General features: G+C 38.9%; 8 protein-coding genes across 20 annotated transcripts; 6 read left to right on the top strand and 2 right to left on the bottom strand.

Moving 5' to 3' along the window:
- Positions 1 to 5815: 5815 nt before the first annotated feature.
- Positions 5816 to 7884, bottom strand: esm1 (endothelial cell-specific molecule 1). The gene is made up of 3 exons (XM_067573984.1): positions 7268 to 7884; positions 6647 to 6790; positions 5816 to 6467 (listed from the first exon to the last, which is right to left on the bottom strand). The coding sequence occupies exons 1-3, from the start codon at positions 7572 to 7574 to the stop codon at positions 6373 to 6375; spliced, it is 546 nt and encodes a 181-aa protein (XP_067430085.1). The 5' UTR covers positions 7575 to 7884; the 3' UTR covers positions 5816 to 6372.
- Positions 7885 to 9773: 1889 nt separating this feature from the next.
- LOC137171239 (probable E3 ubiquitin-protein ligase HERC1) lies at positions 9774 to 52540 on the top strand. Of its 9 annotated transcripts, XM_067575110.1 has the most exons (81): positions 9801 to 9896; positions 11772 to 11950; positions 15241 to 16243; positions 17457 to 17552; positions 17648 to 17830; positions 18246 to 18458; positions 18800 to 18898; positions 18993 to 19089; positions 19200 to 19343; positions 19549 to 19676; positions 20069 to 20213; positions 20363 to 20534; positions 20644 to 20778; positions 21020 to 21185; positions 21413 to 21538; positions 21899 to 22123; positions 22305 to 22457; positions 22651 to 22783; positions 23185 to 23388; positions 23477 to 23692; positions 24189 to 24362; positions 24585 to 24699; positions 24827 to 24944; positions 25177 to 25378; positions 25539 to 25839; positions 25933 to 25978; positions 26055 to 26100; positions 26629 to 26882; positions 27179 to 27376; positions 27564 to 27684; positions 27807 to 28047; positions 28171 to 28337; positions 28469 to 28621; positions 28738 to 28835; positions 29016 to 29111; positions 30072 to 30239; positions 30413 to 30652; positions 30760 to 30843; positions 31148 to 31373; positions 31916 to 32210; positions 32560 to 33344; positions 33910 to 34123; positions 34836 to 35005; positions 35853 to 35936; positions 37406 to 37592; positions 37688 to 37815; positions 37938 to 38164; positions 38296 to 38555; positions 38740 to 38792; positions 38895 to 39092; positions 40424 to 40589; positions 40701 to 40950; positions 41236 to 41464; positions 41554 to 41831; positions 42086 to 42213; positions 42344 to 42471; positions 43408 to 43635; positions 44024 to 44151; positions 44332 to 44531; positions 44806 to 44920; positions 45076 to 45204; positions 45351 to 45449; positions 45710 to 45883; positions 46022 to 46306; positions 46450 to 46515; positions 46597 to 46722; positions 46828 to 46966; positions 47045 to 47226; positions 47626 to 47781; positions 47894 to 48016; positions 48199 to 48301; positions 48458 to 48627; positions 48732 to 48870; positions 48963 to 49132; positions 49289 to 49458; positions 49711 to 49876; positions 49978 to 50054; positions 50157 to 50409; positions 50543 to 50695; positions 51589 to 51894; positions 51996 to 52540. In XM_067575110.1, exons 3-81 carry the CDS (start codon positions 15272 to 15274, stop codon positions 52179 to 52181), a joined length of 14478 nt encoding a protein of 4825 aa, XP_067431211.1. In that variant the 5' UTR covers positions 9801 to 9896; positions 11772 to 11950; positions 15241 to 15271; the 3' UTR covers positions 52182 to 52540. The 9 variants fall into 9 exon arrangements, with proteins under 9 accessions (XP_067431212.1, XP_067431216.1, XP_067431217.1 ...); XM_067575111.1 differs by lacking the exon at positions 11772 to 11950 and having other exon boundaries at positions 9774 to 9857; XM_067575115.1 differs by lacking the exons at positions 11772 to 11950; positions 34836 to 35005 and adding an exon at positions 34259 to 34305 and having other exon boundaries at positions 9775 to 9896.
- A 35135-nt stretch (positions 52541 to 87675) lies between these two features.
- Positions 87676 to 165490, top strand: LOC137171021 (potassium/sodium hyperpolarization-activated cyclic nucleotide-gated channel 1). The gene is made up of 8 exons (XM_067574742.1): positions 87676 to 88246; positions 96133 to 96556; positions 119349 to 119510; positions 132176 to 132394; positions 140895 to 141041; positions 145098 to 145338; positions 151546 to 151710; positions 160940 to 165490. The coding sequence occupies exons 1-8, from the start codon at positions 87891 to 87893 to the stop codon at positions 162067 to 162069; spliced, it is 2844 nt and encodes a 947-aa protein (XP_067430843.1). The 5' UTR covers positions 87676 to 87890; the 3' UTR covers positions 162070 to 165490.
- A 33063-nt stretch (positions 165491 to 198553) lies between these two features.
- On the top strand, positions 198554 to 239931 carry ccbe1 (collagen and calcium binding EGF domains 1). 5 transcript variants are annotated; one of them, XM_067574558.1, is made up of 12 exons: positions 198554 to 198575; positions 198806 to 198934; positions 199043 to 199123; positions 225796 to 225848; positions 226075 to 226209; positions 226897 to 227034; positions 228326 to 228435; positions 230755 to 230863; positions 230970 to 231109; positions 233002 to 233037; positions 235429 to 235464; positions 235843 to 239927. In XM_067574558.1, exons 2-12 carry the CDS (start codon positions 198831 to 198833, stop codon positions 236116 to 236118), a joined length of 1218 nt encoding a protein of 405 aa, XP_067430659.1. In that variant the 5' UTR covers positions 198554 to 198575; positions 198806 to 198830; the 3' UTR covers positions 236119 to 239927. The 5 variants fall into 5 exon arrangements, with proteins under 5 accessions (XP_067430659.1, XP_067430658.1, XP_067430660.1 ...); XM_067574557.1 differs by lacking the exon at positions 198554 to 198575 and adding an exon at positions 198585 to 198713; XM_067574559.1 differs by lacking the exon at positions 198554 to 198575 and having other exon boundaries at positions 198726 to 198934; positions 228329 to 228435; positions 235843 to 239931.
- Positions 239932 to 249471: 9540 nt separating this feature from the next.
- lman1 (lectin, mannose-binding, 1) lies at positions 249472 to 262505 on the top strand. The gene is made up of 13 exons (XM_067574470.1): positions 249472 to 249731; positions 250961 to 251115; positions 252964 to 253071; positions 253652 to 253713; positions 254089 to 254188; positions 254395 to 254518; positions 255084 to 255142; positions 255321 to 255453; positions 255732 to 255919; positions 256293 to 256369; positions 261024 to 261186; positions 261741 to 261865; positions 261962 to 262505. Exons 1-13 carry the CDS (start codon positions 249512 to 249514, stop codon positions 261996 to 261998), a joined length of 1551 nt encoding a protein of 516 aa, XP_067430571.1. The 5' UTR covers positions 249472 to 249511; the 3' UTR covers positions 261999 to 262505.
- Positions 262506 to 265151: 2646 nt separating this feature from the next.
- cplx4a (complexin 4a) lies at positions 265152 to 271613 on the top strand. The gene is made up of 3 exons (XM_067574945.1): positions 265152 to 265534; positions 267989 to 268076; positions 270482 to 271613. The coding sequence occupies exons 1-3, from the start codon at positions 265371 to 265373 to the stop codon at positions 270707 to 270709; spliced, it is 480 nt and encodes a 159-aa protein (XP_067431046.1). The 5' UTR covers positions 265152 to 265370; the 3' UTR covers positions 270710 to 271613.
- Positions 271614 to 275279: 3666 nt separating this feature from the next.
- On the top strand, positions 275280 to 278850 carry rx3 (retinal homeobox gene 3). Its single transcript, XM_067574229.1, has 4 exons — positions 275280 to 276137; positions 276257 to 276259; positions 276676 to 276911; positions 277936 to 278850. Exons 1-4 carry the CDS (start codon positions 275876 to 275878, stop codon positions 278377 to 278379), a joined length of 945 nt encoding a protein of 314 aa, XP_067430330.1. The 5' UTR covers positions 275280 to 275875; the 3' UTR covers positions 278380 to 278850.
- Positions 278851 to 280193: 1343 nt separating this feature from the next.
- grp (gastrin-releasing peptide) lies at positions 280194 to 282161 on the bottom strand. The gene is made up of 3 exons (XM_067574538.1): positions 281645 to 282161; positions 280640 to 280881; positions 280194 to 280503 (listed from the first exon to the last, which is right to left on the bottom strand). The coding sequence occupies exons 1-3, from the start codon at positions 281784 to 281786 to the stop codon at positions 280453 to 280455; spliced, it is 435 nt and encodes a 144-aa protein (XP_067430639.1). The 5' UTR covers positions 281787 to 282161; the 3' UTR covers positions 280194 to 280452.
- Between the last annotated feature and the right edge of the window lie 420 nt (positions 282162 to 282581).

The following is a 282581-nucleotide window of genomic DNA, read 5'->3' on the forward strand; positions in this document are numbered from 1 at the left end:
TAGAAAGACCCAGGCAAAGACACACATACTGCCTGTAAGTGTAAACACTCATTATGTCTTATTTTATTTATTCATTTTCAGACTGAACTGAAAAATCCAATTGACCCTGACTTTCATTAACTGCAAACAACTCTAAACCTCTACATATTCCAATACTATGGTACATTAATTATTGATAAGAAGAACTATAACAGCAGTGTAATGGTTCTGTTTTTTGTTTGATTTATTTTGCCTTCATTCACAGTCTGTTTTTTTTTACTACTGCAATTATTCAAACTTCCCCCAGGGATCAAAAAAGTAGAATTTTTCTTGGCAATACAGTTATATTGCCTACTTCCACAGGAGAGATCATATCTCATCTCTGTCATTGGTGCAATATCGCTCTCTGGTGGTGATTTCTAAACCTTAAAGAGGAGCAAATCAACACCCTTGTTAATAGCTGTTAATCTTTAAAGGTGTGCAGACACATTAATACTCATCCCTTTAATATATTGTTTGAATTTTTTTTTTTGTATTATGGTGTATGACACTCTGATAGTAGCCTTTGATTAAGATTGTGTGTGTGTGTGAGCTATAAAATTTTGATTGTTGATTAATCCAAATAGAAAGACATTCACCTAAATTACTGGGAGAAAACTGGAGTTAATACTCATATTTAAGCCTTTGTCTTTTGTCAGTTATCTTAACATATCTTTAAAATATTGTATGATACAATGTCAGTAAGGAGCCACTAGAGGTCCATGTGTCACACAAAAAAAAGCCAACAAATCTGAGAAAGGGATAAAAGAAAAGCAGTTGAAAATGATATATAGGTATATGGATTTCAAAAACTAATTCTGCCATGTTAGTGTATTATTTATGATTGAGTTATTATTACTTAACCTTACTAATGATTAGAATTTAGAGCTAATGATTAGAAAGATTTTTTTTCAAGTGTGCAAACTTATGAACAAAACACAGTTATTAATATAAAAACTGCTAAAAAAAAAAAACAACGTTTTTATCGCAGCAGTTTGAAAAAGTAGATGAACCTCAACAGCTTCACCATTAATGCTGCCTGCTGCCTGAAGGTTCATACCTCCTACACAACTGATGCTCTCCTTCAATAAAACTGCCTAAAGTATGCCGATCTCTGTTATTTTATGTTAAAGTAGTCCTCGAGCACTGCAAATGTTTCTCATGATATATTGAACCAACACTGTAAATTCCGCTCTACTGACGGCATGCAGCCTTGTGTGACGACTTTATTGCCTTGTTGCACTGTAAAGTCCTATTTTCTTTGTGTCATGTGCACGACACCCCACATTTGGTACATATCTGACTTGACATTTGGTTATCAAGTGATTCTGGTTAATTTAACTTAAATATAAAATTAGCATCAGGCATACAATGTACACCAAATCAATAATGCAATGCAGGCTTCTTTTTTTTTTTGTACAGTTGACAGTGACAATTCAAGTAAAAAACAAAGTAATGTATGTACATAACTAGGTTCACATCCATAGATATTTCATTATTCACTAATGAATATAAGAAATTGAGCAGTTAACTGTTATAACATGTTTAGAAATAATATTTTAGTTATGTCAGTATTTGCTTGACACTACTTTCTGAAGATTGAATCCTATCAGAGTCAGACATTGTAATTTTCCTCATGCTGACATGACCACAAGACATGATGTTTTACACACATCATAGTGTCATTTTCCATCAGATTGTTGTTGGCTCAGTATATTATCTGGTTTTCTATGTAGCGTAAATAGCAGGAGGAGGTGGTAAAAAAGAAATGTTTTTTATGAGGAAACAGGAAAAAAGGACATCACAGAAAGTAAGAAGGACTTTTAATGCTTCAACGCAGTAAATCATGATCAAAATGCGCTGTAACTAATCATCTGATAGGAAAACACACTTAAAGTAGTGCACTTACTTGAACAGACTTTCTGACAGTTGGATTTATCTGTTGCCCGGCGACTAAAACATTACTACTCTCTGTAAGTCTGAGGTGTGACAATAAATCTGATAATAAACACATGTTCCTGCTGACGTCACATTGTCAAAAAAAAGACAATCCTTGCAGGGGTCAACAATCTGTCAGGTCGCCAAGGTCAAGTCCCCAGACGCTCGTTTCAACTACTGACAGTTTACTGCGAGATGTTTGTGACAACCATTAAAAAGAAAGGAAAAAAAAGGATATAAAAAAAGAAGAGGAAACCCTGGAATGAAGGAGCCACAGCGTTCATTAATCAGACTTGGTCCATTAGTTGAACAGTGACGTGACAGCGTGTGAGCTACTGTGTTTGTTGTTACTGTTCTTAAGCTTCAGCTTTGATATCTGTTATCAATGTAATCAATCACATCGCTTAATTTCCTCTCTCGCAGTGTTTGTGTCTTGTCTCCAATAAGCCTTGTCATTCTGCAGCTACAATAAACAACCTGTTGAGGCAGGGCCAAACTGTAAATACCAGAACATCTATTTGCAGTAAATCAGTGTTATTTACTACTCCGTTCACGCACCTTTGTTTCTGCAGAGGCGGCAGTGACGTGTTCAGGGAGTCAGATAAAGGGTATTTCTCACCAACGCTTTCCTGTTATTTTCCAGGGTCCTTTGTTTGGTTGCGAGGCCTCGGCCTGTCGGTTCTCAGGGGAACGAGAGGAACCTTCGAGTCTGAGTACTCATACAGAGACTGCTCCCATACCTGTCTGTATCACTGTGTGTGTGCATGTGTGTGTCACCTTGTCCTTGGATTGAGGAGATACATGACTGCTGTGAATTTGGGGAAGTTTATCCTTTATGCGTTTTATTGATATCACACATAACTGTGAAGATCAGGAAACTGTGAATTTCCCTACGTGTTAATATGCATGAATGCTCAGGTTTGAATTTAGAATTATAGTAACAAGAAACACTAAAATGAGAAGAATATAAATACTTAAATTAACTGAATTACGAGTGCAGATTTTGTAGTTTTAGAGCGAAAAGGGCGTTGTCTTCCTTCTAACATTTATATTTGTAATTCTTTATTTTCACCTTTTTTACTGAAGACTTAAACATAGCATGTGGATTAAAGAATAAAATTTTTTGTCACGCATATTTATTTGATTTATAAGCAAATTCAAGTTTCCCTATTTTAAAATATGTTTCAGGAGCAGCTTGTTTGTTGATAGGTGTTTAAGCGTTTAAAGGAATAACTGAACAAAGTGGATAATAGGATTGTAACTCCCGACAAGAGGACGGGGGCCTTGCAGCTTTGTGTCACTTATAAATTCCAGGGCTTTCGAAATGTCACTTGAAAAAATCCTTTGCTTTTGAATTCCTGTCTTGGGCAGACACAACAACAACAGGAAGAAGGGCCATTTTCACAGGTGTCAGGAAGCACAGGAAATAAACAAGCTGAATACTGGAAAACATTTTTTTTTTACCAGTAAGAGTCAGAGGTGAGGCTAATAAGAGATATTTTTAGCTCGGACAGGATTATTTTGCAATTGTGACCAAGATCTTTGATATAATTTGGAACTTTAATACCGCCTGATGACGTATTACGGATGACTGGAGAGAAATAGCATCTCTAATCAAGGAGTCACTTATCATGCTGGATTACAACTGATTTGAAGTTTCAATCTGGCCTTTAAAAAGTTGAAGTCACAAAGACAAAAAACATTTTATCTGCTTTTGGTGTTCAACTCAACAACCACCTTTATTATGGAACAATACGCATGTGAGTACATTTTAAATGTGCACCGCAAAATAACTTTGTGGAGTGCGTTCATGTAATTTATCACGAATGAGAAAAAAATCAGATGTTCACAACTCTTGCTAAAATTATCTGTGATTTTATATTCATTGTAATACAATATGATTTCCTAATTAACACTTTTAAATCCAAATAAAAACTATTTGTTCTGAAATTCAATGACGGCTAGTCAGGGCTAAAGAATCAGAGTATTTGAGGACTTCTATAAATTAATTTTTCTGGGAAGGTGGCATACTTTATGCCAACTTTTATTAAGTTAAGTGTTAGTAAATGTACAATTGAATATTGACATGCCACACACTTACCAGACAATATGAAGACACTTAGTCTGCCCACTCAGGAAAAGGATTTATTTCGGTTCTACAAGCTGAAATTCTCAGTGGGGCTGAGGGAAGAGTTGAAAAACTTGAATGTTTTCCTGCAAGCAAGGAAATTGTTTTATATGTATTTCAGAAGAAAGATCTTAAGCAACGTCTAAAAAATGAGATCTGCGGGACTTCGTAATCCGCGTGGACTAATGTGAGTCTCGTCTGCAACTGCTGTATTTCAATACAGCTTTACAGGCAAAGCTGAGCTGAGAAGCTTCTCCTTAGCTGCATAGACCGAGAAACTTTACTTCTTGAAATCCTCTCCCACCACTGGTACTGTCTGTCTTTGCTCTTCAGTTCTACTTGAGTTATTAGTAGTAAAAATATTTTTCCATGACTAAGAAATGCTGTCTGCATGGGAACAAAGAATATTTTGCCATTTGTGGAAGCAAAGAAAGTGGGACGTTCCACGATTTGAGAGTCAAGGGTGCCTGAAAAAGTCTCAGAACTAACAACCGCTTCTGCTCCTGTGTTTGGGTATACCATTTCATATCATCATGGGAAACAAGGCTCCGTCAAGAATTCCTTCTACCCAAAAGACATACTTCTCTCCAGACTTCTTAGCATTTTTACACTGCTCAGAGGACATTTTTCATCCTACCATAAATAACTACTGGGACTTCTCTCATGTCATCTTGAGAATATCAAACTCTTATTCAGAATTTAATTTACCGCAGTTTCTGTGCCAACAAAACAAGGGACAACACCAAACATGATGTAACATAATGAAATATAAAAAACAAAATGCTTAGGAGACAGCTGCCTCAACCGTCACTTTACGACTTCACTCACCTGGTGCACGAGTTTAGTTCTCCACTAATTATGACACATTATTGTAGATCATATTAATTTCTGCATGCTGCTTTAACAGAGAGAGAAGTCTCTCCAGCATTCATATAAACAGACCTTTACAGTAGATGATGGAGAGCAAAACCAGGCACATGAAATGCTGTAATTTGCCAATCAATACTGATAGTACGCTGAGCATAAGGAAAAAGATTCTAAAGCCTTAAAAATGACCTCTTTTTTTTTGGTGAAACTCAGGTAAACGTTCATCACCTGGATAATAAAATCCCCACAGTGGAGAGTGGTGATGGTGACATCATGCTATTGTGGTGCTTCTCAGCTGTCACTGAGATAATCTGAGAACAACGCAGAAGACATGAACACAAGCTCAGATTCATGTAAGATCTTCAACCTGACAGTAAATTAGAACACGCAACCAAGACGTGGCTGCTGAACGGCTATTCTTCTCTAAATGCTTTTGTCATTCCCTCCCAACAGGAGCCCAAGTTTGAACTGAAAATGCAGTATTGAATAAATAGTTGTAAGAAAACGTACTTTTTAAAATCAGTTAAGCCAATGAAAACTCATATTTACATTTGCCAATGCAATTTACTTTGCATTTTCATAACTGATCATTTGATCATTATTTGTCTTTTACGTTTGGTGATAGTGTGTTATATATTTTTTATTTTAAGCACTTTAAGCTACACAGAGAGCTTCAATCACATGAATGGATTGCGCCTCTATTACGCTTATTTAAATAGTTATTAATAACTGTGTATTAAAAACTACATTTTTTTGTCTTGGCTTTATAGAAGATACAATTGCTGTAGCAAATGATACATAGTTATAGTTAAACTCAATTATTAGAAAAGTACAATGAAATGCAATGAAAATCATACAACAATAGTCAGTGATAACTTTGGTTTAATTGTAAGAGCATTCTTTACATTGGCTGGTGTCATATACATGATGTTTTCCACGTCTGATTTTCATATATACAGTACAAATAAAATATCATTCTGGAGAATTTCAAAATATTGAATGGACTACAATGAAAAATCAATGAAAAATATTGCTGCATCCTACATGAAAATAAATGCATAAAGTTCTTTCTCATGACATTTACTCTCATTTTCTAATCAATAATGTATGAAGGCACACTAAATGAGAGAATCAGTCCACACTGAAGCTAATAGGACCAGACAACAGGATCAGTTTTTATTAATTTACTCTACAAAAAAAAAAGATAAAGAAGAGAAATTTAAGAGAATAACATAGTCTGCATATTTTATTAGTAAAGATGATGATGTCCAGACAAATGAGGGACCAGGCAAATCAAATAAAACTTCCAAATGCTATAAAAAAGTCTGTATCTTTTAACATAATAAAATATATCTTTCACTTCATTTATAAGTTAATGCTACATTTACACTGAATAGATTCAGTCTGTTTGTCAGCACTTGTCAGCGAGGGTTGAGTCGCTTCGGAGCAGTGGATCTGTCCGTTTGTTGGTCTCTGTTCTGGGCATTGCTGACTTCTCCTGAGCCCACTTCTCCCCCTGGAAACATGCACAGGTGAAAGAATTCATTCATCTTTCAGTTTTGAGAAAAAGCAGTCATGTGCAATCTCACAAATGACTACAACTTCAACAACTCCATGAGAATTCACTATTTGAACATTCTTTTAAAGCAGTATGAATAGCCTTAATTGAAATAAAATCTAATTACAGTTGTTTACCTGCTGGCGGATCAGTCTTGTGCTTGCTGGCAATTTTGGCGAAGAATTTGAGGGTGAGACAAGCTCCATTCTCCCTGTCACATATGCCACCTTTGCAGTTGCACGTCTTGCGGCACTCAATCCCATAGGTTCCATACAGACAGTCTGTGAAGAAACAAAAAACATTATTTTAGAGAAGGTTACAAATCATGCATAGGAAAAGGTTAGTTTGCCTGACTGGATTTAATATTGACCCCTATTCTGTCATGTTGTACACTCATATTCACAGTTAATCATCATAATTAATCAATAGACAAAAAAAAAAAAACTTCAAGTGGATAGTTGCAGCAGCATTGATGTTTCAATGTCTTAACTCAAAGCTTAAGATTATAGAAAGATAATGGGCTAATCATCAAGTTAAATAACCAGTTTATATTTGAAGCAAGGCTGCTAGGATCTGCACATGTGACTCTATGATATGGCAATGGTGCTATTTAATGTGATAATCCATAAAATACAGCCTAAAAGAGTGTAATAACATAATGAGATACTGCATTTGGTGCAACAGAGCATCACTGAATTCAAAATGCTGCATGCAAAAAAAGCATACTAGGCAGCAAAATTGTAAAATATTGATTATACCTCTGCAAATCCCATATTCGTCTCCATAATCGTCCTCATCCTTGTAGAACTCGCAGAATAATCCCGGTCCGCACTTCACCCCGTGCATCCCCGACACCGTGCGGTAACAGTGCTCCCCTCTGCCGGCTGCACAGACCTGGCAACAGCCGCAGTCATCCAGGACCGTGCGTGTGCACCGCTGCGTCCCGCCGCACAGCTCCGTGTTGCATCTGTCCGGGCAGTTCACCGCGTACTTGACATTGGCGCTCCAAGCCACAGCATCACGCACTATGAGTGAAGACAACACTGTGATGAGGAGAAAAGACATCACTGGATGCAAGGAGAGAGTCCGGGAGACCTGCTGGAAAGAAAGGCTGCTGTCTTCTCAGGGAAGAGACAGAGAAGCGGAGCGCCTCTGGGTGACTTGAGTGGAGTGACCTGCGGTTCATCAGGTTGTATGGTTATCAGCATTGAACAACTTTGTTTTGCACATGGCTTGCCCCCTCGTCAATTTCCTCATTCCGGTGTTGTCGTCCTTTTTGCCAGCCAGTCCCCTTTTTAGAAATCCGGCTTGGAAGTGGGATTAACTCTGGACCGCCATCCAGGAATTGAAATTCGTGTGACCTGATGTCATAAGTTATCTTTGCTTTGTTTTTGTGTGAGTGACGGAACCCCCAAACCTCCCATTGCATCAGGTCTGTCGTGACTGGCTCTGGCTGTGAAGAATTCAATTATATGTCAGGAATCTCACAACAGCCCATGATGGGAACATTGACAGTATTTAAAGGTCTTAAAGTAAATCTGTAAGTTCAATGAAAGAATCTTTTAACATCTCATTTTCTTTCTCATTTTCAAAGATTGTGTAAATTAAAATTAAACTGTGAAAAAAAACCTCCCACTATAACTTATGCTACACAGTGTAACACAAGTGAGAATCATTAGTCTAACGTGAAATTATGGACTACATGGGCAGAAACTTGCAGGTTATTTTAACCAGATTTACAATGATTTACTAAACTACTAAACTAGTTATTTATCATCAGCATATTATCATTCTCATGTAAAGCGAGAAAAAGACAAATAACTAACAAAAATGAAACATACAATCAAATATGAAATGTAAAACAGCTATGAAATTCACTTTTTACCTTTAGGACGTGTTAACGTTTAAGAGTCTGATCTATGTATGTTTGACTGTCTTGTAGTGGGAGAGTGAAATGAAGTGTTTTTATTTAGTTACTATTTTTATGGGTTAATCGTAGGTCAAGGGGACATATAATGCTCATCAACAAGGTTATTAGGGAATAAAAGAAGGGACAATCATATCATCATCATAAGATCTGTAACCGTCACTGTGCCTATGCAAGAAAGTGACAAGAATGATGATAATTTCAACAACGTGGAGACATATAGGCCTAGTTTCATACACAAGTGTGAAGGTTAATGGAGACCCAACAGCTTCCAGGTGGGCCACAGAAGTATTTTAAGTAGCCTATTATTATACATTATGCAAAACAAAGAGAGGAACAGGCTCCACTTGATGCCCTTGTACTGTATTCAGTCTCTTGAAATCCGTTAGGCAGGTGCAAAAGTGCACTGAATTTACATACGCTGTTAGGTGAGCATTTACAAATTTCCTTCTTACGTTTTCCTGCTGTTTAAATTATTAGAAACAGTCCACACGTAGATGTGTTTGGCTCTGCCCTACTCAGCATATGTGCATTAACCAGGTGTCTGGTATCAGTCGTTATTATGACGTTTATCACTGTTTCTATAAAAATAAAACTGCACTGAATTTGTTTTTATCAAGTTATCTGCTTTGGGCTTCAAAAATAGTTGTTCAAGCCCTGATTTTATGTATGGCTGCATCCAGCCTAATGATTATTTTCATTATTATTGATTATTATAAATCTGCTGATTGTTTTCTCCATTAGTCGATTAATTGTTTAGAATTTGAAATGTTAAAGAAAACAGTGGAAAGATACTTTCAGTTTCTCAGAGATGATGTCTTCAAATTACTTCTTTTTGTCTAACAGTCTAAAATGTCAAATGAAAAGGATAAAACAACAAACTGTCACACAAATATTTGGCATTTTTTCTTGAAAAATGACCAAAACGATTAATCGATTATCAAAATAGTTGGCGAATAATTTTCGACTAATTGATTAATCGACTATTGTTGCAGCTCTAGATTTATCCGCAGGATTCATTGGTGTAAAAAGCAGCAAATTTTTTGCTTTTAGATGTTTTATTACAGAGTGTATGAAACCCATGACCAAAATAGTAATTTATTCTGTCATTGCGTTACTTATGGATCGACTTATAGTGAAAATTAATTATTCCTCTTTTTTGCTGGGGACACCCTGGTACCCAGCAGGGGCCACTGGCCTAGAAGAGGAACAACATCTTGATGATGATGATGATGATGATGATGATGATGATGATGATGATGATGATGTTAGTCCGCGCTCCGAGACACAAGGTGGCGGTAAGTCCTCCGACACTAGTTGCCCTCAGCGGCTGAAACAGCAGCAGACGAAGAAGAAGAGGGAAAGAGGAGAAGGTTGATATGATATTCGCGTCCAAGGGAGACCTCACTGGGACGGGACAGGTAACGCAAACCATTTAACGGCGGGGGTTTACAGTCAAGGTAACTTACATGTCTGCTGTCTGTTGTATTTAATTTGTTTTAAAAAAAAATAATTCCCGGGCTAACAAATTGATAAGACATTAACGAGCCCCTGGCGGTGTTTTGCTGGGAGCTGTCAGCCAACAAGCGGAGGGGCTTGGCCGGGTTTGACAGCCATGGAGCAGACTAGCAACTGCACTGCAGCCAGCCAACGTTAGCTCAGCTGTCACCGCAGATGCAGAATAATGTTACCGGTGTTTTGCGAAAGACACCGGGCGTTTCAAATCTACACATTTCCCTGTTTTTTGTCGCTACAGTGCAACAATAAGCTAAGTAAGCGGTACCGTTAAGAGATGAAGAGCAGAGATGAAGGCTACAAAATGTTGACAGACGCTTTAAACTGAGCCCGGCTGGGGTAACGTCGTTCATTGTGAATTAATTAAATTATCCTGTCGGCTAACGTCATTAGCATCGATGCCCAAACTCAATGCATAACTTCTAATAACATGACATTTTAGATCGCTGTCTGTATTCCCAAGCTGTTTCCCTGCAGCTTTAGATAATGTGTTTGCTGTCACATATTCTGCATGTGCTTTATTTATTATTAACAGACATCCATGCATCCATTGTCTAAATGCTTATTGTGGTCAGTGTTGTCCTGGCAACAGTGAAGCCCCAATTAACGGTCCCTTGCCCCAGCAGGTTCCTCCACCTGATTCTGGATGACTCTCAAGTCCCATTAGGTCAGAAAGGAAATGTAATACTGTGTCGTCTGTCTGGGGTCTAGACACTAAGGGGTCTCCTCCCCTCAGTGCCCCGAAAGTCACTGAAGCGAGGTGGCTGATGTACCAGGTCCCATATCCACCCTTACTGGCCTCCTTCAGTGTAAAGGTGGATGGATTTGATACACAGATCCTACCAAATCACTGAGTTTCTCACTCTCTGGCAGATTGAGGCCAGCTGCAGAAGAGTTTAATCTTGCCCACATATTGTGTATCCTCATTATTTGAGTAACCAAAACCAGTCGGCTCCCCATTACCTTTCACAGTGTGGTTGTCTTCTTAGTCTTCCTTATAATATAAATTACTATCAATCAAAAATCAATGTTATTTAACATCAAAAGGCACCAAAAAACCCCCCAAAATAGTTACAACCAAAGAAAAATCAATACAGAAGTATTTGTGCCAAAAACACATGCCTATGTAGAATTCATCAGTATTTGTTTTAGTAGCTTTGTGAGTAATAATCTGTTTTTAATCAATTGTTATTTACAGGCAGCTGACCCCAGGCAGAAGAATATCTATAGAAAACACTTTTTAATCGTACTGATTGTGGACGTGGAACAACCAAATGTCGCTGACGTGTATTACATTTTTAACTAAAGCCAATGTATACTAATGTTTCAGAAAAGAAATGCGATGTAGTTCATGACCCCAGGTGAGGGTTGTAATTTGTGCTCTCCTCCGTCTCATTGCAAATTGAATATCTTTCAGATTGTTGGTTGGACACAGCAAGCAATGTGAAGATGTGTCCTTGGGGTTTGGGGAATTGTGATGGGCATTTCTCACTTTTGTCCCAACATTTTATAGACTTCAAGGATTCATTGATAAAGAAAATAACTGCAGCTTTAGCTAAGGTTTCAGATTTTCAAATTGAGAGATTATCTCTTTAGAGTAGCTAATCTGTCTCTTCAACCAGCCAGCAGTACCGTGTAGTAACTTTTGCCCTCATTTCAGAAAAGAAGACAGGAATATCTGACATTCAGATGTTGACATAGCTTTATAAAGTGTGACCTAGTTTCACAGCCACCCCCCTTAATGTAACTGACATTTACTTTTCCTTTGTTCTTGCCGCATGTATTCAGAGCCAGTTACTGATATGGATTTTTTTTTAAAGGCATACTATGCAGGATTTGCTGGTTGCCGTTTGTAAACACACCATTCAAAGTTGGCCTCTCATCCTTGGCTCAATGACACCAGAGCAAGTTGAGAAAGAGAGAGAGAAAGAGAGCTGAGGTGGTCGAGCGAGCTAGAGAGTGAATGAAGAGAGCGAGCGACGTTAGCGAGAACAAAGCGGTGAGTCAGATAAATAGAATATTATTTTCTGATTGTTTCACAGCGGTTATGTGCTAAAGCACAAAAAAACATTCCCACACCTCCGCACAGCCCTGCAGGAAGTTGCCACATTGCCAGATTTTGTGTGAATTCAGTTGAAGCGCAGGCTTCATCCTGTCCGCTGTGGCCTCTCTGCTCTACGTGTGTGTGTGTGTGGAGCTCAGCCCCGCCCTTGGTCAAACACACACACACACACACAGACAGAGAGCAGAGGGGAGAGCCGGAGACAGCGATGTAACCTGGTCGTAACGCTACGAGTCCAAACCTCGCACCCTGCCTGCTGTTATTAGCTGGGGGGCTACACACCCGCTGGCTAAACGTTGATGCCTGGAAATGTCCCGAACGCAGCAAAATAATAAGAAAATAAGAAGATACAGGCAGAGGGCGGGGTCTCTGCAGATAAATACACCGCTATGCACTTCCAGTGGTTCATAAGTGATGATTGAGAGGGATTATTTTTGCATGAGTCTATACATTGTTTTTTTTAGGAAATCCTGCATAGTATACCTTTTTAAAGATTTTTTTTTTGGGCCTTTTTGATTGTATTTGGCAGTCAGTGGAGAGAGACAGGAGGCACAGGGAGAGAGAGATGGGGGTATGACATGCAATGGCCGTCCTGCGGCTGGGTGTCAAACTGTGGATGTTGTGATCATGTGGTATGCGCCTTAACCATTAGGCCACTGGAGCGCCCCACTGATATGGATTTTTGATGGATGAATGTTATTGGTTTTATCAGTAGCCCCTGGGCCTGCTCATGAGCCCTTATATTTTTATTTGATTTTTAATAGCTTACTAGCAAGTTGCTAAGATATTTGGCTCGGTAATTAATAACACAACCTGGTTTACTGTGTATGTTTATTGTAAATACTCTAGATATATTTGTGAACTGTATAGTTTGAAGAAAAAAAGAGTGCGGCAAACTCTAAGAGGTGTCCTGAATGTTTATGTCCCACAAATCTAGATGGTTTGTAATTCGCGATAGTTGCTGGTAGTTGCTCGCTGGTGGTTGTCTGACTGAAGAGTCCATTACTGTATCAATGCTTGCTGTTATTTTTGGCCAGAGTGGAAACCATATAGCCCTGCAGGCCTCAGGCAAGGCAAGAGAGATGAGTTTCTTTGACTGTGGACTGTGGTCAAAGAGGCATGCTCACATGTTTGGAAGCATTCCTCTCACTCCTACTGGTTTATGTTCTTGCAGAAATTTTAATCGTAGCGAGAGTCTCAGCCATGACCTGAGAGTATATAGTGACTTCTGTCTACTCTGGCACCTCAACAGCTTATTTCACTGGTTGGCTTAATCTCAATTGTGTGTGTGTTGCGAAAACTCTCTTACCTTAGGGTCAGGTTCTGAAATTAACACCCGCCAAGCACCAAATGCAGGTAGATTTTCCATTTGGGGAGTCTCAGAAGGCTATCTGCCACTCTGGCCGGTAAACGTTTGCACCAAAATAGTCATGTAATAAAATATCTGGCATGATGGCACAGAGGAAATTACTCATGTTTGTCCCTATACAGTGTAGACATGTGCACCATATGTGTTTTACACAGGTCTAAACAGTGCCTGGTCTCGTGGCACTGCTTTCCGTACGGAACATCAGCCACTTGACATTGCAGCTCTCTGCTAAACTGTCACTTGCTGCCGGTTTGCTGCTATTAATTGTTAATTGAATTTGCTATTAGTACCTTATTATCTCAATGAAATGTACTGAAACAAATGTACATTTGACACAAAAAGGCAATTTGGTATTTTGGCCAGTAAAAATTGCTTGGCTGGTCGATTTTTTTCACCTACCTGTCACCTTGGCAGATGAGTAAAAAAGTTAATATCGGACACTGCTTAGGGTCATCGTAGCACAAACATATTTAGAATGAAGCCATTGTTGTGCATTAAGCCTGATTGCATTAAAATAAATAATTCATATTGTAGTATTAGCCTAGTGGTTATCAAATTGACTCCTTTTTTTTTTTTATTACAGTTGGTAAGCAATTGGTAGGCTGAAATTGCCTCATCCATGTGCTTTTACTAATGTCATGGGAATGTCAGGCAACTAATATTCCCATGAAATCACCCACCAAGCTATGAATGTTGACCTGCATATTATACTGTCATGGGGAATGTCATATTTCAACCTCCATTTAAGGATTACATGGTTTTTAGGGAGCTGAGAAAATTTCCTGACACTCCAGTTAATAAACCTTCATATAATCACCTAAAAATGCAAGAAGAAATTAAATATCAGTCTGTATTCGTTGGTTCCAGAAGAACTGTTCCTTTAGAGCTGTACGCTTTCTAGTCACCAGGCTTGCTTTGTTCTAGAGCTACAACGATTGGTCGATTAGTGGATCGACAGAAAATGAATCGCCAACTATTTTGATAATCGATTAATCGTCATTAGTTAAAGCAAATATGCCAAACATTTGCTGGATTTTAGCTTCTCAAATGTGATGATTTAATGCTTTTCTTTGTCATACATGACAGTAAACTGAATATCTTTGGGTTTTGGACTGTTGTTCAGACAAAACAAGACATTTAAAGATCTAACCTTTGGGAACTTAAAGTGGACATTTTCACTATTTTCTGACATTTTATAGACAAAATTATTATTTGGTTTAATCAAGAAAATAATCTGCAGATTAAACTATAATGAAGATATTTGTTAGTTGCAGCCCTACTTTGTTTGTTTGGAAAGCAGACTAAATTGCACAACAGGCAGACTAGGGGTTAGGTGGAGCCCCAGTGGTCTTGCATTTGAGTGTATGTCAGAGCATCAGGTGACAAATGTGGAGACTATGACATTTTGACTGAGGCAGAGAATATGAATGAATTATTGGCAGGGGGATCTGATTACTATTACTAACCTCTAAAGCCTAACTAAAGCACTAATATCTTTGTGTTATGAAAGTAATAAATGATAATAAACAGAATATTTCCCTTTTGTCTTGAGCAGCGTAACAGGGTGAGCTGACCTATTTCAATAATACCCACCGGGCATGTGGCGCAAGCCAGGATGTACAGTATTTTGGAAAAGTGCCAATACCAGGGAGAAATATGACACCTTGACACTGGATTTTCTTGGCAGGAAAACACATTAGAACATTGGGTCTCTGCGGTAAATGTTGCCTGTGAATTGATGACTTATAAAAGGGCCATTTCATTATGGTTATCAAGTGTGAGGGAGTGAATTTTATAAATCTGCCAATATATGGGCCTCATTAGCTCATCTAATCATATTTCCCTCTCTGTTTTTCAGGTGTACAGCAGAGTATAGATAATGCTCAGACATGGTGCCTTGTCAGACCCATGTGTTGCTGAAGTGGCAGGAGCACTTCAATAGCTCCTGGGCAGCAGAGGACAGTGTACAGACAGCCACAAGGCATGGAGCTGCTGCACTCTACAATAAGCTCCTCCACAACAAGGAGGTGGTGACTCTGGCCCAACCTGTTCAAGAACTTGTTGGCCCTCGCCTGCCAGACTTTGAGTGTGAGTCTTGTGCCTCGGCAGAGAAAGAAGAGTACCTGTCATCCCTGCTTCACAGCCAGCGATGGCTGGCTCACCGCATGCTGACACAAACCTCCTACACCCTGAGCCTCCACCACAGGCTGGTAGTACTCCAGAGGATCTACTACGCACTCCACACCAAATACCACGACAAATTCCGCGTGCAGCTGCCCTCCCAGTCCACCGACAGCGGGACAGAATGTGGGCAACTTGAGCTGGCCTCAGAGCCCTGCCTGCCAGGGGGAGCGTCCAAAGTCAGGTCAGGTACAGATGTTCTGATAGAGATGGGTGTAAGGACAGGTTTGAGTCTGCTCTTCTCCTTACTGCAACAGAACTGGCGGTACGCAGCCTCTGTGCATCCTGAATCGGTGCTTTGCAATGACGTGCTCGCGACAGCGTCCTCTGTGCTGGCCTCTCTGCCACCGCTCTCCCTGGCCAATGAGAATAAGATCCCCTCAGTTGGGCTGGACTGTCTGACACAGGTGGCTGAGTTCTTGAAGAAGACATCAGTGAGCAGTGGGACTGGTGGGGCAGACCCGACTGGTCGGAGGCTAGCGTTGGAGCTGCTGCTTGGCCTGGCTATGCAGAGAGGCTCTCTGAAGTTTCTGCTGGAGTGGGTGGAGGTAGCCTTAGCTGCTTCCATGTCCTCCTGCACCTCTACACTGTCTTCCTCCTCTTCACTGAGCTACCAGCAGTCAGCTGGTGTGGGCTTTGATGTCATCCACCAAACCCTTTTCCAAATGAGGCAATATTCGGTATGTCACATGTCTTTCAAATTTGAAGTCTATTCTCGACTAATCTTCCTCTTACTGTATGTTTCATATACTCTGTTCAGCCACTGCTGTTGTATGTTACACTTATCAAGCCACCTGTTTCCTGATATCACATGACAATTTGGATTTTTTTAAAAATCTTGTTCAGACTGTAACCTGGGATCTTATGGAGTAAACACCAAAGGTCTAATTTTATGGGAAATGTTGACTTTTATTTATTAAAAGACGGTTCTGTTATTTAATATGGACCCTTAATAAAAAAAGGCAAACAGTAGTCTGTGGAAGGAATTCAGATGAGTGTTTGTTGTGCCACTTCTATGTAGACGTTCTGCTTTGGCTTGTGTAGCATTTCTGAGATAGTGTCATGTGATATCAAGACACAGGTAGCTTGATAAGTGTAACATAGGCACTGGCATACACGATAAGTAAAGTTGCATATGTGAATTTCCAATGAAATAAGTGGTTTCTTCATAAAATAATATGAGATAACTTTCATGCACATTTACGAACATACTGATAAACGAAACCCATTATCTGTTAAGAAGGAAAATGGCTCTTCACCACCACAGTCATCCCTGCTGTCGACTGGCCTTTTACTTTGAACAGTCTCATATGAAGCTTGGAGTGATGCATTAGTGTGCAGATAAGGATTAAGATTGAGTCAGTCCTCCTGCCCTCTCTAGATATGCGTATTGAGTCATCCTTTAACAGGGTAATCAGCTTTACAATATTCATATGCAGATGACAGCCAGGGCTAGGTATTGCCAGCAACCTCATGATGCTATACATATACAGTATATCATGAAGCAGGAAGCCACTATGTGATACTTTTCATGACATACTGTATTCTGATTTTGCATGGTAACCACATCCAGTAGGATCACACAACTTTAAACACTCGCTATCTCCACTAGCCAGGATTTCCGTTAAGAGCAGTGCCTTTGCCTCTTTGTCTGTGTTGATCTCATCCTGTGCCTGATCATGCAGCGACATGTCACTGTTTTCGGGAAGAGAAGTTCGGCTTTGTTCTGATGCTTCTGGTTTAAAAATCCTGAGAATGTAAAGATAGCAAACAAGAAATGTCATACAATTGATTTACTGTACTGTATATCCAAACCCACAAGACACTGAGTCATATTTTGTATTAAAAACACACACTATGTTGAAGGCTAAACATAAATCTTTTGTTTTCCAGGGTTTCCGTGGGGACTCTGTCAATACTCAGGTGCTGAAGAAGGATGCAGATGGGCTTTGTCGACTCTCCCAGGCAGCTCTGTGCCTGTTTGAGGAGGTGGGACTGAATTTAGTCACATAACATACCAACACTATTAACTGTTACCTGTTCTTCTTCACAGTAACTCACCTAATTATCCTCCTCTTTGGCAGATTTGTAACCTAGCATCCTACTGCTTGTGCTCATGCAGCACGGATGCAGCTGCTCCTGGTACAGAGAGTGACACAGTCATGGTCTATGTGTGGGGCAGTAACAGCAGCCATCAGCTGGCAGAGGGAACTCTGGAAAAAATCCTGCTGCCAAAACTGACGCAGGGCTTCAGTGATGCCCAGATGGTATGGCTACCCACAAGAATAGGACTAACACTCACCATGGGTGTCACAAGTTAATTACTACAAGTTAGAGTATTTGATATATTACAGTGTAATCCAGCAAATTTAATCTGAGTAATACATTCATCATAATTTTTCCTTAACTTTTTAAAAAATGTGTTTATTTGCAAGACGGTTTCTTTTTTTAGTTCCTTCTCTCATATCACCTTAAAGTAAAAGAGCAGTAAAGATTAAAATATTGGTATTGCATGAACCCTGATAACACTCTGTATCGATGATATTGACGCAGGTTAGTGGGTGGAGAAAATGAAAAGCGTGCCAGAAACTTTAAAACCTATTTTTAAAAATACATCATAAATATAATATTATTCTACCACTTTACATGTCCTTACTTGTGTCCTCTTTGTCTTTCTTTTAGATTGAGGCAGGCCAGTACTGTACCTTCTCGGTATCTGCAGATGGTTCGGTGAAAGCATGTGGAAAAGGCAGCTATGGCCGTCTGGGTCTCGGGGACTCCAACAACCAGTCCATGCCCAAGAAACTTGTGCTGGAGCCACATAGGAACATGAAGAAGGTGTCCTCCTCCAAGGGCTCAGATGGTCACACTCTGGCCATCACTATAGAGGGAGAGGTAAGGAGTTAGAGTGACTGCTGGTGCTGGAAAGACTACTGACTTGCTGGTGCTGTATGTATCTCAAAGGACAGTAGAGTGCATTTTTGAATGTGTGTTTCTGCTTCATTTCTGTCACATAATACAATGAAGTTGTGTTGTTTACCCACATTTATTAAAAAACTTAGACAGTCACAAAACAGTGCAAAACCAGTCCAACCAATAAAAAAACATGAAAATCATGGTTTTACACAGTTTTTTTCCCCTGACATGGTAGAGATAAATCCACTCCCACAATGTCTGAAGTTATTAAGATATATATGATATTATATTATGAAATATTTCAAAAATATTTATTTCAGGTGTTCAGCTGGGGTGATGGAGAATATGGAAAACTAGGCCATGGCAACAGTGCTACACAGAAATACCCCAAAATCATACAAGGACCGCTGTTTGGCAAAGTAAGCATGGGATATTAGCTTGTAGGGGAAAAGATAGATGCAAGATTTTAGATGGCAATGGAATTTTTTATTCTAATAATCGCATCTCTTCCAGGTTGTTGTTTGTGTGTCTGCTGGCTACAGACACAGTGCTGCTGTGACTAATGATGGAGAGCTTTATACCTGGGGGGAAGGAGACTTCGGCAGACTTGGTACACACCTTATGTCTCAAGTTGCTTATGCTTTATTAGTCCCAACAATTTCAAATTGAAACCCCTCCTCTGGTATGTTAGCAACAACCTCTGTTGTCCTACATTTGCAGGTCACAGCGACAGCCAGAGTCGGAACGTGCCTACACTGGTGAAGGACATCAGTGGTGTAGGGCAGGTGGCCTGTGGCAGCTCTCACACCATTGCTGTGGCACAGGATGGACGCACTGTGTGGTCCTTTGGAGGAGGAGACAATGGTATGTTGTCAGATGACATACGGGATGATTCAAGCACACAAAGCATCGTTTGTGTGACCTAGTGGTTTTTATCTGTGTACAAAACGTGAACATTTGCTCAAGCTCAAGGACAGTAACGCTGCAGTATCATTTGTGGTATATCAACGCAAATGTCTTGAGTCAGTGTGAACCAATGCTGGTACTCAGATATGACTCACCCTTGCAGGTAAACTAGGTCACGGAGACACCAATCGTGTGTATCGCCCCAAGGTCATAGAGGCCCTGCATGGATTCATCATTAGGAAAGTGTGTGCTGGCAGCCAGTCATCTCTGGCCCTTACCTCTGCAGGACAGGTGAGCTTTTGGGTCAGACATTGTTTTTCAATGTCAGAATTAGCTGGTAGCAAATGACTGTGTTGTAATATTTTTTTTTTTACTGGATCAACTTAAAACCCTGTTTGCACCAACAGCTCGAAACGGTTGATTCTTAAAAGATCTGAAAAAAAATCTAAATGTTTAACCAACAATCAGATCTTTCCAAATTTTCGTTGGTGGAAGGTATTTTGAAGGAGCATACTAACATTGCCTCTCTCATTCTTCATCAGCACTTCATATTCAGTCCAAACAACATGCATTTATTTGATTAACCTATGTATGCAAAGAAAAATAGGTAGATAAAGACAGGGCTGGATATGTAGTTTTGTCATTAATTAATTAATTTGTGTTTCTTCATGTAATTTATTCAGGTGTTTGCGTGGGGCTGCGGCTCGTGTTTAGGATGCGGCTCTTCTGAGACGACCTCTTTGAGGCCCAGGTTCATAGAGGACCTGGGTATCACCAAGATCATTGATATTTCATGTGGAGACAGCCACTGTCTGGCTCTGTCCCATGGTGAGATATAGTCAGTTATTTAGATGAGTAGTTAAAAAAAACATAGCAACCTTGCTTTCAGAGTGATTTTTTGATTACAGGTTTGTAAATGGGATTTTAAAATTGTAATTATGTTCAAACTGCAATGCATGCTGTTCTCCTTTCATCAGAGAATGAAGTGTATGCGTGGGGGAACAACACCATGGGCCAGTGTGGGCAAGGCCACACTTCTACACCTATTACTAAACCTAAGAAGGTGCTTGGTCTAGAGGGCGTGTCCATCCAGCAAATCACTGCTGGCACTTCTCACAGCCTGGCTTGGACTGCAGTTCCAACCGATAGGTAAAGCCTCGTCTCTTAAACAACTTGAAGTGCTTTTCTTTAAGCTCTGACATATTTGTGCTGGCACAGTGGTTACCTCTTTTTAAGTGATTTAGCCTTTGTTTGGCAGGCAACTGGTGGCGTGGCACAGGCCCTTTTGTGTCGACTTGGAAGAGAGTACATTCACCTACCTACGCAACTTCCTAGAAAGTTACTGTGATGGCATCGGGAATGACACTCCCCCTGCCCCATTCATATCTAAAAGGTATGCAGTTACATTAAGTACTCATTAGTTACACTAGCATATTCTGTGACTACAAGGTTGTATTTTAGTATTTGCATATAAAGCTTCATTCATTATACAGAATCACAAGCAAAAAAATGTCCTTATATTGTGAAAAGTTACTTCTTTGTGACCTGCTACACTCGGATCATTGTAGTTTTTATACCATTGCATCACCACCAACTGCAGGACACTCTTAATGCTGTCTTCACCTATTCTTCAGGGACCATCATCAATTTCTTTTGCTGTGCATGAAGCTGCTGTCCATCCACTTGTCCTTGGCCCATGCTGGGGGCACCGGTGCAATGGTTTTGGGGGCCCAGGGCAGGCCCCTCAGAAACCTGCTCTTCAGACTCATAGACACCAATATGCCAGACTCCATACAGCAGGTAAATTAACAGGCTGTCTGTTTTTTAAATTGTTTTCATTATATTCTTATGCTGACATGACAGGAGGAATTGTTGAAGTCGGCTGCTGGTGTAAGAACCAAGATAATAATATAGCGTAGATTGTATCTAAATCAGTCTGTGAATGGAAGTGTTATAGCCTACATTTTCTCATTTAGTTGTGTCCATGTGTCTTTTCAAATTGTGCTAATATTCTTGTTCATCCTCAGGCAGTTATGAACAGTCTATCAATCGGGGCATCCTTGCTGCTGCCTCCTCTGAGGGAAAGAACAGAACTGCTCCTCTCCCTCCTTCCTCAGGGCCCACAGAGCTTAAATGTCCTTTCCAAAGGACAGGTATGTGTAGTTATTTTCCTGTCATTTTAAAAACAGCCTGTGTGTAATTACAGCAGTGCTGTTCACCATTATCGTTTTTGTACATTGTGCATCTGTCACTTAATACATTAATTAACTTTGCTGCTTTGTTTGCCTCATTTGAATTATGAATATGATCCAGATAGACAACAGCGTGTTTGTCAAAATCATAGCACCGACTTGCCGTTGCTAGGCAATATGTGTTGAAGACTGATGGGATGTTGTGAGAACATGTTGCTGTAAAATCATTATCTCTTCTCTGCAGAAATGTTTTTGGTAACTTCAGATTTAAAATGATCAAATCCTAGACAATTCTCTCCATCTTTTCTGTGTCTTTCAAAGCGTCTGCAGTTAGACATGGTCCTCAGCAGCCTTCAGGACCAGAGCCACGTAGCCTCTCTGCTAGGTTACAGCAGTTTGGGGGAAGTGGCAGCCCTGGGACCCCCTCTGACACCCGCTATGTCAGTCCGACCACCATCTTCTTCCAGCTCTGTTGAGGCTTATGACCCTCTACACTTAGCGGAGGTGCTGCTCAGAACCCTTCTACTCAGCATAGGCTTTTACACGGTATGGAAGGAGCAGCCTGTGTGTAAATTTACCATTCAACTTTTGGGCACATGTTTTCCCTGTCAAATCACAAACATTCCTATAATTTCTGGATGTTATGGGTCACATTGTTACCATTGAATTAAGAGTGACGTTGCTATTCCTCCACATGCGTTCTCTGTTTTTGTGTGTGTTCATGCAGGAGCGGGCATTTGGAGAATTGGAGAAAAACAGTGACAAGCTGCTATCTAGTGATAGTCAGGGACAGACTGATCCTCCGTCTCACTTCCACCAGCTGCTGTCTGGACTCCACAAACACCTGCTTGCCCATTGCTACATCCATTCCAGCCCTGAGGTGCGCTATAGAAACAGCTATACACAATGAAAAATGTGCAGTACATCATCAAAAGAAGATCATTGTTATTTTTCTGTGAAACTGTACACAGTAGTCTTATGCTGACAGGTCAAGTATATAGAAATTTAATATTGTAGCTCTGCAGTCACATAGTTGCATTTTTTATGTTCACACTGATTCCACTGTTCTGTAGGATGACAGCAGTGTAACGCTGCTTTGTGAACACCTTTACCTGCTGCTTCCCTTTGCTGCTGAGACACTCAGGAGATCCACCAAACTGTTGAAAGAGAGTTTCCTGGACAAACAAATCATCAAGAAGCTGCACAGTAAGAAAAATGGCGGTTCTGTGAGTTGTATGCATTATTTGCACAGATCAAGAGAACTCTTTTATTTACAAAATATAAACCAAAATCCCTTCCTTGATGTTTTTATTTCTATTTTTAGTGACCAGTTGAAGGCTTGTTCTAAACATTTATACAGCAAATTCCTACGCTGATTGGGTTCAATACACAAGTGCGGTCTTTAATTATTTGTCTGTCTTCAATGGTTCTTTTTTTAAATTTCTCAGTCAGCTCCATTGATTTTAGAGCACCGAACAGTTGGGCCACTTAACACTGAGGTGCCAGTAGATCTGTTGACAAGCACACATCTTATCTACGGTGTATCCCTCCATTATTTTTTATCAGTCACTCTAATCTCCCTCTCTCCTCTCCACCCCTTGTCCCAGTGGTGTTGTACAACTCAGTGGCTGGCAGCCTGCTTTGTCAGGTTATGTACTCCTTGCTGCTGCTGCCCCTGGCCACGGTTCAGCCTCTTCTCAGCCATTTACTGGCCTTGTTGGAGCAACTCAATGATTTCAATAGGTTGCTGCCAGAGACAGGCCTGCTGGAGGAGCAAGAACTCGGGATGGAGGCTCAGAAAACCTGCTCAGGTCAGTGGAATTTGGACTATACTTTCTATAAAAAGGATGTCACCTTTTTATCAATGACAATAACGCTTACAAAATGTATTCCTTATAGATAAAAGTGAAGAAAACACTGGACAGCAGCAACAGCAGGAGGAGTGCAAGTGGACTTGGCTATTGGACCTGGAACGGTCTGTAGCGCTGGCAGTCGGCCGTTGCCTCGGTGGTATGTTGCAAGGCCTGCCGCCCTCACCCCAAGAGAAAACGTCAGAGTTCTGGCTATCAAATGTCCTCCTCAAGAACGGCCTGGAGATGGACTTTGAACAGCTGGGTAGGAAAACATACTGCCTTCTCTCAAACCTTTCACATGTGCTAATGTTTTGGCAAACTTGAAGCAGTTGTCATCCCCTGATTTTATGTCCACATTCTGTTTGGATAAATTAACAATAAAACTAATATTATTATTAGCCACGTTAGAGTGCATGAAAGTAGGGAAAATTTTTTCAAGGGAAATGGGCAAAGAGATGCTTTGGAGATTACAATAAGTAATGAGTAATGTTAAGGGGTATATTAACATTTTTTTTTGCCATTTTGCCTTTGTTAGGTAGTTTACAATAGAAATAGACAAGAAATTTAGATTGAAGGGGATGACATGCAAAAAAGGCCCCCTGTTGGAATCATACCAGGGATGTTATGATTACATAGTACAGATCTTAGACCATGACAAGATATTATTTTATTATGCAAATGAGGAAATTAACTGTATTTCTGTTGTAGTTTTCTATTCTTTCCCGGTCCTATATCTTATTTGATGATTTATCCTGTAGACTCGAGCATGGCATGGCTGACTGAGGTGGCCCTGCTGGGCAGTAGTGATTCCAGGCTGGCAGAGCTGAGTCTGACTGAGGAAACCAGGACTTTACTGGAACTGGCACTGGGATCCTCTAGAGGGTCTGCAGGTGGTCTGTGGCGGAAGATGGAGGAGTACGCTCTCAGCAAAGGTACCACATGTGTCTTTGTGGATGAGTGCGTGTGTGTGTGTGTGACTGTTTATAATATTAATATCCAGATGATAATGGACTAACTGACAATTTTGAAAATCTTGTTTGAAGGAGAATTAATTACTATTATGTATCTTTTTTTTATTCTGGTCATTAGATTTGTGTTTTTCCATTTTCGTGACTTTGTTGTAATGAATCTGTGTTGTTTTGCTGTGAGAGCAGAATGGGAGAGTGGGGGCTCTTCAGGCGACTGTTTGCTGCAGACTGTCTGTCGCTGCAGTCTGGCTGCACTTTTGAAGCACACTGGGCTGCAGGATGAAGCCTGTTTGCAGGACAGGTCAGTAACACAAAGATAATATTTACTGGAATACCTATTCCCGTGCATTCTGTTTTGAAAAAGATGAAATTATGTGAATGATAAGCTCTTTACTGCAATGCTAATTATCTACTCTACCCTGAGACAGATATGAGCCCTGTGAGATGCTGTTAGACGTCTATGAAACAGTTTATAAAATCAGAAGCACTCTGTTGGCCCATAAAAACTCTCCAAAGACGTCACAGGTGCAGGCTTCTGCCAAACAGGTATCATTACCAAAATTACTCCACTTAACACCATGATTAAATATATTCAATACATTTATTTTTGACAAAGATGAGTAGTTACAGAATGATTTATAAACAATATAAACCCTAATAGTTTTCTAGTTTTCTTTCATCATTGTGTTACTGCATGTGACTATATGGAATTATTTGAAATGTTTATGATTAAAAATGAAAAAACACAGGTGTATCTAACATATTCCTTGAATTGCAGACCTCTCAATCTCCTCAAAGTCCTGATGCAGACCGGCAAGAGCCAAGTACCTCAGCGGATCAGGCAGGAAAAGATCACGAGCAACAGTCAGGAGGTCACTGTAGCCGGGAGGTGCAGGTGCCCCCACCTTCCACAGCGAACCATAACCAGGAAGACGTCGCAGAGGACGACACATTTGGCAGCAGTCGTATGTACCTGTCAGGTTAGGAAGGCGTATCTCAATTTCTGTCGTTTTCCCAGCAACGTTAAAAATGTAATTCTTTTTGTATAGGGAGACAGAAATAGACATAACACACATACATACATACACACAAAAGTCACCATCATTATCACTATCTCAAGGGTCATTCCTGTCTCTGCAGAAGTACTGGAGTCGTTCATGGCTACCCGTGAAGCCATGCAGGTACAGCAGAGCGTGACTGTATACGAGTCCTTTGGCACTTCCACCCTCCCCAGCAGCATGGAAAGCCCCGTCAGCCCAGAGCGGGAGCTGGATCGTAAGCAGCAGTGGGATAAGCAGAGAGAGTCTGAGGAAAGCTTGTCGTTCCCTGCTGCCTGCCATCTGGTAGTGTCCCGCTGTCTCTTCCTCCTGCTAGGGGTCAGGCCAGCTTGGGTGGAACCCAGCGAAAGGGAGAATATTCAGGCAATGAACACCAGAGCAAGGTAAAGATTGTGTTAGGCTTTGTGTTTATTTCAATGCAGATGTGTTTTTGAGAGCTGCTTCTGCACTAATTGTCCGCATCGTCCCACTTTCAGGAAATCACCAGAATCCTTGATGATGGGCATTGATGGCAGAAAACAGGTAAGTCTTTTACTGTACCAAAATTTGGCCTTACACCTCCTGATCAGTGCTAATATACTGTCTTTGTCTTATTTAGTCTGACCAATCCAAAAACCCCTTGGGATCTTCGAAGAACAAAATGGGTAAGCGGAGTAGGTTGGTTCAGTTAATGCATTCTGGATATGTCATACCCTACAGTACTGTATTAAAGGAATAGTTATCATACATTTTGATAAATAAGCATATTCACTCTCTCGCCAAGAGTTAGATTAAAAGACTGATACCACTCTCAAATGTAAAAACTGAAGTGAAAAAGTGATAATTTGTTGTTTTGCAGGGCGTAATGTGCTGAACTATTTCTTGGCCTTGTGCAGTGACTTCCTGGAGTCTTGTCGTCACCGTGAGGCTGCCAGGCAACCAGCAGAGACTCCAGGAAGTCACAGTGACAAGCCAAGAGATAGTCCCACATGGGCTAGTTGTTTCCGGTCTTTATCCCTGCTCTAAATACAACTTGTTTACATGATAATTTGATTTTGTGTCTTTTGTCATTGAGAAAAATCATATCACACCGTGTAACAGAAACAAAACACTGAATAATTAACACCGTGAGAGGTGTTGAAAATGACTCTGAGACAACGCTTGCTTTCACTCCTCTTATCTGTCTGCTTTAGGCTTACCTCTCTGCTCTCTGGGCATCATGAAAGACGCTTGGGATCGCCTGAGGCAGTGTATCAGCCCAACCACCACTATGTCCCACTATGGCAACAACACTCTGCCGATTCTTAACCAGGTGTTCCACTTTGTCTGCGGAAGCTTGTTATACCCATCAGCTTCCTCACCGACACTACCAGGTGGACAGACTTGTAATCAGGCTGATCCAAAGGCCATCACCTTTGCCATAATGCAGCAGCAACAGAGGGCTGAGGTATTTAGATTTTGCTTCTTTAATAAGATTCAACAAATAAACTGTAAATTATTATTGTTGGGGGAATTAAAACCTCTGCAGCTATTTGTTAATTTATTTGTGTGTTTGTGTGCTTTCAGTCAACCTATCCACATTTTGTTTGTGGTTTTTCTACATCTTGTTAATATAATAACAGATGTAATCGACCACGTAGGACCATATATAAGTGTAAATTATTAAAAACCTGTAACAAATGATTGGAAATACAGAATACATTTCAAGGGCTCAATTAACCACTAACTATTTTCTTTTGTCAGATGCGTCTGGAGGCCTTTTGTCAGATGTCATCCTTCCTTTCTAAGATGGAGGAAAAGAGCAGTGGTTTCACAGTGTCCCCTCAGTTTCCCACATTGTTGCAGTCTGTGCAGCTCCAGTTCCTCTCTGGATGCTTCGATCTGGGAACACAAATCATTGGCTCTCACTCGGGAGCTCATTACGAGATGCAGCATTACATGGTACATCTAATAATCATGCTATCACAATATTTGTGCAGATGTGTGTACAATCAGTAATTATGGAAAGAAAGAATTAATATTTCATTCAAGCCAGAGGGAATGAGGAAAAACATTGAGTGTTACATTCATTTTATATGTTTGTTCTTTATTATCATGTCGTATAAATTACTCTTTTATCTCAACCCAGTCTGGTACACATTCAGCTTCCATGGATACGCAAAGAGAGCTACAATCTGCAGCCCACTCTTTCTACCAGCAGGTGGTGCGTGTCCTCAGACAGAGGGTCCTGTTGGAAAGAGAACATCCAGGTGTGTTCATTATAGTCTTTCACATCTGTTTAACACATTGTACAGCTCCCCGTTGGTTATTTTTTTTGCAGCGGCTTTCATTTTACTTGGCCTGTACTTGATATCGTCTCTATCGTACTCAGGTTCCTGCCAGCACCTTCTCCTAGCCACAATGTTTGCACTAAATTTCTGCTACCAACCGGTGGACCTGGTGCTGGTCACTGAATGTGGTATCCTGGAAATCCTTTCCATGCTGACCAACAACAGCTGTGCACTGATGAACCAGGGCTGGTATGCAGCTGCTACATCTGGATCCATGCTACTAAGTGGGGCTGTCAGACTAGCTTGTGCCCGCCTGCTTCAGATACTGACTGTAGCTTCAAGGTGAGAATGTGGAGACAGGAAACAGCTGTAAAAAAAGCATTGCATGGAATCTTCTGCAATTTAATTCATCGAATTATTGCTCAAGTGTCTATATTTGCATAACAAATTGTTCTGTGCTCTCAGCTCCTGTGAGGATTTGATACCTATGGATGTATCCCAAGCTCTAATGGAAGTGATGTGTGAGCAGCTCCAAAATATCTTGTACACTTTCCAGCAACAGCAGGCAGCAGAGAGAGGAACAGCTGAAAGGACAGATCTGGACTCCAGCAGCAAGAATGCAAATCTAGTTGGTGTGGCAAATTTAGCTATGTTAAACTTTAAGAGCACAATTAAATATATTATTTGAATTTTTATGAATTTGTGGCATATGTTATCCTTCCTGTTTTTGTGTACAGTTTTCCTTCTGTTTTTGTTGTCTTAGGAGTGGAAAGCAGCAAAGTGGTTGAATCTCAGCTTGCAGATTTCTTGGTGTTTCTGAGGCGTGTACTGTCATTAAGAGTAATGAAAAAACTTTCTACTTTTGTCAAATGGATTGATCCACTCATGGCCATTATTTCCCACAAGTGCTCTTTAGGTAAGACCATTTAAAGTAATAATTAGGAACAGCATTGGTATAGTTTGTGGTGCAGAACTGATTACTTGCGTTCTTTTTAATTCCTTATTCACCACCATCACCGTCCCCCTTTTCAGGATCTCCATGCTTCCAGAACCTTCGCACTAAGCTTTTGGCCTTCCATGTTTTAGAAAGACTGTTACCTGCTTGTTCTGAGTCAGTTCAAATTCAACAGGTATGATGTAAAAAAATGTAAATGCAATAATTTCAAGGATTCTACTGCTGTTACACTTCACAGCAGGAAATTATTCAGTTAAAGTAGCTCAAGAAGACATCGATGTATGAAAATTACTCCCTGACATGAAGCATTTGCTAGTTTGAAATTGTAATTTTTCTTTTCTCCATTTTCTTGTAGATTGTTAAACACCTCTTTCAGCTGTTGTCTGTTTATATGTGGGAGGAACCACTAGCTGAGAGGAACCACGAAGAGACGGCTGATAAAGACACGGGGGTAACACAGAACATACATTAGTAGTATTACATTAATAATACTCTGTACTATATTGCAGTATGTACTACATATGGCTACATTGAGAGTATAATTTTAGTGTATTGCTATGGCATGGTTTGCATAATCCTGAATACATCAGTGTTCAGTCAAGTTCTAGACACTGATATCCTGTTTAGAAACCAGCTTATCTTAATCAAAATAAGGCTAAAAATAGATCTCATGTATCTGAATGTATGTATTTGTCAATCTCCCTTTCCGTGCAGCATCAGATAAACAAACATTTTTAAAGTTTGACGTCTCTCAACTCCTCTGTAGTCTGCTGCCTCTTACTAAAAATAATAGAAAAATGTTGCTGCAAACTTTTCAACTTAAGTTTAGTGTTTTCATGTTTTTGAAATCATGTTTTCTTGATTTGCAGGAATTATTGCAATTCATTATAGCATGCGCTCTACTTACATACTATATCTTATCAATGACTTGCCAGCCTAAGCTTTGTGTTCAGTACATTAAAACACATCTCTGTGTATTGTATTATTGTAACCCCTGTTACAATAACAAAAAGGAAAGCTATTCATGTTTACTTTGAAAATAGTGAATGGATGCAGTAGTTTTAAAGCACATAATGCTTTGTCAAGGAAGAAGTGAAATGCACTCCTGGCAGTAATGAAACTGAAAAAAGCAGGGCTCTGTGGTGGTGGAGGGTTTGAAAAGTGGACCTGGGCAGAAAAATAAAACAAATATAGTGGTGTCAAATTACTTAAAGTATGAATATGACTAAAGAACTCTGTCAGCCAGTCTGTCAAGTTTAATTGGTAGCCATTGTCTTCATACATCTGTAACCTTTTACATTTTCATGGGATTTCTAATTTTAGTGGATTATGTTCATTTATTTTTTTATTGAGTTGGACATTGCTGGTATGTGGTGCTAAAGTGTCCAACTCTTGGTTCATTGTTTGGCAGAATCCTGGCAGCTATGATGAATGTATTCCCATTGGAGACTTTTCCTTTGACCCGCACAAGTTAATCTGCTGTTCTCTGGAGAGCGGGAACATTCTCTCCCATGGCTCAGGAGGGAAAGGTTACGGCCTGGCAACCACTGCCATCACCTCTGGCTGTTTCATTTGGAAGGTAAAAACTGGTATCTAGATGGAGAAAAAAATCACACTCATACAGTTAAAATTTTAATTTTGATTTTCTTTATTAGTTTATGTCCTGATTTTATCTCTGGAATGTGCTAATAAAACATTAATAACTAATAAAACATCCTAATAATCTGATATTTTACCAACTTCTCCCCTCAGTTCCACATTACCAAAGAGAACAGAGGCAATGAGGGCACATGTATTGGCGTTTCACGCTGGCCAGTCCGAGATTACAACCACCACACTACCACTGACATGTGGCTGTATCGTGCTTATAGTGGCAACCTATACCACGGAGGGGAACTTGTCCGCACACTTCCCTCCTTTACCCAGGGTGATACCATCACCTGCATCCTGGACATGGAGGCTCACACCATATCATTTGCTAAGAATGACAAGGTCTGACCAAATATTCACCGTCAGTATTCAGGGGTTTTGTTCTACTTGACTGATGAGTGTTTGTTCTTCAATCTTTTTTCTGTTTTTTTGTTTTGTCTTTATGCTAGGAGCCGAAGTTGGCATTTGAAGGTGTGGTTGCCTCTGAACTGTACCCTTGTGTGTTGTTCTACAGCAGTAATCCTGGAGAGAAGGTACATGATATACATACTGTAGGCACCTACTTCATAAGGCAAGAGGTGCTCTTTTTGAATCCTGTGTAGGCATTAGTGTATTTTGTGTGCGTTATAATGGCAATCTTTGGACACAGTAAATAAAAACATAATTTTAGAACTAGAACACCCTTTTGGATTACATTAACAGTGGACCCAGGAACTCCACAAAGTCATATTAAAGATAAGGAGAACAGACAGCTACCTATATAGTGAATGTGAGGAAAGTACCAGTACCAGATGGTACTGGTAGCACAACAACATTTTACCTCTGTATTCCTCACAGGTGGCACTGCGTGACCTCCAGATGCGAGGTATGCCCAGTAATCTGCTTCCTGGGGAGCCTCTCTGTAGCCCTCAGACCACCGTGCTGCTGGAGTCAACAGTGCAGCTCCTCCGTAAGCTCCATCAGTGTGACCAGTGGTCCCCACACATCAACCAGCACATCCATACCCACCTGGAGCTCATTGGACCCCTGCTTAAAGAGGATGATTTAGGAAGCTTAAGTCCAGGTCAGTAACAAGCTTAGACTAAGCAAGATTAGTCTGGTCTTGTTGTACTATAAATAGATCTCAGTTAAGTTTAATTTTATAACACTTTTCCAGTGCAGGAAAATTTAGTATCATCACCTTTTTTCAAAGGAGATTAAAAAATAAACTGTAAGCAGTGGTGATCAAAGGGTTCATGATGTCATTCATCATTTTCTGAAGAAGATTGTGTTTACAGGTGTTGCTATGTTGCCTGCACTGAGGAGCTGTGTGAAATAGTTTTATTTTACACACAACAATCATTCACAACTGTTAGTCCTGCTACAGTGGACCAAGGAATAAACAGCTGATGTAAAAAAACAGATGGAAGAAACCAGCTGTGGACTGTTTGGATTTAAGTACATCTGTAGCTTCAGCATCTGTCAGTCACCATTAAAAAATATACAGTATTAGAATATAAATAATGAATGCAACTAATGAAGTTCATGAGGTGTATTATCCTTAAAAAGCATATTTTCTAAATGGCTTTTACTCTTTGATACTCCCTATCTTACCTTCTCCTACAGGACTCAGTACCACATACTCTGAGAAGGAAGAGAATGAAAAAGAGAAAGATTTGGCAGGTGACAACACAGGGGATTTGTTGGCCCATCGTCGGTCCCTGTCAGAGAACAAGCTGGCTGCTCTTTGCACTGACGTGTGGCCGGTACTGGCCCTGATCGGAGGAGTGGACAATGGTCTCCGGGCTGGAGGTTTGTGTCTGCACAAGCCCAGTGGGCGCAGGGCAATCCTGCTGGGGGTCCTGAAAGAAGGAAGCTCCCTGGCCAAGCTTCAGTGGGAGGAGGCAGACCTCTCTGTCAGGTATTACAAATATATATTGATGTACCCACCTATTTATGATAAACTGTCTTTGCACATGTTGATTAAACTATGATTCTCATTAACTTCCATTAAACAATTCTTATATTTTTCTTGTCTTGGTCCTTTCAGCATGTTTATGATTCTGTATAATTCTTTTCTGTTAGTGTTTATTTTTCCTCCTCTGTAATTTGTCTAACATTTTACTTCATTTTTATCATTTACCCCCCTGATCTTACTTTTTTCTTGCTTCTTCCTCTTCATACTTAAATCCATTAATCCCTGTTGAATCCGTCCTGGTGTCACTCCATGCTGTATCTGTGGGTTCTTCCCATCCTTCCCAATAACTAAGCTCCATGAATTCTTGGTCACCCAGCGACACACCGATCATCTCATTGGAGCCCTGTGACATATCCTGCTGCGATGTCACCCGACTCGGAGGCCTCAAACCAGCGGTGTTGTTAGATCTGATATATTTGATGGGGCTGCTGGAGGAGCAGGGATGGGTGGGGGCTCCTCCAGCCCCAAAAAGGAAATACTCGGAGGAGAACGTAAGAGAGAGTGAGACACAGGGCCTAGATGAAGACGTGTCAGATGATGTCAGATGGCTGCCAGAAGATGAGAAGAATAAGTGTGACGAGCAGAAGGTTGAGACAGACCCCTTACCATCACCGTCCTCAACCAAAGATGCCACAAAGATCATTAACCATCAGGAGTCGACCGGTCTACCCCAGCCCCCCCAGACATCCCAAACCTCCAAAGTGAAAGTCTTTGCCCTTGAGCTAAGAGCAGTTAGAGTCTCATACCTTCTCACAGGGGCTTTGAAATCTCTGACTGTCATTTTTAGCTGTGAGAAGCTATCAGATATGCTCTTAGTGCCTAAACATGACCCTACCAACTCCCCAACGAGTCCCCTTTCCAGCCCAAACTCTGACCAGGCCAAAGACAGCAGCAAACAATGGGATGAGAGTGCTGAGCTGAGTTCAGTGCTGCAGTATGTGGTGCAGAGCATGGTGAAGTGGGCAGTCAGGCCCTGTCCCATCAAACAGACCGTCTCTCTCGCCGACCTGGAAAGGGCTCAGGTCATGATCTACAAAGGAGCTCTCAGCAGACTGCAGGAGGACAAAGAACGCAAAGGTATTAGGATTACTTGATTACATTGAAGATGTTTTGGTTGTTATTTTAGTTGGATTACTTTGTCGCAGAGCTGTAGACTTTGACCATTGACAGACTCAAGTCACAAGGATGAGGATGTAGGACTTGACTTGGACTTGTCAGATCTGAAGTTTTAACTTGGTGAAATCCCAGAGGCCTTTACTAGCCACACACCATTATTGGACCTTTGCATCACAGGGTAGAAAAAACTCTATTTTGTCAGTTTTGAAAGGAAAATATTCAAATGCTTTGTCATGTTAATGATCAGCATTCAGGCTTGAAATACTTACATCTCAACTGTTAGTTTCCTTATGGAGACTTGTGACTTGACTTGAACTTTGTTTAAGAACCTGAAGAACTTGAGAGTTGCACTAACAGACTTGAGACTACTTTATTCAGATTTGTCTCAACTTACTTGGGACTGGACTTACTCTTGCCCCAAAGACTTAAAAGCAACTCTGCTGTGTTGTATTTAGGGTCAAATTAAAAATATTGTACAATACGAAGCATTGGATGCGATCTAACCTTCATCAACTTGTCTTTGCAGAATCAGGCCACCACTTGTCCTCTCAGCCCATCTCCAAGTCCTCCAGCTCTGTCTCCTTGTACAGTGTGGGTTCAGAAGGCACTGCCATCTTTGGGCAATCAAACAGAGCCTCTGTCTCATCCTCTAACACTGAACTGGCTTCTTCTCTACCAACAAACCAGCAGGCAGATGGTCTTGATAATTTTAACCCTTTCCTCCCCATCAGCCTCCTCCAGTGAGTATAAAATGGGTTGAATGTAATTAATATAAATTTGATTTAACTGTTGAGATGAGTAATTCATACAAAATTCTTAGTCCAGTACATTTTCAGAAATGTATCTCAGAAACATGTTGTTACTGATTGCTACAGACCTGTATCTTTTGGCAGCAGCAGCTTTTCTGAAGTCCAGGGAATGGGTGAGTTAGGATCAATATGAAGAAAAGAGAGTGAGAGATTCTGCCTGCACTGTCTTTAACCTAAGCTGCAGCTCTGCCTGCCTGTTGTTCTCCTAACCCAACCAGCTGACCATAGTGTCAGTATTATTCTTGCTTTTAAGATGTGAACAAACAAACGGCTCCAGCGCTAATATAATATCAAACAGATAAAATAAAATCAGAACTCTCCAGGATAGCACCAACTCTTTACCAAAGACTCGCACTGTACAAAGCACATATTGTACTAACTTCTCAGAATGTGAGATACCACAACAAGAATTACCGGGATTTAGTAAAATGTTTATCTTTCAAATAATTGAATTTAATTAAATTAAATAATTGATTTATTCTAATTTTTAGGCATCTCCAAGTGTTAAATCTGGTTCAATCAAGCTCACCATAAGCCTTCTGATACTTGATAGTTCAGATGTTTGGTCAGGACTGAAAAGTGGCCATGAAGCACCACTTGCACTGTGTTATTACTATATATACTGTATTTTCACTCCCTCTAGGCATATGGTGCTAACTCGGTTTCCTACACTTACCGGCCTGGTTAGCACTGCCCCTGTGCTGCATCCTTGCTTCAGCCTGGCCAGTTCTGCTTCTTGTGATGCCTTCACAGAGCAGCAGACCAGCTTCATGGAACCTGGTCCCTGCAGCACACAGGCCAGAAGCAGCCTGGGTAAGAACAAGCGCAGAGACGTCAGTGGGGGAAAAAGCTGTTGGAAACCAGTACATAGCATTAAATAGAGAAGAAGGAAATCCTTTAATTTAAATTGTATCTCCTAATTTAAAATTGCTGACAACCAACATACTGTCTTAAAGAGAATAGCTTTGCTAATTGTTGTGGTTCAGTTTTTAACAAACATTTTCCCCATGCTGGCTTCACATTCAAACATGCTATTAATTTAATTTCAAAATTAATTTAATTAAGCCAGACCCCTGTGTTACGGTAAAAGGAGGAAAGTCGATCAACGAAAACGCAGTGGGAACTGTCTGTCTCTTGCATGATCTTATATGTTCAGCTATTTGTCACAACTGATCTGCTGCTCCAAACAGCATGCATTTTGCTATGCTATTTAACAGATATATTAAAACAACCAAATGAATGCATGACACAGTTTTTGCACTCACATGCTTGAATGGCACCATTTGTTCTTCATCAGTTTTGTTGGTCTTATTTGAACATTCTGGGAACTGAAATAAGCTTAAAGTTCGTTGCTTTGACTTTCATATCTCAGGATACATTATAATTAACAGGCGAGTCAACTTGGAGGTTTAATCATTTGTTGTGCATAGAAAAGCTAAATTGAATAGGTTTATTTGAGATGGAGTGGCTTTTTATAGTCTGTAGACAAATTAAGATGAGCATAAACTGGAGAAAAAAATAAAACTAAATGTGAAAATAATTTATTATTCTGACAAATTCAACTTCAGTCTTCAAGTATGAAACTTTTAAAAATGGAGCTGTGGGCTTGTTTTTGTTTTCTGGTTTTTTGTGTACTTTTCCTTTTCTCCTCAACCACCAGAACGGACACAAATGTTTGTCACCAGTCGGTTGCTAGAAATGGGATTCACTATGAGACATATCTACTGGGCCATGGAGGCAGCAGGTACTGCTTTGCTTCATGTGCTTACTATTTTAAACATCTGTCCTTCATTGTGTGCTGCAGCCTTCTTGTAATTACTTGGAATTAGAAAAAATATAGTTTCTGAATGGAAAAAAATGCATTTTAATGCAAAATAACAAGCATTCGTTTTGCAACAACATATGTGACATTTGTTGTTTTTCTGCCTCAAAAAAATAACTATGTTTACATGCACAAAATATTCCTGCTTTTGCCCTTATTCCAAAAAAGGCAATATTCCTACTAAACTGTTTACATGGCTAATGAAAATGAATATTCCACTAATATTCCCGTTTATATGCAGAGGGTTTTCAGGGTTTCCCTCTGCTCCAGTGGGAATCACGAGATCCCCTCAAGGCAGTGGGGTAAAAAACATTAGTGAGCTGCTGCCTGATATTTATAAGTGATATTAATATGACTGATATTACAGGCACATCCAGTACCTAGATGGTCCCATGATGTTTATTACACTGCTGAGTGTTTTTGGTGCAGTGGAGTCATCACCGTCAGTCAGGATAATAACCAATCGCCCTAGTTCCCCATCGTGGAGAAGGCACACTCTGTTTTTCCAGCCCACCCTGAACAGCTCTCCACTGTCCTTTCATTCCTCTCCTCTGTCTGCCTTCCTGCTCCACTATATGTCATTTTGCCTGCGCAGGCAAGCAAACAGGAAAGAGGACGTGTGTCGCAAACTGCGGTAAAAACCCCAATTGAGACGCATATTCTGAATGCACTGTAAACATGTCCAAAGAATGCTCCTAGAACATGAATAATATCAACATATCCCACATGTCTTAATTGGAAAATGCTACATTCAGCTAATTTGGAATATCCAACCTTTATATGCTGTTTTCATGACCCGCAACAAATTCAGAATATTATCATATTCAGAATAATAGTGGAATATTAGTGTGCATGTAAACGTACCCAATGTGCAGAAGCAGTTTTCAGACACAGAAAAAAAGTAATCCAAGACACTTTTGCTCAGATCCCTGCAACAGTACATAGTTTTAAAATTGTTTATCCACCATTTTGAATTTCACTAAAATATATCAACTTCTAAGGCTGCAATTTCACTACATAAAAGTGAACCGATTCTGATTCTTTGCTCACGCATGGCACAGATCATATATGTATTATGAATGTGTAAACAAGGAATGTATGGATGCTTTTACATTTACGTGTTGCACCGATATACATGTAATGTTTTCAGCAGTACCTATTTCAGTAATTCCCGACATTATTCAAATTGTAGGCCTTCCCTCACATACTGTATCACAAATTTCATGTTCATCATTGATTGCCAGAGCAGATGTGCTAGTCTGACCTTAAGAAGGACATAGTTGCATGATCATCTGGTGGTGATGTCCGACATAAATTAGCGATGCAACACTCCATGATCCATCTTTTCTTTTTGAACTCTGACAGTTCAACTTCCCTGTGGTCCCTCCCAGATGTAGCAGGTGACTTGGACTCTCAAACCATTGAGGTGTTGGCCAGCTGGATGCTAGAGCACCCCCTGACCGAGGAGCAGCAGGCAGCCGAGTCCCCCAGACCGGAGGGTGCTCCTGACACCCCATCCCCAGATGGGCCAGAGACAGTGCAATGCCCTGAGCGCCCCACCAGTCAACCCAGCGAAAGGTCAGTGATTTAAGAAAGTCAGTTCAGTTTGAGTTTGTATTATTGCTGTTATACATACAGTCAGTAACTTATGGGCTATGTTTTTTTGTTTACAGCCTGTTGCCAGGCCTTGACTGGATAGAGAGGGAGAACTTCCTGGATGTCCACCTGACGAGGAACAGACCTCCTCCAGCACGGCGGCGACGCTCAGGCCCAAGTCAGAGGACCTCCTTCCGAAGAGCAGGTCAGTGTCATAGAATTAGAAATCTTTTTCAGTCTTTGCAATGACATCTTTTTGTTGTTGATTACAAAAACCCCCCAACAAATTTCACATTTTAACATTTCACTGTGCATTTTCATGTGAAGCAAACATTATCTTTTTAGACCTGCCGTCACCCAACCCGCTCCCGCAGCTGTTCCAACAGCACACGGGGGTCGCTGATTGGCCGGAGCAGGTGGAGTTTCATCCCTACTCTGCTGAGGAGGAGTCAGAGTTGGGCTACATGGATGACCCATACCATGAGGAAACTTATGAGGACCTGCTCACACCTTCATTCTTCAGCTTGGAGAGAGACACGCTCCAGATAGTGGAGGTGATTTACACACACACACACACACACTGTCATCACTAAGGCTGTATGACATGGACAAAACATAAATCCCATTGTGTTTTCATTGTCATTATTTTTTAGAACTATTATGATCCATGTTTCCCTTCTTTTAGGCTGGAGAAGAACACAGTCAGATGGTGAAGTGTGAGCTGTGCAACACCCTCACTCTGCAATTTAACAATCACATAAAGCGGCGACATCCAGGTTGTGGGCAGAGTGCTGCACGAAAAGGTTATGACAGTACCGGGGCCTATGTGGATGTCTGGTTCAAAGGGGAGTGTGGCTCCAACTTCCCCTTCTACCTCCTTTGCAGCTCCTGCAGGGAAAAGTATCTGGCTGCAAATCTGAATGATCCAAGTTCCAAATATGAAAGGTACAGCAGATATTGTACATAAAATGATGTATAGAGGAAGTATGCATGCAAGCAGCACATAACAAATTGGTTAGCTGTCTCTTGTTCTACATACAAAGTAAAAGCACTAATACTGTTTTGTTGATAAATGTATGTGATCATATAGCCAATTATTTGTCATTATTGTGTCCTCATTTCCTTTTAGGATTAAGGGTCTGACATGTGATTTGATCGGCCAGTTGGACAGTACTTCCGATGGTAGGGAACATCACTTTCACACTAAAATAGGATACAATAAAGTGAATTGGTGCTTGTGAAATGGATTTTATAAATATGAACAGTGTTTTTCTATTTGCTCAGATGATTGGGAAATGAGCCACCAAGATGAGTGTGACACTGACAAACTGACAGGACTGGAGGATTTTGGGCTCTTGCTAAGACCGTTGGGGCTGACTGAAAAGAAGCTGGTGCCAGACCCCATCGCATTCACCGAGCCAGATCCGTTGGGAGCCCTGGTTTACCGCTCTGCTGACCCAATGAGAGCAGTAGCTCCCAAAGGTATTATGAGGTTTAGAAACAATCAGCACAGTTTTGTTGCTAAATACATGCAATAGACACTTTGACAAACATCTCTCAAAATATATTATTTAGAAACATAGTAGTAAATTGTAGTAGAAAAAAAACACAGTGCATATTGTATGCTATTGACTGTATGTATGTACAGGTGAAGGCATGAAAAAAGTAGTCCCTCGCAGACATGTTTTAAGACCAATAAAAATAATATAATCAATAATAATAAGTTTTATTAACTGGTTAAAAATTCTAAAAAATTACATCTACTCTTATTGTGCTCCTCCGTGAAAAATCTGTGATCTGTGAATATGCAAATGTGGTTGTTACTTTGCTTAAAAGTCCTCGGTATATGTACACTGGAGGTTTCAAGTCTCCACAACAAGTTTGTTTCCAAACTAGATGTGATGTCATGAAATCATGCTCGTGTGTGCATGTGTTAAACTCAGATTTAAAGTGAGCGTAGATAAACTCTTCCCCTTCAGCAGATGAATGCAAACAACAACCTTCTAGTCAAACTCTGCACATAAATCATTCTACACAGTGAAGGTCAAACATTAAACAAGTGAAGTAACAATAAGCAAAACCACATTTTTGTTTGGACGGGACTTTAAATTAAGAAAACATGTTCTAATTAAATAAAGAGCTAAAAAGGCACATCAGTGGCAGTGGCGGTTCAAAGGACAATGTAAGCACTTAAACGCGAGAAATATGATATATTGAGAGTGGATATTGATGTTGAAAAACAGGGCAGTTTGTTAAGATTATAATGTCTCAGCAGGTCTCTCTCATTAAAGTTTTATAGACACTTTATAACTGATTTTCCACTCACTTTTTCAGCAGATCTAGCCTGACTCTATGACATGAATTAATATTCTATCCACATTCCCCTGAATGTGGAACTGCAGAACATATACAAACAGAGCATTATGTCACTTTTACTCAGTAGCTAACTGTCATCTTGTTCTTGTTGCAATGCATTTTTTTTCACTCTATCGCTGATGAAAGCCCACTTGTTGTAACACACACCCACATTCCCTCTGTGCTTGTTGGTAGCAAGTGATGCCAAACACACTCAAACTTACTGCAGCATAATGACTCATCACTCACTTATCATAGTTGAGCATTTGAAGAACAAATGAGCCAGTATTTTGACCTTTTTTTGGATGCCCACTCAAGATGGATGAGTGGTTTTCATGTAGTGTTTTAAATCCTATCAGGGATATGAGCGATTTAGAAATCTTAACAAGATGTATGAGTGATTTTTCTTATCGTTTACCATAATAGAATGCCTTTTGATGTGTTTCTTTCCTCACCAGGGAATACCTTTGTTGAGCAGAAGACCTCTCTGAGCCTTGGACAGCAAGCACTGTCACTGAGGGACTCTCATGATAGACTGAAAGCTTTAAGAAGAGTCACCTCCACAGCCCAGATTCTGCTAGCTTACAGCATGGTGATGAGAGCACTGTCTCAGACTGCTTCTAGGTACATTTGACAAGAATATTGCTTCATTTATATATATATATTTTTCACCAATTCTTTAGTATGTATTTTTTCTACATGTAAATATAATTCCACTTTCATCCTCCTCTCCAGTGCCTCGGTGTGTAGCCAGTCTAACGGATTAGAGTCCTTGGGTCTGGCAGACATCCGTATTCTGGTGCGTTTGATGACGCTTGCAGCAGGGGGCAGGGCTCACACCTGTGTGGACAGACAGTCAGGTGTGAAGGGGTTGGCGACTGAGCGCAACAACTCCAGCTGCCTCAGTTTCCTCACTGCAGCAATTGGCAGCGTGGTCTCCCACAGCCCTACTGCCTACAGACAGCTAGTGGAGATATGCACTCAGGTCAGTTTTCCTCAGTGGATCCACAAATTATAAATACTGTATACGGTATATTAATTATTAAGCCCTGGGCAACATGTTTTAAACATTACATCACCATATCACTACAGCATAAATTTGGTTTATTGTCCAGCACTGCTAATTATGAATGATGAAATTATGATCCATTAAAATAAACAATTACCCTAGCTTTAAGAGATTATTCAATTATGAAAAAATACCACTGCTAGCAAATGACTGGAGATCAAATTCTGGTATTTGAATATCTTTCTATTATTGCTGCTGTAGGACCTAATGGCAGCAGCTACAGGAGTGAACATTGGGGCCATCATTGACCCGCAACAGAGAGGTTGTCTGAGCTCCAGTCTAACAGCTGCAGCCCAAGGCGCCCAGCAACAGAGGGACTACAATGAGCAGACGCCCCCAACATTTCTGGTCACACAAAGTCTGGTGTCCCTGCTCACTGAGAAGGGTGTTCACTGTTACAGCCCAGACAAGCCTGAACACGAGGCTAATGGTGAGGGCGAGTTTTCTATTTAAGCAGTTGTGTTGTTATGTGATTATGATATTCATAGCATCTCTCTCCTCTGTGTGTTTTTGACCTAGATGCAGGAAACCAGGGGCTGTCCTCTTCATCCTTGCCTCCTTCCCCTTTACCCCACCTTGGGGCCAGAGTGGGTCCTCTGGAACTAGCTAATGCGTTGGCAGCATGTGTCCTGTCTGCCAGGCTGACCAGTAAACACCGCCAGTGGGCAGCTCAGCAGCTGGTGCAGGCCTTGGCTGCCACAGGAAGGGACAGTCCTAATCGGCCCCAAACCTACAGTGACCTCGCTGGCGATTTACGCAAATGTCCTCTCAAGAGGCTGGAGGGACATTACAACAAGGTCAGGGACTTGGAGTAGATTGGTCAAGTACAATTTATTTGAACAGTGTAATTTGCTTTGTAAAAACTGCTTAAAAGTTTATGAACAGTTCAGCTCAGAAACCCAAATGTTTCTTTATCAACATTGTTTTATTGCAAACCATGTGTATGACCATTTCTAAGAATTATGAGATTATTAACCACCTCTTAACCACTGGCTTCTGACTATCATGAAGTGTAGTAAAAGACGATTTGCAATGATTATGCTTTGTCCAGGTGGCCAGTTGTTCCTGGAACAGTGAACAGAATTTGCTGGCTACATGCTCTCAGGACAAAGTGGTGCAGCTGTGGAGCATCAGCCAGAACACTGTGGAGTTACACACCACCTTCTCCTGTATTACCAGGTAATGTCAGCTTGTTTCAGTAGTGGTTTGTCCAGAGAGAGTTTAAATGTGTCAGGGAGGGGTTGCTATGCTATCAAAGCACTGGGATTAATTATAAAACTCAAATTTTCCTTCCCCTGACTCTCTCCAGTAAGACGGACAGATCAAACACTGAGAGGGCCAGCAGATGTCAGCACATATCCCCTGTGTACTGGAGTACAGGGGGAAACTTCTTGGCTGCTCCTGAGAACAAACACATCAACATCATGAACATCAGGGGTAAGCTATTTGTCTGGCATATCTTCTTTCATCACTGCTATGAAAAAATATATATTTACTGTAGTTCATAAATTGTCTTGTTAAAGCTGTTTAATATATATTTGCAGCAGTGTAAACATCAAAATAAACAAAATCTGGTTGCTAAGAGTTGATTTATTAGACTTCACAACAAGTAATAAATGCTTTACTCAGTTAATGCAAAAAATGTTTTCAGTTAATGTCTTGCATTTTATATTATTATAAGAAGGTTAAACAACAAACTTGAAAAATGTAATAGTTAAATCGAGTATTACGTAAAGGGCTGCCACCAATTCATAAAGCTGTACTATATTACTACTTTACAAATAATATTTATAAAGGAGTCTGTTGTTGAATCTAATTCTTGTAAATGCTTGCCTATACAGTAAATGAACAGTTTCTTCAGTTTCAAAAAAAATTTATGACACATAAAAATTAGGCTTTGAATAATAATTTGTGTCTGATATGGCTAAGTTACATCTGCTTCATCTTCCTCATTGAAAACTCCACTATCGATAAATATTTGAATGGTGTTCATTTCAAAAGTTTAACTTCTGGACACAAAGTGTCTCCTTATTCAGTAAAGAGTCCATTCTCAGTGTATCTGCACTGAAGGCACATCACACTTGTGCAAGTTTCATATTGCACCACGATTGGCTTCCAAACTAGTCGTGATGTAATTAAATCATGCTTGCACGAATTAAACTGAAATTTAAGGTGAGCACAAAGAAACTCTCAACTTTCAGCAGATGAATGTGAAAACAGCCTCCTAGAGTTAAACTCTACGTCATTCTGAATCACAGTGAAGCTCAAACATCCAACTGAAGTAATAATAAGCAAAACACATTTTTGAGTGAAGGGGGACTTAATTTAATTTCAGCAGTTTCTACATTTTGAATTTTCCTGTCTCTTTTGCAGGGTCTCACTGTCACGTGGAGGCCCAGATGTCTCGGGTTACAGCGCTTTGCTGGGCTCAGACCTTCAGTTTGTGGGTTCTTGACCAGCCAGCGGCCTGTAAGAACAGACCTGCTGAGAGCCTGTTGGTGGGACGGCTGGATGGCTCTCTCTGCTGGCTGCAGGTCACCATGCAAGAAATAGACCTGCTCGTAAAGAGCACCGAACTCAACCACTGCTACAGGAAAGAGGGTGAGGAGACTGCTATACACACTTACAGCTTAAAACCATAACTATGAAATGCTTCTCATCTTTCTCATGAAGCATATTTCCAGAGATACCTGCTCGCTTCAGACTCAAACATATGATAGAATTTTAGTATAACGAGAGGGAGAGACTTAATGTTAGAACATTGACCCACAAATACAATTTAAAATTGTACAGGAACATATTCTTAACTGCATTTACAGGAATAGTTAGAAATTTGGAAAGAAATACACATACCAGCACCCGTAAAGCTCACTAATTAACATCTTGTTTATGAAGAGCTCTAATCATCCAAAATAAGCAAAATCACCTGTGTAGTACCATACATATGCAGGGTCTTTAACTGACTTTTGTCTCCCGTGATCTCTCCTAGCCCCCCAGTGTGTCGCCTGGCACAGTGAGGACAAGCCTTTTGCAGTTGGCTATCCCAATGGAAAGATCCTTTTGGGAACAACTGAGACCTATGAGAATGAGCAGCCGGTAGTGCTGACTGTCTTCCAGGTTTGTCTGCAAAATTCACTCCATGCTCATTTTAATTGCATTATTGCAAAAAACAAACAACTGTATGCACTTTACACCCAAATGAGTTGACATATATGACTCTATTGTCTACATACTGTGATGTAGATGATGCTTGAATCTTACTGACCACTCCACTCTCCTTCCCTTCACTCTTCACAGGAGAGTGTAAGTTCCCTAAAATGGGACCCTACAGGACACCTGCTGCTCTGTTTGGGCAGGTCAGAGGTTGTGAAAATACTGGGACGCTCTGGGGGCACCTGGGTGACCCTCCACTCCCTCATCCACAGCAGCACCGTCAACATTGCCGAGTGGTGCCCACTCGCCGGCAGAGCACCAGATCCCAGGCTCATGATGGCTGCGTGAGTTTACATAACTCATTCTTCGCTCTTTGTCTTGTGAACATTCTGCCTCTTTCTTAAAATTGCCTTTAACTTTACAACAAAAATTGTAACATTACAGTAGAAAGAAATAGAAATAATTAGTGGAAATCTGTTTCTGATAATTGCTGCATGTAGGATTATTGTTGTGGTCTGATATTTTGGATATAATGTGGTATACCAGCATTCAGTTTATAAGTAACTTTATTTATATGTTGTATATTCAGATTATTTCATTTTTTCCATCTTTCTACAGAGGTTGTCAGAATGGCTCTGTGTATGTCTGGACAATGCCACAGGGGGGTACTGTTGTCTCTTTGCCCAACATATTGAACAGCTCTTCGAGCCAGGATAAAAGCACTGATGTCAAGGTCAGTTTGTATCTGTGGTTGGAGCTACTTTTTACAGCCCTGTTTCTTTAATATTAGAATTTTATGTGTCAGGGATTCATTTACTCTGTTTTGACTAGCAATATGTGTATAACAGTCGCTTCTAATTCTGCTGTTTTTGTTTCCTTTTACATCAGGACAGTGCAAAGTGTGCATATGTTCTTCATGGCCACATTACGGCAGTAAAGTCCCTTTCATTTTGCTCCGGTGGACTGGCTCTGGTTTCTGGAGGGATAGGGGGACTGCTCAACATCTGGTCCTTACAGGTAAAAAAAAAACATTATTCACTGATGCTGCTATTTCCTTATCTTAAGTCAGAACAATCAACATTACCATATAATACTGTAACATGAATCTCTCAGTAGTCTCATTTGAGGATTTGAATCCTTCTGTCTCTCTGTGCTTCTTGCAGGATGGTTCAGTTTTACAGACTGTTACTGGTTTGGGGTCAACTGTCAGTACTACCTGGATACCAAACCTGGGCGTAGCTGCCTGTTTTGGGAGGTCGAAGGTAATTTGTGACTTCAATTTCCAAACCTTAAGATAGCCATAATATCATGGTACTTTTCATCACACTATTCCATACTAATGTTTCTATAACTTTTAAACTTAATGTTACACTTTAATACAGTATATATGAGCTGAGACCATGTAAAAATATGATGATTTGATGATAAATGATTTTTTATAGGTGCAACTTTATTGTGCAATTTTCTTTATTTTGTCACTTGCTTTCATAAAACATTTGGTCTGTCATTGTTTCCTGCCCAGGACGTTCTGTTGATCTGCTGCACCCCTGACTGGATCAGTCAAAATCATGTGCTGGCTTCCTGTCGTATGGTCCTCAGAAGCCAGAACATTCTCGGTCTAAATCGGGCACCTTGTTTGGCTGTACTGCTGGAGAGGCTGCCTTTGCTGTTGCAGGAGCAGTACACCTATGAGCGGGTCATTACTGATACATTATAATTTTTTATGTCCCTTATTAGCCACAACAGAAACACATTATTATTTATTTTATGCATTTTTGTGTCCCGGTGTGAGCCTCAGCTGAGAGGTTATTTTGAATTTCTTCTCTTAATGCAGACCCACGTGGCAGCTGGTGATCAGCTAGTCCACAGTGCCTTCCTGCAGAGCCTGGCCTCCTTGACTGTTGGTTTGTCCTTAGAGAAACACCTGTGCCATTACCCACGCCCCCCACATCACACCAGTCCTAATGGCCACTGCTGCCCATCAGAGTGGAGCTGGCTTGCCACTTACGCCACTACTGTCCGCAGTGCTGAGGCTATCGCCAGCGGCACCACCTTCCCAGAATCCTTTATTGTTTCAGAGTTTCAGGAGGTGGATGACACTGATATCACCAAGGCACTGGTGAGTGGTGACATGTCTCTTGTGCTGTTATTTGTTTAGGAAATGATGAACATTGGATATGTTTCAGGAATCCGTATTGACTAAAACGTCCACAAGTTTCCCATTGTAGATGTATATTGAGACGCTTCTCTCTCGTCTCTTAGGACAACAGTAAGTGGAGCTTCAGGATGGATGAACAGCTGATGTCATGGGCCACCATCAGACCAGAGGTAACAGCTTAGCTATAAACACAGTACATCCTTTTAAAAGTAATTTCCAAAGCAAAATAAACTTTTCACTTTGCATTCAAGGACTGGCAACAAGGGGGGAAGAGTGAAGTGTATCTCTGGGGGAACGGACGTTATGGACAGTTGGCTGGAATGGGAACCAATCCCATGATGCCTACTCTTGCACCCTCTCTGTTACAGACACAACAGGTAGCCTCTTTTTTCCCTCAGGATACAGACATTGTCCTTGATAGCTGCTGTTTTCTGATGAGTTTTTGTTTTGGTCCCTTTATGGGTGTTTTCATTGTTATTCAGGTTGTTTGTGGTCAGAACTGTACCTTCCTGCTCCAGTCCAATGGGACAGTACTAGCAGTAGGAGAAGGACAATACGGCAGACTGGGCCAGGGAAATTCTGATGATCTCTATGTCCCCACTATTATCTCTGCTTTTCAAGGTACAGTATTCATATTCATATTCTCCTCATTCGTATCCTTATAAGTTGAAATTAACGGACTCCTCGATTTGTGGGCAGGTTATGTGGTGACCCAGCTGGTGACGTCCTGTGGGTCAGACGGACACTCCATGGCGCTGACTGAGACTGGGGAGGTGTTCAGTTGGGGAGATGGAGATTTTGGAAAACTGGGACATGGCAACAGTGAAAGACAGAGGAGACCCAAACAAATAGAGGCCTTACAAGGAGAGGAAGTCATTCAGGTAGAGATAAACCTCAGTGTGTTAATAATACTGCCTTATAAATGAACCAGCCTTTTTTGGCCCTTTATCCCTTCCACATGTTTCCATAGGAAGACGTATTGATTTATGGTGGCATCTTGTTCTTCCTGTTCTTGCTTTGGTTTGGATAGTGCAGTGCAATTATATGTTCAGCATTCAGTGATGGTGCAAATGTGTTTTACTGTTTTATATTTTTATTGATTTGGATTCTTCCAGGGTAGCTAGATGACCTCAGTAAATAATAGTTTTTACATCTGGCGTCTATATTTGTCAGCATGAGAATAAATACATCCTAAGCAACATGTTAAAGAGATTGAAGTGTTATACAGAGACACCTGTTTAACCATGTTTTATGATACCTTCTTTTCTTTTTATTTCCAGCTTGCATGTGGTTTCCGGCACTCAGCTGTGGTGACAGCAGATGGGAAACTGTTCACCTTCGGCAGTGGTGAATCTGGCCGTCTGGGTCAAAGATCAACATCCAACAAGATGCTGCCTGAAAGGGTGGCTGCACTGGAGGGATATCATGTGGGACAGGTAAGAAATGGACTTAAATTCTTATACTTCTGCGGTGATAAACTTTCCAGTGAAAAAAGAAAAAAAAGATTAAAATATAATTAATCAAAGCTAACTTGATTATCTTTCTCAGGTGTCATGTGGTCTAAACCACACTCTGGTCCTTTCTCTGGATGGCATGATTGTGTGGGCATTTGGAGATGGGGATTATGGCAAATTGGGAACTGGATCATCTACAGCGAAATATTACCCTCAGGTAAGTTAATGTTGACAAAGACTCAAATTAAGAAATCCTCAAAAGACAAAACTATGGTTGTTTATATTGACATGTAATGGGAAATATCAGTTACATACTGCTGTACATATTTACTTATTAATTTATTTTAAATTAATGTTTTTTTAGACTAAATATTACCTTCCGGTTGTTCCTATTTTCAGAAAGTGGAGCAGCTTTGCAATAAGGGAATCAAGAAGGTCAGTTGCGGAACTCAGTTCTCCGTGGCCTTAGCCTGTGATGGACATGTTTACACATTTGGACAAGGTACATTTCCATTTGAAAGTGGATTGTGAAAATGTAACTGTAACTGATGTCTTATAGTGTTTCTTAGTTATATCATAACTATAAGGTTAAAAGTATAAATTATTTGACTGGAAATTATTACATGTGTTCATCCATGGCTCTCTTCTGTTCATCCAGAGCGACTGATTGGCCTGCCGGACTCCATGCTCAAGAATAAATCCTGCCCTCAGGTGGTGCCGTCCCTGGAGGGGCTGTTCATAGAAGACATCGCTCTGGGCTGTGAACATGTCCTCGCTCTGTCCTCCACTGGAGACGTCTATGCCTGGGGCTGCAACAGCGAGGGACAGGTAACCAAGATGCTCTATTATATACGACAATGTGAAACTTGCTATCATTGCACATCAGAAGCACTCTGAACACTGTGTTGTTATCTTTCATGTGTGTGTTCCAGCTCGGCCTTGGACACTCCAACCCAGTGAAGGAGCCCACACTCATAACGGCCCTCCAGGGAAAGAACATAAGACAAATCTCCGCTGGCCGCTGCCACAGTTCAGCATGGACCACCCCCTCTACCTCGATGAAAAACTCAGGTACTCACACAGACCTACAGTCCTACACAAGTTCACCTTTGATTCATGAGAAAGGTTACACTTGGAACTTCATTTTTTATCTTCATCTCCAGGTGGCACTGGAAATTTCCAGCTAGGCCTTCCCCAGTCAGTCCCTCCTCAGTACAACACTTTGAAAGACTGCAGCCCTCCTGTCCTCAGCATGCGCCTCAGGGTACTCTACCACTTTTCTGATCTCATGTACAAATCCTGGAGGCTGCTAAACTTGGACGCCAAAAATCCGGTAATCATTGATCCCATTTTCTGCCCTTCTAATCTGTTAAAAATATAGTGTTTTATGTTTGAAAAAATAATCCTGCTACCCCTCTCTGTGTCATTATCATTCTTTCACTGTGACGCCTCATTCTCTTCCTCCTACTTTATCCTTCCTTCCGTTCAGGTGTCCACTTCACGCTATAGTTCAGGGACAACAGCCATCATCCGGGGCGAGCTCAGAGGCCTTCTATCACCCAAGGTCAACACTCTCCCTCTAGTGCGCTCCATTGGCAGAACAATGACCCAGGGCAAAACATATGGGCCACAGATCACTGTGAAACGGATTTCCACAAAGTAAGGATGACCATTATTTTTAGGTCAATTGTCTATATATTTTCAGAGGTCAGCTGGTGGAAAAACAGGAAATTACCAGAACAACTTGCTGTTTTTCCAACTGCCCAGCAGGGCTTATCAGCAGAATTTAATTTTAACTGACACCTTTGCTGGCACCTTGTACTTTAAAGTGCCTTTGTACTACCACTGTCTGTTGCACGTGTACATCAAAACTTTTACTGATCTCCCCTTCCCTCCCCAACACACCCACAGAGGGCGTTCGAGCAAGCCCATATTTGTGCAGATCGCGAAGCAGGTGGTGAGCCTGAATCCTCTGGAGCTGCGGCTGCCATCACGAGCCTGGAAGGTCAAGCTTGTCGGAGAGGGAGCAGACGATGCCGGAGGAGTGTTTGATGACACCATCACTGAGATGTGCCAGGTAGGATGGGGATGGAAACCACAAAGAACATCTAAGAGCAACAGAGATAGTTTATAATGCAGCTTTATGTAAATTGTTTAATTACAATGTGTTTTCTCCAGGAGTTGCAGTCTGGTGTGGTGGATCTTCTGATTCATACTCCCAACAGCTTTGCGGATGTGGGCAGTAACACTGACAGGTGCACATTTTGTTGTCTTCTTTTGATAACAATACCCTTGAGGTATAACAGAACATCCAGTTCTCAAAAATGATCTGTGATATTGGCTGTATACCCTCACAGGTTCCTGCTGAACCCGGCAGCACTCTCCAAGGATCACATGGTCCAGTTTCGCTTCCTGGGGATTCTCATGGCTGTGGCCATCCGCACCAAGAAACCTCTTGACTTACATCTGGCGCCTTGGGTGTGGAAACAGCTCTGCTCGATGCCACTAGGAGGGCCTGATCTGGAGGAGGTGGACCTGCTCACCTACCGCACCTTACAAGGCATCCTTCACTTAGAAAACAGCGGAATCACAGAGGAAAATTTCCATGTGGTGAGATACTTTGCAAATTGTCTTATTACAGAGTTCTCTAATATTCCTGATATTCATCTAATAAACTGCATGGTATTTAACTGTCTTTAACCATACTGTCCTTCTTTTCCTCCTGCCTTGTCTCCCTCTGAAGATGATCCCGCTGGATTCGTTTATGGCCCACAGTGCAGATGGAAGGCTGGTACCAGTGGTCCCTGGAGGTCAAAACATTTCCCTAACCTTTTCCAACCGGACAGAATATGTGGAGAGAGCTCTGGACTACAGGCTGCATGAAATGGATTCACAGGTTTGAAGGGTTAATCTATTTCATGTTCCATTAGCTCAGCCTAGAGTCCCATTTGCAATCCTCGGTAGCTCATACTGTACTGTCTGTCATTACACAAGCTGTGATAGAGTCCCGAAGAGCCCACTGGACTGTGTCAAAACCCATTCCAAAACCAGAACTCTCTCTATTTTGGCTGCTTTGAAGCAACATTATGTGAAATGTCTCTGCAGTCAAGGTCAGAAACAGCAGTCATTGACAATGCCTGGCAACAAATCGCTGATTTAACCGATTGATGCTCCCTAATGGCACTGACAGTGATTTGTTCCAATGTTAAATATGTTGTTCTGGAAATTAAATTAGTTGTATTATAAAAAAAAAACAAACATTCATATAGTTGACTATTAAAACAGATTCCAGCTGTTGAAAAAATAACTTTGTGGCTTTCACATTTTTTAAACTCTTGGTAGAAAATAGTTCCAATGAAAAATGTTGACATTGAGGTGGATTAATAACTGGGACATTTCCTTAATTTCTTTAATCTTTTTGACTCCATTATATTGGGGTTGAGTTACAGCACATTCCAAAACCTCAGCAGAAACAACCAAAACTATCTGACTGTCAAGATACCATTAAAGTATTAAGGAAATACTGTATGTGTTTTGTGATTTGGGTGAACTGATCCTTTAAGGTATTAGGATGAGACTTAAAAGTGTAAATTCAAACTACCCACATCTACAATAAAATGTGTTTGAATAAAGACTTTGGTATGGATCTCCCTCTACTGCATTTGAAACTCTGCAGCCAGTTTGCCCAGCAGTTTCCATTAGTGCTCACTAGACAGCCTGTTTGTTGTTGTTGTTCCCTGTATCTCGTCTTCAGAAGTATCAAAGCCGACGTTGTTCTGTTGTGTCCAGGTGGCAGCAGTCAGAGAGGGCATGTCCACCATCATCCCTGTGCCCCTCCTCTCACTGCTGACAGCGCAGCAGCTGGAGCAGCTGGTCTGCGGTCTGCCAGAGGTCTCCGTCGAGATGCTGAAGAAGCTGGTGCGCTACCGTGACATCACAGAGAGCCATCAGCTTATTGGCTGGTTTTGGCAGAGTTTGGAGGAGTTCACCAATGAGGAGCGAGTGCTTTTCCTGCGTTTCGTCTCTGGCAGGTCCAGGTTGCCTTCCAACCCGGCTGATATCACACAAAAGTTCCAAATTATCAAGGTTGATAGGGTAAGTCATTGCTAAATAAAGTAATTAAAAATGATTCATGAACAAATATTAAAAGTACAAACAACAAACTATCTTTTTTTTTCCCCTCTCCGCATCTCCAGCCCATCAACGGCCTCCCTACCGCTCAGACCTGCTTCTTCCTGCTCCGCCTGCCCCCCTACTCAAGCCAGGCTATTCTCGCTGAGCGTCTGCGTTACTCCATCCACAACTGCCCCTCAATCGACATGGACAACTACATGCTGACCCACAACACCGAGCCAGCAGACAGCTCCGACACCGAGGACTGAAGAGAGCCAGCTGTGGCCAACAGGGTGATGAATGTATCTTCTCCGATGCCATGCACATTATGCACTGAACACAGATTTTTATTCGCCAAACCTGTATGGTAGTGTACTGTTGAGATGTTGGTCGATGGACTTGATTTGTGTAGTTTTGATTTTCCAACTGTGCAAGGTGTTGTAATTATTGCAGTGCTTTCTCTGAATCGAAACTACAGGGATACAGAATACGATTTTTAAAAAAAATATGGGTGATTAAGCCACAATAAATGAGTTAATGTGCCTGTTTGTTTGAAAATATGTAATAATTTAAGGACCTGTCCCACATAGGCAGTATTATTGTAAAATAAAGGAGTGTTTAAATTAAACATTTTGGTGTTTTATTTGAAATCTCTGCATCCAAATGAGAACTTTATTTTATTTTTCTGCTTGCATATTGTGCATAGAACGACTTCTAAATAAGGAAGCAGACAATGAGTACCAAATGAAAACAGTGAAATGGGAAGTAGAGTATAAATATGCACAGGCCAAAGAGCAAATAGCATGAGGCTAACAGAATACACATTTCTTGGATGATGATTAGAAAATTGGACAAGTGACCTTTTATTCACATAGTTCCAATCAGAATCAAGAGTTATGTTGTAGGTTAGCTTGTCATATGTTATGGGCTGAGCAGGATTAGTACTTTCCGGGGTATCTGAGCTATGATAATAAATTCCACTGAGATCAGCATGTTTTATCAATTATCAGAATTAGAGCAGAACCATTACCCTTAACTACAGAAAGATCTTTTTAAACTCAAATACAGTGTTGTCTTTATTTAGAACAGAGGTCTAATTGGTATTTCTGATGTGGTAGTGTGACAATCCTTTAAAAATCTTTAAGGAGTCCATTGTGAAATAATTTTTTAAATGATGACTTATCAAGGAATGAAATAGGGCAAAAGTATAGCAATGAATTTCTGTGCTGGAATCAGGAAATACTAGAAAGTACTGCATTACTCCAATTTAAAAATCTTTAAATTGGTTACAGGTCACAGATTTAATTTTAAGACTGGTTTATTGTCTTTTAAGTCACTGAATGACTGCCCCATCTCATCTGTCTGACATGGTCAAGACATACAGTATGTTCATGCCAGGTCCTTTAGATCCTTAAACCTCTTGACTGTTCCTGTCAGAACTTAAAAACATGGAGAAGCAGCTTTTGTTAATTACGCCCCAAAAGAATGGAAGAGTCTGCATTATTTTATATTGTCTTATCTAGCCTTTTAATTTAATTTTATCCTATTTATTGTATTTATCCTTGTTTTACAGCTTTATTGTAAATGTTATACTTCTATGGTTTTAAGTAAAGCACTTTGTGTTGCATTTTATGCATCAAGTGTACAGATAAGTGTTTTACTATCTCTTTGCCCAATGCAACAGTCTTTGCTAACTTAAAAGTAAAAACATCTGAAATGACTATTTATGCAATGCGATCAGACTTCACATTTTTTCTGGTCTTCAATGTGTTTCCAGCTTTAAAGCTAGACTGTAACTTTTTCTGAGCGGTGGCAACTGTGGTCACACGTGGCAATTGTTAGGTAATGACACACTGAATTTCCCTTCATTTCCCAAGATGCTCTTGAGTAAGTACAGGAACAGTGTTGCCTGTTCAAATTGTTACATTCAGTTTAGTACTAAACTTCAGTAGGTTTCTTACATATATTTCTCTGTTAAAGGTTTTCTGGGTGGAAGCTTTTCCTTATTTGAATCAAGGGTCCACATTAGACACATTAGCCCTACAGGAAAAAAAACAACGCAACCCTCTCATTCATTTGAATGGTGGCAATCTGTCAATTCAGTAGGGGTGCTAACGCAGCGGGCTCTGGCAAAACAACAGAGGGTCGGGCAAAATCCTGAAACCTGGCTCAACTTTCAACGTCACCTGGCAGGGTGCTGCAATGGTCAATCACATACATGCAAGTGCACATTCCTAGTAATTACTTTGTAATGTTGCAACAGTGATAACTTTCCACAGATGTAAAGTCCTGTCTTTGAGTATTATAAACAGCTGTGCAGCATTTTGGTGTTAAATAAGACTTTAAATTCATGGATGTATTTCTTTATTGTAGTTTTATGACAAAACCATTAAAATGTGATAAGGTAAAACATAGTGTAACAGTAGAGAGGACTCTCAGCTATTGGTCGTACCAGACCAACTAAGGCTGAAGCAGCAAAACCCTTGCTGTATTGCACTGAGTAAGGGTGATTTTTTATTGCTTATGAATTCTTCTTTGTAAGGAACTACTTCAAAAATGACATGATTTCACTTTACATGCTTTATATTACATTTACTTATACTGGTAGCCTCTACATGAAAGGCAAATAACATGGAGCAACAATTTCCAAAAAGAGATCCTGATTCAATTCCCCTGAGTCTAATGTTGTCCTGACTCAGCACAGCTGGCGAGTCTGCAATTTGTCTGTGCTAGTGAGAGGTACGTCTGCTGTGACCTTATTACCCATCTGTTTCCCTCTGTGCGGTGCGGCCAGCAAGGCAGAACACAACCTGCAGTCAGCAGCCCTGCAGCTGAGCAAGGGAGGGTTTTTCACGAGAGACCTCACCAGGTATAAATATAACAACCATCTATCAACTTAACAAATATGGTACACAAATTTGGAAAGGCCAAGGTGGTGAAAAAAGATGTCAGGAATTTGTTTCAAACATTTCGTACAGTTGAAATAGTTTACCTGTGATTTCTGTTTTCATGCAGGTGTAAATTTAAGTATATTATATATAAAATAATATTGCAAATGGGTAAGGGTTGAGTCATTTAAATCCAACCAGAAGCACAACTATCCTGGCTGGAATTACATGTTTGAATATTACATTTTAAAAATCTGATATAGCCCTTTGCCAAAAAAAATCCCAAAAATCCAAAACAAAAAAAGGGTTATCTGGACCTAAAAGGGACCCGTGCATGTAAAATGAGAGTTGAGGAAGAGAGAAATTAATATTTTATAAATAAAGATACAGTATTCCGGCAGTTGCAAAACCTTTGATATACAGTAATTAGGAGAGGCGGATCACATACTGTAAGACCAGCTTTAATTTTCATTATCAAAGTGTAAACAGACCCAGTTATGAATATGTAATACTTCCTAATCCCACAGGAGGGCAGTCTGGTTGTTACACTTAGATGTACCACTGCAAAAAAAGGAAGTTCAAGAGAGCAACTCAGAATAAGCAGAGATCATCAGCACACACACACACACATGCACACAGAAAGAGAGAGAGAGACACACACACACACACACAGATCCTGTATAGCTGATGATGCATATCACTGTCAGCTAATCTGTGTCACGCTGTTTCTCCCAATCAGCTAATTTGATCCGAACAAATGGATGACATACTGGATGACAAACAGTATGTAATCAAATTACTCCAATAATACACCTTTCAAAACTTGAGTAACACTGACACTTGCATCTCTTTGGATTAAGGTAAACAGTATTTATGGCAGATGGCCTGAGTTTGCATCATGGAACTACTTAAAAAACAAAAACTCTATCTAGGCCACCAAGGTTTGTTTCAACACGGGTGCAATTCACAAATATATTTGCTCTGTTTCTAAGAGATATATGGGTGTCACCTAATATATCCAACTTTTTTTAGCCATTAAAAATCAAATGGAGGAGATTTATTTGAACCTGCATCACAGGAAGCAATCCTTCAGGATGACATGTTTGTTATAAATACATGAATTAAGGCAGCACTGAGGAGAGAGAGGGGGTTGACATTATAATTAAACACACTGCATGGAAGCAATTCAACATAATATGGTGGTAGCAGTGCCGCATGCATTCAGTGAGAGTGACTATGAACTCTGCCTTAGTTACACTTGCATATGTTGAACATGTATTTTAATCAATAATCATGCAATTCATGAGTGTCCTTTCATTTTCTGTGTAGATATCACATCCTTGAACCTTAATAATTCAACCATGTTAAAGGGGTTTATGTTGGGAAAGATGCTTATTGATTTATTGCAGAGTTAGATGAGAAGGTCGGTACCAATCTCATATCTGAGAATGGCATCAATTTTCTCATCCAACCCTCGGCAGTGTAGAACATCCCAAAATATTCCTTTAAACAGCAGGAGTATGGGCCCCGCTAGAAATTCTGGTATCCCTTCAACAGCCCACTCAGGGCCCTTAAATGTCAGTAATCATGTCCCAGTGCATCAATTTCCTGCAATATGTGTGATAGTGGCTTGATGAACTAAGTATCTGCTCAGTGTCCACTTAGCATAAAAATACCATCATACAACTTGTACATCACGTCACTGTACTACTGTATATATATATTATGGAACATTTTGAACATGAATCTAAACACTGTTATTCCAAGCTTTATTGTTATTTTTGCCTGTAGGTGCTTGTAAGATGTGCGATAATCAAGCAAATTAAATTTAAACTTTTTTTAATTTTGCAATTAACAGCTTCTCCTCTTGCTCTTATGTTTCGGTCATTTTGTGAATATGTTCACACATTAACACAGTAGATTATCAGCATATTGACCCTCTTCTATTTTATGAGCATCTAAAATCTTTGAGTGTAAATTCTTGCCTTGAAAAACAACCCTGGGCTTAAAATCAGATTTGAGCTTGCTTCACTGTGATTGCCATTATCTTTTAGATGCCCACATAAAATTATAATATCACCAAAGATGGTGCAAAATCATTAGAAAAATATCTTTTGATCTCTTTTTTTCCCTCTCTACACTCTATTGTGACAGAGACGTAAGAAGATCATTCATTGCATTCTTCCACAGACTCAAATGTCGTATTGGAAATGAAAAAAAAAGGAAAATTTGTCATTATAAAACCATTACATTGCACTTTTAAATTGGAAGGTTATAAAATCTACAACACAAAAATTGGAAAACTGTAAAAAGGTGGAAACTAAGATAACGGAATATGATGAAGTGCTGATACGCTAATAAAGAGAATTCAATGTAAAACAACAACAACGGTCAACTCTAAAGAAAAATCTCTTCTAGGAGAGATTTAAAAGGCAACAGTGATTTTGTTTACCTGAGCTCTACAGGCAGGACATGTCAGAGCCTCACAGCTGTCACCTGCTGTGTTTGTTGTAGACCGGAACCACTGGGACTATGATAAAAGATCTAAAATTATACTGTAGTTTCAGTTTCATTTCAGCTGTTTTGCAAAACACATACACGTAAAACATTTTTCATGCCTCTGGAGAATGAAGCAGGTCTCTCCATCCTGAATTTTTAATTAGTCAAAGGAGGGTGTGACCTACATAGTCTCACTGAGGCAAAACAGGAATGTGACTGGTCACCCGGTCCCCAACCCCCACCCTTCCTCCCCCCCTGCTCCCCTCCTAAATCAGAGGAGCTCATTTCATCTAGACAGTGAATGGATGAGGGCTGCTGAGAAAACAAGGGCACTTGTGCGCGGGTCAATGAATTGCTGAGGTAACGCAGTGATGTGTTGTGTGCCTGGGCTGCTAAGGGCTTGTTTGAGTATCCTGGCTGGCACCCTCTCTTCTCTTATTACAGGACAGGACAGGCTGTGTTTGACCCATGTACCTTAGACGGAGACACTTTAGACTCTGGTACAGTTTCAGTCAGTGATGTGATATGGACGTGCTTGCCTGCCTGCCAACTGACATCCAGGCTGTTGTGATATGTGCCAGATAGACGACAGGAAGGAGTCGAGGACATGATGAAAGGCTTGAAGCCTGATTTAAGGTTTGCTAAATGTGAGTTCTTCAAAGTAACATCACCAGAATCCCAATTTGTAATATCAGTCTGCAGCTAATGAGAAAACTTCAAAGGAACATTTTTTGGGCTAATTCGAAATAGTTCAACATTTTGGGAAATACACATAGCTTAAGATTTAGATTAGAAGATTCATACCACTTTCATATCCGTTTGTTGAATATAAAGCCACAGCCAGCAGTAGCTTAGCTTAGCATAAAGATTGGAAGCAGGGGGAAACAGTTAGCCTAGCTCTAAACCAAAGCTAATAGCTGTGTGTGGCTGTACCTACTGTGTCTGCAGTTTTAGAGAGTGAACATCTTGAAAATCCTTTACTTTACTTTCAAAGCCTCGTTTGACTCTAAGTTACATAACTGACATTTAACTTATGAGCTAACTTGGCCTCAAACCCATATGGAGCCTTTCTGGTGTCTACAATTGTGAAGAATAAAGGTGACCCTGCTTTTTCCACTAGCACTGCAAATCTAATTTTCTAGGGTTTTTTTCTTTTTAAATTTACTGCTGCAATATTAAATCCTTCTAGCTTTTTTAAGTTATTGTTGTTATAACGCCTGTTTTATCCACTCATGTGTTGTTTTTACTTGTTTATTTATCAAATTCTACTTTATATGAGTTTTAAATCTGTGTTATTTCCTGTTTTTGCTGTAAACTCTCTTTTCTTTCAGAAAGGTCCTGTATAAATAAAATGCATTAGTGTTTTACTGTTGTTTTACTGTGGTATGACTAAGCATGTGGTTTGGTCATGATAGCAACCTCTGACCAGCATGTTCTTGTGCTGTAGTTGCCCTCAAATGGCCTGTGGAGTGAAAACCTGAGGTGTGATGTGTGTGGAGGATTTAAGTGGCTCTAGGTGGGAACCTGGTGAGACTGTTCTTATTAATAATGCAACAGCGTCTGTAGGGGGAACACAATCTCCTCAAGCTGCTGGACCTTTCTGGAATGATTCTCTAAAACATTAACATCAGGTGCACCTGTTTAATTTATTTGGTTTAGTTTTTAGGTCTTTAAATTGTTTGTTATATGTACATATATGTATGCATATTATTCTATTGGATGGATCGCCATGAATTTTTGGACAGACATGCATAGGCCCACGTGTGTACTGTATCTGTCACCTATAGTACAATCAGCCAAACTCCTTGTCTAGTGGCTCATCATGCAACATGAGACGCAAAAGCTCTTGCACTCTCTCTCTAGTATTTTGTCAGATGAACTTGAATGCATCATCTCTTACACGGCAATATTTACAGAACATTTTTATTTATACTTGTCTTTTCCCGCTCAGTATCATTACTTCTGCTACAATCTAATTTCCCAATGTGGGTCAACAGACAATAATATCATCTCGAGAATGATGCTCCTCTGCCCCTCTGCTTTGGCTCTTTTAACACAGAGGCAGTCCCATGAAATATTGGATGTCAATTCAGATGAATTTAAAATGAACTACAGCCTATTAAATTTAACTTGATATAGGAAAGCTAATTTTATCCAGATGCTTTTCCATTCTGGGTATATTTGGACAGATGATATATGCTATATAAAACTCTTTCTGATTAATTTCAATGCAGCATGCTTAACATCACTTCCCATTTGATTTGTATTTCACATCACAAGCTACCCCATCCATTTCTCTAGCCACTTGTCTAATCCATACTCATGGGGGGCATCAGGTGCCTAAACCACCACAGCCTGCTCCTCTCAGTGTGACTAAGCAGCAGCTTGACGTCCTCATCCCTATTAGCAGGAGGCCAACCAACCAGCAGCACAGTCTTTCTCACCATTTTCTAATAAGTGTCAATAGAATCCGGCATGCAACTGACTCATAACTTGGAAAAAATACTGACTGATTCTCAGTGTACTGTGCTACATTTAAATGCATGTTATTTCAGCTGAATGTGCATGGAGCCAGAGTTATAGTTGTCCAATATCTCTGGCTTACAAACATTGCACAGCAGAGTGTCCATCCACCCTCTGGCTTACAGACAGCTCATCATCAATGGCCGGGGCTTTACCTCCTGCGGCTGGCAATGGGCATCAGCTCAGCTTCATGCAGCCAAAGCTGGCCGGCTGGTCCCAGAGGCTTGAAGCCAATACCAAACAACAGAGCTTTCATTTTCAATGAGCTATTACGCAACAACATCTGGGCAAGGGACCTTGGAGGACCAGTCCATCTCTTTTATAAAGCAGCAGTGATTACATCAACATCAGCCAACCCCCACCCTCTCTCTCCCCCTATGGGATCAAAACACGAAGGGTTACTTTGTTGATTCAGAGCCAGAAACAGGAATTTCTTTCAACCCCCCCTCTCTTTTTTTATTTGCTAATGATGTTGAAATCGGGAATCATTTTGTATTCTCAGTAATCATCAACATCTGGCGTATGCCATCTGGCCATGTTGACGTTTAATGGGCTTGACCATGATTATTAGTCAAAAAAAAGAGACATATAAATGTGCAAGCTGGTTTAGGCTGAGCTATTTTTGCAATATTGTTGGACCAGATTAGAGATGTACAAATGTTTCCAAGCATAGTGGGGTGTAATATGAATTCATTCTTCTTGTACTTTTGTTTGGTTGTTTGGACATTAGAATAAAAAAAACAACAACTCAGGTTTGTTTGGCAGCAGAGATGAATGAGGCAATGCTTTGATGTGTCTCAGAATATTATCTGGTGTTGGCTATGAGACCCTCAGAGATATACAGTATATTCTGGGACAACACAAGATCATATATCAACGCCATAGCCGCTAAGGAATCCAACCCTATGTTCACATATTGTAGGGTCGGGACAGAGAGATGATGACACAGGAGAAAGGGAAGGGCAGGATGTGTTGGTGAGGGACCTAGTTAAGATCCCTGTAAGCTTAAAATACCAAACAAAGTAGGCCTGTATCATACAGCATAAACCCTGCACCTGGGTGCATGTACATATAGCATAGAGCCACACTATGTTACGCACTAACATGCATGTCTACACACATACTGTACTTTACACTCAGCTGTTGGATAGCCTACCCCAGGTGCCAGCTTTTGTTTGAAAGGTAATCATAAAGCCCAAAACAGCTGTCTATCAACCTTTCTTATAATTGATACTCCTCTATAATCTTCATTCAATTATTTATTCCCCTTCAGTTTAATTACCTCAACACACCCCTCTTCTCTCTTCGGTCTTATCCATTATGTTTTGATACAGCAAAAATCAGTTTAGCATGTATGAGGGAGCTCTTTCAAGTAGGGCTGTAACTAACAATTATTTTTGTTACTAATCTGCAATTATTTTCCTGATTAATCTTTTAGTCGACAGAATGTCAGAAAAAAGTGAAAAATGACTCTTTTAATTTCGCAAAACCTTAAAGAAAGAGCCATTTTTTTTGACCAACAGTCCCAAACCCCCAAATATGACAAACAAAAGCAAATGTTGGCATTTTTGCTGGAAAAAATGACTGAAACAATTCAATTATCAAAATAGTTGCAGATAAATTCTTTGACAATCTAATCAATGAATAGTTTCAGCTCTACTTTCAAAATATCAGTGAAACTGAAGGCATAAAGGGCGAAGAGAGAGAAAATAGCAGATGAGAGAATCACCAAAGAAACTCAAAATTACCTAAAAATGAACATATCTGATATATTTTCAGCAATAAAAACCTTGCATGAGATCAATATCAAAGACTCAGGGAGGAGGCAGTAGTGATGCAGTCTGTGTATGTGCAAACATACAGTGTGTGTACTGTACGTGTGAGAAACAGAGAACATATTATTTATTGCATAAATCAATGCTGCATATGGAATACAGCCTCCTCTTCACTGTTCACATATCTCAGCACCTCAGAGAGAGGACTTACATTTCATGCATGCAGTAGTAAACTGTTTAGTTAATTCGAACTTGAATTTAAATTAATTCCAAATACTAGCTACTACTACTACAAATACTAGCTTTGAAAGGGAATTTTAATGTAACCAGACTATACCTGCATCACTTTGATGTTCGTAGTGTTTGAATATCCTCAGTATATGATGAAAATACAAGTGTCTGCTGGCCTGAGTATGCATTGTTTGTAACTCTATCTATCTAATAGTTTAATGAAAAGCTGAGATACATAAAAAATACTTGTCTCATGGGCACAGAAACATCCCAGGCAGATGAATCGGTCTTCAGTGAGTATTAGTTGTTCCTCCCCCAGAATATAGTGTATAAGTGGCTGCTGCACTGGGGCATTAGCCTGAAGAGCAAGAAAGAGCAGTAATGGTCATGAGGGCTTGAGATGGGCTGCATATTCATTTGAGTGTGCTGTTAATGCAATAACAACCAAACAGTACCAGCACTACTGTGTGTGTACGTGTGTGTGTGTGTGTGTGTGCGTGTGTGTGTGTGGTTAGGGCAGGCACTTACTTAAGAATATGTGTGTGAATGCTGCACCAGTGGTTTTGGAGAAAATAGACCAACTGCAGACTGCACTGTGTGTACTTCAGAGGAAGACCCTTGTTAATATATTGTTGTTATTTTGTGCAAATAGTGAGTTGGTGACTAGGGATCAATTACTGATTGCACAGTTACAACTAGATAGCATGAAATCCAAGTTATTACTCCCCATCTGATCTTATACTGTATGTTACATCCATGAAAATACAATTTATAAACCTGACCTACATAAAAGTCCTTGTATGCAGTTGTGCTGACATCAAAGCCGTGAAGATAATATTTTAAGCAGGACCTGTGATTTATCTTCAGCTACTTGGTTAACTGCAGTATTAATCATACAGTGAACCGTGCCTTGTGCATTATCTGAAACCTGCAAATGCAACCAAATCTCTCCACGCCTGACATTCTTGTTTGTGTTCAGCAAGATTTAAAAAAAGAAGAAATACTAAGAATTAGGAATTTTCACACACCATGACTGATGATTTTATTTCAGTTCACAGTGTCTGTTTCTGGTATTGTTCAAGACACAGTATACATATTTCATCATGAAGCATCTGGCTCTTTTTTATTTTTCACATTTCTATTGTTATAAGTAACTTTGTGGCATTACTGTGTCAAGCCATAGACAGAAATACTTGATTACTTTAAATGTAAATGATAAAATACAATATACATAAAAGGCCATGTTGATTACAGACACTAATCCAGGATATTTAGTCTGGACTCAGATGTATTGTCCTTTCTTTGCACTTGAGCTGTCTGTGATCAAATCTTATCCTACAGTGCCGGTGTAAGTGTTGTGGGTACTGTTCTAGTATTACATACAAAGTGTCAGGTGCCCAGTTGTAAACACACTCCTCAGACAGAGAGAACTGGCACCAGGAAACTTGAGAACAGCCGCCCAATTTTTCCAGAAGAATCATGATTCTCGCTCATACTCACAGACTACAGCTTGCACACAAATGTCTCCCAGATTAGACACAATGAAGAATCACAGACAGACACATGCGCACATACAGACAAATATCTAAAAATACAGATTTAAACACTAATGTAGCATGTTAATGTGTAGATTTATGCTTGCATGAATGATGTGAAGTCTCACTACATGTATAGCAGATAGTAAGACCAAACATACAAGCATACAATATGTTCAAATGCACACACATTCACACAAAGGTCCAGCAGTGACTGTGAATACAGGAAGTGCTAACTAAGAAACACTTGTGCCCATTGGCAACGGCAAAGTCTTCCCCATTCATAATTAATACGTGGTTTTACAGTGTTGTAACTATGTCAAGGTAATAAAGTTACAGTATAACATAGTTAATTAAAATGCACAAATGGTCAGCTGTTTTCATGCGCTTACATGCAACATATTCAATCATACGGTAATTCAAAATGACTCATTTGCTATAATTTACTGCACATATGCTCAGAGACATCTTTATCCTGTTTGATGATGTTTATTTTATGATTTAGAATTTTATGATAATTTAGGATTTGAACTTGGATTTCACTTATCATGGATGTATGCAGGTACATTAACAATAACTGACCCACCACATAATGCCCATGTTTCACTAAAAAGAGACTTAACATGTATAATATTATTATTATTATTATTATTATCATCATCATCATCATCATATCTTTGAGGAATGGCAGACTTACTAAATTTCTGATCTGATAATCAACTGTAGTCTTTATTAAGGTCATCATGAATGAAGATTATTATGAGATGGTTTTGCCAATTAAGTCAGATGATTCAGTTTCTATATCTCCTTAATATGATGTATTATGTTTAGATAAATGCATGCATACATCATAGAATCATGTAAAATAAATAAAGCAACTGAATCATCTGACTTCATATCATTGCAAAACTATCTCATTGTCATGAAATGTGGAGCAGATGCATCCAAATGCAAGACACAGCAGGCAAAAGGAACTGAAGAATATATTTATTAAACAACTCAGGAACAGGACACAGAAGTGGAGGAAGGCGAGACTGAACAGAACAAAACGGAACAAATGATCCAACAAGACTGAACTGAAACACAGGACTGAAATACAAACTAGACTGATGAGGGGATGAGGTGCAGGAGGAAAAGGAGCACAGGAAAGGAGCTGATATGCTGGGGAAGACACAGGCAGCAGGGCAGGGCTAATGAGACTGATGCAGGGCAGGTGTGGAGCACATGAACACAGAAGGAAAACACGGAGCAAAAACAGATAACCAAAAAACCCATAAAACACAATATAACCATGCACAAACTGTCCCAGAACTCACATGAACACAACTTAAATACGTGCACAAGTCACAACGAGCACAAAATAAACTTCAGCATACATTGCTGTTGACAAAAACATGAATAAATCAGTCTGTCAAGCAGAGTGGTTTGCATATTAAGGCTGCATGAAACAACATAAATCAGACTAAAAGACAACTATAACTCTGAATAACATAACTAGTGTTTCAGTTCACTTAGCACTTAGTTCCTATGAGAGTCAATGTAGCAAGCAACAGTATATCAAGTGGTCCTTAATATAATTTGCAACCTCTCTTGTTTGTCCTTCTTCCCACTCAGTCCGGTCTTAACAAACAAGGAGAAAAGTCTAAGGGTATTTGGTGGTCTGCTGGAGGGACATGGAGTCAGACAGTGACAGAACCATGACACTCATAATAATCATCATCACCTTTCTCATGGTCATTGGCTTTAAGAGTGGGTGTTACATAGAAAAGTAGAATGACTTAACAGTGATAACAGGAATTAAAACGGAGTATCAAATCTGTATTTCTCTTGGAAATACACAGAATCACCATGAAGCATATTTACAGTGAAACATTTACAATTGCATAATGAGATTTAATGAGGGGAATGGTGCACAGCTGACCTCTTGGAGTAAGGATGTTGGCAGAGAGAAGAGGGGGGTGGAACTAGCTACATTTGAACTGGTAGCTGTACCAGCTGTCCACCATGTGTTACACTGGCTATGTTATTAGTATGGTATAAAATAGGCTTTTGCGCTGTTGCATAAGGGATTTGGTAAAAATGGTAGAAGTGGAGGAAGACAGTAAGTGAACAACAGCAAATGAATGGGATTGCTTGTGAGAAAAATGTTTGTTTGCGTGAATGTCATGTCATGTATACGGCGTTTATTCATGCATGCAAGTATGTTCATATGTGTGCATGTGTTTGTGTCAAGCTGATATGCCTGCCTAGCACACTGTCTTCAATTAAGGCAATGTTGGGGCTTATCAATCATGATATAGCTTGCTCCCTGTGTGGCGGGAACTCAGTCACATGTCCCAGACAGCTGCTGTTTACTTTTGATTCTGTCGCTACTGTGTTCTGCAGAATATTATGTTGGGTTTATGGCAGGATTTTATCATCACTTTGGAACACCGCATTTTGCCTTGGGACCCAAATGTACTGTATGTCTGCAAAAGAACACATCTGCAGACACTTGGGCACAGGCGTGGGGAAGAAGACACACCAAGAGGCATGTGCCACGTACCACTCTTGATTAGTGAGACTTAAGACTGACCTTGCATTGAACCATCTCATGCGCTGAGTAACAAGGGCGGGGAGGAGGAAGGACCCCTCTGGCCCGACGTCCATAAAAGGTGAAAAGTTGAGAGCAATTCATCAAGTGACTGCATGTTCTGGCTCTGAAACCTCATTTTCTTGAAAGCCTCCTCATGGTTATAACATCAGTCAATGGCTGGACGTTGCCAGCTTCCCGCAACCGCAGACCCTGAAATACAGCGACAGTTTGTATTCACTCAGCTGCAGCCTCTCTGTGTTAATTGATGGCTTTCTGTCAGTGAGGTTACAGCTGCAGAGCCAAAGGTTTTTCACATATGATGCATGACTGTCTGATGTAAGTAGGTGGACTGATTCTGAGTCATCTAAAGTCTGTCCCAGCAAAGCAGATTTATTGTAAGCTTGTAAGAGTGAGTAATCGATAATAAAAAAAAGGAATATCCACTATCCAAAATACTGTGCTCCATTTAACCAACTGGTATTTGGTGTGCATGCATATATTAATATTGATGTTGATATAATTCTTCAGTTTTCAAACTGTTGGTTCGTCATTTTTTAACATATGGAACTTTGTTCAAAAATAAAATGTAAAACTGAAATAATGCAAATTTCAACACATATTTAAGTTGTAGGGCAGTAACTATCATACTTAATCGACACATTCAGCCTATAAGCTCAAGTTTTGGCCCAAACCCTGCGACTAGTGCAAGATCATCCCCAAAGAGAGCAACAGATACTCTTGACATCTGTCAAAATTAGGTCTGCACATAAGAGGTCCTCATTAGTGAGTTCGGGCCTCAACTCCCCCACTAAAGCCTGGCAGATTAATTATCAAAATGGCAATTGCTTTATACCAGTGAAAAGATTAGAGCAATTTCCATAACTCATCCGATGTTGTAAACATAAAATGACAGCTTTTGTTGCTGAGCTAGAGAAAAGTTTGCAGACCCTCTCAATTTACGTGCAGAGTTCACGTGCAAAAACATTAAAAAGAGGAGAAAGCTACATTTTACAAGTAGATTTAAAAATTTGAAATTTAAAAAATGAATTGCAGTGATCAGACAGTAATAAAATGGAGGATGGCTATCATATCTTTATATGAAACACTGAGTCAGTGGGAACCTACATTATGAGCGGAGACAATTGGTTAAAACATACTTGTTTCATAAAGGTATGGGTTTATTAACTCTTGTAATGGGAGAGGTTGTTGAATGGATATTATAAATTTCCACAAAAAGGAAGCAAACTCTTGTCATTTCTGGGCAGAGGGGGTCGAAGCTTGAGTTGATGTTGGAGGATGATGTCTTGACTTAAATTAGACAACAGAAAAACAAAACCTTGCAGCAACTTGGCATTGCCTTGGAATCCTCTTTCCTTCTATCAAGTGTAAACCAGATATTTTATGAGAATTTAGCTTTAGTTTTGTCTGCCAAGTCCCAAGAAAATATCTGAGTCTTTCCCCTTGCTAGATATTCTACTATCTTCCCCAGCCATTTGTTTACTTTGGCCCTCTGCCATTTGGTGCTGTCCAGGTAGTGTATAATCAGCTTGTATGTGCTTGAGGGCTGAGAGCTTCTGCCCACAGTTTTATGAACATTGTTTTGGTTTGCCAGAAACCAATATTTATACTGTGCCCTCTCAGTCAGGGGGTGGCAACAACATCTCTAGGAGCAGCTTGGATTTCTATTTTTCAGAGTAGTGGGTAAGGGGTAGTGGGTAGTGCCTCCAGTAGCCTTCAGGTCACCCTTGGGCAAGGTGTTAGCCCTTCAATCAGGATTACATAAATCCGTTGAATGCAGGCAGTGGATGACTTTGAGGAAATTTCATTTCATGGCTGTGTGGTCATAAACATCAATCAGAAGATTCTTCAAAAAAGAATAACAATGGCTGGGGTCAACTGTCTCAAATTAGACACTGCATGCAGAGGTGGTTCTTGTGATCTTCCTCTGTTATCAAGCCGCTTAGTATAAAACAAGGTCAAAGTTCAACAAAGTTTTTCAGATCTTGGCACACGGGGTAGGATGGACAACAGTCATACTAATCCAGCTCGGTGGAACAGCTGTGAGCAAAAAGGCGGCTCGTCACCGTCATCAATTGACGGAAAAATTGGACATGGAATGTACAAGGATTAGCAGTGTCTACAGGCAAATTGCCAAACATGTTGCAAGTAACAGAGAGAATGTAAGTTGACATCCTTAGTGTCACACTGGAAAGGAGAAGGAGACCACTTGACAGACATACCAACAGCTGAAGGCAGTTTTCAAAATTAGGAAGGAAAAAAATCAAGAAATAGAGTAGCAGTTATCATGAATAATAAAGCAAGAAATAGTAGTAATGGAATGGGACAACATCAGTGATTGAATTATGTATGTAAAAATAAAATTAAGACCATTAAACATGAATATGTTCATAATATATGCTCCAACAGCTGATAAAGAATCGTCTGTAAAAGAAGCTTTCTATGAACAGCTAACAGAAGCAATTAAAAGCAAAAAGACCTTTGGTGGAAATGTCATGGTAATGAGAGACTTTAATGCAAATGCAGAGGAACAAAAAGAGGAAAAGTGTGTGGGACCTTTTGGTATGGATGACAGAAATGAAAGTGGTGAAATGTTAATATCCTTTTGTAAAGAGCAAAAATTGATCATTACCAACACATGGTTTGAACAAAAGCGGAATGCAAAGGCATACATGGCGAGCACCCAATGGAAGAGCAAAAAATCAAATAGACTTTGTACTAGTCAGTGAAAGACACAGAAATTCAGTAAGAAATGCAAATGCAAGGCCTTCATTCGACTGTGTAGCAGACCATAACCCAGCCATAGTATCTCTAAAGTGCAAATTGAAAAGGGTACAAAAAGGGAAAAAGTAATAAAAAAAGGAACTTGGATAAATTAAAACAAGAAGAAAGTAGGAACAAATTTACAGAAATGAAAAACTAAAAACTAAAAAAAAAAACTAGAAGAAAAACTAAAGCTGATAAACCAAGCTGAATGGAAAGCTGTAGTGAAATGCACAAAAGAAGTGGCAGATGATATATGTGGTAATAAAAAGACAGAATGAAAACAACAATGGATGAAAATTAATATCTTGGAAGAAAATGGAGGAAAGACTGGAAGCAAAAAATCAAGGTAGACAAAGAGAGCACCAAAATCTAAAGGAGATACAAAAAAATGTGCAGAAAAGCAAAAGAACATTTCAGCAACCTGTGTAAAGAAGTGGAAGAATTGGATAGACAGCATAACCCAAGGATTCATCAGAAGGTGAAAGATTTCAAGGGAAAAAGCACCAGAAAGTCACAAACAACAATAAAAGACAGACAAAGAAAAATGCTCATCGAGAAAAACCAAATGCTTAAAAGATCGGCTGAGTATATCATGGAACTATATGCAGATAAAAGGACAGAAACACCAACAAATCGAGAAACAGATTACACAACCGGCATAGAAATAAATGAAATCACAGAGGAAGAAATTATGAAAGTGATAAAGAAGCTACCCAAAAGAAAAGCATGTGGAGCAGATGGTATCCCAGCGGAACTACTTCAAAGTCTAGCACCAGAAGGAATAAGAATCATCAAAAATGCCACAAACAAGATCTACAAATCAGGAAAAATACCACATGAATTTCTGAAGAGCAATTTCATTCCTCTACAGAAAGTTAAAAATACTCAAGTGTGTGAAAAGCACAGGCTGATAAGTATTATAAGTCATTGGTCAAAGATACTGTTGCATATAATCAAGAGCAGAATAAACAACATAATTGATAGCAGGATTTCAAAATGCCAGCTGAGCTATAGAGAGACAAGAGATGGCATCTTCATACGAAGAACAATTGGAGAGAGGATGACACAAGTTTACATGATGTCCGTATAGACTAATAAAAGGCTTTTGATTGGGTAAACCATGAGGGACTAATTGAGATACTGAAAGAAGAAGGAACTCTGGCATATGAAATAAGAATAATAGAAAATCTATATAAGAACCAGAAGAAAGGATGGTTAAAGAAGTACTACAAGAGAAGAGAGGGATACAGATAAATGGGGACAGCCTGACAAACATCAGGTATACATTTCTTCTGGCAGAAGATGAGCAGGAACTCAAAGAAATCTTAGAAGCTGTAAATCAGGCTCGCAAGGAATACAGAATGGCATTCAACAGCAAGAAGACCAAATGTTTATGGGAAGAGGTGAAAGTGAGAAGATCAAAATTAAACTGGAGGATTCAGACTTAGAGAAAGTGCACAAATACAGATACCTGGGAAGTTGGATCTACGAAGATGGAAGATGTCTGGAGGAAATCAAATGCACTTCTGAGAGGGTCCAGTAGGAGGCTGATGACAAGGGTTTTGGGAGGGATGATTGAAGGGAAATGAGGAGTGGGAAGAAAACGCATAATGTGGCTTGATGATACTAAGAGATGGAGCGGAGAAAGAAGATATGAACAACTTAAGAGAGAGGCTGAGAAAAGAAATAGTTGAAGGACCTTGAAAGCCAATCTTTGGATCGAAGACGACACAAATGATTGATTGATTGCTGCATTAATTCTATCAAATACAATTAATTTGTATTATTTGTGGTCACATATTTTTGCTACGTGATGTTATTCTACATCTCCAACACATAATGGGATAAAATACTGGAAATATAGTCATTTTGACTGCTCTGGGGACAAACACACAGTCTCAGTAGGCTTAACGTAGGAGGTGATGTGGTTTGCCAGATAATTGCAGTAGACTAAATGAATTACTGCTGATATATCCTATTATTCAAAATGCTGTCATCACTAACATATTTCAGACTAAAGCATTTTCTCTCTCTTGAAGAGAAGCACAAAGGTATCACTCTTTGTTAAATGAGGAATTAAATATAATCTTACATTGATCCTAACTGTATTTTTGGTGATTATTTTGGGATATCTGTTGTGCTCCCATAGTGCAGAGCAGAGCCAATTAAAATTAATGTACATACAGACAGAAATATACATGAGGTAAACTTTATGATATTGATCTAGGGTATTTTACATAGACTTTTGAGGGATTGTAAAGCTTTAACCAATAATTCATGTGTGGGAACAGGGCTTAAAATGCAGTAAAAACAAGATTAGGTCAGTTAATCTAATGTCCAGCCTGTAGAAGAATAACAAGCAGGAAAACAGACCAACTGTTCTTCCCCTGCCACATCCTCTGGGGATGAGTTACTGGGTATATAACAGAAAAGGCGCTTTGACACTCCAAGCTAACACTTCAGGCTAACAGAGTCATGCTGAAGTGTTGTTGGTTACATGTCGGGTCTACTGATGTCAAGCCTGACGAGCTAAGTGAGTCATTAGTGATAGATTCATTAGCTTGGGATCGAACTGGGGCACCTTGCCATTGAGGGCTTCTTAATTATTCATAAGGATGAGCTCAAAGGACTTAAACCTGGATAAAAAGCTTTGTCCTGGGCCTCTTTGGGCCGTAATGAATGTAGAAGAGATAGACAAGCAATGTAATCCACATAAACTTTGTAGAAAATAATGCATATTAATTTAGGCTAGTTTAACTAGCATAAATATTTTTCTCTTTATGTTTTCACAGATGCTACTTTGGCAGCACTCTGCCCACTATACCTTACTGGGGGATTAGGTGTCTTGCTCAAAGGCACTTCAACAGTGGGTGTTCAATGATGTCCAGTGGTTCATCATTTCATTTTTACACCCAGAGTTTTATTGCAGCTCAAGTGAATCAAAGCTCATCCTTGTGGTCACAATGTCACCTCTTTAACCTGCGCTGGCCCACATTAGACAAACTTGTCTCCACAGAATTTATCTTCTAATCATCACAAAGTTATTAACAGAACCAAATGAATCACCCACAAATAAATTACATGTTTAATCAGGGGTGGCAGTTTGAATGGACACTTTAAAAACTTGAGTCCCAATGGTCGATTAAACATTAAGGGATCCTGACAGTCAGGGTTGTGACCAGAGGGCTCTTATCTCACTTTCTGATCCTGGAAGACAGAGAACACAATAAATATTGCATCGGTTTAGACTGCTACAGCAATCTAAACCAATTCAATGCGTCAGTAACAGATTCTATATCATGTCAGAAAGAAAAATTAAGACATTTTAGGCTTAAATTCACCTAAACCTGGATTAATTTGTGCTCATTTCAGTCCTGCTTTAGCATGTTCTGTAGACCTAAATACTGTAAATATCACCACTGCTTTACAACTAGCAAAATCAATAAATAAAATGCTGTGTATATGAACAGCAGACAACCTGTTTGCCGTATTAAGCATCTGAATGGATGTCGAGTTTCTTGTTTGTGCGATGTGATCACCTGGGACAGGAAAGAAACAAAATCAATTCAAGTCATATTCCAATATAGCAGCGGGTTGGGACGTGTGCCAGGTGTTTACTCATCATCAATACAAATCCAGAGAAGACATGCTGAATTATTTTTGCAAATTGCCATGTCAGACACGTTCAGGTCTGTGATTTAGTTTCACAACAAATGCTCTTTGGGTGGGATATTTACAACATGCTGTATGTCACTCTTCAATTCATTTTGAGGTTATTTTGCAGGTCCCTTAATTTTATACTAATTTCCTGGGAATCTCCTGTGTAATTTGCCAGTATGGAATGGTTAATTTTTAGGGCATTTTAACAGGGGAGGTGGTGAAATTTGTTACATATTATAAGAAAAAGATGAAAAAAAGTGTTTTAGGACATTTTACAGAGAGGATGGTGCAATTTGTTACAAAGTATAAGAAAAAAATGAAAAAAAGTGTTATGTTGGTTTAGTTGGTAAGTGCCCAATCATTATTTTTTGATTCATATGTAGTTATTAATTTGTAAAAAAAAAAAAAAAAAAAAAAAAAAAAAAAAAAAATTCATTGTGTGGTTTTATGTGTCAAACCAGATATTAGCATGTTAGATTATGTCTTAAAAACTATAATGAGCACATTTCTTTACCAAATTACATAATTGTTTGGAGCAGTTACACAGAAGCTACTTTTAAGAAATTCTTGGAAAAATGTCCTGTACATTAGTAAGAAAGTAAGGGGAAGTGTTATTAAAATTGTTGCACAGATTTTCACTCATTATGGCATTTTTAAGAAACAATTCACTATGCTCATATATTGTTTGACACACAAAACTACACACTGAAAAGTATGTTTTTTTCTGTCAAAGAATTGTTCAGAATCAAATTTACTAACAATATTTGCAAATTCAGAACACAATATGAATCCACATATAAACCAACAATTTTCCATTTTAATGTGTACCAAATTGCACCAAAATATTTTGCAAAATGTTGGTTACAGTTAACCTGCAAATGACTTTTCCAGGAGTACAAAATTAAGGGACCCTTTAAAATAAAGTGTTGCCAATTTTAATAGACAGGATTAGGCTTTCATTTGAAAAAATGAAAATACACTTTAGTATTGTTACATATTGAAAATAACCTATTGTGAGAGTAATAATGTCCAACAATCATCTGTTTATTCAGTGCTGTTAATGATTTTATAATGAGTTGACATCTTGTTAATAGAACATATCAGTGATGACATGTAGATAAAGTAAGAGGCACTTACTGTAATAAAACAATTAAGCTGAAGACAATCAAGAGTCAATAAAGGAATCAATAGCTCCAACCTCACAACTCTGAAGTGATTCCTAATTATTTGTGAACATTTCTCCACTCTGTGTCTGTCAGTAGTTGGCAACATTACGCGTGGATAATAAGCTTTTCTCACAGTGGATATTTTGACATGGCATAGCAGGAAAAGCATAGGTGTGATTAATAACCTTAACAATCAGTTGAAGTGTTGCCTTAAGCCCTGTAAATGCGCCAGCATGCACAACAGCAGGCAGAACCCTGGAAGTGGCTCAGCCATTATTAATACTATTAGCTACACCTGTGTATGACAAACTGTCAGTGTTTGCAGGGGTTCAACCTTGCTTTAACAAAATTTAATAAGCTTTCTAAAAAAAAAAACTTTAATACTTTATAAGCTTTTAATTTCCATGCTTTGGATGAAATTAGTGAGAAAACTGCAAAGAAAGAATGATTGTGGTTTATAACAACTTTTGCCTTATTTTAGTCATATTGGCCATCATATAACATTGTACCTACCAAACTAACTTTGAACAATGACATCACTAAACAAAGTCCAACTGTCTATAGACTTCTTGTCTATAGACAAGAAGCAAAAATCTATCTTTATCTAGCGTTAAACCACTTCATGTGAAGGTAAGCTCAAAACTGAATATGCTTGAAATGTCTGTAATGAGGCCTTATTACACAGGTGTTTGTGCACAACTAATGTACTGTAAACTGTGGGGAATCTTTTGATCCAGCTGCCTCACAAGGTAACACTTTCCAATCTCTCAGCAATTAATGGGTGAATACAGAGCTGTTATTATTGATAGGAATGAAGGCTAAAACTATAAAAATAAGAGATTAGAATAAGAATAGATTGCCAGGATTAGTCACCATGACTTTCTGATCTTTCTAGCTTCACCACGAGGTTGACACTTGACTTTTTGTAAAATGTCTTGGTAACTGTCAAATAAATAGTTGCCCTGACTCTTACGCTAGCACCACGAGCAGGTCACAGTTTTCACTTATCCTGTGAAATATCCAAACCTCTCCTTGATGGAATGGCAAAAAGTTTTGCAGACATTCATGCTTCCTATTTATGACTTTGGTGATCTCCTGACACTTCTTCTAGCACCATCATCAGGTCAAAATTTCAATTTGTTCAATACTTTATTGTATGACCAAATAACTGCAAAACTAATGGCATTGCCATCAGCCTCAGCTGTACTTTGTGTTAAGTGCTGATTGGTGAATACTAGCATACTAATACGCTCAACTAGGATGGTGAAAATGGTAAACATTATAAAATGAACATGTTAGCATTTTTATTTTATCTTATTCAATTTTTATTTTGTCAGGCAGTCTCTTGAGATTAAGTTCTCTTTTCCTAGAGAGACCTGAAAACAAGAAACATTCATAAGACAAGAACACAATCAGCAGACAAAAAACACAACTATACAATTAACAAGGAATTAATAAAGAATAGTTACAAGAATTATAAAAAAACATCAGATAATAAAGCTTTTAAATCTTCAAGAGGAATGTAAGACTCAAGTTTGAGGGCAGTTTGCAGTTCATTCCATTTAAAAGGTGCATAGTACTTAAATCAATTCTGCCAATATTAGTGTGAACATGAGGGATAGCTGAGGTTAAACAGTATTAAGTAGGATCGTGTGCTGGAGTTATTAGATTTAAATGAGAGGAGAGATGTGAGCTAGTTTGGAAGGTTCAACAGTAGAGCTTTATAGGTGAATAACAGGAGATGTTTTGTTTTCTTCATCTGTAAGGAAGTCCAACAAACCTTGTGATACAGAGAACAATGATAAGTATGAAATTTGTTGTTTGTGATAAAATGTAATGCACTATGATACACAGGGTTTAACTGCTGAAGTGTTGATGGGGCAGCATGACATTACAGAATATCGCCATAGTCAAGGATAGACATGAAGTCTTACGACTGGAAGAAGACAGACAACCTTAAATTCTATACAAGAAGCCAAGTTTGATTTTTAATTTCTGAGTCAAATGTTGAATATAAATCTTGAATGACAGTCTGCTGTCCAGCCAAATTCCTAAGTATTTGTGTGACTCAGCAAGAGTAATATGGGTGCCATTTAAATTTTTAATGGCAGGATAGTAGAGTCACTGGTAGAGGTGGAGAGTACTATGTACTTGGTATTTTCTGCATTTAAAACTAGTCTGTGATTAAAGAGTGATAATTGGAAAGCATCAAAGGCACACTGACGACGAGTCAGTGCCTGGGGAATATAAAATTGTATCATCTGCAAAAAAATGGACATTGAAGTATTGATTAGGTAGAATTATGTTGTTCATGTATAATTTAAACAGCAATGGACCAAGGATAGACCCTTGAAGCAACCTATTTCTGATGGTAAGATGGCTTGACTGAGTACCATCAGCAACAACAGTCTCTTACTTCTCTCTGTAAGGTAAAAGTGGAACCAATTAAGCATGGCTTCATCTAAACCTATAAACTGTCATTTATGAAGTAGGATTTTATGATCAATAGTATTAAATGCTTTTGAGAGGTCAATGAAGAGAGCGGAACAAAATTGTTTTTTATCCAGGGAGGAGACAATGTTAACAATGACTGAAACTGCAGCTGTTATTGTGCTGTGACCCGGGCGAAAACCAGACTGTTGTGGCTGTAGTAAGTTTAGTGAAGCAATTATGGCGCGTTATAAACTGACCAATGATTCTAGGATTTTTGCCAACAAAGAAAGTTTAGATATTGGACAGTAGTTGTTGAGATCAGAGACATCATCACTTTTGTGTAAGGGAACTACTAAGGCGCTTTTCCACGAAGCCGGATCATGCCTGTTAAAAAGGTTTGGTTAAAAATATGTGCTAAATGTGGACAGATTAAGGGGGCACTTAGATGAAGAAGATATGGGTCAAGATTATCCGCACCAGTGTTTTGCATGCTTTTAATCTAAGCAGAGCTTTGTGAACATCTGTACTGCTTACCAAACTAAAAGAAAATTTGCAGGCAGAAAAAGCTGAGGCTTTAGGGACTCCCTCTGTTGGGCAGATATGGTAATTGACTGCAGTTGAATCAGCAGACATATTATTAAATAAAAGACCAGAGGAGAGGAAATGGTGATTAAAAGCTTTAACAATGGATGATCTATTGGAAATATGGCCAGATACTTTGATTTGTGGTGGGAGATGTGACTGTGATGAATATTTAATACAGCTATACAGAGCTGCTAGTATGGTTGTAGATGGTTAGTTATCATTATCAACACTTCCCATGACAAGATACAAACCAACAATGTGTTTATCCTGGTTCAAAACATTCGTCAGGGATTTTCTTGTCACAACTTCACAACACTTTCCCTGCATATAAATCCTGCCCTCTTCATGAGGATTTGCAGACCCTAAACATAATCATTTGATTGGTGGAGCTTGTTGGGGGCAGCCTGGGATTAAGCTCTGCCTGAGAGTCTGAATTCAAGGCAAGAAAGTTCAGAGATAAGAGACTTTGTGGCTGTGAAGTGACCTCATCCTTGACCACCTTTGAGTTAGACCTTCTCTTTTATCTCAACACTTAGATCTGCTCCTCAATGTCATTGCCTTTTATTTGGGTTTGTGCAATCCTGACACTTTTTTTTTTTTGCTTTAATCTAAACAAAAGTGTGCTGGATTGATTGCATGATGAAATTCTGATCACACAAGGACATTTTGCCATGGGTGCATTTTTCAACTCCTCCTCTTTGTTTACCCTTTTTGTATGTGAAAATGGGTTATCAAGCCTGTCACTCTTCCAAGGTGAGGGCACTGTATGTGGTAATGTATAGAGCTGCAGGGAACCTCCATCTTTTGGGAGATTTAACCTTGCTGTGCTGCTGAGGCAGCAGACCAAAACACCAGGAAGCCTTACTGCTATGACAGAATGGGAAACTAGAGAGAGTTGAGTGAGGGGTTGGGGTTTAGGGAGGACAGATGAGTTACAAGAGATAACAGGTGGATACAAAAGGTGGAAATAAGGGACGGCTATAGTGTCACTACTAAAAATATGGGTTGAGAGGAATAGTAGACATGGAAGCTCAGTGTTTGGACAGGAAAAAGGGGGAAAAATGAGAGGATGGATGAGGGAATAGCTGACGTCACAGGTTATGTATCTACACTGTTACAGAGTTTTGCTTCTCCCTTCATGACTGCCCCTCACTTCATTTCCCCTGCCTTGGACCAGGAACACATCGTATCCTCTTACCCTAAAACGTTTTGAATTCATCTAAAGTAATTCCCTCCTCTCGCTCCCTGCCCCAATTGCAGACAGGCACACACACACGCACACACAAACACACACACACACACACAGATACACACTTGTCTGTCTACAGCTGGCTGTGGTCTGCGCTGTCTGGGAGCTAGAGTACTTCAGATCACCATGGATTACTATGGGATTTTCCCAACAGCCCCTAAAATCTCTGGCTTTCAACATTTAGGCGATTTGACTTTTTGGAGCCATAATTAACATTTAGATTCCTCTCATACTAAGCCAGTCATGACGTAGCCATTGTTTTACTCTGGGGTTTCAACTTGCTCATAGCATGGCAGACATGTATACACAACATTTCCAACATGATAAGCTTTAAAACTGAACCATAGATTATCTATCAATACTAAAATCCACAATCTTATATTAAAGTGAGTACACACAACACATAAAAAATAACAAAATTTTGCTTGCAGTCATTTATATCAAGAAATTCTACCTAATGACACAGACAATGACAATGGCATAACATACATTTAAGAGAAACTTAATGAAGTCGAAAACTTGTGTCCAGCTTTGTGTCCACAAAATAGGGACAGCAGCCCCATCCACTGTGAGGTAAAATCACCGCATCCGACAGGTGCTTCAGAGAGAAAAGACTAACCACACTAACCAAGACCCACACTCAGAGCTGACATATTCACCCACACTAAGACAGCATTATATTTAAAGTAATGATGCAGAAAGACAGAGAGGCAGTGTTAACAGTAGAGAGTGCTTACATTAATATTGTTTCAATATTGTAGTCAGTCCCAATCTGCATGTAATAGCAAGAACAGAGAAAGCTTTTAAATTTGGAAATGAAGAGGCTTCCCCAATTGCTAGAAAAAATTGTTTCCAAAGATTTGGAGAAGTGAAAAAAAGACTGCTGCTGATTTCATCTTTGCTCTTGTGACAGAAACATAAAAGTGTGATGGTACAAATCCAAGCAATTATCTTTACATTTGCAGAAGCAGTTTAAAGGAAGGTCTGGCTTGAAGTGGGTCTGTGTGTGTAATGTTCACAAAATATTTCAATTATTTTAAAGGTGTAACAATGCTATCTTTGGTGTATCTTTGATGAGTAAGTCAAATGAGAGTTGTTGAGAACATCCAACTGAACATAATAATCAAAGACAAGTAGGGGCCTATTCATATGGTTTTGTTGTCTCTACAATAAAGTGAATGCTGGAGATGAGAAACAGAGATGAAAGTAAATTCTGGGGAGGAGAGGACCATCCAACAAACCAACACTGCTGAGCATACAAAGGAATAACCTACGGCAACTGTGAGGAGATCTCCATCAGTTGCTTGTTTGGTTTTCATTATGGTGAGTTTCAGATAAGACAGCAAACAGAAAGACATTTCAACTTTCTTAAGTTAGAATTGAGATAGTCTGATTTCTCTATTGGGTTTGATTCATTATTCAAGCACCTTGGTAGGCTAAGAAACCTACATACATACATACTGATAAACGTTTTGCTCAGCAAGGCTGGAGATGCTCACTCCTCCATAACTGTTCTGAAAGACGCTACCCATCAAGGGATCAACGGACGTCAGTAAATCCATTACTAAAAATACTTGCCAATCCTTTGGGATTACTACGCTTAGCAAGTGGACACTGTGTATGCCACAAATCTGGAATTAGGCAGTGAAAGGCTGTCAATGGTGCATCAACACCTGATCCACTGTCTAGGCATATATATTCCATAGAGACATATGCCTAGTAAAAAAAAAAAAAATGGACGTAGGCACTGTGATGTCACCCACTGGTTTGTGGACTCCGGTTTTAAATCCTTGAGTTTGCATTTTGACCGTCGCCATCTTGGTTTTTTGGAGGCAGAAGTGACCATATTTGGACAAGGGGGTGGAGCTGACCCTAACGCTAGTTGCTAGCTCGGTTAGCATGGTGCATTTACAGTCTATGTTTAACTGTGATCATACTAATGCTAATTTTCGCTAGCAAAAAACAGACGTGAACCCATTAAAAGAAAATGTACTTACCGGAAAAAATGGAACATCCAACTCCAAGAGGGTCTTTTAGTACAACCAAACGCTAAACAAGACTTTTTTAGCTGGGCAAAATCTTACAATGAACCGAAAACACACTGTGAAATAGCGATGGCTACGCCTATGCTCTGTTAATATAGGGTTACGCCATGGTTATGTTACCTAACCAATCCCTATGGTAGCACCTGTCACTCAGGCCTTAATAAAATTTAAATGGATGAGTTACATAAAAATGCGGGGTGCATTTTTATATAACTCAGTTGTCATGAACAGTTGTCATGAACAGGGAAATTAGCTATAGAGACCAAAACCGTTTTTTGTACCAGGCTGTAAACATATTTATTTCTGCTGTAAAGTTGGGCATTTTAACATGGAGGTCTATGGGGATTGACTCCCTTTTGGGGCCAGCCTCAAGTGGCCATTCGAGGAACTGCAGTTTTTGGCACTTATGCGTTAGCTTCATTACTCAGCCCCAGTGGTTGCCACTTGATGTGTTACCAGAACAAGAGTTTTTGCAAGTAGTATACAAGATATCAATGTAGAAAGAACAGGAGGTGATACTGTACAAGATGTTCGCTAATAGACATCAATCAACCTGCAACCTTGGAGGGCCACTGCCAATCAAACTTGAAAAAGAGAAAGAAAAGTGGTTTTCTAATTATTCAGTCAATGAAATCTAATTAATCAAATGTAATAGTTTTTCTTACTGGCGCTGTTTCATTTCCATTCACAAAGTAATTTTTTTGCATCTATGGAAAAATTCTCTATTTACTTCATGCATTGCATTGTGGAACCATTGTGTCCATATGCATACTGACTTTTATCATTATATGTAGTTTTGTCACTTTTTTACGGTGAATGTACTACATACTCCAGATCTGCTTAGAATTACAAGGTACTATGGAATTGGGGCACAGCACTACCATGCACACCTACAATCAATTCATATCAACCAGTGTGAATTCAACCTATGCTCTGTTCATATTATATCAGAGTTATTGTAATTACTAGTTTCCAATGTCAACAGTAAATAGCGTTCACATCAGCATGAAAGTAAGTCACAATTCTGACTGGGAAACTCAGATTTTTCTGAAAGCTCTGATATAGCACTTGATAATACAGAAATGCCGAAAAGGCAAACAAACACTGATACCTAACTTCAGACAAAGTCTCTGGTTGAAGTTGATTAAACCCAAAGTTAATGCTTATAGCTCTGTATTGTCAATGCATTTTTAACTTCCACATGATCAATTTTGAAATCATACAACCGTCTTGAGATGTTCAGTGACGTAAACACCTGCATGTTGTAAACATGAAAATTTTAATCTTTACTCTCTATCCCACATTACATGAACACAGCATTAAACCCTGCACATGTACAAATCAAAGTAACAGTCCAACAACAGAGTTTAATTTCAAGTCAGAAGTTGTGGGGTACATCGACTGAACATCTTCATTTGTATTTTTTATTCTTTGGATATTCCCCTGCTAAGCAATTAACGTCACTGGCAGAACTATTTTGCAAGACCTTATGAGCTTTGAGGCACAAAAATCTCTTTCTCATGTAGTGTTGATAAGCTGCAGATGACCAGTAATTAATGGATATGTGCTTAAAGGTTAAGTGTATCTTTAGCCTAGTAGTTGCTTAATCTGTAGTAGTTAAACAAGAGGTCAACTGGATGGATCTAATTATGTTATGGAAATGCCAGCTGTCACATTAACCCAACTGGCATTTGAATGGTTTACACATTTGATTGATTAAGTCCCACCACACTATCCTGTTGCAACATACATCGTGTTAATGAAGTGGGATGCTCTGTAAATGTTTAATTCTAACTTTCCATTTTTAATAAAATATTGTATAGTGTCTTTACATTGTAATGTGACCTCTAATTTCATGGTTGGCATTTGTTTACAGCTTGGGATCCCAAGAAACAACATCTAAGGATTCTTCTGGACATCAGATTTTCACAAGTTTACATATAAGTGACATTGCTGGTAAGGAAGAACAATGCAACATTCTGATTTTGTACAGTAACAATTCAATTTGCTAATTTTGATGTTTACAGTCCAACCCTATCTCCTATCTTTTTACTTTATGATAATCATGTTTTTGATTGAGCTTCGTAATGCTCTCATTTGTTTATACCAGTTGCTTTGCTGATTAAGTCAACCTTGGCCTCAGCTGGTCTCTGTCCAATGCCTCAGCCTCATCCCTGAGGTCCATGATACCCTGATACTCTCAGCTGGAGACGGACCAAAGCTTGCAATTCTATTACAACACCATCTTCCCAGCCCCAATCATGGTTTAATTAAAGTAGTCAGTCATGGGACAAGAGTCCAAAGAGGACAAGTGAATTAGTAGTCATGTCTGGCCCTGGAGGTGGAAGATTTGTATTTTTAATTTGTGTCAGTTATTGAGCTTGGTCTCTCAGATGTTTCGGTGACACTACAATAGATGATTTACACAAGAAGATATGTTTACTTTCAAAATTTAATGTGATTGATACAGCAAGATGTCTAATGTAATGGATACAGTAACACTACAGGTGATTTATCCCAGTGTCAGCTTTACTCAAAATGTTGCAACCAGAAACAATGCCTCTCTGAAGGATAAACTGGCTATACATTGAGTGACTTGCAGAAAATGAAAAGGGGGCCAAGAGGGGCATTGTAACACAATGCTGCCATCCTGTAGCTTGCTCATGCTATTTGTGGCATAAGCAATGGCTGGCAGTGCAGGGGTATGTAATGTTTCATGTCCAGATGAGGTATTGACTGTAAGCAGAGATGACTGGGTGTAATCTTAGAGACACAATGCAATTTTAACAGGGCCAATGAGACCGTCAGAGGAATGAGAAATGCATTTTACCTTTGCAGGAAGCAGGATATTTGGCCCACCTTTTCTGGATATTCTTTATTTTGATATACAGTAAGGCAATACTAAATCCCAATGTGATTAGGTGACTAAAACCTGGTTCAACAAACAGTATATTATAGTAAGTAAATGTTTAATGTAAATTTGTATAATAGGTATAAGGTATTGTATAACTGTATAAGGTTAGAAATCTCAGATTTGGGACCTCAAACTATATATATTTTATTTTTCCACTAAAATTTGATAAATGAAAATCAAAATAACTACAGCTCACTTTTGACGTTTTTTTTTTTCCAATTTGAAAGAGTTATCTTGCAACTTGATGATGCTGTAAATCAATGATGAGATTTGGCCAAACCTAAATTAAGGCTTACTCTACATGAATCCATCTTTTTCTGTGATGCACTGATCTCCACTGGGTAAATTCATTTTTGCTGTATTTATTCTCTGTCATTTGAATAGGATAACTGGAATTTGCCCTTTGTTCAATATCAGTATTACTTTAAGCCATAAATCTTATGCAACATTTTTTCCTCTCTCAGTACCCCTCCCTCTCCCATTAACTGTGTAACTGAAGTTACACAAGCGTTGTGTAGGGTAAACAGTTGGCATGCCAACTAATCCAACCCAATACAAACCCAGCTGAGAGAAAAGGCACAAAAAAAAATCAAGGGATGTCTGTTTCAATTAGGATAACATTCGGATCATTACATAATAATCCACCACCAAACATGCAAAATATCGGAGCTAATGTCCTCTCTAGTGATGTACACAGCCAACTGAGGTTTTGTGTGGCAATGAAAAGACTGAGCATGTGGATTCTGCGTGGGCATGTAATGCCATTTTGTGGAAAGAGTCGTACCCTTATTGAATGGTGATCTTTGACTCAGCCAATAGAATGGTTGTTTGTTTTGTTTTCTACACAGATTTCATAAAAGCTGGTTCTAAATGGTTCAATATATATTTATTCATTCAAAAATCAACCAGAATGAAGAATGCAAGTTTTAAAATTCAAGGTAAAATTTATACAGATATAATTCTATTAAGGTCTGACAAAAAAGTATCTATTTGTCTATTTAAAGATAAATATATTGATATATATACAGTATAAACTGTTATAGGGTACATTATAAACTGCCATTCTATAAATCGTTGTTTTTAGTGGTGTGGCTCTGCAATGTTACAATTTCATTTCACAGATGCTTTTATCAAAAGCAACGTACATCTGAGAGTTAATACCACACAAGCATTTTCATTCCACCAGGTGCGGAGGTGTTCACAAAAGAGCTGGGTCTATAGCTTTTTCTTAAAGACCAAGAGGGACTCTGCAGATCAAATGGAGTTTGGTAACTCGTTCCACCACTGGGGAACTACAAACGAGAATAGTCTGGCTAGCGACTGCTGTGATGGTAGTACCAGGCACCTTTCATTGGCAGAGCGTAATGAGTGGGAGGGAGTGTAGACCTGAATGAGGGAGTTCAGGTAGGCGAGAGCAGTTTTAGTTGCTGTTTTGTAAGCGAGCATCACGGTTTTGAATTTGATGCGGGCAGCAACTGGGAGCCAGTGGAGGGAAGAACAGCGGGTTGACATGCTGTTTTTGGCTGGTTGAAGACCAGATGTGCCACTGCCACATTCTGGATCATCTGCAAAGTTTTGAACATGTACACTGGGAGACCTTCCAGTAAGGAGTTGAAGTTGTCAATGTATGATATGATGAGAGCCTGTACCAGGTGTTGTGCTGCATGCTCAGACAGGTAGGGTCTAATCTTTCTGATGTTGTACAGAGCAAATCGACACAACCGAGTAATTGAGGCCACATGAACCTTAAAGGTTAGTTAGTCATCAATCATGACACCCAAGTTTGAGGCAGACTTTGTGAGCATGAATTGGGTTGATTCGAGCTGGATATTGATCTGTTGTTGTATAGAGGGACTGGCTTGGATGACAAGGAGCTCAGTCTTAGAGAGATTAAATTAAAGGTGGCATTCTTCCGTTCATGCCAAGACTGTGAGGTCTTCCAGCGGGAACAATAGGAAGAGCTGGGTATCATCGGCGTAGAAATGGTAATGGAAACCATGGGAGCAGATGAATGCACCAAGTGAGGTGGTGTATATTGAGAAGGGACCCTTGACTCTTGAGGAACTCCTGTGGATAAGCTGTGTGGTTTGGACGCTTTCCCCCTCCAAGATACTCTAAAAGATCTCCCTGAGAGGTAGGTCATGAATCTGCGGAGGGCAGATCGTGAGATACCAAGCTCAGTGAGAGTGGGGAGGAGGATTTGGTGTTTGACCTTGTTGAAGGCAGCTGACAGATCTAGCATCAATAGAGCTGAGGACTGACCAGCAGCTCTAGCCAAATGCAGTGATTCAACTGACGGCAGTGCAGTCTCAGCAGAGTAACCCTGCTTCAAGCCAGCCTGATTCAGATCATACAGGTTGTTCTCAGAAAGGAATTCAGAGACTTGGTTAAAGACTGTGTGCTCAAGTGTTTTTGATAAGAAGGGGAGGAGTGAAACTGGTCTGTAGTTTTCAACCAGGGATGGCAAAGTCGATTGGTCCAGACTGAAATATCTCAACCATTGGATGGACTGTCATGTAATCTAACACAGACATTCATGTTCCCCTCAACATGAACTGTAATCACTTTGATGATCCTATGACTTTTCCTCTTGTGACATCACTAGGTCAAAATTTGAATTTGCCCAACACACTAAACTTTTGATACTTTGATTTAATATTAATAAGAAAATGTTCAGATGATAACACACTAAGATGGTGAACGTGATAAACATTATACCTACTTAACATCAGCATGTTAGCATAGTCATTACAGGCATGTTAGCAGCTGTACTTAATTACAGCTTCACAGAGTAGCTAGTGTTGCTGTAGCTCTCAATCTTGTTTAATTGGACTGATATCAGGAGATGCAGTACCACAGCACCATATTTAAGGGTACACTTGGTACATTAAGTTTCCAATTTAGAGGTGGCAATGACAAACATGTGAAAATGTATTTATCATATACCCAAAGCATTATATAATGATTATAAACTAAGCATACTGTGCTGAATGGCTGCCTAACAATCACTTTTAATATTTGTCACCATCTTGAAACATTAGTGATTTTACAATTACAGTTTTGAAGTAGTTGAATATTTTAATTTAATGCTGCTTTATAATTCTACTCTGTTATATTTCAGAGGGAAATATTGTACTTTTTACCTTTTTTACACTATTTATTTAAAAGCTATTGTTAATTACTTTGGGGATTAAGGTTTTACATGAAAAAAAAAATCTATATCTGCTTATACGTTAATGAATCAGTAATAATGATCCAATTACATAATAATGACAACCACTATTCTGCAAAGTAAGTTCTTTTCCTTTTGATACTTAAGGTAGATTTTGTGGAAAATGCTTCTTTATTTTTACTTAATTAGCATTTAAAACTTGTATTTGTAATTAAATATTAGTCTGTAATTAAATAGTCTAGTATTTTTACTTTTACTGAGATAGCCTAAATAATCTGAGTTCTCTTTTCCACCACTTATGTGATGAAAATTCCTCACATAATATAATATAATCTTTTTCCCCTATATGTAATTGTATGACAATCACGCATATCTAATTTTATGAAGAAAAAAAAATCTATATTGTACGCTTGGCATGGAGATGGCAGCATTGGCTTTCCCCTGATCAGAATGCATTACTCCAGCTTGCTTCAACCCAATGTAAAATATTTTGGATCTTAGCAGTAATGTGTGTACTGCATGTCCATAGGTTTAGTTCCCACAAGCAGATGGATTTTTGTGTGTCATATGTCATGTGTTCTGCAACGATGCCATCATGGGGAAAGCATGAGCTGCTGTGTTCTCTGCACGCTGTCTCTCTCTCTCTTTCTGCATCTCTCCATCCACTGTCCCAAGCCAGTTATTTACATCCTGTCTTTCCCTCAAATACCATTACTCATCCTGTTTGCTCCGTCCTTCTGCTTCTTCTTATAATAAATATTCCTTCCACATCACTTCATTCCTCTTTTTTCTCAAAGCACAGTTTCACTGTTTTGTAATTCCAGTCTCCAAAATTGTCCTCCTTCAAGTTTATCTTTAATCTTACTCATTGTAGGTCATTTGTCCTCTTTTCTTTTTCCCCTTCTCTGTTTTTGTTTATCAGTAATCCCCTTCATTTATTCGGACTGGTGCCCTACGTACACAGGGTTGGTTTATAAAAACAACAATAAACCCAATAATTTCATTAGAAATGTCTGGATAAACATAGTGCCTGAGCTAATTTGTTGGTTTAACAAAAAAATTTAAACAAAAATTGAAGATGGGTGGGAAAAAGTAGATGTTTAAGAGGGTGTAAGAGTAGTTGGCCATTCTTATTTATACAGTATCACAAAGCATTCTAGCTGATATTGCCTAATTAAATCTGATTTAAAACGCACCATGCAGGTGATTTTATTTGAAGCATATTATCTACTTGCAAGTCGCCTCAAACAAGTAGCTTGCAGGCAACATTCAAACTCTAAATGTTGGATCATATCTGCAACACCTTTAAAGGTGTGATATCCACAAGATGTTCAACTAGTTTTCTCACATGACCAGTGGCACAAACCATGATCACACCGACATAACAATATGTTTCACCGTGTTGTTTTCTATTATCACTCCTCAGTAGGAAACAAACCTGCTGCCAGCCGAGCAACAGGAAGCACACATGGTGTATCAACTGCATAAAAAAAAGAATAAAAAACACGTCTCCATTAACTTCATATACAATTAAAACCGATCTGCTTCTATAATGTTGGCTTCCTCCTGCCATGTATGAAACTGGTGACATATGAGGAGAAAGGAGGGGGCTATCATGAGCCACATTATGTAAATAAGGTGCAGGAGCATGTGCCAGTTAAACCGCAGTGCCGTGCGAAGTGAGACGAGGCAGAGGCTTTTGGACGGTAGAAGCCGGGGCCGTCGGTAGATGGCGGTAACCCAAGAAACCTGATCCACCGGGCTCTCTGGTACTCTGTCTCAGTTTGCAGCACTCGCGTTGAAGGCAGAGGAGCTGAACAGTTTGAAGGACATCAAAAGAAACAGGAGAGCCCACGGCGGGTCCTCTCGAGTTTTGCGCGCAGTCCTCCCGAGCAGGAGACGGAACGCTTTGTCACAGAGAAAAACGGGAAAACTAAGAACACCATGGAAGACAAATCTAATTCGTTCTCCAGCAACAAGGAGGAGAAGGCGGATGGGAATAATGTTTTTCAGAGGCAAGACTCGATACAGAAAAATAACACGGGGAGCCAGAACATGAAGGACCATGGCAACTCAGTGGGCTTCAAGGGGGAGCGGGAAGAGGCCATGGTCGGGTTTGACGATCTGGAGGGGGCGGCCAGGCAATCTGGTTTTATGCAGAGGCAATTTGGGGCCATGATGCAGCCCGGAGTCAATAAGTTCTCCTTGCGTATGTTCGGCAGTCAGAAAGCCGTGGAGAAAGAGCAAGAGAGGGTTCAAACGGCCGGATACTGGATCATTCATCCATATAGCGATTTTAGGTAAGGGCTGGAAAAGACACCTGCTCACCCTCCTCCTCCCTCCCCCCTTTTTTTTATCCACCCCTCCCGTCACCCCAGGGTCTGCAAGCTGTACACTTTCACACATAACGCTCTGTCATCAGCACACGCACAGCCTGCCCCAAAGCGCTAATCTACCTCTGTATTTAGGCAATCAGGCTTCCGCTGGCTGAGAGCTTCACTGTCAAAATGTGCTTTGCGAGTGTGTCTGTGTGTGTGTGTGTGTGTGTTTCATTGCGGCATTTTTATTATAGCCTAATAGAGAGGGACGCATTAAGGCTACAAAGGTGTATCAGTGAAATGTCCTTGGAAAAATGATGGTGAATGTCATGATTTGAAAACACACACAAGCGCGCACATTCTGGCTGTTGCACACTAACAGCACAGTGCCAGGTCCTCATTGCGACATATTCCGCTTGTGTAGGGGCGACAGTACCTGCACACAACGTGACAGTGCCAATGCACCATCACGGTTGTAAACATTTCATAGGCGGCGGTAAGACGACGGGCCTGTGTGCAAAAAAAAAAAAAAAGAAGCACAGAATGCGGTAAAATCGTGCAGGGAAACGATTAAGGGGAAGATGGCCGTGTTTTTTGAATTTTGAGAGAAAATTGATTATGGAATCTAATCATAGGCTACAGTTGCAAACATGTGACAGGACTAATGTGTGAGTGATATATTTTTGAAGCTGCCCTGCTGAGGAAATGTGATGGAATGTGTTTCTTTCAAAAGAGCTGCGGAAGGATCATGCCACACTTCCTTTCTTGGCATTTTCTAAATGCCACAGTGACATGATTGGCCTGCAGGCTGTTAATTTTTGCTTTGGCACGCTATTCTCTCACCTAAACAAGCCAAAAGTGCATTGTCCTATTGTCCCAAAGAGTGAGACAGTAAGTGAAACTGCCTGGTGAAAGACGCAAGGACTCGACTATATCATCACACATTCATGATAAGCAGTGTTAGGAAATGAGTACAGTCAGTTAGAGTGTAGACAATAAACCTGCCTGCTCTAATTTGTTGAACATTTGAACACAGTGTGTAGCATTTGAACACAGTGTGTTCAAATGGGAAACAAATGAGATCAGGTACAAGCAGGACTGGTTCTCCACAAGCTGCGTGTTTACAGTTCACCACCTAACCAATTAAGCATCTCATCTGGCCCAGTCTGTGCACCAGTGTCCCCTGGCACAGCTTGATGGTGACAGTCATCCCCGTTTTCCGTTGTAGCCACATGTAAAGTGCCAGGGCACGTTGTTCCCTCTGCCTTGAACACAGAGCTGTCCATGGTCCTGAACTCAGAGCAGGCCTGGATATGCAGCACTCTGGTTCCTTCAGCTTTCTGCTGCTGCTTCTGATACAGAGCTGGAGCTTGTTATGTAAGCTAAATTCTAAGCTAAAAAACTGGTTCACTGAAAGTTGCAGTTGCACTTCCACTGGCCTTTACGACTGTTGTACCATGCTTGTTTTGACAGATAGATTGTATTGATATATTTTAGTGCAACAATGAGATACAAAACAGTGAGCATGATGGCTCTAAACCACATAAATATCCATTGGGCCTTTACTTTTTCTTGCCCTGTACAATTTCTATGCGCTTGCCATATAATTACATGAGAATAATGCTAACTAGGATATCTGCCCTCACCCACACGAAAACAAAGGCATATGCACATGCTGTGCGCACACATGCACGCACACAGATGTACAATAACGGTGGGCAAGGATTAGTAGCACAACACAACAGTCAATGAGCTTAGCATTCTCTGAAAACAATTATGTAAGGAGATTGACCCGTCTAAAAGATGGCCAAAGGGTAGGACCTGAATAATTCAGTAATATGCATACCTTCTTTATGGTTATTAATGTTTGTATTAATTAATTAGTTGTCTTAAGTGTATGAGCTGCATTTGCTACACTGTTTTGTCAAAGGAGGAACATTTGGGGACAATCAAAGGAGAAAAGACCTGGAAAAGTGTTGGAGAAAAGTGTTGTAATGGGCGATGATGGATCATAAATAACAAATAATACTAATAATTATGATAATGCATTTAATTTGTACCGCACTTTTCATTAATAGTGAAACTCTAAGTGCTACGGTATTAACATAGAACACACAACATAAAGAAAATAGCAACAAGAGTTAAGATGAAAAAGCCTTCCTGAATAGTACGGTTTTTAGGCCTTTTAAAAAAAAAAAAAAAAAAAAAGAGTCTAGGGTCTTTACTGCACTCAGATGGTTAGGAAGGCTGTTCCACAAGTGTGGTCCAGCAGAGCAGCTGGCTCGATACCCCATGGTGTGGTGCTTAGTACTGAGGGCCTGGAAGAGCAAGCTGTTGGCAGATCTGAGGGAGCGGAGGGAGGTTTGTGGGATGATCAGTTCCTGTAGGTAGGGAGGCGCATGTCCGTTAATGGATTTGTATGTGAGTAGCAGGACTTTGTAGTCAATCCTGAAGGTGACAGGGAGCCAGTGCAATGAAAACAGAATTAGTGTTATATGTTTGTGTTTTCGCACTCTCGTCATGATCCTGGCACCGCTGTTCTGAATGTACTGGAGCTTCTGGATGCTCCTGCCAGAGATCCCTGTTAAGAGTGCATTGCAGTAGTCCAGTCTTGAGGAAATAAAGGCATACACAAGTTTCTTTGCATCTGACAGGGTTAGAGAGAGGCGGAGATTAGAGATGTATTTGAAATGGTAAACAGAGGTTTTGTCTTATATGGTCTTCAGAAGTCAGCTAAGGGTCAAACCTAATACCCAGATTAGTGACTGAGGAGGAAAGGGGGATGTCCTGGCTGTCAAAGGTGACATAAGGTATGGGGGATGACTGAATCTGGTGTGGAGTGGCAGAGAGGAGAGTTTCAGTGTTGCTGGTGTTTAAGTGGGGGAAATTTGTGCTTATCTAGGCCTTTATCTCCTTAAGACAGGGTTTGGGGCAGCATAGCAATGATGACATGTCCAAGGGGGAGCATGTAGAGGGTAAACAGGATGGGGCTGAGAACCAATCCTTGTGGAACACCACGGGTGACAGGGAGCAATCTAGACCTGCATCCTCCCAGTGAGACATACTTAGCCCTACCAGAAAGGTAGGACTGAAACCACTTAAGTGCTGAGTCTGACAGTCCAATGGTGGTGTGTCCTTTAATTTCTGCTGTATTAGAAAATATTTCACTAACTCAGGCTGGTGAAGGCCCCCTGAGGGTCCTTCGTCATGACATTTTCCAAAGGGCAGTTTTTCAGAGGAAGTCCTTGTCCTCTAACCAGTGTAAAGACACAACCCTTCCATGCCAGATAGATTTTGCCTTCTGGCTTGAAAGTGGTACTGTGAGGTAATATCCTAGCACTTTAAGCTACCTATCATGCTGGTGCATAGGCAAGGGTACTCTTTGCTTGGCAGGTCATCTTGTATTTTGGCTTAAAAGTTAATCTGCTCTCAACTGTAGGGCTTAACTTAACAACTCAATTATTTTTATTTGTTTGGTTTTTGCTATAGGAGTGTATCACCAGCTATCTTTCACTGTTACATTATTATACTACATATTTACTGCCCCATTCTTCATTTGTTCTTTTTTATACTGTGGCAGAACCTTGTATGACCAAAAAGAGAAAACAAAAAACACTGTATGGTCTTTTAATGAAACATCTTACGTAGGTAGAGTCCATGAATGACACCACTATTCACACAGGCTTTATATTGCTTTGTGGGAGTGTTTGAAACTCAATATCCAACATATTCTTTGTACACAGTGGCTGCTTAAAGATTAATGGCAGGTTAGTAATATTCATTATTCATAGATTTTTAGAGAGGCCTCGTGCATGGCCTCATACACATCTGGTTATTCTAAGGAGAGGCCTTTGTCATAGTCTAAAAGACTACTCTTTCATAGCCTGTTTTAAAGAGGGTGTCTGTTTGGCCAAGACACATGGGTGTATTATATGATCATAGTTAAAATGTGACATTGCTGTTCTTGCGCACAATTTTTCTCGCCATTTAAAGTTAACATCGGTACCTATAATGTGTCTTGCCGAAAATTAGCTGGTTCTGCTTTTTTAGGAAATTTCTTTTCTCTTTTCTGTTTTGATTCCTACTATAAATATAACACATAATGAAACAATATAAAAATGACATTCCTCAGTTTTAAGATTCAGATGTTCCATATTATAAAACATTCTTTCTTCAGTGACTGGGTGTTTACAGGCCCAAATTTAATAATGTTACATCCCTAAAAGTACTTCTTGAATATTTAATGACAGACTAAAGCAAGATGAGTAGTAGTGTAGCACAGTTTAACTGTTAGACTGCAGATTGGATAGGGTCGGGCTATGCTGAGTAAGACTGTGGGGTTCCCTCTGTTGCTTGGCAGGAGTGGTCTGGCATTGATTATGATAGAGCACTTGTTGTAGGGAGGAAACCTACAAGTCGAGCTGGCTTGATACAGAGCAGGATTGTTAAAATGGTAATTCTTCTGCCTCCACTGGAGCTGGTTGCACTAAAGAGCAGGAGGTTCTCTAATGTACCACAGTAGTGATGTCTATGATTGCCAGTGTGCCACGGTTTGTCTTTTTTTGGATTCTACAGAAAGTAGTCCAAAGGGGCTACTGTATACACTGATTCTTGTTAGTGAGGAGTGTGTCACCTGTTTGATTTTGTTGTTTGAAATGTTGTGTCATGTCATAAAGGGTGCATACATTGGCAGAGGAATCAATTCTGCGTTTGAGAACGGTGATCCGGTAATGGCAACTCCCTCTTTAATCAGGACAGCAGTTTGTTGGTGTGTTCCAGAGCTGGTTGACAAATTGAAGCAGGACTCAGGATAATAAATGACTAGCTTCTCTGGATGTGAATGCATGGCTGGGGCAAGGTCCACTACTGGTCTGGAGCTGAAAGTACTGTTAAAAGAACCAGGTGATGTGAAAGTCAAGAAGGTGCACTGCTGGAGTAGTTAAAAATGAAGCAGGAGTTAAACTGGGCACTGATTGCACTGCTGGAGTTGGAGCTGAATTTACAGCTGGGTGAACTGCACTCTGCTACTGGTTTAGCTGGGGTTGCGTGCCTTCTCAGAGTTGGCGCACTGAAGCAAGAGCTTAATACAATGATGGATGCAGTGTTAGAGCAGTTGTTGGGGCTGACTGCAATGGCACGCTTTGTGACTGTTTTTTTAAAAAAGGGGTTACTTGCCTTAGATTTGGCTTGAAATCAGGAATGTACTTACATTTAGATATTTGGACTGCTCTTCATTTGTCAGGGCCCTTCTTTAAGTTTGTGAACAACTACCCTCTCATGCAGCATGTGTTGTGGTCTCCTGTTTTATAGTTCTAGTTCAGAGAAAGAAACAAAATGTTTTATTCATGAATAAGTGGGTGTCCTAGAGGTCATATACAGTATAAATGCCACCTACTCAAGTCATGAGAGAAATAGGCATATCTAAGAGATGTTGGCTCTCATTTTTGGATATGTCAATATCAGAATGGAACACGTCCAACATTTCTAATCCTTGGAACATAGCAATTGCGTATTAACAGATGCTGACAATGAACTGTTGAGTGGAATCAGGATGTTTACTTGTGGTAAGCCAGAAAGTATAAGCTGTGTGGTTTCTAATTAATTGAATTTTATACTGTATTGTCAATGTAGTTAGGTATTACATTGTCACAAAATACAAAATGGAGAAATAACACATCCAAAATTGTTATGATGAAAATGGTACTTGACAGCATTCTATAAATTAATTTATTTTAGATTATGAACTTAATCTTTTTGAGTTTTTTTCTCAAAGTGTTCCTTTTTCTTTTTGTTCCTATGCAGCTATCCTTCTTAACTACAGACTAATTAAGTCATCTAAAGTAATTTATGTTTTCTACAAATTGAAAGGATTTCTAAAAATATCTTTATAATCATGGTTTCATCTTTATCATTGTTCTTGTTTCCCTCAGATATGAATAGTTCTTTTCAATAAATCTTGTTATGAAGCAATTGAAATGATGAATCATGGCAGATGTCTTCACTGCAATCTCTTATTCAAACATTTTGATATTTATAACAAAGAAATAACCGACCATAGGGTCCTCATGATCATTGTTATTGTTAAATGTTGCTACCATTAATACTTGAGAAAAATAGCATCAAATGAACCAGAATGCATCATCTTCTCTTCTTTGATGTCCCGCTCAAGGTGTTACAGTAAGTCACTCCATAGGCCTCAGTTCAATGCCTGCTGGTGTAAAAATACCTGTGGTGGATATTATGAACCACCTAGATGACCGCTGTTTAGTTGAAGTGAAGACAATTATCAGACACATGATCTGTGGATATTTATAAAGCCAAGGCCCTGGCTTAATTTATTCAAACAGATCCATTACTGGGTGGCCAGTCTGCCAGCAAAGACAGGCAGCCTGCCAACCAGCCAGCCAGTCCATTTTCATCTTCAACAACAGCAATGGATGGACAGCAAGGCAGAGCAGAGGCAGGCAGTCAGACAGCAAGGATGGCGTCAGTGGAGAGTTTTTAGCACGAGATAGGATTCCTGAAAGCATCTATTTTCATTCATGGTTGCTCGGCCTTTATCGGGGCCCAGGACACTTCGTGAAAAGAGCAGGGTGCTGATGAATCACTTGTGGCTCTGCTCATCACAGGACAGAGGGCAGGGGCATTAACACAGCCAGGCAGAATGAGAGGGTCTCATACTACAGGGGCCCACATGCATCCAGTAAGTGATTGCACCATGTTTCATTATGTCCTTGAATCATAGTTAACTCCAGGCCCTGACTGCCAAAAGACTAAAAGAGATTTGGTAACAACTCAAGCATAATGTAGCTGTCAGAGCTGCACCTGCTGTTAGCTCCTCTTAGCAAGATAGTTTGTGAGGACATAACATCCTGTGTACATCCACAGACCAGAGTCTTGAAGACTCTTCTACTGATTATTGCTATGCTAGATACATTGGCAACATGTAATATGCTGATTGCAGAACTCCCAAAGAAGGAAATAAGAGCCAAAACATTTTTTTTAGCCACACTAGCGGGAGGGCTCTAGGGATGTTGGTCAGTCGTTCCACCTCCTTGGTCCAGACTGAAATATCTCAGCAAATGTTGGATGGATTGGACATACATGGTCCCCAGAGGATGAATCCAACCCACTTTAGAGATCCCTTAACTTTACCTGTAGTGCCACCATGAGGTTGACAGTTGTGGTTTTGAGTGAAATGTCTCAACAACTATTGGATGCATTGTTACGGAATTTGGTTCAGACATTCATGTCCCCGTCAGGATGAATTGTAATAACATTGGTGAACAGCTGAGTTTTCATATAGGGCCATCATCAGGTCAACATTTTAAGGTGTCCAATATTTTGGTTCATGGCCAAATTTCTGCAATACTTATGACATTCCCATTAGCGTCTACTGTATTTTGTGTTTGGTGCTAGTTAGCTAATGTTAACATACTAACACACTAAACTAAGATGGTGAACATAATTAAAATAACACAGTATACATCATTTTAGCATTGTCGTTGTGAACATGATGATGTTAGCATTTAGCTCAAAGCACAGCTTTGTAATAAGTACAGCCTCATTCTTTATTTTATTTAACTGGAATGCTTTCTAGCCTCATTCTAGCCTCACACAAAAGATATTCACATTCTCTGGAAATGGTCCATGGTTGTGTTTTTGTGCTGATAATTTCTTTTAAGCTGTTTTGCTTAAGAAGTAGGGTTTGACATGTTTAATGCTATACAGATAATTCCTTATACATTCTTTTCCCTTCATTGACTATTTTTCTTTTGCGAGCTATTCACATATTCAACTGTTTATAACTTAATATGATTTCTGCCTTGCATTACTGTATGTACTTATTTGTGTTTGTTCGTCTCCAGGTTCTACTGGGACTTGATAATGCTCATCATGATGATGGGGAATCTAATCATCATTCCTGTGGGAATAACCTTCTTCTCAGAGCAGACTACCACCACCTGGCTGGTCTTCAATGTGGCCTCGGACACCATCTTCCTGGTGGACCTGGTCATGAACTTCAGGACGGGGATTGTCAACGAGGAGAGCTCTGAGATCATCCTCGACCCCAAGGTCATCAAGATGAATTACCTGAAGAGCTGGTTCGTCGTGGACTTTCTCTCCTCCATTCCAGTGGATTATATCTTTTTAATAGTGGAGAAAGGCTTTGACTCGGAGGTATATAAAACAGCCCGTGCCCTGCGAATCGTCCGCTTCACCAAGATCCTCAGTCTCCTACGTCTCTTAAGACTGTCCCGACTCATCAGATACATACATCAGTGGGAGGAGGTGTGTATATATTTGTCTATGTATATCAGTGAACAGGAAAATAAAAAATATAAAAAAGATTGATATTAAAGCAGAGCAAGACAATGAGTCAGACAGAGATATGGTGTATATTTTGTTTATATTTCTGCGCTGCGTGGTCGTTCTTGATCTGGCTGGGTGCTTTTCCCCAGCAGCACGGTAACAACCTTGAAAGGTTAATGCAGAGATATAATTGTGCACATATAAATCTAATAGGTGCTGTCAATCACCACTGGTCAGAAGGCTTATCTGGGGTAACAAGTGGTAATGTCTGTCTCAGCTCATTGATGGGTGAAATTAATTCAAAATCAGAAATCAAAAGTAATTGCTTCCATTTTTCTGAGAGAAAAAGCCTCAGTACCAAATATAATAGTTGTATTATACATGGATTCAGGGCATAATATAATGTAGTTAACTATTTTATCAAAAGAGTATAACAGAGTAAAGGTAATGTAGATTAGAGCCTAAATGAACTGCTTTCTGAATGTTTTGCTGGTGTGGATGTTCCAGACGCCTCTGGTTGAGCTTGTGCGAACATTCACAAGGTTATACCCCACAGGACATATCGGAGGGTGATACATTATTACCCTCCATTGAGTCACTGCACTCCCTGACTCAGACTATTTAACCAGGCTCTAGTCTTCTCCTTCTCCTGGTAATGATTTCATTACACTGACAGATCGAAAGATTGTCCTCCTCCATATCATGACTGAGCCATTTCAGCCGATGGATACCTTTTAGACTTCATGGCCAAGCACTGACATCATGTTTGATTTGAATAGTAGCTTGGATAAAATGTAAATAGGTGGCCGCAACCCCATTTTTAATGTGCTTGCCTCTCCCTCTTACCTCATCCTGAACGTCCTTGCCCTACCGTCTCCTGCCCTTGTTGTTATCTGGCTGCTGTTATCCATGTTGTTTGTTATACCGGCAGAAGTGGTTGTGTTGTTGTTGGGGCTCAACCTAAGCTTACATTCTTTAGAGTGCACATACAGCATGGCTCAATGATATGTCGATAACACTGAAAGTGTAAAAATAGATGCTTGCCGTATAAAGGTGCATTTAGCAACCTAAATATAATGCATCTGGAAATGTAAGCTTTTATAAACACACTAATAGGTATAGTTCTGAGAAGTATCCTGCCAGAACTTAAATAAATAGTACAATTGTGCAGTGTTTTCAATTCCCAGCCCCCATGCCAAGGATCAGTGAACATGTATGGAGCAGAAAAAGATCATGTTTATACTCAAGCACCAATGAGACAGCAGACTTTTATAGTGTTTATGGTAGCTTATATTTTTCTGTCAGTGCTTATTTTTAACTGTTTTACATTGCTCCTTAATGCAAAATGTGGCATTTGAAAAACAAAAACATTATTCATGCTTCAGCAAAGCTTTATTCAAGCTTTGCCAAGTATGGTTTTGGATTTACATTATTGTAGGATACACATCACAAACCATAGTCTGAAAGTGAGCACCATTTACATTGCAGTTACTCTGCGTTATTATCTCGACATGCACACTATGTGGGAAGTTGATTATGAATTTCGGGCAGTAAATTACAGCATATTGCTGTCTAGTTTGTAGGCCCATACTGTATGCAGTGGGAGGATGAGATGGTATGGAGCAGGTTAGAAACACAAACAGACGGTGCCGCAAGGTTAATGAAAATCTGCAGCGAACATACAGGCAGGCAGTGCAGTATATAGGGTTGTGTCATAATGCTTGGATACAACAGCAGAGCTTACAGCCCTGCACTCTCAGTTTGTCTTTCTCATGTTCAGTCATTCCTCTTTGCCTCCATTCGTCTTTCTGTTTATCAAACTCTGCCTCTTTCTTCCTCTGTGGTTCTCTCCCTCTCTCCCCGTTGCATGCTTTTTCTCACTCACAGTATGTCATCCTCCTGTAGCACTCATTCCTTCGCTAGGTTTAACTTTAGTAAGCTAAAAAATACAGATAGAAATTTAATATAGTTCTTTTGGTGTACCACATTAAATAGACACACTGAGTAATAAAATAACAGCAAATCAAACGCATCCACAGGAACTGAAGAAAAAAGGCACTTGGTGGAAAAATTCCAAGCTGTCATAACATGTTAGGTGTAGGATGCAGGATTAGCGCTTTAATGGAGGGACGAATGTAGTCTTCTGCCATCATAATGGGTTTCAAGCAGTGAACCATCAATACATAAGCCCAGGATGGAGTTAGTCAGTCAGTTTCAACAATAAGTCATCTTCTAGCCCTTATGTCCGTCATTCCTTCATCTGTTGTGTGCTTCCTGCCCCCCTCCTCACTTTGTCACCATTTCTTCCCTCCATCTGCAAAGGAAAGTGAGATGTTATTTCATCAGTGTAGGCTGGACATTGAGAACTGGGCTAAGTCAGATTGTTTTTGTTAACGCTCTCTTTCAGAGCGATTCATGGATGTTTTTCATAGACCTTAATGTGCACTAAAAAGACAATTGACTACTGTCTGTAGTCTGCAAAATGCAAGGTAATCATCCAAAAAACATTTGATATCTTCACCTCACACTTCCACAACTCAATTTTACAAAAAAAAATCAAACTCGTGTTCACAAGATTTTAAATAGTAATATATATGTAGGCTATATAATATGTTGAGATGATTACCTATTAGTTTATGTCTCAATTGTCTCCATAAATACTTTTTTTACTGGTTTCCTTTGTTAAATGTACTTGTGCCAGTACATGAACCTTTTACCAGCATTTATGCTGGGAAGTGGCTGCTGAGTATTATGGTCTGAGTAAAACAGCTGAATGGCTACAGTATTAGTATTCACAAAGGAACTGATGCATCTTATTTAAGCAACTCACTCAGTTGATTGTCACTCATTAGAAAGGAGTAGTAGATGACTCCATCTGGCTGTGCCAATTAGTCGGAAAAATAATGAATAGAAAATATATATTTCATGCTATAGTTGGAGGGTAAGCATTACTTCTACTGTAATTTACAAGTAAAATCGAATTTTAGATGTGGTTGCGTAGTTGAGAATTACATACATGTTTTACAGGTTCTGACCCCAGCTTACTTGGTGTTTGTGCTACTATATTCAATTCAATTCAATTCAATTTTATATATATATATATATATATATATATATATATATATATATATATATATAACACCAAATCATAACATAAGTTATCTCAGGGCACTTTTCACATAGAGCAGTTCTAGCTATGTGCTACTATTTGTATTTGTACGCATTTTTCTGTGTGTTTGTTCACTCATTTGTTCATTTATTTGTTTGCTCACACATAATTATTGCAATATGCAGTGCTGTGGGAAATTGTCAAGAAATTGTCATACAGTGTCAAGGTCATGCAGAGCAGTAAACTGCTCATACACCGCACTGAACAAAACAAACAAGCGCCGACCAAATGGAGGCTGGTGTTCTGTACATTTACACATCTGGAAGTAACTCAGGACTTTGTCTCACCGGTTACATCAACCCCTTTGCTGGTAGCAGCAAAAAAACTCTCATAAACCCACTTGGTGCTACCTGCACAGTACCAAATGGCAGACAGACAAAGTTAGTGACTAGCTGGTGAACATAATTGAGCATTTATCAGCTTAAGAGCTAAAAGGAGAGTGAATTTTTGACTTACATTCATCAGGCAGCCAGAAATACAACCTCACAATAATGGTAATGTTGCTCTGTGTCTGCTGGATGTGCATCTATATATAGCCATCTGTTTGCTAGAATGCTCACCTTATCAACCTAAAAGATTATAATATGTCAGTATTACGTTTACCGCATTCTGCTGCTTCCAAGTAGCAAAAAATACAAAAAAAATCAATTAATACCGCCATCTGATGTGAACAATTTCTGCTCAATTCCCAGAGAACACTGGAAAAAATCTCATAGTCATAGGTTCCTAACACTCACCTATAGTGGCCCACGGGGGAATCATATTTAATGGCTGAGTATTTAACAATTCAATGAAATAATGAGAACAGTTATCGGGGGCATTTTTTTGCCCTTTCATTTTTAATTTCACAGGCATTTTTAGATCTTTCAAGGGCGGTTTTGCCCCCTGCTCCTATTCATTTCTAACCCTGCTTCCCTTATGTTTCTCTTATTATTTCATGCCCTCTCAGATACCGAGCTAATTATCCCAATGACCTTACAGTCACGACAGGCTGGCTGTCTTTTTTTCCCCCGCCTTCTGTTGTTACCTTTGGATATGCACCAATGTTGGCAAGATCTTTATCATTTATGTAGGAATTGTTTTAGATCCCACCCCATCCAGTGCTGCTTTTTGTTCATTGTATTTAATAAAAAGTGCAAAAGAAAGCAGACTAAAGGGATAACATTTTTAAACTGCTGTAGAGAATCCCCACAGCTCCCAGTGCCACATCTGGCTCATCACAGCCACCAGGCCTCCCGCCAGATCTCAGCTAAAGCACAAGGGTTCAGGTTGGGCTTGTGGCAGCATACCAGCTCCCGGGGGTGGCTCTACCCTTTCTGAGCCCCCAGGCACAATGTGACTGTTACTCAGCTATGGGCCAAAACTTATCGGTAACAAATCAGTAAAAGTAATCTTTACAGCATCATCACATTCTGTTTACTGATACACTGTATTATTTCATTTACATTACTTTTCACTGCAAATAAAGCATATTTTGCAGAACATTCTAGTCTATGTTTATGCTCAGTTAAAGGTATAAATAACTGAGAACAACCCATATACTCTAAAAACAGGAAGCTTCAGGCTTTTGGCATGTCTGTGGTTATACTGAGGATATAGAAAAATTGTTCTTTTTCTGTTACTGTTCTGTGGTGTGTAAAAGGTGAAATACCTTGGATATGCATTACAGATTTAACAGGCAAAAACACACACATTTTTAAATTAGTTACTTTACCATTTATTGTATTTTCTCTGCAGAAAAGTCATCAATGATTGCCTCATAAGACATCTGTTGGGACCTAATTATTGTTTCTCTCTGAGACGCTGCATTGAAAATTGTGGTAAATACGTTAATATAACATTTTGGAAGCTAATTTAGCAAACTGCAGAACTAGAACTAGAGTATGGTACAATTTTCCTGGCGATAAGCTGCCTGTAAAATCATGGTGTATTCTTTTATGATACTGACGGAGATTTGTCCCCTTTTTATCCTTTACATTTGAATCTCACACACTACACACATCATTTGTGTGTAGTGTTTGACGTGTGTGTTAAAACACCACAGACTCTGCTTCGTAACACACTATGAGTCAACCATAATTATCAACATATGTGCTTCATGATGCAGTAAATACATAAGCATTTTGACACAATTGTTTTCCTCTTTATTTAAACTGATATAGTGGTGTTTCATACATGGTCATGTTGCAGATTCACCTGTATTTTGATACTTTTTCAACACATTTTCACACGTGGTGAATTATGACTCCCACCTACTATAGTCAAGATAAACACAATACAGTAGCGGCACAGGGAGTAATATTACGATTTTCACCTGCTGATAATTCACCGTAATTTACTTATTGTAGATTATTATTCTAATCATGTATTGTTATTAGTTATTAGTTTTCTGTCTTTGCTTCTCTCTTTTCCAATTTCTTTTTTATGGTTCTGAAAATCTGCTCATGGTGATGAAAGTGTGTCATCATCTCCTGCCATCGTGTCATCACCAGAGTTTGCGGCATGAAGATGCCCTGAAAGGGTCTTCTGCCCATCATATGAACAGTATGCATTCTTGATGAGGCGGGGGAGGTTGGGCCTTCTCTGAATCAGTGATGTTGATTTATTTTTATCATCTCAGTCATGCAACAAGAATTACATTCATTTTTTATAGGAAAATGAGCTTAATGTCTGTGAGGCACTAAGCTGCTACCTGTAGAAAATGGCAGCTATGGCAGTGAAACTCCACTTTCACTTTGTCGGTGTCAGAATCATAGAGCTGTCATGTCAATGTAGAACCTGTTTCTGTGAGCACTAATGTGACAGATTGAGTCAGCTCAATGTGATCTTTTAATTCACCACTAATGACTGGTAATGACTGGTAAATACAAAGATACTGGTGGAGAAAATATATTTTGTCTTTTGAGCTGGCTATTTTTTTTACAAGGCATTGTTCTGCTACGGCTGACGGCAGAGCATGATGCAAGTGATCTGTTTAATTAGAGTGTCTTTAGGGATCCCTCGTCCTGAGCAAAGGTGCACGGTTGATTCACTGCTCGGTTGGTAAATTGATCTGAAAGGGGGGAAAATGTGAGCCAACTGACCTGGGTATCTAGTTCACTGAATGGGAGCAGAAGAGGAGCCTTTAACTACATTACTCTGGCAAAATTTAGTCTCCTCTGAAATAATCCGTGCTATTGTGTGACAGTCTGACAACAGAGCTCTTTATACTCCTCCATCTTTAGACGTAGTATGTAAACAGAATGAAGGTGGATGAGGTGTGAATGTTTGTCTGTGCACACTTTTAGTTTCCTGGATTAAAGCCAGGAAAGAACTTGAAAGGCTCAGTTTCTTCATATGGTTTTTGATGACAGTAGCCGTTATATATCTGCAGATTACATCATTTCTAATAATGTAGAGTGCACTAAATGAACAGAAATTTCAAGTTAAGGTATAAAACAGAGAAAATTGAAAATAGGGATTCAACTAATAGTCATGCTCAGTATTCATGTGTAGATGATTTCTTCAGTTAGTTATGTCAGAAAATAGTGAAAAATGCCTGTTTTAATTTACCAGAACCCAAGGTGACGTCTTCAAGTTGCTTTCAAAACTCAAGATCCAAATCAGTATTTCACAATGATATAAAACAGCAAATCTTCACATTTGAGAATCTGAAACCAGTGCATGTTTTGCATTTTTGATTGATAAATGACAGCACTCCTCGCTGGCATTGTGAGGCGAAAAACGGGGTCCACTGTGCCATTGTGTAATTTGCCACCTCAGCAACAGATAGTTTTGTGCCAAAAGAGATTAGTCGGCTTTGGTTTATTGAGTCCTGTGGACTTGATTCACCTGTCTCAGAATAGGCTATGCCATGTCCTCAGTGCCTTGAGGCCACCGCCTCGGTCTCATGCAAGGACGCAGGTGCATAAGCACACACACACACACACACACACACACACACACACACACAGATGGTGTCCTGAATCATGAAGTGCTGAATCATGTGTGGGGTTGAAAGTGAGGGCAAGAGAAACAACAAGAAAGAGAGAAAAAGAAAAGAAACAAAGGGGGGGATTTTCATCTTTGTGTGTGTGTCACACAGCAGCAACAGTGATTCCTGTATTATTTTCCTCTGATTGATTTCCAGTTGTGTTGAACCTATTTCTATCTGTAATTACAACTTGTGAAACGATTCTAAATTAAGTAAGGACAAAGGTTTTTCAATGGGATCTGGTATTTTTTTTTATTTATTTACATTTCAAGACATGCTTCTCTATTTTAGCTGCACCTACATGCAATTTATTACAGTGACAAAGACAAGTTGGATCTATACGGAAATATACAACGCATTCATCACAGTGAACAGCGAATGACATTTATAGGAGGATAATTAAAAGGAGCTTGGCCTCATTAGCATGTTCTCTCAAATGGCATTTAGTTGTAGAACGGGACTCTCCTCTGTGAGAAAGCTGCGTTGGAGCGGAGCCATTGGCTGATGACTGTATACAACTTTTTCGTGTGATGTGATGTGATGTGACATGATTTGATGTGATGTGATGTGATGTGATGTGATGTGATGTCCGTGTGTGAGGCCGAGAATTATTGTGGTACTGTGTCATGTCTATGTCTATGTGTGTGTGTGTGTGTGTGCGTCTGGATATTTCATACCCTGTAGCCTAGAGGTAGCATATGACAGTTTGATAGCACAAATTATCTTTTTCATTCCTAAAATATACTACTGACTTTTCACAGGCCAATACTTCAATATAATAGTTCAAATAATGGGAATGATGTCCCAAAATGAGTGTTTTAAGCCATCAGATCAAATCTGATAAAAAACGTTTAAGTGAAACACTCAAAATGAATCAGATAATCATCGGAGTTGACTTTGAAATCTCTTGAAAAGAAATCACACACGGCTGGTGGAGATCTACAGTAACTCTGCTCACTAACAAAGTCACTAAGAGATTAAGGCTTCTAGGAAAGTTGTAGAGCCCAACACGCAATTTAACTTCGGAAAAGTTGTGAATTAGCCTGGATTCTGTACCGCCGCTGCATGAAGTACGCATAGCAAGGCTGCAGCACAGCTGGTTGTTTATATTTAATATCCCAACAAGAAGAACTTTTTTTGGAGGGGACATTGTTTTGCAAAGCAAACAGAGGTCTGATTTTACACACAAAGCTATGTTGAGGACACTGAGGGACAACTAAGATGTTTGCACTTGTTTCAGATGAATTCTGTGCCTGGAGTCATGTTATTTATCAAATGGGGCAGAAGTCCTTGAAGCAGGATTGTGTATCATGAGTGAAGTTTAGCTTTCTTTTTTATACGTAAACAAGTCTGATTGATTGAAAATTGCATGAAGGTTAATGAATCAAGAATAATTTCTCCACACAAGGCATGCGGCTGTATTAAAATTGATGTGCAGAGTGCCGTACTGATTACAGTCTTTTGATAAGACATTCCTCCTGTAGTTTGCATTTGGATACAATTACCTGGGAGTCAGGGGAGACATCATCTACATCCTCATATCTGAGCGTCTGCTTGAGCAGTTGCTCCGTCTCGGTCACCTTCCTCTAATGTGATTGTACTCCACCATTTGGGGTGACCCTTATGCTTTTCTTCTGAAGTTAATGGCCTCTGTGCATTTTACAAATCTATGTATAAATACAGATAATTATTGTGATTTCATGAGTAATACAGTAGGTGCCTGATATTTTCTGGAGGTGAAGTTGAAATGCGGTCTTACTGTTTTAAGGCTCATCACTGTATTAACAATTATCTATCTGGTCCTTTGCTGGTCTTAGAATAATTCCAACACTGCACATTGTAAGCTCTAGTACACTCAATGTGGCTACAATGATAGCATAATTTGCTGATTTAAGCAATGAAATGCTGAATAAAAGGCTCAATACATATTTGACCTTTGGATTTCATGTATCTGAAACTGGCTCTGAATATGAACATACTGTAATACAAAGAAATCTTCATCTTGATTTGATATCAGTGAACAGGGTCATGTTTTGTGCTGTACAACTGCTACTGACCGATATCCATACATGGAGAAACACATTGCGTTTGTCACTAAAGCATGTGTCCAGTGCTACTAAGCACTTGGCTACGGAACAGTGAATTCACTGCTGCCTCTTCTTCACTCTTGCATTTTTCATCAGTGTTCAGGCTCTCTAGTGGTGTTTTTACATGCTTTATCCCGTTTGGTTGAGCACGTCTTACAACAGCAGCCTTTTTATGGAGAAAGCTAAAAAAAAATGTTTGCATTTTCATGTTAACAGCAACCGTGTTTCCATCTTTTTATTCAGGTTTGACTTTCTAACAAGATACTATAGCTTGCGAGCGCCTTGATTTCACAGCCAAATTAAATTGCGTTTTGCTTTGTGTAGTACGTAGACAGGAGTCAACAAGGTATTATAGAATTTTGGCGGTCATTGGCATAAACAGATTTGGGAACCCCTTGCCCTGTATTATACTGGAGGCGAAGCAGACCTTTGTTATCTCGTGTGTGGGAGTTGCAGCCTGCGGGGGGCTAAAGAGCTCTGTCACGTGTCTTAATGTGTGACAATCTGCCTGTCACACATTTGACATCTTATGAGGAAGGGGATCTCTGTCTAACTAAGAGGAACCCGCACTGGCGTAGCAGTTTTCAGCAGCATTTATGTTAAATGTACTGTACAAACGTGTGTTATAAAAACCTACTACAAATTTAGGAAATATAAACCATATTTTATTACCTAGACTGTCAACATTCATTTTTACTGTTATCAATATAGTTTTGGTTGTCATTACTGTTACCGAAGTTGTAGACTCAATTTATTAGAGCTTTAGTTTGTGCTTGAATAACTATATTAACGTATTTAACACTATTTGGTTGTTGCACTTCTTTCTTCGGTGCAGCAGTTAGCAATTATCTTCCCTAAAACACACATTATGTCTCTTACTCTCAACCCTCTCTGTGCATTTTTCTTTTTTCACCCTTTCGCACACACACACACACACACACGCACAACCAAGCAAGTAAAGTCTAACACACACACAATAGCCTAATGGACTCCTCTAGTCCAATTTTGTCTAGCAGACAAAAACGAAGGACAATGCTTTTTTCCCTCTCATGCTGTCTGTTTTCTTGTCGTCTCTGTTTTAAGACACGGCTCTCTGACGATGAACATAATGTGCCTTGAATCATGTTCTTGCTCAGCTCACTGAGGGAAGCTCACTGTTGGCCCACGGGGTGGAAAATCCCAGACTCCACCGCCTGAAAGAAAGAGTTTTTCTCCTCGTCCCCTGTAGATTTAACCCATTTGTCCCTTGCCAAGTCACTCAGTGCTCCTTCTGCCGTCAGTTGGTCTTGTTAACTGCAGTAGAGAGTGTTAATTGCTTGACCATATGGTTTGGAGTACAAAGTTAATTGTCAGATCCATGGTGTTAAAGTAGTGAGAAAAGTAAAGCTTTATATACTCTGATTATAGTTCCACAGCTGCACTTTATTTTTGTGTTTTGTTGAATCAGAGACTGGTTATGCACACATCGCTATAAATACAGGGCTTTTAAAAAGAGTATGTCAACAGAAACTCTTGCAACTAAAATCCACACATTAATCAGAAACACACATATGCATATATTTAAAAAAAAAAAAACATATTGGATGAATAATAAAAGTGTGGATTGGACGTGATCCATGAGTTTTACTCTTGATGTAAGCTATCAAACATTGGATGTACCACACACACACACACTCAAACAACAAAAGTGTGTCCTCTTGATATCCTCATAAATAGATAGAACAGGGGGAGAGAGAGAGAGAGCCTACAAGGCTTTAAAGTGAGAAAATAGTCTAGATAGTCAATTTCTCCTATGCTGCGTACCATATGTTTCAAGATTTAAAACAATGAATTTGCATACTGTACCACAAAATACAAAAAAAAAACATGTTACTGGTAAAAAAAAACAACCCATCATATTCATCAAGCTTAGATTCCTGTCAGTCTGCCAACACTAACAACCGTTGGCTTTTTCAGCCGACTTGATCACTTGATCATACATCATATAGTATCATACTGTCACTGTAAATTGATGTATGACATTTAAAATGTTGTATACTCTTCCACTGGGAGTACCTCTATTTATCTCTCTCCGTCTCTCTCTCTTTTCGTCTCTTACTGTCACTGTCAGTCTGTCTCTCACCTCGGCCTTTTATTTGATGTATGATACAAACGGACATGTCTGCACAGCAAAGAGAGAAACAGATAGCGAGACAGGAAGGCAGTGACACCGAGCGGAAGGGACAGAGAAAAAGAGAAGGAATAGTTTGTCTAGACAGGACGCTAAGTCTTATGCAATATTTTTTTAAAAAATAGTGTTTTAATCATAAATCTTTCTCCTTGAAAGACAAATGGAATCAGGTTTTATGCTATACAAATCAGATCTCTGCTACCATTCAGAGTAGTAAACAATACATGCAGTGTCCTCAAACCACTGCTATCTTCCGTTACTGAGCCTGGGGTATAAGTGTTTCAGCAGCCCCAAAGCAGTCAAACAAAATCAACATCTGCTATTTTTCCAACAGCTGCTGCTTATTTTTTTTTAGCATAATTTTGTTTTTAAACCCATATTTTGATATGCAGCAATGATATATATATATTTTCTTAATTTGTATTAAGTCCCTGTAGAGTTTCAAGTAAGAAAGCAACTTTGATCCCATGTTCATATGGGATATCCCCCTGTGAACACAAGTTTCCTGCTGCGTGGTGTGCACAGTACAGTAAGCAGACGGATGACAGATATAGTCTTGGGAGGGAGCTAAAGTGATAAGTGTGGAGATTAGGCTAATCTCAGTTATTTTTGTTCACTGATGTGTTGTTGGTGGTTGCCTGGTTGAGTGTAGCTGGTTATGTTGGGGGTTTGTGGGGAGGGTCTCACTGAAGGGGAACAGATGCATTCATGATCCTGGTAGGAAAAGCTCTTAAGGTCTAAACTGCACTAAAACTCTCCATGACTGATTCTCCATGGGGCTCTTATAATGATCCCATAGTTATCACATTGAGGGGGGGGGCAGACATCCTGTAATGATGCCTTGTGCAAATTAATTAATTAGTAACTAGTGAAGCATTTAGGGTTCTTCTACTTTCACTTCCCAAGAGTTAATGTGCTGGTGGATGGATTCGCTGAAACACCCTACATCAATCTGTCACGACGACAGCTGTGCTCATCTATTGAACTGTTTATATGAATCTAAACACAACAATTTATACCGTCTTATGGGAGCGTCATTATAGCAATGAACTATTATTACACTATAGAAAATTATTATCGTAGATGTCCATGTGTGAGTGCAGTACAGATTAGATTATGTAGCATATCAGGTGTAGTCATGATGCTACACATGTGAGACTAGATAATATGCCATTGCTGCACTCTAGGTTACTGATTATAATATCATACTGACCCCATAGAGCTGTGTATTTACTATCATGCCGGTTATAAAGCACTTTGTGTTTTGATGTTTGGGAGAGCCATTATATATTCTGTTTGAGCTTCAGAGGCCACAGTGCACAGAAAGGATCAATGGCAGCTTTGAGTATGGATGATTCACCAGTTTAAAATCATACAGCGAGGCTATCTCCCGGCATATCGGGAGGGGTGTGTCCTCGCTGTAAACTGTGGTAGGAAGGGTCCATCTTACTGATGTTTACATGAGCACAGCAGGTCACCCTGTGCAATCCAGTCAAATCCCTCCTGCTCTCACATGGGCACTAATCTTCCCTGACTGCCTTCTTAGCACAGCCACAACTCAGACTAAAACACTCGCCCTTCCTATCTTTCACTTCCCCGTGACATTTGCAAAAATAACATTTCTTACTCTTTCTGTCTCTTCTTCTCTCTGTCTATTTCTTTTTTCCTTTTGTGTTTTTATCTTTCGGCATGCTTGCCTGCATTCATGGAGTATACTCACTGTGTTTGTAAAATAAGCACGGTTAAGGTTCGAATATTAAACGGCCACAAGATTAGAATGACCATATGTTCAACCCTCCATACCGGGACCCTTAAGTGTACAGCACGTTCATGCACGTGTACATGTATACACTGTAGACATTTTCATCAGGATGGGGGACAGTTATTTCAGTGTTCAGCACACCTACCGAGTGCACCTTTCAACACCATGGACAGTGCCTCAGCAGACGAAAAAATTATGTTCTGTCCCCTAAAATCCACCAAGGCATTTGTCAGTGTGCACAAGTGCATGCTGCCAGCTAAATGGCCGACTCTGACACATTCTCTGCCAGCTTTTTTTTTTTGTTTTTTTTTCCACAAATCTCTTTGTGGCTTATAAATAACTTCATAGGTTATAACATAGAAGTAATTTTAATTTACACCTTCACATCGCTATGCCATGAGCTGGTCGCGACTTTACAAAGATTAAAATGTTAAATCACAATTGCACCTTGTTAATAGCAAAAATTGAGTAAGAGCGTTTAAAGAAAGTTATCTTTAAGAAGATTGCTGGGTACTTTGCAGTTTCTTTTTTGGAGCTCTTAGCTATCAGGGAAACCACCGCTTATGTTTTGCCATCTTAATATGATCTTTTATATTGGCATTTCCACTGTGCGTGACCAATAATGTACTCTTGCAGTGTGTGCAGAAGCATTTTTCTTGCCAGGTACTTTGTGAAGGAAGGAGTAACCCTCCTCGAGCTCTTTAGAAAAGACCGACTCTCTCTTTGGCATGACAGCTAACCGTTAGCATACTGACACATTCTGTCAGAAAGAGCCGCAAGCGTCATAGGCTAGCAACAGCCTTGACAACGACACTTTGATTGATTGACACACATACAGACAAATCAATGTTGAATTCAGACGCGTGGTGAATTGTATATGTTTTTATATTGGGTCAGGTAATAGTGAGTGGGACAGAACATGATAAACGTCTATATGTGCTACAAAAAAATATATGTTTTTGATTGTTCAAAATAAAATGTAAAGTTGTTAGATAATTTAGGTTTTTTTTCAGGAAAATAACATTTAACATAAAAAGCTTAGCTTAGCTTAGCTTAGCTTAGCATAAAGACTAGAAGCAGGGGAAAACAGCTAGCATGTTTAACAGGGACACAAACATAAGTGTAAAAATGAAAAGCTGTGTTTTTTTTACGAGTTAGGTGCTGAAAATATTTATTTGCGACCAAGTTGAGCTAGACATGCTGACAGGAGTTTTTTTTTTACTTTATAGTGAGCCATGCTAGCTGTTTCCCCCTCCAGTCTCTATACTATGTTAGCTCTAGCTCTAAACTTAAGGCACAGACATGAGAGTGGGATCAATCTTCTTATTTAACTCTCAGCAAGAAAGCAAATAAGAGTAAATAAGATATTTCTGAAATGTAGAACTATTCTTTTTAAATATTACTTTTTTCCCAGAGTATCATTTACAAGAAGTAGCCCAGGGAGTTACTGTAACAGGAAAGTACTAAATGCCATGTACTCACACATGGGCTAAAATAAGAGCTAATTGGTAACTTACAACTCATATAAAACATGCTGTAAGACATTCAGTCCATATAGGCTAGAGGTTTTGCCACATAAGAAATAATATAAAAATATATCTATGCCAACTACAGACAAATAGTGTTAATTGAAAATCATAATTGCAATCTTACTTTATACGTATAAGTAAATATTTTACCGGTGGTGTTTTCTTGTATTTCATGGATTTGACTTGCTTGGTGGGCAGCAGTGCCTCGGGTAGATGTTGCATGCATGCGTTTGGTCTGTCCGTTACCTCCCTTTCATCTCTCAGCTCTTTGGCTCTTTCCTTCTTTCCTCCATCATAGACTGAGGGCACTGATTTAATTCCTGGAATGATTTTTCAAACTGTCGTGCTGAAACAGACTTGCATAACCAGACAATTGGAGGGAAAATGGGTCATGTGGGAATGCAGTTGTTCTTCAGCCTGCTGGCTTGTTTTTAAATAGTTTGTCCACTCATACCATACTCATCTGTATTCTCAGCAACTTTGACGTTATGCTAATGAGTTATCAGTGCACAGGTACGAGTCCTGCTTGAATTTGGAGGTGTCCGTCATGTGTACATGTTTTCTTAGTGCTTAGCTGATGTTGCTATTTTGTTACCACCGCTCAGGTTACAGGTACAAATCAATAGAACATTCAACCTCCTCCTCATCCATAAATATGTTCACTTGTTCCCCTGATGCACTGAGCCTTTCACAGCATAAGGCAGACTTTAACAAGCCTTGAAAGAAATTTCTAAAAGAATATGCATAAATTAATGGAATACATTAACTGCATACATTAATCCCTACTCAGAATAATGTCCACATTTATGGTTTTTAAAGTCCCCCTCCACTCAAAAATATCTCTTTCTTCTTGTTCCTTCAGTTGGATGTTTGAGCTTCACTGTGCAGAATGATGTATTTACAGAGTTCGACACCAGAAGGCTGTTTTCACATTCATCTGCGGAAAGTGGAAAGTTTCTCTGTGATCATTGAAAATCCAATTTTAAGGGGTGGCCTACGAGCAGGATTTTTGACATCACAAATAGTTTCAAAGCCAATTCTGATCCAATATTCAATTTACACAAGTGTGATGTGGAAACTTGAAGCCTGCAGTGCACACCTACTGAGAATGGACTTTACGGTGAAGTAGGAGACATCTTGTGTCCAACAGTTAAACTTTTGAGAGGGAATATATTTACATAATCATAGATTCTGCAATTTTTAATGAGAGAGAAGGAGTAGATGTCATTTTAAGGATTTTAACGAGACACAAATTATTATTCAAAGTAGAGTCTTTTATATGCAGTACATCTTAAAACATGTCTGGAGAGGAACTTTAAATGGCCCCTGAGTTCTCCTGCTTAGCACACTGTGTGTGTCATGATGTATTGAAGTACTGATAGAAAACAGAAACCAGATTCTTATATAACAAGTAAATGTTTCAGTCCTAAAGCCATTACCAACACAGTATCTCCACACAATCCACAAATTAAGTACATGCAGAAAACATCATAAATGTGACCCCTGGGCGTGTGTGGGCTTCTGCCCGGGAGGATGCTGCTTCTGCCAATGCAGCTCTGAATGGTAGAGCACAGATTAAGGCAGAACAGAAGTGTTGAGGTTATCACGCTCACACGACCAAAATAGACGCAGAGCGGGTGAGACAGCGGGCAAGGGAGCTAGGCTCGCGGTGCAGTGTGATGTGCTTAGTGGAAGAACAAGAGAATACTGCTGACGGACACAGAAATGATGGAAAACAGAGCAGATGAACGGCTGCGTTCCCCATAGGATGGCTGCTTGGATAGAAAATGTCTTTATTTTAACTTGTGATTGATACAATTTGCCAAAGGATGACTTAGCCAATTAAATGAACGCATTGATTAATGTTTGGTAGCTAATCCAGTAAAGAGAAGCATCATCTCATCTACAACGTCACATATCTATTATTATCCTACACTCAAATATGTAATGATCAAAAATATGCATCTGCTGTAGGTCACAAGGATATGTTCAGACATTTATGGATTACATGTGTCGCACAATTCATATCAAAGTAACTGCACAACAAAAATAAAGAGAAATATAGCGACTTTAACATATAAAGCAGTTAAGTCCCTAGTCCATTATTTGTTTTGTAAGATGGAAATGAAATGACAGACTTTAAAAGAAAGTCAATGGAGGGAAACATAATTCTATTATTTGTGGCTCGTTACTGGCAGGAGTGCGGTACACTGTGTTCAAGACTTGACTCGGTGATAGAAGTATTTGATTGTCTTTACATGAAATACTCAAGATAACTTCACTATTAAGATGCTTGTCAAATGGTTTTATTTCATTGGGTTAATTGCTGAAATGATGTAAAAATCAGGCTGTAACAACTTCAAAAATCAAACCAAATAAATAAAATAAAAGCCAAATTATGCATGTTAATTAAATCATCAAGAAAGAACAACTGAAACTGAAGTTGTTTTCTTTAATCTTTTGACAGAGAAGTGCATGCACAGAAGAAATAATGACTTCCTCTTTAAAAATGTTCTCTGTTACATTAATGGATCGCTACTTGTTTTCTGCCTGTGTAAAGATCCCATCGATCACCACCTGCCTTTTAATTAAGTCTCTGGCTACAAATTGCTCTTGGGCCTCATTAACTAAATGCACTGCCTCTGAGCTGAAGATTCAGAGCTTTTTTTTATGCAGTGAATCAATGTTTTTGCGGTTTTCACTCTGCGTTGGCATCGAGAGTACAACATTGCTTCTCTTCTTTCTCCTCTTCTTGTGGAGTCTAGTCTTTTCTAGTCTGCATTGTAGACAGATTTGCAGACTGATTAGCTTCCTAGAGCACACAGTATGTTGCCTGAAGCTCTGAAATAATGCCAACTCTATTTATGTTTATTTATTTCGGAACTATACATATATCAACACGATTACGCATAGTACGTTGCATTCATGTGAACTCTAATTACTTCCAGCGAGATGCTTTTCTTGGGGGAGAGAATAGCACTGGGAATGTGTTTCTAGTGAACATAAAATATTCCATATTAAGCCTCATCTAAGGCCATATATTGTCTTCAGAAGTTGTTTTTTATATCTAGAGAGAATTCAACAACTCTTTTGGTAGATATAAGAAGAGAGACAGAAGAAAAAAACATGAAACTTCCTAAATCCCAGTGAATTCCCATTACATGATAATATGATTTTTCAAATCCAAAGTTCAACTGTAATTTTGTGATTAAGCAAAACCAAGAGAGATCCAAAAGGAGATTTGCAAGACGATGTTAAGCAGGAGAATTCCAGATTTTCCTGGAAGCAGTTTTGTCATCCTTCAATGTAATAGCCAGTGGTGGATTTAATCCCCTCAAATTAGTCCCTCGCTAATCCTCACTAACCTCAAACAGAGGTCACTCATGTCCAATTTGAAGATGCATAAAGAACACTTTGTAATTGCGTGTTCAAGGCCCACAGCTTGATGATGAGTAATTCTCCTGCATGCTCTTTTCTCTGCACATCAGATTCAAAATGTCAGTCCACAGAACATACGTCAAACTGACAGATTGTAGCAGTGTAAAGCCTTTCAAAGTATAACACAAGTTGCATCACCTCTATGACTTTCAGACACATACTGTAACACCTTCCCTGTTAGTTGTCAATTGATTTGTTGTCGTATTCAGCGGTAATGCAGACGGTATAGATGGCACTGATGCAATGAAGTTTTACTACCCGCGGTCTTATAAATCCTGTTAATAGAAGTCTGTTTGTGTATGTAAATACACCACCTGCAATAGGTTTACATCCAAATCCTCATCTACTCTACCGTACTGTGCTGTTGAACGGATGGGGAAAGGCCAAATGTGAATGAGCGCCCTGCTGGCTGGACATAACTAGAGTGTGACCTTGTGCTGCTATCACATCACATCTTGGCTGTTTGTCTCCACTGTATTAGAGGATTATGCTGACCTATGCCCCTGTCCCCGGTCAAATTTAAGCTTGATGCACTTAATTCTAAGCCTATATTTTGCCAATGCCAGACGAGAGTATTGGTGATGCTGATCAGTGCTACCTATTTCCTACTGTCATGCAGTTTATGAGAGCTTATGGTGGAGGACAGAGCTCTCTGAAAATTAATGTAGATCTTTCCAGTGGGCATGCTGTTAGGTCAACTGCTTTGTTGTGTCTACAACATAGGGACAATGTTCAGAAATGTCACTGCCGTGCTGTACTGTGTACTGGTAATGTGAGCAGGTGGTTAAAGATTTTTACAGGGCCACTTTCATCCTGAGACACATGGGCACAGTCATGCAAATACACAAACACAAACACTGCACAGAGGACGTAGATCTTTTACAGGCAATGTGTGCCAGGCTACACTTTGAAACTACATGGATCAACACAAACAGATGGTCATGGTAACGAAATCAAATCCATACATTGACACAACAACAAATCAGACCAGAAACGCAAAAAGAAACAGGGTCTTGCACGACAGCACACAATCTAAGGTCATTCTAGTTACCCAAATCAGACGGCAAGACAGACTGGCACGGCAGCCACTCCCAGAATCCTCTTGGAGAAAGCACTTCTTCACCTCCAGAGAGCCAAAGTCATGACGTCACGTCTGATTAGCCTCCGTTCCACTCGCTTCCGTAACTAAATGCAGTCTTTTATTTAGCGTTTCTTTCACTGGGCTTTCAGAAAAAGTGAAGCATGTTGGAGTTTACTTTCCATATTCTAAGACAGCTCAGCATCCATTATAGCATCTGCCATAAGAAATTTAAACAGACATATCTGAGCTAGCCTCAATACTCACTCGCTCATGGACTAAATAATATGACTAAACGATATGTGTAGGACTTATGGGAAATGTTGTTCGTTAAGGGCAGCTAAAAAACATAAATATTGAACTTAACAATATTAGATCATTTTTCAGAAAACTCAAGTCCTTATTTATTATGAATCAACATACTGTTGAGAAAAGTTCTGTTGCAAGGCTGCATTTTTAGTTATTAGTTATTATCAGTTATTATTTCCAGGGTTGCCAGTGTTTCCAGGGTTTATTGAACTCCCTAGTAATCGCTTTAAATGTACAGTAGAAAAGACGTTTCTTTTACTTGACAGAGTGCGTATGAAGAATTTAGAGCTGGTTCGCTTCACTAACATTTTTAAAAAAACATTGGCAGTGAAAAATAGGCCTATACGATAATTGCTCCTCTCCCTCACCACTGTGAACTGTACTAACTCACGCTGCTTTCTCACTTTCTGTGGCCTCAGTGCAACTCACCAATCACGGAAAGTAGATATTGCTGACTGATGAGAATGTTTGCAAGTTGGGAAAAGGACTGTTTTTAAGATTTTTTGTCCTGACACATATCCTGAGCATGACATAGGGCCTTCTGTCCACAGTCTTCTGTATGCCCTTTCCCCCTGAGCAGACCTCTGTATGCAATATGAGAGTGAATTTCAACTTTCTCCTTCTACACCCTCACTCCATCTTTTATTTTCTTGTATCTCTGGGGGTTTGTTGTGAGATTCATGTAGTCATTACCATAAAAAAGAGGTAGAATACATTCCATTCTTTGTATTATCACAAGTAAAATGAAATATGCCATATGAAGAGATTGTTTCAGTCCCTGCTAACAACTGCAACACTGCACTGTTTCAAATAGTTAAAATTCAGCCTAATACATCCCTACACCACATAATGAAGGTTATCCTGTATAATCCTCTGACCTGACCACTGATCTACACCCAGAGCCTCTATTATTAAGAGCTCTATTAATAGACTACTACCTCGTGGCTACCTGCTGACACTGGCAGACTTGTCAGACTAGTGCCCCTGAAACTCAAACCCAAACAAATCCCACATTGTGTTAATGAGTTTCTACATCTACATTCCCTCTCTGCCCTCGGTGAGCATGACCCAAAGGTTGCAGAGGCTTCCCAGCAAAGTGAAACGGTCCCTGGGAATTTGTAAAACCTCTCTGCAACCTTCAGACATCTCACCTGAGGCTCATCCAACAGCCTTGTCGCTTGCTTTCCCCGCAAACCCTGAGCCTCAATTTTGCAAAGTCTCTTTTGTATTGTTTTTGGATTATGCCCTAATTGAAGGAGGAAAATGCAGACAAGCAGTCGACCCTTTTCTATTTCTGCCTGGTGTGAATCATTTGCAATTCAAAGAGGGACCAAAGTGCTACTTCCTGTTTTCCAATCCTATCGCAGTCCTCTAGGAATACGCACCTTTATTAGTTACCTTTATCATTTTATTTCTCCCATTCTGTCTTTGTCTGTTTTGCCCTGCGTCTGTTGTTCTTTCCTATTAAGTCATCAAACTGTGATGAATGTGAAGACTCACTCACACACACACACACACATGCGCGACAGAGAGAGAGAGCGTTCTTCTAAATTAAGAATAAAGATGTAGGCAGCAGAAGAGATACTGGGTGCACTGAGACAGCCATCCTGTAAGCTAGTGGCTAATTTTAGCCTTTCAGGGCAGTGCACTGTATCTCCCTGTGGATGAGTCGAACCACAGAGGGATCTGAGCATCAGCCCAGCCTCTTGTTCTCTCCTCTGTTCTGTGTGGACACTGTCCTTTGTGCAGAAAGGTTACAGGACAGTCACAATAGACCGGGGTGGAGAGACGTGGATTCAAAGAGCCTTTAAAACACCTGGGGTTTAATGGCAGATTTTGCATGGCACGACTGGTCTGAATTATGCCAAAATACATGTAAGCATGAAGTCCACACTCAGCCTCTCTTTCTTTTTCTGGAGTGATTTCTGGAGTGATTGCACTGTGAGATGAAGTAAGTAGCCTTTGCAATTTGGTAATAAGTGGTCAGTGTTTTTCCAAAATGTGTACACACCAGAAAGCACAAATGAAACTGAGGACAGAAATAAAGACAGTAGTAAAGATTAAGGGTTAAAATAAAATAAAGCAAGTTATTAGAAAATCTAGACGTTCGATAAAACAATTTAGTTTCTAATTCAAATAAAATATTTCAGTGTTTTACTTCAAGAACTAGATGTTTTTTTCATTTTATTTGCACCATTTCCAACTTTGAAACTCTGCTCAAAGTAGCAACTTTGTGTGAATTCATTTTTTTTTAAAACCTCTTGGTAGTTGGGTGTACCATACTCTAAGGCCCAATTAAAATGTCATCACACTTATGATATGTAAAATATGCAGTTTAAAGGGAATGGAAAGCCATCAACTTAAAAATAGAAACAATTACCTGAAATCTTTCATTCAACAAATTGGCAAATGGGGCACGTCTATTATGCACAACCCTCCAATCAGCGACCATCTTTGTCCATATTTAACTTTTTTTAGTGGAAGAAATTGAGCTGCACTGTGAGTAAGCTAATGGAATAACTAACCTGGAAAGAAGAAATGGGTTTCTCATGCTAATGAGAAACTCTGAATTAGTGCCACAGCCGGCCAAGCATGAGTCAATTCTCTTCGCCCAGGTCCAATGTAAATGAAACTGCTTCTCATTGCAGATTATGCTTATTCACCCCACTGATGACTTTCTATTCTGAAACTTCCTGCTCTGATGACATAGCCACACCGGCAGCGACACTTGCATCGGTCCGTGGCATACTTACTGGCTGTTTATTCCAGAGGTGTGCACTCCCTTCATCTTTCAGTAATCCCCTGAAAAACACTCGCTCTCCATTACCTAGTACTCTGTGCTGTATATTTACTGGTCAGTTTGTTTTGGATTGCAGCCATGTTGAATTATGAACAGCTGAACATCTGTGAGTGCAGAGGCACGCACACACACTGGCGGCAGCCAAATTCTCTGGTGGCCAAACAGGCACACCATGCCATCCACTTCAAAAGTGACTTTGTACTTTTGTGAACGTTTTAAGTCTCTTTTTAATCTTTTTTTTTTAATCTTTTGTCTCTAAAATAACAATGCATGTGATGTTTCAGTGATACTAACAGATCTAAATCCTAAGCATTGTGTTTAGAGGTTTGTATCACTTCTTAACACTGTACATAAATGATGTATTTGAGTGTATATTCACACAACAAAGGAGATACTGAAGAGGTCTAACTGAGGTCTCTCTCTCTCTCTTTCTCTATCTGTCTTTCTCTTTGCCAGATTTTCCATATGACCTATGACCTGGCTAGTGCTGTGGTAAGAATATTTAATTTGATAGGGATGATGCTGCTTCTGTGTCACTGGGATGGCTGTCTCCAGTATCTGGTGCCTCTCCTCCAAGACTTCCCCCCTGACTGCTGGGTGTCCCTAAACGGTATGGTTGTAAGTATTGCACTCTTCTCTTTTGTTTGTTATTTTTGGCATTTGATATATATAATCTGTAGATACGTCAGTTGAACTTAGCAGAGCAGTTTTCCAACTGAATGTTTACTAAGCCCTGCTCCCCTTGTTTTCTATGCCTGTCAAACTTTCCATTGTCGCACAGCAAAAATGTAGTTTACAGTGATAACAGTGACAGATTCAAAATTCTTTGTAATTTTTAAAAGAATGGGTGCTTGGTTTCAGATAGAGGTAGACAAAAGCTTGCTTCTTATTTCTATCCGGTGACCATCGATTTTGCCAACTGAAATGAAAACACTGACACTGACAGATTTTATTAGCTCATCAGCTAGCTAATTAAGCCAATGTTGGCTCCACGAGTTGGTTGAAAAAGCAGTCTCCAGCTGACTTTTTAATGTTTCCACGTGATGAACACTAACATTACAAGAGAAAAGTCTTTTAGAATAAGGCCTAACATATGTCTCATATCTCATGTAAAATTGGCAGGGGTTGCTGGAGTGTAAACGTCCCTAATTCTGATAGCAGGACAGAGCTGCTAAAGTTAGCCTAAACTTTTCCACATAGTGGGAAAATACCACACAGTGAAAATGCTAGTTGTGAATGAGGGTTTTATGTGTGTGTGTTTAACATGTAACACATCAAAATGATGTAACCTAGCCTATAAATCATGTGCTCCTCCTACGTGGAAGTAAGGGTTACTAGGTAGTAGTTAGCCAGACATGCTAATGATTGCCACATGGATGTAACATATAAAGAAAAACAGATACAGCATCAGAGGCGGGGCCTCGTTCATTCCTATGAAAGTTGTTCAGTGGCACATGAAGCAAAAAGTTTGATTTCCGGGTATAAAATTACCCGGATCTTCCAGGATTGTGGGGCCCATAGAGCATGCTCAGTAGAGACTTCCACCAACTGAGCCGGCTAACTTCCAGTCAGGAATGGGATAAAAATAATTCAATCGTGTGGCTCTTCTAGGCTTTCCAAAGGTTATCAGACTGAATGGATCAAATTCTGATAGTGAAACGAGTCATTTTATCGGGGTTGTGAAGCTCAAAAAAATGTATTTGCTGATTTACTGACATCTCTTTCACAATGTAATTCTATGGGAAAACGTATTTTTGGGCCAGTGTGCATCATGTGACAGACGAGGAACTTGTAATTACACGGTTTGGTCACTATGTCAAATTGGCTTCAAAGCCTGATGCTGTCCCTGGGGGCTTGGATTGTCTTTATGTTAAAGCAAATAAACACACTGTTTAACCCAGTCCTTGTACTTTTGCTGTTGTGTTTGGGTTTTTGGAAAACAAAAACAGTATGTAGAGAAATCCAAAGCTTGAAAGGCCTGCCTTGCCTGTTTAGAGTTGCTAAATTATGATTGGACAATCTGTTCGGCAGATGGGTTCAGTGAACGGTCAGTTTATATGTATACTTAATAACTGGGTTGTCAGCATATCAAATGTAGCCTCAGAACACAGTTGTAAATAACTTACAGCATGTCCATTGTATTGAAGGGAGTTAGACGTTTAATCAGGAGTGACTGGGGAATCGATAACAATTGTTGTTGACAACAACAGAGTCCCAGTTCAATCTGAGCTTGTTATTGTGAAACGCTTGAAAGAAATCTATGAAAAACATGGAAACAACTTGATGTGATAACTGTTTTAGACCGATGTTTGATGAGGCACTGGAGAACAGTCGATGCAGAAGTCATCTTATTAGGTCTGAACACACAAAAGGTTATTAAATCAGGAAAATGTATGTGAATGAATAAAGGTACACCTCTGGGTGTATGTATGTATATACAATATTTTCGCATCAGATGACAGGGAAATGAAACCTGTACTGTAATTTGTTACCTGCCCCCTAAATGTCAAATCATCATAGTAGCCCCATTCAAACCTCGTGTTGTCAGTCGAAGCATCTGACTGTTATGTTTTACTGTTGCAGCACAACTCAAGATAATAGGTTTTACAATCCCAGTCTTGTCTCAAGATTATATACCTGTCAACCTAACTGTAATGAAAATAGAGAGAAAGGTGATGGAAAATCTGTAGAGGAGTGTAATAGTGCTGGCTGCTGTGCCCTCTTCATTCTTTATTTGCTCTGCTGCCATCAGTTTGAGTCTTGGTGAGCTTTACCACACCTGAACCAGACAAGACTTTGGCTCCACTTCCTCCTCTGTCAGCCAGCGTGATCACCACTTTGGCTGACAGTGCTGTCAAAAACCCTGCAGGAGTGTGATCAGAACGCGCGTTTTTTATTTTTCTGACAGTGTGGAATGCACATCAGTGATGATAATCATGTTAGATTATAATAAGGGCACTAAAATGTGAGTCATTTAAAAACATTAGATTTGACACGTAGGCTGTTAGAGGAGTTCAGTGTGGGGCGGCTGCTCTTCACGGTGAGCTGGACTGTAGCGTAATTGGGCAGAGGCTGTGAATAATGTGGTATTTTCTTGTAATGTCGTTGAAAAACTTAAAAATAACTATAGATAAGAAAAAGCAGGAAGCACTAGCACATAAGAAAACAAAATATTGAAGCCGCGTGGCGAGTGTCGTGTTACATATTATATCAAAGTGTCTCATACTCTCTTGGTGTTTTGTTTTGATTTAATATCGGACTAGTTTAGATCGATGTTGGACTTTAGTAGCCCATCTATATCAGAGATATTCATCAGGGACATTGTTGTATGTACATTAGGGCTGCAACTAACAATTATTTACATTATTGATTAATCTGTCAATTAGTTGTATGTTCTATAAAATGGCAGAAAATGGTGAAAAATGACAATTACTGTTTCCTAGAGCCCAAGGTGACATCTTCAAATGTCTTGTTTTATCCACAACTGTCCATGACCCAAACATATTCAGTTCATAAAAGACAAAAGAAACACAATCAAAGACTTGGGACTCAAATGATTCAAAATGATTAATTGATTATTAAAATAGGTGTCAATTAATTTAATAGTTGGCAACTATTTGATTAATTGACTAATCGTTGCAGCTCTAACTTACATTATTGCCCTACAACCTACAAAGAAACAGCTTAATGAGGCAGTGAAAGTCAAAAACTCAATTAACATTCACATTGTTTTATAGTATTTACACATATGCATCACAATATTTCTGTTGTTTCTGTTGTTTGTCCATTTATTTTCTTGAGTTACTCTGGCCAGGCCTCTCTTTAGACTACAGGGATCTCCAAAACCGCAAACTGCTTAGTTTGAGGGCTCTGGGGACTGTCTCTTTTCTCTCTGTGCTTTTTCTTTTTGTCTCTGCTTTTCTCTGTCTTCCTCTGCCTCTCTCTCTTTCTCAGAGTTGGGGTCAAATGGACTATGGTTGCTCCTCTCAGAGCAATGTGATAGTGTAGACGTGGGCGCAGGCCTCCTGGGTAATGCTGATTGTAAATGCTCGCCCCGGGAACTCCTCTGCCTTCTCATCTCCCAACTCTCCGACAAACATTTTCTCTACTCCACATGCACACTGACTACTCACAGGCATCAGACTGGAGGTGCAAATGTCACCTTTCCTCAACATCACAACCCTGCATCCCACTCTTATCTTTTCTTTCAGGCAATGAGTTGCCCAAGTGAGCCCAATACCAACCAACATGTGTTATTCATCCAAACAGACATTATCCATCTCTGTTTGCACCAAAAGGAATTTGCAGTGATATAATTCCACACATAACTTTCACAGTTCATCCTTGGTTATGTACACAAACATTTGCTTCATTTACTAGAGCCACCACAGATTTTAAACCTTGATGAACAGCGCTCTGGATTCAGATTTACATATAATCATGCGGCTAAATGATGAACCGCTCCTTGCATTTGTGCTGCGTTCTGCACCTTTTTGCTCAGAATGAATCTCACGCAGTATATTCCCCTGTGCAAATCGATATGAAATGGGAATCATGCAAAAGGCTAATTTGCTGCCCCCTCTGCAGCAGGATCATTTGTGCTGTGAAAAGCTATAGCCATAACAGGAGATTGCAAAAGGGCCCTTGAAACAAAGCTAATATAGAATACCTGTGTGCTGAAGGCTTGTAGGTTCGTTAACAGCTGTGAGGACTGATTCTCTCCTTGGTAAGATGAAACTGAAGAATAAATTGTGTGCCGTACGTAGAAACAGCATCACAAAGACGTCTCACAGCTCCTCACAGATATAAGGTTTCTAGTGACATGCTCGGACTGTAGCTGCTTGTCTGCAGGATAGCGTACCTATATATAGAGCCTCCCAGAGTCTGTCTGTACAGGAGACTAAAGCAACAACGACGCCTTCAAATCTCAGCAGTTTCACAACTTCTTGGACTGTTGGATTAGGATTACCATATATTTCATGAATCTGCTGTTGCTTTTGTATTTTTTCTTATTGTGTTCAGGAATGAAAATGCAAATACAAATGAAAGGATTAGTCAAAATAAGCATGTTGAGCTATGTGCAATTTTGATGGCTATTTTATACAATTAATGTTCTATAAACATTGAATCAATACTTTTAAGAGAAATGCTGCACTGACAACACAATGCCACAGGCCAAAAACATAAAATCTTGGGAAAAGAAGGGCATCAATTGTATTATTTTTCATGCAAGTACACATGAGAAGTGCAGTTCATAATCTTGCTTTCTTATATTCAAATACAGAGGAAGCTCAACAGACTCAACATTTCACAAAAAACTGAACTGTCACTTTAATTTTCATACATTAATTTTCCTGATTGCTTTCTGTAGTTTCTGTGTTGATTGAATGCTTGCTTTGGACCTTAATGAGCAGATTCATAAAAAAGTCATTAAAAAATGAATCGCCAAAACAATCAACAATAATAATTGTGTAGTTGCAGCCCCAATAGAGACCCAAAGAGTCAAAATCTTTGTGATTGGTACTGTAGGGCATCAGCTCATGAGTAGCTAACATAGTGTTTCTGACTCTGATGTGGTAGAACGAGCAATTTGTGGAATCTCTTCCCTGTGGATCCTTGCAAAAGTAGAGGCCCGTGTGCTGACTTCGGTCTGGCAAATCCAAAGTGAAAAGCTCAGCCCACATGTGGGATCCCTCTTCTCATACCATCACAATGCATTAGTGTTCATAAACTAAAAAATCTTGATGAGATATCCCCCTTTTCTTTTTAAGGCAGGTATAAATACATAATGTGATTCTCTGGCCTGTCAGGAGAGTGACTGTCAGGTGAATGTTGTCTTCAAAAGTCGTGTCTTTCGGCTGCGCTTGCTCAAGAGTGACGACTTTAAACTCATATTGCATATTTTTTTGTCTGCTGTTAGCTTGGTACTTTCTGTCTCCAGCTGTGAGAAGGAGAGTGGGGCCAACGAGGACTGCAGATACTGCTGAGTGGTGCAGTACAGGGTGTAGTCTGTTATCTTCTTGACTAATGGCCTGAAAGTAGCTTCTTACTCTTTAGAGGCTGCATTTACTTAATCACTAGACAAGATAATGTTGCTGTCACTGTGTTGGCTCGGGTGAGAGGGTGATGGGCTGTTGCTTTGTCTGCATGTAGAGTGTAAGGATATGTGTTTAGGAGCCTGGAGGAACGTGTGTTTTGTGGGTCTGTGTGTGCTCACTGGTCCTGTCCAGGCTTGTATTAAAAGACAGACAGCTGAGCAGTATCCTGCTGAGGATTCATGTCCCAGTGAGGGTAAGGGGGCAGACAGATAGGCAGATACTGTACTGTAGGTAGACACACACACACTCACATCAAAAGAAAAAAAAACATGTCTAACCATGCATAACCGCCCTTCAGCATCAGTCACCCTTCCTGGCCTTTTTTATCCTTGGACCACCCACTACTTTTCCATCTATTTCTTCCCAAACCCCCGAATGAGTCACTTCCAAGAGCCTGGCTCCGTACAGAGTTTATGAATTAATCAAACTTTTTTTCTCTCCCTCTCACACTTCTCTTAACAAGAAGCTTTCATCTCAGTAAAACGCAAGACTGATTTTGCCCTAATGTGAGCAGCACGTTTTTGTTGCTCTCACGATTCAGAGTGTGTTATTTGTTGTGCGTTTTATTTTCCCCTCATCATTGGAGAGTCCTTGCTGATAATAGGAGGGTTTAATCACAGACGTCAGGCAGTGACTCAGAAATGCAGTATTTCCAGCAGAATTGTTAAAAACACAAGCATGGCTGTTTAGGACAGCACTCGGCTGAGTTTTGAAGGACACAAGATCACTCTTGATCTAACGTGGCAACAATAGTCGTCTTGATACCTACGAGGAGAGCCGAATGCAGCCACTCCCAAACATAAAACAGGTTGCTTCCCCAGTTAGTTTAACCTTTCTGATACAGGGTGTGCTAATCAGTGAAAGTGGCTGGTTGCATACTTGGTTGCACATGATTGGACACCAAAAAGAAAGTCACCTCACTCCAAAGAATTTTTCTTGTACACTTGCCTGCTAATGGCCATTTATTTATAACCCAAAGAGAAAGAGCCCACCAAGATGACAAAATTAAGCAGTATGTCATATGATAAAGACAATACAGGAGAGTAAACATATCACAAAGCACAGACTCGTGTGTTGGGGAGGAACATAAACCCTGGTTACCCTATCTCCTAAACCACAACAACAACTAGCTGAAACAATTAGCTGATTAACTGATTAGTCAATCAACTGAAAAATAATTGGCAAGAATGTATTTTTGAAAATTGATTGTTTCAATCATTTTGCTGGCAAAAAAATCCTGCATTCCTTAGTTGCAGCCTCTCAATTGTGAGGATTGCTGTTTTTCTTTGTCTTTTTTGATAGTAAACTGAATATCTTTGGGTTTTGGTTTAATCGATAAAGAGAATAATTGCTAGTTGCAGCTCCACCAACAACTCAACCTTACAACTTTAAGTAAAGACTTTGCCAAAAAGAAAGACAGAAAAAAAAGAGAAAATATCAGAAACCTTTGGCAGGCCAAGTCCAAGAAGAGTCCTTTATGAGGACTGCTGACTAGGAGAGAAACAGTAGAACTTACAAGAAAAGATAATCACAACCTTCACACTGAGATATACCACTGAGTGCTTTCCCTGCCAACATACTGTACAACAGTATATTTTACTGTTGGGTATTCGTTCAGGCCTGCAGACCACTTCACTTCCTCATTCGTGTGCTCAAAGACTGTTGTGCCTTCTGTGCACTCCCAGAGTGAACAGCTTGTAGTTTGATTATGTAATTGAAAAATGGATATTGTGCATTACATTTTTTTTCCCCATGCATGGGATAGCTTGCTGGGTTTTAGTAGAGTTACATGACTGAGTAATTAAAAGCATCAGTTAATGTGAATGTTTTGCACATTTAGTTACATTTCAAAAATATGAATATATGAAAAAAACATGAAGGGAGCGTTAACCAGGAATGAAACATGTAGATGAAATCAAAGAATGTTTGTAACACCAAAATATGCTGGAATTTGTCACCAAAACATATTAAAAATGTTAAATATACACATGCACACACATTCTAAAAGACTCTCAAGTGTAATTTTCACAAGGATATGAGAGGAAATGTATTTTCTTAGGCTTTCACTAAAAAGTTATGCTGCAGTGAAACTAGGGCACCTATTGAAACACTGTGCAATCTGTGGGAGTACAGATGAGAAATTATTGTTTTTTGTTATTTGCCCTATGAGCACTGGTGTTGTATTGGGGTCACATCCTGTCCTTTGCAGCCATGCATTACATCGTGTTAGTCTTATTCGTGGGTATCAGCAACAACCAACGCCTTTGGGTCACACATAACACTGGGAGGTTGGTGAATCATCCATTGCCTTCGCAGTCACATAACCAGTTACATCTTGTGTGAGGGGACTGCTGGAGACGCGATGTTGTGACTAATGAATTGAAACGATAGCAAGTTGTTAAACTCACAAGCACACAGTCAAACACTCGGCACGGTCTAATTATAGAAACTTTCAAGTTGTTGATTAGAACAACTTTGACAATGGTGTGGGATGAGATTAGCGTTAATGCATGTAATAATGAAGGCTGTGAATTCACTTTACGGTTCTACTTATAAACAAAGGCAGAGCTGCTAAAAGATGAATATGCAATATCTGATGTCAGTTATTTTGCTGTATCCAGAGCTTAATTATATTTAGAATCACTCTGGACGAACTGAACACTTCTACTGTGTTAGCCGCACTTATTAAAATCATGGGAATTGTACTATAAAAGCAGAAACTGCATTTTCTGGGCAAAATGTGTTAATACTGCAATGACTCATTCTTCCCAAAGGACAGAAGGCTCTACAGCAAAAAACAACAGTTAAATAATTCTGACAGTCTGGAAAAAAATCTGGTTCTTAACACTTTTAACATACTGAAGGAAAATATATGTTTATGTCTTCCATTTGATTACTACAGTAAACAATATATGACTGGCTGCTACACCGCATCAGAGCTACTGTGAGTTACTTACTGTGATGGGAGGAAAAATACAAGCAATCCAACTGAGGAAGAACACTGAGTTAAGAACAGTGGTGTGAAAAATAATACTGCAATTACAATGCTGGTCTTATGGCTTGTGTGGTGGTTATGTCTTCTTCCACTTAGAGCTCCTTTAAAGTGCACTTAACAGACTTTATTCCTGCAATGTTCTTGGTTAAGAAGGGTCTGTCATTCTCACTCTGTCTCTGTCTGATTAAAAAACATCTTCAAAATGTTTCACACATGTCTCCCAGATGTTAAATCACAAACAAAATTGCTTCTGCCACAGTGGTTAATTGCCAATGATAAATCAGTTTCAGCTGCCATTTGTATGGATTTCCATTCTCTTCTCCCATATTTTGGGATCTATTATAACCCTCAACAACAGGATATGTAACCAGTTTGATAATCCCAAACATGCAACTTTTAGCATCTAAAAAAACTGCTGCAAATCTTTAAATCAGCCACTTAGTCTCTGCTTAAAAAAATGTTAATGCCTTTAACTATGTGAGCCACTCTTAAACAGATGGCTTTTTCTTTAATGAAACGTTAAAATACTTTAAGCGTTTCTAGATAATTCTTACAGTATTTAAGCAATTTTTGCCTATTTACAATGTAACTATATGACTTGCACTTAAGGATGTCTCACCTGTTGATTACTGATTAGGAACCACAGTTCAGTCCGCTATAGAGACAGTGTTAAGTTGGGCTGTTAGCATTTTAAGACACTCAATCAAATCAGTTTTAATTTATGATGTAGACTAACTTCATATGCGTACAGTTACTGGTTATTAAATTTTACTGACGCTACAGCTTGTAAACATTCACAACTCTAGTAATTACTAACAGCAATACATTAATTTGTTATACAGGGAGAAAGCCTCCAAATTCCCTTTTCAAATTGTCATGATTCTTTATTGTTAGTGATAAAATTAAATTTGGTCAATAAAATATTTCAATGAGCATTCATCCTTCAGACAGCTGTTTGATATTTTCAAGTAGTCAAGCTAAGCTTTTTACTCCATGCCTTTCCATGGTGTCCTTTTTGTCTCTTCATTATAAAATCTGTACTACAAAGAGCCCCAAAATAGCATGTTTATCATTTCTTCTATATATAAACAAACATCAGAAATATGACACATTCACAGCACGATGCAATGCGACGTCAATACTTAAACCCTATATGACCCATACAACATAATTACATGACAAGCTCCTTATATAAGTGCTAATTTTTTTTTAAATAGCAGTGCAAACTCTCCCTGTTGTATGTGTTCGTCTGTGTGCACCAAACACATACAAGGACAAACAGCAAAAAAAGTACAGTGAGTCACTCCAGCGAATCTGACATCATCTGGCAAAACTGCATTTTTCTGCTTTTCCATGCATACAAATATGTCAACACAAACATTCTGCAGTGTTGCTCAATAAACAGTGTCCCACCATCTCAACCACACATGCTAAATGTACACATGTGAAAGGACACCTAAGGCCCATGACCTCACAAATGACATTTGTTCCAGTTACATGGTTGGGTTGGTTTATGTTGTTTTTTTTATTTTCCCTGCATGTAAGTGATCCAGTGTATGTGTTGTATGCCACAGAAAGAAATTACATATTTATGCTCACAAAGTAGCCAGAAATACTTCTATTGCAGTAAATGTGAAAAAAATCGTGGTTATTTGTATGGCACTTGAAGACAGTATTTTAAAAATCTAAACTGCAGAGGCAAACAAACTGGACTCTATTTCTTATCAAAACTGGTAAATGTAATTATCATAGATTTTCTAATCAGTTTCCGGAAGAAACAACTAATCAGCATGGAGATGAGTCATCCAGGGCAGGTGATTAGCTGTAAATTTACTCATTTACCAAATCCCAGTTGATGAGCTGTTTGGAGTCTAGCAGAACAGAAAATGGCATGACCAAAGGAGACACCAGCGCCTGGACATGATAGGATTTACTATATTACCATGTGGCATGTAGGAGTATGTCAGTCGACAGAAAAGACAGAGATTTCATATTTCTTTCATTAGCTATTCCGTTTTGGGTGAGACAGTTATTCTGTGTGAGCGCGCTTCTTTAACATTTCTTGTTCACAAAAGTTATTGGCGGAGTCAGCAGCTTGGTTGTGGCTACAAGGCCTGTACTGGAGAGCTGTCGCATTTGTCTCCAGATAGGAACTTACTAGGTTTCACAGATGTAGCCTCGATAGGCCGGTTGAGTTACTCACTAGAGATTTTGCAGTTCCCTGAGGAAAAGGTAGACTTTTGACATACTGTATTAATGAGGAGTCTAAATCCTGCTCCACAGCTCCTAGACGTGACTTCTCTAACGGCTGAAACTGTGACAAAAAGTGGGGGAAAAGGAATGTGAGAAATCTGAAATGCGAGCAAGAAGGTATAATGTTTTCAAGTCTTGTATAGTGATGCTACCTGATAACTTGGAAAGACAGACAGGCCTGGGTGCCCAAGGAGTCAGGGGCTCCTACGTAAGAGCCTCTGTGGATGGAAGTGACTTTTAGTAAGATTTCCCATTGCATAGTAAAAGGGCAAAAATCCTTTTACAAAACTGCTCGAAAGGAACTAGTTCATACAGCATTGTCTACGCCTGAAGGCAGAGGATGCAATAATGGGGATTACAGTGCAAACTTTTGGACAGTCTCACCTTGAAGGCATTTATGTTGCACTTGTTTGTGCACACAAAAAGTGACAGAAGTAGTTTTGCAAAAAAATAAGAGTTTGAGACAGAAGTTAAAATCCTGCAGTTTTGTGCACGGCACACCAATTGCTTTATAAAGTGGGTATGATTGTTGGATTGTCTGTTTTAGAAACTGTTTTTAGAAACCAGAAAGTTGTGGATAAGAGATGGTTTCAGATGCTGTTTGAAGATCCAAAAAGCACTTTGTTGAAGGCATATTGACCCCTAAAACATTCACTTTTGGCTTGACACAAGAAAGAAACCATCATCACAAATTCCTTGCAAGTGTTTCTCCCTCAGGTCATGTTTAGATCCAGTTCAGTTTAGGTTCAGTATTGAACATGGCAACTCTGAATCTGCTGAAAGAAATGGTAAAACTCTACAACTGTATGACTACTTGACTTCCAAAGATGGTGTGGAGGCATCTACTCTCATCTACCCTCATCTCATAATCTATACATGTCTAATAATACCTCAGTATCACAGTGCATATGTTCAAAAACCAATAACAGACATGAGGAATTATAGAAACTAATCTTGAGTTACAGAATTACAATACTCGCTCGTTTCCCAGTCAGCAGCGAGTGATCATATTCTTTTCAAACAACTTAGTCTGCTTAATAACAAGTTGAAAATGAAATTGCTTCTTATGAACCCAGCTGGGCACATTATTGGATAATTGGGGCCTCATGCACCCAACTGGAGATATTATTGTGTAATTCAAGGCACAGAGGACAACATCACTTTTTTGTGGAGAACACACGCTGTTAGCGATTAAAGGAATGACTCTCACCCGTCACAAATCATTCCCTCTCTCTAGTAACAAAGAGCTGTTCAAAATAGCCGTGCATGACTAAATTTCCAACTAGGAAGAGCGTATACATGCAAGCTGATATGGTACATGACTGTCAGCTCTCAGTCTTTTGTTGATGTGTGTGTGGGGACTGCAGCAGAAGTGTTCCCTCCCTCCCAGCTCTGTATTTCTGTTCCTCTGCATCCAACACAGTGAATCCCATTACAACATTTATGAAAATCAAACCAGAGAGAGAGAGAGAGAGAGAGAGAGAGAGACAGAGGGGGCACGATCCAGCCCAGTCCTCCCTTCCTCTCTCTGCAACCCTTGCTGAGAAGGGTGCCCCGGGCTTTACAGGAAACAATTCCTCAGACTTCTGTAAATAATGCAAGTTCAGGGATTTTGTTTTAGTTCTTGCAAACATGAACAATTTTTCACCCACTGGGGAATTAATAAAGCCAGGTAGGTCCAGGCAGAGGGAGAACAGGGGGGGAAAAATAACAATAAGTGTTGAGTGAAAGAGGATAGAGGAAAGAGAGGTAGAAAGTTCAGTCACTCAGTGAGGGCATTAGGCTCTGAGGCATAAAGAGTATGCCAGCAGAATGTGTGGTAGAGGTTCAGTGATCCATCAAAGAAAAGCCTGTCTTTCCATTCTGCCTTGCCTTGCAGTAACTTCCCCCACCCCCTCTCTGTCTCTTTCTTTCTCCCCTTCTCTCCCTCCTTGCAGAACGTTTCCTGGGGTAAGCAGTACTCTTACGCCCTCTTCAAAGCTATGAGCCACATGCTCTGCATCGGGTATGGCGCCCGGGCACCCGTCAGCATGTCTGACCTGTGGATCACCATGCTGAGTATGATTGTAGGCGCCACGTGCTATGCCATGTTTGTAGGCCATGCTACGGCTCTAATCCAATCACTGGACTCTTCACGCAGACAGTACCAAGAGAAGGTAAGGACCTCGCAGTGACACACATTATCATATGAAATACCTGAGATTAAAAGAAGATTGGGTTCACATGATATTGGATGTAATTTCAATATAGTAACTTTAAAGTAATCCTTTAAAGTGCTGCATGGTATGACACACATCTTCAGGGTGCGATTTGTTAAAAAATCAGAGGGGGGATGTCTCTGAAATGTTATTATTTATGAAAATAAATCAGAACCACAGTGGGCGTATACAGACTATGGAGCCTATTAGCCTATTTCTTGCAGCTGTTACGGTAACATCTATAAAATGAATATGAACTTAAATAAAACAATTACGAAACTTGAACTTGACCACTGAATTTGAAGGAATATTTTAATTAATTTTTTAAAATTTAATTAATCAAGTAGCGCAATATTTTCACTCTCACTGTCCTTTCTCATATATAACAAAACAAAAGGTGGATAAGACCACTTGGCTAGACGTGCCAATACACTTAATGTCGTTCTTGCAATTCACTGTTTAATTCAGCTCTATGTGCAGCAAAATTTAGTGTTGAATAAAAAATAATCACAACATGCTGTCAATATAAAAATAAATAGGCTACAGTATATTCCTACTAGTCAGACTAAGAAAACAGTCTGCTTTGATGACGGATTTCCGTCTGCTTTTTATGTTTTCCTGTGGAGGGGTCATCTGCAGCTTGTGGCCCCTCTTTTACCCACATCTCTGAAAATGTCCGAGCAGGGAAGGAGGCCACCCCTGGTCCATTTAATGCGTCATCACGAAGCCTAGACGCTGTGTCGTCTCTATTGTCACACAAGCGCAAGTGCTGGCAGTGAATGTCCATTTCTGATTTTATTGTTGTTCACACTAATGACTCACGTTGCAGCCCTTCCCTTAGATTTGTTCTTTTTAAATAGCTTATTTTTAATTTAGTCTATGGGTGAAGCAGCATGTATCACTATGAGGGGAACAAATTTTTGTCCCCACTGGGGATAAAAAATAATTCAGCAGAGGCAGGGATAGATAGACCAGTGGGGGGAATCCCAGCAAACCCCCCTAGGCAAATCACACCCTGCACATCTTTAATATTTGTTATTACAAGGTAAGTAATGCTAATTACCGCTGGGATGGTCTTAAAGTATTAATCTGAGGGTTTTGCTCTTTCCTACTGCATAAAATCCTGCTCATTGGAGCTAGACTTAAATAAATTAGGTCTTCTCTCAATGGCCCTCTGGACCAATGGGTTGAGCTCTCGCAGATCACAATATCCGGGCGATGACTAGGAAAGAGGATTTTCTCCCCCCAAGCAGATCACATAAGGCCAACAGGGTGAGGAGGTCTATGACATGACCAGTAACCTCATTGTCTGTATGCTGCCAGTGAACACATTTTATTCTTCCCCTTTCATTTCAGTCCCTATTACATCACTTTTTTTTTGCGTGTAGGGTGATTATCCAGCATTTCAGCCAAGCCACCATCTGCGATCCCGCTGAGGGGCCTAGGCAATTCCCAGAACACACGGCTATGTCTGATGCGCTTTATGCTCGCACGCAAGAACCTGAGTTTAACTCCCAAACTTTTCCTGCGCTTATGCTGCAGAATTCCATGTACATACCATTGTAGTGCGGGGGATTATAGTCCTTTATGGTTATCGTGATCCACTTCAGAGCATGGTTATGATTAAAGTGAAAAGCTGACCTTTAACCTGTGCGGTAACAAAGGTGATGTAAGCTCAGATAGACTGATTCACCTACAGCATATAGATTATTTTATTTGCATTTAGAAAGCACGGTTTGTCGTTCAACTGTTGTTTGCTCATTGTAGTTTTGCGGTCATGTATGATTTGTTGATTACTAGAAAATTAATCTTCGGCTATTTTAATAATCAAGTTATCGTTGAAGCAAAAGTTGTAACATTCTCGTGTGTCTGCTTCTCAATTTCAAGGATTCACCTCTTGTAGTCTTATGTGATAATGAAATGGATATCTTTGGATTTTGATTTGGGTTTTAGGCAATTGTGATGGACATTTTTAGTATTTTGACATTTGATAGAGCAAAGGATTAATCAAGAACATAATCAAAACAACTAAAGGTTATTTTCAGAGTAGTGAAAGATGGTCATTATAATTTACCAGAGACCAAGCTGATGTCTTCAAATTGCTTGTTTTTTCTGACCGACAGTCGAATCTATCATAACTAACTATCATATCTGACAATAAACAGCAAATCCTCACATTTGAGCAGCTGGAACCAGTGAATGTTTGGCATTTTTGCTTGAAAAATTAAACTACATCAACAATTAATTGATTATCAAAACAGTTGCATATTAATTTTCTGTCATTTATAATTTAAGCCCCCCAGCAGATTCATTGCTGATGAAATAATTGTTAGTTGTAGCCCGACTGTGTCCACACTAACACACACACTAATACAAGGCTGAGCTGACACACAAAGTACACAGCAATTATTCTGTGTGAGGCCTTTGCAATAATTCTTATCAGATCATCAGTATATATTATAGTTATAGTCACCTTGGCTGTGACTATAACAGGACATGCTAAAATGCTAGTTCATTAATTCACACCTTGCATATAAAAGCATTTAGCTGTTATCATTTCATTGTAAAACGATAACCTGACCTTGCCAGGCTCTCCCATGGTTAATGCAATCTAGAGAAACCACCCCCCTGTGTGTTAGCTGCAGTGTTGCAGTGCTATTATACACAGTACTTTAGGAGTCTGTTTTCACTTAAAAAAGCCTAAATCACCAAAATAGTTCAATGCACGTAGTATATCAGGACAATCCTCTAAAGACAAGCATGGTCAAGATCACAGCTTTCACCTCAATGGGATCATGGAATGCTAATCATTCAATTTTATCATCCTCTGACAGATTGATTCATCCTCAGAGTCATCATCAGCAGGTCTGCTCGTAAACTCAAGTGTTTCTTGACACAGAAATGACAGCAGATCAGAAGTTAGTGCGCTCCAGAGTCAGGACAAAAAGATGCAGATGTGGCAGGATAGAGCAGGCTCAATAAAAGACCTTTTAGACTGAAAAAAGTAGCAGTATGGAGACGATTTCCTCATAAGCTGAAATAATGTTATGATTGATTGTAAACAGCCAGATACACCGATGCCACAGTGCATTCCGCCGAAAATTAATGACAGCAGGTCGCCCACAGCAAACAAGTTGGGCTTCCAAAGTCACTGTTTGAATTAGTGACATGTCTCTTGCTCAGTATGGATGTACATCTGCTTCACAGCAAATCTGCTTAATCTACATCCCACTTTATCCTTTTAACATCCCTCCAGGCATTGAACTGACAGCTTTGAGGTTGTGAATGCCATGTTCATGGTAACAGAGCCCCAGTGTGTAGCCAGATTCAGCGAGGACTGATTTGCTGCATGGCTGTGCATATCAGTGGAGCAGGCTGGGGAGCAGCAGGGATGGGTTCTGGGTGCTCAGCCTCTAGTCATTACATCTATCACTGGCACAGCTGGGGGGTTGGAAACACGGATGGAGAGATGGATGTGGGTGTGAGGTCAGAAGTTAGCTAAGGATAGAAGTGGTATGTACTGTAAAATGGGCAGAAAGAATGATGCTGGTAATCAAGAATCAGTCCTTCTTTTTAATAGATTCAACTTAGAGCACAAAAACCCTATCGCCTAGTAACAGCTTTCTCGTGATTCAAAAGTGAAAAAAGATAAATACGATCAAAGAGAGCAAAGCAACCATGCAATATATTGGAAGGAAACATACTGAGAGAAGCATGTGTAGGATGACAGGGAAGAGAGAAATAGTAGGTGGGGGGTGAAAGGAAATGATGATGTAAAGCATGCATGATCTCAAGATATGCCTGCTGTGATGTCCTGGTGCTGATTGACTGGAAGCCAGCGTACAGCTGCGTGTCATTTATCAGCTGAGGCCTGAGGACTTATTCTTTGAGTCATGTCCATGCTGTGCCTCATTTGATAATATACAAGGCTCAGAGTCTTTATAAACCTAATTAACTAACTGTCTGCCACGAAATATTGTTCTGGTTAAATAAAGGTTAAAAAAATAGTGAAACATTTCAAACCCGGTTGTCATGAAATGTTAATTTTGAAATCTAAAATTCCAAACTAGCTTGAAATTGTATACTTTGAACATGCAGCCATCAGTGTCACAAACATATCTATAAATCATTTGAACACAGATGTAGCTAAAATATTGTAAATTCTATATGCATATTTTTGACATACGAAGTATACAAGCAGACATGCTTAAAGGAATATCAGTTGCCAAGAATACCACTCTCATATCTGTCTGTTTAATGTGAAGTAATAGCCAGCAGCTGGTAGCAGCTTAGCTTAGCATAAAGACTGAGGACAAGTGTCTTGCCAGGGAACCAGCAGAGAGACTCCAGGAAGTCAACGCACCCTGCTGTAGAAATAGTCCACCAGATAAAACCACAGTTTTTGTTTTTACATTAGCTTTGGACCAAGCCAGGCTAGCTGTTCCCCCCTTCCTCCGGTCTTTATGCTAAGCTAAGCTAATAGTCTGCTGGTTCTAACTTCATATTGAATGGACAGACGTGAGATATGAGCGGTTTCAACCCTCATCATCAAATTCTCAGCAAGACAGTTATTCAGCATTCATTTAACTGTATTTTTGGACCACACTTAAGAGCCATTAAAATTGTTTTTTTCAAAGTTTTCGGAAAAATATTGGTAACAAAAGCATTTGATTGTTTCCTCCTCTAGATTAAACAGATTACTGTCTAATCCATTATTTCTTTTCAATTAATCATCCATTTGAACACATGCAAAAAGCAGAAACTTTTCTAACTTATCACACTAGTTCCAAGGCTGCCTTCTATAAGTTGCCTTTCTCTTTTCCTTTTTAGATGTTTAATTAGGATTTGTCACACCAGTACAGTAAATTAAACACATACTGTATCTCCATAGAGAGTTATTATTGTAGATAAAGTGCCCCAAGGCTGTATTATATCAATAGATATACCTGCAAGAACAGAAGTGGGTTTATATTGAGCCACATGACACATCACAATGTGAGTATAGGACTATTTCTAGAGAGATAAAGACACAATGAGGCACAATGAAAGAAATGGATGAGGCCATAATGTAGTGCAGTTAACTTCATCTGATTTCATTTTCGGAATGGAGTCTTAATCTAAATGGCTCTGATAAAAAGTACAGAATGCTATGCAAATGCCAGTGCACTTGAACTTCTTAAAACATATAACTGGACAGTTAACTAATAAAATTAAAAATGAATTTGTGTGGGAGAGAAATTGAAGTCATCATCGTTATAAAAACTTGACATGACCTCAAGCTGGAGGCCACATATCCAACCTGAAATACTGGGGATGTCATGTCATGTTCAGTGCCATGCTTGCCTGACTCCGTGCCCCACCTCGGCCCCCCAGTCAAAATGGCCCCATGGAGCCTCTGCAGACACTCGCCAACTTCGACTGTGAACTCAAAATAAATCAATTTCCCGCAAACAAAACCCTGGCCCCTTATCACCTTCCTGCAGCCGGGAGAGAAATCAATAAGGGAGGCATTGTGACTCAAGGATCCTCTCTCTCACTGACAAATTTCATTTTGTGGGCCATGCTTGCATCACACTGGCCACAGAGTCTCCCACATTGCTACCAACCTCACAGCTGCTACGTGCTCTCACCTACCGCTCTGCCGTGATTACCAGTGGCAGTATGAGAGACTGTTTAATTTCAGGTGTGAGGGTCCTGGACTAGCTGGGAAGATTGTGTTCTCCCCCCTGTCTGTGGCAGACCTGTGTGAGGAAACAATGGCTGATCAAAACAGATGAGCAAGTATCTTTTCTGTCTCCTTTGGGTCAATTCTTGCCTTCGGGTTAATGTGGACAGAATTTTAACACCCGCTAAGATTCAATTATCAGAAACAGGACGGTTCCTATATCTGTTAGTGGCGGTATTGCACAAATGGAAAATCGGAGTCTTGTGTCCAGCCATGCATGTGCAGTAAGAAAGAAAAAAAAAAGTAGAATCACAAGCCATCTGGCTTTCTGAGGACACAAAATATTTCATCCTCTCCTCTATCATTCTCTCTTTTTATCTCTGTCCCTCTCTCCCACTCATCCTCTGGCCATAAAGTATCCTGATGTTACTGTAGTGTGAGTCATGGTAACTATAGCAATGTTTTAAAGGATCATATAGAACAACGTCATGGCTCAACTTTGATCTATATTGTTGTACTGTATGCACAAACGGTTTTCATGCGCAATGTCGTTTCATGTCACTTTCAGGTTTACCTTCCAATAAAGTGATTCAGACAATCTAGATAAACTTTTGGCTTGATTAAGGCCTGCCTGATAGTGTGACTTCTCCTGCTTCTTGCCCTGTCAGACTTCCTACTAACATTATTTTCATTTTCCCCAATTTTACCAATCAGTGTTATCATAACAAATAGAAATGATGGCCAAAGCTACAAAAAAAAAAGACCAAACTCATCATAAACCATAATTATCCTTAAATAATATTACATACTTGTTTCAAATTCCCATTATATTATTATAATGGGAGTTATAATGGGAGTCAGAGTTATAGCATATCCCTCTAAATTGGGAAACGCCAGAGATATTGTGCTTTGTGAAAACTGTAAAGTACAACAGGTACTTTATTTAACCAATTATAGTTTAATTTCACTGTAAATATACCCTTACTTAGATTTAAGTTGCATATTTACAAAGGTGTTAAATACTGCTGATGTATCAGAAAACCAAACTAAAGAACAACCAATTTAGCCTAAAAAAAATAAATTTGCTTGGTAAAGTAGTTCTGATAGTAATTACATCAATAAAATATTGAAATATTGACATTTTAACACAAAGGACATACAACATATTTAATAATTTGCATTTTTAACTATGTTAGAATTATTTTGTTTTAATAATAAGCTAGTAATTACTGCTAAAATAAATGGAGATTTACCAGTGTCCTATATTTTTTAACTGATTAAAATATCTGTAATGTGAGGTAATTCAGAAGAATGTAATAATTGTTTATTTAGCACTTATAAGGAAATAAAAACAAAAGAATCAAAAACTAATTTAAATACAAGAGACAAACTCATTTGCTAAACGAAGTTTACAAAGTCTGTCACAATCAAGAGATTTTAAAAAAGAAGGAGAAGCAAGAAAAGGCAAGAGGGGCATCCTCTTGGCATCACAATGGATTCTTGACACTTGACAATCCTGTACTCAAAACTACTTGTGTGCTTTTGATTCACAAAAAAAAATTCAAAAGAAATCATGCAAATAATTATCACTTGATCAGTCATGCATTCGGTGCCATCTGGTTCATAGTCTACGCAGCTCTTAAATCTCTCTAGGATATCAGGTATACCTCGCTTGTTCACATTAGATCATGGCTTAGTTGCCCATTAGGACTGGGCTTCCTGCATGGGTGAGATAATCGGAACTGCTACCTTGGTCTGACATAGCCCCAAGCCTGTACTTGTTCCTACTTTCCTTCACCACCTGCCTCCCTCGTTCTGTCTCTCCCTCCCCACACACAGAACCAGGACATGGCACTGTGACTATGTGAGAGCACGGCTTGTCCTCAATACGGAGACACAAATACACACTCTGAAGACCACATTTTTTGTGGCGCTTTGCTGTTTATTCAAGGTGTACTTTGAAAACCGCTGCTTGTTTGTATTAATTATTAAAACCGGAATATTAAAATTGTCTGTAACAGCCTGTGGACCGATTTCTATGTGAAGGACTCAGGCCGGTTTCCCCGCGAAAATCCAACAGATGTAACGTTTTTGCACGCTCTCGAGTGCCTTACATCTCTCCCGCTAATGTCAACAAATGACTGGAACCCACCACATCATAAAACTGCTTACTTATGCAACTAGAAACACCCTGCAGATATTAGCTCTCCTGCTCTGTTACCCGCCAGGTTGGCTGGTGGTTAGTCGCCTAACCATGCCAGCTATCACCGTTTCTGGCTACAGTACCTTTGTTTTTTGGGGGGTTGAGACAGCTAGCTGCCTCCGTCAACCACCACACATTTCACAACAAAACCACAGCGTGTTGCTCCCCAGCTACAGCTCAATGAACCTACTGGTGTTTAGTAAACACGGTTGAATAATGCACATTTTTGCGGGTTGGGCGGTGCGGATTGGCTCTCATAACGGGTCAGGTGGGTGCGATCATGGGGTCACTGACTGGGAGTGAGAGACGCTTTGCTGAAACACTGTGAAAAACTCAAGGTTAAAGATCTTTTATGTTATTATGAGAAGTGTAAGTGAGGAAAAAGACATCACCTGCAGTCGTCTCGTGCGCTGCTTGCTCGTACTGACGATGAGTGCGAGCACACGCGCGGGCAACAGGATGCTGACTGCAGCTCACTTAATGGCCACCAGTGTCACTAATGAGAGGGAATTTCTGCTTCTTACATATAGAACCTTTAATGCTTCAACTCTATTTGCACTGATATCCATCTACTTTCTTTACCTCCCCAGTACAAGCAAGTGGAGCAATACATGTCCTTCCACAAGCTTCCGGCAGACATGAGACAGAAAATACACGACTACTACGAGCATCGCTACCAAGGCAAAATCTTTGATGAGGACAACATCCTGAGTGAACTCAACGACCCGCTCAAAGAGGTGAGACATCTTCTCTCTGAAGACCTTAAAATCAATTTAAGTATCGGTTCTCTCAGAAGCTCCTGCCCATGCTGCACTACAGAGGCTTCACTTAAGTAACATTTATAAATCTTCTGAGACTCAGAGTTTCTGTTTGAAGGCTTTAGTTTTATTTTTGGAACAGGTAAAAAATACACTTGACAAAAAAAAAAACTTGACAGGTAGGTGTCACACAGCGGCTTTGGTTTGGGAACATAAAGCGTTCATTCCTCCAAAATGAGGAGTGAATCTTCATTTGGCACCTTTAAATGCAACTGTCATCTCATCTTCCAAGGTCAAGGAGAAAAACAGCAAAACGGATTCTCCTCAGCATCCTGGGTGCACCCAGGCTGAGCATCCATTAAGATAAGAAAACATTCTGAACAGAAACATTACCTGCACCTCACTTCAGTTCAAGAATGGTTGAAAAATGTGCTCTTTTATTTCCAGTATATAATAACATTGGAATATTGGAATAATACATCTGAAGATATCAGTGTAGCACAGATACACAGTCACACAACTAAAGCATCAACTGATTGTACTGTATATTATTCACAAAGAGAGATCATTAGAAGGAATATTGAAATCTATTGTGAAGTCAATGATCAGTTTTAAAGTTCTTGGCTGACCTCATATCAGCAGATTACACGGGTAATTATGCAGAGGGATATGGGAGAGGGGAGGAATACAAAGCAAAGCAAGCATAGAAATCATGACCATCTCTCATGTAGCCACATGAAGTCACCTTGCGGAGTCGAATGCTTAGGCGCGGTCCCAGAGACTCACGGGGAGGTGCAGGGATTTAAAAGGTATGACTAACAACACAGAAAATCCTACAGGCTTAGCTAGCAAAGTGAAAATCTGCATAGAGACAGTGTCGCACAATGAAAGCTAAGCCCATGGGACTGAAAAGTAAAAACAAACACCAAAGCAAAACAGACTGCATAAACTAGCTTACACTGGCATTTCACTAATAAAACAGTTCTTAAGATGTGTCAGAAAGGGTTTATTTTAACAGCCCCCTCTTCCTAGAGAAGGTAGAGGAAGCAGGTTGCTCATTTACACAATGTATTACTGTCAATTATTTTCTAAAACAGTAAGGCAGCTATAGTTTCTGCAAAAAAAAAGATGTATTCCACAGGGTTGTAATTTGCATGAGATAGTGCTTAATTACATTATTCCAGCATGGTAATGCAGGTTAATTCAGGAACCTTTAGTTTTGCTATTTTTCCTCCATGTCTCCTGGCACTTTTTTTTCCCTTTTTCAGTCTTTTTGACAAACTGAGTTAGTGAAGCAAACCACATAACTTTTTTTTATCTCGTCACTGCTACTACTAGTAGTAACTATGGAGTGTAATGGACTGATTTCACCCATGTCAGGTTTGCAGCCTGTTACACTCTGTCTCTAAAAATGAAGGCTTTTCGCTGATCATCCATCACAGAATTAGGTCACTTGAGGATTGATTGAGTAATACATCCATAGTTACTACAATAAGAGGATGTCTTATTATCTCATTTTGCTATATTTTTTAGAAACACAGTAAAAATGCTTTAGGACATTGTCAGAACAGTACACTTCTTTACTTCATGTAAAATGAGTGTGAAAGAAAGCATCTATACTGTACAGTGCTGATGTCCCTTTTCAGATGATGTTATTGTCAGGTTTTAGCTTCCTAAATTGCTGTGTCACAGTGACTAAAAGCTTTACTTTACCACTTTGAGCCGCCACTGCATCCCTCACCTCCTCTGTTCTTAGACCCTCTTTTAGCTTCAAAACCGATGCCAACCATCAAGCCCTTTCCAGTGCCAGCTTTATAAATTAGCTTGTTTTTGCCAATTCCTATTTCAGTCATATTAGATTAAAAGCAACAGCACCCTTTACAAATAAATATTAAATCACAGTTTACACAATTAGATATGTCTTGGTTTGAGTGGCACAACTAATGGTACTTTTTCTGCGGTCAAAGAGGGTAGAATATATTTTATCCAGCATTAAAGTGTTTGGCAAAGCTCAGCCTACTTGGCTTTTGTTGTAAAGTGGCCATAAGTTTTCTTTTGAAAGATAAAGAGAAGAAAGCAGTGGGATTTGTTTTTCAATCACCGTATCCCTATAATGTATCCTTAGTTCCTTGCCACTGAGCAGCCAGAAATCAATTAATGTAGCTGTAAAGCAGCCTAACATCAGTGAAGCTAGACCCATTCCAGGAAAACTATCCGAGACAGTCGGGCTGATTGCCACTGAGTGTCGACATGTTGTGTTCCGACACAATTTTGGGGTGACGACTTAGGTCAATTTGGGATAAGAATCGGCTTCACTTGGCAGCACTCAAACTATCTTTGGGCCAAAGGAGGGCCATGAAATCAGCCCAAGTGTATTCTAACTGATTCTGGCATATCATTTATCACAAGATTTAAGCTGCTGTTGGCTCAAGCAATTATGACTACCTGGGATTTGCATGACAACCCTGTTTTAGTGGATAAAACAGCTGTGGGTTTGGTGAGGAGTTGAGTTGGTCAAAGGTAATGATGCTTACAGCTAAGCCTTCAGCGTTTCATTAACCACCCTGGTGTGCAGATATGGACAATGGCAGAATTGATCTAATATTGAAGAACTATGCTATACTAGTATATATCAGTATAAATCCCTTCGAAGAACCCTGTACTGGCTTGTTTTCATTTTGGTATGCTAGAAAAATCTACTTGCAGAGAATTCAAACTTGTTTGAGGTAGGTAATCCATCACAATGAACACTGCAGCTGTGGACAGAAACCACTTTAAAACCTCTCCTTGGTGTAGCTTTCAAGGACAAGGACATCCGATAATTGATTGTTAGCTGCCAAAAGCATTTCATTGATAAGCTCTGGTATCAGAAAGTCATGAATACCATGAAAAGTATCATTAAAACGTGGTTGTTTCTTGCATTAAAATATTTGCTTTTTGTATTGGTTGGAGTGTCTGTTAATACACCAACAGGGAGTGTTTTCCAAACTTCCCCTGCTTGCAACTGTATTATCTCACAATGACAGAGTGACTTTGAGAGAATTATTAAAATCACAATAGGCTCATTGTGATGGATTGCCTCAGGTAAGTAAAGCATTTCTGCAGCTTGACTTTCATACTGTTTTAAAACGAATAAAGAAAATATGTCTGTGTAAAATGTTGGAAATGGAAAATTTTGTAAAGGTTTGCAATAATGTAAATATATATGCAGTTTGTAGTTGATGGTCTACCGTATGCACGTAGAAGACTTTGAATAACATAATAGCCAGACTGTTGTCCTGTCTCACCCTATTACCCTTTCCTTGCCTCTGTTTCGCTTCCTCTTTTTCTCCACCATATGACAAATCTTTAAATAGGCATAGCCAAAGATTGTTTCCCCAAGAGAACTCCTGGCTGGGCATGAAAACTGCTTACTATCTTATTCATTAGTTCTGGTGCATGATTGAGGTCAGAGCCCGTGGCATTAGCTGACACAGGCATCTGAGGCTGAGCTAACATCTCTTTGCGTAGCCCTCATCTAGCTAGCGAGCATCCCAGAGATTGGTTATCTCTCTGTTAATGTCCTGTTGTCACTGGAAGAGAAGCTATCCCTCATGGGGGAGTCAACAACACACCACCGCAGATGCCAAGTGCCCCGGCTTTCCATCTGCACAGCAACAGAGATGTGTGGGTAAACAGAAAACAAGCTCCTAATCTCCTGCTGGGTCTGAGGGGACAGGATGAGACCAGAGAGATGGCCTGCTGCCGGCACCAGAGGGCAAACTCATCAGGATCTGACTAGAGTGCCAAAAAGTTTCTTCTCAGGAGTGATGGGAAGTGCTTAAAAGTATTAGGGATAAAGCAGCAATATGCGTTCAATTCATTTGTGCTCACAGATGAAAGCAGCAGAGATTTGTGGTGATGTTTTGTGTCAGACGGTACCTAACTGATGCTCATTTTTCACATTGTAGGTGAAAATGACTGAATTATTTATGGAAACGATTCCTCCCATGATCTCATTTGTTTGACCGACACTTTGCTTTTTTCCTCCACCAGGAAATTGTCAACTTCAATTGCCGTAAGCTTGTGGCCACCATGCCTCTGTTTGCCAACGCAGACCCCAACTTTGTGACGGGGATGCTGAGCAAGTTGAAGTTTGAGGTCTTTCAGCCCAACGACTACATTATCCGAGAAGGTACGGTTGGGAAGAAGATGTACTTCATTCAGCATGGTGTTGCAAGTGTCATCACCAAGTTCAACAAGGAGATGAAGCTGACTGACGGATCCTACTTTGGAGGTAAAAGCAAAAACATTACAATTTAAATTTGCTTTAATTTTTGCTTTTTTGTTGTTGTTTTTTCAGACATGTTCACATAAATGCACAAACATGAATTATATATGTATATACTGCTATGCAAGAACACCATAATCAGAGTCACACATGCATTCCAATGTTAATACAGTTATATATTGAGACATGAGCTTTGCCTGAGGTCTTGCGTTTGATGCTGTTTGAAGTTAAGTTATTGTAGATTCTCATTAACCAGTGTTGGACGTTAGTCAGCTTCTGCAGTTACATAACCTCTCATCTGGTTGTTGGAGTAGGCCAAGGCGTGGATCAGGCATCCCTTAGGACACACAGAGGTTCCTCCCCCACCCTCATGCACACACACACGCATGAACTCTTCTCCCCCCTCCATACGTTCCCGCTGCACATATTTCGCAAATCAGGAGCAATTCCCTCGTTCTGTTCTCTGCTGTGCTTTCATTCTCTGTCTTCCTCTCTCTCTCTCTCTCTTTCGCTCGGCACGGTTCCCATTCCCTCTTCATAACATTATGGATATTAATTTTTTAAATGTCAAATGTAATTTCATTGCACGTTGTTTACTCTGACAAAATCTGCAGGCGGACAGCGTCGTGTCTATGTGAAAGCAAAGTTTCCTATTTTAGAAGTTCGTGCATATTTTATCTCATGAGTTCATCCCCACAATGGAAGGAGGCTGAGGATTCTAAGAATACCTTCACTTTGGTGTGTCTGCTGCATGTAGCTCATGTCTCACAGGCGAGTTAAGGAAGGCAGTGAATCAAAAAAAGAAGTAGTCATCTTTTTTTACTGTTTGTGCAAACCACAGGATTGCTGTCATACACCCTCTCGTCATGCCTCTTAGCGTGCACAGCTGTAAAGGTGGGGGGCATCTTAAATTCTGCACAGAGTGGACATGTCATGTAGTAAGATATGTGGCAGTTGCAGTGCAGCAGTAAGCTACATATCATTCAAACAATTCATCCTCTGGGGCTGTAGCTCTTATATATTCTGCTAAAGAATCATTGTTGCACAGAACAAGTAGATCTTGTTTAAGAAAGTGAACTAAAATGTCAGGATAAAACCTTCAGCCAGTAAGGCTTTGACAAGACGATCTTAATGGCAGCAAGTATTAGTACATTTATCAAACTGTTTCAGACAAAAGAAAAGAAACCACAGCAGTTTAACTGGCTATTGTTTCCAGTTAGAAGATAAAAAGTAATTATGATAGCTCTAAGACAACCAAAGAATGATGTGAATTTCTATATTTTGATAGTTTTAAGCTCATCTAACATCATTTAAATTCAACTATTTGGTATCTTGAGTTGGTAACAACCATACTGCCTTTGCCTATTAAGTCTTTTAACAAGCTACATACAAAAATTAAGCCTTTTTGGAAGCTAAAACTTACAAATCTCCTGGCTGTATTTTTGGTGAAATGTACAGACCGGAGTAAACATGCAAAAAACAAAAGTTAACTCTTATGTAATGCAAAATAAAGAAAACAAGAAATGCAAAAAAAATGATTCAATACAATTAATTGATTATCAAAATAGTTGCTGACTGATTTTCTGTTGATTGATAATTCAATTAATTGAGTTCATTTCAGCTGTATCATAGCAAGAGACTGAAATGAATGCAAAATGGTCAAGTTGCTAGGCTTTCTGCAGGAGATAAACTGTTAGGCTGTTCACTGAGGGAAATAGCTAAAAGCTAAAAGGAACCTTAAACTGTTCCTCTGAAAACTGACCTCTGGAGACCACATTTATAAATCCAGGAAATGTGTTGAGGCATGTTGGCATTTTTTACCAGTTTGTATGGCATTAGTAGATGAGCCCTTAGTTGGGAGCAGCTGGCTGTGCCAAGCACCGCACTCTTACCCCATTTCTCCGATGATTCACACTCCCCTTACAACCAGGCCAAACCGCGGCTAGAATGAGAGAGCAGTGAGGGGCACTGAGACAGAAACAGGGAGGGAGAGCAAGTAACAAAACTGGTCCCAGCCACAGGAAACTATTAGCATAGTAATGAGCAGGACATCTATGAGGACAGTAGGTCACAAAGCACCCCCACTATGGTCAATGCCATACCAGCATGTTAAAAAGGTATCACAGTAATCACTCCTGGGCCTCCGCAAGTGGGATTACATATTGGTACAGCAGAGCTCTATAGTGAAGTCACTCTGAGGCTAGTGGACTAATAGAGAATAATGTTAGGACAATGACAGACAGTGGATGAAAATCCCTTTTGGGCTTGAATGTCTTAGTCATGTGAGACTCCCTCTCTTAGTCCCCTCCTTGTCCCAGCCATGGTGTGGGGAAGGGGAAGAGGAGGTGGTTGCCATGAGAGTACGTGACACCTGAAGTGATGGCAAATTATGCACAATGCTCCTGGGGTCAACGGTGATGCTTTGTGACAAGGCAACGGGCACGTGTCAAACTGCATCATGTGAAGTGTTAACAGGGCCTTGCCCCACGCACAGACACACATCTTGAAACTCATATGTACACACAAAGGCCCTTTAGTGCTAATGTTTCCCTTAGAAATAGTTATAAATGTCTGTCTACTCCAGGTCTGGAATTTTATTCACGCTGTGAGTATTTTTCCATTACACAGCGAGGCAAAATAAAATAAGTTGTTTACCTGTTGGAGGTGTGTTGGTTGTCTGCAGATCTTCATCAAAAATCATCATCACTGTGGCTGTTTCTCTCTGACATATTTCTCCATATGTTGTTGTGTTGACTGGTTACTAATGAAGCTCCGCTAATTTGGTGAGGAACACGTTTAATTTCCTGTAAATTCTTGATGATTAAAGTCTCCCATTATTAAGTCATTTAAAAGCTTTTAATATGAAGCAGTAAACCAGGAAATGTTGGGTTTGCATTGGTGGTAACTTAACACAATACGGCTACCCGTCAGCAGGCTTCTGGAAAGCTGGCCTATCAGAACAGGGTGGGCTCATCGGGAGGGGGGCCTTAAAGAGAGAGGAGATAAGACTGTCTGTTAGAGACAGAGGATGAACTGAGGGGCTGCAGAAAGGGCCCCGATAAGATAAATAAGGAGTTTGTTGAACTCTGAATCATGCAAAGCTACTCTAGTGGAGTCCCAGAGTAAAAATATAGAGCTGGAAATGAGCATAGTCGGCTTAATGCTGTTAAATTATTGGTACTTTATAACAGTGACTTTAAAAAAGTTAAAGTAGATGAATTAGAAAGTATATAGTTAAAAAATGTGTTGAATAGTAACATAGTACCATACAAGGACTACCGACCGGTGTCCCGGGGGACCCCGAGAATAAATCATCATCGCAAAATGTTAACTTATTTCTTCTCAAAACATTATTAGTTATGTTATTAATGTCATCTGAAAAAAAACAGATTATTATTATTTTAGCATATTGTGTAAAACAAAAATTTGGGGTTGTTGTCAAAGCACATAAGGCAATCTGTGTCTGCTGCATCTGTGTCTGTCTCTTTCAAAATGACTGACAGAGAGCCTCTAGGTCCCCCAGGACCCCGGTACATTGGTATTTTTAAAAGGCACTAATTAAAACAGAACCAGAAAACAATTATATGAAGTCATTAGGAACAAATTGATTGATCTGTCTCACTTTGTATTTATTGAATACGTGGCTGACCTCATTCAGTGGTTTATACAGCAGGCCATTTGAGTAGTGTCGCTAGGATATTTGCACTTTTTGAGAAAGCGGGAGTGTAGCTTAATATTTTGATGTATATGTGTATTTGATGTATGTATGTAGTGTTATGAGAGTGGACGTAAGCACAGCCTAAACATACAGACTTTTGTGCTCTATGTCAGCTCAGTATCAGGGTAGTGCTTTGACGTTCTCAAACAATTGTTCACAACTTGAGCTCTGTGTGCTATTCTGCTATTCTGATAGAGGAAAGCAAAAAAGAACTTTATGTGCATCATCCCAGCAATCGCTGCACAGCTATCAGGTAACATTATTTCTACTTGTCAGGTACAATTATACCTAGTGATACATTTTGAGATGCAGCAAATGCAACACAGTTTACCTTGGCACTATATTCTAACTAATAATTTGATTGTACTGGTTGTTAATGTTTCCAATATGAATTGAAAAGGCAGTAATTAGAAGCCTCTGGTGCTTTTGGGAGAATAACTTATGTTATCTATAACATCTTTTAAAGTTATATATGGCATAAGTTAAAATTTAGTGCCATGGCAGGTAGTTATTTGGGAAGAATCGCCCACCCAGCCAACTTAACCCATCTTTCTTAATCCGAGCCACTGGTCTCTCACTGTCAAATAAAACGTTTAACTCAGCCGCACAGCATGTAATGTATGCTTGCTAGTGGTACAGTCGTTTTTTAATAACACTGACCAATCACTCACTGTCTGTCTTTTCTTTTTGCCTTTGTTTCTCCCCCTTTGTGAAATTACATTTTACAAGATCCAGGTTTTTCTTTCTCTCTCTTTTTCTCTGTGTCTTGTGTTAACAGAGGTACCACTTAAATGCAGCTTTTCCATTATAACAGCAAACACCTTATTCACACCTACAGCTTGAGAGTGTTGCTCTCACATTTTGCACACTCTGTGCTCTATTTTCATGACAACTCCTGTCATAGCCAGGAGAGATCACACCACAACAAGTTAGTATTTAAAGATTTAATGAAGATGGAGGTTGTGCTGTTGATTGGACAGAAGAACAAATGTGGATGGGGGTTGAGAGGTGTTGGGGTTTGAACAGAGGATAGAACAGAAACCCAGGGAAGTCGGTGCTTAAATTCTGGGTACTGTTTTACACATGCTTAAAGGATATGACTGGTGATTTTCTATCATATTTTTCATATTGTCAACAAATCTCATGTGCAGATACCAACAATGAATTGACCCTACTTACAAGTATTGTGTGTGTGTACATAGAAAGCCTGATAAATCTTATTCCTCTGTGCCGTAGACCTCTGTTGTTGTCCAAAAACTATTAAAAGGACATCAATGAACCACACCTTTGCACAAGGTGACATGTTCCTTCATTACGAAGACTTTGGGCACATTAGTTTGTTTAGAAACAGCTCCAAATTTGTTTCCAATAAGAAATATATAGAAAAGCACCAGTCATATCCTTTAATGTACAGTTAAAAGACAGAGAGGAGAAAAATGGAAGAGGTATAAAAGGATGAATGAATAGGGTGTGGACATATATAGGATTGTGCATTTTCTGCCATCTGTCACTAATTCGTGCACACACTGAGGAAATAGGACCTGCTGAATGTCAGGTGTTAGCATCACACATTATCTAGCACACATGTTCATCTATTTTTTGCTAGCTAAATAAGATGCTATGGTGAGAAAGTCTAGCTTGGTTTGAACTGTCTTCACCAGCGGCTAATATTCCATCTCCTTACATGGAACATCCTGTCTAATCATTGTATCACAGCAAGATACTGGATTTTAGTCTGATGTTATTGTCATCAGAAGTGAAAATTTGAGGTCCTGTTACTTTAGACAGAATTGAAAGCCTGACCTTTTTCTCACTGCAGGAGTTCAGTTTGCAATCACCTAACTACCGTTCGAAAGATTTTAGCACTTGAATTAGCACAAATAGGCACCCTAAAGAGAAAATATGCTATTGCATTTAATTTTAGAGATAAGAGAAAAAACAGAATTAAGATGCCATGTTATTACAGTACCTGATGTGAGGGAGGCTACAAGGTTAGTTTTTGATGCTGTTTTATTGTTCTGAAGGCCACAGAAAGCAGTCCATTCTCTTCATGTCAGTAACCACAGTGACTGAAAAAGAATACAGTTTGCTATGAAACAAAATCCCTGTTTAGTTATACATTACATTTGAGAACTGATGCAGTGCACTGATGCAGCAATGCAGTCATGCTTGACGGGTTTTGTTTTTGTAAAGCTGACTACTGTATCGCATTATGTGACCATTAGCTCTCTGCAGGATGATGAATTATCTTAGTATAATGCAAGTGACAGCACCGCTGATGGGCTTCTCATTTTATTTACATTCACATTAGCTCCTGCTTCTTCGTACCTTTACACTCAAGGTTCATCTATATGGTAATCTGTACTGTAATTACTGAGAGGATTTCCTTTATGTCCCGCTGCACTCTCCTCTTCTGTCTCACTTTTTTCACATCTGAATTTTTTACCCTCTCAAACCTTGTTTTATCTTTGTCTCCCTGTGTTTCTGTCATACAGAGATCTGTCTGCTCACTAAGGGCAGGCGAACAGCCAGCGTGCGAGCAGACACCTACTGCCGACTCTTCTCTCTCTCTGTTGACCATTTCAATGAGGTGCTGGAAGAGTACCCCATGATGCGACGTGCTTTTGAAACTGTTGCCATTGACCGATTGGACCGCATAGGTAAGACCTGCCTACATCTAATCCTCCTGTCCTGTCTGATTGGTCGAATCTCTTGCCTGTCATCGTGCCTTGTTGTCTTGTCTTATCAGTATTTGTTTGCCTTCTTTCTTCATAAAAGCATTGTGTCTGCCATCTTGTGCTGCATGACCTGTATGCAATCGTTTTTTTTTTCCTCACATCTTTCTTTGTCTTAAGTAACCAGAAAGAACATTTGTTGTAACCAGCATTAATCCTTCTAAAGAACCAAAGTAGCGTTTTGTGGTTGGATTAACTGGAAGGCAGTGCATGTCGCTGTCCGGGAGGGAGTCAGGTCGCCCCCTCGTTGGTTTGGTGTTGACCCCCCACTGGACGCCAGCGAGTGGATGGAAGCTAACCTAACATGCATGTGTGTCTGGCCCTCTTTCCACTCATCTGCACTCCTGGGTATGAGCAGCACCCCACCCCATATCAGAGTTCTCAAAATCAACCAGACACAAACCCCGTAAAAAAGAAACAGAGCAGGGCCAGGTGACATCTGGAAGTCGCTTCAGGTCCCCACATCCATCAGGTCCAGCCCAGTTTGCCAACAGGCAGGACCCGTATAGTTTCAATCAGCTACTGTATACCCTCATCATCAACAATGGTTCCTTATTCTTTATTCTCTGATTGAGCAACCTATATAGAAGAAATTAGTCATGACAGATTATAGTTGAAAGAAAATAAATGATAATGGTTCAGAAACATATTTGTTACAGATTAAAAAGGGGCACATGTATGAATTACAAACAGGGCAATAATTGGTTGCATTGACCCTAATGTTTCACATTCTCCAACTTCTTTTCTAGATTATGTTCTGTCTGCTCCAATACTTTGGTTAAACATTAAACCTGTAGAAAATATTAAAGTATTATAAAAAAAAAAGGTTTATTCAACTGACAGAAGTAGAAGGTACACATGTCTTTATCTTTGTTTATATTTTGCTGCATTAGAAATACTTATCTTTTGAAATTATACTTTTATAACCCTTTATTATCCCGACACAAGAAGTTCTGGTAAATGTTTGCTGTTAAGTCGAGGGGATTTAAATACCACTACGTCTTATGCCTGTACCAGCTACTAACAGGCCACAACCAAGCGGTTAGTTCCACGTTTGGAAAGTGAAGCCATTGCGGAAGTGCCTTAAACCTGCAGTTTATTAACCAATACACAATGATGGTTAGGTAACATAACCATGGCATAACACCAGATTCAAAGAGTGTAGGCGTAGCCTTAGCCGTCAATATTTCAGTGTGTTTTCAGTTCATGAAAATTAATTGTAACATTTTGGTCGCCTAAAAAAGTCTTGTTCAGCATTTGGTTGTACTAAAAGACCCTCTAAGGAGTCGGATGTTCAGTTTTTCTGGTAAGTACATTTTGTTTTAATTTTAAGCCCATTTTTCGCTAGCAAAAATTAGCATTAGCATTATCACAGTTAACCATGGACTGTATATTCACCGTGCTAACCAAGCTAGCAGCTAGCGTTAGGGTCAGCTCCACCCTCTCGTCCAAATATTGTCACTTCTCACCAATTCTTACTCAATGTCACTTCTTATTGGCTCCAAAAATCCAAGATGGCGACAGTCAAAATGCCAAACTTGAGGCTTCAAAACCATGGATGTATTATAAGAGCTGGATACCGGACCAAAAATGGTGCCCACTCAATCCAAAAAAACTGCTCGGCTGGCGCATACACCAAAAAAAGTTTCTAGTTTCCAGGTTTGCTTCCGCGTTGTGTGGCCCACTGAATATGTGCAGTGGTGTTTCCCCCAGTGACCCTGCCCGCGAGTTTCCGCTCTGCCCATAGACTTTACATTGTCATGACGTCACAGATTTTTAGATCGCTTTTCTCTAAATTTCTTTTCTCTGCTCTAGGAAAGTGTTGCTCACTTGCCTGGATGGTTTGAGGCGGGCCTTGCGTCCTCTTCTCATACTGCCTACCATGCACTGAGCTCGCCGTTGGTTTCAGTTCATTTAGTTTGACAAATAGACGGAGACAGAAACTAAACCAAAATACTTTAGGGATGCATTCATTGTCCATCATGGTCTCAACGAGAAGTTGCTCTGAACCGCAGCACACCACTCTCATGTATCCATTTGTCTACTTTCCTCTCTGCCGTCTGCCCTCAGTCAGGCTTATTGATAAAAATGTTGACAATATGTATCCTGGAGAGTAAAATGTACTATTATGTTATCCTACATTTCATTTGCACATTTCAGTGTTACATTCAATCAATAAAAGTAATTTATATAATAATATAAATACTAAATAGTCTGTGTAAAATGAGTATTTTTTTATCAACATGTAATCACAAGTACATTTTAAGCTGTAGTATTTTCAATATCCTACTCAATCCCTGTTTTAGTTGAAAATAAATTGACAATTGTTTTGAACTTGAAAGAGGCAGGTGCAGATTCAAAATGAACATATGTGACCAGCACCCACTAATTCTTATAGTAGGCTATTGCCTCATTTGTAGCTCAGCTATTGTACACTGTTTGATGGCAGTAAACTGCCACATTTAATCAGTAAAGCTGCTACCTTTCCACCACAATTTATGTGGCAATGTTGGTGTGCAATGAATATTCTGACGACAGTGTAAAAATTTGACAAGTGCATTGCACCTCTTTCCCTGTTTTTGGCAAACAGGGAAAATCATCAATACCAACACCACCATGAAGACAATGAAGCTTATTTATCAAAAGTACCCTTTTTATTTATTTATTTTGACAGTGCGGGTAGATGCTCTCAAAGTAAGATGGTGATAAAAATTTAATTTGCCCTGCAGTCCTGCTGTTTTACAAAATGCTCCTTTGTGACACACAAATATAGCAATCACTTATTAATTTTATGGTTAGTATATCTTATTAACAGGGATTGGAGTTTCCACTTTTGAAATTATTTATTTATTTTTAACCAGTTTTTTTATTTATTTTATTTTCCACAAGGTTTGCAGGTGTACATCAACAAGTAACCTCTGTCAATAATATATCATATAGGTATACCAAGGCATTGATAGACAGGTCAATAAGTAAAACAGGAAATAATAAGACAAAGGAAATATATACTTTTTCCCCCCTTCTCTTCATGAATTCATAACTTACCGTTTTGGTTGCAATACAGCCACGACATTATGACTAAGACAGTGAAAGATACAGAAAAGTAACAGAAAGCATACACCTGCACCTTTGATCGCTCCTTAACCCTGACCTACCCTGTCCACGTGGGTCTTTCTCTGAATTCCACTATACATGAAGGATATTTCTTAAGAGTATGTTGCAAAGTAAATAAAGAAACAAAGTAAGGATAAAAATGTATATCATAGTTCTAACTGCGTTGAGTACCTCCTTCCTAGCCTCGAGCATAACCTGGCCTGCCCCCGTTCACCCTAGCAACAGAGAGCTCCATAGATAAAATCTCTATTAAAGAGTGATTCCACTGATGAATAGAAAGAGTATGCGGTGGTAGCAACAGTTCATGCTGACAGCTGTATTTGAGTATTGTTAAAATGCTGCCCCGAAGTGTTTGAGAGAGACGTTTTGTTATTTATTCCCAGAAACTTCTAACTGATGGCCACTCCCAGTAAAAATGTCCCCATTTGATTAAAATCACATAGGGTACAGTTTGGAGTTATATTCATCATAAAACAGCGCTTTGGTGTCAAGTGAATTTAATATATGAAGTTCAGGTTAGTTCATGATCTGGATTTTGAAATTATTAATGGTTCATCTCATTATCTTTTATGGCTGCTACAGTAAATGGACAACCCGACAGTTCATCATAATAAATTAGCCACATCTTTTCACTGTGTTACAACTGGCTTTACCAGTAAAGTCACCTTGTCAGCAAATTTTTTGGCCCTATCATATTAACCACAGAACAACAATCACTTGTATACAAATTTTAAGTTGAGTTTGCATAATTACAGTGTGCCAATGTTGTCTTATATCAGTGGTTAAGCTTCCAGTCTGTATCTACCTTTCTATCTGTTATTGTTGTTTTTCTTTGTCATGGCTTTGTATTTGTGTATTCTTTTGCCTGACACAGGCACATCAATATAGAATTGCTTTGCAACCCAATTGTTGACTATTGAAATACTGTAGCGTCAGGCAAGTCAGCAACAAGCAATAAACAATAGATTTGGAATAAGTCCACCTTATCAAGTCAATCAGAATACAATAACAGATGTGTGTCACATCATGAGACAACCTTTTCTCCTCAAAGTTACAATCATATGCAACATTTTTTGGGCAGAAACATAATGTTGGATTGTATCAAAAATATCACACACAAAAAACACAAAATGTTCACACTCAAATTCATGCGAAGTTAATATTAAAAGTATCTGCTAAATGTTCACTATATTTTTATTTTTTTACGTTATTTGACACAGAGCACAAACTCCATCTCTGTCTTTGTACTTCCACCACACTGCATGGGCACCTGACACTAACAACAAGTTGCAAGTTTGTTGCATATGAACGTAATTCAAAGGAGACAGGGTTGCATTTTTTGGATTAGTATATTATTTAAAAAAATAACACACACACAATCTGTATTTGTCCTGTAGCGAAGTGTATGAATTTGTTGTCACTCTGTGCCCTTCACAACATATGCCCTTTGATCTCAAGAATAATCTGCATTTGCCCTTTTTATGAGAGCCATCAGCTGAGTTAGCTTACAGCTCTAGCTAGCTGTAAATAGGAAAACGAAAGCTAACCACTCTGACTGACACTTTTCAGAGCGGTATAGATTCGATCCATCCTGTCAGACTAACCATGAAGGGGGTTTTGTCTCATACAAGGGAAGATACTTTGTCATGATCCGTGATGGTTGTATCGTTTTTATATATGAACTGCATTTGGTTACATGCTTGTCTTGCTCTAAAAAGGAAAGAAAAAAAAAGTAACCATGCTTTGAAACCAATAACCGTGTTGCACATTTGACATTATCTTTTATCTATCTAAAAATTATTTGACCAGGAGTCCGTCTTGAGACGAGCACATCTCGTTTTCAAGAGTGTCCTGGCCGACGAGTAGGCATCAGGTAAACACTTTATTCCAATTCCAACATTCGAACAGCCTGAGAAATTGACCTAGAGGCTTGCTAAATGGATCCGGTCTCAAATCTCATCCTCCAAGAGCTTGTCCTCTTGCACAAGGTTACATTAAGTGTTCAATTCCTGCATCAGTGACACATAACTCAAGTCACCCACACTAGTCCTGCAGATGTTTTGATGGACACATTCAAAATGTCAACAACTAAGACAATCAAGGAAACAAAGATATCTCATTCAGTGTTACATGCCATGTTTATTTATAATCATAGAATAATCAACCGGATTATGAACACATATTCAGCTCTGTTGGTGTGACATTTTTATTTAATCTTTGAATCTTTTGTTCAAAGTGCATTCACAAATGAAATCATGTCTGCAGCTTAGTAAAAACTTTACTAATGCAATGCCACGTACACTTTTTGTCACATGCAGAAATCCCATTTCATTATTTATTCATGTTTTCACCGATAGAAAAAGTTTGTTTCTGATTGTCTGACTTGAAATATGACTTTTGTCTTTTGTGTAAATAATCTGGGAGAAGATTTAATCTTGACTGACGCTAATCATAAGAAAGTAAATCTCATCTTTTGCTTAAAACTGTGTTTAGACACACAACTACTCTCTCACAACTCTCATGTTGACTGCATACTAAAAAAGTTTATTTAATCCATTAAGACTTATTTTCTCACACACATTTAGACTAGTTTAAACGTTCTCTCTAAAAAGTGCTCTTTGGTTATGGTGTATTAAATGAAACTAAACATAAAGAAACATTTCCTGCAGTGATTCATAATAAGACACAGATTATTACTGATTACTAGTGAAATGAGATTGTATTATAAATCAGAGTGAAAAATGTGTAGTTTCTCTGTAAAGCCATAAATCTTTGAAACTTTGGTTTGTCTTTCAAAATGTGTGTATTTTACTTTTTTACTAAACAGTGTTGATTATTTAAATGTTGTTCATTAACATTATGATGTTTGTGTTTTGTTTTTCTGTTTTTTTGTTGCTTTTGTTTGTTTTGGTGTTATTAATTGACTTTCAGACTGTTTTATTCAGATTTATACAATTTTCTTCAGATTTCAGATATGGGTTCATTACCTTTTACTTTTTACTTTTTTTAAAAAAAAAAAATCATATTGGTGGGGGGTGAAGTTTGTAAATTGAACTACATGCTCTATTGTGCCAGGAAATAAATAAATAATGTAATACTGTAATTGTATTATTTTCAAATGGTGATTCAACCCATAGCTGACCTATTTTTATTTCAATTTTATAAGTTTTGTATATATAAAAAGAAACCTTTCTTTACCCATGATTGATGTTTACATTTTGTTTATGTTTTTTGTTTGTTTGTTTTCATTTTGTTTTTTAGGAATAATATTTTTACAGTCTTTCTGTCCAGGTTTATAGATGAGGTAAACTTCATTTAGCACGTGTTCAAAAATCTTCCTTGCAGAAAAACAGTTGATGCAACACTGAGAAAGCAGTACAGAATATTTTGAACAGAAAATAGGCCGTATGTATATATATATATATATTTATATATATATATATACATACGGCCTATTTTCTATATCTCAGGTTTTACATAGTTTCTTTTTGCTTCTCACTCCACTATGAGATTTGCACTGTAAACAAGTGTGGGGTAGTTCAGTTCAGTGGTCAGAGCAGGCCAGTGTATCCATATGAACAAGGTGTGTATCAGAGCACAAATCAAGCTCACATGTTAAGTGTGAGTATGTTTCCTTTAATAGGACTCTGACAATCACTGTGATGTATACTAAAATGTTTTGTCTTGTACAGTACCTGCACAATACATTTTTGCAGCCATTTTGACTGATCTTTCTGATGGCTTTTCTACAGTAGGAGAAGATGAGAAGTGAAATAATTTGCTTACATGTAAGCTTATATAGCCCTTAAAATCTGTCATGGTCTTTGATAACTGTTTGCACACCGTTAACTGTACAACAGACAGAGTAAGATATCAAATAGGGATTAGAGGAGGAGAGAAATAAGAAGAGGCCAGAGAGGAATTCAGAAGGTTAGCTGGGACAGCAACAGATAAGACAGACGGCACGCCATAATACACTACTGAACCCCTGTGCCAGTGCAGTATGTATGAGTAATGTTCATTGAACTCTTCTGCCTAATGCAGACATAATATGTACACATTAAAATGAACCACAATGATGCAGTGTCCTGTTAAACTTGATTAAGTTGATTACCCCCGTGCTGTAGCTCTGCACCTGTCTCTGGGCAACACCCGGAGTGCCCTGAAAACCTAACAATACGCTTGTTTTGAACTACCTTGTTAATGTATTCAGATTTTGCTGCCACACCAGCAACCATTCAGACCCTGATAGGTTCTGTTTGGAGAAATAATATATATGTGTTGTCCTTCCAATCTACAGAGTTTAACCCTGTCACCTTTAAAAGTGCAATGAAAGCAGCCTTGTAAGTTAACAGTAGTCTGAATCTAGTCAGTATCTGGTGCTAGTATTAGCTCTAATTGTATCTACCCGACCCTGTAGTGACAGTGAAAGTTGACAGCGTCAAACAGAGAACTTGATTCTGAGAAATAGCTGCAGACGTCACATTAATCCATTTTCGGTTGGGACTGTTAGAGTTACGAGAGTCCCGTCTTGTGGATGAATGCATGGCTTGTTGGAAGCCTTGAGAGGATAAAGTCATCCAGAAAATGCCACTCAACTGTAAACTAGGTGGAGAAATCTTCTGCACTCAAGGACAGGCCTTAATGATTGATTGACTATATGGTTGAAGCCTTCAGCACACTTAAAGTCCACTCTGTCTTCTTTACCAACAAAGAACACTTCACAGCCTGTCAATACACAAGGTCAACAGTAATTACAGGAAATACACCCTTTAAAAACATTTGGCCGCAGTCATTGAAACTAAAGATGTTAAATAGATCTTTATCCTTAATACTGCCAAATGGGACATTTCTCTCAACAAAAGACCAGTCAAGACGTCTTTCATGCTCTTAGTATTATTTGGCATTTTATCACAGTTTTACATCCTAACTCCCAAAGCCACAAAAGTGGTTGGTGTCTAAAGAAGCCATCTGTCAAGCCTTTATTATCACGGTCCATGACTTGTGACAGGCTCGGAAAGATTTCTAGGCCTGTGGGCTCAAAATGCCCTTTAGAGTGCATAATAACAGCACTTTTTAAAAGCAGTTTGTTTACACTATTTAGGGAGTGATGTATTTTTCATTTTTATAGTTTAATTTTCCAAATTGGTTCACAAAAGCATAACAAAACTGTATTTTTAACTAGTTACAGAAATAAATGCTAATTTTAGCGATAAATATAGTATGGCATTCTGAATAGTACTCTGTGGTAAGATGAGTTCAGTTTTATGTAATGTTTAACTATATATACAATCCATAACCACTGGTGGTAAGTTAGTGTGTTAGCAATAGACTTTTGTTTATTTGTTTGCTTGTTTTTATTTTCACGTTGTTCATAAGATTTAAAAAATTAAAAAAAAAGGTTATTCTAAATGTCCTTGTGATGTGTTTTAGCCAAGTTGTTATTGTGATTTAAATAGAATGTGACTTTAAATTAGTCCTTAGACTTTAGACTTTTTGTCTTCTAAAAATAAAACTGTCCAGTATCATGATGTGTGGGTACGACTCGTCAGTATTGTTTCTGTGTTTCATTGTCTACATCAGCACTTTCACAGTCTATGCTATCACACCATACTTTCAGTAATCTTTGTCTCCTTATATGTCCTTCACACTCCTCTAAAACCTTATATTTCCCATAGTCACTGCCATTCAATGTCTTTCACACTTCACATTCAATTTGACAAACCTTAGTGGACGTGAAAAGATGCAGCTTGTATGATTGAAAGACTTGAAATACATCTATCACTTGAAATTAGTGGAGTAATTTTAAATAAATTGCAGTTAGTTCATTAATATTGGAATCAAGAAGATGAACGCCCTCTGCCAAAGTCTTTAGAGTACTTTGAATGTGTGGTGGCTACATTAGGAAGTCTTCCTACTGAAACCTACAAACTGCATCTTTATCATAACTGTCCTGAAGCTTACCCTTTTCCTGTGGTTTAGTGCAACCAAACTTTGCCATGGCTGTATGTGCTCACCTCTCCTGACTGCTCCCCAACAGGGAAGAAGAACTCCTTGCTGCTGCAGAAGTTCCAGAAGGATCTGAACGCCGGCGTTTTCAACACACAGGAGAACGAGATATTGAAGCAGATTATTCGTCAGGACAGGGAGATGGTGATGATGGTGGACCGCAAGCAGTCAGTCAGCGGGATGAACTCAACACCAATGTCAGGAAACTCCATCATTAACTCACCAGCCCAACCGACCTTTTCTGCTGCCTTTGGCATAAATCAGCTCCAGCAGTCTTCTGTTCCCATGACCTACAGTGCTTCAGCTATTGCCAATGCCTCTGCTGCCCGCATGCTGCCGGCCGCTGCCGCTGCTGCTGCTGCAGCACAGGGGATTTACCCCGCTCCCAGTCTTTCCCATGGCAACCTGAATGCCTCCTCAACCAACCCACAGACCCCACTCCAGCAGCAAGGAGCGATCATGTCACCCATGTCCTTCACGGCTGCCATGTGTAGTCCACCCGTGCAGACCCCTCTGGCGAGCCGGAGCTTCCAGTACGGCTCGCGCACAGGCTCCCAGCTGTCACTTATCCAGCAGCCCATTGCCCAACAATCTCTATCCACACAGCAACAGCTTGCCCAGCAACCAGCTGTGTCATCTGCAGCTGCAGGCTCTGCAACACAGCAGCAGCAGCAGCAGCAGCAGCAACAGTCACCTCAGCAGCAGCAGCAGCAGCAGCAGCAGGTCCCTTCACCTCAGCGAGGCGACATCCACAAGAGCGCGCAGGCTCTTCAGTCGGGCAGCTTGAGTCGAGATGTCCGACACTTATCGGCCTCCCAACCATCACTGCCACATGACACATCTCTGGGGCCCAGAGCGCACCCAGCCTCAGGAGACTCTCTGGCCTCCATCGTGCCACCAACGGCGGCGGCAATGCAGGGGATGAATCTGCAGAGTGGTATCCGCACCACAGTGCCCCAGCGGGTCAATTTATTCCGCCAGATGTCATCAGGAGCGTTGCCTCCCGTGCGCTCGGCGGCGGCAGCAGCAGCGGCGGCGGCAGTGGCAGCAGCATCGTCATCCTCAACCCAGCACAGGGAATCCCCCGGTTCTAGGAGAGATTCTGTGCTGAGCAGTACGGAGACTGACCAAGACAAAATGCGTTTTGCATCAAATTTATGATCCCATTTTTCCCTTTTCATTTTTTAAACTTAAATATGTTTCAATTCATTTTTAAAAATGGAGATACAACAAAAGAGATACAAATGAGGAACTTCAGCATTTTTGTTTCTCTCCAATTTTCTTCTAAAATAACCTCATAGAAATCCTGTACATACAAGCCCTTGTATTATATTTTAGACACATTGTCTCCCTAAACTTAAGAATGTATATTATACAGATACATCTCTCTTTTCTTTTACGCCATATTAATTATATATATATACATATATATGTATATATATGTATATATGTATGTATATGTATATATATATATATATACATATATATTAATATATACACTGCTGTATGTATGGGTATGTGAGAGTGTGTGTGTGAGTGCGTGCATGTGACCGTGTGTGTAAAATCCAACTACAATATTTGGCAATGGCAATTTAAAAGCTGTAGTATAAACATGAGTCTTCCTTTCTGAGAAATATAAAGAATTATATACAGTGTATGAAGTTTTTTTTATTTATTTTTGCTTTTTGCTTTCTGTTTTTTTTTTTTTTTTTTTAACTGGAATGAATTGTGGATTCTGACAATGATGATTTCTTTTTCCGTTTTCTTTTTCTTTCATTCTTTTTTTTTTTTTTACCATGTAGTAAGAGGAAAATTATCTTCTCCTATTAAGCAGCTTTAGACACCACTGTGGAATAATAAATGTGAGCAACACCGACAAATAATCTCAAAAAGCACACACTCATAAAAACTAATCTCAGACCAATTTCCTGAACCCTCATTTCAGAAATCAACAAACACTGTAACCAAGTGTTATATTGCTCTCAGCAACAAAAATACAGTCTGTTGAGCCACTATATCCCCACAGAGGCTTACATACAAACCATGACAGTGTTATGGGTCCAAAGGGAATAGATAATAGAAATGCTGCTTTCTTTGTTGATTTTTAGAGGAGAATGGAGTGTGGAGAAAGATATGGATGGATGCTATTGTTTTCTATTTCTAATTTCAGATGGCTGAGATGTTACGTAATGTTGCTTAAAAATTCTGTGTATATTTATAATATTTATAAACTAAAGATTATCACCATTATGCAATAGACTGTGACATAAAGATTACCTATATGTGTGCTGTAAATAGTTTTGTAGATCTAGTATTTACAGATACTGTGTGGTGCATTCTCTATCATAACAATGTCTTACTTCTATCAGGAACCTGGATATCATCTAAACGCAACAAAGGTTAAGTGACAAAATACATATGTTTCATAAGAGATAAACAAACCTTAATGCAATAGCTAGCACTACTTGATGCTGAGAAACGCCTGATCAGAGGACATTTAAGAATCCCTCTCTCTCTGTATACTATTCCTACTCCTAGTATAGCTATTGATTTCACATCGAGTGAACATATACAGTATTTACCTACAATACACAACTTGATTTCAAAGTCGTCCTATTGAAAGTAAATGCATCTATCTTTTCTGTTGCCTCATTTCCCTAAAACTGCTGAGCATCATTTTATGAATGATTCTTTATATTCTTTATATTAACATAAAACTGAGCTTTTTTTTTTTTTAAATGTATTGTTTGAGGACGGGAATGAGGCTTTCATTTTTTATTCACTATATCTTTTTTTTTTTTTTTTTTTTTTTTTTGCCACAATTTAAATTTTATGCTTGCTCATCTGCTTCTTGATTTAAACTGTACTGTGCGCTGTCATATCACAATTGTTGTAGTTGAAGAGCCTGGCACGTCATTTATGTTTTAGTTTGAAGACGTCAGGTATACAGGCACTCAAGTGTGCAGGGGACATTTTCACCGAGAGGTGTTTTTGTGCAAGTGAGGAGGAAAAAATCGCTGATTTGCATTAAGGTTTATGTCTCATGTAAATCCATTATGTGGGCTTAGGTACTCTAAACTGACCTGGACTGATGTTGAGGCAGGGAAGTAAGGTCAACCATGAATATTGTGACTATCACAAAGGAAATTGACTATTTTAATCTTGCAATAACCAAAGAATTTGATGACTCCATTAAAATAAGCCAGCCATTATGGCTTACAGGCCATCTGCCTGCACGTACAGCACAGTAGGTTGTGCACTGTGCTGGAGGCCTTCCTGCGCTCTTCTTAAAATGAGTCAAAGGTGACAAATTATTGTATTCTACTCTCAGTCACACAGAATTTCTATTTAGAGTCACAGTTTTCATGGCGCCAAGTATCCCATCATTTCAAAGTAACTAAGCCCTTTTGCGATACCGTTTTTAAAAAGATTACAATTCTTCGCTACAGATTGTGTCGATAGTGTACCAATACAGTCAACCCACCACTGTCATGAAAGCATGCACTGTCACAAATACTTAAAAAAGATACTATCTCAAAAATGTTGACGTTAAATGTAATGTTTAGATTATGTTTTGTTCATTGTCTGTCTGCCTAGACGTTATCTGTGTGTGAACAGAAGCATTGACTTTTCACATGGACATTCTTAAGTATTTGTGCCTAAACTATAGCCATGTTCCATCCTTTGTTATGAGTGTGAGCTCGGTGCGTACGGGGGTCACTTCTGCACACAACTGCGCATTCATTCTTACTATACTCTATGTGTTCTATGTCTCAGTGTTTTTAGACGGGAAAGGAGTAAGCAATGATGATGGCCAAATGTCTCAGTTTATCCAATTGGTATCTTTACTTACAATGTGAACTACTAGAAGCAGGTTTTTTCTAACATTCTCAGTCAAGCTATATAGAATATTTAATGAGGTTGTGTACAGTAGGAAAAAAAAAAAAAGTGCAATCTTTAGCAGTAATATCACGCTCAATGAGACATTGTAAAAAATTGGAGCACCTTTACACCTTTCTTCATAGCTAGCCACTGACGTTTGGGTTGAATATATTGATGTGTGGAAGGAAACTGGCCAAAGCAAAACATTCTAAGTCATTGTCTTTGTTTTTAAATTGCACTTTCTAATTTACTAATAAAAAGGTACTGATTCTTCTAGCTAGGTTAGATGTTGAATGAGTTAGTAAGGGAGCAATATCCCCGAGAATTTGTGCTGCCCCGATCCTGTATGAGGTTCTAAATGAGGGGGGAGATGTTCTATTTACAACGAAGAGCGCTTAATCGTGAATATGCCATAGTGTATAGGAACTAGTACACAGTCAAGATGGATAGCAGCACTGTTGGTTTGTGCTGTTTTTGATATTTGCCTTTGGAGGGAGAGCTTCCCAACTATGTGCTTTTTTCACTATAAGAATCACAACTAACATACTGGAATGGGCATTAATGGTGACATACAACACAAACTAATGAGCTTACATGTTAGCAGTATAGAGACTCTCAACAAACCAGCACATATATTTGTATATTTCTTTTTGTTTGTTGATTGGTTGGTTTGAGAAAAAAAAAAGAGATGCAAAAAGAACTGAGAATCATGCCCAGAGAGGACAAACCAAATGTTCATTTGGTTTTTGGTGACCACAGGTTTCATATGTTTACTGATGATGTGCGTAGTGGAGAGAGGCGGCAGAAGCTACAAGGAGCTGCTCGGTCCTCTTAAAGCCCACTCACATGGTCATTGTTCTGCTCATTCATGTAATCCAAGGCTTAGAGAAAAAGAACTATCAGTTGGTTACTTGATTCAGACGAAAGAAAGATAAATGTAAACTTTCTTACAACAATATGCAGACAAACAGTGTTTGTCAAAAAATCTTTTTGATTTTTTTTTGTTTATTTTGTTTGTAAATAATAAACCTTTAAAATATAGAAAATAAACGACATATTGTCATTTAAAAAAAAACAAGTGTGTGTCATTCTGTTGTCAAACAGTGTGTGTTTCAATGGAGACAAGCGCCGCATGACCGAGCTTTTACTCATTTACAGTTCGACGGAGGGAGAAAATGGAGAAATGATTTGTAGTGATGGAGAGGGTCAGAGAGTATTCAGGAATAGTGTCTGTCAGCAGTTACAGGTGAGATGAAAAATCTGTCCATGTGGCCAGCAGGGATTTCCATTCATTACCTACAAATCCAGTTATCAGTCATAAAGTCATCATACAAAAGACAGATTTCTCTATATGATGATGTACATCATCATGGACTGGGGACGAGCTACTAAATGCTGGCTTATTTGTCACTTTTAATAACAGAACCTTGCTCAAATACATGTTTCTGCAACTTGCTTTTGATTAAATCTCAAAGAATGAACTCTAAATACTCTACACTGCAAGGTTGTCTGTTTTCTCCATCCCAATTTAAACTAGAAGTTGAGCACAGCTCAAATTGCAGAGGTGGTTTGCGGTTACCTTTTGAAAGCCGGTCTCACAGGGGTTACGCCAGGGTGACGCATGCTTCAGCTGCTCTGTAGCTCCATTATCATCCAAGCACTGCCCTCAGTTAGACAGTTATCTTACATTAAATGTGAGTAATTGTATACAGTGGAAATTAATTTTTTAGCAAGTGTTTGCTTGCTAAGATTTGTCTATGGAAGCATTATCATAGGAGCATCATTACTTTCCCAATAATGATCAGAGCAATTACATTCACAGTAATGTAATATTAATAGATATTGAGAATATTTGGAAATTTATATGACTCAGTCTGCATTGTTAGTGCTTGAAAATGTAAAATAATTACACAACATACTAATTTAGGTTATTAATTTTACCTTAACTAATTTAGAAAATAACTGAATATGTGGTATGTAGCAAAAGTATTGATTAGTATAGAAAAATTACATTTACAATGTGGGTAAAAATTTTAAGTCCCCCTATTTAGCATTTATAAGGAATATACAAACATTTAATATCTAATTTATATAATTTATTTTAACAAAAATTTTGAGTTGTATAGTAAAACACAGTTGTAATAATATGAAATATGTCTTCATATGAGAAATTATAATTACTGACAAATACTCTATATTAATACATTACAAGTGTGTATGTCCTCATCTGCTTTTAATTACATTATAATGTGTAAGACACCATTTGTTAAATGTTTATACACTGCTTTTAAACATTAAATAGGCAGACTTATATGAAACTTATGTTTCATCACCATTGTTATACACCTATAAAAAGAATGATACATTTTGAATATGATCCCTTATTCATCAGTCATTTTAGTTTCTTTAGGGAGCGAGTGAAACACTTCTACATATAAGGCATCAGTGTTGTCTATCTATCTATGTAATGACACTGAATGTATTCCTACTGGTGTCTGCACTGCAGCAGCATGACATACTGTACAAACCTACTGTAGGATAAAGTATGGCAGGTCCTTTCTAAACCTGCGTTACCCTCCTGTGTGTTACACTGTGGCACAAGAACAAAGCAGATCCATTCATCTTCCACTCAGCTGGTAAAATAGCTCAAATTCTGTTTAATTATAGAGATAGCCAGGCTTAATTGATGAATGAATGGCCTGATTAGCATGCTTAAATACTTGTAATGGAACTACAGCCAACATTATTAGCTCTAATTAAAAAACAGAAAAGGAGAAGGTGGATAAAAAAAACAAACCTTGATGGTCATGAGTGCCACTTTTTCTTCAGTATCAAAAGTTATCTAGTAATTGTCTCCATGGTTACACTGCAAACCATATCTACTAGAAATGAATGCAACATGACTTTTATTTGCTGATTCTCCAAAATATAAAGAAATATAAACTAAAATACAGCAAGGCTGCTCCATGGCAATATTATACTTCCTGTTTACTTGTTTATACTTTTACTTCCAAAAACAATATTGGTGATAGAATCCATGAAAATTCACATTTTGTTTTACACTATCAATACATTATTTGACATTATTAAGACTTTGAATGTCCCTTATATCCCTGGAACACTGACACTCCTCTCTATTCAGTCTTATACAGATATTAACGGTGTGTCAGAAACCTGTGGATGCGCAGGCACAAAAAAAAAAAGTAATTTCAAATTGCATAACCACTGACATGCCAATTGATGTCATTTCTGAATAGCTGTTCTTATGCTGAAAATAAAGTGGTAGGGTGGTTTGGGGGATTGCTTTGAAAACAGTTTGCCTAGGGCACTGAAACCTCCAGGAACACATCTTGCTAGAGCAGCATGAGCTGCTCACGCCCACACACAGAGACGAAGAGAGAAGATCTGACCAGGGTGAGTGACATCCATAACACTGACTGATGTTTTTCTTTTCTTTTCTTTTCTTTTCTTTTCTTTTCTTTTCTTTTCTTTTCTTTTCTTTTCTTTTCTTTTCTTTTCTTTTCTTTTCTTTTAGTTAAACACAGACTTATCTTGTTGCTGGTTGTTGCCTTGAATAAAGAGACAGTTGTCAAAGTGAGACCTATCAATAATATCTGTGTACAGGTTGGCTCATTTTTAAAAAGTTCCTATAATATGCAATGTAATTATAAGAAAACTAATGTCTATTTAATGCTAATTTTATAGAGAGTTTCCTGTTGTCAGTGCATAGAAGCTACTACTTATACTGGAACAATATATCAACTACACCACAGTCTTATTTCTCATAGCATTATCAGGCTAGCATGAGTCAGTCCATTGCTTTTTCAGTTCCTTTCTGGGGGACTGTGATGTCAAACCAGGTTTGTATGAATATGTTAGTAGTTTTAACTGCACCTGTCAACAAAGAGTCTCCTTCATCTGTCGCTCCCTTTCATTCATCATCGCCTAGTTAGACTTTGTCCTCCCTCCCAGGCCTGCATATCTATGGTTAGGATTAGAGGGCATTATCTTCTTTGAAATAAGACTAAAATAAGGTTACAGGCTTAGGCTTGACCCTCACTGATCCAGTAGTAACTCAAGGTTGACGGATGTGTTTGAGAGAAACCAGAGGCATCATATTATCAGTCAATATTATCATTAGTTAGAATATGTAACATGCCTTGAAAATGTAAAGTAATAATGTGATATTTGATGGTTAATTGTAAATGGACTGTAGTTATATAGCAGCTCTCTAGTCTTATTGACCACTCAAAGCACTTTACAGTACATGCACACATTCACCCATTCACACACATATGCATACACTGATGACAGAGGCTGCCATGCAAGGTGCCAACCTGCTCATCAGGAGCGATACAGCCCTTCCTATCCAAAGTGCCCCACAATGTTTCTATGCTCACCCATTCACAAGCACACAATTTGGAGCAATTTGGGGTTCAGTATCTTGCCCAAGGGCATGCAGACTGGAGGAGCCAGGTATTGAACCCCCGACCAAAGTCATGCTATCTGCTGTCTGAACTATTTGTTGTTGTCGTATTAAATCTGAGTGAGTTTAAGGTCTTTGCATAAACCCCATCTGTGTAGCAATTCTGTGATGTTGTAGTTTCAGCATTGAGAGAACATGCGCCTTGACCTTGTTATGACCATGAAATGACTTGTGACCTACAGCTAAATTTGCTTTACAATGATGTTATCCTACACATTCAATTATTTAGAATTGCATATCAAAGCATTTTATTTAACCTGCAGCCTGAGGTCAGCAATCATGTAAGTTACATTAGACCAAGGACAGTATGATACAGGATAGGGAAGAAAGACCTACAGTTAGTCTGGAATAAATTATACACTGTGGAGAGTCCTCCTGAGAAATAATGAATTTTAAATTTAATTACTTTCCCATTCAGATATATTTTAATGAATCTGTATCTCAAATGGTAATAACTTATGATTTATCTGGCAACAGTTTAGCATTCATCAAAGGCTTAATGAGCTACTCTGCAAATCCCACACCAAGACCTGTAATGGGTTTTGTGTTTAAATCTATGACTGTGCTCCAGGATACCATATATCTGGGAGTGAAAATATACATTTTGTCAAAAAGAGGTGAACAATTACTTTTTTTGTCATCATGGTACAATACAGCCTAGCAATATCACAAATACAGACCTTGACTTTGCTGATATTTAATATAATGTTGCAAACTGCATGACACTCTTCTTTTATCCTTGTCTGAAACCGTGTTCATACAATTAATTACTGCATGCACAACACTTGTCAGCTAAGAAAAGGGTAGCCCCTTCAGTTTGCGCCCTGTTTGTCCCTGTGATCGAATTTCATTAGGCCAGTCAAATCAATGTTGGCCTAACTTCCTTTCCTTCCATCGCATTTCATTTTTTTCAATCTGCTGAAGACGTTTGTAATATTAGGAACTGAGCAACCTTCCTCAGGTGCCCACGCAAGGTCACACCCACCAGGAAAGACAACCATAGTAATCTGCAAGGTGATTTCTGGAGGTTCTGATTGGAAATAAGTCATATTTATGCAGCTTTTCAATTCAACAGCAGTCCAGATATTGATTGTGGACTCGTTTTAGCGGGTTCACCTCATTTTCTGTTTGTCCCACAGTTATCCGCCTTCTTCCGCATCCAATATTTCCCCACTGTCCTGAGTGAGACTGCCTGGTCAGTGTGTGTATGTGTGTGTGTGTGTGTGTGAGTATTTGTGTTTACTCAGTATCTGTGCAAGCACTGATGAGATGCACAATGTCCTGGCCTGTTGGGTGAGAACTTCCCGGGAGCCAAAACAGGGGGCTCTGATTAGAATGCAAGGTCTGCCCTGCTGCTGTTTGGCCTCTTCCTCTGCTGCTTTGTCTCTGTCTGCATCTGCCCGCCCTATTTGTCTACAGATCACACAAACACACACACATACACACACACAACACCAGCCAGTCTCGCCTTTTTTTTTTCTTTTTTTTTCATGTTTTGCTCTCAGGTTCAGACGTCACTACACAGAAAATGAGATAAAACATGAAATAACTTTTGCATAATTAATATGACTACGTTTATGACCTGACTGCAAAGCTCATTACTCCTTTGACCTACATGGGCAATGAAATTCTTTTCCACTTAACATTAACATAAGGAACCTGCAAATGATTTCTGAAAAACATACTTTCTTTATAAGTTCATGTCTACAGCATGATAAACTATAGCATTATGTCCTGAGACTGGAGTATCAATCAACTTATGCTGAGATATAATTTACAGCACCACAGGTATAGTTCTCATTAAACTGTTCATTTTAAAATACAATTTGCAGCAAGAAAAGCCTCACACAGGAGTACTGAGATAGATTTAGGTAAATCTTAGTCTCTTTTTATACAGTAATATGGACTGAGAGAGGTCAGAGGATATTATGCATTGCAATGGAAATGGAGTCATCTTATTACACATCTTCTTCAAAGGGGACACAGCAGGAGTGCTGCCTCTGTGATCTGAGCTCAATATTGAAGTCTGTAGCAACAGAAAAGTCAATCAAGATTAGCTCTGTGAGGTCTCTGTCTGCCCTTCACGGGAGGCCACAGAAAATGGGCCACGGAGAAACGAAAATTTGCCGGAGAGCGTTGCTCCTATCTTGGTTTGTTTTTGGGATCCTTCAATCGACTCTCTCTCATTTCAAACACATTTTGTACATTCACCGGCAGTGACTTTGTACAATATCTGAGCAATTTTATAGTCCTCACACTGCTGCTTAAAGGCCCTTTAACACAAAATGTGATTTTTTGGGGTGATTCATTTGCATGTAATTTGAAAACACATCACTGAATGTAACAATACACATATAAAGTAAAATTTTGCTCTACTGTCATGCAGCCTTTAATCCCTCCTGTTTTTGCCTGCGACAAGATAGTTTGAACCAATCACAACAACCAACAGCTCAGCTACATGGCAAGATGACAACAATGGTTGATCACCGTAATGTTTCTGTCCCATAAGTCCATAAAAATGTATTCAGATATTGGCCGTTTGGACCCAGTGAACACAAGAACATGAACTTGCAGAGATGCTGCCAACAGTCTGCATGTTGCCTACAGTATGTCCTGTGACAAGCAAGCAAGCAGTACTGAAACAGCTGTTGGTTTGCCACAGCCTCTGTCTCTGTAGCCTTGGTCTGCTTAGATGATTGTAGTGCACAGCCATAAATTCCACAGAGCCTTATGACAGTGGGTGTGGTTAGCCACTCCCTTGTCCACTGACACATCTACTTGCCATAATATGCATGGCTGATATCACAGTAGCTCTTGCAAGATGTATTTATCATCATCTTGTCTTGTTAAAATCATTGCATTACTCATACATTTGTTCACATTTTTGTGCAGTTTATTCTTAATATGCTCTATAAACAGGAAATGGTATTTTCACTTGATAAAATGACTAAAATAATCATTAAATTATTAAACCTGTCAGTGATTAATTTTCAGTTGATTGAATAATAATCATTTCAGTATTCTTACATGGACTCTGAAGCAATGAAGAAGCTTTTTCTCTCTGCCTGCAGGGATCACCCTGAAGACAAGAGACATTTCCTCCATCTAGCAGGATGTTTTCTTTTCTTTTTCTTTTTTTGTTTGGTTACTTTCATGTGGTACCCAGATGTGCTGTGAGTCACTTTAACCTTTCCCAAGCACCTTGCCTTCACATAGCGTTTAACCTCAGATATGACTGCTGTGGACGTCTCCACTGACCTCACGGCAGAGGTTAGAGGCTCCTTGTTATCTTGTAACTCACACACACATGCTCTCTTTCACACACACACATTCTGTTTCTCCCTCAGCAAAAGCCTTCCTATCTCCTGTCTTAGCAAAAGCTGAATCCTATTATCAGCTAAATCATTTTGACAGGGCATCGTGCCCAGTAAAGAGAGGGACAAACACAAAGAAATGAAAGATAAATTGGGCAGCATGAGAGTGACATGAGGTAAAACTCAATGTGAATATTATTATATTAGTCACCCTGACTCTTTATATATCAGCCCGTCACGTTGCTGACGCCGCCTCTCCTCCACCACTCAAACACCTATTGATGAACTGTCAGCAGTTGGTGTTCGTCATCTCCTTCATGGAACACGTCTTTCCATCAATTACACCTGGAGGATTTTTGCTCTAAAGCCCATTCCTGCATCTTTATTTTCCTCTCTTGACCTCTCTACAGCCCCCCAAAATCTGCTGTCAACACAGAGTAAAACAGAGTTAATAGTAAGAGTGTCTGGGGAGTCAAGAAGCTTTTAGACATGTCTTTGAGTTTATTGATGGCTAGACCTGACAGTCTATAACAAGCTACACCAGCTTTGTGATTTCAGTCCCTTAAGAGAGACCAAACCCCAAATAAGTTTTTGTGAAAATAACAGAAAAAAAAAAAACATTACATAAATCTCAAAGGGACCAACTAGTTTTTTCTTTTACGTACAACATGCACAGCTAAATTCCAGCAACATCTGCACAATGTAAAGTCTTTCCATGAGAGGACTAAAATGATTAAAATGACGCAGAGCACCACAAGTTTGTCTCAATCCAATTGAGCTTGAAAATCTGGAGATAATGATGATAGCTGTATAAACTGCTGACTAACTGCAGGCAGAAGGATATCACATTAATGGGGGAAGTTTATTTCGTGGCCTTTTCCAATAACATTTTATCCTCAGTTGCATGTGCAAACGCAATTTAGACATTCAGGTTTTGACAAGGATTAATTTGTCACTATGGGTAAACACCATAAGTTTATCAATTTTATCCAAGTAATCTTGCATTGTCGTACATTTACTATGATATAATTTCCAAATGCATGACACGCTCTACTGTGAATACATCATCCCATCAGAAGCTCCATATCTTCAGTATCTCATACTGTATGAATCCCTTCTACTGAACGACTTGTGTCTTTGATCCCACACATGCAGCAGGGGTCCTCTCGAGGGGGCTCGATTGGCAGATTATCTTATAACTGCATCAAGGACGACATACAATATCCCTTTACCAGACCCACTCTTCCGCTCTCCAACGTTAATCTGTCTGAACGAGCCAGGATTAATGCTTTCCCAGAAATGCCAGCCTACGATATGAACAAGTGAAGGGGCAAAGGGAAACCCAACATCCTCCTACTGATCCACCGAAGGTCAAGGCCTCGTGTACAACAGATATTGTTGACAAATGTGCTTTGAATCAGACAAACACTGGACTGATGTGCAGGATATTATATCAAACAAAACAGGCCAGTTTAATCCAGGTTAAATGTACGATTTTCTCTTTTTGTGTTATTGTGGATTTTATAATAATGGTAAATTCGGTAAATTCTAAATCTCTCCCTTAATATACTGCAAGCTAACCGGTTTATTGTCCCTGGGTTGTCATATTTTTTATGTTTGGAATAATGGAATAATAGTAACAAAAGCACAGAGGTGGATTTGTCTATGTCTATGCTCTTATCTGAAAGCACACATGCATGTTTTATTGAAGAAACAAAAAGAATAAAGTAAAAAGCAAACGTAATGATGTAATGATGCTTGAGGGTTGAACTTGAAGTCCCCCCTCCTTTCTTGTTTTTCCCTCAATCGGATGTTTGAGCATCACTGTGTAGAATCATGTACGTGCAAAGTTTGACATTGGAAAGCTGTTTTTACATTCACCTGCTGAAAGTGGAAAGTTTCTCTGTGCTCACCTAATCTGAGTTTAAGATTAGTGACATCACAACTAGTTTGGAGCCAATCAACGACCAGTAAACATCTTACACAAGTGTGATGTGGAAACTTGGAAACTTGGAAACTCCAGTGCACATATACTGAGAATGGACTTTTCAGGGAAGTAGGAGACATTTTGTGTCAAGCAGTTAAACTTTTGATATGAAACATATTTGCATATTCATAGGTACCTAATTGTGAATGAGGGAGGAGATGTCAATTCAAGGATTTTTAACAAGGTAACTGAACATTTTTGGTGGAAAAAAAACAGTTTATTATTCCAAGCAGATGATTTTTATGTCCTAAAAATGTCTGGAGGGGATCTTTAAGTTTAAAGTTAGTAAAACCTTACTAAAAAAAAGAAGTGGCATTGACATTGAAGTTACATTTTAGTTTTTTGGAGTTTGTCTCATATGGATATGATACCTCCCAGAAGATACCTCCCTGGAAGCTATCACTGTCCTGACATTGCCCATGCATTTACCCCCAAAAGCACACAGCTCATCTTTAAAGTCAGCAGTTCTTCTGGTTCAGGTCAGACAAAAATATTTTATTGCAAGTGCAGCCCTAAAACAGAACTAAAGTTTCATCACATCTTGATCAGGCCAGTTTATAGTTAGGCAAAAGCATTCTCCCTGGGTAACAACTATGCATCATTGTAGCCTCCACCCTTTTTTTTTTTTGAATTTTCGCCTATTTGGCATACCCAAATGGAAAAGTTTATAACACAAGAGCTGTGAGGCCAAAATGCAAGTACTAGGCTTCATTTGAAGGGTAACATCCTCGAGTTTCTGGAAATGTGCTTGTTTGGCATGTGGCTAAAACATAACCAAAATTACATCAGTTAAAATATGGCTCAAAAAAATGTTTTCGATCCTCATCTATAATCAGATTCAAATATGACTCATTTGAATGACAATAACAAGGACATGTTTATTCCAGAACTATGCAAACCACCACAGACCTTCTACATCTTGTCAAGCCCACGTGACCTCCAGACCTGTAGGCCTAACCTTATGGGAGATAGGGAGTTTTTGGTTTGTGGTGTTACTGGTGTCCCCAAACATCTCCAAAACGTCTCCAAGTGGCCAAATCGTGCTAATTGCTTTTACTCATTACTGTGTGATACTAAGCCACTTAAAACTGGCTTAGGCGGGTCGCTTGTGACCCGGTGGATGTTAAGAGGTTAAAACAAACCCCTATTACCTCATTTGTCACTAAATATTGTCTTGTTAACTATTCCCATTTAAATTTTCCATAGCAATTCTTCCAAAAATAATCCCTAAACATCCCAGTCTGACACTGTCATATCTACCAGACCAGGCGCAACATGTGGTGTAATTAGCTACAATGACCTTGCCCTTGTTGTGATGTGCTCCAGTGTGACACACAAAACTCGCCACTCTTCCCATTAGAATTCTCTATATCATGAGTAATTTTGCCATGTAATGAGGTTCCACTTAACTGTAGAGAGGATATGTGTAATAATTAATTTCTGGACTCCCCATTAGAATGATGGAGCACCACACGCATAGAAGGTTACTGACAATTTAAAAAGATGAATGGCCATTCTGATTAGATTGCCAAAGTGGTAATCAATTTATACTGACTGGACTGTTTTATATTAGAGAACTTTTATGCATGCTTTGCAGACTAAATAATAAGTAAATAGGATCACAGGCACATGCGCACACACACACATACAATTAGTGCCCTCACCTCCTTGCATATTCAATATGTGTAGAAAGCTGCATTGCATAATATTTCATATAATAATAATAATAATAATAATAATAATAATAATAATAATAATAATAATAATAATAATAATAATAATAATAATATGTAGACCAATCCGAGTTTGAAGTCTTTATAGCAGGAAAGCTGCTTTGCTTGGTTTCTATTTTTAAACTGTAGCAATTGCAATGTGTCTGTTTCTACTGATGAAAAGCAAAAGCTGAGTAGATTCAGAGCTGCACAGTACATGCCGTGATTTATGTAGTCTGCGTTGGTATTAGTGTTTATAAGCTACAGTATAAATGTGTTCTGTAGAGATTTTCCTAAATCCAAATATCATATACATATATTTGGTGCAGCACAAATTCACTCTAATTCCCATTCACACAGAGTAGACGTAGTAGAAATTCAATACTTTCTGTGACCTCGCTGTTTCCATATTTTTGTTGAATTTGCTGGAGTGTACATGAGAAAACTGCTGATTCTGATGGACATTCGCTTCTCTATCCACTTTATTACTGTTGCACTTGATATTATTAAGATTAATTGTATTATGTTTATATTTATCTATATTAAATATGTTTTTCATTTCAGAAAAAAATAAAGATTTGCATTGAAAAAAAGAATATAAGGCTGTACAAAATTAGTTCTGTCTGGACTGTCACCAATCAAGCAAGTGGGGAACATCAATCCATTTAACCTTGTGCTCCTTTAGCTTACTCACTGCTTTTACCTTCTTACTTCAGAAGATTTCCCATATCGCATGTGGTGTGTAAGCTTCTTCCTGGTGCCAGGTTAATACATATATTCATATAAGAGCTGTAGCGAGTCATAGTGTCACTATCACAAAAAAGCTCAAGACGTGATCCATGAATCACATCACATCCTCTCATTTATTTTGCCAACTCAGCTTTCAAATTTAATGAAGTGTCAATTACAATATGCACGCCTAATTTCCAGATATTGCATCAATTACTGACTGATCACATACATCCTACTGTAATTACTGTAATAAATAAAAAGCCATATGAGCAGCAAGTTAAAACTAGCTGAACATCTTTCATGTAGAAAATAACCTTCACTGGATGCACATGAGGCTATATGTCACAAGCAATGTTGCAAAGCTATTATAGTAAAGGGGTCAGTGCTGATGGGACAAAAATCGTTGCACTCCATCTACTTTATTTCTTTTTTTCCTCCCTTTAACTGCTCAAATGTTTCTTTCTGTGCATCGAGTGGCCTCTGAGTGTGGTGTAATGTGACCAAACATGCAGCATTAAAAGCTCCAGCTACTGATGATACTCACTGGTCTGAGGTGACAAACCACCACTTTCCTGCATTAGCTGCATTGCGACAGCCATGGCTGGGAGCTTCTCTTCACTTGTCTGATTGGTTACGGATTGATTTTTTCATTAGTATGTGATTAGCTATTGGTTATAATTTAACTGTATGGTCATACGTTTAGGTTGAAGGTTATAGGTGATATATCAGATTAATCCATTAATTGTCTGGTCTATTAAATGGCAGAAAGTGGTGAAAGATGCCGATTACAGTTTTCTAAAGCCTAAGTTAATGTCATGAAATGTAGTAATAATTATTTCCCTTGACCAGCAGTTGAAATCCCCTAAGTGACTGAGGACAAAATCTACAGCCATCACTTATTTAAAAGTTTATTTGAAGCTAAAATGAGGTTTCAGCCAACCAAATTAGTCAAATCAAGTAAACATCTTCTAAAGTTACAGTCATTTTAGTGCTTTTTTTTTTTCTACACTTTCACTGCAGCTGAAGAGGAAAACACTGTCCTCTCGACGGACGGTGTTTTCTCTTTGAGGGGAAAGAGGGAATGTTTTAATAAAAAGACTAACTGTGGAAGATCTCCACTTCATTTGAGTAACCCAGACGGCTGAAGCTTCATATTATCTTCAGATAAACTTTAAAATACATTTTTGCTCAAAATGAGGACTGTGGATTTTGCCCCCGGATCACTTAAATTATAAGCGGATTTAGAGGGGATCTTCTAATGTCCAGTATGAACAGGAGGAATGATTACAGCAAGCAAAACCTGTTTCAGACTTGAAAAATTGTGAACCTGTCCTTTAAGTGTGGTGAAACTGACAGTGTGATGTATCTCAGTCAGACAACTCAATGGATTTATTATGCAAATAGGAGTATAGAGTTGATACCTGCCCTCTAGATTCTGGGCCCATGACTCCCTACAAATATATGTCGAGTTCAGCATGACAAGAACAGGCAAAAATCTCCCAAAATCTGCATTACACATTACAACCAGCTATCATGTAGAAGTGTGGGTCAGCTGCAGCCTAGAGAACAGGAGAAATATACTAGCTATAGATTTATATTTTACTTAGGTGCTTGAGTAAATATACTTATTTTCCATAAATGAATATATATGCATCCTCACAACATCGTGACCAGAATGCAATTGAAAAATGTACGATACCTTTACATCTGATGTATACTTTTTACCAGTACATGTGGAGATCATTGAATTCTAATGTTGAGGAAGGAATTGACATGTGATGCATAACTGCACTGTAGATCACGACCATGTGTTGGGGTTAAATTATCTGTTTACAAAGGAAAAGAGCAGTCAGTAGTTGAGAGCTTTGTGGAGGAATCTTTTTTCTCTCAGAGATCTGCTTACAACAATTAATGACTACAGTGCAATAATGTTGGATTATATTTAATCTGAGGGAATGACGCGTTTAAGCATGAATGAACTGAATCTGGTTTGACAGTCTGTCTCATGTGAGGACATCCAATTTGAACACTATACACCAAAGATAGGTCACCACTGGTTTGGTCATCCAAACAAAATTTCCTCTCTTTCCTGGTGTGATATATATCAATGTGTGATTTCTTTGTGCTTTGGAGATACTGGCTTTAGATCACAGTACAAATAAAATACCACAGTAATCTACAGACCTCATTGTGAACATTTTGTTCTACAAGTATGCTATTTGTGTTATGATGGTAGCAAAGAGATGTTATATTAGAAAACGTGCATTATAGATGTGAGCATTTTGTACCTGCTTATATATGCATAGTCTGCTGTGTGTAAATGAGTGTGTTTGCAGGAACATAATGTTTGTGCCTTTTGTTACACCGTGTGCATAGATGCACTCAAATCCTGGTCATTCAGTATCAGTTAGTCATCACCAAAGTAAACTGTAATCTGGTCAGTTGGAGGGCAAATGGATGTCAGAGGTTTCCCTCTGATGTAGAGCCCTATCCTAGACTCCATGGACATGTGACACCTAAAGCCTCCTGCGTAACAGTAAATAATCCTGCCATCGTTAAACCCAGCCAGATTAAAGCAAATCCCTTATGAATTGACTTTTTGTTGTAGTTTCCATAACTATATTAATGATAATATTATGATTCTCCCCTCCTTTTCTCTTTTGTGTATTATCAGGACAAGGATGTGAACAGATTGCAGAACTGATGTGGCCGGTACACACAGAGAAGAGTCAGGCATACACCCATCGCACAATATGAGAACTACAGTAGATGGAAGTCAGACTGACTAACAAAGCACATTCAGAGGTACAAAACATGTATTTGTAATTTAATGGATTGAGGAAGTGAATGACCTCAGCAGCCTGTTAAATCTAAGCTGTGGGATCCTGAACCGTCTGTTAGACAACATACAGTAAGCTTTTATTTTATTTTTTTCCTCAAATAAAATATGAAAGGGATCTGATGTAATTCTATTATGGTTCAGCTACCGCTCCTTGCTCCTCTGCTAGTGCTATTACTATTAATTCTACTACTTTTAGTGTCATGAAAACTACTACAACTACAAGTACTATTTTACCATGACTTTATAGGAATGTTTTTGCATATGTGTGATAATAAACTGACTGTGACTTTAAGAAAACCGGGCTCTGCGTCTGAGTCAATAGCAGTCACAGATGACAGATGAATGATACTCAAAAGATGCTGATGAGTAGGATTTGCCGAGAATGAGACATGTGTGATAATGCAATATAATATTGTGATGCTTCATTGAGCCCCACGGGAAAATTCTCCTTTTTTTCCCCCCTTGTCCTCAGGGAGGTCACACTCCAGGCTGAGCCACAGAGCAGCACTGCTGCAGAGGGGAAGAGGCAGTGTGCATTGGCAGTGCAGGTGCTTCATGCTTTGCACATACACTCTGTCCTTAATACATGTTCTGCAGAGTTCAATGTCATACATAAGTGGAACTGTAAGCTGTTTTTCATTGCACAGTTTCAGCATAAAAATCATAAAAAGTGAAGGGTAACCACGTACAACATAACACACACAGATCCTTTGTATTTCCGCTGTAGCATGTCAACATATAAACACATCTTGAGCCATCTTTCTACACTTATTAGGTCAACAGATTAATGTGAAACTCACAAGTCATATTGTGCAGTTTACTCATCTCCTTGCATGACAGATGTCTGATGCAATCCTGATATAATCTGGCATTAAGATTGACCAATAGAGACTTAGTAAATTCCTTTTTTTTCCCCTCATAAATTAGTGCCGTCATAGTTGTTGTAAGTAGAAGACATTTGTGGACTCTTTTGCATGCAAGCCCTAGATTCTGAGGAGTGTTGTTCTTGAGGGCGCACAACACTGTTTTTCGAGGATTTCTTCTTTAAGGCTCATGATTTGTGAGACTATCATACACACATTTATTTACACATATTTTAAATCTACAAAGAGATGTATTCTACCTTTAACAAAAAGATGCCACAGTGAAAACTGTGATCTGCTACATTCTTCTATGCTGTCCACTAAGCAGCATTTTATGTATTCATTGGATTTCTGATTATATGTATATCAAGTAGACTCCTTTGATGGTCTATCAAGTAGAATACAATCTCCAATAAAGAAAAAGGAAATTGTGGTGTCTGTGAAAGTCATGAATACTACACAGAAAAGGATTGGAGCTTCACTTTGGAGGGGCAAGCCTTTAAGGGCAAAACATAAGCGTGTCAAAAAATGACTATTTCCACAAAAAAAAAAAAAGGGGGGCCATCTGTGTGACCTGACTTTCCTCCTCATGTTGCAGGACTTGCCCTCGCTGCTCTGACAGAAGCTATGTGATAATCAAATGGTTTCGTGTGTCAGCGGGAGGAAGTATTACATCACAGAATGAACGGACATGTACAGATGTGATATGAACGTGGCCAACCAGACACTGATGATCAGCCTGAAGTATAATAGGCACACTGAGTGGCCATGTGGCTGTTACGCAATTTTGAATCAAAAATGTGAACCCAGAGGTGCATATAGCAGCTTTGCGCTCATAGAGTAAAATATGATCACCGTATCTAACCTAAAGAGGACTGTGTAAGTCTGTTTACATCATGTTACCATGCAGATCTCACAGTGTTGCTAGCATGACTGTAGACTCTTGTGAAGTGCTTGGTTGAGCCGCTGAATGCACTGAATAAATAAACTGAACACAAACGCAATATGAATATTCTAATATATATAAACATATTTAGATTTTTATCAATCAATGCAAAAGGTCAGTCTATTTATTTCTTGAACCCTCCCTATTTATGAATTCAAATGTTCTTAGTAGACATTCTGTAAAGTGAAAATGCTGGAGATGGTGCTTCAGAGCTTCAGATCATTCAGGAAACCCTGAGCTCTCGGCTCTGTGTGTTGCCATCTAACTCACACCCTGTCCATTCATATGCAACCAAGCGTGCCCTGATGATTAACGTAGCTGACACGTGGCAACCATTAATCAGGTATTTGCTCGTGGCTGGAAGTGGTGATAAGACAGGCGGTTGAAGATGAATACTGGTGGGGATGAACAAAGCATTGTATCTTTTTTTTTTTCCTCTTTGCAGTACATTTGTCATATTGATTCATCAATTTACATAACAAAAAGACCAGGTGAGCTACAGTACATCTCACAAACGCTCTTTGAGTCTGTGTGTTGATGTTTATTCCACATTTATTCTGCGTTCAGATGTTGCTCTGGAAAGTTTCCCTTTGTCATCCTCACGTTGGAGGAGGAAAGCTATTTTTGGATCAGCGTTTGCTTTTGACTCTGATTTGGCATCCTAGAGGTTTATTGACAAGAGGGAAACAGTTGGGCTACTTGACATAAACGATTAGCCAAACCTCAGATGACTGGAGCACGATGACCACGGGGGGAAAAAATCAATGACGATCATTTGACAAGTGAAACTGTTTCATGAATGCATTACTGCCAATTTTGTATTTTTAAGTTGATTCATCATTATTTATTTATTATCTCTTTAGTTTTTAAGCCATCTTTTCAATATCTGCCTCATATTTATCAATAAAGCCAGCATACTGCATTACATTATGTTAGTGGTTTACTTGGTCATATTACTGTCGTTTTTAGGGTTTGATCAAAATCAGTTCCCAAAGAAAAATACAACATAAAAAATGGTACAGGCACAGTTTTGTCTGGTTTACTCTTCTGAAGTCTGACCTTTCTGTGAATACTGCATTTCAAACCACACCACTATAATCATTGACAATCAGGCCTTCTTCTTCTTCTTCTCTTGTTGATTCTCTTTCTCAGAAAGGATTGCCCATACAATGAAATGAATAAAATTATTATAACCAAACCAATAGTGACAGTAAACAGGGATTAGCCAACAACCAATGAAAAAAAGGGATTTTTTAGTCATGCATTACAACCAGGATGGAGAAGCTTCATCATGCATATATATGAATAAATATAACACACACACAACATAATTCAGAGCCTGGTCCTAACTCATTGTTGGTTTGCTCAGCAGAGTATCTTCTCTCATCTCCTGGACTCAACGATATCCATTTTGTTCTTGTCATCTTGAAATTAGAGAGAATAGACAAGTGGTTATAGAACGAGAAACTGTTATGATGAAGGGATACATGTTTTTTTTTGTTTTTTTTTAGATTGCATGTCCTCAGGCAGTGCATGAGAGAAATGACAGTGTTTTGGTCAGGTGATAATGTGTGGGTGTTTGTGTTAATAATGCCTTTTATCTATGTAATTCCAACAATAACCTGATAATATCAAAGTGGGATATGTTTTTGAGTTTGCAAGTTTAAAAGCCCTATAGTTAAATATAATTCTTTCATTTTTGTCCATAATTTTGCTTTTCATTGCAACTATAAAATGTATTATTGCTGTGCCGTCTTCAGAATGAATGAAAATACAGATTTTTTCTGGCTCTGCTTTTGATCACTCTATTTCTCCCTGCCAAAAGAGTGAGAGAACAAAAATAGAAGAAAAAATAGCTCTAACTGAATAGGGATTTACTCACAGGTAGATGCTGGCACACTAGTTAAGTGTGATTGCACAGGAAGCGGCAGAAGCGGCACCAAAGATTGAGCAACTCTATTTGACAGCTTTAATAGACTTTCCAGTTGGTAATAGCACTGCACAAATTCAGCCAAGACATCCGCAGGACAGAACTCAGCACCACTTACGATAAGTTGCTCTGCAGGCATGTTTCATTTCAGCAAGTACATGTTCTATTTTCATGTTTCTGGGCACCTTTCAGTCATGCACAACACTGTAGCAACACTGTAATGACAGATGCACCCAACTTTGGTTATTTTTTTCCTTCTCTACATGAAAAGTGTAATTCAGACAGAGGTGATGTGAGGCCAAAATTACACCTGCTGTACTGTACTTATATAGTAATTTTGCATAAGAATTAATTTAAATGTATTGTGTAAAATAGAAGCAGCTCTATAATCTGTCTTGAGTGTTTTTCATGTCCACTGTTTTAACCTGTTTACTGTCCACATTGTATTTTAATGATACATAGTGAAATATTTTGCCTTCTGCATATGTTGCACAGATTCTTGCTTCAACTTGCTGAATTCAATCCATGAACTCTAAAAACAATCTTTGTCCTGATGTTTAAGCATGTACACTGACTTGCTCCTCTGTATGCTATACCAACATGAGTGAAACAGTCTTATGAATCAATTTTATCTTTTGATTAACGTCTTAAAGGTTACAAAATTCTGCTTTTTGTTGTCAGGGCCAAAAGCCTGTGGATTTATTTTACATTTTAAAATGTATTTTACAATCTTTTTTTTTTTTTAATATTTCTTATAAATCTTTTTGCATGTTATAAATTGAGAGAACCTCTTCCATATTCTGAAGATTTATCTCCTATCATAATGAAGGCAATACCATAGTAAGAAGGCTGAATGCTCTGGACCATAAACCCCTGTGGTTCATACATCCATCATCCATGGTACCATGAGGAAAACATGTGCTCCTTGTTCATCCGCACCATAAGTCAACTTAAGATGCCAAATTTAACTTTGATGAACAGATGAAAAGAGTTGGGATTTTTATTTTTTGCTGACCTGGAGAAGGTCATTCATGCATTCATCGCTTTATGGTTGATTTACTGCAACTCTCTCCACCATTGCCTAAATAATAATCGAGTCTCCAGCTTGCAGTTTGTGCAAAATACTGCAGAAAATGTTTAAGGGGAGGTTAAGGATACAATATGGAAGCAAATAATCTGTCCACTGGTTTGTTGGACCTTTCAGTTTTTGTACTTGTGTAGAGATATTTATCCTTTTTGTAATATGTGATTTATGCCTTTTGCATGTAAAGTAAAATGCTTCAACAGAGTTTGAAGGACTGAGAAGAACAAATTTCTCACTCATTCCATCATCTCTTAGAGTGCACCTCTCCCGTCTTTCTCCTCTCCGTCTCTCTCTGTCATGTTGTGAATCCCAAGTTTGTCACAGCCATGCTCTGTCCTTGACTGTGGCTCCCTGGTAATTAAATTAGCAGGATGACATGTGCAGGTACTTCAACCAATTCATATATTTCCAAAGTTAACAGCCCTCGTGTTGACAGACACTGTTTTCTAATCAGCTTTGAAACACAGCCAAGGTCTCTCCTTTGAGATGAGGAGGGTCTCCACAGTGATGTTGATCCAGGGCCAGAATATGCACAGTACCACATGAATAGTTGCATTTGGTGGAATTAAAACGCCCCTCAGTCCTATTTCTTAACTGTCAGTGCAAGTAAACAGCACATTGCAGATAAGACAATATTGTCAGATAATCATTAATTCATAAGGTGTTTCATAACATCAGCATACAGTATGTACTCCAGCTGTATAATGGATATGTTTTTGTTTTTTTATTGTCAATCACTTTTCTCTTATTCGATTTGAACAGCTTATTTCACTTGATACTAATGCTTTTGGGTTATTACAATAAATTACCCCTTTTTATATGTAGTAAAATAAAGAAAACACTTTCAGTTAGGTCCATTTCCTGGTCCATCTCACATTTTTGGGCATATCACCAGAATTATTACTGTCCTATACAGAGCACAGCAAATTATGCCACTGAAAGAAGCATTAATAAATGATAAACCAGCAGCTGTGAGTGTCAGTGTTATGCAATCATGGCCTACCAGTAGTGTGTGTGTATATGTGAATGTGTTTCTGTGTGTTGGAGAGAACGAAAAGAGAGTGAGACGGCCATGTGGCTGAGGTGAGAGAAAGGGATCAAAACGGCCAAGACTCCAATGACGAAGCTGTATGAGACTTATCCATATTGATGCTGTATTTACCACCACCGCCTCCCCGCTTTGACCTGAAAGTTACTGTTTGTTGCATTATTAAAAATGCTTGAGGACTTCAAGTGTTCTGAACAAAATATACAGTATGAGAACACTTTGATATTTTATGCTTCAATGGACAATTATTAAAGTGGGCATACTGTGCCTTTTGTGATTTTCTGTTATTTATATACTGTTATGATGTCTGATATCTATGCTAAACATAATCAAAGGTCCAAAACTTGAGTTAAACATATGTAAAAATGCTCCCCTGCAAGTAAAAAGCCAGGGCTTGTTGTGCATGGGCATTAAAGACTATCTGTTCCACAGCTTTAGTTTCTAATTTTTTTCCATGTGTTGTTTGTGTTGTCCACTCTCATATTCTCTCATATTTCGGATCGGATTTCGGCTTGAACATGTATGGATGTTTTTGAGAAGATTATATTTCAAGTAAAGAACGAGATAAAGTAGTGAAATCCTACTACTGTAGTTTGTTGTATGGTTTGTTGATGTAGCCTCCGAAGCCAGTGGAAGTCTTCTGAGGAGCAGCTTCCAAGAGCTGGCCAATCAGAACAGAGAGGGTTCCTCAGGAAGGGGGCTCGGGAAGGGGGCCTTAATCAGACAGGAGCTAAAACGGCCTGTTTCAGACAGAGGCTGACCTGAGGGGCTGCATAAAGAATCAGTATAAGATAAATAAGGTTTTTTTTTAACTGTAAATCATGCACAGATATTCAAATAGATAGAAAAATATTCCCCAGATTAAAAATATAGACCTGTAAATGTGTATAATATGTCCCCTTTAAGGCATATTCACTAGTTATACTGCTACTTTTAAAGGTGCTCATTCAGTAGAGAGGCAGGTTGCCAGGCGTGTGAAACACTTAATGAAACAGCATGTACTGCACAGTGCTGCATAATAAAAGTATCCATGGAGAACCATGTTTGAAGTGTGAAAATGATTTCAGAATGTTGTTTGCGTGCATCAAGTAAGCAGCCAGCTAGTTAACCATGTAGTTAACCATGCTGTGTGCCTCTCTGCTAATGGTGCTCATGTCTCCTCCGGAGCACTATGCATCACTACACAATAGAGATAAAGTAATGATAACATTTGTGGCCTGTACAGTACAATTAAAGCATTTGTACATCAGCAGTTGAAGTGTAAAGCATTGCGTGAGTAGCAGTGTTTGACCACTGCAGAAGATTGTGAAGGAAGGATTGACAGTATTTGCATGTAATCTGGAGGGGGTTTGTAATGGCAATATACAGTACAGTTCAGTAGATCCAGGTCACTTTGCATCGAGCGGTCTTCGCTCCAAGGATGAAATCAAAGTGTAATAAGACTGCTTTAAATCAATATGCTCCAGTTGTTGGAGCGGTTTGTCAGAGAACCAGAGGTATGCCCCAACTATATGCTTGATTAGTATTCGCCTGTTGCACAAATTGTGTGCATTTGTGTGTTGGACCTTGTTTTTTTTTCTAATGTAATATGTATTTTATGCATATTAATATGATGTAAATTTTCTCTGCATGAGCTTATGGTTCCCTGCATATGAAATTTGCTTAAATTAAATCTGATTAAGTACTTATAATTTCATATCAATTTGTTATGGTAAAGATTAGCCATTTCAGTGCTATATAAAAGTGAGGCCATATGCAATATACAAGGGGTCACAAGATTATCAGATTGAGGGGTTGCAAGATGTTTAACCAGATAAAAAAAAGCAGAAACTTTTAATTGTAGTGTTTATTTTTCAGCTATGCTAGTTGTGTGAATGGCAATTGGTTGGTCTGTCGGTCGGTTGGTCCACCATTTTGGTCCATGCTGAAATATCTCAACAATAAATAGATGGATTTCCATAAAATTTCGTACAGACATTAATGATGCTCAGACGAAGAATCCTAATGACTTTAGTGATCCACTGACTTTTTTTATACTTGTAAAAGTAATGGCATTCCCATCAAGCTAATACGCTCAAGTAAGATGGCAAACAGATGATGTTAGCATTTAGCTCAAAGCACTGCTGTTCCGATAGCTTCACAGATCTGCTAGTAGCCGGATTGGTTGTTGCTTTTCTCTCTAATATTTGGGGGTGGGTTTTGTGAATTACTGGACAAAAAATCACTCTTTGATTGAACTGGTCACAAGTTGCAGACTTATGCAACTGGTGTAGAGGGTCAGAAGTAGGCACTGCTTCATTTTAAGAGGTCACAAACCAAAAATCTCTCAGCTATAGGCTGGAGGCTGGCATGAAGACGTTTTTTTCACCATAGAACAATATACCATCAAAGCTATCTGACAAATTTTCCGAAGGCAGAGAGGAGTTGATGACAAAGTGTTCTATAATTTTCACAACACTTACACAAATTGATTCACACAAATGTAAATGTAGTATACCATAAAGCACTGAGACAGGGAACCTCTTTGACATTGCAATAGGGGATGCTGCAAAGTAACCTTGATGTTCTGGCACTTTGCCTGCAATTATTTAATCATGTGCATTGTTGTTCAGGACACAAAGCTTTTCTCCTCAAAGTAATCTTACTTGCCTCTTGACTTTCTTGTAGATGAATCAATGATATTGTCTATCAAAATCCAGCCAAATGTCAAATTTAAAGGAATCTTTTGATAGATTTAGATTGCCCTACCAAACTGAAGTATTGGCACCAATTGAAATAGGTGCCAAACCAGAATATCTTTAAAATCTTGGAGCAAAAGTGCAAGAATCACTAAGAATATAAAAATGTTCAAAGAACACTCCTTTGTCATGTAGTATAAGACATACTAAGAAAATAATAAATAAATATAAAGCTAAAAGGAGAAAGAGATGACTTTAATGAGAGAAATCCATGTGGATGAATTCAATTTGGACTTTTGTTTTATTTGTTCCTGATTTGTTGTTTACAGAGGACACTGAGTTCATAACGCTCCATTGGGGCCACATGTCATAACCTATCAAGGTCAAATTGCTGTGAATTGATGCTAAAATATCAGTGCATTGACGTGTATGTAGACACCAGAGATTAGTTACAGCTTAGGTGTCCTCAAGGATGGAAAGTTTCCATCCCAAAGGAGTGAGAGTGCTGTGACTGCAGCTGGCTGATAGGGAAACCTTATCAGCAGGTCACAGGGAGGGGTTTGTACGTGTGTGTGTGTGTGTTGGGGTAGTATAAGGAGAGCAGATAAGGAATCCTCAGCACAACTTTTGAATTTGGAGTATGTGTTGTAACAAATATAAACGGCCTGGTATTTGATGGAAAAGGGGAGCTTGCACTTAAAGATGCTCACTACTTCAGTCCAAGCAGCATTTGTAATGATTGTGAGCTCTCCAAGACTATGACACAGCTGGACAGGGACACACATCAATTTGGAGCTGTGGCTACCACCTACACAGACAGTTTGACTTTGTGTTTACTTCTCTTCCAACTGTTGCCACCATACTGACATTTAAAATGTATGACTAACCAATCAGTGGCATTTCTGAAGGGTAAATCAATCAAAAGAAGAAAACTGTGAGGGCTTTGGCTTACTGCAGTCTATGATTGACACTTTGGCTGGCTCACATGAAATACAATTAGCTGATATAATCAGATGACGACCCCTCAGAGAGGTCAGTCGGACAGGTTGGCAGCATTCTGCATGAGCTGTACCCGTCAGGATTATTTTCTTAGACCGAATATGAGAAAGACTGCCTATTGAGAATACCTGATGAGGAAAAATCTGATTCAGTAAATGGTATAAAGTGCAAACCTGTCAAAGGGTTTGGCTGAAATAATATTGTCCAGAGTGAAGTGTTAGTGTTTGAAAGTTGTTAATGCTGAAATCTCAAGCTTGTTACACCAGCAGTCCAGTCATTTATCTGGCCTCTGCTTTTATTAACATTTCTCCCACAAACATTTAATGACAAAAGAAGAAAAGACCATGATGGAAACATTTTTCTGGGCAAAAAAATTGTGTTTTTTGCAGGGCACCTCTGCAATGAAGCCTCAAGACAGATAACAACGCAACAAAGCTCTGTATCCCCGCAAATGTACGTATACAATATAGTGATGTTGCATTTTAAAGGCAGATGGAGCTTTGCACTCAAAAAATTAAGACTAATATAAGGGGCCGTTATAGTTGTTAGAGATCTGGCAACCAAAGTTGGCTAGCTCCCAAACAACCATTAGCCTGTGTCCAAAGTATAGTGGGCCAACAAACAAACACTGTATCAGGCAACTCCAACATTAGGGAAAAGCCAGAGAGACAACCAGCAACAACATAAAAGTAAATGCTGCCAATTCAAACTTCTAATTTATGTTTAATATGTTTGTTCCATTAGTCAAATTTAATAACAGTCTCCTAATATACAGTGCCAGTCAAAAGTTTGGGCACACTTTCTCATTCAAGAGAATGGGAAGGTGTGTCCAAACTTTTGACTGGTTAAAATCATTTAACTCAAGTCATAATATGATGATTATGTATAACAAACTATTTTTTATCAAAAGATACTGATTAATCTCCATAGTTGTGCATGTAGGCACATAAACACAGAGTCATAACATTCCTATACACACAGGGTATGGTACACACTACAGCACACAATGCAGTGGACACAAACAGTAATTTTACGCATACATACAGGAAATATAAAAATACCAAAGATGCCACTGGCGCTCTACGATAAGTGGAAGATACAATGTTTTCCGACAGTCAGTGTCTGGTTCAGTGAAAGCAGTATATGAGAGATGAAGACAGACAGGGAAGTAACCCATCCAAAGGCGATATCCTCACCTTTGTGTTTACAGCTTGCCAAGAAAGATCACTGTTGGAGTGAAAGGTGCATCTCTGTATTTTGTGATGCTGAACTGTACATGCCTGGGTCAACCTCAGACCAACCTTGCAGTCCTGTTGAAAACAAAATCGCAACAATCCACTCCTCTGGCACCGCTCACGAAACTACCTGAATTTAATCTTGAAGTAACAGCTGCTGGACTGGAAAATCAATGGTGACTTTCACTGCTGCACATTCAAACACCCAATGACAGTCTGAGGAAACGAATGGGTATGATAATAGCTTCCCTGCTAAACAATATGGCTTGGTGTACTGGTGCATGTTGCCACAACTGGGGTCATAAATCCATTGTTACCCAGGGCCAATGCTGCCTAATGCTTCAGAACTAATTTAAATGATGATGAGCTATATTACCAGACCTGTGCAAGTCCTGATCACCACAGCCCCCAGGAGCCTTCATCCTAAGATAGCAGGAGTTGAGGAAAGCAGGGCAGGAGGTGGAGAAAAGCATGGAAGAAAGAAGGCATTAAATGTATAGGAGAAAGGAAATCCATTTGACCCCAACTTGTTATGAGTGCATAGCTACAACAGAAACTTAGCCTAAAATACTCTTACATAATAATAGAATACTCTTACATAATAGTGAGTGTTGGTCTCCACCATGGTTCTCCCTTGTCACCGATTCTGTTTGTGATTTGCATGGACAGAATCTCAAGGCGCAGCCGGGAGGGATGAGAGTGTCCGGTTTGGGGACCTAAGATGATGCGGTTCTATTGGCTTCAACACACCGTGACCTCCAGCAGGCAGTGGAACGGTTTGCAACCAAATGTGAAGTGGCGGGGTTGAGAGTGAGAACCTCCAAATCTGAGGCCATGGTGGTGCTCTGCCGGAAAAAGGTGGACTGCTCCCTCTAGGTTGGGAGTGAGTCGCTGCCCCAAGTGAAGGAGTTCAACTATCTCTGGGTCTTGTTCACGAATGAGGGTAAGATGGAGTGTGAGGTTGACAGGTGGATCGATGCAGCATCAGCTGTAATATGGTTGTACTGGACTGTTGTGGTGAAGAAAGTCGGTCTACATTCCAACCCTCACCTATGGTTATAAGCTTTGGGTAATGACTGAAAGAATGAAATCGTGGATACAAGCGGCTGAAATGAGTTTCCTCCGGAGGGTGTCTGGGCTCGGTCTTAGAGATCGGGTGAGGAGCTTGAAGATCTGGTAGGAGACCCTGGGGCAGACCAAGAACACACTAGAAGGGCTACATATCTCTTCTAGCCTGGGAACGCCTTGGGATCCCCAGGTGGAACTGGAGGGCGTTGCTGGTTTGAAGGATGTCTGGGTTTCCTAACTCAGTCTGATGCCCTCGCGACCCAGTCCCAGATAAGCTGCGGAAAATGAATGGACTCTTACATAATAGCTCTGTTTTCATATAGATCATATTTTGGATTATCTTAGATCCATGAAATGTCACGTTAGTACAAAAGGCCTTCCGGAGAGATAGAATCCCTTCTTTTTCACATTTTTCCTGCATGGGTTGCCACAGTTCAGCCATCTGCTCGCTGGCTCTATATTTCAGTGCATCCAAGATCAAGAAATATGCAGCACATTCTCCATGTCTAAAGAAATTAAACCATCCATCTGACATGGGAACTGCCAAGAGTCCTGTCAGCCATTTTACCGAAGGTTAAGCAAGTCAGCAACAGTAATAAGTAATGTCCGCTTCACTTAAGAGGCCTAGTTTTCTCACTTTCTTCTTTTTCCTCCTACAGATTATTATTATTATTTTCCATCATGCTCTGTCGTCTCCTCACACTGTTTGCTGTTTTTTTTAATCTTCTAATAAAATCCCAATGCTTCTTGTCTCCCCAGTTCACTTCACACACACATTATTTTGTCACAGAGGCCAGTGGAAACAGACCGATACTTTCCTTTTATCAACGAGTATCTGGATCTGATAGGAGGATGAGGAGGAAGGGTGAATTCAAGGAGGGACGCGGTGGATTGTTCATATGTGTGTGCATGTGTGTGTGTATTATGGGGTGGGGTGTAAAAATGAGCTAGCAGATCCAGAGGAGGGGGAGAGACATGATGGCAGGGTGGGGCAGTGAAATGTGGCCATCCCAAGGACACTGCACTGAGGTTATATTTATTGATCGCAGCAGCGTTGAGGAGATACGTGCCAAGACATGTACTATAGTAGTAGTTTCCAGTCTCACAGTAAATGTTGCTGTTATTTTTGTGTCATTGATGGGGGGAAGTGCTTTGAATCAGCTTAGTCGAGATTTTGATTGTTTCTACAGTCAATCTGTAAGATTGTGCTTATAGGATTTTAACAAATATAAATAAATAAAATATTATCATTGTTGCTATGCAACAGTACTTTGGATGTGTTATTGAGGTCATGCTCTTTTGGCTGAGGACAAGCATCATGTTCATCATCCTCCTCATCCATGTACCTTCTGTTCGGATGGGCGTGTTTACAGCAGTTGAAAAGCAAGACTTCCTCATACAGCACATCTCTTTACACCCTATGTGACCCACCAGTGAACCTCGAACATCTGGCGCAATTCAAGAGAGAAAGAGAGTCATAGTAACATGTGGTGGGGGGAAATCGTTTCTATCTGAAATGATGGGAAGAAAACTATATTAACCTGCTGTTACAACAGAGAAGAAATAGGAACCAAAGTGATGATGGTTGTGCTCAACCTGCTCTGCTTTGCCTTTGGGATTGGGTTGCTGTATCTCATCCATCCATTATATTAATGGTAAAAAAACCCTCAAAATAAACAAAATGAGGAAACTGTGGAACTTAATTCAGATATATTAGCATTATCTGAATTTAAGCCTGTAAAACAAGGACTGTGGATTTTGTCCTCCATCTATTATATTGAAATTATATTAGGAGAAGATCTCTTTACGCTCAGCATGGAGTGGAGGAATAATAACAGCAACCAAAAACAATACATATGTGTTCATATATAATATATATCTTATTCCTCTGTGCTGTAGACCTCCGTTGTTGTCCAAACACTATTAAATACAAATCAATGAGCCACACCGTTGCACTGGGTGACCTGTTCCTTCACCCCAAATACTAAGGCCACAGTGGTTTGTTTGAAAACAGCTCCAAAGACTAATAACAGCGATCACATTTTCACCCTCAGGAGAGTAGTGCTGTGTAAGACAGGCGCCACTGCACTTTGAGGGAACGCGGTTCCATTTACAGTGGTTGTGTGATGTTGATGTGTTCTTTGAGAAATGTACAATGTCAAGAGGTTGTGATATGCAGCACAACAAGCTAACTGTAAGCAGAGCGGTTTCTAAACAAACTAGCATAACCATAGTCCTAAGTAGGATCAGTTCATTATTGGTTTGGCTCTGAGATTTGTTGACAATAAGAAAAATGTAGAGAATCGCCTGCCATATGCTTTAAAGCTGCACCACCTGTGTTCATTCTGCACTGAGCAGTTTGCATTAAAAGCTTGTGGGAGGCAGAGTGACCTTGAGACAAAAGAATGCTCTGTACAAAGAAAAGTCACAGGTTTTGATTGTTGTGACAATACATGCATCCCCATCGATGGCATTTTAACATTTCAAAATGTCACTGAGGAAATCATTTTCATTTGCATTAAATGACACTATTGTTCCCAATGCAAACAGAGCTTGAAGGAATACATGAATGTGTCCGTGATGCAGACTGTTAATATTTCTAGTGAGCTCGAACTTGCTGTGGCTCTCCCAGTCTGTCTGGGCATGTGCAGAGAAGCACTGCAGTGCTGCACCGTGAAGAGAGAGAAAGACAGAGGAGAGGAGTTTTGACAGCAGGGCGCTCATTCCCTGCCATATTCTCGTCGCCATCCCATGTGAGAGAGCATTTAGAGGATAAAAAGGCTACATTTGTGTATTGTCAACTCCTGCAGCCGTGCATTATGAAGCCCATCCATCAAGCATGAAAAGGTTAATGTGAATGAACAAAACAAGTTTGTTTTCTGCAATTCAACCTCTACAACCATCACAGCTTAGATTACCAGTTTAGCTCTGCTCAACAGCTCTGTCAAATTGAACCTTGCTCCAGTTCAACTCAGGCCAGACATCACAAGGACAGCTCCTTAATCATGAGAAACAACCAATTCCCATTACAGACATTCTTAGTCTTTCTTGGCTTTTGTTTTGTCCCCTACAAACCTCTGCCAACTGTGTCCTCCCTCCTCAGATCACTTTTCTTTCATCTGATTCAATATAAGGTCCATTTGTTTTCTTGCACAGTGCAGATTCTTCTCCCAGTCAAGGCAGTAGAGATAGGATAAGACTTTCACTTGATGTGGCACTCTTAAGTAAACAAAATGGTCCACCTCTCCTCTAACCCATCCTTCTCAGTCAGGAAACATCCAGTTCAGATCTACAACACTTATATTGATTTGGGTTAACGGTGAGAAGATGAAATAAATGGTGAGACCACTCAATAAATTTGGCTCAACCTATCATTCAGTTTGGACTGCGGCAGACAGACAGACACACACACACACAGAGAACCAATTAAAGCAATGATGCCAACAGTCCCAGGAAACAAGCTTTAACCTCTTATACCCGGAACCCAAGAGCACTTGACAAAACATATAGATAAATATCATTTATTTCAAAGAAACAATGAAGTACATCAATAGAGTGAAGAGCAAAAATGCTTCCTTTTGTTGTTCTGCGTTGTTTTCTTGAAAATGATGACATGGCAAAAGGTTCACAGATAATTATTTTATATCCCTAAGGCAGAGGATGTTGCCTGATGTTTGAGTGAGGTTATTAAACCTGTATCTTTGATACAGTATCAGCCTGCAATATTAATTGGCTACTTGTGCTGGTTGCAGAAATGATCATTCTCTCCCTCTCAAGCTGCTGAGGCATCAAAACAGGTGGAACATAAATGGCACAGCATGTGCACCTCAGAGTCGTGACGCACCCTGGTATTTCTAAAAGCTGTCATCCATTTTGTGGGCAATGATGACGATAGCAGCGAAAGGGGGGGCTTGGGGGTAAGATCTCTTGGTTGAAAGGGCCATCAAGTGGCTGGAACATGAACTGCACCCTCAGACTGTTGCTGAGCCACAGAGGCTCTGCTGTAATGAAGCAAGTAGACCACTGAAACACGGCTTTCACTTGAATTGAAATAGTCATGCTTGAGCAGGCCCTTTGAAGCAGGTTCAAGGTGTCATTTTCTGCTAAAGGATACTGGAAGAGGCCAGATTCCCAGTCTGTAATAGGAAAGAAAAAACTCTGTAATGGGAAATATTGTATTACACATCTCCTGAATGGCAATTCTGACTAATGCCATGTTTTGAATAAAGTTAAATCATACCTAACTGACCTCACAGATTGAAAAGCGACCATTGTCGCTGTAAGTGACACCACAGTCCTCTTATTTCACAAGGATATCCTTTACAGGCTCCTCAGTGGCTCCTCTATCCAACTCCCTGTAATGCCACACTGCATTCCTGAGAAACTGAAGAACTCTTGGGTTCAGCAGGTGCCCGTGAACAGTGTCTGTGCTCAGATCAGACCTGCTGGTAGAGGTCATGCAGAGGTCAAGGTCATTCCGAACGAAAGTCAGCAGCATATCAGTGTAGGATTACTCTTCAGGTCTCTTAGATCACTCGACCCAAAGAATGAGCAAGATAGTGAGGTGAGTTTGGGTCAACAGAACAAGTTACAACTTGGTTAATGACATAGTGAGTTTGTAATATACATGCTAAATGCAAAAATGATGAATGGAATCAAATTGAGAATTGAAGGCAGCGATGTTAATGAGCAGTTTGGACATCATATAATGAAACATATATTGTGCCACTGGGCCAAAGACTGTGAATATTTCATGTTTGTTCTCCAATCCTTCAGTGTTTTTCCCCCTCGTCATTCACAAACTCTGCTATTCTGTTTCAACATGCTGCCCAGCTTTGTTTGTGATGACTTGGCTGATTTCTTGTGCAGCGTAAATCCCCAGTGTTTTGACACAGTAAATAAAGACAGTAATCTGCTTTGCTTATACAGTCTTTACAGAAAACCTTAAATTAAAAAGCTGCCCTCTGTTGCCGCAATTACAGTGCAATCAGTTGCATCAAACATGACTTAATTTGACATGATTTAAGGCAGTGGTCTGAGTTGAGTAAATGTAAGTAAATTCTATCTTATTTGAGTAATTAGTTCTCCTTGTTGGCATAATGTTAAATGGTTAAAGGGGCATTTCACCAATTTTACAGACATTATTCAGCCTGGGAAAACTGTTGCATAATATCTTCTGTGGCTCTGGAGTGTTTTCAAAACTGAGTAAAAACCTGTTGTCAAAGCTGAATAATGACGTCATAGTGATGTTAACATGATTATCAGGCTTGGAGATGTTATGAGAATGCCTGCTAATTTGGAGGTGGGGGAGGATTCCAATGAAAAGATGCTATTGGGTTGCATTATGTGTTTTTGGAGTTTGGCTTGTAGTAGGGATTAGAAGTCCGGATATCTCAGTCTCTGCTGTTTCGATTTTGACCTTTTTTTAAAATCCCATCTGTCTCTTAAAGTCTCTGTACTTTATGGAAGTGCAGTGCTAAAGCGCTTGAGTATTCTTTTAACATTTCCTGCTGAATTTGTTTAGTTGATATGAAAACATTCATGTCCTCATAATGATCAGACATTACAACCTGAAAACATCAACATCAGTCTTGTAAGATGCACTCAAAAATTATTTGGGGATATTTTGTGAGGTTTACATATCTAAAGTGCTTATTAATACCTTAATACATTATCAGTCATCAATAAATGAGTGGGTCACCTGCCTCTGTACATATTCTGATTTAACACAACTACATTTGTGTACGTGTGTCTATGTGTGTGTGTGTGGATGTATGTGGGTGTGCGTATGTATTGTATATGTGCCCTATTATCTGACCCCCACATACATGAGAGTACATGTATGTACATATTTATGTACTGTATATGCAATATGTTGTATATATTATGTGTCTAAAATTAAATAAATAAATAAATGGGTGATTAATCCTGAATTAAGCTTTTGGACAGCAGAGAGAGTGTATTCTTTAGGTTTTACACTATTTGTTTATTGAATAACTAGATTCACAACCACAGTATATTATGGTACCATGTTACCTTAAACAGCTCAAATGATTTCACTTAATTTTATTGAATATGAAGCATGCAACAACATTTTTGAATGGAATTTTTAAATAAATACAGGTCAAATTTAAACCAGAACACTCTCTATGTACAATAGCCCACAACAAAGGGTGAACTATTTCAGTTTTTGTGAATTCTGGGTCACTTTGGGAAAAGTCATGACATCAGAGAAAATGGGTGTTTAAGATGTTTTTACTTCTCTCAAATGTAAAAACTGGTGAAATTTGACCAAAACAGTATATACGGTTTAACAGGTTCTGCTATGTTTGTTTAGTTATAATGAAAACATCCATGTTCTTGGCTCATAATAAATTGACATACCTGAAAACATCATCATCTGTCAAAATTATAATGGAATATTTTGTGAGGTTTACATATTTCTGTTACTACTAAATTTGCATCAGATTTCATTATCTAATTATATTAATAGTATTTTAGGAAAGCTCATTGAACCAGTTGAAGAATGATGAATACTTAAAACTTCAATTACACACTGAAAAATTAATGAGTGTAAATGTATTAGTGCTCATAATGTTAACTGCATTTTGAATGTGTGTTAGCATCTACTGTAAATTTCAGATTCCGGTTAAACCGAAACAGACTTTTTTTTTTTTAGTTATATCATTAACAGCCGCGCGGTGGTAGCAAAGATGAAGACATAATAACGCGCATGGTCAACTACGACTTTTTTGCGTGCTCGTGCGCTCGCGCGTGCGCGGCTGAATGATGGTGTAAGCGTGAGATCCCTCCTCCAATCAACTTTCAAAGTTTCACCGATGAGAAATGCTAAATCTAAAGGTATGTTTATGTCTTAGAGCTGAAAAGTCCCAGCTTTTGTCATTTATACAACTTGTCTAAAGTCTTAATTGGACGAGGAGGAAGAGTTCAGTTGTGTCTGTGGTGATCTGAGGAGTTCATTCAGGATAAGAGCGCAGGGTGAGTGGGAGGGTCTGTCAGTGTGCCGCACATTTAAGTTGGTTGCACAGCGGTGAGGAGCTGTAATCATTACAAGTGTGGATTACTGACAGGACCCAGGTGACTGGACTCGATGAGATGATACTACAACACAACAGGAGTCCTCTTCTGCTCACCGTCACCTGCATGTACTTCTCAGGAGGTTTACTGTGGTCCTATCAAGAAGAGGATGCCAGTGACGGGTAATTTTAGGACATATTAACACCAAATGACGCGAGGACTCGTTTGCATTAGATGAAAGGGAAATTCTTACTTTGCTTCATTCTCTTTTCTTTCTTTTTTTTCCACAGTGAAGAGTGCTCCGAGAATAACATTTCTACAACAAAGTATCCCTGCGTGAAGTCGACTGGAGAAGTTACGACGTGTTACAGGTAGAGTGATCCATGTGGTGCGTTTGGTGCCCATGAAAATTATTATAAAATGTAGCTCTACATGATTTAAAATTGAACTTAATAATAATTCAGAGTGATAATGCTGCTTAAATGGTGCATGGTTGTAATGTTAGTGAACTGGAAATAGACTTTGACACTGGCCACAGTTCTGCCTTATGCAGGAATGAAAAATAATATTATTAATATAAGTGAAAATCACATAAAGTCCTATTTCCTGAGACTTCTATTCGCTTTCAAACATAAATCAATAGGCCATTAAACATACTCTGTTCATTTTTTTCAACATGCATGTGATTTAAATATTCTTTTTAATGGATCTGCTACTGGTTAGATGTTTTTATAAGCTGTACAATATCAGCTTCCCATATTACAAAACAATATGACAGTTTTCAGCTTGTAGTACTCCAGTGTGTGGAAAATAAAGGGATCTTGTGAACTAAAGGGATAATAGCAATCTGAATATCCACATGCCTCCAGATTGGCCTGTTACGCTCTGACACTAGTTTTAATAATGACACTTCACAGACACAGTGGATGCAGCATTGCCTCGCGGCAAAACTCCTGTCGGAGGCAACGGATTAAGTTGTTAGAACCTGATCTGTCTTCATTGCAAGGGGCCGCCTCACAGGCATAATGAGAAGACTACTAAAGACTTTAAAGAGCTTGTTTCGTCAGAAAACGCTCAAATATCCACTGTATTCATTCTTAGAGCACTACGCACTGACTTTGTTGAAAAGTATGTGAAAAATAGAGAAGATTTTGTAAAAAGCAACAAATGTTAGCTGTCTTTGTGATTGATACATGCTTTTATTAAAATGCAACAACTGGTAAATACTCAAACGCTACTTTGGGGTAATGTAATGCTCTTTTTAGGCTATGATTCAGGTTGTACTGTAGCTCTGGAAAGAAAATCTTGTCCAGGGAGACTAATTTCAAACATTTTCTCAACAATCTTGATTTACAGTAACTCTATTTCTGTAAGTCCTTTTCCTGGGACAAAAAGTATGAAGAACTAAAGAAATGCCAGATTGTTGGATATCTCCTCTGAGAGTCTTCCAAATGGAGACTTTGTGAAGTTTCATCTCTGCATCACTTGACAAACTGCTGGCCGTGGTTCAAGCGCACAGTGACATCCTGTTTGATCTTCAAATCTCAAACACACTCTTAACATAATTATGTTGGTTTATGGTTATTGGCTGCAGCCACAGTTATTTCCCACAATGTTTATTTAAAGAAGAAAAACTGTTTTATCTAAGAGCCAGGATAATGTTTTCTGGGTGCATTTCAGTTCACCTGCACAGTGTAAGCTGAGGGCAGCCCATCAACCATGTAATGATTTGAAGAGTAGGTTTTTTTTTTGTAGTGCCAAACATTTAGAGTGAGATGAATGTGGATTTTGCATATTGCATTTTTTCCCAAAATGCAGACACATACCAGCACAATACGCTTTGGCATGAGTGAAATCTAGTTCAAAAGGAACAGAATGTGATTTAAGTTGGCAAGTTTCAGTCGCCAGAGGAAAATATAGGCTTATGGCATTCATTAAGCGCTCTGTAGAGTGTCAGCGTGTCTGCACATCTTGGGACATTTTGTTACTCTAATAAACAGGTTTTTTTAAACACTGTCAAAAGAACTATTTGTGTAAAAGTTGTTGCTTGTACACACAAGAGTGCTATATCAGTTTGATGATATAATATTTGCTCCCAATAGGCCCGGGGCCCCACATTTTTCTTTTTTATACACCAATTTAGTTTTTGGACAACAAGTTGAAGAGCTGCAGATGTTTGGTGGACATCAGTTTACTGTTGCAGCTTAAGGTCCACATGTGAAGACATAATAGATACATTTCATTTTTTTTAAAGAATAGTTCCTTCTCTTGGGAAATATGTTTATACACTTTTCTGCTGAGAGTTACAGTAGATGAGAAGATCAATGCTACTCTCTCTGTCCAGTAAGAGCAGTTAGTTGCCAGGCAACCAGCAGAGACTTTAGGAAATCACTGTGCCTGGCCAGGAAGTATTCTGGCACATAACTCAGTCTAAAACATCAAAATATTATATTTACACTTTGTTTTTTGTATTGATTTAACAAAGATAATAACTAATTACTGAGTTTTAGCAGTACTGGTTGGTTGATTTTGTTACCTTTGGAAAGAGCCAGATTACCTGTTTACCCCTGTTTCCAGTCTTTATGTTAAGCTACACTAATTAGCTGCTGCTGGCTCTAGCCTCATATTTTACAGACAAACGTGAGAGCGGTATTGATCTTCTCATCTAACTCTGCAAGAAAGAAAATGAGCATATTTTCCAAAATGTTAAATGGGATGTATCATGCACATTTCCAGTTCTGTATTATATTCTGGGGCTCTACTGGTATATCTTTGCATGATTTACAAGTCAAAAAACTCCTTATTTATTGTGTACTGGCCTTGGTATGCGGCCTTCAGTTCAGCCTCTGTCTCAAACAGGCCGTTTTAGCTCCTGTCTCTTTAAGACCCACCTCCCAATGAGCCTACTCTGTTCTGATTGGATAGCTTCCAGAAGCTGCGTCTTGGCAGACTTCCGCCAGCTATGTAAACAAACTATAGTTATAGGATTTCGCTTCTTTTTCTTGTTCTTTGCTGAAATGAAAACTTCTCAAATACATCCACACACATTCAAACCTGAAACCGAAATATGCGAGTGGACAATGTGAACAACAAACAAACAGCAACAAAGGCTTCAGAACGGACAGCCATTTGTGGACATGTACGAACAATTTGACATCATCATGAGGATGAAGTAGAGATAACATTGCAAACGAAGAGTTCAGAGCAGGATGGAGCCCTTGCTTATGACTTGCAGGGAGCATAGACATCTGACTTCATAGCAGAAAACCACAAAAAGCATGATATGTCCCCGTTAAACTATTCCACAACTAAGGTTTAATGGTTACTTTTAAACGTTTTAGAGGCTTTGAAATTCAAGTCTGTTGTAGGCCAAGAGGGAGAGGAGAGGACCTCCTGATGGAATTTTGAAACAGGCCTCCTTTAGCCATGGCATGCCACTGTGTGCACAGTTTAACACTCATCCTTGGAGCATTTATCATATTGTGAAACAACACCAGAGGAGACACCAGAGACCAGGGGGAGCATATGTCACAGTACAAGAGAAGTACCAGGGCCACAGCCAACTCTGACCATATCTGTCTCACTGTCAGTGCAGGCACATTCATCTCTCTGTGTCTTTCTGGGTTGTTTTATATGGAGACTGTCATATTTGGGTTCTACTTTATTTGTGTTAAAGGCCTAGTATGTCAGGATTCAGTATTTCCAGGCTTTATATTTGCAATTTCACAGGCTGTAGAGTCAAATATCCTTGGCCTATAATAAGATGTGAAGGGCTGTGCAGGGTTTTCATTCCAGGCGTTGCACTTCAATCACAAAGGCTTGTGATTGCAATATAAATGCTTTAATTGCAACCAAAAAAAGGGTCTGATTAAAATGATAAGGTGTGAACTATTTGGCAACATCTTCAGTGCTAAGTGGTCACTGCTGTGGTATTTATTCCCTGCACGTCACAAGAATCACTTTATAGTATTGCCAGGCTTTTCTTATTTAGATTTCCGTTTTCTTATTTGTTTTGTTTGGATAGATAGTAATCTTTTCTTTGTTCATTTGGTGTTGGTGGTTATCACAGGTCGTAATATGCTCATTTTCTTTATCGCATATCTCTTTTCTTAACCAAAGTTGCTGCTTCTGAAAACATAAAACCAAACACTGCTCTATGTCCAGAGAATTTCTTTCTGTGGCTTGTCACAAAGCAAGATTATTGAGTTAGCTGGACAACTGTGCCGAGTATAACCCATAGCATTTAAGAGGTTTTCATTTGAGTCCATGTTGCAGATTTGAGGGGGCTTCCAGCTTTTACTCAGCAGTTATCCAGCTAACTTCATAATCCTATTTTGTGAGAATATACCTGACAGCTGCTGCTAGCAAATAGCAAATCTTTGAGCTTTCATGAACTACTTTCAGGTTGAATCACTTAATCAGTTGGCAGTTAGGAGTATCAAAACATATACTTATAAAAAGATCTAAGGTTGTGTTCTAAAGATTGATCATTTTATCTTTAATTTTAAGCAGTTTACTCAGAATGTGTAAGTTTTCCTCAGCTGCTGAGATTAAGTATCATATGACATTTCTGCAACTCCAAGATGCAAACCAGACCCAATGTGTTAACCACAGCAGGATAAAAACACATCAATAATCTTTGTTTATAACTCTTCTTCAGAGACAAGAGGGTTGTTGAAACAGTGATTACATTGGCTTGATTAATTGTGTGTATGATGTTGGTCTTACCTACCATGTAAAGGAAATGCTTCTCTGGAAAAGAAGCAGAACTTAGGCAATCTTTCCACTCTACATCTGTAACAGTTACACATAATTGATGTGTGTGGCATGTGTAATTGTTGCTTTGTTATTTTTCCAAATAATTCTAGTGGTACTAAGCATTTTGCTGTGTTTTTCCCCCCCTTCTCCTTTGCTCCCTCCTCTTCTACTCTGGGATTCAGGGGAAACTGGTTTATGCAGTAAGGAAACAGAGGATAACATTTCTTCAGCCCCCCTGTGAGCATATTTGGGTATGGATGGTAGGGACATGTCCCGACCAATATCAAGGTGTTACTGGATTGTCCCTACCAATATTTTTACCAATCGCAAACAATCTAGCCGCTTCAACTCCATGTAATGTTAACAGTAAGATCTCAACAGAGTTGCCGAGTTTGTGTGTTTTCTGCAAAAAAGTGCACTATTACAATAAAGAGTGAAAGAGCAGGATATGGGGATACTCAACCTGATGATCTGGCAACCCTCAACTTCAAGCTATAGGCATTGTTGACTAGCAGCAGCAGCAGTAGTGGAGTGATGAGGTGAAGAATCTCTGAAGCGGTTAGTTTTTATAGTTTAAACGCTCCAAATGTCACAGAACTGACAATGACTTCACTGGACAAAACTTGGATCATTTGATATTGATATTATATTTAATTTCAGGCGTTGGGTATTAGCTAATTTGTGATTGTTGCTCAGACATACTGTTTAATTAAACAACTTTACTACTGTTGGTGAAAATTCCTCCCAAAACCAAAGTGTCAGTGACAGTTGAGCTCAGTTAATAAGAATGTTCTCTAATCAATCCAAACATAAATTAGTGGGAGAAATATTTACCATTTAATGTAGAGCAGAGCAGAGTTATTATTGCATATGTGTCATGAAGACATTAACATTATTTATAAGTTAAATTAGCCACAACTAATTGTTATATTGGAACATGTCCAACTGATTTGTTTGTGACTGTCAGGGATTATTAATTCCTGTCAGCAGCAGCCTGAACACTGCACTGCACCTGGCACTGCCTCTCAAGTGAGCTCTGGTGTCATAGTGAAAGCCATAAGTTCAAGAGTTGAATGAAAAATAATACAAATGGAAATTTTTGAGCTGATTTAAAGATAGGTTTGATCATCACTTTGGCTCTGTCATGAAAGAAGGATCTCAGGTTAGGTTTGAAAACCTTTGAAAACCTTACAACAGATAGTTACAGAGCAGCACACTACCTACAGGTTTCTATTTATTTATTGTGACAGTCTATGATATATTATTTTTACATATTATTTTGGTCTCAGATTTATAGTTAAGTAGTCTATCAATAAGATAAATTGTAAAAAATCTGAGGAAAAAAATCATGATCCAAGTCTGGTTTCAGGCAAGTCAGCAAATGCATATTCAGTAAAGTAAACATTTTGCAGAGTCAGGCTCTTTATGGGTGTGTGTGTGTGCACACATGTGCCTATGAAAGAGAAAAGCGTGATAGAGAGCTAGTACACATACACAATTGTTTGGCCCTCCGACAAAAAATGTCCCTACCAAAGTTAAAATCAAACCTCCGCCCTTGCCTGTGAGACACGATAGTCATGATTCCTCACATGCACTTGGCTGATCCAAAAATCCAATCATTTGTTCAGAGGTATTTCCTTTATCCTTCATTTGTACTTTCTCCTTTTATACATTGTATTTTACTGCATCAAGAGGTCCAGAAATTTGTCAAAAAGAATTGAAATATTCCATTGACTGCGAAACCAGTTAATTGATTTATATTGTAATACAATGGGGGCATACTGCTCAGTTCCAACGATCACTTTAGACTGATTATTCAACTTGGCTTTGAGGTCTGAAATCCCTCTTATTTCCTTCTTTTTCAAATCTGCTTTTCACATCACATTTAAATGTATTCTGCACCTTGGAATAATCCTCTCAGCTGGACTTCTGTACCCTCTCTCAATTCAAATAGCTTTCAACACGAGATACCCTTGGGGATTATTTGTTGCCATATTGTCATCCCTCCAGTGATTGTAGCTCTATGAAGGATATATTGTGGCACAAGAGTTCAGCAGGCCCCTGTTGGTTTTTGTTCTTTTGGCTACTACATTTCTGATACTATAAATGTCCCACACTGGGATTTATGAACAGCATGTGAGTCACATTTTTTCAGGAAAATTTCTTGATGGAAAACATGTAACTCAGGAAAGCCTTCAAGCTTAGTTACTAAATGAATGTCAACTGGGCCATGGGCACACATCCAATATCAGGACAATCTGCAGTTATTTATTAGAATGGAGTCCTTTAAATAGTTGTCAAGTGTGTATTTCTAACTATTTTGAATGTCTGCCGTCACAGAGCTTCTAGTTGAGATCATACATACTGCATGTTGATAAGTACGTATAATTGTTGATTGCACATGAGGGAGATGGAAAATATTAGGCAATTTAAAATTATTACTCCCAGTTTCAGACATTCTCTACAGTATAAATGCTTTTCTTTATTACTTAAAAATCAAATTATCAAGCTTCATGTATGCTACTGGATATGCATCAAAGAACCAGTTAGGAGACCTGTCAAGTGTACTTGTCAAGTCTTGTCTACTTGTGCGTAGACCAAAAAAGACAGCAGCACAGTTCATGGAAAAGATTAAAGATAGCTCTGAACTAAAATAGCAAACCCATAATACACTTACTGTAGCTGTTTTTCTGTTGTAAACAGTGTTTTGGTGAATGTTATTCTTAATGTTTCCAAAGTGTGATGATTCTGGCACATTGTGATTTTTCAAAAACACCTGGAATAACTAACAAAATATTTCTTTTTTGATTTGCTTTAAACCACACATTTTTTAGTAATGACAACATTATCAGTTATTACAGTTTAACATTTGAAAATTCAAAAAATGCATCTCGATAAAGTAAATAAGTTGTCTGAGGAAGGAGCATGGAATGAGTCCAAGCTGTTTCTCAACAGCTCCTCGAGTGAAACAGAGTTTACCGGAATTAGCCTCAGTAGATGTAGAATGAGATAACGTCACAGAAAATCATGCCAATCAAAAATGCCTGAAATGATTTACAGTACCTGGCACTGTTCCTCAGCACTGCGGTACATAGATTACAAAAAGAGGGAAGAGTAAAAGTTGCTGGTCTAATGTATTCCATCACATTATATATCTATTATCTATTATTAAAGTGCAATAAAGCCTTGCTTTACTGCACTACTGGATACATCTGCTAAATAACTGACACAACCATAAGTCTGTGGTCAGATATATCCCATAATTCATCATAAACCAAATCCTTGAAATGATACATAATGTCCTGTCAAAGAAAAGACAGCATCTGTTTTCTATCAATATACAGAAAGAGGATATGAAGTCTGTTAAGTGAAGTGGACTGCTGTATTACAGAGACTGTTCTGTGTAGTTGACATGAACATTTGGTGTTGCTCTTAAATGACAGCTCCCACACAGCTGAAAGTTAAAAAGGATAAAAAGGCACAGGAGGAGGAGGAGAAGGAGGTCAGCTGCCGTCCTGAGCAAATGATCCTAGTTTGACATAATGTACAGTACAGAATGATGGCCAATGAAATACCAGCACTGACTTGTTTTTATTTTTCATTCATTTTTCTTTTGTTGTTTGTTGATCCTAGAGCTGAAACCATTAGTTAATAAACGGATTAATCGATCAACAGAAAATTTAATAATACATTTTATCATTTCAGTTCTGAAATTTGTAAACTTTGCTTGTTCCAGCCTCCTAAATGTGAAGATTTCCCTCTTTTCTTTGTCTTATATATGCATATAGTATGTCTTATATAGTAAATTGAATATGTCTCTGGGTTTACAACTGTTGTTTTGACAAAACAAACATTTTGAATTCATCATTTTACTTCCTGCCATACAGACTGAACGGTTATTTGAGAAAATAATCAAGCCTCAAGAGAACTTTATTGTCAACCCATCCATACACAAGTACACAGTAGGGATGGAATTGCGTTCCTCTGGTGTCAAAGTTGATACATTTAATAAGCAGATTAGTCAATAATGAAAATAATCACAACCCTAGATGACTCAAAAACACGTGTGACTTTATGTTGCATGTCGACCAGATGCAAAGTCTTCCTGCTCATAGTACTATCTGTTTTTGATGAATAATTCTCCCCAGTGGATCAATTTGATGAATAATGAGCTTAGAGTCAGTGGAGGTGAGATGATCACATCTTTTTTCCCAGCACATTATATTCTCAGTAAGTCAGACAGTATGAATTCATGGATGAAGTTCAAAACATTTCGTCCTGTTTCTGATCTTCTGTTGGCCAATGAATTCAGCTTAGTTCATTTCCAAAATGTGAAAATGCTTCCCTTATAGTTGGAGAGCCGCTCGGCCCATATAAACACCATACTCACCTACTGTGACTTTGTGTCCATAAACATCCAATGCACTCTGAGCTCTTCCACTTGCAAGTGAACAGGCTGTTTTGAGTGTCAACTTCTTACTGCAGTAATCTGCTTCCATACATTTGATTGAAGACAAGGGCGTAATAACTTCCTTCCTTGATAACTTCCTGTTGTGAATAGATATCACCATGTTCATTATTAAAGCTATGTTAAATTTGCTGCATTTATTTTACTTTACCACCACTAGGCAGCTTGATCAGAGGTGAGATGTTTAGCTTTTTATTTGGCTTCTCATTAGTCAACCCATTGATTTATGTGCTTATTGAACATGTCTAATCGTGATGTTTTCAATGATATCAACTCTAAACTTATGCCAGTTGTTACCCCTCAGGGAAAATTGTAACAATCAGGTTATTTATTGCATTGCGGTTGTTCGATTATTTTTGCACATTTGCAGTTTTGATTAATTATCGTCCTGTGTGCTCATGTGTACGTCTCACTATAACCTGCACAGGTGAGATTAGTTGCAACTGCATGTGAATTTCTGGACCAACACTAGGCCTCATTGTAAATACATCATTACTTAGAAAAGGTCTTGCTTTTTAAACTGAGGTAAGAAGATAAACCTGTATGTTTATTGCTGTGCTGCACCACATTAGTGACAGGATGCTTTCAGTGTCATTAACCAAATGATTGGTAAGAAATTATAAATCAAAGAGTTAATGTAGTTGATGTTTTATACTATCATCATAAGATATCAACAGATGTTATGCGTCAAATTGTTTCCCACTGCTTTGTAGAGAAAAATGTGACTTGAGGCCTGGATGTAATGCATGTTCCTGTTGTAAAATTAGATATATAGAGATGAGATGCAGAGATGAGAAAAGTATTGTTATTGTTCATCGACTTATTTATGATTATCACTTGTTTTTTTCCAAATACCCGTCCTAAGGCTCATCAATTTTTAGTATCTTTAGTCCTAAAGAAATATTATTTATCTTGATGTTAATAATTCAAAGACCACACATCCAAAAGACGGCCATTGTTCTCTGTCACTTTTATTGGTGTCGCACTTTGCACTCAATTTTCAATAATATTGTTATAGAAGTCGGGCCAATTTGGCTGTGAGTGATCTCTGCAGGTCCTGTCATTAATATATTAGTGTGCTGTTGGAAATTCTCAGAATCAGTGTTGAACTATGAAGGGAGTGGGAGGTGGAGTCAGGTTTTTCAAGTTTGATTTGTATTCATCTTTGCCTCTGTAAGGGGTTGAAGTTGTATATTGTGTTTGGGATTGTGTTTTTCCATCGTGTGAAAGAGCTGTTTAACCACAGGCTTGTCAACAATTAAACTGCAACAGTGATTTGCCCTATTAGGTAAAAGATGGAGCCCATGCACTTCCCATTCCTTAAAAAGAACTGAGGAAGATGCACTGTGTGTAAGTTATCATGCTGAAAGCAGGGGAGGACATGTTAGTGTTAAGGAGCATTCCTTAGTGACTGATGTAGCGCACAAGCAGAGACAAACATCCTCTCTCTCCACTTCTCTTCTATGTCTTTGGTGCATAGCACTTCATGAATTAAAGTGGTATGTCAGAAGTATACAGGTGTTCATAACCTTCCTTGAATTCACCATTTTATGTTTTTCACTCAAAATGTCAAACACCAAGACATCAAATCCATAAATATGATCCAACATCCGTACGTTCCTCACACACAAATAAGAAATGAAAGGCTTCCCTTTTTTCTTTCTTTCAATAATTAAAAACATGTCTGTATTTCTTTTCAGACCGTAATCAGACTTATTATTTGAGCTTTCTTAGTTTTACTGGATAGATTATAATTTGCTTTGGTTCCATACAAATGCGTTTTGCCATCTGTTTCCATTTGAAAGAAGATTGTAATACGAAACATGCTGTTACCGGAAAGACCATGACTTTGAGAGTTCAAATGGTTTATAAAGTCTCCTGATGCCTGAAATTGTTTTATCAGAACAGTTTGACAGCAGTTGTTTAGATGACAGAACGCAAACATTTCAATACTACACAGTAGTAATCAAACAGTAGGTTAAAGCACGTCAAGGACGGACTGTAAATGGAGATGGATGTTCTCTCTCTGTCAAAGCCTCCACATCTTCAAAGGCACGTACACAGTGCAAGTAAGTTACTGGCTGAATATCTAAATGGAAGTCTGAATGTGAAAAGAAATTACCATAATGCATCAATTTGTCCACTGTAACTGAGTGTAATTGCTTAAGTACATGTTTGTTAATGTATTGTAGAAACAGGCAGTGGTGTACTGGACATCAGGCATACTGGGACAAATCCCAGTGCCTGCCGCATCGGTGGGCCGTCAAAAAATCCATAAAGTTTTTACCAGCCCTGACTGTCTCTTTAACAGCCCTCTCTGTGAGCCTGTCATTAAGGGTGTGCATGAGAGCGTGCTGTGTGTGTGTTCCAGGACTGGGCTCACTGGCCAATCACAATTCCCAATACAACCCTGGAAACAGGTGTAAGAAACTGGCATCTATGTGAATTGAAGAATGAGTGCTGGTGTTGCTGTGACAACATGAAACATTTTGATACACGCTTCATTTTCTGATTTAAGTAACAGTTTTGAATACTTGCTAAATGATAGTACATCCTAAATGTAATGAACTGTAACATTTATTTGTTGTTTGGTGATTTTTTTTAGGCCGTGTCTGATTACATTCAACTTGTTATTTTCAGATCACAAGCATTTTTCCTTCTCTAAACCATGTTTCAACAAGTACTTTAGCGACTTGAAAGCCTACTCTTGTTTCTTTTGGCTGATGCTCATTCATCCATCTGTTTCTCTCCACAGTGAACTGTTATGTGGCCACGCTTTGGTCATGCTGTGGTGAAGAGATGTGGTGATGTATGACCACAGGTTGTGGTTTTCTGCCTCCATGCCTCCGCTTTGCTCTCCAAGACTGTGCTCTAGTTGTATTCAACATATTTTTGCAAAGATATACTAAAATAACACTACATCTTTACAATAATAATATAGCAACACTTTACATAACAATCAGTATTTGTACACCCATTTCTATGAAACAGGAACTTCTTGACAAGTTAATCAGCTAATGGAAAGAAATTGGGTGTGTGTTTCAACTCAGTGTGTAATTTTTTCATAGCCAATTGTTATTCATCATTGGGCCACTTGAAGCCTTAATTTATTCTTCCATTACAGAAAAGAATAAGCCACTAATTTATTAGTCCTGAAGGACATCAACTAACCAAAGGAAATGTTTGCCTGCACCAGTGAACACACAGCCGAGTACCACTCATTTTAAATTGTAAACAGCTGCTGCATTCACCATTAATAATAACACATTTTGGAAAAAGGGCTTCGTGTTTGGTGCTTTTTGGCAGCACAGATGTTGCCCCGTCCATTGAGAATTTTGCTTGTGTGCCGCTGAATTTCAATATATTCGTGTCAGTCATAGTTTGATTTTATGATCTTCACCACTGCCATCATAAGTGTGTTTGTCCATCTGTCAGGACCATATTATACTGTAGTTTTATACTGTAGAGCTAGTACATCACGTCAGTCTGTTTAAATTACCCAGATATTTATCATCCTCCTCAACTTGCCCTCTTCTCTCAAGTGCTCCATTCAAGAGGGTTTTATTTTTCAGAGAGCGTGCACATTAATAAACTTGACATTAAATCATCATTGAAGTTAACCAAGCTAATTTTCATGTGTGGTCCCTGGACAGAATATCAAATTTCACCACCTGCAAGTATTAAAATAACATTAAATTCACAAAACCACAAGTGTACCAACATACATCACATACCATACATCTTAGTTACTAACACATTGCCAGTAGTGGAAGAAGTATTCAGATCTTTTACTCAAGTAAAAGTAGCAATATCACAGTGCAAAAATACTCTGTTACAAGCAAAAGTCCTGCATGAAAAAGTACATAAGTATGAGCAGCAAAATATACTTAAAGTATTAAAGTAAAAGTACTTGTTTTGCAGGAAATCAGGCTGTAATATTCTACCTCTATTAAACAAAGTATTGTTAGGGGAAATGTCTCTTTGGTGGAACTGCAAACAACTCAGAGACATTTGAACCATGAGAAAGAGCTACAAATACACACTGATTCTTTGTAAAGGACTACAAGTCAAAAGGTTTGGGAACCACTGGTTTAATCTTTAGTAATGCAGTTTAATTTATAAGCTCATCATTATGATATTTTATGTTAAATCTTCATCTGAAAAGTAACTAAAGCTGTCAAATAAATGTAGTGGAGTAGAAAGTACACTATGTCCCTCTGAAATGTGGTGGAGTGGAAGTATAAAGTGGCATCAAATGAAAATACTCAAGTTAAGTATCTCAAACTTGTACTTAAGTACAATAGTTGAGTAAATGGACTTAGTTACTTTCCACCACTGCACATTGCATGTCATGACAACGAAACAAATAAAAGCAGATATATAATACTGTATCCATCTCAAATCTAGACATAATAGTCAATGACCACAATGACACTACAACTATAGGTCAAAGCTTATATCAGAAAGCCTCCATTTAACGCGTATCTGTTCACTCTGATCACATTACAATTAAGAGTCACTTGGCAGAATGATCAAAAAGATGAACCACAAAGCAAAACAGAGCTCAGCACGTTTACCAGTCGAACCCACAAGACAAAAACAGATCATCCAAACCACAAATGTCACAAATCTAAACATCTATGGTCGTCCTCTACACCTGATCACCCCTTGTCATCTCTCACACCTTTCAAACACTCAATTTAAAGTCCACAAGTGTGATTACTGCCTTTTTTCCCAGTTTCTCAGTCAGTAAATTGTATTGATTTCTCTCTTATATAGCGGTGTGGAGTTCCATTCCTGTGTGGCTTAAATTGATTGTAGATTGATTGAGAGCTCTCTCTCAATTGAGAGCTCTTTTTCATTGTATTTAATATATTTCTTGTTAAATCATCAGGAGGATTTATTGACACGAAAGACTCACTCCGACTACTGGAAAGTCTGAATGAACATCTGCTTTTTACATCAAAATCTATGGTGAAATACATTCTCTTTTGAAGGCAAAAAAATCTGTCATAAACTACTGTTGACTTTAGTTCACCTTTCAGGAGGCCAGGTCTTCAGGGAACGGTTTTCTTAAATCCATTTTTACATTGGAATTTTTTGCGTGGCTGTTCATGTAGCACTCTTTGTTTTTTAGCTCATTTTTTTAACACAGTGTTAACGTAATGAGTGTTTAAATCTGTGAATCATAACACAGGAATTACATTACTAATAATCCCTTCAAGATTCTTTTTTGCATCTCCCTGAAGTTTGCATGCATTCACAGTAACTCCAGGGTTTTGGAGGGGATTGGTAATATCTGGCCTGTGTCCAGTTGAATGGTTTGAGTTAGAAACACATGGAAGGGCTGATGACGGTTTACTGTAACAGGCCACAGACAGCAGTGCTTTGGATAATTTCCTGAGGTGTCAGAACCAGAGACATCACACACAGCTCTGCACTGGTCCTCAACATTTTAAGTGAAAGTTTATATAAATGAAAATTCAGTTTTCTCAACTGAAAATGTAATATGAAAGCAGACAGATTTGGATTACCTTACATTTTATAACATGTTGTTAGGGTCAAATCTGATTTGCAGGAAGTGCGTACACCACTGAAGAAAAGCAACAAAGAGGCTCAGGCTGCCTCCGTTTTAGCCAACTGGTAGTACTTTTGCTCCAGCTGTCCGCCAAAGCTGAGTGAAGCTGAAGCTCTTTGGTGCAGAGAGAGAGTTTTGTTGTATTGTGTTGCTGATGCCAGCACAGTAGGAGTGCTGTACATGGCTTGAGTAGTAATATGGAGAGTTATTTCAAATGAACCCTTTTCAGCCACACATAATGTAGATATTGTTCGTTTGATGTGTATTGTAGCGGTAATTGTAATATTGTTGCACATTGGTCAGGCAGGCAGAAAGTCATGTTTTCCATTGGCAGACTAATCCGGAGGTTACACACACTAACAGCCAGGTAAACACACCCTGCCTTTTTGATTTGTACTATTAGTGTGGGCTCACCATCGTGAGCCTCACACTCAAACCATGCGGATATGTGCAGTCACTGTGAGACATGCTTTCTGGGGAAGGGAAAGCACTTACAGTATGATTCACTGGAGTGATCATACAGTACACTTCTTTTAATAGCCTAGATTGGCCACAAAGGAAGACTTCGATGTAATTACCAGCAATGATTTCCTTTCCTTGTTTTTACAAACTCTGACTGCATATTTTCCTACATTTTTTTTTTTACTTTTACCAGGCCGCCTTCCCGTTACCAGTTTGTCACAAGAGAGAAAGTGAAAACAAAAGAGTTTTGAATTAGTGATATCAAATTGAGCAATGCGTTTGCACAATTTTCAATCCAGACTGTGTGTTTGTTTTAAATGAGGGACCTTACCAAAGAGTATTGTACCAAATCTGTGTGACTGTCACGGGCCATGAAGACTGAGTTCAAACAGTCATTAACCAATAGGTTATGTTAATGTACCATGTTAGTGATCAAATGAGGCGCCATTATTTCTCTGGACAGACATAAATGCACTCAGCTTGAATATAGATAGAAACAACATTGCAGAGAGCAATTCATTTTGATTCAAGAGCATATTTGTGGTTTAAAAGGCTTACTAGATTGTATTTATTTTGCAGAAGTAGTGTTGTCTTATGTGCCCAGTGTGGCCTGTCTTTCTTTCTCTAATACCATGCCATTGTGTAACTTTTAAGATCCCCTCCAGATATGTTTTAAATACTTTACTTTGAATCATAATTTGTGTCTAATTTAGGTTTTAATACTGGCCCCTTGACGTCAGCAGTAACTACAGGAGTCATGACTGGGTGGTCATGCTGTAGTCAAGACTTCCTTCAGTGTTTTGCATATTGAAATTCCATCAGATCACTACATGGCGTGTAATGTGAAAGGATTTGCTTTCAGTGATGAACCCACTGAGAGTTATCTCATGCGTTTCTTTGTTGAGCCTTTTAGCCTCATTAAGTTGACTGTTTTGGTTTTATTGATTCTGATGTGGTTGTAATGTTGCTTTGTTCCTCCTTGACGTGAAGTCATGTGTGGATTTGCCTGCACAGGGACTGCTGATCAAATCTAGCTGTCTAGCTAACTCTGGGACATTCAATGACTGTCCTTTGTCCTTGTTAAATGAACAAATAAATAAATAAAGTAAGCAGTTGTTTTCCAACATGTTAGACAAAGGAGTTTTGTAAGGCGATAACATGTGTCTGGTGCAGCTTGTTTTGTAGTTTTTCTGCCTCCTAGTGGACAGAAATTGATAGATGCAACTTTAATATACTGGCAGCTTTTAGAGGAAACTATGAACTATACATTCTTTTTTGAGATTTATGATGGAGGGTTAAGCATCAGCAATTAAGAAACATTGCACTCTGCAGCAATCAATTTTCCTCACATTAATCTTTATTCCAATATTTCCTCTAGTTTTATCCTAGAACATATAACATAAAACATTAAACATGCTATATTTTTTTAGTAGAGGTAATTTGGGCCAGTAACAACTAGCCTGTTCCTCCTCCTATAAATTTCATTGCTCCTATGAAGCTCTCGAACAGCTGAGTTGTTGTTGGAACCCACAGTATATGAAATGTCCCTTTAGTCTTCACGCTGAGTTATACAGCTAAGTGCTTTGGGGTTACAATGCTACAACTGTTGTTGTCTGTAATGGCTTGCCTCCAGCAGACAGATATCAGCTTGTGGAAAAATATTTCTCCAGCATCATTTACCTTATTTGGTATCTCCAAAAAGTTGTACGTAATTACATTATGATTGCTGACAACAATGGGACGTAATATATCATAGCTGAAGTTACAGTAACATGTCTGAAAGACTCGGAGGAATGTGCATCATAGTAAGAACCATGACTAAAAGCCTGCCCCCATAGAGAAAATTCTGGTGTACAACAATCCCCGATGTCTGATTTCTTCCTCTTCTGAGTGTAGTATTTTTAGCACAATAAATGACCTTTCCAAGAGTGTGTGGTTTTTTTCAGTCTAGAGGTGCGGAAAGCTCAAGAGTATCCAGGCATTCTGAAGATGTAAACTCGGGACTTTGTGTTTTTATGTGTTCCTATAAATTTTTTTTTTTTTTCGATAAAGCACTGGCACATTTAACTGTCCCCCTTTATATACTGTAGTTTTGTCTTGCTGTGTAATGTGTTGCTTAACTTTATCTCCTGTTTGTCTTGACAACCAGCATGTGCTCACAGAAAATAGGACACATTTTGACAGGCTGGAGTTTTATTTCTAAATGACATAATGTGAATCCCCTGAACAAATGTCCAAAGCAGGAGGCCTTACAAACTCCAGTGCACCTTTGTCCATTTGTTTTTAATACATTTCTGTGACCCTGAAGCTACAGAGAGGGATATTTTTGTCTGTGTGTGTGTGTCTGTGTGTGTGTGTATGTGTGCACTGGTATGCCTGTTTGTCTGCATGTTTTTTAAGAATGACTGAGAGAGTTTGTGGCCTTATGTGTGTTTAACAATAACACAATTTTAAATATCCTGTGAACCACATTGTTATTTATTTCTTTTAATAAGTAGTACATACAAGTTATGGAATGAGAAACCCATGATGATCATAGGAAGATCAGACAAATCACTTTGTTTAATCTAAAGTTTCATTTTCTGTTGTTGAAAGTGGATATTTTGGTTCCGTACTAATTTTTTCTGTGACAATATTGATCAGTCAGAGGAACATATTTTGATAGGAGTGGGTTAAACTTGTTAAGTGTAACTTTTTTTTGTTACAAGGTTTTGGACACACGATAATTCCTTTGAGGTACAACAAGGCATGTGTAGAAATATTTGGAGATATCTTAACATTATATTATGTTTGTCCAAGTATAACAGCAACACACTTTTATTTCAACCCTGTCTCAGAGAAATTACGTTTATATACAACTAAACTGTATTCCCATTACGTTGCGTTGGCAAATGTAATCACTGGATTATGTTCAACATTTTTTCGAATGAATGAAGCGCTACATACCAGACGTAGGACTCTCAGCAGAGACGGGGGATAACTTCTTGAGTCCTGTGTGTGGTTAGGTTTAGGCAGCAAAACACTATGTCTAAGGTTAGTGGAAGATCGTGGTTTTGTTTAAATGCTGATGTTGTGCTTCATGTCATTGCAGATTTATTCTGTATTAAACCAAGGCTGTGATTTTTCCATTACCTTAACCAAGTGCTGCCTGAACATAACCATAAAAAGGTCAATGATGCTGTAGTTATTACTTGTGGCTATTGTACTGCAAAATCTGATATTTTGGTGGAGAAAAAAAGAAATATGTTGTCTCTGAACTTTTCACTCAGATGTTCAGTATCAACATTTTTTGCAGCTTGCCAAATACGTTAATTAACAACATTTTCTATGTTTAGAGAAGATGTAGCATTATGTTTCTAGCATATGAACATAATTTCTTGGAGACAAGATTTATTATTTTCATTATTGATGAATCTGATGATTATTTCCTCAATCATTGAATTGTTCACTCAGTTCATAAGATATCAGCAAGACCAGAACCCCATGGTGACATCTTCAAATGCCTCAAGGACACACAACGGCTCCAACGGCTGATAAACTGTAGCAGTGTCGTTATCCTGCAGATCAAGTGTGAGGGTCAAATATTAGAGCTTACATGATGACTGGTCTCTGGCTGAAGAAGAAGAGGGAAGACATTCTTTTACTTTAGCACAGACATAATCCAGTATATTCAGTTTTTCCTCCTGTCTGTTCACCCTCTTTAAAGGACAAATATTTACAGAGATTCATTCAACAACCAGTAGTAGCAAGTAACACCAATGACCTGATGCACTCAGAGTAGTACTGTATACAGAAGCATCATTGTTTACTCACACTCTACATTTCTAAATGTATAGTATTTTTTTAGAAAGGTCAAACAGCAAAGCACATGTCTCACATGCCTAACATTTCTATTCACAATACCTGTGATTATCATTAGTGTCATTATCCCTTGTGAGCTTCTCTCACTGCTAAAACACTGGGGTTATTTTTCTTTTCCTAACACATCAGGCAATCATTCTTTCAGCTCTGTTCTTCTTCAAGATAAGAGTCTGCACAGCATTATCTAACCACCTTTGAATTGGAGATAACTGAAAAGTTCAGGATGGTTTAGCAAACAAGTTTTTCTTTTTACAGCAGAGGACCAATGAGTGATCCTGCTGTGCACAGTTGAGAGCGACCCCCCCGCTAGTGGAGGGTACTGAATACTAAGTAAGCAGTATTCTGTATTTGTAGAGTACATGAAAAGATGAACAGTTGTGTTGTGGATTAAATTGTTGTCTAGAACGCCAGCGCCACGGCTTTGGATTTAATATTAACTGCTATAAGAAGGGGGTGACATAGGAGAATTCATTGAGGAGACTCCATATGTGTGAGATGAAGGAACTGAAGGCTGAAGAGTACAGTGCAGACTGCAGTACAGACAAGAGACTGGAGCTTGAAAAAGAATTTGGGGCAGAGCTGCTGTTGATGAGGAAAGGTCTGATATAACAGATGGTTTTGTGCAAACATACTGAATGGGTTGTGCCTTCGTTGCAGGTTTTGCAAAAGAATCAGCTGACTAAGACTCATACAAAATTCTTGGCAGTGTAAGGCTGGAGCCACCGTGATCTCGTCAGTAGTGACATGTTGCGGAGGAGTTTCATGGAAAAACCTGCAGCCTCTTCTTGCTGAGACTGAGCGTGAGGTAGTATAGAGGTGGAGCATGAGGACTAGTGTGAAAATGATCCATGAAGACTCCTTGGACACTCTGATTTTTGGATAGAGTCAGATCACATCTCTCGGGAAGTTGATGGTAAACACAGTGAGGAGAAGATCAGCTGCACTATAAAACACTTGGACTGCAACTCGTGATTATCTCAGAAACTCTGTCAGCATTTTTTTCAGTCAAATGATGTTATCTGATGGGAACATGTGTGTTTCAAGTTTCCCACATACATTAACTTTTTTTTTTACTATAGGAAGGAATACATTTAATGTATATGAAACCTTTAAACCCTGTTAAATTATTTTATCTGTCTTGACTAATGACATATTGTGGATACTTATTACTTTATGTGCAAACTGTGTGTAAGTTCAACAAACCTTTCAGCCATATTAGCTGATTTTGTTTTCTCAATTCCCAAATCCTTATAATTATCAATATTAACCTCACCCTCATTTCCTTATTATTCTGCTCGAAGCCTTTGTTTTCTCATTATGCTACAGTGCAGCATGCAGCACCTTGCCACAAAAATCTACAATATGTGGATAATTAAAATAAATTAAGATCAAGGCAATACATTTGAATGCTTTAGGAATGCAAGTACTGATTATTTTCATGACTGATTAATCTGTCAATCGTTATTTTTTTTTGATTAGTCAATCTCATTTAGTCTATAAAATGTCCAGAAATTGTGAATAATATTCAGATTGCTTGTTTTGTCCAAAGATATTCAATTTGCTCTCATTTGAGGAGCTGGAACTGGAGAATGTTTGACATTTTTGTTTAAAAAACGGTGATTACAATATTATCAAAATGACTGAATTATTGACTGATTTGTGTATCTTTTATGCCACACTTATCCTCTCTGCTCAGATTGAGCAGGCTAATCAGCATGAGTGTAGAAATTGTGTCCTCTCCACTTTGGTAAACATCTTCTCTTGTGTGGAATGCAGACGTGTTATTGTGTATCACTGGCAGCATTTGCTAGACAAATAAGCGTCCACTGAGGAGACTGCACGCTCACAGCTGTGTGCATGTGTGTGTGTGTGTTACCCATTAGTTTTGTAATTGTTATGCCTGTTAGACAGAAGAGCATGCTGGGATGTGGCTAAGAACAGGGCCCCTCGTGTGAAGGTGCATGTACTGTACGTGCGCTTTTTTGACTTTTATTCATTCTGTAGTTGCTTCCACTTTTACTCACATGTGCTGGTGTGAATTAGTGTGTTTCATCACAAAACAAAGCCTCGACATGCCGGTCCAGCATGTTCAGGGGAGGTCCTCTGTTTATAAGGTAATTAGAGTGCTTGTGGTTAACCTGAGGTAACTGAGGTCAGACTAATCTATGTCTAGATTTCAGGGGGCCCCTGTAAAGTGATATGGATCACTAGCAAAATGAAATAACCTTTAGGTGAAAAAAGGCACAGGTGGCCAAACAATCAGATTGTCTGTGATGTCCTGATTATTCTGAACAAGTGCAGTGCTCACAGATTAGTGTGTCTGGAGTCAAAAGGTAGTTGATATTCTTGTAGAAAAGTGTCATGAGTGCATTTAGGGTATCTTTCCCCTCGTCCTCTCACTCATGAATTTTAATGAACTCCACGTGTGTTTTGAATTTATTTGCCAATTTGCATGAAATACATGAGCAGCTAACAAGCATGTATTCTTAGCTGTTGTTACGAAAGGTGCTAAGGAGCTGTGCACCATGACACAGCATGGTCCTGTTTTGTGTACTGAATATTATGAAGAGTTACATCTCTAATTATTGCAAGATCCATCTTTTGGAAAGTAAGAAAAACAACAAAAAGAACATTAAAAACATGCTCTGTGACTGTCCCCTGGTGTGTCACTGTGGAGAGTGACTTTAATCTGAGCTGTTTCTGCTGTTGTGAGGGGAGCTGAGGTGGACTGTTAAGTAGCTTCGGGGGGATCGATGCCAGATATTGACTCAGACAGTTGTTTAAATCTAGACAAAGCTGTTTGGAAAGAATTATATCCTTTTCGATTTAAGCATCAGTGCTGTCTAGCAGGGGTTGGAGAGTTCATTCACAGTCTTCATACAAACTGCATTTATTAAAAGAGTTACTTCTAAAAGAGTTAACTTGGCCTTAACCATCGGAAAACATCACTATTTTACCCCAAACTACATAAACACTTAACTGTCCAGGAGAGGTGTGTTTGGACTGCAAACACTTGCATTTGCAAGCAATTGCAGCCCAATATGCCATTTGAGAAAAGTCTATGGCAGTTAAATGTCAAATCAGCATTTAAGTATGTCGTAAACTCTGTCTAAAGCATATAGTTACATCTATACATCAGCATTTTATCTTCATATCAGATCCTTCATATGAAAGGCCTGACAGATTTTCCACCCCCAGACTCAAATGATGTTGTTAGTTTGAGGTTATTGTATTGCTTCAGTGCATTGACCTTCAGCTTAGTATCCATCACCCAGAGTCTTTACTAGGCATGTTGTTTTAACTTGAAGACAGGTCATATCATTACCATCGTGGTTGTGCGTGTCAACCTCTCCCTGTCTGCCTGTTTTCAAGTCAACATGTCAAAATATAAAAGGTTAACAAAAGGATAACATAAGGAATCAACCGTTTTAAATTAAATCAATTTATATAAATGGAAAATGCGAGATAATACTTAAATTGTGTTTTAATAAGTGCTTTAATCCACAAAGTAACCCAACACCACTTGGATTTCAGTCTTGTTTATTTAATGATATAATGAGAGAAAGGACAATAAGGTAGAATATTACGGTATTGAGAATCAATTAGCATGGTAATTTAATAAAACATACAGCACAGTAAAACTGAACTTCAACACAGATATGGATCCAGTTTCCATGGGATGTTGTTGCCTCTTTCATGATCTTTTGGAGACGGACATAGATGTTTGTTTTATCATGATTGTTCAACCAAACCCGGTTATTTTCCTAAGCTGGTTGTTTGCTATAAGTGCCTTCTGTCCTCATGGGGATGTTATTGTGACATGAAATATTGAGTCACACAGGAAACCATCCTCAGATCAACTCTCTCAGGGTGTCGTAGCCTCTCCCACCCAAAACCACTGCAACATATTTGGAATATAATAACTTACACTATTAAAAAACAGACATGGAAACAAATATCCACCATTCGGTGTGCACTGGTATAGCAGTTTATAGAAGAATTATTGTGGCCCATCCTAAAAAGAAGAAAAAAGAAAGAAAGAAAATGCAGATCTTTTATGCTTAATGAATACATTTATAAAATCATTCTTGTTGTTCCAGTGACTAACTTTAACAAACTAGCATACAGTACCTATATAACTAATATACTAAATACACATCAGAAATTGAACAATTTAGTTCAAACAACAAAAAACGCTAATTTTAAAATAACATACTTATTAAGAAAACCAATAGAAAACCAGCCAGTGGCTCTGTGAGGCTACACATATGCACAGCATTGCTTTGAGGTAAAAAAAAAAAAGGCCAGCATGCTAACACATTCACAGTAGTGACAATGCTAACATGCTGATGTTTAGCAGGTGTAATGTTCACCCTCTTAGTTTAGCCTGTTAGCGCACTATTTGCACAAAGTATGTGTTTAGTGCAAAGTGGTTTCTTTAGCTAATGGAATGTCATTAGAGTTGTAGGTATTTGGTCATAAACCAAAGTATTGGACACATTAAATTTTGACCTAATAATGGCACTAGTGAAAAGTCAGGGGGTCACCAAAGTTATTAGAACTGATCCTCTAGGGAGCTTTAATATCTGGAGCAGATTTCAGGCCAATCGATTTTATAGTTACTGAGACATTTCACTCAAAACCAGAAATGTGGTGGAGCTAGAGGAAAAGCCAGGATACATCATCTGGGAACCTGAATGTCTGTACAAAATTTTGTGCCAATCCATCTCGTAGATGTCAAGTTATTTCACTGAATATGTAAAAACCTCGGAAAACATAGGAAAACTCACTCCACACAGCACAAAAGTCAACCAGAGGATCACCAAAAGTCAGTAGGATTTGTCCTCTGGGGATAATGAAAGTTCGTACCGTATTCTTTTGTAATTCATCCAATAATTGTTGCAATATTTCAGTCAACATTGTCATCCATAGAGCCATGCTGCTAGCATGGCGAAAAATACTATATTGGTATTTGTGAAATATGTCAGGAAGTGTTTTACCTGTTGTCAACTGTGCCAACATCTTAATGTTAATAGTTTTTTTTCTTACACAAGGTCCTTGAAGACACATGTACAAAACACTTAAACTCACTTAATTTGAGTTGTATATACAGTTTATGCATTCATCTGTCCCTCTGTCAGTACATCGCACTTAATGAAACACAGCCACACCACATATACACACAGTATATTTATATGCATGCAAACAAACTGAATTGCAATGTGTCATGGAGGGCCCCCAGAGCGGTGAATTGTTCCTCTTCTACATTAACCACCCGCAGGAGCTGCAGTGTTGAGCATCAGCAAATACTTAAAATGAGATTGTTGCAGGTTACATAATATTCTTCAGTGAGAGCCTCAAGTGCAGTGAGGGAGGTCCTCACAGCCCCTCTTATGGTGGTGAATGACACTTGGCTGCTCTGTATATCCTGTAATGTGAAGGATAAAATGACTATAAAAGCAATCAGCTGTAGAAAGTAGACCCATTGAATTGCAGTGGTGCAGAGTCAGCGAAGTAATTCACTGCCAAGCTTTATCTTTTTTTTTTTTTTTTTACCATGATAATATTTCTTTGATGATGTTATTTCAGAAGACACAACCATTTGGTTCCTTTGGCTCATAAATAAACTTTGAAGTAGCAAAATGGAAAATCTTACTACATAGGATGAGAAACTGACACTGGATTAAGAGATCATTGGTTTCAAAATGTACCGTGCACCCTGATTCTGTCCAAAGTCTCTAAAGGGCCATCTAGGTAAGAAAGCTCAAAAATCAATCTGCAATGTGTCACTTTAACTGTTAATGGATAGCATGTCCTGCTTTTTTTTCACTTTTCCTCATGCATTCATTCAAATTATTTCCTTTCATATCTTCTCATGTTCTCGGTGTTTACGAGCAGGCGTTCAGTTTATATCCTGGCCAGTGGCGGGGCTTTAGAGATGGCAACATTAAACTATTGGATGGATTGCCATGAAATTTTACGCAGACATTCATGGTTCCCAGAGATGAAGCCAACTGACTTCAGTGATCCCTTGAATTTTTCACCGTCATGAGGTTGACATTTTTTGATCTGAGTGAATGTTTTTAACAACCATTGAATGGATCGCCATGAAAATTCATACAGACGTTCATGTCCCGTCAGGATGAATTAACAACTTTTGTGATCCTTTAACTTTCCATCTGATCCAGTCATAATTTAAATTTGTCCAATTCTTACATTTATGACCAAATACTTGAAAAACTAATACACTAAACTAAGATGGTGAACATGGTAAATATTGTACCTGCTAAACATCAGTATGTTACTGTAATATTGTCATTGTGAGCATATTAGCATACTGACATTAGCATTTAGCTCAAAGCATTACTGTGCCTACAGTAAGTAAAGCCTAACAGAGCAGCTAGCATGGCTGTAGATTCTTGGTCATGTTTTCTATGGATAACCTGGTTGAGTTCAGATGAGTCAAGTTACCCAAATAAATGAAATAAATAAGTGACTTCACACCGAATAGATGCTCCCAAAAAGTCGATTTATTAAGTAGAAATACAACTTTTTGGTAGCATCTTTTCCCTTGAGATTGTTTTTGCTGTTTTGCTTACACACCTGATATTATGATGGGATGTGCATACAGTATTTTCAGACCTAAATATATGAATAAATAGATTGCCGCTATTTTGCTCAATGCTGATGAGCACAGAAGGGAGAATTTCCAGATATAATGCCCCGATCATCATAACTGCATCTGAATAAAAGCTGCAAAGCATTACAAAGTAATCATTTTTCAGTACCACTATCAAAGTGTGACTGTACTGTATTGCCATGACTTCATGGTGCAATTGGATTTTTTTTATCACCTCCTGTTTGAAAGCAACACCTGGTAGCACTTTGCTGAGTGTTAGCGAGGAATGAATACATCACGATGATGTGACAAATAAAATATTGCAACAATGAAGTATTTTAGATGGTATTAATAAAATAAGAATAATAAAAAATAACTTACCACAGATGTTGGAAGAAATCATGCAACAGAGAAGATGTAAAAGGAAAGGTCATTGTTTTCTCTTGCCCCCCCTCCAACGCACACACACACACAAACACACAAATACACATGTAAACCATTTGGATAAAGAGTAATGCCTTTTATCATCCATTTATCATTGCCATACATTTAGTAAATGTATGGATTACAATGGAAAAGGTGAGGATTTAAAGAAAATAAATATACAAGTGAGCAAGAAAGAAAAAGTAGAAAATACAAGAATGCTAAAGTTCAGCATTGGGTCATAACAGGAATTAAAAAGAGAAATATTCAAGAGAAACTGGAAAAACCAGCACATTCAGCATAGTCAACCCAACGGGGGATTTTAACTGTAATTCAGAGGAATCATCAGACATGAACGAACATGCCACAGCAGGCCAGACACAGCAATGAGACCTGCAGTCTGTGTGTGTTTATGTGTGTGTGCGCGTTTTTGTTACCTCTTGGGGACCGTTTCTGGTATAAACACTGACTTTGCCAGGACCAGTAGTCCTCATGGGGACCAAAGTCCGGTCTTAATGCGGCAAAACGTCGTTCCCAGTTAAGGTTAGTCATGAAATGGTTATGGTTAGGGTTAGTGTTTGGGTTACGCTGTTCAAAGTGAATGGATTCAAGGATAGCTGCACAAACCTGTGTGTGTGTGTGTGAGTGTGTAGTCTGGCCACATTTATCTTTTTGGAGATCTTTCCCACATTAACAGACAGGATTGTAAAAACAGACTGAATCGCTGGATCATAACAAATTCTTCAGATCTATATTAATGGTACATGTCAAATATTATGCACATCATATGGAAAGATGGGACCTACTGTGTGAATGTTAAAGTATTTTGGATTTGTCTTCTTACATATATGCATGTTCTTTTGCTGTCTTTCAGAAAGAAATGTTGCAAGGGCTTTAAGTTTGTCTTGGGCCAGTGCATTCCTGAAGGTAGGGAAATCTTGCCAAACTGTTTGGATGTCTGCCTTGTGTATTTGTGATGTTTTTTTTGAATTCTCCCCCATCATGTCCCATAAGATCGTACATGTAGGTCCTTCAATACACTTCATTTAACTTTCTCTTGTTTTAACCTTTACTGGATGTTTAATGACCCATGACATGATTGCGGAAAAATATAAACCGAGAGATAGATGAAATGCTTAATTTATTTCTGTAGACTATGACGTGTGTGCTGGCGCCCCCTGTGAGCAACAGTGTACTGACCATTTTGGTCGAGTGGTGTGCACCTGTTACCCTGGCTACCGCTACGACCGAGAGCGCCACAGAAACCGAGAGAAGCCCTACTGTCTGGGTGAGTCCTTGTACAACACCTCATCAAGTCAATTCCTCTGTTAAAATGAGAAGATGTTTATAGCGAGTGAAAGCGTTCTAACAGCAATTCTGCAGCACAGGATGTCAAACTTGGGTGATTTCCAATTTCAAAACTGAGCTTGGCAATAAGCCTTTAAAGATTCTGCTCCACTCAGATGGAATAAACTGCAGCAGAATGATGAATTCGATCTCTCAATTTCTTTTGCTCTTTTCGAAATCTTTTTTGAAATCTCTTCTTTTCTGGCCTTTACATCATGTTCATATTCATTCATTATTGTTAGTTTGATGTCTATTTTATGCTTTGTATCTTTAACATTAATTGCAGTTTTGTATGTTTTGATTTCAGGAGTTTTTTTTTTCTATTTTTTTTACACTTTAAAAGTTGACAGCTCTCATTCAACCATCTTGTCTACATAAAGGTTAAATTAATCAATTAAAATGTTATTTTATACATCACATTGTTAATTACAGTCACATACTGACTCTATCCTTTTACTGAATGCTGCAGTTTATTTTCATACACTCTCCAACATGATGGCAACGGTATAAGATTGAAGATACTTCCAGACTCTGCATTTTATTTTGCAAATGTCAAACTGAAAGAGTTTTTGTCTTCCTTTAATTTACTTGTCCTAATTCTGTCTCTCTCTGTCACTGCAACGTATAGACATTGATGAATGTGCAGACAAAAACATGACTACATGCTCTCAAATCTGCATCAACTCTGTGGGGAGCTACAGCTGTGAGTGTGAGAAAGGCTATTTCCTGGAAGAAGATGGGAAAACATGCACCAAGGGGGAGAGAGGTGAGTAACAGTATTTTTACTCAGACATTCTCTCTTTATTCAAGGGCACATCTGACTGTGATGTGGAGGTGACCACACATTGTTATTCGGTGTGTGTGTGTGTGCGCGCGCGCTAAGGAAAGAGAGAAGGGGGTATTGCAAACAAAGACACCTGGTAGTCATTACACATCCCAGCTCCTTGTGCATGTCAGAACAGTTATGTCTCCCAAAGTTACTGCTACCCCTGTGATTCCTGCTTCTCTCTGATTTGCTGGATGCATTTGAAGAAAACATCACAAATGATCCAGGCGATAAAAAAGACATTTGCCCTGGATTCAGTCGCCAGTGAAGCGGTCAGAGGCTGCAGATTTGCTACTTCCTCCCATGAGCTTATCTTCTATTACCTACTATAACAATTCAGGAGAAGTTGGAGAGCGAGAAATTATGGTACATATAGTCATGCTCCTGCTTTATGTCCCACTGCGTTATAACACAGTGTTGAAAAATAGTGTTCAGACACTCATCCATTAAATTTATGCATTCTAAGAGGAGGGCCCATCCTACTCCAGGATAGAAACAAACATCAAGATTGTTCACTTAAACTGCTTAAACTTCAATGTTTCATGTGGCTTCTGATCAAAGAGTGGTGGAGTGAATGAGGGTGATAAATCAAGAAAGCAATGTTGTGAATTTAATCATAAATTGACCTCTGAGTACTTTGAGTTACGCCAAGTTCTCCTCAAAAATGTTAAAATATGTTCAAATATTGTATTGTTTTACATCCAACAGAGCCAGTAGTCAGAGTGCACTTCCCTAAGGCTCTGACACATTTACTACAGCACCTTCCTGTCTAAATCAAGAATGTTAAGTGACCCACAACATTTTGTCTGGCAAATGATAGGGTTGCAGAGTTAAAGTGCAAGTCCCATAAATCCCCTAAATTGACTCTCACAGTTTGCAACGACCCATCAAACTGTCATCAAAGCAATGCAAAACCGCATGACTGGACCCCTCCAGTTTGGTACTTTTGGTTGTTGAAATTCACTAAATACTTATTTGCATTATAATGTTACAGAAATAGTCCCATGTGTGTCGTGACAGTTATCATATTATAGTTCTGTCAGTCAGATTGCTTTAACACAATATTTAATAGTATGTGTAGATTTATACATTAATACAAAATCTACATCAGTTGATTTATTCAGTAAGTGAGGTGATATTTTAAAACTTTTTTTCTGGGCATTCTCGGAAAGAAACATTGTCAGGTAACTTCTGTGACAGAAACATGTTTTTTTTCCCCCCCAACTTCCAGCAGTGCATCTCTTTGAGAAATCTGACAATGTGATGAATGCTGGAACTTGCTCAGCCACCTGTGACGATTTCCACCAGATCAAGATGTCTGTCCTGCAGCTTAAACAGAAGGTAAAGGTCACAAACAATAACAAAAACCACACATTTCTATCTTAAAGGGGCCATATTATACCCCTTTTCCACAGGTTAACACAGTTGCCCGGGGTCTTAATAAAATATATCGGATATGCTTTGTTCAAAATACCTCAAGGATCAAGCACCACAGCGGCCTTTTCATTCTGTCTAAACAGCCCTTTTCAGAACGGCCAGTTTGAGTGTAAATAAACTTAGATTTAGCTGTGATTTAATTGTAATAAATGGATCAAAAGGATGCCGAAATAACTACATCATGATGTTGATTCATAAAAAGCCTGAATTCATCCTTTGTCAGGTCTATCCACAAGACAACAAGCAAACAACTTTTAAAATGCTTGTTTTTTGAATGGAGTTCAGATCGATCAGAGCTATGCTAACATTGTAGCTGTTCCATCCACACTCAAAATAATGTCCTCTTAAAGCATAAATATGGCAGCAACATTATTATTTTAACACATAAATGTCTACATACAACTTTAAAATTACAGAGTACAGCTGACTCTGGTGTTAGCTCCAGCTAGATTGAAGATAAATCCACTTAATCCCAAAAGTTTAAAAGACAAACTCTTCCTGCCGGTAAACTACTCCAGATCAGAGCACAATTGGGTGTTTATTCCTCCAGAAGACAGCAGCAGGACTCTAAGGCTCTGCTCCTTGGCCTGCTCTCTCTTGCAGAGCTTGCCGGGGCTCAGCAGCCATCTGTCGGCAAGCAGTGGCTCTGTGGCTCTTTTTCGCCTTTAGCTTAGCTTAGTTAGCTTAGTAGCTTAGTTTAGCTTCGCTCTTTGTGATGTAAGAAGGGGCATCACATCTGAATGGCTTGTCGAATCACAAGAGCACAGAGCAAGCCAGCCCACAACAAATTGACTGGGTGGTCTTATTTCACTGTTTGTGTGTTAGAAGGCACATCAGAGACCCAAATATATAAGCACAAGCAATGAAAAAAATGTTTTTTTCATAATGTGGCCCCATAAGAAATATGAAATCAAATCTATGCAATTTACCTGAAATACTGCACAATTTTTATCTTTAGTCACAATCCTGCAGCAGTTTTTTCTTGTGTGGTTAACCACAGAAAGGCCCCGGTGAGCATTAAACGCACCCTCATGTTTCAGCTGAATGTAAATATCTGCAGAGCTGTTCTGTTTCTTTATCACCACCTGAAGATCTCACTGTATCTCCAGGGAGTCCATACCTGACAGTATTTCAGAATCAACAGTGCGCAATTTTTTTACAAGTCTCTTGAGATGCAGTATAGCTCTTTATTTCCTAATAAAAGAAAATGCCTGCAAATTTTTTTTTTAGTGTAGGTTGATTTCTTTGTAAATGTGAATTGGTCAGCAATTTGTGTGAAACTCAACAGGGGGGTTAAGTTTCACTCTGTGTAATCACAGGCGTCTGAATCTATCTGAGCCCGAGTCTGTCAACAGTGGCACTCAACACCCTCGACTGTAACACATAATATATTGCTTCCAGCTGTGTGGTCTATGAGCTCCTGCAACTATACTGTATATGCCTTTTTTTCCCTTTATGTCAGTATATGATATAATACTGCTGTGCATTATTTTAGTATATGAGAAAGTATATTCTAATTTATTGTTATCACGGGAAGGTTAGAGTATAACTTTAGGAATACATTGTGGTTCAAACACCTGTGCCCAAGGTCACAGGCTACAATCTTGCATAATGCTCAGTCTTGCATAACATGTGTGTGCATGTGTGTGTGTGTAAGTGTTTGTGAGCATATGCCTCTACGTCTGTGCGCATGAATTCTGATTTGTTGGCCCTTTCAGCATAGCAAGGTCTTTCACATGTTTCCCTCTGGGATTGCCAGATCCACACGATGTTATACAGAGATCAAAGACAACTTCTTCTCAAGGATGTCACTTAGCATACAGAGCAGGAGCTCTCCTGGTCATGCTGAATAATGCAGAGGGGTTGCCTGGCCCTCCATCTGGCTGGGTTACAGCTTGTAGCGTGGTGCAGATGGAAGATCAGCTTTCATCTTTGGCAGGATATACGATTTTAACATAATGTTACTTGAGGTTGGCCCCTACTTGAGTGTGTAATTTCCCTGTCCTATTTGACAGTGCATCACCTTTATGAATCATTGTATGTAAACCCATTTCAGGAATGACAACCAAATGCTGGAACTGTGTAATAAGACCTTTATATGTTTGCTATCACTTATGATGAAAAAAAAAGAATCTCATCCCATGAGAGAATGTTAGCTAGCTAATTTATGTTAGCTATGTTCTTTACTTCCATTCAGTCTTTTTCTTTACATCCTTATTTAAGATGGCCATGCTGTCAAACAGTGCTGATGTCCCTGAGCAGATGACCAGCGAGAAAATCTTGACATCGCCTGTATTCTTAACAGGGCCTCCAGGTCTTCCTGGTCCTCCAGGTAAGACATGTAAACCTAAAGATGATGAAACAGTGTCATATTCAGAGTAAGGATGGTATCTGCTGTGATTACTTCAGTTGTCTTCAATCAGTCTTGATCATTTTAGGAGATCCAGGACCAGAGGGCTCTCCAGGACTTGCAGGACTGATAGGCCCTCCTGGCCCTCCTGGACCCAGGGGCTTGATGGGACCCATTGGACCCACACCAGACCTGTCCCACATTAAACGGGGCCCCAGAGGACCTGTGGTCAGTTGATGTTTACCCTTTTCTTCACAATTATTTTAAGTGATTGTGTTTAAGGAGAAAGATTTCCTTAGCATTTTAGATCCTAGAATTTTATTTCTTATATTCCTCATAAATCACAGCATAGGCTAAGTATAGCCTAAATATGTGTACTCTGTCTCTGACCTCTACTGCATTAAGTAAGTCTAGAAAACAGTACACCCGTTTCTTACGTCCAAATTTGTCTTCATTTTCAGTTGGTTCAGCTCCATACTTCTGCTTTGTATCACAAGGCAGAATTACTAAATTAATCTGGATTGCAGCACTGAATACAGTAAAACCTTGAACTTATTTACTTTAGTCTGTGTTCCAGATTTTATGAGGTTCTGGGTTTTACTCACCAAAATCATCAGATAATTTAGTAAGCCTGCATCTTGAGTCGGGCCTCTTGAGAGCTGTGATTGATTTAATTTTATGAAGAGAGCATGAGTTGGATGTATTGCTTGTGTTTCATCTGACACATTTCAAGAAGACATCAAAAACCAGCGTATACTCTTAAAGAAACACTTTTGCGAGGTGAAAAAGGATGACATTTGGTAATGGCAACAACAACAACAGAGAAAACTGAATCCATTTACAGCTTTTAGTTGTTTTTTTTGGCTTGCTGTGTTTTAGCGCACTGCCTCATCTTGCCTGCGAGTGTGAACCTCTCATGTTGATGTGTGGGATCCGAATCAAGAATGTGCAGGATGTGTTCATCGTGATATATTTCTACATTTTAAAGCTCTAGTATTTATGCAGTCTAGTTATTGATAAATTAAACTATCAACACCTGCAATCAGTCATATCACACACTGCATGGTGCCAAAACAAAAGGTCTGGAACACTGTTTTTATAGTAAATAGCAGGGCTGCACTTATAAAGCGCTTTTCTACCTTATCAGACAAAGCACTTTACAATGTTTGCCTCTCGTTTACCCATTTAGACACACACTCACACACCGATGGCGGCAAAGCTGCCATGCAAGGCGCTGGCCTGACCATCGGTAGCAACTTGGGGTTGGGGGTTCATTGTCTTGCTCAAGGACACTTTGACACATGGACAGGAAGAGCTAGGGAACTGAACCGCCAACCCTGCGGTTAGTGGACAACCCGCTCTACCTTCTGAGCCACAACCGCCCCTACACATAGTATAAAGTGATCCATAGTTTTGTGTGTGTTTCTGTGTGTGTGACATGGGAATGTGTGTTTTAATTCACAGCTCTTTATGTTCACAGCCTATTCATTTCATTATTGCACATGCTTGTGAGATCTGACTTCAGAGGGAGTTGTCCCTCTCACCACACAAATACCGATTGGATTCTGAGCACAGTTATGAGGTTTGGCCACCAGGTCACATGTGTTTGACGGCATGTCTGGGTTTCATAGATGATGAATGTGGGATAGTGTGTGACTCAGAGGCTTGGTACTGATCTGAATATTGGCCTCTATACAATATCTTCACACTTTTTTAATGATGATTATCCCAGGAAGGAGATCAAAGCATTCTTTACCATTGGGCTGAAGTCACTCAAAACTGGCCCAGAGGCAGGCACACAGTTAATCTTGGATAATCTCTGTTGGTGGAACACGATGAAGATGTCAGTGTTGTATCAAAAAAGATTTAAAGTAGATGAGTTTCCTGTGAAAATAATGAATCAAACATTTACTCATCTTTGTTTGGACAGAAGGTAGGAAAACACCATCAACAAGTCACCAGCACGTCATCAGACTAACACAGCTAGACAGACAATCACAAGCATATTCACACTCATAGGCACGTAACTGTATCCAGTCCAACTGACTTGTATGTCTTGGGAGTGTGGGAGCGTGGGAGGAAACAGACAAATATGAAATACTTTTCTTTTTATTTAACAGGGGCCTCCAGGAGCACCAGGAAAAGATGGCCTGAAGGTGAGGTCAGCTGATATTTTCTAACCTTTTCCTATCTGTTTAAAAATGTAACTTTTCTTAAACAACAAAAATTCTCTTGAAGAGCAGGGGTCCTGCGCATTGCCCCTCGGGCTGAGGAGTCATTCATGTTGGCAGCACTCTTGGCTCATTGAACTTGGCCTCTCTTAAAGGAAAGAAAATGAAGTTGGTGCAGAAGGTTCAGAAGTACCAACTAGATACATTTGGCTCAACTGCCAACACCATGTCTGTCAAAAGATGTTTCTCAATAGCTTAATTGTTTCTCCATTTCGCCAGATGGTATAGGTGCCAGGATACTCAGAAATCCTCAGCTGGATGCTACACATGCAGATGATAAAATCACTTAACTGCAAGTTACTACAAGTTGCGCAGAGGAAAAGTAATGTGCCCAACAGCAATTTGCACAATTTTAATGCTCTTGTTGGCAATGATTAGAAAGACCAAAAGAACACGATTTGGTGGAACAGATCCTCAATATGAAGACAAGCAGAGCATTGTTATTTGGTCCCTCAGTAGCCATGAATAGGTTCAAACGTGGTACAGGACCATCTTGTATTTGAGATTATCTGACTATCTGATCACAATTTGTTCAGAGTGACATAATCTCTGATAAACATGATTTATCTCACCTGTAAACAAGTTTCTCCTACTTGTTGGATCAGAGTTGACCCAGTTCACAAGGAGCTGGGGCTAACAGTAGTCTGTCTGTTCAAGTAACAACCCAGTAACTTCTTCCTGCTTACCAGTTTGAAGACTCTGGATACCTCTAGGGTATTGGAGTTGTCTGGATTATCACATGGATTTCATGAACAATTCCCTTAGATTGTCTGATGGGTGTAAGTGAGTAGTAACCATCTTTCAAAAAGCTAACTGGAATGTTTTTCTCTGCTTTGCCTCCCTGGGAAGCCTAAAGGCAAAGTGTTAAAAAAAAGAGGCTCCAGCAGATGGTTGAGCTTCAGATTAAGGAGGCACAATGCAGATTCCATCCTGGTTACAGCGAGATTTATGTTCACATTTTTCACATTTTTTTTGCATTAAACCAGATTTGTGTGTGCCTTCCTTCTCGTTTCTGAGATATTCATAGGCTGAAAATTAAAAAGCTGCTGAGCTCAGAAGAATGTCTGATTGGAGACATTGGTCCACTCTCATTCAGATTGGGAGTACACACTTGTGACAAATGGAGCTGTTGTTTTCATGTCCGTGACAACAATGGTGAAACAAAGACTAGTAGCCACAAAGTAAAGTTTTATTAAAAAATAAAAGTCATCTTCCTGTCAATCTTTAATTTGATCCTCACCGGTGACAAGTACAGCAGGTCGGTTGTGCAGTGAGGCTTAAACGTTTCTCTGCTGGTGCTGAAGCTGATCTTCAAGGAGAGTTTGAATGTCTCTGATCCAGCAGAGCGTCAGAATCAATTTAGAGTGAAAGCAGCCAGTTTAGGTTGTTCAGGCAGGTAATAAATGACAGACTCGGAGACCATGAAGTGACTGTGATTAGACAGGAATCTGGTTTTGATGGTGTAACAAAACTTAAATTTGAATCATAAAAAAAAACTCCTGCTCAGGGGAAAATATTTGCAACCTGTTTCTTGATTTATTACAGCTTGTAATTTTGATCAATAAAGATTGTGTTACTCTTTCAATGACCTGTCATCCGTGCCATACTGACTCAGAGAGGTATGAGGTACAAAAGCCAAAGCTGTTCTGATCTTGCGTTAGCCCTTGGCTCTTGTTATACTCGTAACACTGTTTGCATAGCTTGTGGATCACGTATGGAACAACTTAGGTACATCTGCCTTTTTAACATTGTACCTTGGTATTCTTTCAGTACAGCCGGGATGTTTGTGTGGATAGATTGGAGGGTGATGGTAATCTGTCTCTCTGAGTAACAAATCCAAACCATCTGCCAAAACACTCACAGCCCCGATGTGACCCTGAGCCTGGTGAACAACCACGGTAGTCAGGTCAACGTGTGTACGCTACCGTAGGTCAACAGGCTGCCATGACTCTTCACAGTCAAGCTATATGTACTATGTATGTTTAATATTATGTGAGCAGCACACATACACAGAGCATTGTTTCTGAACTGGCTAAGCAATAAATGAAAATACAGTTTGAGCAACCAGCTCTCCTGGTTTCTGATGTGACTGTTGGTTTGTCAAACAATGCATTTTTCTTATAGTGTTACTTATTGATTCACCTCTCTTTTAATCCAACAGGCAATCATGGTCACTCTTTTCATGATCTCAATTTTCTCTCCCTTCCTTTTACGCTTTAAAAAAGCACTCTCTAACACGAATATTATGAATTTTTCTCATGCTGTTTTCCCCCCACTGTAATTCATCTAAGCTAAATATTTGTTTTCTTTCCCCAGGGGGATAGAGGAGCTCCTGGGCTTGCCGGACCACCAGTAAGACACCAGCTATCTATATTGATGCCACACTATTATAACTTGTTACTGTTAACATTATTTTTAAAGTAAAGCATAGCTGAAAAACAGACCACTGTGGACTCTGGACATTAAATGACACAGTTAATGATACTGTCAAACTCAAACATAAATAGTATCTGGTACAGAGTAAACATTTACCTCTTAGATAAACACTGATGGTGCTAAGTTAAATCATGAGAAAAAGCTCAGTAGCAACTGGCGGAAGATATGTCATAATTCTATTAAATGTAGCATGTCAGCATGTTTCTTTAAAAATGATAGTAATTTTTAATTAAGGTTCCACAATAATTAAAAAGATAAACAGCTAAATACATCTTTGTTGTACTTGACTCGTAGGGCCCTCCAGGCTCCTTTGACTTCCTGCTTCTGCTGATGGCAGACATCCGGAACGATATTGCTGACCTGCAGAGCAAGGTGTACGGTCGACCGATGCCCTCTCCGGGAGACGACTTTCCCGTTGTCCCCGACAGCTGGAGGGACGACCAGGACAGTCTGGATACGGGCTCAGGTGAGGACTACAAGGAGCCTCCACCTCGGACAGGCGGAGGCTCCAAGAAGAACAAGAAGAGGAAACCAGCACCACAGAGAACAGACTTTGACTGGAATATCTGAGGAGGGTGGATTTAAATACTTTATGTGAGGTGTAAATATTGAAGTGGTTTGCTTTTTTTATTTAAGTGGTTTTTAACAGAATGTACTGTATGCCTTTTTGATCACAGATGTTTATTTTTGTATATTATACAAGATTATGTGTGACTATTTTTTAACAGAATGAGTAGACTGTGCAAATGCATGTTTTTTATTTTTTTTTATATTTTCAGAAATATATGGTTCCTCCACAGCACATTAAATAAGTCTCCCATAAAAGCGGTTCTACCCCATTATTTTTGCCAATATATTCCGCTTCACTCAAAATAAATAAGAAAGTAAGCAATTTCTTAATGATGAATCAGTTGACATAATCATACTTAAATTAAAAAAAGGGATTAAAGCAGCACGAATGTTGGATCGGGGCGTTAAGACTCTGTACTGACTCTAATGCCTTCAGTCTCCATCTGTAACGCCTCACTGTAGTGTTCAGTTGCCATGGCAGCAAAGTAATAACAAGTTAATGAAGATGAATACTTGCAAAGCCGCTTGAGATTTGTTTCAAAACTGTTATTGCTGATGTAGTCATGTTGACATGCGCTGTGTCAAGTTGTAATTCTTGTCTGGGCTTCAAATAATTTTTTGATAAAAACAATGCATGTGTAAATCATTACATATTTTAGATACTACATGCCAAATGGAACACACATGCTGACACAAAGGATAACAAGCTGACTCATTTCTCTGCACACAGGCCCTGTCTTTGTCCACTTAACTTTAGTAGCCTGTCAATGTTATTCATTATTAGTATAAAGGAAAGATTCACAATTTTTCAAGTCTGTCTTAAAACAATAGTCAGGTGCCCATATGATCATTGAAACAGGTAATATTCATACTGACCATTAAAAGATCCCTTCCTAATGCACCAGCATCAGTCCCCCTCTTTTTGTACTGACATGGATTTAAATGTTTATCTGAAGATAATATAATCTGAAAATAATATCCAGCAGTCCAGGTTAGTCAAATCAAGTGGATATCTTTAAAATATAAAGTCTTGTTAGCATAAAATTCCCTCTTTGTGTCTGGTCAGACAGTGTTTTCCTGTTGAGCTGAGGTGTAAGGATCGTAACGAAAAGAGGTAATTTGGTACTAAAAAAACTACAGCTTTGAAAGATATCTGCTGGATTTGACTAATTTGGATGGCCAAAGCATCATAGTAGTTTCAGATAAACTCTCAAATACATTTGTTCCCCATCACTTACATAGGAAGCACATTAAGGGATCCTTTAATGGTCAGTATGAACAGAAGGAATGATTAAAGCAGGCAAAACCTGTTTCAGTGTTTATAGGGGTAAACAGACTTGAAAAATTATGAATTTATCTTTTAAATCCAACCCTTGTTTAATTCAATTGCTGCAGGAAATGTTCAATTCAAAGCTTCCATAATAGGACAGAGTGATGACCCTTCCCACTAATTGTGAAATGCAATGCAAAGACATACATATCTAAACTCATTTTAGGTTATGGGGAACAAAAATCAGGCCATGTTCCTGGCTGTATGCAGTCAGTTGTTGGGTGTGTGGATGTTAGTCGACTGAATTTCAAACATGATTTGATTCTGTTCTCCACCAGAGGGAGACCTTCTCAAAGCCAAGCCTCCAACGTACTGACACTTAAAAAATTCTGGGTAACGTCCCATTTTTAGGTTCTTGGTTCAGCAGTACCGTAACATTTGGAAATAAATGAATTGCTATGCAAGCTAGGAGATTTCCACTTCTCTTCTCAGCAGAAATGAATGTTGGACTTGGCTTACTGAGTAAAATGAGTCACACTGAAACTAACCAGAAAATATGAGATGTGCTGATTTTTAAGGCTGAAGACTCAGAACATTTATAAGAATTCATCTTACGGTTAGTGAGGAGATTTACTCATATATTCAAGACTTTACATACAGTTATCACTGTAGAGAACTTACTTTATTCGGGTATTATGTGATGTATGGCTGAATCATCACTGTGTCACAAGCACTGACAGAGAAATGCAAATAAAGTACACAAAAAAGTGTAATAGCATCACTGAAAATGCATTATTTTCTTCCATTCTAAGTACAATATCTCACAACACAAATAGGATTATATAATATAATATTCCTCTATTCCTTACTATTATTTAACATAATCTCACTCAGGTTTCCGCACTTTTAGGTAAAATACTGAATGGAGGTATGATGTCATAGCTGGAAGAGGCAGAGCAGGCTGGGCCTCCGAAGGGAGGACAAGGTTTTGGCGTTGGGTGTCCAACGGATTTTTGGATAGGCCTTCTCTGAAGTCATAAAACTTGTTATTTCAAACTTTTTTTTGTTCACCTTTGACTCTCTCGCTCCTGGCTTGCAATCTATCTGACTCTGCCTTTGCTTGGAAGAAGAGAAGTTGCTGATACAAACTTGGGAGCTTGACCAAAACAAGGTGATGTCACTTTTTTATTTTCATGAATAACAAGACTACACAATAAAAATAAAAAACTCTCATGTAGTCTCATGTATCAGCACTGCTCCAAGGCTCTCATATTGTATTATAATTCATCAGCCACAGCAGAATAAAGTGATTTATCACAGCTGTCAAGTGAGCATGAGAACTTTTATTTTGCACATTATGACTTCTAATTAAAATATTTCACCCAGTAAATCTCATTTATTAGTATTATTAATAATTATTATATTGTATGTGGGTTTGTTATAACTTTATGTTTAAAAATTGAGTTTTGTTTCTTAATACATTATAAAGAAAAAGAATGTAGGCCTGTGGGTGCAAGTTATATTACCTTTGTCTTTATAACATAATAAAAGTTTATTTTTATGATAGCATGTTTCCAGCTTTTACACCACAACAATATAATAAAAAGAAATTTCACAGCAGGTGCATGAGCAGGAGCTCATCTTAATGTGACTTGTATCACAACAAGGCTGTAGTTGTCCGACATTACTGATGTAAAATAATGAAATGCAGTGGTGGGATATAACTATGTATATTAACACAAGCACTGTACTGTAATGTACAATTTTAAGGTGCCAGTACTAAACTTAGGTATTTATATTTTTTCTTCACCACCTTTCATAGGGAAATATTGTGTTTTTTACTCTACTGATATGATTAGTTTTTAAAATGTAATTTTGTTGTTAGAGATTAAACTAGCCAACAGTAATTAAAAAGGAAAAATAATTGAATTTTGATCAACAACAGCATAAAACACGCCAATGCAACAGTGATAATAATGCAATTACGTATTTTTTTGCTGACGAGACCACTGTAAATACTTTAAGTTGTAATGGAGCATTTGTATACTTGTATTGCTACTTTTCCTTAAGTAAAGGATCTGAATACATCTTCTACAGCTGATGTTATGTTATGCTGTGATATGTGACAGCGTCTAGGCCTCAAGACCAATTTCCATTTTAATTTGGTTGCTGGGATCTGAAGAGTGGCTCACTGGGAGTGATGGCTGACACCTGGGTTGGTTTGACTGCTCACCTATATATAAACACCAGATGCCTGAGCAGTCAGTCTCTCTCTCCTGTGGTTACTTGGTTTGGGTTGAACTTTGGTTGATTTATTTGATGTTGACACATACACACACTACACACATTACTGATGAACTGACTGCATACTCAATTTAGCTTCATTAAATAAATGTATTGTACTACAAGAGTCATGTGTGGTCTCCACATTTTGTCATTCCTTTGAGTCGGGTCGTGACAGATAAATATTAATCAATCAGCACAAGCATCCTCCTGCTTTCCTCCTCAGCTCAGGTGAGTCATTTCTGCACCAAAGCACGTCACAAGGGCGTCGATAAGCTGACATACAGGATTCCAGCTTTAATTTAGAGTCTATTGTCTTTTTGTTCCAAATTTTTTGCTCTACATGTTAATTAGTTCATATGCTAACATAAAAAATCCCTCTTAAACCTTTTGCACACTTTAAAAAATGTTATTAGGCCTAATTAACATTTTAGTTTTATTACAATCTATTTATTTTTATGTAATGTTTTATCATTTTATTTTGACTTATGTCTTTTATTGCTCACATTTTCTTTTATTATTTTAACTCTTCTCTTACCATTTACTTATCTTTTATTGTTGTCTTACCAAATGAATTCTTTTCTTTCTAATCTATTATTATATTTTAGTATTTACGTATTTATTTTGTTTACATTTTACAAGTCACTGTGTTTAAATGTTGGTATTTTACTTGTATATTGTTGTGCATTAGTCTCCCAATCCATATTTACCGTCCTGTGCATTTTTCAAAGCACTTTGAATTCCATTCAACTTATGAAAGTTGCTGTGTAATAAAGTTTGATTGATTGATAATCATCCTTTAGTGTAGTCTAAACAGGACAAAATGTTAACCGGGCTGTGATGAAACACTCATTAAGGAGTTTAATTCTTTTTATTTAAAAAAAAGTGTTTGACAAATAATGACTTGCTTTAATGAAAGAATTCACTTTTACTACAGTACACTGTGCTCTGGTTGTCAGTACCCCTCTAAATCCACTAGGTGGCAGTCATTTCTCAGTCCTCAGTCTTACAGTATAGAGTATGTGCTGTGTGCTGACATGGCTCTGAATGATGCACGGCACACAGTGTACAGTGAACTCATTAAACTTTTCATTGTAGTTCACAGAGAAGCACATGAAGATAATCAAAACACAATCATGAATAAAGCTTTGTTGGGATTTTCACTCAGCATGGTTATGTGTCACCATTCTCTTTCATGTTTGTCTTTGGATTTAATGAAATTAGATGTTCTTACGCAACAATGTTTAATATCCTTCCTCTCAAAAATGTTTGACAACATAGTTGGCAGCCTCCAATGACCATATTAAGTAAAAAAAAAAAAAATACAACATTAGGGTTTTCTCTGTCAGAGTAATTCTTGAAACTATTTTGTGATAATCTGTTACATTTTGAAGCAAATTAATGATCATCAACTTTTTTTTTACACATTTATGGCACATTTATGGCATATTTATGGCACATTTTGGCACATTTTTGGCGATCAATCAATATCCATGGCCTTTGTTGTCAACTAAAATTAAACAAACAATAGCGTCATTATAATTATCAATATTATCACCATTCAAATTATGTAATCAACAACAAAAACAGATTTAACACTACATCATTGTTTACATGCTACGTATTTGTTTCATAATGAGCCCATTTTCAGAGAACAGTACATGTCATGATTTGCATTTGATTAAAGAGGGACCGAAATTAAAGTCTTGTGCACATCCTTTTAACAAGATTAGGTCATCTCTTCCAGAAGAAGATAGAAAAAACTTGGCAGTATATTTCTCAAAAAATCCCTTCTGGAAGTAATTAATCACCATCATACAAGGGCAAGTCTTAAAAGATTTCAAATATTTGCTGAAGTACCCCCTTGTTCCTAATTATATCTCCCTGCGTGTCCCCCTCATTATTTAGACCTACCCACGAAAAAGATGCAACACTGAATGGGAACCGCCACACATCCAGCCCCCTTTTTTCAAAGCAAATGTTTAATAGCAAATGAATGAGTGAGTTACTGTGCTGTAATAAAGGCCTTAATGAGGTAATTTTATTAGTAGCGGCTGCCCAGAACTGTTTGAAACAGATGGGGGAAACAAACAGAGAGGCAGCATAGAGAAAATTAGTGTTACCCAATTCATTAATTAATGCATTAGTGTGGGCAGCAAATTAACTGCCCCAAAAATCCTCCATTCAGTGAAGATTATGATGAAAAAAACACATTGTTGCCCTCCAACGTAATTACAAGACAGTGCAAATTCAATTCTAATGAGGCGAAAGGCACCCCCTTAACATACATCCCCTATTTCCCCCTCTAAAAGGGCTTGCTCTTGTCGAGGCCTAAGTTTAAGGAAGTATTGAGAGTGAAGGAAACAATAATGAGAGATCGGCTTGGTCCTTGCTGCTTTATATGCTGCAAACAGGTAAAGAGGATTGAATGGCTCTCTTTCTGGGACTCCTGGGGGGCCGGTCTTCCCAGCACAACAACACTTGGCCCTGAGAAAAGGGTCCGCTGAGGAGCCTGGAGAGTGAATAGACCTGTGCTGCAGTGGGTCAAACTGAATGGCCACAAGGTTCTTCAATGATTACAAACTATGTTGTGCCAGCCCGGTCTCCACACATGTACACAGACACATGCCTACGCACGGACACACGCACACAGAAACACACAGCCATCACCCTTCCACCTCTCCCTCTCATTGAGTTATCTTTACTCAGGCTTTGTCTCCTCTAATTGGAGCTGATGAGGGACTAATTGGTAGCTTTTTTACAACACCCAGTACTTAAGCAATGGCAAACTGAGGGAGGCAGCATGAGCAGAGTTAATGAGAGGCTTTGCACAAATAAAAGCTTTAAAATGGGCCTGTTTCACAGAATGGGAGAAAAGGAAAGTTGAGGATATCCTTTGTGTCCTCCACATCTTTCACTTATGTGCAGGTATCTGAAAAGAAGAGGGAGTGGTGGAGAGCATGCAGTGGTTGCTGAAACGTTGAGCACTTGTGCGCATAAAGGGATCTGTTCTGTATTGTTTGGGGGCCCATCATTTAGTGTGTCTGTTAATAATGAGAAAGGGCTGCTCCTCAAATGAATGTGGCAAAGTCCTTAGGGGACAACAAGTGCCCTCTCTTCCCCCGGACCACACTGGACTGTGTTGAAGCAATCTGAAATAAAGGTTTAGTCTTTCGGCATTGTTAAGGGTGAGTATGTGGCCTATGTGCGCAGAATTGAGCCAACAAATAATACAGCATCAATAGTCTGTATTTATTGAAAGGTCCAATGTGGGGTAATCATTAAATCCTTTGTAGATAATTGTTTCAAATGATCATGAATCAAATTCAAAAACGGGTCTCTTGTTGGGTGCACGCCCATCATTTGTGACATTATAGACATACTGCAGGATAATTATGCTCACCGCATGGTAATTTAGACATAAAAATGATGCTCACTGGTCTTCTAGAGCACAGCATGTTCAACCACATGACATTTCCTCAGCATGCTGTCATCTCAGCAGACATTTTGTTCACATGGTAATGTGGTTTGCTTTGTGCTTTTCGGGTATAAATAAACACCATGAAGCAACAGGCTTCATTTAACTAAGCCATGGTGTCACACCAGGAGGTAACCAGCCACTCTCCCTTTCCCACTAATGTGACACGGGCAATACAAACTTCTTTAGATGCCCAGATCCTCCAGGGACAAGTAGCCCCATGCACAGAACAACTGTTATTTGTTTTATCTTATTAGGCCAGTTTAGGGTCTCTAAATCTTGACAAATGACGGTCTACAATATACAGAGCAAGTAGAGATGAGGTGGAAAATATTACGACATTCGGAAGAAAGAAATTAAAGAAGAAACCAGCTCAAACTACATTCATCACAGGTATATATTGATCAAATTCAAACCCAGTATTACTCCATATATAGTATTATTTAAATTGAACTTCATATATTAATAGTGCAGGCTCCAGTAAATACAGTAAACTCAGATCAACTTGCTGTCACTTCCAAGATACGTTTACAACAGCATCGTATTATTCACTGGCCAAATATTTGTGCTGACTCATGTGATAGGCTATTCACAGTCTCGGTGACCCATTAACATCCTACAGGTTCCCATTGTGCACTACTAAATGGACCCATTAGCATTGCTATTGTTATTTAAATCCCACATTTCTTAACAAAGAGTGTGGTTTAACTCTCTAATGAGGACTTCCTCAGACAAAGGACAGAGGCCTCTATTTTCTCTGCTCCCTAAATCCACTGAAAACCTGTTCGATTTCATGAGTTTTAAACGTGACAAGAGCAATCAGCTAATTTATAATTTAATGTACTCAACTCTGGATTTCTAGTGTCCTTTTTGATGTCAATGGTTTGGTGAAAGCTTTGTGTAATGTGTTTTGAGAGTTTCTGTCATTCTTTGCTGAAGCTACAGTCTCACTACTTGCTGCTTGATGCATCGTCCTAATCCTTCTATGAAAGATCATTAACATTAATCTTTTCCTAAAATATGGCTTTTCAGAGTTGCATACCTTCAATCTCTTCTGATAGAGATGTGTCTGTACATTCACTGTGTCCCTGGATAAAAAAAAAATAAAATTAACTTTGACATTAAAGTCTTGAAGACAGAGAAGGAAACATATTTCTTCACAGTTATTAATTTCTTATTGGTGCAGAAGTTACCTCCTGTTATTCTGGCACAAGAAAACTTCATTAAAGTTTCAGTTTTCGTGATTTTTGTGATTATCAGCCATGTTCATCCACTGTGGATTCCGTAAATAGACAGTGACAGACAGTGTATGCACCACTCATTATGGGCGACATCTGATCTGTATCAGCAAACCACAACTTTCACAGCTATGAAAAAATTATTTTTTTCTGCTCCTGCACCCTCTGACTACAACAACAGCGAAAATCTTGTTGATGTGCATTTTTATGCCTTACATATGTAAAACCCCTTTCTGTTTGAAAACCACATCATTTGTAATTGTTGTTATATGTGGGGTTGTGTAAAGGTGGAGAAACTATTCAGTGGTTAACACATGGAGGGGCACCCCCAAAGACAAAGGTCCTAAAAAGCAAGAGATCAGCCCTGTTCATATGTTGCATGACTATAAATAATCTTTTGCTTTGCGTGTGAAATTACTGCAGCATTAAACCTTATCACTGTAAACATGTGCAGATCAGTTCTTGTCATTTGCTGATCATTTGCCGGAATAGTCAAAATCCCCAGATTAGTGTCACCACAATAGCTTGTTATTCTGGCACAAGAAAACTTCATTAAAGTTTCAGTTTTCGTGATTTTTGTGATTATCAGCCATGTTCATCCACTGTGGCTTCAGTAAATAGACAGTGACAGACAGTGTACGCACCACTCATTATAGGCAACAACTGTTCTGTATCAGCAAACCACAACTTTCACAGCTATGAAAAAATTCTGACTTTTTTTCTGCTCCTGCACCCTCTGACTACAACAACAGCGAAAATCTTGTTGATGTGCATTTTTATGCCTTACGTATGTAAAACCCCTGCCTGTTTGAAAACCACATCATTTGTAATTGTCGTTATATGTGGGGTTGTGTAAAGGTGGAGAAATTATTCAGTGGTTAACACATGGAGGGGCACCCCCAAAGACAAAGGGCCTAGGGCTTTGCGTGTGAATTTACTGCAGCATTAAACCTTATCACTGTAAACCTGTGCAGATCAGTTCTTGTCATTTGCTGATCATTTGCCGGAATAGTCAAAATCCCCAGATTAGTGTCACCACAATAGCTTGTTTTGTTCTGGGGTTCGCTCCTGAACCCGTAATCACAGGCCCCCACAGAAAGCGATGCTGTGCCTCTGGAGGCAATAGGAAGAGGCTGGTGGGAGTAAATAGAAAGTGAGTGGTACATAATTGTGTCATCTCCCATCTCCCACTGAGGCTTTCAATTTGCAGTGAAAGCTCGTGCAGCCGTCATGGCCGTGTCACCTAACCTATCGCTGACCTTATGGAGGCTTACGAGCCGCTCCAGAACAACACAGGTAATACAATAGACGAAAGGACTGAAAACACTACAACACAGGACTTGTGCGGTTGGAATGCTCGATATGTTTGTTGCTTGTTACATTGTGGATGTTTGATCACTAAATCAGCTAAGTTTTAGATAATAAAGTTTTGGAGTTTTTTGTAGGTTTCCCATAAACTGTTTAAGTGCAATCTGTGCAGGATGTAGTCATGAAAAGGATCATAGTAGTATCATATGTCACACACAACAACAGGTTTTACATATAAGACTAATCTTATTCTTATTCGTCCCACTGACATAAGAAATACATGCTATAAGTTGTAAATCACTTTGTACTGTACATTGCTTTGGACAAAATTAATAAATGTAAATGTAAATCCCCAAAAATACATTTCAAACATGAATAAAAGCAACATTCATAGAAGAGCCAGACCAATACTCAACTCTTGAGGGCGCTAACAATATTGACATTTGAGTTAAAAACTCGGATGATCACCAATATTTTAACATAAAGGCATAACATAATCAAACATTATTAATAAGGATCCCTAAAATTTGATTACTAAAGAATCGTGACCAATATGTTGTATGCACTGTATGTACATTTCACAGCTGAAAAAAAAACTTGCTCACTGCTCTCTGGTGGACAAACTATGTAATGACACATAAATTAACGCAACTACGGCATTTCTGTAGTGCCTTTCCTCTATTCTTATATGAAACATCTGTGATAGCTGATATATCATCTAGACAGTTTATTGGTTGGGCTCTTATTCACAGAAACAACACGCAAAGGTTACGGCTTTGACATGTACTGGGTGTAATATGTAGCATAACACTAGCCTCAAACAATTATTTATTGAGATGAATTGCATTGAACTGTTTTTACATTGTTTCTAACCAAAAACCTTTAAAATCATTTTTTATATCGGAGGTTGGATTACAGGACTATTTGTGTGGGTGATTCAAATATATCTTTCATTGCAGGTTTCTATATAAAAAGTATATTTCTAAGTATTAGTATTAGATTGGGAATGTAGAGGGGTAGGCATAGCTTGGACACATACAGTAGAAAATAGATGTTGCTTACGTGTTCCACTACCGTATAGCAGTCGTAGGCAAATAGCTGCCCGTGGGCTAATTTTGGCTCATCAACAAAAATACTTGGCCACCTAACGATAGCTGAAGTTTTCTATTTTAGACTGTCCATAAATCTACAGTGGATAACAATGTTAACACAAATCCCAATAAATATGACCATGTAACATCTTATAAACTTACATGATAATGACACAGGTACATAGCATAGTTTGGCCTATTTGTCCAGGACAGATTTCTGTCACAGTGTTTGTGTGTGGATAAGATATCAATTACACTTGTTGTCCCGCAGTGTAACACAGAAGAGTTTGCCAAATAAATATTAACATAAGCTGCTGTGACTCTGTTAGCCCTCACTTACTAATGGGAATTAAGAGATCTGCCTCAGATACAACCCTAAAAATGTTTTTTTTTAAATCAAGTTTATTCTTTAATGACCTCAAAGAAATAAACAAACAAGCCATATTAAAAAACACATTCGACCGTGTCTGTCTGTACAACATTGTCACCCTAATAAACAGTGTTGAAAAAACGGGCACATGATTGAACCTAATTGCTGACCACTGCTGTGTGCTGTACATCACTATTAATATACAATATACTAGCTAAATTGATTTTAAAGTAAATGAAATAATTTGAAAGTATATTTTGGATAGTTGAAGTAACCTGCATTCATTTCACTTGTTGGAAACATACACTCAAACCTAAGGCCATAGATTTTTGGACAAATGGCAAATGTGCCCCACTTGATCCCCCAATCTCTCATGTTTTTTGTATTATTTATGCATGTTGTCATATCCAATTTCTCATCAGTGTACACAGCACTACAGTATATGGCAGCTTCATTATTTCCCCAAACAGCCAAATAAACAACCAGTGCTCCTATGCTGGAATACTCTTGCCTGGGCCCTGGTAATATGTGTGTCAGTTAACTTGTGGTGATTAAATTAAACAGAACTTTATTCAGGAATGCATAAGTTGAGCACGATATTAAGTAAGATCATTTAAAGGATAGGTTCACAGTTTTTTAAGTCTGTCCTAAAACAATAGTCGGGTAAACAAATGAACAATAACACATGTTTTTCTTGCTGTAATGATTCCTCCTGTTCATACTGCACATTAAGAGATCCCTGCATAATGCATTTTCAATGTAAGTGATGGGGGCCAAAATCCACAGTCAGTGGAAGTAATGGTCAGTATGGAATGATGGAGGAATGATTATAGCAAGAAAAACCACTTTCAGTGTTTATTTGGGCACTTGACTGTTGTTTTAAGGCAACTTAAGTCATCAAACTAGATTTTGACACAGGGTCCCACTATAAGCCGGGGCCACAAGATAGGCAACAATGTAGGCCTATAACCTGCTTTATACTTCAGTGGTGCAGTATCAGTAGGTTTTGCAGTTTTGCAATAGGCCTTCTCACGGCAAACATTTCGACTTGCCACAGTAGAAAAAGAAGGTGAACTGGTGAAAAACAGGTGTTACTGATAAGATTATCAGTGTTACTCAAGAGTCCCAGTAAGTCATGAGAGTGTGACAGTGAGCCAGTAGGCACAATACCAGTACCCTGAAACAGTAGCAGCTAAATGCAATTATGTCATAATTTTATTTTTTTACACCTTGACATGTCATATTGTCCTCCACGAAAAATACCTATAAATTAAATCACCAAAAATGAGTCATGGATGTATTATAAGTACCCATTTACACTGGGTGAATCTGGGGATTTGAGACACAAATACAATTTTGTATATTTTAAAATATATTGTATTGTAATCCTTAAAGAATAGATTCACAGTTTTTCAAGTCTGTCTTAAAACAACAGTCACGTGTCCATATGAACACAGGAAGGGGTTTTCCACTCTGTAATCATTCCTCTTCTTCATACTGGCTATTAAAAGATCCCCTTCAAATGCGCTTTTAACGTAAGTGACGGGGGCTGAAATCATTTTGTGCAAAAATTGCATTTAAATGTTTATCTGAAGCTTATACAAGGCTTCAGCAGTCTGAGTTAAATAAATATATAGTATGGATTATAGGATTTAATAAAATAAATAAATAAGTGTGTTATGAATAGAGCCCGACCGATACTGGATTTTTGGGGCTGATGCTGATACCTGTATTCTGATATCGGTACACACACACACACACACACACACATATATATATTAAACTTGAATTCAGGAAATGGATCAAATATAAATACCATGCTGCTCATAATCTAAAAAAATTAAAATATATATGTATCTGCACATATCAGACAACATATATGCCGATAACGATATATATCGATATATGTCTGACCGATATGTCGGTCGGGCTCTGATTATGAAGGGATCTTCTAATGGTCAATATGAACAGGAGGAATGATTATGGCAATAAAATCCTATTTCAAACTTAATTTTAGCATCTGACTGTTGCTTTAAGACAGACTTGAAAAATTGTGGACCGTTCCTTTAATATGTGTAACATTATATTATGAGTCATGTCTTTATATTTTCCTGTCTGTTCTGTGTTGTCGACAACGTGCACCGCAGGGCCCTTCATGTGTGTCAACCTCATTGGTTCATTATAACCACAGCTGTAAAAAAAAAAAAAAAAAAAAAAAAAAAAAAAAAGAAGAAGAAGAAGAGGGGTGAAAAAAAAGGCACCAAAAAATCGTCCAATGAGAGAACGCCCTGTTGGCCCTACAGGCATCCCGTCATGCTCGTGGACGCAGCGCTACGTCAGCAGTGATACCGAAACATGGCGGTGTCCACAGCACAGCGCCGGGCTACGACCGCTCGTGTGTTGATATTAACTTTCCTCACAGCGTTAATATTTCACCGGAGCGTCGCAGATATTGCAGCCGGTGCCTCAACGTCAGAGGAGGCTCCTCACCGCCGGTTTGAGTACAAATACAGCTTCAAAGGACCGCACCTGTCTCAGACCGACGGCAATATCCCCTTTTGGATCCACTCTGGAAGTAAGTTTGTGTCCAGCTGTCAACATCACAGAGATAACGGCTCATCTGCTGGGGAAAGCTGTAACACCGACCTCCGGGGGTGGCAGCGGGGACAGCTGATGGCTGTTGTTCGTGTTGTGTCTGTTTTCTGCTCAGGATGTAAAGAAGTGACAGCGTTTAGCTTTCTTCATTCAAAACTGCACCAGGGAATCAGTAGATTTTAGCATTTATGCTAACTGGGCTGCTTAAAAAGTTAGTTTGAGGCCCTGAGTTCGTGTAGACACATGCAACTGAAGTATTGAACTACCCTCTCGCCAAAATGGGCCTTTGGATTCTTGCATCACACACTGAGTTGTCCAGCTGCTACATGAGATTACACTGTATTCCCCCACTAAGTCAGCATTGATCTAGAGCTGCAAGGAAGGATTATTTTCATTAATCATTCATCTGCAGATTGTTTTCTCAGTTAATAATTCACTGAAAAAATGTAAAGCAGTCATAAGTAGCATTTTTATTTATAGGTAGATGTCTCCCTTTATTAAACGGAGGACAATATAGAGAAGATTTTGGATGACATGGACAAGAAAAGTCCACAGCTGGACGCAAATACATCGTCAGTTAACCCCTAGGCCACCAGCACGCCAAGGTGACCTCAGGCTACTTGTTTTGTCCAACAGACAGTCCAAAATACAAAGATATTCAGTTTACTATCACTAAAGATAAACAAAATCAGCAATTCTCACATTTGAGTGGCTGTAACCTGGTTATGTTTGGCATTTTTGCTTGAAAAATGACCCATAATAAATAATTAATTGATTATAAAATTAATAGTTGATTAATTTACAAGTATAGTGTACACAAAATCTTAATGTAACACTGAATAAACATAGACCAAAGCTGAGAGGAAGATTCAGCGGTTTCTAAATCAGTACTGGGTAAGATTAGAGAATAGACACACCCTGATAATGCTGGTTCATAGTAACAATACAACAAGTTAGCTGCCAGCTTTTCCATATAGGCTCAAATGGAAGAAGGAATCACTTTTGCATTCATATTTTCTTATGAAACACCTCATAAGCGGTGTGACTTTGTGATAAATGAGTTATGGCACTTGATGAGCTATTGTTTTAATAGGGAATAAAGAGAGGATGATTACTTTGCATAGGCCGAATAGCTTTCCAAATTCCTCTTGCCAGAATTCAACATGCCGCTGAAATCCTGTTTATTCTCTCCTCTCCTCTCCACTCCAGATGCTATTCCCAGTGCAGACCAGGTGCGTATTACGCCATCCCTCAGGAGTCAGAAGGGCTCCGTGTGGACAAAAGGCAGAGTCAACTTTGAACATTGGGAGGCCGAGGTGACCTTCAGAGTATCTGGAAGAGGAAGAATGGGAGCTGACGGTTTGGTAAGGAGGGCTGAAACTTGTGTTGTGGGTTAATGAGGCAGTGAGAGAGCCCAGTTTCCTATAGTATACAATTTATTAATGCACTACTGTTCACAGTTGTTAATAAACTTTAGTTTAGTAGTCCAGAAAGTCCCAAACTATCTGTCCTGACCAGGAACACACTTAGGCTCTAAACTTAGACACAAAACTGAACTGACACACTTATTTACTATTGATCTACACTAGGACTGGGTATATACTAACCTTATATTGTACTGAGGCAAAGTTCTTTATTTAAATGCCCCTGCACACCTACACAAGTGTTTTCAATTGTTCTGGCTGATCAGATCTCTGCAGGTTGACAGATGGCAGAGCTATGATAGGACTTAGGTGAAGTCACCAGTCTCTATGTACCAATAAAAATCATAAAATACTAATTAAAGTCGCATTAAAAGGTGTAACAAAGCAAACGAGAGTGAGCAAGACGCCAATAAAACTCTTGCTGCATCCCAAATCCATACTACATAGAAACTCTAAGCAAGTTTTAAGTGTACTCAAACTGGACGGTATGCATACTAAATATGGTCAAATTTTGAGTGTGCTGTGGTCAGACAATATTGTCCCACAATGCAACATGCAGCCGAAACAGACAAAGGAGAAGGTGCACATGTAGAGGGCAGAGTTATACGCCTTGTTGTGCACAGCTGGCTAGAATTTCATATAAAGAGGAAGGAAATCGGATATGAGCCATGTAGTTGGCTTCATTTTTTGTATACTAACTGCAAAAACAGTATACTCTGATGAGTAATAGGTAATACAGTATGTATAGTATATGTGCAGTATGTACATGCCCACAGAGCCTTGAGATGAGCTTTAATCAGCCAAAATAAATAAAATCACCTGTGTGAGTGCACTATGGGATTTCAACAATGATTCATTGTGCAAACTTATTTTGTTTAATTAAAAAAAAGGTCAAAATCAAGTTAATATTATAAATATATAAACTAAGTTCTCAGAAGAACACTTGGTTTGGTGTTGTTACAGAAACACAGCTATCATATTACCTCTGATATTAAAAATCTTCAAACAATATCCAGCCCTAATCTGAACTACCCTGCAGTTTACTTTAAATGCACAACCTTCCACCCAGTAATTATCAACCTCATAATTAACGAAAACCTCAGGATATGTTTACCACGTTGATGTGAAAAATAAAAATGACTTGTAACAACGGCTGAGAGAGTGTCTGTGACTACGTCTTCCTGCCGCAACCACTAAATCAGGCATACTGTTAAACTCTGATTGTAGCTCAGAATTTGCATATCACATCTGAAGAGGCGTATTTAAAGAAAGGTGCATATCCTGTTTCATAACGTGTGATATGCCCACAGGGTTTTATGACAAGCATTTCCCCAGCTGACAGAAATGAAGAGGCCAGTTCAGCATCACATGGTTAACTATTTTAAACCAGTCCAGTAGATTGATTAAACTTCACTGGAGACATAGATTAGTCTTCACTAGAAATGATATTTTTTTGTAACTTGTTGCTTGTTGAAAAGGCTTCACTGTGAGCAAAGTAAAGTTGATCATTTTATTGGCTTGTCTGAAGCCGTGTCAGAAAAATGTAATTAATTGAACTTCATGATATTAAGATGCGAAAGTTAAAACAGGCCTCAGATGTGACAACTGCAGTTCCATTCATAAAGAGTGATTTCCTTTACATAAACAGTTTATCCTATTCATAATAATCCTCTAATATTGACTCTCATTCACTGCTTCCCTGCTGACTTGACTATAACTTATTTGTCAGGAGAGAAACATAACACACATTGATTTGTAAAGGATGCTAACGTTTTCTTTGTCTAACAGGCTGTGTGGTTCACCACAACTCAAGGCCTCGACGGTCCGGTGTACGGTGCCGCTGACAAGTGGAACGGAGTCGGAATTTTCTTTGACTCTTTTGACAACGACGGAAAGGTTGGTGTCAAGTCTGCGTTTTCCAAGATGAGCCTTAATGTTTGACTACCAATAGTATTTCTTAAAGAGTTACACATACAGATTCATGGTGTTGAAAGAGGAATAGAGAGCAATATTCATCTTTCTTTCTTTCTTTCTTTCTGCTATTGTTTGGTGTTTAGTTCAAAGATCTTCTGCTACAGAGATAGCCCACATCAACACAAAGACCGCCTCTGTTTGGTTATCAACTAATGTAGTCATATAGGAAGTGTGTTAAAAATAGCAGATTATGTAGTTCCCCGCATATATGCATCTTAACTCTTTGTTCTGGCTGTTATCAGATTATCCTTTACTCATGTAGAAACCTACTGTAGTCATTTACTCATTATTTATATTGAATTTAATACTTTAAATTCAATTAATACTTTAACCTTTTAAAAGGTCATTTTTTGTCACATTTATCAGTATCAGTTAGTTGTACTCGGGTATTGTATGGGATTGGTATTTTTTTGAATAAGATTACCTGAAAGCAAAGCCACCTCTTTGCTGTAGATGACAGAAGGATTAATGTGTTTTCTTGTTTTCTCCTTCAAATTTCCAGAAAAATAACCCAGCTATACTTGTAGTGGGAAACAACGGCAACCTTGTTTATGACCACCAGAAGTGAGTAAACATTTCTTCTGCTTCTCTCCGACGTCATCGCCAACTCAAATTTTAACAACTTAAAGAAGATTAGGAAATATGATTATATTTGCTTGAAAGTAAATAATAATCCTCTATCTTTCCTAATCTCCCTCGGGCCAGTGAAAGCTTTAAATCACTTTTTCAGTGCCATTCCAGTTTGTCTTAGAATTCACACTGTTTACGACACTACTAAACACGTATTTACAAAAAACAGACATGGGCATTAATGTTATTCACTTATTTAATAAACTCTCATCATATTTTTCCCCCCACTCATGTACAGTGTCTATTGGGAGCGACAGTACAGATGAAAGTAATCGTTATATTTTGTTCGAAATTGTTGTTTTGATGCAGTGACGGCACCACACAAGCACTCGGCACGTGTTTACGAGACTTCCGAAACAAACCATATCCTGTCAGAGCCAAAATAACGTACTACAAGAAGACACTGACGGTAAGAGACAACATAAATACACACTCACATGTTCAGCAACAAAACAACGTTATCATCTGCATATATGAAGAGCCGAAAAGGAAATTCTTCCTCATTAACAGTTTTCAGCCAATGACGCTGATCTTATAATATCACATAACTTATTATGATCAGCACAGTCAGCTGTATTTTATTCAACGCCAACATGGTTCTGTCTTCCTCCTCAGGTCATGATCAACAACGGTTTCACTCCAGACAAAGAGGACTATGAGTTCTGCACAAAGGTGGACAACATGATCATTCCCTCTGAGGGCTTCTTTGGTATTTCAGCCGCAACTGGCGGTTTAGCAGGTATTGTTTCTACTCTCAGAGCTGAACTATTTAAATTCAGTATTTTCTCTGTTGTCCTCTTCATTAGTGTGAGTCACAGTCCCTGATTGGGTTACTCCAATACCGACCCTGTTTATAGTTATTCCACTCAAACTACTGACTCTAATTTCCAGTAAGGGGTCAGAAAATAAGTACAAACAGGCCATTTTCCATTTTTTGTTCAGGGAAGAGGAAACTCAGTATTTTCGCCTGGTAATTACTGACTGTGATTTCCTAGAATTTAGTTTTCTTCTGTGTGTATGAGTATTATGGAAACATTACCCTGACATGAGCTCATTATCATGAGGTTAATACACTGTCATTACTTCTTTTTTATCCTCATTGTCATCAGCATATTTTTCCATCTTAACATTACCCAGATATTATCATTATAACCAGGTTATGTCTCTGTATTTACCTCAGTATCATCTGTTGTCCCCAAGATCCTCCTTACTGGCTTGTCATTACTATGCTTCAGTGTAAAGTGTGACCATAAATAATGGTAATAAATATGTTTGTTTCTGTTGTTTGTTATTTTCTCCATCAGATGACCATGACGTTCTATCTTTCTTGTTGTTCAGACTCTCAGAGCCCGGCCAGCAACCGGTAACTACACTTTCCTAGAACTCCTAATACTTTCCCAATCCTGTGTGTACTATTCACTTTCTTGTAGCCGTGTGTCTCTGTGTGCGTGTTCATGCATGTGCGCGATATAGCCTAAGCACGGCCTCTATTGAGCTAAGAGAGGGGTTTTTTTTTTTTTTTTTTGTCTTTCCCATTGAAGCCCCCACCTGAATCTGAGATTCCTAAAGAAGAGAAGGACAAGTACCAGGAGGAATTTCAGAACTTCCAGCAAGAGCTCGACAAAAAGAAAGAGGAGTTTCAGAAAGAGCACCCAGATGTCCAAGGAGAGCCAAGTTAGTGTTCTGAAACTAAATGGACCGATTGATTATGTAAAATATATTGGAAAAAAATAATCATAAAGTATAATGTTGTTTTTTTATTAATCTATACATATCTATACATTATCTGAACAAACTAAATTAAATTGTCAGAAAAATGCAAATTTAATAATCAGAACATTATGATTACATTTCCAGTACATCATGTAAAGTACATAGATTTTAATAACAATTTTTTTTATGATTGGTTTTAACCTTGGATTTTTTTGTTCTAACGTGTGTATCCTCTTCAGTGGAGGACTTGTATGAGAGCGTTAATGATCGGGAGATCCGTCAGGTGTTTGAAGGCCAGAACCGCATCCATCTGGAGATCAAACAGCTCCACAGGCAGCTCGCCATGATCCTCGACGAGCAGCGTCGATATGTCTCTGTTATCACGGATGAGGTCGCCAAGAAGGGGACGAACGCTGAGTCAGGACAGGTGGGCATGTTGTTGCCAAGAAATCGATTCATACAAGATGCAGACAATGATGGGTCATAAATAATCCCATATCATGTTGGCTCTATGTATCGCAGACATTTAGAAATGCTCATTTTACTTTTCACAGAAACAGAAATGTAACGATCCAAATGATAATTAGTTGCTTTGCTTCTACAAACAATGTAATTATTTGTAGTTTATTGGTAGAAAAATAACTGCTGTTCATAAGGTACCACTGGAAACCTGCTGCTGAAGTAAACTCTTTTTTTATGACAGTTTATCAAAACTAATAAAAAAGTTTTATGACAGCCTTATCAAACGTCAACACTGGAGTGTTTAACCTTCAGACCATTATGTTATATTTGTCTTCTAGCTGGATACGTCCAGTCAGCAGTTGAGCTCCGTCCTATCCACCCAGCAGGAGGTTCTCAGAAACCTGAACGAGTTGAGGTAAGTTGTTGTTTATGTTCAGTCATTCCTAAAAACTTGCTGTTTTTTTCCCCAACAAACATAAAGAGAGATCCGTGATACTCCAGAAAAACAAGGGAAATCCTGGTGCTTAAATCCCTCAAATCATATTTAATCTCAGGATACAGTGGCTGCAACATCACAGGTGTCTGCCAGCCCGATAATCCAGCTGCAGTAACGGCCTCCTCCACACGTCAGTCAGTCAGTCACAGACACACACCACTAAATAGGGATGATCATCACACTACCTTGAACTCAGCCGTAAACGATTGTACTAGTTTGTGACATTTCAGGTGTTGCATAATTCACCCTCTGATGCATGAGAGAAGGTTGAAAGGAAAGTAATAGTGAGTTTTTTAAAGTCAGTGCTTTACAAGTTTTTTATTACTTCTGATGGGTATAGTATAGTAATACCAAGCTGTAATCTCCTTTAACTTTAAAATGTCTCAAACTACAAAAAAACAGTTTCCTTACATTCAGATGACAGGCTGGACCAATTTCTCAGATAATACAGCTTAAGAGATTTTCTGATGGTGTGCCTTGCATGGCAAAGACTCAGATGACTGTTTGATTTTGGTACTTACAGTAAGTAAGCCTGATTAGGTGTAGAATGTAATTTTTGATGTTTAGAGCTTGTATTGTGTCATCCACTGTCAATAACATATTTGTGCTTTTGTGTTGCTTGCTTAAGGTGCTTGTGGGCTTAGTCATTGTGAGCACGCAACAGATTTGGGGAAAAAAAAAAGTCGTCTTCAAAATCCTTCTCGTAGATTAGTGAGAGAATTTTAATCACCATTTTTCTCAATTTCTCAAATAATTAAGTAATGAAATATCTTACAAGTCTGCTTATGTCTGGCTTTGTTAACCTTTCACACTTGTGTGTTTGACTCCGCTGTAAAAAATCTTTCGTACTTAATTTACTTAAGTAAAGTCAACTGCGTGAACAAAGAAATTGTTTGCATTTATTCTATAGCGGCATATTTGTTCTGTCACCGGAGTTTGATTGTGTGTCTTAATTTTAACACACCATCTGCATAAAAAAATTAATCAGAATCACAAGATATTAAAGATTTTATTTTATGTAACATTAATCTCTTAGTCTCATGTATCATAAAAGAACCAAGCTGTTTATATGCCCTAAATCCAACAGGACATTCATCCTCAAATGATTTTGCATACATGATTTTCTTTATTGACCCATAACTCACATGAACCTACTTTTAGACTCTCACTCGTTAATGTCTCATATTCCACCCGAATGCCTTCTATAAGTGCATGATATTGTATAGATGGCGGAGAGAGACGGTAGTTTTAAGAAAGCATATTATCAGAGTGGCAGTTTTAAGATAAGGTAGTACACAGGAGTAAGCTGATTGACACAGTGAATCAGTTCAGACCCTGGCAAAAGGCTGCCGCCGCTCCCTCTAATGTGCTAATGTGAGCGACTGATCTGTATGACTTTGTAGATTAAGTACTCAGTTTATCCCGACCCGTCTTTTAAACACAGAGTTTATGATACAGGACTTCATCTCTTCTCAGACTCTCCAAATGTCCAAGGAGGGCTTTCTGCTCATAAATGGGTCACTTGTAGTAGATGAAGATTAGATGTAGGGTTTAATAAATGCTCACTTACTTTCTCAAGGGAGATTTTTTTTTTTTTTTTCCTCCTCTCTGTGAAACAAATTAGATTTTGTTTATATGTCATCCCTGACCATCCTTTGAGACCTCAGCCATGTGGCCAAGCAAGAAAAGGCCACATCTTAGCACCATTTTGTCCTTATCAGATTAGTAGTCTTTAAATACATCTGTCATACACAGACCAAAACATGGTTTCCCTCCAATTGATTTCTTGTCACAACCCCCCCTCCCCCCCTCAGGACCTTCCTACTTACGCTGTTGGAATTCCTTTCATTTGTCAAGTCACTTTTTTTTTTCTTTATAATCATCTTAGATGTGTTTAAGATGATAAGGGAAACTTATTGCTTCCTCCCTGTAAGTAATCAACTTTAAGAAATTGCATTTTGTTGAGAAATATGATCCAGTCTTAAATGTCTTTCATTCTCTTCTGAGAATTTGCACATGAAATTGAAAGTAAAGACTTAGAGTCAGACAAAGCTTTTACATTCAATAGCTGGTGAGCCATGACCTTAACATTAAGGATTGTTATTTTCATGTATGGATTTTTTTACTCTGATATCAGTAATTCCAGACGGACACAGTGGCCCAGGATGAACCAGTATGAATGGCTCAAAATGCTTCTGACTCCTTACACTGCTCAGTCTTAGTATGAAAGGGTGGACACTGGTTTCTTTTGTAATAATAGGCTCTCAGTAACCCTTAACCCCTTAACCCTAATAGAATTTCAGTGCTCTAATCGCAGATATTAGAAAATGACTACTACCCCTAAAAGCCTCATTAAGTGACCTATTAATTTAGATAAATCCTATAAGGTTACACTTTTATTATGTTAAATCAACAGCACATGTACAGAAATTGGACAAAAATATAATATACAGTATTTGTATTAGGTGTTGTATTACTGATAATGCTTTAATATTAATGTGTGTTGAAGTTGCAGTTGATGCTCTTGTCTGAACAGTAAAAGATACTGTAGGGAGGTACGTAAGTAGATCTCACTACAGTGTAGAAACACACATTATATACTGTGTATCAGAGCTAGACAGGCAGATATTTACATATAGCTGATATAAGCTTATTGCAGATATATTGGCATCGGTGTATGTGTTGGCCAATAAGTAATAAGCAATTATAAAACAGGAATGTCCGAATCTGTTTGAGGCAGTGGGTCTGTTTTACAGAATTTGTCCACTAGAAAGCTCTGGCAAGTTAATTTATCAGAGGCAAAATGTCCAACTCGGTACATATCTTGGTCACAGTTATTTAAGAGTACGCCTCCAATTTAGCACTACACTGCTAAAACAGTGTCAGACTCACGGGGGACATTAAAAAAAAATGGATCAAAATCAATGCAGCAGTAGCAGAGATAATGTCTTTTTTTTATTCCATGTTTTCTTCCTCCTTGTCAAATCCTGTGTTATGCTAGTAGTGGCTAATGTAACCTCAAGCCGCTAGCCACAAGCAGAGATGAGGAGCAGGCAACAGAGGTTTATTAACCCCATTTTTCTTTCTAACTCCACAACCTCAGATTTTTTTTTCATTTTCAAACTTTTGCGCCAACAAACACTGACTGAAGTAACATCATTTGAGGCAATTTATCAGATTTTGCGTAGCTCCCTCTGGAGCCACAAAATGCTTAGTACAACTTTTTTCATGTATACAGTAGTGCTCCTCAAGACCTACTAACAGGTTTGATGTGTTAAATCAGTGAGGTGCCTTTAAAGGATCCTTATTAAAAAATGTTTCTTATATTAAAAAAAAAACGGCCTCAGAAATCCAGTATCGAACGGGTGATAGTGCCTATTTAATTGGATCATCATTAGTTCTCTAATAGCAGCTGCTATTCTTCAAACACAGACAACCAGAAAGTCTACACAATGTGTTTCCCACGCATCATACCACCCCCTGTGCTTGGCCTTGTATTGCTCTGCTCCCTATTCTTATTCATTTCCAAGAAAATGAAATGCAGTCAAATGGATCTGTTGATGTTAGTTTGTGAAACCACCTCAGAGACTACCACAAAATATCTGCAAGAACTGGGGTAGATACAGTATTTATTGACAAGTCGTCCACACACTGAATTTTACAAGCCCCCAGAAAATGTAATGATACAGTACAATGTTTATAAGGGCGTCCTGTATGGATGGACGGACAAAACCAAGGACAGTTTTCCCAATAACCTTTCGGACAAAAACATTCTTAAATAACTAAACTAAACAGTATTGGTGCAAAACTACTGAGAGAACTTTCGCACATAAACCCAGAGCCAGAAAAAGCCAACCTCTCTCTTCAGCTGATTGGACTGTCTCCAGTCTGAGCCTTTCTTAACTTCCTCCGAAACACATTTAAATGAAAAAGAATCTCCCTTTTCTCAATTTAGAAACAGAAAATGCCTCTTGACTCTCAAAGAAACAGTATAATACATTTACAGCAACCAACTGTATTCCAGTTTTCATATGCTTTTTTATTTTTCAATCAACATTTTCAGTCTCTCTTTAGAATCATAGCTAGACTATTTTGGTTTGCGTCCTCCAGATCCTGCAGTGTCCCTCTGCTGTCTGTCTCTTAACCCACTGTGCTAGTAATCTGTGTAAGAACATGTTTTTTATAAAGGATTAATTTAGCAATCATGACCTCTTTTATCAGATGGTAATTTTCTGTTTTTCAAACTTTGAGAATATGGAGCCTCTTGTGAATAGGGATTAAAAGATTAATTTTGGACAATTTGTATCACTGTAAATAAATGATACCACACAGCAAATTTACTGCACATCATATTTTCCCAACATGAATTCATTTAACAGCTGGATCGGATTGTGAAAAGTAAACATTTTGACCATATTGCTGAGATATTTGGTATTAAAAGACTGTTGCACTAAAGATTATTTTTCATTCCAGTCCCTTGGGAGGCCAGTTTCAGTATTGATGTTTATGGTACAACGCTTCTGCAGGGTCTTTTGCATGTAAACTGTCACTAAGTGCATCTTTGTCTCTGCAGAAACTCCTTCTATGAGTCACTGAAACAGATCGGCTCAGCCCAGCACCAGGGTAATGCAGTGGGTATGGGAACATATGAGACCATCCAGCACTTCAATGACATCAAGGAACATCTGCACACAGTCAAAAGGGACGTGGAGCACCTGGTCCAGCGTAGTGCTCCGGTATGGATCATGCTTAAGCCCTGATTAGAGTTCACACTTTCACTGAAGCTGCAGTCAGATTGAAATCTTTAGTTGCTACTTCTTCTGGCAGAGCAGAGGGAGTTAGCATGGCTAGTGTGCTAACAAACAGTCCACAAAGTTGTAAATTATACAGCGTATAATCCTCTCACACTGTCCTTATTACTCGCTATAGTCAACCAGCATCTCTTCTTCTCTGCCTCTTGGATTATTTTGACATGCAGTTCTAAAATAAGAATAGAAACAAACAATATTTCCAGAACAAGATATCAACCCTCCCCTCTTTCAAACAGGCTGTAAATTGGAGAGCCTTGCGAATTTGCGAGTCAAAGTTCAGGTAGAACTAGAAGGAGGCCGGTCAATTTGCGACTTGAAGCAAATGTGTCTCATCCAGCTCCACACATACATGAATGGGAAGTGAATTTTAGTCTGACTGCACCATCATAGTGGTTTATTAATGGAAAAAACAACAATATTTGGAAATAAAAATTTTATTGCATTATACTGACATCTGTACTGTGTGCTTTCACATGCAGAACCCCGCTGAGAAGGTGATTAAGTGCCCCGAGGTGCCTCCCATGCCTTCCTGCATATCCACTGTCCATTTTGCAGTCTTCATTGTCGTCCAGTCGGTTGTGTTCTTCTGCTACATCATGTACAAGTAAGACATCGTTATTTTTATTTGGCTTTGCATGTGATGGTGAATTTAAATAACTCTCTTAACTCTCCGTGTCTCTTCTTCTTTTCTCCTGTGTAGAAGCCAACAAGAAGCAGCAGCAAAGAAGTTCTTTTGATGAAGCGAATTGATGAAATGAAAATGTGTAAATGAGGGAATGTCTATTTTGGTAATTTTTTTTTTTTTTTTTTTTTGGTTTGATTATTTTTCAGATTGTAAGTTATTGTACCTTGAAAAAAAATTAGGTTACGTTGAAGAAGTTTGTTTTAATTAATTGCAGATTTTTTTTAATTTGATCAGTAAAAGTTGTGTATGAATGCTTGTGTGAGACACATCGTCCTGGATTTCCAACATGATGTAACATGTTCCTTACAGTATTTTTGGTTGGTCAGATCCTTGGATTTTGTTTTCAAAAGCTGAAATCTGCCGCAGTCCAATTCCATCAAACTGTCAACAAAAAAAAAACAACCTGTGTTTTGAAATGTGCAATTTTGTATAAAATAATGCTGAACTATTGGTGATGAGAACTCAGAGAGCAGATCTCGGCTTCCGTTTTAATCGAGTCAGACTTGTCAGAATCTGACATATCCTCTGAGCAATTTACATAAACCAAAAACATGAATGACTCTGTGGTTTTGCTCGTTACTTTACATGTCAGACACACTCCACACAACATGCATCCACCTTTAAATATGTGTCTTCTATTCACTTCTCATGATTACAGTTTATTCCAGTTAGCAGCTACAGTATAGAGATTTGCAGTTGTACATGTTAATGTTTTCAAATTCACACAAAAGACAGATTGCACCACCGAAGAAGAACTGCAAGTGATGTTAATACAGGATATCCCTGTCAGGTCAATTGTTGACATAAAAGTCATAATACAGAATTCCTGTATTTACTACACAGTTATGTGGAAAAAAGAGAGAATATAACAATCTGCTGCTGACTTTAACCCCAAGATTTTGCAATTACTTGAACATAATATTTATAAGCAGTATATGAATACGTGAATAGGTTATAACACACTATAATGTAGTTGTAAGCAAATATAATGACTTTTTTTTAAGTCAGATTATTTTACTTCATACATCTTTAAGTGTTTATTTGTGTATTTTGTCAACTCTCCTATTATGAAGCCCCCATAACCGTTGCATCACCAGTTAGTAAAGGCTTTATAACTCTGTATAACATAACTGTCTGATTACACACATGAACACATCTCACAGTGTGTTATAAAGCATTTATTAACTGATGATACATGTGCAGAGGATTCACTGGCAGGTTTGAAAGTGTTTATAAATATCTTCAATACTCAAAAAGAAAATTGATTATATACTATTACAAGTATGTTGTCAAGCATTGATTAACTGCTTATACTCAGTTATGTATGCTTCATAAGAAGAGTGAAACTTACTAACAAATATATTAATGAATACTTAAAAGTACCCTTATATCTACTTTAAACTACTATAGAGTGTTATCATGTGTTCTAAACATTCATTAATTGATAATATACTGCTTATGAATTCTAAATATGGATCTTTAAATAAAGCTTACCACCTGGGCACTTTTAATGAATACACCCACATAAAGGTGTCCTAAACCTGGTGTGGTTTAGTCTGCAGTATTTACCAGGTTGTAAAACCACAAAAAAGCTCTTCACCTGGCTGTGTCCCTCCCGCATCTATTGTATCTATACAGGAAAAAGACAATGAAAAAACAACAGATGCCTGAACTGGGGGCTGCTGAGTTGTGGAAATACCAAAAGTACTGGATTACATTTCCCGCTAAAGGAAACCTGAAAGTTTATCCAGGATTATTTAGACATTGGAGCAGTTTACTGCACATCTTCCCTTAAGTGAATGACACAGATAAATAACTCGAATAGATATTACCTCCTATAGCATGTAATACAGATTCTTTTACATGAATATGTCTATGTAGCCTAAGTTCATAGAGCAAATGGTGCATGATGGAGATCTGAGCGTCCTTGAATCTCTTGAACACGTTAAATTAATCTATCAATCCTGCAGCCAGTGTGACGCAAGTGGAGCAGGTATTTTTTTTTATCACTCTGTTATAACACTGTCAAGGCTGACAGAAGTAAAAAGATAATATACCTTGGAGTATCAGAGCTGTGTAGTGGTCTACCATGCATGCCACGTAACTGCAATGTAACAGGTTTGAATATGGGAACCTTTGTTGCATGTCATCTTTCACTGTCCACATATTTCCTGTTGATAGTTTGCTGTACTATCAACAGAACTAAAAAATAAAGAGCAAAGAACAACCTTAGAATAAAAATAACCATGTAAGGTCATCCATACATTTTATTCTTCTGTGTACTCTGTCAAACCCCTAAGAGTTGATGGAAAGAGTATTGCAGTGTTAGTGAGTGATGTTAAAGAGTAAAAAAACAACAACATGCATTTACAAGAGTCAAGTTTATTGTCATATATGCATTAGAAGCATTTAATTCCAGCGCAATGACATGCTTATGCTCAGGCTACCTCCCTGCGGTGCACAAAAAAAAAACAGAACATGAATACACATCCCTACATATGTCTATGTGTACACATATACCACAAACTCATGCATACATACAGTCAGGATAAAATACAGTAAAATGGAGATAATATATACATGCATGATACAAAATACAAAAAAAAGACAGTGTAACATAATAGATATTGAAAGACCTATGTGCTTGCAGGTGAGGATTTCTGAAATGTTTGAGTGCTCAGGAATATTGGGGGTAATCTACAAGTCCTTCTTTGCTTGCTTGCAGATATGATGGAGTAACACGGTGAAGTGAAATGAGAGCCTATATCCCCCTCCCTATATCCCTCCACCCTCCTGTCAATCATCCTCCCTCTGAACAATAGCACGGCATGAAGGATGGCCCCAGTGAGGATAAACAAGACTGTAATCCCGCTCCTCTCTCCACTCTGCTTGGTCTCAGCAGTATAAGCTGAACACAGGCTGGCCCGTACTTTACTAATATGATTAAGCAACCAGTGGGCGGACGCAGGATATGTGTGGTCACAAACTGAGGAAACTCATCTCCAAAACCCATTTTTATTATGAGTCTGCACCTAGTTTTGGCAAAGAACGCACAAAGTGTCAAAATTAATAAAGGGAGAAAAAAAAAACATCCACATCCACTGTATGATTTAAAAATAGATAGGAAACAGGCCATCTGCCTCTTAGCATAGTGGAGCAGGGAGGATTAAATCCAGATTATGGCCGAGGCAAAACGTTGTGTGTGTGTGTGTATGTATGTGTGTAATTGTGCGTGTATGTGTCTGTTGCTTGTCGTCAGTGTGTCCTTGGCTCCATAGACAAGCAGCAGGTTAACTAGAGAGCTAGCACTGGATTTGACAGCTATAGGAAGCCAAACGGAACAGCACCATAAAGGCGGCGGCATCGTTTTTATTTAGCAAAAATATTTTTTGTCCTCGCAGAGTAAACAGTCACATAACTCAAGATGGCTTTCTTGATCAAGAGCATGATTGGAAACCCCCTGTCAGGAATGGGGCTTGGTGGTGGAGGTGACAAAGAAGAGGAGGCCACCCCCTCAGATCCAGCCAAAGCAGCAGGGATGACACGCGAGGAGTATGAAGAGTACCAAAAACAATTGGTGGAGGAGAAGTAAGTAGCAACACGGAGAGTGCTCCATTTTGAATTGATGACATTGGCCCATGGATGACAATATGACAATCTGACCTTGAAACGCTGTTATTTCAACACAATCTTTCACTTTCACAACCACCCTTAACTATATGTTTTCACATCTAACGTGACTATACATAAAAGCCCATGTATTTACTGTTTTCATGAGCAAACAATGTGCAAGTTGTTTTTCTGAGAGATGCATCTGTTGCTGAAGGTCACAGCAGACCCTCCACCATAGAGGTTCTCGTCCTCTTTTTATTGAGTTTATGACAAAATAATCCATTGAGTTATGTTGGACCTTGCAGTTCTGCAGTCGGATCAATAATCTTCTATAATCTGTCATCTGTTTCTGCTGTAACAACAGTTGTAACATTTTGAAGGACCCAATCAGCAATTGTGAAATGGCAGTTTTATTCAGAGCTCTAAATATGGACTTTAAGGTGGTATATTCTGCAGCATTTGAACTGAAATGGTAAAAAAAAATCCCATGGATAAGGAGGATCTGTGGTGGTGCAGAGAAGGAAAACAATCACAAACCTGCACGATTATATTTATTTGTTTATTTTATTGAGACCACCATTTGCTATTGTTATAAGATCCACATCAATGGACAGTTTTCTCTTACATCGTATGCACAGGTGTTCTGAAAAAGCATTTTAATATCAGTCTTATTTGATCTTTAATGGAATATCTATGAATCTGTTTTAATAGACTTAAAACTCTACAATAATATGAGAAGCAGGTAGTTTGTCCACCTCCATGTTGCTGTCAATCAATGCATCAATTTGTCTTGAATATTTTTTTAAATCAAGTTCTAATAGTCATACCAGCAAATCATTATCAAAAGTCATTTTTGCATGAATCTGTCCTGAATCCCATTTTGAAGAAAAATTGTGAAAAATAACAAAAAATTAAAAACAGCATTTTGTGTTTAAAGTTGTCAAATCTGTTGGAATTTGCTACACAGAGCAGATTTTGCAGCACCAAACAGATCCAGTCAGCCTGAATTACATAACAAGATTTATCCAGCCTCTCCACTCCCATGTTTGGAGAATTAATTCATTAATTTTAGACTGACAACATTCTCCATAATTGTAGATTTCAAGTGATGATTTCAGATTTATGGCAATAACTCCACATCCACACAAACAATTGATGGAAATGGACAGAAAATGAAAAGCTGTAAGCTAATATTAAAAAATCTGCATCTGTATAACCTGGATGGCTAAAAGCAACGTTATAACAGGAAGAAACACCAGTACACCATATTGTTGTTTCACTACAGTTCAAGTTGCAGCATCTTGGCTTGATTTCAAATCTGCTTGACACAGTCTGGCCTAATAATACCCATCTTTAATTGGCTGAGGGAAAGAACGTGAGTCTCACCTTAAAAAAAAAAAAAAACACAAACACGCAGGATCTCACAAAGTACAACACAGTGATGACATTACAGAGACTTTAATAACCTGGAGGCATAATTCAGAGATGAAAAAATGACTTTCTGATACTTAAAATATCAAGGAACATGTTGAAACCGTGTTTTCTGACACAGACTACAACCTCAGTGTATATTCTATATTCTATGAATATAAGACAGGTTCATTTATGCTGGTGTATCTGAAATTAAACTTACTATGGCCTGTAGATTTAGGGACATGGGCCTACAGTACATTATTCATTGCATGTCTCAGGAATACTTTTGCAAAGCTAAAGCAAATTAACCCTGCGGAAAATCAAAATAAAAGCAAACAGTGCACCAGATGCTTCTAAAGAATTGAATAAAGAAAGATTTATTCAAATATTTGAAACTGTTTACAGAGGAATCTCCTGAATTCACATATCACAAGATGCTTACTAGACTTCAGCCTCTGCATTGGATGTTCAAAATAGATTTTTGGATGTTTACACCAGTTTTATTAATAATAGTCAATGGCTAAAGCCAATGGAGATACACCAATAGAAACAAAACCATTTTTTCTTTTAACTAAGATTGATCATATTGAAATCCTTTAGTTAAAATATGCTTTTTCAGTAAACATTGTTTCCTGCTTTAATTTTATTCAGGTGAACTTGATTTTTGACTAATATGGAGGATGTTATGCGTAGCTGAACTTCATCTGATTGGTCCAGTGTTTATTCATGTACCAGGTTGGATAAAGAAAGCAAAACAGAATAAAACATTGCATTTTTTTTTAAAACAACATAAAAACATCCTAATACTGAAAAATTCACTACGCTGCTCTTGAGCCCTCAACACAGCGATGCCAAACAGGAGCTCAAGGCCAAGGTCAAAAAACTCTACCTAGCTCCTTTTCTTTTGCAGTTTTCCCCTGCTGTATCTGTATAATATTTCTATTTTAAGCATGTCTGTCTGGGATGTTCTTGAGACCATTTACTATACTAATAATATTTCTTGTGTGTTTCTTTCAGGATGGAGAGAGATGCAGATTTCTTACACAAGAAGGCAGAGAGGGCAACACTCAGGGTGTGCCTCAGAGATAAATACAGGCTGCCAAAGGTAAACACTTAAGACATTTTAAATGTATTTTAATACTGAACATTAATCTTCTAGATAGGAGCACAGCAGCATTGTGGTTCACTCTAACTCAAATATTTCCAATATATTAGAATATATGTTTAAAATACATTCAATATATTTTAATAAGCTGCAGAATTTCTTCAAACTTCCTTCCAAAGTTCCCGTAGAAGTGAGGATTTCTTATTTTTTCCCCCATCAGATGATATACTCTTTTCTCTGTTTTTTAATAAGGAATAGTAATTATTATTGACAGTCCTTCTTAAAAGGTTTTTCTCCAGTGCCTGGCACAAAAAGTGGGATTTGATGACTGAGCTAAGTGTTGTGCCTGTGCAGGTAGAGCAACAAATGTCTGCTTCATGTTTAGTCTTTATCTAACAGCAGCACTTGGCAGCTGCAGCTTGGACAACAGGAGGTGGAAACTATGCCAGTAGATTAGAGAGAAAGACGTTCAAACCGGGTTCCTGGGAACGTTAGCCTGTGTGTCCCATATTGCACCTTGAGTCTTACAAAGCCAAATACCGCTGAGCAGGTGTCCCAGGCTCATTAGGGAGCACCAAGGTAGTGTGAGCTGGCATTAAGAGGGGACCGCATCTACTTTAGTGGATGTAAACTGAGCAGTTTTCGCCATTTAAAGGGACTCTTAAAGAAAAATTTGCTGTAATGGAAGGAGCACAAAAGGTATGTTGGGATTTTATTTAAAGCTATTTAAAGATAAATATCAGCAGTGGGTTTTCTAATCCGACAAATCAATCTAGTGGTGAAACCTTGCTTGTGATGAACAGTTTTTAATGGCTAAAGAGCAAAAATCACTTTCTAATACAGGTTTTCTTATACCATGATTTTAATTGTGATGTGACTGTGATGACCTTGGCTGCTGCTGGCATTTCTTATAATCTAATACAACAGACAGTCTATTGTTCAGTCATGTACTTTAAACAATGGGTGCATTTCTTTTCACTGTTTCTTTTAAATTGAAACCACACATGTAACATGAGGACAATGGCATGAGCCTATACATATAAATCTAATTATTTTTCCTCAAATGATGTTTACATTCCATGCCAGCTTGAAAAAAAAAGGGAAAAACAAATGACAATGGCCAACGTGTCTTTATGAGAACTGAAATATACATTTTAAATGGATTTTTCAAGGCACCTAAAGAAATCCTATTCTGTTTATTCTTTTCTTTTAACGGACAGGTAGTTGAGAACATAAGTGCATGCTATCAAGTGTGAGTTTTGAAAAAAAAAACAACAACAATTATTACTTTTAATAGAGCTAGAAGGATGTCGGTGCTGTTAGTCTAATGGAATTAAAGGTCTCGTGCAACGCTATAGAAGATATCTTTAGACGATCATTGGGATTCTGAGAGGAAAGGCTAAGGCAGGTCTGAGATAATCCCACAGATTGAAGTTCAAAGTAGTCACAGTACGGTGCCTATTGCATGACTATTCCAGATACTAAGTGATTAAATTGAGTTTGTTGGAATGGCTTTAATTTTAGCATTTCTATGATGCAATAAGTCAGGAGGTGCGGATGGTAAAGTCCAAAGGAGACTCATCCCTGCTTCACAAAAACAGCAGAAAATCCTCGAGAGCAATACTTACGTTTGGATTAAGACGGATCGTAGAGTTCATCTGTTTGTGTCTTTCCTTGTTTGTCTCATTGTTTGCTTAAAAGATGACTTCAAACCCAATGAACTGTTTAGCTTTAAATATGTTACAATTGGTGAAATCAAAGGAGGAAAATGTAATTAATCAAAAAGCAGTTAACAAGTTAGTCTTTTTTTGTTGTTTGTTGTTTTATCCATAGTTCACCTTGGTGATATGTCCTCTGGTAAACTGAGGTCGATACATTCAGTGTAGTGTAGCAATGGGAAGATATACTGTATGTTTTGGAAACTGTGTAGGCAAACAGCATGTTAATCCTGTGAAAAAGCCTTTAAGTCAACCTTTAAGTTGTTTACCTCTGCAAATAATAATTCAATTCCATGAATATTCAGTCTTTGTTCAAATCAAGGAAAACAAAAAATGCCCCTCCCTCATGTCTGGTACCTAGAAAGACTTTGCTGTGTTTTTTTTTAACACGTTACATTAGTACATATACACACACATATATATAAAACCATTTACTATACAATACTATACCAGAGGAAGCAGATGCCTTACAATGAACAAACATATTTTGATAATACAGAGAGGAAATTATTAACTGGATTATGTCTTATTGTTTGGGGCCACAAGTACATAACTAAGAAGAACTACTACTGTATAGGTGGAGAAAAACATACTTCTTTGACCTCAGCATAAATAATCATACTTAATTTTAACACCTGTGTCTCTGTGCTCTGACCGTCTTTTCTGCTCGATGTTATCATCTTGCAGAGCGAGCAGGACGAGAACATGATCGAGATGGCCGGGGACGACGTGGACGTCCCGGAGGAGCTGCTCAAGATGGTGGACGAGGACGCCACGGAGGAGGAGGGCAAGGACTCCCTCATGGGCCAGATTGGAAACTTGCAGAACATGGACATGGACCAGCTGAAGGAGAAGGCCTCGGCCACCGTCACCGAGCTGAAGAGCAAAGCAGAGGAGAAGTGCTCCGTCATGTGAACGGCTAAATAAAGAAAGGTGTTTGGATAATGAAGAAGAAGAGGAAGAAAAAGGGAGAAGAAAAAGCATCACACAAGAAAATGAATTTCAACACTTTTTTGGGGGGAATCTACAGACCAAGCTGTGTTAAAAAACAAACAAATCTGGGATTCAGCAAATCATCTGTCTGGTGTTAGAATATGAAACACAGCCCAACCAGAGCGTCACATTATTACTGCTACCAGTGACGGTTATACTGTAAAAGTTTCCCTCCCGGTTAGCTTGTTACTGAATGGGTAGTAATTTACAACTCATCATCTCAATACACTGCGAATTATGTCCAGAGTGCCCCATCTCTCCCCCATTTCTTTTAAATGATGTAGAAAAGTGACCCCCCCGCCCCCCAAAACAGTCCCAGACAAGTATTCTTTTTCACATCTGTGATATAATGTTCACAAATCTTCTCAGTTTGTTGTATAACGAGACACTTCAGTCTCCTAAAAGTGTGTTTTTCAGAATCTACCAATCTACAAAAAAACAATCTACCAATACAAAACCAATCCTGTCTGAGTGTTTCAACTTTCCTTTTGGTTTGTTGGTTATTCTAGATTTTTATTTATTTTATTTTTTTTGTATGTGGTGTTTGAATTAATTATGATATTTAGAATTTTTTTTTTCTTTTACTGTTAATACAAAGCAGGAAATCCTCTTAAGTTTTGACATGTTGATTTACTTTCCACATACACATTTTAATTGTAATAAAAAGTTTTAAAGCCTGAAATATTTGCAGAAAATGCAAAATACTGAGTGATGTATTCCATAACGATAAAAACAATGTACATAAACACTGATAAAAATATATGAAGGTCCTTCAAACTGAGAAAAAACAAATGTATTGTTCAAATAAAGTTGTATATTGAATAAATGCAATTTGGCAGTATGTTTTGTGAACATCTTCCTGCAGACATAATTTGTTCTAATACACTAAGCTCCATGTGTAAGTCAATTATCTTTAATTAAAACTATCCAGGATCCGTCCTAATTTCAGAAAAAGACACTTAATTAACTGTAATGTTGCTGCATGGAGCTTTATGTTTGGATACAAGCCATTACTGATCACGTTTCAAATCCTTAGCGGCACACCAAACAGTTCTGTTGGACAGCTATTAAAAATATAAAGCTTAATCACATCTACCTGAATCAGGACTAATGCAGTGAATAAAGAAATAGGTCTTAATTTAATTGGGCATTATCCAAACACTTATTAAGAACGATTAGGCAGAAAAGGGGGGGAGGAATTGTTAACATTTACAGTTTCACATGAACCCAAGTTTAAACGGCTGTGGATTTGTAAAGTCTGGAGATTACCATCTAATAGGATCAGTGTAGCCAAGGTTGTCAGCTCGTGCCCTCTCTCTCTCTCTTCCTCTCTCTCTCTCTCTCTCTTCCTCTCTCTCTCTCTCTCTCTCTCTTTCTCTCTCTCTCTCTCTCTCTCTCTCTCTCTCTCTCTGTCTCCCCCAGTGATGAGGATATCACAGCACAAACTAATGTCTTGTATTATCTCATAGTTCAGTACATTTTAAAGGATAGGTTAAAACAATAGTCAGGTACCCAAGTGAACATTGAAATATGTTTTTTTTGCTGTAATCATTCCTCCTGTTCACACTGACCATTAGAAGATCCCTTCACAATACACTTTCAATGTAAGTGATGGGGGATAAAATACACAGCCTTCGTTTTGTGCAAAAATGTATTGGCCAGTATGAACAGGAGGAATGACTACGAGACAGACTTGAAAAATTGTGAACCTATCCTTTAATACCTGACATTTTGCCATCTGTGTTATTTTCACAATTTCAACACTGGTGTGCAAATTTCATTTGAATGTATTGTATGGTATTTATTGGGCAGTGAAGTTGAGGTAGCAACTAGGTAGCTTATATATTCTTCAGGTAAAGACAAAAACATACTGAAATCCCCCATTCACTGGGATTTCAAGTTTGTTTGTTTGTTTGTTTGTTTTAAATGCTATAATTTATGAAAATGTGAAGCTGTATGTACATCTCTCAATATTGTTATTTCTACTAGTTACCAGTAGAGGGTAACTACAGTGATACAGTAGATAAACAAACACGCCTGTCCACATACTTTTGTGTACTTTTGGTCCTTAGCTGCTTTTAGTCCAATTTAACTTATCTTAATGCTACAGCTTACAACAGTGGTACTTTACTCAAATAAAAGTATTGATAACAGTGTAAATTAACTGAATTCAATTAAAAGTCTTGCATTCAAATTTTTACTTAAACCTGCAGTACGGAACTTTTACAAATAAATGAACATCTGTTACATTCAAGCCTTTGCCAAATGAGTTCACACAATGCTGATTAAGCTTATCACCGGCAGATAAATCTCTCTGTATTTCACAGTACACCAGAGTTTTTAATCTGGCGTCGGATTTGACATTCCTGCACTAGCCAGATGAATGCATACTGCTCTATGGGCAGGGCATGCGCACTTGAGACTTCCACCGGCCGAGCAGCTAACTTCTGGCTAGCTCTCTGCTAACTTGAATGAGGATTAAATAATTTACTCAGTTGGCTCTTCTAGACTCTCCAAATGTTATCAGACAGAATCGATCAAATTCTGATAGTGAAATGAATCATTTTGCAGGGGTTGCATGATGCATAAAACAATTCATCCACCATTTTACAGTAGCGACAGACGTCAATAGCGTTTTTGTAATTACTCTCACTGCAAGAGGGGGGAGACAAAAGTCCCCCACTCCAGCTTTAAGTAAAAGTACAATAGTAGAGTATCAGAAAAATATACTTATATTATCATATATAGTATCAAAAGTAGGCTACTCATAATACAGAATGGCACAATTCAGACTGTTATATTATTATATACAGTGAATTATTTTTGCAGGTGCATTTACATGTAAGCAGTATTTTTCTGTTGTAGCTGGTTGAGGTGCAGTAATAAGCTGTCAGATAAATATAGTGCAGTGCAAAGTACCATGTTTGCATCTGAAATGTCACAACATAACTATAAAGTAGCATAAAATGGAAATACTCAAGTAAAGTACAAGTATCTCAAAATTGTACTTAAGTACAGTACTTGGGTAAATTTACTTTCCACCAATGATATTTTACTTCCAACTTTGCGGCAACAGTTTCCTGTATCTGCTGACAAAGCAAAGTCCACAAATAAACAATTTCACATTTTGGATTAACTGTAATGCTGATTTAAATGGGTATACACTTAAAAAATCAATACTATGTGGAATTGGTAATAGATGCATAAAGGCAGAATGCATTTGCTAAAATGTGCTCAGGTTGATTCAATATGCTCATTGATCCTTATGATTGGTTGGTCAGAAAACAAACAATACTTGTCAAGCTGTTTCTGTCTTTGACTGTCAGGCTGTTAAACCAGCAAATAAAGGTCCAAAGTCTGACAATAAAAGGTTGATAAAAACAACTAAGAATGACTGAAAACGACTGAAAACGAGTTGTGGAGGCATCAGGTTGGAAGCAGCACATTAATGCTCTTGGTTTTGGAATGAGATGTTCAAAAGTCACATATAATGTTTAAGTGTTCACATACTTTTGACCTGTTAGTTTAACTTTAAAGTCCCTTCAAAGTTTCAATCTGTAACTCAGAATAATCGAAACAGTCGATCAATGCTGCCTTTGTTTCTGTTTTCATTGATATTTATTGGATTGAAGCCAACATATGTGAGCGAGCTGCACACCTGTTTGAGGTTCAGGTGAAAACTTGTTCTTTCCCTGAGGACTCTGACTTTTCATCATTTTGCAACATGTATGTTAAAATTAGGTCAAGAATTCTGCAAGACATTGTCTGTCATTATTATTCTCTGCTTTCTTACACTGGAGGGTATTATACTGTGTGTATGTGACAGTCAAGGCCAAACTTGCAGCTGAGCACTAAAGAAAGCGAACATTCAGCTACTTCAACAGGTCAAAACATAATTACTGTTTTAACAATAAAACTGAATCAATTCAATCAATGTTCAAAGGAACATTTTCAACATATACACATAAGAACCTGTTGTCCTCCCATGTATGTGCGCCATAAAACCACATCCTCAGAGCTCTGGACATGCAAAAGAAAACAACTTTAATTCTTTATAGATGGAGTTTTGTAACTTTTTGGCGTTAATTAGCATCTCTCTCACTCTGCCCCCCTCCTCTCTCGGCCAAACAAAGGATAAGGTCACCTTCTGTAATTAGGAAAAGCTAAATAGTTTTAGGGGTTTTAACCCTTTTGAGTAAAATAATGTAATCCCCTTAAGCAGGATTACCACACTGCTGTCAATCTTTGTTTGCTCTTAAGTGGTTATAGCCTGAAATTGTTATTGTTTGGGCTTTGTTCCCCTCTTTGACTCCACACCTACAAGAAACTGGTTTAATGAAACTCCATTAACTCATTAGTACAGGATGTGTTAGTTAATTGATCAGTAAAAGTTTATTTTATTCAACATGTGTCACTCTGGGAGGCTATTAAATGCCCATACATGTTTTTCCCCTTTAGGTCAATAAAGCAAATAACATAATTCTTCAACTAAATGAAACGTCTATTCTTTTTGGCAACAATATCTTGACACTTTGATTAAATATTAAGCTGTCATCTTGCAATCCGTGTCCTGACCAGAAATCTTGTAATTATGATTTTGTTGTACCTTAATCTGTGGGCCTAATCTTCCTCTCTTTTTTTTTTTTTTTACACAGACTGACATGAACATGACATCTGGAGGAGTGGAAAGATGGTTTTAAGATTTATGTAAGTCGGTTTAGAGCCAGCACTGGCTGCTGTACGGAGATGCACTTGAGATGGGGAGGAGTTTAGGGGAGGGTGATGTGCGGCTGGTGCCTGGATGGACGCGCAGTTACCCCTAAATCCAGGGCCAAATCCAACGGGACGTCCCCTCTCTGACGTGCAGCGGGGGTGCCGCATGAGCAGGGGGTCTTACAGCAGGCGCTACTTTAAAAGCCCACTCTGAAGATGCTCCATGTCCACTGAACAAGACCGTCTTACTGGTGTGTGTCTTGTGCGCAACTTTTCCAACTAGTTTTAAAATTAACAGCTTTAACAGACTAGAAACCAACTTTAAAACGGACTGCGTGCGTAATTTCGACCATTTCTTTGGGACCTCACCGACCAATGTGGCTTCTTGGATCACCTTCCCAGCTGATGATGATGGATGAGCGCCTGTCTCCCTCCACACGATCCATCCAGAGCCCGGGGAACCCGTCCACAGTCCACAGCATAGAGGCCATACTGGGATTTAAAGAGGACACCATCTTCCACAAATCAACCTCCTACAGTATGACGGATAAAGTCCTGGTTAAAGATGCTGAGCGCAACGGGGATGTAACAGTGACCCCGATGAAGAAAAGTCATCACTACTCAGAAAGTTTTGACAGTAAGTTGATTCAGCTTTCTCCAAAATCCAGCAACAAAAATGTAAAAAATATACTTATAACAAGCAGGATCTATAGTATCAAGTCTATAAGTCTTTAATTAAACTTATAGATAATCTAGCAGGTGCCAGCTGAGTGAGATAATTTCACTTCTTTCTCAAGAAAATCGTCCAATAATTATTTTCTACAATACAAAAAAGGGACAGCAAAGTGTGCTCTCTACGTGGGTGCTCATCTTTAAAAACGCAAAAGAGTTAAAAGTGGGAAAAGGTGGCAAACAATGTAGAGCTTTACATTTTATTAGAATATCTGAGCGATTTAATTTTTTAATTAATTTGTCATTTTCTTGATAGTGAAGGAGCAGTTTTATCTCTCAGCAGACTGGCACTGACTGGTTATTTTAAAAAAGCCTCTAGAAATGAAAGTGTAAGATCACTTACCTGAAAGCATATTCATCAAGAAGCATATTTAAACCTCAATTTTGAGATTCCAAACTTTTTTTTTTCTTTTTAATTCAAACTTTTCGTCTTTTGTCCGCAGGTGTGTGTTGTGCCAGCGGAACCGGAGAAGCGTCGGTGTGTCCGGACTCACCGGACAGAGACGGCAAACTGTCCGATGATGAAAACCCGAAGAAGAAACACCGTCGGAACCGGACCACATTCACAACCTTCCAGCTGCACGAATTGGAGCGAGCTTTCGAGAAGTCGCACTACCCGGACGTGTACAGCAGGGAGGAGCTGGCTCTGAAAGTCAACCTGCCGGAGGTCCGAGTCCAGGTATGTCCCCCCCAAAAACTCATCACAACTCTTATTTCTTCTATTTAGTCACTCTTCCTTATCGTGCAGGCCTGCTGCGTGTATACATTGTGCATACAGGCCTGCAGGCACTAGAGTGAGACGGATATTTTGTGGTCATACACACACACACACACACATAAACTATATTTTTATAAATGCATGAGATGATGTTTCCTAAATGACATCTCATATATTAAATGTTTTATTACAAAAAGTTTAGGGTAAACCTAAAATCACTGCATCCAGTAAATCAGAAACTTGAGAAAACAGAGAAATTCATGATGCCTATTGATTTAAACCGTTCACATTAATTTAATTTGTACAGTTATATTTCACCCTGCCATGAAATCATAAATATAAAACTGCAAGAATTGTCCCACTACTACTAGTAGTAGTAGTGCTACTTGGCTACTAACGTTTGTAATTCCCCAGTTTGTTTTAAACTCTTCACATCTGCAAAGAGGAGAATATTTATAGCTGTCTTTACTTTTGGAGGAACTGCTGCTGGAGGGAAAAGGCTATTTGATTTATTTGTCTGAATTTTAACAGAGAAAAAGAGTTTTTTTTTTACAAAATGTTTGGCTTGCCTCAGAAATAGAGGGGAAAAAATCAATTACCACCGATTTAACACTATAAGAAAATGAAAAATTGTAAATTCAACTAGTTTCTTAAAACGTTATTATTGCAACAATCACTCATTGCTGATTGCAGCATTACAATTTAATGCAAAGTAATTAGTTTAATAGCTGTAATCTTCACTGGGTCTTTATATCTTATATTCTTCTTCTAAATATTTGATTCACACAGTATAATATTAAACATAATACACTAAAAAAGGCTTTAAGATACAGACTTTGATTAAAAGTGTGGTTTTTCCCTTTCCTCTTCTATCCATTATGTGTATTTGTTGACCTCGGTGGCGAGTTGCAGCTTATATTTGCCCTCACAGAGGTAAATAAAGTTTTAATGAGTTAAAAAATTAAATCCTGCTCTTTGATTCCAGGTGTGGTTTCAAAACCGTCGGGCCAAATGGCGTCGGCAGGAGAAGCTGGAGGTGAGCTCCATCAAGCTCCAGGACACCTCCTCCTCCTCTCTGCTCTCCTTCAGCCGCTCTCCCACCAACTCCCTGGGCTCCGGCCTGCAGCTGGACCCCTGGCTCACCACCCCGATCACCACCTCCACCTCCCTGCAGTCCCTCCCGGGCTTTATTGGCGGCTCGCAGGGCCTCCCGGGCACTTACACCCCTTCACCTCCCCCCTCCATGCCCTCTTCTTTGCCTTTCCTCAACTCCCCGGCCCTGGGACACAGCCCTCACCTGCCCCACATCGGCTCTATGTGCCCCCCACCCCCGGCGTACCAGTGCTCAGCTGATCCAAGGAACTCCAGTATTGCCTCACTGAGGATGAAGGCCAAGGAACACATTCAGTCTATTGGGAAGACGTGGTGATGCTGAGTGGAGGTTCAGATCACATCTGCCGCGTCTTTTGAAAAACTGACTTCATCCTCATGCTGATGGGATTGTTTAATTTTGGAAGAACTACAGCTGACATCCAGGATTAGAGTCATCCTGATCACTTATACGGAGAGGCTGTGACACCAACTGTGAAAAGTCCTGTAAAATATGAAACCATTGACTACTCTGTTACTTTCTAGTTCTCTGGTGTTTTTCTTTATGTTCTCTGCAAACTCTTTTTACTGTTAAGTTTCACATTCATTCAGCCCAGTCTCATTTTTATCCGATGTTATGTTGCCAATATAACAGAGTCCTTTAGCACCCATCAGTATTTATTTTACTCTTATAAATGGAGCACTCCTCATTTTGATTCATTCTGCCTTGCTGGTTTTTTTATCCAAGTGTTTGGTCTCCATCATGAATGGTTCATCAAATGTGAATATTTTCTCCATACAATAAACTTTATATGTAAAAAATCAACAAACAAATTGATGACTAATCAAGTTCTCCCAGACATATGAAACATGTATTTCATGGCTGTTCATTAATCATGCTGCGGCTATAGGAGGTACAGCAGACTGTATGAGAGCTCTGCACACATAAATGTGGGGAAATAGGAGTACAGCACCCCTTAGTGGTGGATTTCACTAACATAACTATCACACTGGGAGAAAAGCTTTTTCCATAAAAAGCATTAAAACCTAAGAACACATTTAACAAGGTTTTCAGCTGTAATTTTTCAAGATTTATAAGAATTTGTGGTCTAAAACCATCTGATCATGGACACTGACTGACGCATTAAGGGCTCCAGTCCTACTGTAAATGTCGGATCAAAACATCTATAAACATGAATCTCTTTATGGTATCAAGTTTCATACCACTGTAGCATGTTACCATTAATTTAAAGTAGCATAGATAAACATGGAGGGCGTGTTAAAGCAGCTTAAACTTCCAGACTTCCTCTCTCTGTTTCAGAGAATGAGTTTGTCAACCCACTTATTTCCTCCTCATTAACTCCTGTAAACTTCATCCCATTCGCATGGGGGATTAGACTCATAATGATGGGGTGAAAGTGGCTTGTACCTCTATTGTTCACCAATCATCTGTGACAAATGAGGGAAGAGAAAACCTTCCTTTTGGCTTTAAGAGAAAGATGTGTGTAACCAAACTGTTTCAATTAGCATTTCCTATCATCTGCAACTCCTGAAGGCTAATAATAGTCCCTGTCATCATCCATCCTACTGTCTGAATAGACACTGAATGAATAGTTTTGTTTTCATGTCTGGTCATTTATATGATCCATCCCTCATGGAATTATTCAGACACATTATAACCCACCATCACTAACAGCACAATACATATATATCATCCAAACATAAACATAAACCTCCCACAAATAACGCTCCAGGAGATATCTCACAATGAAAAAACAACAACAAAAACAGTGGTGTTTGAGTGTGTGTGTGTGTGTGTGTGTGTGTATGTGTGTGTGTGTGTGTGTGTGTGTATGGTAGAGAGTGTGTGTCTTCTTTCTGATTAGAAAAAGGAGCGGAAATTGCTTTTAGAGGTCTGTAATTTTGATCTTGTTCACTTATCATGCACCACCTGACTGGTAAGATACTCAAAATGTAATACAGAAACTATAAATGCTCTTAAAATTGATCTTGAGCACCATCTGGTGGTATTAACTGGTTACTGTGCATGCAGGTGGCGCAAACATCATAAGCATTTGAACCACAAACAGTGAATGTGTGATAAAAACAAAAGGCCACTTACGGCCTGCAAAGCATGATTAGACATCCACAATGCAGTTATCACAATGTTAAATTTATTCAGTATTCTCAGTTTAAGTGACATCACTTTGTCAGGTCAGTCTAAAATCAATCTGTCGTATGATATGCATATACAAATTTGAAATTACTGGTAAAATAAACTTCTATTGGTTTTCCCAACGTATTCTTACAGCAGAAAAACTATACAGTGTGATATATGTGATTACAGAGGGCACATGTTTATAGTTAAAGATGAAAGATTTCTGAAGTTTTTGAAACAGAATTTGTCTTGCATTCAGGTGGAGTCATCTTGCAGTTTCGAGGCCAGAAGAAGAAGGTCTGACATCTATAATGCAGTGATGAAATGGAGAAATACATGACATCATATTCTCAAAACAATATAGCTGAAATCAGTGTTCCCCTTAAAAAAAACCTGTAGCTCAAATAAAGGTGCATTAAGAATCACTGATTGTAAATGTTACCTCTCTGAGATATTTGTCTCTGTCTTCTTCTCTCCAGCCGCTGCGCAGCCAAAGCAGCCTGTCTGCAGTTTGTGGCATCGTCTGTTTTTGGTTCTTCTGTTGCAGCAGAGCCTCCATCAGACCCTCGTATCGGTCCAACTCTATGACCCCAGCTGTTTCTGAGGGTGTGAGGTAGTCACTGTCCTGGTTTGTGTCCTGCAGTTCCTTCGGGCTCTCGATGCTCTTCTTTCCCATCAAATGACCTGGAGGGTTGAACGTAACAGGATGCATTAACTGTTTTCTGGAAAAAATATCTGGTGTCAGGTTGTGGTCTGTCATACTCTGATTAACTACATTTGGGTTAAACTACACCATGATGGGCCCTAATCTGTGATTACATTAGTTAGTGTAATTAATTATACTAATTAAATCCACACTGTCACCATATGTCAAGGCTTGGTGGTTGTACTGTATTCAGTTTACACTCATCAAGCACTTTATCAGGAAGACCTGTGCAATCTAATGCAATCAAAGGTCATATTTCTACTTTATGTTTATTATTGAGGGTGGTGATGTACTGGGGTGCATTATATTAAAAAGGGTTCCTTTTGTCTACCCCTATATCACCTTTCTGATAATGACAATAAAATATGTAAATATTTTCTTCAGTGGACCTGTCCAGCAGAAGATGAGAAGAGAAAAAAACATTTTGTCTATTACATGCATCATTATAATCATCATCAGAGCTAACACATTAATGCATGAAGATCACTGCATTATTATTGCACTTAAAGCTATTATAGCACATATTTGCACAAAAGAGCATCTGTCCTATAAAACATGCAGGGTTTTAACCCTAAAATATAGACAATTAAATACTTCTGATACACTTTTGATGCAACAAATAAACTGATTTGCTCTAAATATTATCACCTTCCATGGTGCATATTACCAATTAAACATTGCAAATACAGTAAAAATCAACATTACTTACTCCACCTGTTGAAAATGTTCAGTTTCTCTTACCTACTGCCCAGTGATTGCCGCGTGGATACATTTTGCCAACAGCTGCTGCAGGATTCTCTGAGCAGTGCAACATGCAAGGTAACGAAGCCAGAATCATGAAGACTGGCCACACTGGTCTGCAGCATAAACACACTCCGCCCATGTTATCAAAGAAAATGTCAGATCTAAACCGAGGTAAATTAATCCTTAGTTGAAGTTAATCAGACTTGATCTAACTCTAGAAAATCTCCACCATATTTTATTTATAGGAACCGATTTCGCAGCAGAGGAGGAGGGAAAAAAAGCTCCAGTTGCAGAGTTGTTGAAGTTACACTCACGATGCCTTTGATAGAAATGACTAATGATGAAAGTTAAATGCCCCTCCTGATACAGCTGTGCGTCAGCGGGTGTTTTTTAGAAGTGCCAATATGCCGGTACCAGGATGAGAAAGTGATGATGACAAATGGTCATCAATAGCCAGCCTGTAATTATTATTACTCACTATTATTTGTCCAGAGATTGCAAGGGTGATTGCAGGAGGTGCCAACGTCATTTCATGATGATGGACAGGATTTCTAGGTAATTGCTTCCGGCATGTGGAGAAAAGAGAGGCAACAGCCAGACAGTGGTGGAAAAAGTACTCTCTTAAGTATAAGCACAAAAGTCAAATGTGCTTATAGTAAAAGCACTCATGCAGAGTGGTATTACAAACAGCACGTAGGCTGCTGATGTATTAATTTGTAGGTAGTATTTTAATGCTTGAGATGGTTAAGATGTAGCTAATTTTATCTATTTCATAAACTGTTAAGTAGTTGAATCAATAACAATACATCATACTGTATTTTATGAACTGATCATATGTTTTGTATGTGAAATCTTCATCTGACAACGTAACTACAGCAGTCAGATCATGTCAGTAATGTAGTGGAGTTAAAAAAAGTACATTCTGAAATGTAGT

The sequence above is a fragment of the Thunnus thynnus genome, chromosome 19 (assembly GCF_963924715.1).
Source record: "Thunnus thynnus chromosome 19, fThuThy2.1, whole genome shotgun sequence".
NCBI classification, from domain to species: domain Eukaryota; kingdom Metazoa; phylum Chordata; class Actinopteri; order Scombriformes; family Scombridae; genus Thunnus; species Thunnus thynnus.

What these genes read in the sequence shown, in the direction of transcription:
- cplx4a (XM_067574945.1), top strand. Translation starts at nt 265,371, where the DNA reads ATGGCTTTCTTGATCAAGAGCATGATTGGAAACCCCCTGTCAGGAATG. An exon ending in AAACAATTGGTGGAGGAGAA is followed by an intron (nt 265,535 to 267,988) that starts GTAAGTAGCAAC and finishes TGTTTCTTTCAG; the next exon opens with GATGGAGAGAGATGCAGATT. An exon ending in ATAAATACAGGCTGCCAAAG is followed by an intron (nt 268,077 to 270,481) that starts GTAAACACTTAA and finishes ATCATCTTGCAG; the next exon opens with AGCGAGCAGGACGAGAACAT.
- LOC137171239 (XM_067575111.1), top strand. Translation starts at nt 15,272, where the DNA reads ATGGTGCCTTGTCAGACCCATGTGTTGCTGAAGTGGCAGGAGCACTTC. An exon ending in CTCTGTGCCTGTTTGAGGAG is followed by an intron (nt 17,553 to 17,647) that starts GTGGGACTGAAT and finishes CCTCTTTGGCAG; the next exon opens with ATTTGTAACCTAGCATCCTA. An exon ending in ATCTTCGAAGAACAAAATGG is followed by an intron (nt 26,101 to 26,628) that starts GTAAGCGGAGTA and finishes TGTCTGCTTTAG; the next exon opens with GCTTACCTCTCTGCTCTCTG.
- grp (XM_067574538.1), bottom strand. Translation starts at nt 281,786, where the DNA reads ATGGGCGGAGTGTGTTTATGCTGCAGACCAGTGTGGCCAGTCTTCATG. An exon ending in CGGCAATCACTGGGCAGTAG is followed by an intron (nt 280,882 to 281,644) that starts GTAAGAGAAACT and finishes TCAACCCTCCAG; the next exon opens with GTCATTTGATGGGAAAGAAG. An exon ending in GAGACAAATATCTCAGAGAG is followed by an intron (nt 280,504 to 280,639) that starts GTAACATTTACA and finishes ACTGCATTATAG; the next exon opens with ATGTCAGACCTTCTTCTTCT.
- lman1 (XM_067574470.1), top strand. Translation starts at nt 249,512, where the DNA reads ATGGCGGTGTCCACAGCACAGCGCCGGGCTACGACCGCTCGTGTGTTG. An exon ending in ACTACAAGAAGACACTGACG is followed by an intron (nt 254,189 to 254,394) that starts GTAAGAGACAAC and finishes CTTCCTCCTCAG; the next exon opens with GTCATGATCAACAACGGTTT. An exon ending in TTCTGCTACATCATGTACAA is followed by an intron (nt 261,866 to 261,961) that starts GTAAGACATCGT and finishes TCTCCTGTGTAG; the next exon opens with AAGCCAACAAGAAGCAGCAG.
- ccbe1 (XM_067574558.1), top strand. Translation starts at nt 198,831, where the DNA reads ATGATACTACAACACAACAGGAGTCCTCTTCTGCTCACCGTCACCTGC. An exon ending in TCCTGCAGCTTAAACAGAAG is followed by an intron (nt 228,436 to 230,754) that starts GTAAAGGTCACA and finishes TCCTTATTTAAG; the next exon opens with ATGGCCATGCTGTCAAACAG. An exon ending in CAGGAAAAGATGGCCTGAAG is followed by an intron (nt 233,038 to 235,428) that starts GTGAGGTCAGCT and finishes TTCTTTCCCCAG; the next exon opens with GGGGATAGAGGAGCTCCTGG.
- LOC137171021 (XM_067574742.1), top strand. Translation starts at nt 87,891, where the DNA reads ATGGAAGACAAATCTAATTCGTTCTCCAGCAACAAGGAGGAGAAGGCG. An exon ending in TCAACGACCCGCTCAAAGAG is followed by an intron (nt 141,042 to 145,097) that starts GTGAGACATCTT and finishes TTCCTCCACCAG; the next exon opens with GAAATTGTCAACTTCAATTG. An exon ending in TGACGGATCCTACTTTGGAG is followed by an intron (nt 145,339 to 151,545) that starts GTAAAAGCAAAA and finishes TCTGTCATACAG; the next exon opens with AGATCTGTCTGCTCACTAAG.
- esm1 (XM_067573984.1), bottom strand. Translation starts at nt 7,574, where the DNA reads ATGTCTTTTCTCCTCATCACAGTGTTGTCTTCACTCATAGTGCGTGAT. An exon ending in CGAATATGGGATTTGCAGAG is followed by an intron (nt 6,791 to 7,267) that starts GTATAATCAATA and finishes GTTTCTTCACAG; the next exon opens with ACTGTCTGTATGGAACCTAT. An exon ending in CAAGACTGATCCGCCAGCAG is followed by an intron (nt 6,468 to 6,646) that starts GTAAACAACTGT and finishes GCATGTTTCCAG; the next exon opens with GGGGAGAAGTGGGCTCAGGA.
- rx3 (XM_067574229.1), top strand. Translation starts at nt 275,876, where the DNA reads ATGTGGCTTCTTGGATCACCTTCCCAGCTGATGATGATGGATGAGCGC. An exon ending in TGCCGGAGGTCCGAGTCCAG is followed by an intron (nt 276,912 to 277,935) that starts GTATGTCCCCCC and finishes CTTTGATTCCAG; the next exon opens with GTGTGGTTTCAAAACCGTCG.